The 284,017-nt window shown below is 55.6% G+C and overlaps 1 protein-coding gene across 2 annotated transcripts; it reads left to right on the top strand.

Annotated features, from left to right (window-relative positions):
* Positions 1 to 80,266: 80,266 nt before the first annotated feature.
* Igsf21 (immunoglobin superfamily member 21) lies at positions 80,267 to 263,885 on the top strand. 2 transcript variants are annotated; one of them, XM_070037015.1, is made up of 10 exons: positions 80,267 to 80,322; positions 150,271 to 150,383; positions 201,903 to 202,024; positions 229,937 to 230,055; positions 248,323 to 248,438; positions 252,401 to 252,878; positions 261,818 to 261,903; positions 262,126 to 262,318; positions 262,721 to 262,759; positions 263,639 to 263,885. In XM_070037015.1, exons 2-10 carry the CDS (start codon positions 150,360 to 150,362, stop codon positions 263,710 to 263,712), a joined length of 1,251 nt encoding a protein of 416 aa, XP_069893116.1. In that variant the 5' UTR covers positions 80,267 to 80,322; positions 150,271 to 150,359; the 3' UTR covers positions 263,713 to 263,885. The 2 variants fall into 2 exon arrangements, with proteins under 2 accessions (XP_069893116.1, XP_069893115.1); XM_070037014.1 differs by lacking the exon at positions 80,267 to 80,322 and adding an exon at positions 80,444 to 80,801.
* Positions 263,886 to 284,017: the final 20,132 nt, after the last annotated feature.

Raw genomic sequence — 284,017 nt, 5'->3', positions numbered from 1 at the left:
TGTCAATATCAGGCTGCCACCCTGACCCCTGTGGCATGAAGCTGGATGTGGTGTCCAACCACTCTGAGCTCCATTTTTCTTGACAGTGGTGTTAATGACACTGGTTTTATTGCTGTGCATTTTGCATGCTGAGAAAAGCATTCTGTGTGCCTGGAACATGGAAGAGGCTCAGTATTGTGACCTTCCTTCCCTCTTTTCCTGACAACCCTTTGTACCTCCGCATTCCCAGCCCCTCTGGCCTCCTTTCTTCCCCTGCAGTGAGCAGGTGGCAGCCAGTAAGATCTGATCCGCAGTCACCAATTGTGTCCATCTTCAACCAAAGGGACAAAATGGTCAAGCATCCCAAGTGGGAAGGAGTGGCTGGATGGAGCCACAGCCCGGCTCTACACCATAAATCTTTGGAAAACCATTAGCAGACCCTGCTTTGCAGAGACAAATTAGGAGGCAGGGGGAATCAATGTTATTTTTCCACACGCTGAATTCATAACAGTTTATGGCAAAATCAATGCAGATCTTGGTGGATAAAGTGCCAGCAGGTGCGTGTTAGAGGATAATAAAGAGGTACGGGGATGGAAACTCTCATTCAATGAGCCCCAGAGGTGGAGTCTCAGAGGGAAGAGGAGGGAAGGAAAAGTCTCACCCAATCAGCTTAAGAGATGGGGCCCCAAGGGTGGAGTGGGGGTAAAATATTGTCCAATCAGTTTAGGAAGTGGCGTCTCAGAGGGAGAGGGGAGGAAAAGCTGCATCCAATCAACTTCAGAGGTAGGTCCCCAGGGCTGGGGTGGGGGAAGTTTTGTCCAATCAGTCTTGGGGGTGGAGCCCCAGGAAGGAACTAGGGGCTGACACTCAGGGAGACCCCTGCTCATCTGATGTGGTGTTTGTGTGTCTCTCTGTGAGATCGGCCTCAGTCGGCCTGAGCACCTCAGGGGCCCAAGGTTAGCACAAAGACTATGGAGTTGTGAACTGTTCTTCAGCTCACACTCAACTGAGTGCTTCACCCTCATGGCTCGTTTTGGGTCCCCAGGTAGTCTCAGAGGTAGGTCCTTTTGTTACTCTCATTTCACACATCAGGACACTGAGGCTTAAGAAGGAGAGCACAAGCCTGATGTCACATGATTAACAACCAGAAGTCCTGGGTTCCAAGTCAGCCCTTCCCAATTCTAAACCCCAGAGCTCTGTGTTGGGACCAGCAACGCCTGTCCAGGGCTCGCTGCCCTGGGCTCTGCACTCTGTGCCCTTGTCCCCAGTGTCTGGCTCCTATTTCTCTCCACAGCAGCCTTCTCCACCTGCCTGCCATGATGCAGGACGTACTGGCACTCTGTTTATGTTTTTAGCTGGCATCACTATGCTCTCTTTGGAGCCCATAAGAGTTTGTACTTACAAACTGTGATTCTGTGGCATTGTCTTGGCAGTGCTGGTTCTCCAGGCTTCTCAGCTAGGCTGGGAGCTACCTAAGGGGTGTTCTGTATCCTGTTTTGCAATATCTCTTCTGAGCATCCCACTTGAATATTCAGCATTCTTCTGTTTACCAGACCTCTATCTATCCATCCATCCATCCAACCACTTACCCATTCATCCACACATATACACATCCATTCATCTGCTCATTTATGCATACCTCAAACTATCCATCCATCTATCCACTCATGAATTGATTCATCTACCCATCAATGCATGCATGCATCTATCCATGTAACCAACTATTTATCCATCCACACATATACTCATTCATTCATACATCTGTCCATTCTATATCCATCCATCTGTCCACTCATTCATCCATCATCCATCCATGCATGTATCCATCCATCCTTTCATTGATCCTCCATCCATTTATCCGTGTATGCATTTATCATCCATCCACATATCTACCCACCTGTCCATCCACTCATCCATCCATCCATCCATCCACATACCCATCCATCCATCCATCCATCCATCCATCCATCCATCCACACATCCATCCATCATGCACCCATGCATGTATCCATCCATCTTTTCATTCATCCTCCATCCATTTATCCACATATGCATTTATCATCCATCCACACAGCTACTCATCTGTCTATCCACTTATCCATCCATCCAGATAGTCCCAAGGATATGCAGAATTATCAGATTTTATCCTGGCATATGCTATAACATGGACAAACCTTGAGGACATTATACTAAATGAAATCAGCCAGTCACCAAGGACAACTCCTATACAATTTCACTTTATGAGGTGCTTAGAGTAATATAATTCATAGAGACAGAAAGTGGAATGGTTGCTCCAGAGGTTGGGGAGAGGGGAGAATGGGGAGTTATTCCTTAAGGAGTGTAGAATTTCACTCTTGAAGGACAGAGAAGTTCTGAAGCTGGATGATTGTCCATCTTTGTGAGTGGGCTTAATCGCAAGAGTGTGCACTCAGTGAGAAATGACAGCAGTGAGAAATGTGTGTTTTACTCCAGATAAAAGTAAATTTTATTATAGTTTTTAGGTAGCTGCTTTCAGCTCACATCTAGAATCCCAGCTATTCAGGAGGCTGAGATCTGAGGATTGAGATTCAAAGCCAGCCAGATAAGAAAATTCCTGAGACTCTTATCTGCAATGAACCACCAAAAAGCAGAAGTGGAGCTGTGGCTCAAATGGTAGAGGGACAGCCTTGAGTGAAAAACACTCAGGGATCCCACTCAGGCCCTGAGTTCAAGCCTCCCTACTGGCACGAAATAATTAACTTTTACCCGAGTTCACAAGAAAGCTGCACTGTCTCTTATGTAGATGGCAGCCCCCTCCTCCCCACATGTCCTCATGGGGTCCCATCTTGCATCCTGCCCCTCCACCCTCCTTCCTCCAGCCTACCCAGAGTGCATGGCACTTCTATGTCATGGCGGCTCTGTTGGTAATGGCAGCTGGCGTCCCAGCGGGTGTCCTCTCTGCAGCTGCCCCAGTGCTTCCCATGGGCCCTTGCATGCCTCACCCTGCCCCTCACTAATCCCACTTTCTTAGCCCATTCTGTTTCCTTCCCCTTCCCTCCACCCACCACTCCTGGGGCTTGCACTCAGGGCCTGGTCTCTGTCCCCAAGCCTCTCTGTGCTCAAGGCTAACGCTCTACCACTTGAGCCACAGCGCCACTTCCAGCTTTTCTGAACAGTCTCAGACTTTCCTGCCTGGGCTGGCTTTGAACCGTAACCCTCAGATCTCAGCCTCCTGAATAACAAGGATTATGGGGCATGAGCCATTGGGGCCTGGCTTTGGTCCCATTCTGAAGGAGAGGATGCTGGGAGCTGGAGGCAGAGAAGTAGCTTTCCCCGCCCCCGCCTGCTCCCTGAGAACGTTAGGGATGCTTCCGTGTGGGACTTCAGTTCTGGTGCTGCTCTCTGCAAGTCTGTGCACACGCTCACGGGCCCCTGGGGGTGGAATGGCTGAGAAGCCTTATTTCCCTGAGGCCTTGTGACCTCCCCGAAGACAGGGGCTGCGAATTTATACTCCTCATTACCACCCTTGGTCCAGTGGGGACCTGGAGGAGGGCTCGGGGTCAGGGCTAGATGTGGGGGGACCCCTCGGGGACAACGCAAACTCAGCAAAGGAAATAACCTACCAAGGGGAAGGATGAACACATCAACTTCTGTGCAGACAAAAGCCTTTGATGAACAAAATGGCCGAATGTTAAGTGATGACCATATGCCATCCTACACACCCCTGGCCTCTTTTCCTTACCTTAGTCCCAGACACTGGCAGAAGATGGAGCTGTGTCAATGCCAGGCTTTGGTCTGGGGGGCAGGGTGGGCATCCCTGGTACTGTTTGCTCAAATAAATAACCCTTTCCCCTGGGCTTGATTGTTGGGCAGGAGTTTGTAGACCTTCTTGAAGGCCACGAGGCTTGGACGTCCGTTTCCAGACCACTGTGTCTCAGTCCCCTGCCCTGGAAAAGATTCTTGCAATGGGACCAACTTTATCATGCGACCTTGCCATTGAAACGGGACCAAAAGCGCACGCAGCACACGCATGCAGGGCCCGGATGTGCGGGTGAAAGATTCAGCTCTCGGGCAGCGCAGTTCTGCCATTTCCTTCATTCACCCAAAGCAAAAGCAGCGTTCATCAACAAACTCACAGAGTTGGGGTGCTGTGGCACTGGGGGACGCTGGAGTCTCTCCACGGGGTGACTGTGTCAGCATTCCTGTGGACCCCACGGCTTGGTTCCTGCAAAGGGAAAGTTTTCCTGGTCCCTGCTTGTGGTCAGGGAGGATCGATGGGGGCAGGACCCTAGTTATTATTTGCCTGCATTTTCTTCTCACCTTTCCCGTCCCGTCCCAGTTAGGTTTAATTGAATATTGATAACAGATACAGGCACAGTTTCAGGCTGGGAGGACAGAGAGCCCCAGAATTCACCGGTGGGGCCCAGGCCTCAGGATTCCTTCCCGGTGCCAGCTCTGGGTTCTTCATTTTAACAGTAACCCTATCCAGGAAAAGAACACCCCCCCCCCCGCCTCTGTCCCCTTGCTGTCCCTACCCCGCCCCGCCTCTGCCTCCACCCTCACCCCTGCTCCTGTCTCCATCCCCTTCCTCCCTCCTCAATTCTTTAGGACCCCCACCCCTTGTTCTTCCAGCCCCTCTTCCCCAGCCCACTGTCTGTGGGCTCAGACCTTTTGAGGCAGGTCCTGCCTGGAGGAGGAGGCGGCCTGCTGGAGACTACAGCCAGCAGACACACATCCCTTTTGGGTGTTGGCAAGGGGTCTCTGTTCTTCCCAGGTGGAGCTCGGGTGCAGCCCACAAACTGGCCAACCACAGGATGGACAGACACATGCGTGTCGCTTGATTTCTTGGTCCCTGGGACCTGAGAGAAGGAGATGGCTGGGATGACACAGTCCCTTAGACAGGGCTTCCCAGGGAATGGGCAGTGCCAGCCTGAGGGAGCTTCTGCCACATGCAGCGCCGCATCTGGCTTCTTGGCAGTTCCTTGGAGATGGCTAGCTGGTCACTGCCGCCCTCCAATCTCAGCCTCCTCAGTAGCTAGGATTAAAGCTGTGGCCACTGGCTCCCGGCCTCATGCTTCTTGTTGTTGTAGTCATTTTCCTGAGGAGAAATTGCAGCTGCCTACCCTAGAAGCCCATCTATCTGCTCAGCTCAGCAGACACCCAAAGCTGGGAGCCAGGGGGCAAGAGAGCCTGGTGGAAGGCAGTGGTTCTGCTGTGTCCCGGCGCCCGAACGCACAGGCCACGAGTTGGGTGATCGCACATCTCCCTTTGCTGTTTAGCAGGTGGCCAGGCATGGTTTCTTCAATGAGGGCCAAGGAGGCCCACGAGGCCGGCGCCCCCTCCCCCCCAATGGGCAATTACCCAGCAGGCTGCTTCTCAAGCCAGCACCCTATTAAACCCCCAGTCACGCCAGCCTTTCGGTTCACCTGAGGTGACGGTGATGGATTTGGACAAGGCTGCCACGGACTCTTCAACGCAAAGTCCCCTCCCGAAGTCCCATTTGTCACTCAGCACCTCCCCCACTCACACGCTGACACGGTCACTCGCCCATTCACGCGGGAGCCCGGCCCTTCAGCCACCTGTGCATCTTCATCCCACGCTCCCTGGTCACCAGGGCACCAGGCGTGTGATGTGGGGAGGTCGCTGTGAGGTACCTCCCCTGGGGCTTTGACACTAGGGCCAGGGCTGGCAGGAGACCAGGACTGGGGCGGGAGCGGGGAGGATGGAGAATGCCATGGGGAAACAGGAGGAGACTTTGGGGAAAGGTCTGGCCTCTGAACCATGCGCATCCACCGATCAGAGTGATAACAGCCCCGCTCCCCCATGGGAGCAAAGCCCGGTCCCCCATCTACTCTCACTCCATCTTTGCCTCCCCTACTACTTGACACTGCTCCTGGCAGCTCAGTGCTCTGCTGGGTCTTACGGACTTGGAAAGCCAATAGATCACAGGCCAGGGGGGAAGTCTGGGCAAGTGGGAACCTTGAAGGCCACAGCCACGGGAAGGGATCTCAGTACCTAGAAGACAGACTCCTTCAAGTAGGCACTGGAGCCTTTCCTACCCCAGCAACAAGTGCGGGGTCCACCACTGAAGGCTCATCCCTGCATTGAGTGAATATATCCAGTGTGTTAATGTCATAGGCTGCAGTGATTAGGTCTCACACACACACACACACACACACACACACACACACACACACACACACACACACACACACACTGTGTAATTTAAAACAACAGAAGCTGCCAGACACCACGGTACATGACTGTAATCCCAACACATAGTCTAGAGGCTGAGGCAGGATTTTTCTCAGGTTAAGACTATCTCAAAAAAAAAAATAAAGTAAATAAAACAAGAAACAGAAATGTATTCTATCATAGTCCTGGAGAGCACAAATCCAGAGCCAGGCGTCCAAGGCTCTGTTACCTATGAGTGCAGGGGAAGAATGCTTTCTGACCTCTTTCTGCCTCCGGTGGTGACAGTCCGTCCGCTCAGAGCCTTGGTGCCATGGTTTAAACTTGCTTTGACCCAGATGCAGGTGACTCGTGCCTATAATCCTAGCTACTCAGGAGGCCGAAATCTGAGGACTGCAGTTCAAAGCCAGCTTGGGCAGGAAAGTCTGTGAGATTCTTTCTCTCTAATAAGTCACCAGAAAACTGGAAGTGGAGCTGTGGCCCAAAGTGGTAGAGGGCTGGCCTTGAGCAAAAATAGCTCAGAGTCAGCACCTAGACCCCGAGTTCAAGCCCCAGGGCCAACAAAAATAATAAATGAATAAATAAGTATACTTTGAGTAGTCCTCTGGGGCTCATGGGCAGCAAGCTTGGTGTGGGTGTGAGAGGCTGGAGACCTTCACCAGTCAGAGCCTGCTGGAAGAGGATTAGATGGTGGGGGGCACAGCCCTGGGAAAGGGTCCATGCTGGTCTCTGGGCCCGGTGAGCTCTCAGGGGAGCGGTTGTCACAGAGCAAGGCCACCCCTTGCGCTTCCTTCCCTTCCTCCTGTCACATCTGCAGTGCTATCTCCACCCTGCTGCCAGAGCTGGCAGAGGGGACCAGGGAGAGAGGACCCCCTCCCTCCCCTTCCTCCTTTCCCAGAGGCTCAACAGATGCGGTGCCCTGATCGTGGGCTTTTCAGCCTCTGACCCTGGGAGCGAGATGACCTTCTTTGCTTTGTAAGTGACCAACTTCAAGTATTTCGCCGTGGCCGTGGGACACGGACAGAGATGCTTGGTGCTCCCTGGCACCCAGCTGCATTGCTACCATCTCCAATTCCTCTACCAACCATCTCCAACACCTCTATCAACCATTTCTGACTCCTCTATCATGCTGCTTCTCCCCATGTTTCCATCGAAATCTGTATTTTTTTAATAGTAGAAAATGTCCCCAATCTTGAGAAAGAGAGAGAGAGAGAGAGAAAGAGAGAGAGGGTCATGCTGGTCTAGGAGGCTTACACAGCACCCAGGAGAAAAGAAAGCAACATTAGACATGTCATTGTAAAAAACACTAAGTATACAGAACAAAGAAGGCACAGTGAACGCTTCAAGAGACAATCAACAAGTCAGAACCTCTCGATACACAGCAGGTTTTACTCAGCGTCTCTAAAAGCAGGGCGGGGTGGGATTGGGGGGGCAGGGAGGAGGAGAGGGAGGCAGGGCATGACAGATTCCAAACCCCAAAGTCAATCTAGATTCATGTGATGACTGTTTACGATGCTGTCCTTCGTAAATGAAGGGGAAATAAAAACACTTTCCATGAATAAACAAAAATGAAAAGAATTCATGGTCGCTAGGTGAACACCGCAGAACATAATCAAAGGAATCCTTCATACAAAAGAAGAAGAGAGACACACACCAGAAAAGTACAGGAAAGAGGAAGATTTGCCAGATGAGTAGATTAGCCAAGGAAGAAGACGAAACCAGTGTTCCAATACAACGGAAGGACAGGTATCACACCATGCCTTCCAGTGCTAACTCTGAACAGTCCCAACTAATACTTAATATCTATGCCAGATGATGGAGATCGGTGGGTTGGATTAAGTAGTTAAGATCTGACCGTCAGTGGTCTACAAAGCATCTTCTTGTCAAAGACAAACATTGGCTTAGGGTAGAAGATGGGAAAAGACTTTCCAAGCAGGTGGGAGTAGCCATGTTTGAATCTGATAAACAGATGTCAAACCAAAATGACTCCGAAGAGACAAAAGCAGTCACTTCGTATTCACGTGCACATACACCTGATGTCACTAAACAAACAGAGAGATCCCAACGCAGTAACAGTGGGAGGCTTCAATACCAAGCTCTCCCCAATAGCTTCGTCATTCGGACGAAAGAAACCTCAGAATCAGTCGGTACAATCGGACTTCACAGACATCTGTAGAGTGTTTCAGCCATCCAGCGAAAACACATTCTTCTAAGAAGCCCCTGGAACGTTCTCCAAAATAGATCATTCATTTTAGACATAACACAAGTCTTAGCAAATGTAAGAGAATTGAAATGCCCTCCCCTGTACCTGCCAGACAACCGTGGAACAAAACTAAAAACCAACAGCAAGAGAAAGTACAAAAAGAAAAAATCCAGACACATTGAGAATGAACAGCACATTGTTGAGCAACCAGGGGCCCAGCGAAGAAATAAAGGGGAAACGTTTTTTTTTTAAATTACTAGAATCTGATGAAAACAAAACACTACTTATCAAAAGCTCTGGTGTGCAGCAAGTGTAGTGCTAAGAGGAAAGTTCATAGCTGTGAGTGACTACATTAAAAAAAATCCCCCAAAACAGAGAGGTCTGAAATAACCTCATCACACTCCTAGAGAAACAAGCACAAGCGACCACATCAGAGGATGGGAAGAAATAATAAAGACTAGCAGGGAAAGTAATGACGTGGAGACTAAATAAAACAAAGCACAAAGAATCAATGAAACAAAAGTTGGTTCTTTGAAAATATAAAGAAGATTAAAGTGCTTAGCCAGACTAAAAGAAGGTGGAAAAAGATCCAAATTAGTCAAATCAATAACAAAAAAGTTCTCTCTCCTTCTCTGCCCACCCTCCCCCTTCTCTCTCTCCCTCCCCTCTCTCCCTCTCTGCTCTCCTCCCTGACCCCCTCCTCCTCTCCTTCTCTCTCTATACCTGTCCCCTCCTTCCCCCCACTCCCTCTCTGCTTCCTTTCCCTCTCCCTCTCTCCCTTTCCTCCTTGTCCTTCTCCCTTTCTCCCTTTCCCCCCTCTTTCCCTCCCTCTCCCTCTCTCCTCCTTCCTTTCTCCCTGTCTGTCCCTGTCTCTGTCTCTGTCTCTGTCTTAGTCTCTGTCTCTCTGTCTCTGTCTCTGTCTCTGTCTCTCTGTCTCTCTCTCTCTTTCTCAGGCACACATGTGTCCACACACACAGGACACCATTGGGTTAGGCCCATGCTAACTACTTTGTGTAAATCTGATTGTATCCACAAAGACCCTCTTTCCAATGAAGGTCACATCCACAGGTCCCAGCTGTAGGACGTGAGAATGTATCTTTGGGGGAGGCACAGCTCAATCATTCTGCTTATTTTTTTGTTTAAAGCAGACAAAGTGAGTTTATTTGAAAGAGAAAGGGAAATTGTGAAAGGGAAGTAGGGAGACTGTCCAAGAGAGGGGCCCCCCAAGAGGAGACCTGTGGCACTCCTGGGGGTGGGGAGGACAGTTTATGTAGAACGAGGCTCCAGCCATGGCTCCTTCCTGGGCTTGGTGCTGATTGCTCCATGTCTGGTGCTCGCACAGCCCTGGCTCTGTTCATTGTTAGGGGTGTGGGGGTCCCAGGGCACTATGGGACGGAGAAGCATTTGAGAAAGAGTCCAAGGCATTATGGGAACAAGAAGCACCTTGATGGGTCTTGTGTTATCGCCATGTGTTAAGTCCACCATTTTTAATCTCCTATCTACCTAACAATTCCCCCCTCTTCCTTTTTTATGTTGGTCATGGGGCTTACACTCAGGGCCTGGGCACTGACTCTGGGCTCTTTTGCTCTACCACTTTGAGCTACAGTTCTACCTTCTGGTTTTCTGTTGGTTCATGGGAGCTAAGAGTCTCACGGACTTTCCTTCCCCGGGCTGGCTTTGAACTGTGATCCTCAGATCTCAGCCTCCTGAGTAGCTAGGATTATAGCACCTGGCTCCATTCTCCTTTCTTTCCCTCATCCCCTCTCTAGGATGGAAACCTGACCTGGCATTAGGGAGTGGGTGGCGGTGACATCTTCAATACCTCGGGCTAGGCGAGAGGCAAGGGAAGGAAACCCCGCTGCATGGAAGGATGGCTTCAGGCTCACATCTCACGGAATCCTCTGAGTGAAGACTCCACGCCCTTGCCTGCCTCCCGGACCCCACCTCACCTCCTTCCTAGGCCAGCTTTGGTCTCACCTGCCCCACTGGGCCACCATGGGCCTCTGCACCTCATCAGTAACCGTAAGAGGAACAGCCGGCAGAATAAATCTACTCTGAAATTAATGTAGCTCAGGAAAAAAAAAATATATATATATAATGCATTTACGCATTCCAACTTCTTGTTGCAAGACTCATAAGTGAATAAATCCAAAATAAATGTAACTGGGACGAGGGGAGAAGCCAGGATAAATGCAATCCCGCCGCCCTAATGAAGACAAAGGCTCTGAGACAATATTAAATTCCATCCCCAAAGGCTCATTTCATTTCAGACCCACATTGCCACAAAATCGAGTTTTGCGGCCCAGATAAGCACCCCCACCTCACCACCCACTTCCTCCCCCCACTGATAGTTTCTTGGCCCCCCCCCCACTTCCTGCCAGTCTCCTTGCATCTACCACGCAGGTTGTGGCTCTGAAGGTAAAGAGTTAGAGACTCAGCACCTCCATGTGTCCCCCGTGTGCTAAAAACCCGAGACCCCACCCAACAGAGTGGAGCAGTGTGACCTTTAAGAAGTGAGCAGGGTATTGGGGCTTCTCCCCCATGCATGGATGAATGTCATCGCCAGGGGACCTGGCTGTGATCCTAATGGTGGGCTTCCTGGTGGGGTGAGGGAGGCCTCCGGCCTCTCTTGTCCTTCCGGGTGAGGGACACGGCACGAAGTCCCTTGCGAGGTAGAACACCTCGGATCCGAACCTCTCAGCCTTCAACACGAGAAACCGTCTCTGCTTTATAAATAACCCAGCCTTCGGTCAGGCATTCCGTGACCCGAGCACAGAGTGAACTCCAACTCCTGAAGTGCTAAGGCAGGGCCGGCCCTGTTCTGCTTCCTTCCGGTCCACGTGGGCTCCGTAACGGTGGGAGTGCCTCCAGGTCTCTGGGTGTGTGGGCCTGGGCGAGGGGAATGCAGAGGCCGGAGCAGCTTCCCAGGGCTCCCCCAGCTACAGCGCAGGCCCTGTCCCTTCCCAGGCTCCAGAAAACCCCCTCCGCGATGTCCCAGTCTGGGATCTGGGGTGGCCCGTCATCCGAAGTTGTAGGCCCGGCTCAGCCTCCTGCCTTCCTAACCGCTAACCTGAGCCGACTGGAGCACTGGGCACTCGGCAAAAGCTTGTCAGAGGCCAGGAAAACGCCTGACTCTGCTGACAGCCATCAGTCTCCCGTGCCAACTGATGTCTTTCTGCCATACAGCGTCGGCGTCAGGAACCTTGCGCTGTGCCCACTTCTTCCGGGCCGTGGGAGGATCTGGCTGCCACCGGCAGAGTGGTTGCTCTGAGCCATGCAAACAGCTGTACATGTTGGCACCTACTGTATGCAGCCACCCACCCCTCCCCACACACACACAGAGTCAGCTGATGCCTGCTATCTGCCAACCCCACCGTGTGGAGCTGGGCTTGCTCTTCATGGTGAAGCTGGCCTTCTGGATGGGGTTGGGGGATGATAGGATCCATTCTAATCCATTAGGTGGTAGTGGAGGGACTGATGTCATTTATCTTATCTCATATAAAACATAGATGAAATTTATTTTGTTGCCTCCTATCATTTCATATCACATCATGTCACGCCATATTATATCAATCACTCTCTTCCTACCCCCCTCTCTGCCCTGCCAGGCGGCTTCACCATCTCATTTTAGAGGGAAGAAGACAAGCCCTGGAGAGGGGGGCTCTCCCCGACCCCCAGCAGCAGTGACTGGGCTCCACCACGGAAGGCAGCGGAGTTGTCTTTTGGAGAGGGAATCTGAGAGTATGGCGCACCCTTTCCAAACCTCAGTCTCCCCAGCCTAACACAGGGCTGCCCTGCCTCCATTCTTGGGACCAACACATGTGTCAGGCAGGCCCCAGCTCGACCCCAGCCTCCCCTCATCATGTGGGGGAGGTCCTGGGAGCAGAACACCCAGCACGGATCCTGGAGCTGCTGGTGTGCTGATATGGGGATTGAGTGGAGAACCGCGGCCCCAGGAGAGGGGAGAAGGAAGGCAGGTGTCAAGGTTGAGAGTTCATACCTCACTCCTGGCCTGATGAGTTCCAGTCCTGACTCTGCACGGTTGCACTGTGCAAACAGAGGCCAGTTTCTTGCTTTGACCATGGTACCTGCTGCATTTGTTACCTGTGGGTCTCTGGGACAAAATACCAGAGGGAGAAAATGACAAGGGAGGAGGCAGGAAGGATTTTTTTCTCACCTCAGTTCATCTTTTCAGAGGTTTCAAACTATCATGGAGGGGTGGGGTTGTCCGAGAAGAGCATCTCATGGTGGCCAGGAAAGAGGGAGGGGGTGGTAGGGAGAGACAGAGACAGACAAAGACAAAGGCACACAGAATGGGAAAGAATAATATGCCTGAACTAGCTGGATTTTTTTTTCTCTTTTCTCTGTGTATCCCATGTAGCACTGTCCACATTCAACGGGCATCTCTCCCCCTCCCCTGACTTAACCCTCTCTGGAAATCCCTCACTGATACCCAGGACACATTTTACTGGGTGCTTCTCAGTCCAATCAAGCTGACTAGAGGTGAACCATCACACCCCAATTGTTTGTTAGGAGAACTGAGGTGTATACGAAGGGCCGGGGGCAGAGCTTATCCTGTGGAGAGTACTGGGAGAGACCGTTTTGTCTTCCTGGTGAGAAGCTGGGTTTTATAGTTGGCCAGCCAGGAGGCAGATCAACCACCACAAGGAAGTGCAAATTAGTCTTTAAGATAAAGTGCTGGGAGAGACGTGGCTTTGTCAAGGAGACCAAGAGTCAGGACCCCTCTGCCTGCCTCATGCGCCAAAATCTCTGGGGACAGAGAGTCTAGGAGCTCACCCTTGATCGCGACTCCTCTCTCTCCCGCGCAGACCTCCGTGGCGCATGGTGACTTGGGTAGCAGCCTGCCTGGTGTCGGGTCACAGCCCTAGTCACTCATTTCCAGCTCATTAAACTAGGCTTGCTTCATATTTTACTTTTAAATATTTTGTATTTTTACAAGTCAGTGGTTTTTTTTTAGCATATGCAAGAAGTTGTGAATATACCATCACCAGGATCCACTTTAGAATATTCCCTCCCTTCGAAAAGAAAGTTCTCCACTGTGTTGTCAGCCCCCCCCACTCCCAGTCCCAGCTCCCAGGCCCTGGCAAACACTAGTCAGCTCTCTGTCTCTGTAGAGTTGTGTGTTCCAGAAACTTTGTGTACACGGATGGAATGAGATACCTCTGTTCTGTGGTCCTGGTTCCTGACACAGACCGCCATGGGGGCTGTGTGAAGAGGGGGGTCCCAGGGCTTCTAACTAAATTGCTCACCTGTCAGTTGGGAAAGTGAGAAGTAATGAAGGGTGGTGGCTCACCACCACCAGGGGCAGGACCTGACCTGTTGCCTCCAGGTGTCTAGTCGGACCTTTTCCGCTCCCAGGCCATCTGTATCAGGAGCAGCTTAAAGATAAGACCCCCTGAAAGGAGTACAGTGTTTGTTGTAGGGGTTTCCCTCCACTCATCCACCCACCCATCTTTTCATCCATCCATCACTCATCCATCCATCCATCCATCCACCCATCCACCTATCCATCTACCCATCTACTTACTCATCTACCCATCCATCCATCCACCCACCATTCTTTTCATCCATCCATCATCCATCCATCCACCCATCCACCCATCCACCTATCCATCCATCCACCCATCCACCCACTGACCCATCCACCCATCCATTTATCCATCCATTTTTCTATCCAACCATCCATCCATCCACCCATCTACCTATCCATCTTTCCATCTATCCATCCATTTTTCCATCCCCCATTGATCCATTTTCCATTCATCCATCCATTTTTCCATCTACCCATTGATCCATTTTCCATCTATCTTTCCACTCATCCACTCATTATCCATCTTCCCATCCATCCAGTTATCCATCTATGCATCTTTGTATTTGTCCATTCATCCTTCCCATCAATCATTCACCCACACTCGATCATCTGTCCATCCACCTATCCATCCTTTCACCAATAATAACTGTGTATAACAGGCAATGGAAATGACCTAGACAATGGAAAGTCAGAAAGAGAACATGAAGCAGAGAGGGCCGTCTGGGCAGCTTCCCAGCAACCTGCACATCAGCAGATACATAGAAAGAGCGATGGAATGAAGTGGGAGGAGCTACCTGCTACTTCATCCTGTGGGCTGAGGAGGGCCTTGGAGGGGGGAAAGGAGGCAACTGGGCAGGGTCTTGGGAAAGAGCAGTCTACAAAGAAGGAACCAAGTGGGCACTGGGTTTGAGAGGAGCTCCAGAACATGGCTGGAGCACCATAGGATGGGGGCGGTGGGCATGGAGCAGGCTGGGCTTGCTGCCTCTTCGGCGCTTCCTGTCCATTTCTCCCTCATCACACAGTCATTTCTTTATGGCGTGGTCTCTTGGGCTGGCCCAGAGAACAGCATCCACGTGCCAGAGACTCTGCATTCCCAGTGCCTGGGATTCCTAATGCCTGGGCTGTGGGTCCCAGCAGGAGCCAGATCAGGGTCTGAATCCATGTCCTCGTGGGAGCCCCATCCTTCAGCCTCCTGGCAGCTGTTTGCACAAATAAAGCTGGGGCAGAGGCAGCTGTGGATCCCCGCCAGGGGTCAGGAGGGAGGTCCAGGGAATGGGGTGGCCCTGGCTCTTCTGAGACCAAATCAGCTACCCTGCACACCCGCTTCTGTGTCTGCATGCTGTTCCGTGACTTTGTCTCTTTTCTCCTTGAGAATCAAGTTGTTTGGGAAAGAGAAAAACTAGTTGCATAACCGTGGCCATTGGCAGGCGCGCTCTAATTTTAAAAAATGTGCCACTCTCAAAGCTGCACGTCCCTTAATCAGGCAATTACTCTACGATGTAGTATAGTTCTGGAAGGAGGTGGGGAACCCATCAACTTGTGAAATCTCAAACAATTTCTTTAGGAGAATTAATTTGGTAAATGTTTGACTTGAGCTCAAGAATGTCTTTTGTTTCCATTTCTAAATGACAAAGGGGACATGAAAGAAAGGTCATAATTGGGTGCTAATCAATCTTCATTAAAATTAGCTCCCAAGCCAAGGGTCCAGTGAAAACAGTGGGTGTTGGGCGGAGGATGGAGGTCTAGAGGGGTTGGGACCAGGGTTTTGGTGTGGACATGGCTTCGGGGTCACCCTCAGGATAGGGGTGAAGGAGTGTGTGGGTGCTGGAAACAGCACTTCCCACCTATGGGGACTTTCTGCTTCCCATGTCCCTCTGAACCCCAGCCCCAGCAGAGGGGAGCAGTCAGGTCAGGTGCCACATGCTGGGGTCATAGATGGAGGCACTTCCTGCCTCCCTGGTCCTTAGTGAGGTCATGTGACCAGCTCTGGCCAATGGCCGGAGAGAGGAAGTATGGGCCTCATTGACAATAACACTGGACTGCTAGTGTGGCCTCCATTCGTCTCTTCCTTTCTGGTTTATTTTTTTGGGGGGGAGGTCCGGTCATGGGGCCCGAACTCTGGGCCTGGGTGCTGTCCCTCAGCTCTTCAGCTCAAGGCTAGCACTCTACCACTTGAGCCACAGCACCACTTCCAGCTTTTTTCTTTTTACTTATGTGGTGCTGAGGAATCGAACCCAGGGCCTCAGGCATGCAAGGCAAACGCTCTACCACTGAGCCAACTTCCCAGCTCCATCTCTTCCTTTCTGGAAAGCACAGTAGAGAAGAGGCTGCAAGGGGCTTCAAGGCACAGACCCCCTTGTCACCTGCAGAGGAGGCAGAGAGTGAGGGAGGAGCATGCCTCTGCCATTAGGAGCTGGGAGCATCTCAGACATGTTTGTTACCCAGTGAAGCCGCGTCTGGACTCAGGATAAAAATCACCCCGTGAGCACGGAGATGGCTGTGGCTCTTCCTGGCTTCTCAGAGATTCACAGGGCACCTGCACATCACAAGAGATCGGGAAGTCCTGAAGAGAGAGAGACAGACTGACAGAGATAGACTAAGACATACAGATACAGAGAGGCGGGGAAGGCATAGCTATAATCTCAGCACTCATAGGCCAAGAGTTCAAGGCCAGTGTGGACTCTCAAGATCTGGAAAGTATCTATCGGTGGCCAGTACCCTATTCACTACCCTGGGATGTGGCCAGCTTCACCTACCCACTCCTGAGTCCAGGGATGTGGGCTTCCGGCCCTGGTGTTCCCCAGTTAGGACTTGTCACCACTGAGGAGCCTTGGAAAGACTCCTGGTGATGGGAGCTGTTAGATCCCCAAAATGGCAGTACTGTGCGCTCTGCCCAGGCAGGCAGCCAGAGCCTCCGAGGCTTGGCTTTTCCAGGATCTAGCTTCTGCTGTTACCCCAGGAGCCCCATTTTTGTGTTCTCAAAAGGCCCTGCGATGCTCCAGGCAGGGTCTGCAAATCTGTTGGCTGACGGGGAGATGCTGCTTTCCCTTTCTCAGTGAAAGAACTCTGCAGCCGGGGGTGTGGGCTCCATCTCCATCTGAAGGCTGTGTCAGGGGGGTGCTGCCTGCCCCCTGGCTTTTCAAAGCCATACATAGATCTTTGCTGCGTGAAATGGGTGCAGCAGGTAGGAGCACGGGGGGAGAGTCGGGGGGGGGAGGGGCTCACTCAGTTTCCTCCCCACCCTATCTGGAGGGAAGCGGCTGGTTCATGGGTGGTCCTCAGTGCATGGAGTGGACCCCCTTCATCCCTGCTCATGCCCTCTCCTGGATGTTCCCCTGTCTCTCACATATGGACCCCCATCTTTATTCAGATGCCACTCTTCCTGGCTCCGAGGCCCCCGGCACCTGCATGGCTGTCCAGAGACTACAGGATGGACGGGTGTGGAGATTGGGGTGAGTCCTCCTCCCTTTTGGGGCTAGCACCCCCACCAACAGGGTCTTCCGGGGCGAGGAGCAGAGGTAGAAGGGAGAGATGCTTGCTGGTAGGGTGTCTTGTGGTTTTGGCCGTCTCTGCTAACCACGGCAGGGCCCGAGCCCCCTCTCCTCTGCCTGCTGAGTCCTCTGACACCAACCCTTTTTGACCTGCCAGTTGAAGAGGGGAGCTCATTAGCTACAAATTAGAATTATCATTCAACTCAAGTGCCCTGTCAGGGCCTTACACAAGGGAGCCATCAGGAGCCGGGTCGGCGGGCCTGCGTGTCCTTGCGTGAGATTTTAATAATCTCTGAAGGTACTCTGTAATGCAGTAATAAGAATTATGATGATTAGAGGGCCCAGCCATGGCTCTTCCCACAGGCCCCTCGCAGCCCACCACGGGTCACCCAGTGGGAGAGCCTGCAGTGTGGGGGAGTGCAAAATTGCCTTCGAAAATTGCCTCAAACAAGAGCAAGAAGGATATTCTCAACAGCTCCCAGCTTCTACAATCATGGCAGAGTGATTGAAGAAATTCCCTGCCCAGCTCCATCCCAAATGCCTTTCAGAATTAGAGGATGTTCACGAGCCTACCCCAAATCTTTGGGGATACTCCTGCAGAGTGCTCACAGAATCTCTCAGTTCCTCTGGAAATAATTCCCTTTTACCAGGCCATGTGACATTTGTCAAGACAGGGAGCAACCCCTCATGGTAGCAAGATGGCTGCCAGCTCCTTCAGGTTTGCAGCTTGCCTCCCAGTGAGAAAACGTGTTTAGTCAGAGTATTTGTCATTGTGACAAACACCTGGCAGAAGCAACTTCAAAGAAGGAAAGGTTTGATTCTAGCCCATAGCTTCCAACGTTTCTGCCTAGGTTCAGGCCATGCTATGATTAGGGTTTTCTTCCCGAGCATCTCTGATGCTATCTCCACACTCAATCCTCTTGGTCAATATTTTGCTCCAAATGTGACAGCACTTCTCAGAGGTTGGAGCCCCACAGCACAGTCATGGAAAAGACCCATGGCTTCAAAGAGCAGATGGCTACACTGCCACAGCCCCCTGTTGCTGAGACTGCAGAAGTACTGGATCTATTGCTCTGGGTCTGAGAGGAGGTCAAGCATCATGGCCACAGCAGTGAGTGCCAGAATACCTCACTGTAGACATGGAGAGAAAGAGGTGAGGATGGGCTAGGGAACAAGAATGGCCTCCAAATGCATTCCAGTGACCTTCTTCCTCCACCCTGGAATCAGGTGATTAAACCATCCTTGAAGGCAGAGCTCCAGGGATCCAGTCACTTCCCCAAAGCTCACACTTGGCAGCCATGCCTCCAGCACACGAGACTAGGGGGGAGGGGACACTGCAGATGCACCCTGCCTTTTTCCCCAGAAATCCTCTCTGAGAGCCAGCTTTGACTCCCAATGACTCTCATTGGCTTAGCTTAGTTCACATGACCATCTCCCAGCCAATCACTGTAGCCAAGAGTTGTCCTGATTGGACAGGCCTGGGTCACATGTTCATTCCTAGGATAATTTAAAAGACAGCCACTCAAGCCACCAAGAGGAGAGGAGTGCTAAGTACTCCAGGGAAATCCAGTGATTCCCAGAGAGCTGGATGGACAGGTTTTATACATGTTTCCTCCTTGGAGAGTTCTGCCTCCCAACTCCAGAGCCATCCTACACAGGCAGCAGCAAGTCCTGAGAGCAATTAGTCAGATCTCTGCCTCCAGGGCCAGATAGCATCTATATACCATTTGCCTCCTTTTGTCCTACATTCTCTGCACCAGGTGGTCTAGTTGGTGCTGCTGGGGGCTCACTGCCTCTGGGACAGTGCATGTTCCTTCCGCAGTTGAGGTTTTCAAGGGTCCGGTTTTGCCGGCTCTCCCATTGAATTCCAGGACCATGGATAGCGCCGTGTGTGGCTTACCCCATAAGTGAATGCATTTCACAATTGCTAGGCTCTGGCTTCAAAATCTGTTCTCCTTATGTATGTATACTTAACCCAAATTGGGCTTTTACCAGTTTCTGGGTAAGGCATTCAGGGAAGCCTTTCTATTTCTAGATTAAAGAGTACCAGACACATCTTCCCTGCCTGACCTCCTCCCTCCTCAGGATGCTCAGGACTACTTCCACTCCCTCCATGCAATGGTTTGGGTGTTCTCCCCTGACCCTGGATTCTCCATCTTCACCCAGCCCTTTTGGTCAATGTCTTGCTCCAAATGTGGTAACACTTCTCCAAGTGTTGGAGTCCAAGAATACAGTCATAAGGAAGAGCTATAGCTCAAAATAAAAGCAGCAGCAACAACAAAATAAACAGGTGATTTACAAACTACCGAACAGCCCACACACCCATTGCAGTGGTTAACATGAAACTCAAGGAAAGTCAGCATCTCCCTCCCAGCAAGCAGAGTTCATTCCCCCGCCCTGAATACCACAGGGCCTGGGGTGAGGAAGGGCTTAGGGAAGAGGTGGGTGCCCATGAGAATACAGACATGGGGCCTCCAGATGGAGAGGTGGGGGTGACAGAGGACAGATACTGGGGAAACTGAGCTCAGGAGACCCAGCTCTCCATCAGAGGAGGAGGATCAGGGCCTTTGATATGGGTTCTAGCTGGCCCAAGAGTCCCAGAGTCAGAAGCCCATCACATCCCAGCTTAGGTGTGAGGATTCAGAGATGGCAATGCCCAGGGGTAGCGACTGGACTGCTGGCCACTGCCTGATGCTTTCCAAACTTACTTTCTTTGTTTACTTTCAAGATAAGGTCTCACTACCTAGGCCAGGCTAGCCTTGAAGTTTCAGTCCTTTTGCTTTGGCCTCCATATGCAGGGATTATATGTGTGTACCACCATAGCTAGCTTCTCTTTCTATTTTTCAGAAATTCTCGGGTCCCCTCACCATGTCTGTGTGCCCTGTAAATCTCAGAAACAAGGAGGGCCCACCAACAGTACTGTTTTCTCACAAGGCTGCTTTTCTATCCCCTGCTAAATATTTTTCCTCTACCAAGATGGTCAATGACTGTTTGTGTTCCCACTTCTCATGGGAAACTCACAACCCTCTGTTTCTGAAAAGTGTAAACCAGGGTTTCCACACCCTTACTTACCCTTGTTGGTGCCGATACTGGGGCACAAACTCAGGGCCTTGTGCTCTTACCTGGCCTTTACAATCAATGTTGGTGCTCTACCTCCTAGTTACTTCTCTACTTCTGGCTGATTGGTGGTGGACTGGAGATAAGTATCTCATAAACTTTCCTGAATATCTGACTTTGAACTGTGATCCTCAGATCTTAGCCTTCTGAGGAGCTCGGATTACAGGTTTGAGCCACTATACCTGGCTCCCATATTCTTAGAGTGGCACCAAGAATTGCTCTGGAGACAGGGTGTGAGCAGAAGATAATAGATAGATTCCCCCCAGGGGATTCCGCTGGACCTCCCAGCCCCCCAGCCCTGCCCAAGCCCATTCATTAGACCTTCTCTGGCTCTTCTCCTCCAGCATTCAACAAGAACCAGCCTTAACCAGACAGTTCTGTGTCCATCTGCCCACTTGGCACAGCTGTATGTGGAAGGCAGAGCAGGCAGCAGATGGGGGTCAGCAAAGCTGGGGCGGCCGGGCCATCTTGGAAATGGTACACTGAAGAGGAAAAAGGGCAGAGCCTTCTGCCGTGTGCCCGCCCCCACTCACCAGTTGTCAGGGGGCCTGGCCAATTAAGAGGCTGCTCAGGGCTTTCCAAACGACTCGTCAGACCTGCCAAAACCTTTTTTTTTAAAGGGCTTTTCAAAAATTCTCTTTATATATATATACATATATATATTAAAAAGCACACTGACAGGTTCATTAAGATCTGCAAAGGATGGAGAAGCCCATCTCTGGCTTCCTCTATAGTAATTAAGAACAGGGCTCCCCCCCCCCCACGCCTCCATCAGCCTCCCTTCCTCCACTGGTGGCAGCCGGACAGGGCTGTGGTTGAGAAGCCAGTGGGCCTCGCAGGGAGCCCCTCCATCACGGGAGACCCCAGGAGTCTGTAATCCGGTAAACAGCAACACTGCGTTGTCATTGGCCCACTCTCTGCCTTTAACTCGGAAGGATGAAGCCAAGTGGGCCCGGTGGGGATGCAGGCAGAATGCGCTGCCTTGGGGGAACATTCTGGAATAAGCCATGTTTGGGTGTGGGGTGGGGGGAGGCAGGCGTGGATCTGAAGCTTGGGGTCTAGCAGGGAAATGTCTTTGGGCTGAAGTGAAAACCCGGCTGCCAGGGAGACAAACCTCAGCCTTGGGCTTCTCCAGCTAGAGAAGCCAAGACTAAGTCAGGACACCCAGAGGCTGGGCAGTGAACTCACCCTCCTGCCCTGACCACTCACCAGCTGACCTCCTTGTTAGCGTGAGGCAGACTCCTCAGCCCTGACAAGCTGCAAATGGTCATAATTGGTGCCCAGGGACAGTGTGGACCCTGGGGAGGGCTTTGCAGAGGCTGGGCAGGCAGGAAGAGGCTCCCAGCCAAGTGCATCCTGGGGTATGGACGCTTCAGGAAAATAAGATGAGCCGAGGTCTGCTGTGGTGTTGCTGGGCTGGAATTTACGGTGTCCCCGGCCCATCATTCGCCCATCCATATTTATCAGGCACTTACTAGATGCCAGGGGCTTTTCTTGGGAGGAGGAGGGAGGATGCAATCTGGGGAAGAGGGGAGACAGGTGTGGGCAGAAGGAACTGAAGCCCCAGGAAGACCCAAACCATGGACACATGGCTCAGTGGAAAGATCAGCGGTGGAGACTGAGAGCATGTGATGACTGCATGAACAGAGGTGGGAAAAATGGCAGCCATGTCCTGGCCCACAATCTGCCATCTCTTTTGGAAATGGCCGTGATTATCTGTGACCCTGATGAGTGGCTGTCTCCCCATGCAGGTCACGGGAAGCCTGAAGGCCAGCTGTGCCCCCAATGTCTCAAGCAGGAGCATGCCAAGGCCGTCCGACTGGTCCTGGCTGGTAAGTGGGGGAGGGCATGGGCCGTGCTGGGTGGAGGGTCCAGGAGACAGTCTCTGCCCCCCATGAAGTGACTGTCCACCTATCCGTGCATTCGAGTTATGTAGGGTTACCTGACCCTGTTGAGCTAGGAGGTTCTGAAGAGAGAATCATCCGGCCCTCTGGGTGTTCAGAGCAAAAACCCTCATGCTGTTTCTATTCCCTTCCCGGCCAGCTGGGTGGAATTAGGAACCCAGTCCCCAGTTGTAGAGCGGAGGAAAGGGAGGGGAGAGGTTAGATCCTGTGTGACCTGCCAGAACCTTGGGGACCTGGTCCCCAAGAACAGGGCCTGTCTCCCCACCCCAGGCCCCTCAACATCCCGGAACTCATGCACGTCCCCCGACAGAGGCTGCCTGGTTCCCAAGCCGTCCCTTCTAATGCCCGTGAGGACGCACGGTGGCCACACACCGGACACCGCTGCCTGTGCAGATGGCGTGTGCAAATGCCGGGTGCCCTTACCAACACAGAGAGCAGCGTGGGGGTGTTGCTGGAGCCGTGCACGGCGGAGGGCCAGGCCTGGGGGCATGCATGGCGGAGGGCCAGGCCTGGGGCCGTGCACCGTGGAGGGCCAGGCCTGGGGGCGGGAGCAGCTGAGGAGCACCCCCTCTCCAGCAGCTGAGAACAGAATGGGGAGGCAGAGCGGGAAGGAACATGGCACAGAATCACATAAATGATAAACAATAATAATAACACAGGTTTGCATGTAATGAGAAAGACTAGAAAGATTGAATTACCCCGGTAATGGGCAGCAGGCGTCCGGGAGCCGTTTGTTCTTGAAGGAAGAGCTGAGACTTGTGCTCCCCTCCCTCTCTTCCTCCCCACTCTCTCCTCTTTTTCCTTCTCCCTCTCCCTCCCTCCCTGTCTCTTTCCTCCCTCCCTCTCCTCTCTCTCCCTCTGTTCCTCACTCCTTCTCCTTCTCTTATCCCTCCCCCATCTAGTGAGAGAAAGAACCACGCCTTTGCTGACCTGAGCGGCTGGGGTGTCCGTAGCACGTGGTGGCTGGTTCTGTGCTGGGTGCCCCAGGCTGCAGGTGCTGTGCCAGCTGCCCCCACGCACAGCCCCCTCCACAGGGACTCCCTCGTCCAGTGGAACTGTCCCAGGCCTGCAGGACAAGGTGCTGGGTCTCTGGCTCTGAGTCGGTGGTGATCTGTTCTTCCCATTGCTTGCTTTTGCTGTCTGAGATATTGCTCAAGGACTTAAGAGTCTCAGCACAGTTAGGGAAAGAAATCTAGCAGGTTCCCAGTGTCCTGGAGATAGGAGACTGGAGTTTAATGTTCCAAGTATTTTTAGACCATCAGGTATCAGGCACAGTGGCTTGGGGTCAGGGCCAGCTGGCCGTCATTAACTATGATTTCCAACCACCCCTTATGATGGGAATGATGGGATGGGAAACCGAGGCTCACGTATTCCAGGTCTCACAAAACACACTGAAACGTCATCTTGAGCTCCCTTGCTTCTCCCCAGGCCCCCCAGATATGAGCTCCCCGAGAACCTGAGTTCTGCCCCCATGGTTTGACTAGGGAACACTGAGGGGGAGTGTGACTTGGGGACAAAAACATACTGACTGGGCACTGTGGCTCACGCTTGTAATCCCAGCTACTCAGGAGGTAGAGATCTGAGCACCACAGTCAAAGCCAAGACCAGGCAGACAAATCTGTGCAAGCTTTATCTCTAACTTACCCGCCAAAAGTCAGAAGTGGTGGTGTGGGGCTCAAGTGGTAGAGTGCCAACCTTGAGTGAACAAGCCAAGCCAGAGTAGGAGGCCGTGAGTTTAAGGCCCAAGACTGACAAAAAAGAAAAAGAGAAAGAGAAAGAGAAAGAGAAAGAGAAAGAGAAGGAAGGAAGGAAGGAAGGAAGGAAGGAAGGAAGGAAGGAAGGAAGGAAGGAAGGAAGGGGAGCGAAAGAGGAGGGAAGGAGAAAATAAAGAGGGGGAGGGAAAAGGAGAGGGAGAGGGAGAGAGAAAGCAAGCCAGGCACAGGTGGTTTATGTCTGTAATCCTAGCTATTCAAGAGGCTGAAATCTGAGGATCATGGTTCAAAGCCAGTCTGGGCAGGAAAGTCTCCATGAGAGTCTTACCTCCAACCAATCACCAAACAACTGGAAATGGAGCTGTGGTTCAAAGTGGTAGAGCATTAACGATGAGCACCAAAGCTAAGGGACAGTGCCCAGGGCCCTGAGTTCAAACTCCATGACTGACAAAAAAGAAAAAGTTGGAAGGAAGGAAGGAAGGAAGGAAGGGAGGGAGGGAGGGAGGGAAGGAGGGAGGGAGGGAGGGAAGGAAAGAAGGAAAGAAATAACAGCTGTGCCCTGGGCTGGGCCACTACCAAGAAAGGACAGATTCCCAGGAAGCAGATTCCCAGTTTCAACCACTTAAAATTCTACTTTATTGTGCCTGACTTTCTGCCCTGCCTCAGCCCCAATTCCCAGTCCCCTCCCTGCAAACACCTCTGCTCCACAGAGAGAGAAGACTGGTTTCAGTATGAAATGCCAGCTTGCCCAGGCCTCTAAGGTAAAGCCACAAACCCCAGGCACCGCCCCCTCTGGGAAGGGGCGGGCCTCCAGTCTTGGGGTTCACAGATGGAGAAGAGCAGCATGCAGAGAGGAGCCCCCAGAGCTCTGAGTTCACCTGCTCAATGACTTGCCATGGAGCACTAAAACTAATCAGCTGTGCACTGATTTTTATTATATAAGCCAATAAAACAAGGAAATTACATTTTCACTGTTAAGTTTTACACTGAGTTTTGAAACCTTATATTTTAAAGCCTTGGGGTTCCTGAAGATTTAAAAGGAATTAGGTTCGTGTGTGTGTGTGTGTGTGTGTGTGTGTGTGTGTGTGTGTGTGTGTGTGTGTGTGTACTGGGGCTTGAACTCAGGGCCCAGGTGCCACCCCTGAGTTGTTTTTGCTCAAAGCAAATGCTTCATCTCTTGAGCAACCGCACCACTTCTGTTTTTTTGGTGATTAATTAGATATCAGAGTCTCATAGACTTTCTTGCTTGAGCTGGCTTTGAACTAATATCCTCAGAACTCAGCCTCCTGAATAGCTAGATGACAGGTGTGGAATACCAGCACTCAGTGAAACATTTTTTATATTATTATTATTATTAATTGTTTTTTGTCAGTCATGGGGGCTGAACTCTGGGCCTGGGCGCTGTCCCTCAGCTCTTCAGCTCAAGGCTAGCACTCTACCACTTGAGCCATAGCACCACTTCCTGCTTTTTCTGCTTATGTGGTACTGAGGAATCGAACCCATGGCCTCATGCATGCAAGGCAAGCACTCTACCACTGAGCCATCTTCCCAGCCCTATTAATATTAATTTATGGAAGGCTTTCTCAGCCCCAGCCTCCACATCAGGTCATTTATATGCAGTATCATTGTTAGTTGAGGCAGGAGAAGCTTCTAGAGATCAGGTAACTTTCTCAAGGGCACCTGGCTAATCAGTGGTGGAGCCAAAATGTCCAGCTCCAGCCTGGCAGACCACTCAGCTCGACTGCCCGGGCTCTGGGCTGGCTGGACTCTGCCTGTGCTGGACTGCTCCGGCTTCCAGTCATCCTGCTCAAGGTCGTTATTGAATCAAGAGGGACTTCATCTTCCCCATGAAAGGCATCCACCTCAGAACAGGTCTAGTTCAAATACTTCCAGTTGGGTAAGCCATCCCCTCTGTGGCTCTGCCTTTGGCCCTGATTTCCCCCAGTGTGGGGCTGTGGGAAAAGAACCCCAGCTCCCTTTACCTCCCAGCAAGTGGGAGGTTGGGGTTTGCTCTGGTTTGAAGTCACCCCCAGAATTCATGTGCTGGAACTGTGGACCAAGGACAACAGTGTGGGGTCTGGAGCCGGAAGGATCTGCTGTGAGGATGGACAAGCCCATGGGAGCCGGAAGGATCTGCTGTGAGGATGGACAAGCCCATGGGAGCCGGAAGGATCTGCTGTGAGGATGGACAAGCCCATGGGAGCCGGAAGGATCTGCTGTGAGGATGGACAAGCCCATGGGAGCCGGAAGGATCTGCTGTGAGGATGGACAAGCCCATGCATGGCTGGAGGGTTCCTGCCCTACCTCCAGAGGAGCCGTCTTGTCTTTTCTTGTCTTTTCTCTTTCTTCCTTTTTTCTTTTTTCTTTTTGCTGCTCCTGGGTTTCTTTTCTTCCTTCCTTCCTTCCTTCCTTTGCTCAAGGCTGGCCCTCTATCACTTGAGCCACAGCTTCTTTTTCAGCATGTTTGTGGTCATCGCAGATAAGAGTCTCAAGGACTTTCTTGCCCAGGCTGGCTTTGAACCTCAACCCTCAGATCTCTGTCTCCTGAGTAGCTAGGATGACAGGCGTGAGCCCCCAGCACCTGGCAGAAGTGGCTTCTTAATAAGAGTAAACCCTCCATGCCTCTGTCTCGCCGTGCAGTGCCCTTTACCATGTGCTTTATTTGGTTTTGTTTCTTGGATCTGGGTTTGAATTCCAGGCTTATCATTCACCGGGCCTCTTGCACAGCTGATACTCTACCACTTGAAGTCATGCCTCCTCCTTTTGGTTAGCTAACTGGAGATGTAATCTCTTGTGATTTTCTGCCTGGGCTAGCTTTGAACTGTGATCCTCCAGACCTCAGCCTCCTGAGTAGCAAAGATTATAGGCATGAGCCTCTGGCACCTGGCTAGCTATGCTATGGTATAGCCTGAGGCTCTCACCGAGCACCAAGCATGCATATGCACCATGCCCTTGAACTTTCCACCTTTAGAGCATGAACTAACACACTGCATTTTGAGACAATGTCTTACTTCATGTAGTCTAGCCCAGCCTGAACTTGAGCTCCTCCTACCTCTGGCTCCTGAGGGCTAGGGTCATGGGTGAGCACCACCCAACCTTCCTAAAAGACTTTTATTCTTCAAAAATTATGCACTCTCTGGTATTTTGTTAGAGCAACCAAAATGGAATAAAACACAATGCTTTCTCAACACACAAACACCCCTACTGCTGTCTTTAAGAAAGCACATGCTGGGTGCCAGTGGCTCACGCTTGTAATCCTCGCTACTTATAGGAGGCTGAGATCTGAGGACAGCGGTTCAAACCCAGCTTGAGCAGGAAAGTCCATGAGGCTCTTATCTCCAACTTACTACCAAAAAACTGGAACTGTGGTTCAAAGTGATAGAGCACTAGTCTTGAGCACAAAAGCTCAGGGACAAAGCCTAGGACCTGTATTCAAGTGCCAAGACTAGCACACAGAAAGAAAGAAGGAAAGGAAGAAAGAAAGAAAGAAAGAAAGAAAGAAAGAAAGAAAGAAAGAAAGAAAGAAAGAAAGAAAGAAAGAAAGAAAGAAAAAAGAAAGAAAGAAAGAAAGAAAGAAAGAAAGAAAGAAAGAAAGGAAGGAAGGAAGGAAGGAAGGAAGGAAGGAAAGAAGGAAAGAAAAAAGGAAGGACTTTTTATCATGAAATATTATATGCAGAAAAATGCACATAGTATAACCGCCTATTTTAATAAATAACTCAGAAATTTGCGTAATTGGATCCCGGATGGGAGGTGAGATGTTGTCATATCCTAAAGACCCTGTGTGGCCTTTCTGTGGTCTCTGTCCCCGACTGGGCAGAAATCTCCATCCTGACATTGACAACCCTAAGTGGCGGCTTTTCTTTCTGGCTTAATGATGTGTGTAGCTTGGCTCTGCCTGTCCAAATCTCATATCCATGTAGCCACACTGTGGGACCCTTCTGCACTTCCAATTAGTGTCTGTTTTGCGTCTGACTCTGGGGTTGCTCATAGCTACTCCCCCCCCCTTTTTTTTAAACCTTGCTGTGTAGTATTCCGCTGTATGAGTAGATTGTGTTTTTTCCAGTCTGTGCTGAGGCAGGGGACACTGGGATGGGTGTGGCTTTGGGCTGTGACAGTTGACGCCATTGTGAATATTCTGACTCATGTGTGCAATTTGGTCATTTGTCTAAAAGTTTCTCGGGACATGGGTACCTTTTGCTGCCTAACTCCAGCAGGCTTTTTCCAATGGTGGGGCCTCATTCATCCCCCACCAACAATTCTGGGGGGTCGCCGTGGCTTCTGAGGCCTTAGTTCCTTTGGCCTTCATACCCGGGTTATGTGGTTGGAGCAGTCTTCTGTGCACCCACACACACTGCGTGCATATTCGCTGGCACCCATGGGCCTGCACATGCATACTTACCCCCATGATGCACGGGTTCTGTGTGAGGCTGAGAACCCACATTCCCCTTCATTTCAGATGACAAGGTCTCTTGGGAAGTGTCATAATAATAGTACGGGGAAAGCCAGGCACGCTGGCTGCTCACATCTGTAATCCTTGCTACCCAGGCTCTCAGCCCTGAGATCCAAGGAGCATGGTTCAAAGCCAGCCTGAGCAGGAAAGTTGGGATACTCGTATCTCTGGTGTAAGAGGAGCCGAGGAAAATCCCTGGGCTGACTTGGTGTCTGACCGGTGAAGTCAGGGTTTCATCTTTAACTGACAACCTCCCCAGATGTTAGGGGTCATAGGCTTGGGTCTCCTTGGACCCGGAAGCCATGCTGGTGACTCCAAACCAGCAGCCTGGGGCACCCAAGGGATGGATGCAAGGGAGCCCCTGGTAAGTAAGGATGAGGGACAAGGCGGAAGGTCGCTGGGGGTCTCTGAAAGGCCTTCCAGTTGGGGGAGGACAGGCCAATCCCCCTCCCCAGCCAGGGCTTGGAAGGGAGTACCCTCATTCTCCCTCACCCAGATACGACCCCAGGGATGGTGGAACTCGGGGGGGCTGCTGAGGCTGAGGGGAGACGCTCACCTTTTCCTTCTGGTGTCACACGAGTTGCTTGGGTTTCCTGCAGTGCTGGGGATCGAACTCAGGGCTCGATGCCTGTGCTAGGCAAGTGCTCTACCCATGAGTAAGACCCTGGCCCGTCCACCACTGCCTTCCCCACCAATCTAGGAGCGAGCGGCCGAGTGGGCTGGGCTGGTCTCCTCGACTGAGCTGAAAGAGGGGTCTCTCCCATCTTGGCCTTCGGCTTCTGTGCGCTTTAGCTCTCTCTGCAAAGCTCCTTCATTTCTCCCCAGAATAGCCGCTGACGGCTCTCCACCGCCTGCCCTCCCCCCCCCCCCCCCCACCGTGGGCACCGCTGGCTTTGTTTGGTGGAAGAAAGAAACTTGTTACAGGTAGAAAAAAATGCTTGGTGAATGTCAGGGAAAAAAAACTGTTTCCTTGAAGAAACACACACACACACACACACACACACACACACACACACACACATATACACACTTACCTTTCAGACTGCTTTGGCATCCCAGAGCACTTCAGATCCAAAGGCTCCTCTGTCTGCTGCTCTTTCTGAAGTAGTTACTTGTGGATTTCTCTCTGCCTGCTGCTAGGATCACCACCCCCTCCACCCACGCACTTGTGACTCAACCTCCCTACTCTTAGTCCCTTACAGTTCATTTGAAGCCAGGGCCTTGGAGCTGGGGGGGAGGGGCTGTGTGTTGGTGGCAGGGGGAGGTGAGCTTGTGCCAGGCGGGCCTGTGGGAGCCCTCCCCCCTCCCCCCGACCATCCTCCCAGGGTGTCCCAGGACTCAGCGGGGCCTGGTGGAGTTTGCTGCACCTGGGCCTCATGGAGAAAAGGCAACATAGCCAGATACCACAGGCGTCACGCCCACCATCCCAGCTCCTCACTGAGGAGGCTGAGAGAGGAGCAAAGTTCAAAGCCAGCCTGAGCAGGAAAGTCCATGAGACTCTTTTTATTTCCAAAAGAACTGGGAGTGGATATGTGGCTGAAGCGATAGCGTATTAGCCTTGAGAAAAGAAAAGAAAAGAAAAGTCCTAGTACCAGCATGCACACACAAAAAAGTAAAATAAACCCGAGGGCTCAGAACAAAAACCACCAGCCCCAGGACGAGGACCCACTGTGGGTGTGGCCTCCATCTCCTGGGTGGGTGGGGCAGATTGCTGAGGATGTGGGTTAATAGTAATGACCACACCGGCCACACTCGGTGCATCTCCGTGGGTGCCCTGTCCTGAGCACCCAGCGGGGCTGCAGGGAGAGAGCTCAAGGCCCGGCACTGAGGGTGGACGGCACCGAAGCCGTCCTGCTCTTCTCCAAAGCCTGCCCCTCCCACTCATCATGGGGACCACCCAGCCTCACACAGACCCCCGCCGCCCCCATCCCACCTCTCCTCATCCAGATGGGACGTGATGAGATTTTTGCTTTCTTGCAAAAGCAAGTTGGGGGGGGGAGGAGAGAACCCACCCTCAACAACCAACAAGAAATAATTAGCGTACGTTGTGTCATTAAACACTAGGCTTTAATTAAATCGCGTGGAGATAAATACCTCTCACGGCCGGCGAAGCAGCGACCGGGGACGGCAAAGCTCCGGAGTAATGGAGGACCCAGTCGGGAAATAGCGTCAAGTCAGGGATTCTGACTTGATTAAGAATCTGACTAAATTGGGTTGTCACCTCGCCCGCTGCACCTACCACCTGAAAATTGCTCATTATCTCCCCATTTCATCTTCACCCCGCTAACAAGCCTGCGCCAAAGCCCGCCGCTCGGTGATCAAAGGACCCATTTATTTGGAATTCTTAACCACCTTCTGACTGGGGTCTCCATCACCGGCCTCTCCTTCCCCTCTTTCTTATCAGCACTGAGTCATCACACAACAGCCAGGGAGGGAGGCCAGCCCCGCTGGAGGTGACCCTCCCAGGACCGCTGAGCTGACCTGTCCTCGCTCCCCTTCCCGTAATGAGTTCAAGGCCGGCCTCGGCTACACGGTGAGAACCTCCGTGACTCTGAGAGCAGGAGAGCACTGCGTGAAGGAGGTCAGGCATGTGGGGACAGGGGGGCGGGACTTGGAGTTGGAGAGGAGGGAGGGTTGGTGTGGGGCAGAGGGGCGGGAGTGATCACAGCAGGGACTGGTAGGGGATCCAGCAGGTTGTGGATGAGCCAGGGGTGAGACACTGTGAGAGAAGAGGACGCAGTGCGGGGGAAGAGGGCTGAGAGCAAGCCAGGGGGGAGGGGGAGGGGCTGCCCTCGCTCCCCCCCCCCCCGGGTCACTGGAGCCTAGTGTGCCTAGGAAAATGGTGCCCGCATCACCCAGGGCTGAGCAGGTACAACCTTCTCCTTCCTCCTCCCTCCCTCATGAGGCCTGGGTCTCCCAGGACTCTGCTTCTGCAGGGTGGAGATAAGACCCGCCTTTTTCCAGGGGAAGGGACACACTTCCACACGACCACCTAGGTGACAGAATGACACCTGTCCAGCCGAGTGCCCTGTGCCCTGTCTTCCATTCACTCGCTTACCCACTCCATCCACTGCTCCACTCAACCCTCAGTCACTAGCTCTCATTCATTCATTCACTCACCCACTCAGTCCATTGCTCCACTCATTCCCAGTCACTAGCTCTCATTCATTCATTCACTCACCCACTCCATCCATTGCTCCACTCATTCCCAGTCACTAGCTCTCATTCATTCATTCATTCACCCACTCAGTCCACTACTACACTCACTTCTTCAGTCACTAGCTCTCGTTCATTCATTCACTCATTTATACACTCCATCCACTGCTCCACCCAACCCTCAGTCACTAGCTCTCATTCATTCATTCACTCACCCACTCCATCCACTACTCCACCCAACCCTCAGTCACTAGCTCTCATTCATTCATTCACTCACACACTCAATCCACTACTTCACTCATTCCCTCAGTCACTGGCTCTCATTCATTCATTCATTCACTCATTTATACACTCAATCCACTACTTCACTCATTCCCTCAGTCACTAGCTCTCATTCATTCATTCACTCACACACTCAATCCACTACTCCACTCATTCCCAGTCACTAGCTCTCATTCATTCATTCATTCACCCACTCAGTCCACTACTACACTCACTTCTTCAGTCACTAGCTCTCATTCATTCACTCACCCACTCCATCCACTACTCCACTCAACCCTCAGTCACTAGCTCTCATTCATTCATTCACTCACACACTCAATCCACTACTACACTCATTCCCAGTTACTAGCTCTCGTTCATTCATTCACTCACCCACTCAGTCCACTACTCCACTCACTTCTTCAGTCACTAGCTCTCATTCACTCACTCATTCACTTACTTGTTCACACAGGTGTTTCACCATCTACTTGTTCATTCACTACTTAGTCACTCACTTGTTTGTTAACGTATCTACTCACTCACACAGTCCTTAATTCCATAATTCAGTTGTTCATTAATTCATTCACTTATTTACTAATTCATTCACTCACTCATTCATGAGCTTGTGCAGGAGCAGCCTCTGCTGTCCATGAATAAGGAAGAAAACGCTAGCAAGGGAAAGCAACAATAAACCAGACAGTCCTTTTCTGATATATTTGTACATATAATACATATCGTACTCATGAGGAAACTAAACTCTTCTTATGTGATGTGTAGATGTAAGGTTTATTGTTTGCTAGTGCCCGGTGCCAGTGGCTCATGCCTGTAATCCTAGATACTCAGGAGGCTGAGTCTGGGAGATGAAGGTTTGGGGTCACCACAGGCAGAAAAGGCTGTGAGATTCTAATTCCAAGTAACTAGCTGGGCTTGGGTTTGGAAAAACAGGATATGCTATGATAAATGAAGGAAGGGGTGGAGCTGGAGCCCAGAACCTCAGCGCTGTGCCACGAGTAACTAAGGATGAGGGTGGCCTCCTATGCTCACCCCTAGGTTCCTCCCAGAAGCTGAGGAGAGTTCTAGTATCACACCCAGTGTACAGACAAGAAGACGGAGGCTTGGGAGGGGGGAAGGGGGAGGACGGCGCCCAGAAAGCCAGCCAAGGGTCTAAGAAGTAGGAGCTCTGGCATTGGGTTCCAGCACACCACAAGTTCTTCATAAATGGCAGTGTCAGATGGTAGTGATGATGATGATGATGATGGTGATGGTGTTGGTAATGATGATGATGATGATGGTGATGGTGTTGGGAATGATGATGATGGTGGTGGTGTTGGTGGTGGTAATGATGATGATGATGATGACGGCGATGGTGGTGGTGATGGTAGTGATGATTCTGCACATAGTAGGTGACCATTAAATGTTACTGGAATTAAAATAGATGGAAATTGGTAAACATCTGGGTAGCCCGTGTCTTCTAGCCCTGAGGAAGACAGACAAATCAGACGTCAGAACCCCTGTGTCATGGGGTGGCGCACACCTGTAACCCCAGCTACTCAGGAGGTAGAGGTAGGAGGGCAGAGGCCAGTACCAGCCTGAGCAAAACACAAGATCCAGCCTGAAAAGCCAGCCAAAGGCCAGGTGACTCAGGGGTGTGGCTCAAGGGGCAGAGAGCCGCCGGGCGAGGGCAGGGCCCTGAGTTCAACCCTCAAGTACCACATAGGCACGCAAAACCACCCCCAGAGTGGTTCTGGGTCCTGGTTGGAGCTCAGCCGCCTTTCCCGACGGATGGGGGGGGGCGGGAGGAACTGGAGCTAAGGGACAAAGGCAAGGGTGGGGAGTGACAATGGGAGGGAGCCACTGCAGAGGAGAGTCAATAATTCACACGGTTCCTTTAAATATTTACTTCTCCATCTGCTTTAAACGTGGAGCTGTGCCTTTGAACAGACCCGTTTGGGAGTTTGATCACCGAGGGGCAGAGTGGTGACGGGGTGAGGGTGGCAGAGCCTGTGGTGGGGTGGTGGGGCTGCAGCCCTGGGGACCAGGCAGAGCCGGTTGAGACAGCCAGAAGGGCCGGCTGGTCACCCTGGTGGCGGTGGGGACGCGGGAAGGGCCGGCTGGTCACCCTGGTGGCGGTGGGGACGCGGGAAGCAGGGTCCTGACCCTGGGCAGGGGTGGGGGGAGGGGTGGCGCTCACTCGCTTGCTGGGTTTGCCCTTGAATGACCCATCTTTTTGCATCTCTACCCATCTGATTGGCTGGACTCTCCTGTGTCAGAACTTTCCTGTTCATTTCCCCACCTCCATCCCCGCTGGACTGGGGAACCCACAGCAGCCTTTCCAAAGTGAGACTCTATCCAAATCCAGGCAGAGCTGAGTGCCAGCCAGGGAGAAGACAGGACCTATCTCAGGGCCAGGGTGGGGGTGAGGAGCAGGGCGGGGAGGGGGGAGTCAGGCTGTCTTAATGGGGTGTGGAATGTGGCCAAGTGGATCCCGGGGTGGGGGGGGCTGACATTCACTGGGAGGAAGTAAGGGGGCCATTGTTGGCTTGTAGCAAGCTGTGTAATGGCTGCAGTTGCGGGCTGTGAATTCAGGCAGGCATAGCTCATTTGAGCCTTTCTGCCCAGGCCCAGCACCTCGGCGGGAGTCCCAGAAACAGATGTGGAGAGATGGCAGTACCTCACGCTCCGCAAGTCCTTACGAGGTTCCCGAAGCCACGATGAATGTCACCTGGGCCACGCGCGGCCACTTCTGGAGACGGAGACGAGGCCGGTGGTGATGTCTTGGGCTTGGAGGATCCAGGCTGCAGGCAGACCAAGGAGAAGGAGGGCAGTGTGGTACATCATGGCCATCCTTGGAGGAAGTAAGTACAGCTGACCAGAAGGCAGACGGACGGATGCGCAGAGAGGTGAAATCACCAGCCCAAAGCCACACAGCACAGTGGTGGTGGATTCCGAATTAGAATGGAAGCCCCTGGGGGTGCAACCAGGAGACAAGCCATGAATACACCTCAGGGAGAAACACACACCTCAGATCTGACCTGATATCGGGGTACAGGGAAGAAGGCCGCAGCAGGGGGAGGAGCTGCTGGGCCCCCATTTGCAGGCTTATTTCCCTTGATTGAAAAATCCCCCCTTGAGGGGAGAAGAAGTGTCTCTATCCACAAGTGGGACCCACATGGGCTCTTCTACAAAAGAATGGCACCTTTCTCTGCCTTTTTATCTCCCCTTTCCATCAGAAAGGCTAGAAAGTCAGGTGCTCATGCCTGTAATCCAAGGCTGAGATCAGAAGGATCAAAGTTCAAAGGGAGCCTGGGCAGACAAGGCCAAAATAGGCAACAAAAAGCAGCCATGACAGTGTGGTTCAAGTAAGAGAGCACCAGCCAGGTATAAACGTGCTGAGTGAGCACAAGGTCCTCAATCCAAGACCACCAACCCCGCCCCCCCCCAAAAAAAAGAAAGAAACATACACCAGAAGCCTGTTGGAGTTATGGCTGAGATGGAAAACCTTCTCTTGTAGCCTAATCCCAGTTTATACAAGTTAAATAAGCACTTACAAAATTAATTGCTTAGTAATACATTTTACAAACCAATGAGCAAATTGAAGTAGCATTCGCATTTTCCATTTTAATCCCAAATACCCACATTCCCCTAATCAGCTGGTGCTGTAATCTTTGGCTGTAAGGACTAGAGCCTGAGGAACGGAAAGAGGGGGACAAGGAGTGGGGGGAGGCAGAGAGGAGGGGAGGCCAGTCACTCGTCCCTCTGCACCCTCAGTCATTCTTTGATTTGTCCATCTGGTATCTCCTCTGCCCCAGGCTGTCTCCTGAAAGTCTTTCCTGTGGGTAGCTGTGAGAGAAGGACCCTGGTTCGTGTTGATTTTTCTCTGCCCCTTAATATAAAACCGCATGGCCTAGCAGTTCTGCTTTTGCTAGTTTATCTTCCATGGCCCAAGCCCCAGTTATCTCTGCTTCCCTAAGTCTTGAGATTGGTTTGGGACTGGAACATAGATTCTCTGAAACCGTTACAAGTGGTTTAATTGGCTGTTGGGCAATGGCCTCCTCTCTCCTCTCCACGCCGGGGTCAGCCTTCTCTGCCACGAGGCTGTGAGAATCGGGTGATACAATCTCCTGGACGGATTTATCGTGTTTTGGGCTCAGATGCCGACTTCCGTGGATCAGATCTGGCAGCGCACATCCAAGCCCTCCTTCAGACCCCACCCCATGGGGGTGTGCCAGAGGGGGCAGGAGAGACTGACAGCTGTGACAGACCGCGGGTGGCACCTGCTATGTGGATCTGTGGACAGGGTGGACGGTCCCTGGTGTGGGTGGGATGGACTCCAGCAAGTTACCCACACAATTTTTAAGCTTTCACGCTGTTCCTTCTGCCATTGCCCATTTCATATTTTGGGGCCATGACTGGCCACAGGTGACTGAGGCTGTGAGGAGTGAAATTGCCCAGTACTTACTCCTTGGGGTACCAGGTACCAAGCACCGTGGCCCTGGGAGGACCCTGTGGTTTTCTGCACAGGAGCAAATCTCCCAGCTGGAAGCAAGCCCTTACCTTTCCAAGGCACTCAGAACGCCATTCCCTTCCTCCTCCCAGGGCAGGGCCCAGGAAGGGTGTGTCAGAGTCAGGTAGCAACAGCTCACACCTGTCAACCTAGCTACTCAGGAGGCTGAGATCTGAGGATCATGGGTCAAAGCCAACCCAGGCAGGGAAGTCCGTGAGACTGATCTCCAATGAACCACCAGAAAACTGGAAGTGGAGCTGTGGCTTCAGTGGTAGAGCACTAACTTTGAGCCAAAGAGCTCAGGGATATGCTAGCACCCAGGCTCTGAGTTCAAGCCCCAGGACCCACCAAAAAAAAAAAAAAAAGAGGTGTGTCCGAGGCAGAGCCCTTGGGGACTCAGAGCCGGGCTGCAGAGCCTGTGGCGAGCTTGAACCTGTGTGGGGACAGCTTTCCCTCCACATCTGACCCTGCTCCATCCAGCAAGAGGGCTGAGGAGGCTGCCTCAGGCTCAAAGGAGGGCAGGCTTGGGCCCTTGCACCCCCAAACTGTGCACTGCGCCTCCCACACCTGAGCCTGAGAAATGAGAGTGGAGGTCCCGCCCGTGGTTGGGAGTGAAGAGACACTGACAGGGGGAGCGGAAGTGACATCTGGCCAGGCCTGCCTTCTGCCAGCACTTCCTGTGCATCACACAGCACTTCCTGTCACACAGCACTTACTGTCATGGCGTGGTCAGGGGCCCTCTGCCCTCCCACGGCTGTGGTCCCCAGGTTAGTGCTAAGCCAGGGACCTGGGGCCTGGGGTCTGGGGCTCCTGGAGATGGTTCAGGACCCAGCGATGGGGCCTACCTTGGCCCTGAAGAGGCAGCACTTAGAAACCTAGGCTCATCTTGCATTCTCAAAAATGGCTACCAGTCCCTCCATTCTGTCTGTTTGTGTGCTGAAGCAGATTACCCATATAGCTCCTGAGAGCTAGGATGACAGCCCCAAACTCTTCCCCACCGTCAGACACAGGTCCTCCAGACAGCCCCAAGTCAGACCCCCATCAGCTTTGTTTCACTGATGAGAACATACTTTTTTTTTTCTTTGCTGGTCCTGGGCTTGAACTCAGGGGCTGGGTGCTGCCCCTGAGCCTCTTTGTGCTCTAGGCTAGCACTCACTACTTGAGCCACCTTGCCACTTCTGGCTTTTTCTGGATATTTTATTAGAGATTAAAGTTTTGAAGACTTTTGTGCCCCAGCTGGCTCCAAACAGTGATCCTTAGATCTCAGCCTCCTGAGTAGCTAGGATGACAGGCGTGAGCCACTGGCGCCCAGCTGATGGACGCCTAGAAATCAAAGTCACCAGGGTAGCCAACACACACTGGGTTCCCCAACAGCAGGGCCTGGGGATCAGCACGGCTGAGTTAGGAAGGGACTGCAGGTGAATGCGAGCTCCAAGCTCGGGCCTTGGGCCCTGCTGAAGGCCGGGACCTTCCATCCTTCCCCAGCTTTCCTGTGAGAATCAGCGAGGAGCCAGCCCCCAGCCCCCAGCCCCCAGCCCCCAGCCCCCAGCCCCCAGCTCCCAGCTCCCAGCTCCCAGCCCCCAGCTCCCAGCTCCCAGCTCCCACCCAGTGCAGCCCCACAGCCTCCTGGATGAACCCAGGCCTGCGGGAGAACCAGGCCCTCACTCCCGCTCTTGGAGGTGTGTTTCCCCTCCCTCCTTCCCTCCCCCTCCGAGAAGCTGCAGTCTTTTTCCTGAGTAGCTCTCTTTTTATTTCCTCTCTGCGGCTCTGGCCTCCCTCCCTGGAAGTACAGTTTGCTGATATTAAAAAGAAACACACAATCACTAAACACATTTTATACAGTCTTTGAAGTCGAATGGCCGCAGGCTCCAGTGCTGATAAACATGCAGATAGAGTGTTGGGCTGAGCTGAGAGCTGGGAAGGTGGACAGGGCCTGGGGTGGGAGAGATTGATTCTGGGGTGCCACTGGGAAGCCTGAGAAGGGCAGCAGTGTCCCCATGGGGGGGGAGAAGAGGGCAGGGGTACAGGCACAGATGGAGGGCCTGTCTCTCTCCCCAGCACCCCGAGTGTCAGCCTGGTGAAGGAAAGGAGAGGAGATGGGGAGCTTGGCGGTCCCCGAAGCTGGCCGTGTACAGGGGTCTCTGAAGGAGGCTGGTGTCCCAGAGACTGGGTAATTGGTGGGAGGAAACAGAGGGTCTCTAAGGACACCTTGGTGCCCAGCAAAGGAGACAGAGTGGGGAGCTGAGGCTGACTGACCATACCTTCATGTTCCCTTCCTTCTGGACCTGCTTGGACAGGGTCACGGCTAGAAGGGTGGACCATGCTGCCGGATTCAGCAGAAACCTAGAACGCTGCAGGTGAAGGATGGAAACTACCTGCCAGGAGCTCAGGCCCGTCCCGATCTGAAGGTGGAGGGGAGCCCTGAGCTCAGGCAGTGCTCAGTCCAGTCACTCACACCTGTAATCCCAGATACTAGGAGGAGGTTCAAAGCCAGCCCCAGGTAGGAAAGCCCGTGACACTCTTATCTCCAAAAATGACCATATCAGCCAGAAGTGGTGCTGTGGCTCAAGAGGCAGAATACCAGCTTTGAGTGAAAAAGCTCAGGCTCTGAGTTCAAGCCAAGTACCAGAAGAAAAAATAAACCTTCTCTAGGACCTTGACTAAAGCCTGGAGCACAAGCCCTGTGTCCCCTCTCCCCCCCCCCCCCCCCCAGCAGGTGAGCCGAGCCTGAGCCACTCTGGGCCTTCAGGGGGAGTGATACGGGGTAGACATCCTCCCTCCCTCCCTCCCTCCCTCCCTCCCTCCCTTCCTTCCTTCCTTCCTTCCTTCCTTCCTTCCTTCCTTCCTTCCTTCCTTCCTTCCTTCCTCCCTCCCTCCCTTCCTTCCTTCCTTCCTTCGTTCCTTCGTTCCTTCCTTCCTTCCTTCGTTCCTTCGTTCCTTCCTTCCTTCCTTCCTTCCTTCCTTCCTTCCTCCCTTCCTTCCTCCTTCCTGGAGCTTATGGATGAGACAGGAGAAAAGGAAATATCCTCAGATCTCAGCCTCCTAAGTAGCTGAGATTACAGGTGGAGCCACCGGTGCTCAGCCAACCATGTTGTATGGCACATTCAATGAGAATGTGGGCAGCATTGATGCTCTGGAAGAGAGCAGGCGGTGTTCAGGGAACAGTGCAGAGGCCACCCCCTCTGGGGAGACTTGGGGGGAACCCAGGAAGACACCCTGGTAGTGGGGCCTGGGAGGGAGCCTGGTTGAAGGGGACATCTCTCTAGAAGCTTGTGCAGCAGTGAGAGGCAGGAAATGAAAGTTTCACGGAGCCCAGGTAGACCCGAAAACACAATGTTAAGTGAAAAAAATTAAGCGGCACGACGCGATCTACAGCCCACTACAATTTATGTAAATTAAAACGCATTCGCGCAATAAACAACACCATATATTTTACAGAAGCAGCTGTATCTAAGGGATGTTAGAAGGGCTGTGGAGAGCGCTGGCAGGAGAAGGAAGAAAAACCAACCTCAGCAAAACCAGAGCCAGACTGCAGCCAAGCTCCGGGCGGTGATGGTAATGATAGTGATGGTGGTGGTGATGGTGGTAATGATGATGATAGTGGTGATGGTGATGGTGATGATGATGATGATGATGATGATGATGATGGGCTGGGCTTGACTCATTGAACTCTTGTCCTGGTGAAGGTGTCAACTTCCTGACTACCCAGTCCACCACCCCTTCCTCCCTCAGAGGCCAGCAGGCTGCAAGAATGGGGAAGGTTTGGAGCAGCCCTCTCCGCTGGGTCCTGTTGCCTCTTAGCACTCAGTAGCTGCCGGGCATCCTGGCCGGAATCCACTGGGCTGGAATGAAATCCTGAACCCCGCCCTGAAGCATCCCCAGAATGAGTGGCCTGAGCTTGTTTCTGGAAACCTCCATCCGTGGGCCTGGTGGCTCTCACGTGGCAGGGGACTGCCAGTGTTCCCAGCATGGTTAAATCAAGGCTCTGTGGAGATTCCAGTCACCGCCTGCCACGGCATCTGCCCCGGCTTCCTCCTCAGGCTAACCAGCAGCTGCATTTGCACAGGGCATTTGCATCTGTGATTACTCATGATCCTCAGGGAAGGCAGTCTCAGGCAAAGGATGGCACACACACACACACACACACACGCACACACACACGCACATGCGCACACACACAAACACACACATGTACACACGCACACGCACACACACATATTTGTATATGTGTGTGTGTATATATATATATATAACTTTATATTATCTTGCTGAGTAGGAGAAAGGGAGACAGGAGCTTCAGGAAGAAATCTCCAAGGAAATATTGGGGCCTCATGCATTAGGTGTGGGGGACAGGGGACGACACTGGGCTGGACAGACACCCTCCCCTGACATTTGCCATGCGAATGAGTAAATGGAGCAAATAGTGAATACATGAGACCTTTGGAGTCTGTGCAGAGGACCTGCTGTTCCCAGCTGAGGTAGGCAGAGGGGTGGAGGCCGGTCGGTGCACACACATCTATAGAACTGCACCCTCCCCGCCCCCAGCTCAGCACCCACCAGGGCCTTCTACGTACCTGAAAGCTCCCACCAAGTGCTCTCTCTCCCAGGGACCATTTCCCCAGCAGCCGCCTGTCTCACGCGAGATGCAAACAAGCTCCCTAAAGAGTAGAGATTGACTAGTACCAGAAGGCTGCCAGACTCTCAAATCAGTGCTCCCCAGCCAAGGCCCTTGGGGAGCAGTGCACTGATTTGCAAAATTAATGAGCCAAGCCAGGGCTCAGCAGGAAGGAAGCGTTGGCTAAGAGGCAGACAGCTTCTCCCCGGAAGCTCAACCATTTCTGCTGGACCCAAGTTAGTCAGGCCTGGACTCCAGGATGTGAAGGCAGACATCTCTCAGCCATGGTCAGCCACCAGGGGAGCTGCACATAACCCATGCAGGACAGAACCCTGTCCTGTCTTCTCTCTACCTGCCCAGGGTGCCCCACGCTGCCCACTTGCTGCCTAATGCCTTGTGGTCCCTCACTGCTCCTCATTGCTTCGTCAGCCTGGATCTCTGTCCCCACCTGGCCCAGATCTTCCTGAGGACAGAGGCCATGGCTGGCTCCTCTCTGTCTCCAGTGCTCACAGAATGCCACGTGCCATACGCAAAGCTAGTTTGGGACTGGAGCTGGAGATGACCAGTCAGCTGACATACCTCCTGGTCCAGAAGCCTTCCCTGACTTCCTTGAAGGAGGAGACCTTTCTCTGAGCCGTGCCTCTCCCCCTCCCTCCCCTCGCTCTCCATCTTGATGGGGAGTGTCCTGAAAGGAAAGGCCTTAGCAGATATTCCTTGGGTCTTAGTGCCTAGGATAGGATCTTTCAGACAGGAAACAGAACATATCTGGATGGATGAATAAAAAGTAGTTTTTAAAAAAAGCAGAAGGATGATTGGATAGTGTTATGGTTCGTTGGTAGTTCCACAACTGGGTGGAGAGAGGGAAGGATTTATGAATGAGTTGACAGATGAATGAATGGATGGCGGATGCGTGGATGGGTACGTGGACGGACAGATGGATGGGTGAATGGATGGATAATTAAAATGATGGGTTTTTTTTCAAAGCAGATAGACAACTGGATAGGCATATTGTGGGTTGGTAGTTGAGTGGGCGGGGGAAGGAACAATTTATGAATGAGTTGCAGCTGAATGGATGGGTGGATGGGTGAATGAATGGATGGATGGAAGGACGGATGAACAGTTGGATGGAGCCAGAGTGACGGCTGGCTGTTTGGAAAGGGCAGGGTGAGCAGGGCAGAGAGGGTGGTGTGTGGATTGCTGAAGGGAGCCTGGGTGGGTTTCTGGCTGAGAGGCGTTGTCGCTGGTGGGTGGCGGATGGCTCTGTGAAGGGAGGAACCCAAGTGGGCGGGTGCATGGCTGGAGGGGGAAGGGGACGTGAACGCACACGTTCTCTCTCCAGGGCCAAGGTCACGTGCGCTCCTCCCGTGTCCCCTTTGCCTTGGCCGTTCCACCAACCCCAGCCTTAGCCTGTCTTCCTCGCTCTCCCACGCTCCCAGGCGGAGGCTGTGAATGCCAGATGGAAGCCTTCCCGGGCAATTCGGCTCCAGCCCCTGCCTCTGTGCCACGCGCTCCTCGCTGCACGGATTTAATGCTTCTCTCCTGCCTCTTCCCGCTCCTTACCTGCCTGAGGAGGTAGAGGCAGCGATTTGCATGTTTATTAAATATCTCTTCGCAGGATACACGGGGCGCGTTGCTGCATCCGGCTCCTGCTGGCAGAGGAGACAGCGCGATCAGCGCTGCACCATTGCCCATTAAATAGCAAGCAGGGCCCGGGAGGCTGGGAGGACAGTAAAGAGCAACAGGAGGCAGAGACCATGCAGGGCACGAGGCCCTGGGGGCCCTGCAAGGGCCTGTCTCGCCCTTGCTTGGTAGCGGGAGCTTCTGTTCACGGCCCCAGAAGAAAGAGCTCTGAGGGTATCTCTTCCAGCGCCTGCCTCCTCGCTGGGGCACTAGTCACACACACACACCCTCCCCCCGGAAAATCCCCAGCGAGGAGATTTGGAGACGTCTTTTCTTTTGTGCGTGTGTTCCGCCATGCAGTTTATCCGGACGTTCTTCCTAATGGCTGAACAGAAGTGGGCTTGCATTTGCGGGAGTCTTATTTCTGATGCATCCTCTGGGGTCGACATGGTGGAGACGCCTCAGGCGTGGGTCGGGGGTACACTCCCGGAGGCAGGGTGGCACTGTGAGGTCCAGCCTCACACATGAACGTCCAAGGCCCTGGGTCCCATTGCCCCCTTCTCTCGGGAAAGGGGGGCTCTGGGTCCGAGTTACTCAGAGGAGTGTCCTGTTAGAAGCCATCTTGAGTCTGCCCCTTACAGTGTGCATGCTGCTCACGCTAGAGTCTAGACGTCCTTCAAACCCAGGGACAGGCTGCAGGGGGCCGGGGGCTCAGGCCTGCAATCCCAGCTACTCAGGAGGCTGAGATCTGAGGATCCCAGTTCGGAGCCACCCTGGGAAAACAGATCCATGAGGCTCTTATCTCCAATGGACTGGCAAAAAGCTGGAAGTGGAGCTGTGGTTCAAGTGGTAGAGTGCCAGCCTTGAGCAAAAAGCTAAACAAGAGGGCTGGGAAGGTGGCTCAGTGGTAGAGTGTTTGCCTTGCATGCATGAGGCCTTGGGTTCAATTCCTCAGCACTATATAAGCAGAAAAAAGCTGGAAGTGGCGCTGGGCTCAAGGGGTAGGGTGCTAGCCTTGAGCTGAGGAGCTGAAGGACAGCGCCCAGGCCCAGAATTCAAACCCCACGACCGACAAAAAAAAAAAAAAGAAAAAAGCTAAGCGAGAGTGCAGGGCCGTGAGTTTGAGCCTGAGTTCTCCTCCCCTTCCACACGCACAAATCTGAGATTGTGGTGGTTTAGAATCTCACCTGCCTCACCTCTGACTAGCCAGGTGAGCTTGGGTAAGGGCAGAACCTCCCGGGCCTCGGGTCCCTTACATGCACGTGGGACAGTTATGATGACGGACATCCGGGTCTCACTGTCCCAGCCCAGACACTCAGAAAACATTGTTTGCTACCATGAACGAATCACGGAGTTATAAGTGCAGAGATCTTATGTGGAAGATTCTGGAATTCAGCAGTTCACTAGTAGCCCACAGTTGCTGTGATTCTGAGCGCACCTAGGGTCCTCCCTGCTCCGTCCTGGCGGGATGCGACCCATCACCCTGGCTTCCCACGTTTCCGTGCTGTGTGGCCACCTGCCCTCTCAGCACACAGACGGTGCTCTGGTGACTAGCACAACTCTCCTGCTGTCTGTGGGCTGTGTTCAACTCACCCTGACGTGACTGAACAATAGCCCCCAGGGCCAGTCAGCGACGGAAGCTGAGCAACTCTGAGCAACTCTGAGATGATGTGGCAACACTGTAGGCCAAACAGGAGCAAACAGACACACACAGAATTCTGTCCAGTCCTCAGGCCTCTGCTGGGCATACCAGGCCATGTCCACCGTGGGTAAGGAGACCACTGCGTCCCGTGCTCTGTCTGCTCATTCTGCACAGCAGCCCTGCAGGGAAGGTAGTGCCCCCCCCAACATACCCATAGTGCAGATGGAGAAACTGAGTCCCAGACAAAGGAGAGACTGCGTGTGAGCTGGGGACCCGGATGAGTCTCCAGGGCTCCCCGTGCTGGGGGTCAGCTGGGGCACCCACCCACAGATCCAGGGGCCTTTCCAGCCCTTCCCCCCTGCAGGGGGCAGAGGGACCCCTCCCTCACCATGGCCTCGTAAACCTAGCTGAAAGCCCTCGTAAACGCGAGGCCCGGCTGGCTCGGGTCTGGCGCTGGAAAATGTGAACTCTCTGGTCGTAAAGTAGCTCTCATAAAAAGAAGAACAGAGGAAGAAGGAAAAAAAATAAAAAAATAAAAAAAAAACCTGGGCAGTAAAACAGTAACGGCCTCTAAGCAGCAAGGTAAGGCAGGCTAAACTCCTCTGACAGTGGGGACACGGGGTTGGGCTCCAGCAGGCCTCTCCCGAAGGACACTGAGCTCGGGGGCCCTGGGCCACTCAGGGCACAGGCTGGGAGAACCAGCGAGGGGCAGGTGGGAGCTGGCAGAAGGCAGAGGGATGCTTCTGGTATGGCTGAGTGGCTGATGGGTCTGCCCATGGGGTGGAGGGAGGAGCTGACTTCTCCCATGGCCTTGGTCACCTCTGGTTGGCAATGGGGCTTCTCACCCCAGCAGAGAGGATGGGAGGGGACAGGTGTGCAGAACATGAAGTCTGGGGGTGCTGAAGGCCTCTCCTCGGCCCCTCTCAGATGGGCACCCTACTGGGGACTTGAACTCACCCCAAATCTCACCCACCAGTCTCTCCTCCAGGTCTGGGGAAGCCTTGCGTTAGCCTTAATGTGGTTTCATGGGAGGAAGCTCCAGCCACCTGGTCTCGTTCCCAGAAGGTTCCTCCAGGAAGCTGTCTGATTTCCTAGGCTGAGTAAGACTCATCCCCAAAATACCCTTGATCATCTCTCTCCTCCTGGTGATTGCCAGTTACAGGCAAGTGTGGTTATGGTGAGGTCTCTGGGGGGCAGGGACAATGACACCTTTGGCTCACATCTCCAGTGCAATTAGAGGGTTCTCGGCCACGCCCGTGATTGTGCAGAAGGATAGTTATGTAAGGTGGCAGGATGCGGATGGAGAACTCGGCAGGCAGCCCTCCTGGCCTGCCTTCATAGGAGTCAGAGACCTTAGCCACAGCCCCCTTCCCCGTCCTCACCTCCAGCCCCGCCTCCCCAGGACCCCTCCTCTCAGCGTTTGCATCTGCTGAATGACCTTGAGACCAGAAGGTCAGAGGCAGAGTGACCCAGGCACACTGCAGCCACTTGGGTTCCAGACAGAGCCACGGGGTCCTGGGCCGTGCGTGCCTGTGTGCATGTGTGGATGTTGTAAGATGTCCAGCAATGGAGTTTCTGAGCTGCCCGAGACTTCCTCCAGATTTGCCTGCATTTGCATACCACCTGCCTATTGGCTACAAGTGCCTGGATTTTTGCATACCACCTGTGTATTGGCTACGAGGAGGGGAGACAGGTGTGTGTGTGTGTGTGTGTGTGTGTGTGTGTGTGTGTGTGTATACCACCGCAATCTGCTTCATAGATCCCGCTTTATCCTCATCCTGAGCATCACTCAAAAATACTCCTGCCAGGATAAAGACTTAATGGCTCCTGAGCTGGCTCGCCCCCTCCCTGCCCGCTGCCCCCTCCCCCTCCCCTGGCTCCATCCCAGAGGAGCCACCTCGGTTTTCTTTGTTCTGGGCCCCAGCCAGGACTTTCAAAGGCCGTCTTCGCAAAAAAAGTTGGAGTTTGAACATGATCCCCTGGGAAGAGGCGTCCAGGGGAAAAGTTCTCCATGAGATTTCCCCACGTCGTCAAATGTCAGGGTATCTGCGCTCTTTATTTATAGACAGATTGCTTTTCAGCGTTTCCCCCCACCCCCCTCTTACTCCCAACATTTCAATGTGTTCTTTTGGAAGATAAGTGCACATTATGATTTCATAATAGAAATTGCATTTTCCCCTCGTGTCCCCTCTAAGCCTGTACGTACATAAACGTGGCACATTGCCTGCGACAGTAATTTAAAGGCACTTTGGAGAAACATATTGATTGTGACCGGGGAACGGAGCTGGCAATAGTCTAGATGTCCAAGAATCTTCCTCTTCTAAAGCCAGGCCCACCCTCTTCTCTTTTGTTCAGATTTGGAAGCTTCAGAACGTAGGATTTGCATTTATTTTTGTCTCTCCCCACTTTGGGAAGGGGGTGGGGCAAAAGTGAAATTTTGTAACTTGGAAATATAAACAAGAAATGAAAAGTGCAACATTTCCACCAGCGTGTGTGCATGCACTGGGAGCGGGGGGGGGGGGGAGAGGTGGAGCGCAGGGGCGGGGGGGGGGGGGAGGGAAATTCTCTTTCCTCTTCCAAGATAGATGAGGGAGCCACAGGTATGGAGTCCTGAATTCCTGGTCCAGCACTGAAGAGTGTCCTCCTCTCTGCCTCCTCAGCACCTCAGACTCACTGTGCAGTGCTCACTTCCCACCTCTGAGTCACTCTTCGTCCCTGGTGAAAATTGCTCTCTTCTAGTAGTTTCCATGACTGCCCAGAGCCTCCCATTCTTTCTGTGCTACCCTGTGTGTTTTGCCCACCTTGGGGAAGTGCGTGGACACGTGCTGATCCTGGGCCTTAAACTTAGGTCCCAGGCATTGATTTTTTTTTTTAGCTTTTTATTCAAGGCTGGTGCTCTACCACTTGATCCACATCTCCATTTTCAGCCTTTTGTTGGTTCATTGGAGGTAACAGTCTCACAGACGATCCTGCCCAGGCTGGCTTTGAACTGTGATCCTCAGATCTCAGCCTCCAGAGTAGTTAGGATGACAGAGGAGAGGCCTGGCTGTTTGAATGACTTTGAAGATGGAACTGAAATTAACTGAGCACCTACACCACAGCAGACCAAGTTCCCTTAGCCTAGCTCATCCAACAGATTTGGGGGCGAGTACTGTTTTAGTCCCCCATTTTACAGAAGAGAAACTGAGGCTCAAGTCATCTCAAGCTACCTTCCCCCAACACTGCCCTAAGATCTTAAGAGAGTGAATGGAATTCTCTCAGGCCTCCAGAGACCCAGCTCCTGGAGAGACACAAAGCAGACCTCATTCAAGTTTCAGGTCATTTTCTCTAGTTATAGATTCCTTGTCCAATCGAGAGTCGCCCGACAGCCCTGTCCCAGATGAGTTTGCAGCAGAGGCTGCATACCATCACTGGTCATTGGAGTCCAGCTGGCATCAGCTCAGCTATCCAGCCCCGCCTGCTCCTGCGCTCCCTCCTTCCTCCAGCAATCCTCCCAGCCTTCTCCATAGTGCCTTCAACATCTGTGATTCCTGCACCTGATCCCTGCCCTTTGACCTCTCTTTGCTCCTCCCATTCCCTCTCCCAAGCTCCCAAGACCTCTGATGCTGTCTCCTCCTTCCATCAGCAAGTCTGTGACTTCTGCCTCCCCAGCACCTATCCCCAACACCTAGCACTTCTCTTTGTCTCTGATTCTTCATTCCCACAGGCCCTGTCCTCCTCACTCTCCTCCCTATCCAGTCCATGGTGCATAATCAGGATGATTTCTCAAGCAGAAAACAAGTCATGCCATTGTCTTGTTTAAGTTCCATCCTGGTGAGCCAGATGCTGGTGGCTCACTCCTGTAATCCTAGCTACTCAGGAGGCTGAGATCTGAGGATGGACATTCAAAGCCAGCTTGGGCAGGAAAGCCCATGAGATTCTCATCTCCAATTGACCACCCCAAAGCCAGAAATGGAGCTGTAGCTGAAGTGGTAGAGCTCTGGCCTTGAGAAAAACAAAAACAAAACTTGAGGGACAGCACCTAGGCCTCAAGTTCAAGCCCTGCTGCTGGCACAAAAAGAAAGGAAGGAAGGAGAGAGAAAAGAAGGAAGGAAGGGAGGATGGAAGGAAGGAAGGAAGGAAGAAAGGAAGGAAGGAAAAGAAAAGAAAAGAGCTCCATTCTGCCACCATCGGGGTGAATGGCTGCATCACTGACTCCTCTCAGGACACACACACATGGCAGACAGTGAACAACTCCCAAATAAGCTTTCTTCCTTCCCTTCTTGGGTCTGTACCCTGGGCTTTGTGTCTGTTGACTTTTTTCTTTCTTCCAGAATCTTCCAGGAACAACTTTGCTTCAGCATCTTAGCGCTGCCTTGAAGCCTAGACCACGGGGGCCAAGCTGGCCTTTGCCTCTGCCATGAACTGTCTTCCCTTCTCAATTACATGGTTATCCCTGGTAAAATTACAAATTTATTTATCGGTTTATTTTCCTTTCTTTTTATTTTCCTCTCCCCAACCCAGCAATTTTTGCAGCTCATCGGCTGTAACAAATTCTACTTCATGAAAGCAAAGGCATGCGTGAGGCTTACCTGATGGGAACGGAGGCGGTGGGTCAGGCCCGGCTGTGGTCTCTGTGCGTCCATATTGCTTTCAATCCACACCCCAGGGGGTTTGATCTGCCCTTCGGGGATGAGACTGTGTGTCTACCTCTGAGCAGGTTGGTACCTGTGGTCTTGGCCCGCCAATTCCATCAGTTCCCATGTGAGAAAATAGCAACAGAAGAGCCACGACAATCCTGTTTTTCCCAAGAATAAAGAGATGCTACTCGTGTGCCGTATTTATCCAAAGCTCTCTGCAAATGTAATTACAGCTGCTCCCACCAAACCATTTCCTGGGTAGGGAAAACAAAGCTCGGAAGCATCTACAACCATGCTCTCTGAGAGGACAGAGAGAGGGCAGGCATCTCCTCCACACCCAAGGAAGCGGGCACCGACCCCGAGGGGATTCTGGCAGCTTTGGCCTCCTGAAGTCCTTTGTTCAACCATTTTTCTCATCCATCCATCCATCCATCCATCCATCCATCCATCCATCCATCCATCCATCCATCCATCCATCTATCCTCTTGTGCATGTATATCCATCCCTGAGTAGCCCCAGCTGTCCATTTTCTTGTGATGATATCCGAGTAACAGTTCTATCACTATAGCTCCGGGCTCAGCACTCTGAGGTCTGCAGGGCAAGTATAATCTCACCCATCCACTTCACCTGCCCAGCTGTAACACACAGGAGGAGAGAAGAGGATTCGAAACTCACGTCTCCCTCTGTTTTACCAAAGGGCTGTGGGCCCTACAGCCCCAGGTTGGTGGACTGTGGCTTTCCTCAGCAAGGTCTTGCCCTGTGTCTGTCAGGAATTTGACCCCGTGGGGTTCCAGGACAGGCTCCCAGCTCCACTCACTTGCTCCACTGGCTTTCATTTCCCAGGACTGGCCTGACTCCGACCATGGCTGCCCCTGGGAACTCCACCTCCCCTGGCACCGGCTATACAACTGGGTCTCAGTCACATCTCCATCCTCATTCTCCCAAGTGATTCGGTTGACAACAGTCCAGGGCTTGGGCTGTCAGCCCTGAGAGGTGGAGTTTTACTTGCTGAGGCTCGGGGGTCCTTTCCCTCCTGACTCCAGGGAGCTCCAATCTCCCTCGTCCTACGTGAAGCCTGGGAGAGAGACTGGAGACAGGGTATCCGCTTCCAGTTCTGCCTCTTTCTCTTCTAGTGGTGTGACCTCATTCGAAGCCCTCCCCCACCCCCGCCTTTACTAGGCCTCAATGTTCCCCTCTGTAACTGGGAGATAGAAATTCTCATCCAAAATGGTGCGGCTCTGAAGCCAGAAAAGCACTGGGATGATATACTCCTGTGGTGTCCTGTTCACTTGAACCCCATACCCCCTGGCTTGCTCCAGCCCCAGCCTCAGTCCCCTACTGAGCTCTAACCAACCCTCCCCACCCCCACCCCCACCTCGGCCTCCACTGGCACACTCCTGGAAGATCGCCGTTACCATGGCAACGCATGGGCATCCCTGCTCCTGGCCCCTGCTCACCCAGCCCCATCCCTTTCCATCCCTGCACCTAGGCCAGCCCAGCCCAGCGGCTAAGCAGACACAGCTGACTTTCCCCTCTGGAGCTGATCCCTGCCACTCGGAGGTGTAAAAGGCTTAGGACCCAGTGGGTGTAATAGGCTCTTCTCACCTGGCATCAACCCTGCGGCACCCTCCACCCGAGTGGCTGGGATTGTCTGCCAGGCCCGCCAGTGCAAAGAAGCCCAGACAGGGCAGAAGAAGCTGTGCATTGTGTGCCTGTCCCAGAGGTGGAAGTCTGAAAGGCAGGTGTGGACAGAGCCGGCTCCTACTGAGGCTGGAAACCTGCTCTTCTCTCCTGGCCTCTGGCGGCTTCCTGATTTCCTATGGCCCTCATTGGTTTGCGAATGGTCACCCCATTTCCTTCCTCTTTGCCAGTCCTGGGGCTTGAACTCAGGGGCTGGGCGCTGTCCCTGAGCCTCTTTGTGCTCATGGTCTTTGTGCTCATGGTCTTGAATCACAGCGCCACTTCCGGCTTTTTTTCCTGAGTAGTTTAATGGAGATAAGAGTCTCATGGACTTTTGTTCCTGGGCTGGCTTCAAACCACTATCCTCAGCTCTCAGCTTCCTGAGTAGCGGGGATTACAGGTGTGAGCCACAGTGCCTGGCTGGTCACCCCCAGTTTCGACTCTCCTTTCACCTGGTGTCTGTCTCAGTGCCTGTCCTCTCTGAGCACCCCTTCTTATGAGGAAGCCCCATACTGGGTTAGGATTTGTCCTCGCCCCCTCATTACAACTCCATTATCTCCTGTCAGGACCCAATTTCCAAATGAAGTCACAAGCTAAAACCCCCTGGGAGTTAAGATGTGCACTTCTGTGGGGACAGATCCAGCTTGACCTCTCCCATGGACGAGGCAGACATGGGCAAACTGCCATCTCCCCCTCTGGCCTTGGGGTCCTCTTGAAAACTCGGGGGCCGGGAGGACCAGAAACAGCCGCGTTCTCATGGAGCTGCTGCAGGACTAAGTGTGAGAACTCGTTACAGGCTGGTCAGGGCCAGAACTGGCACACAGAGAGTCAGCACCTGGGGGGACACTTCTATCCCCCAAGAACAGAGCCCATGGGAAGCAGTGTTGGGCAGATGTGGAGGAGCCTGCCTGCAGCCTCTGCAGCTGCATCTTCTCCCGGGGAACCCAGTGGGGCGAAGTTTTGGCATCCATCCACCAACTCCACAGTGCCTGCATGTGCTTTCTAGCACAGCAAATCCTTGCACGAGTCTAGTGTTATCTATTCACAGGCTGAGGAAGCTGAGGTTCCAAGACCCTGGGGTTGCTTTCCTGGAGTCTCATGAGCGAGGAATGGTGGGGCGGGGGAAGAGCTCTACACCTCTGCATTGGGGACCTAGGAAGTGTTTCCCGTGATGGTGTGGAAGGGATACTTCAGCTCCCTGGCTTCAGACGGAAGGGAGAAAAGACCGGAGCCCCGGCAAATTCCTTTCACTTGTAAGAGTGTACTGAGTTGGCTCTACCGTAAAACTCTGCTTCCCAGGGGCTGCCAGCCAACGCCCTCAGCCACGTCTGTCAGGAGGTTGAGGCTGCGGGTGTGGTTGACACTGGGGCTGAGTCACAAAGTTTTACCTCTTCTCCCCTGCCTACATTCCACAAATCCTTCAACCCAAAGCCCCTGACCCCCGCAGCTCCTCCCCGAGGTGACCTCAGGGATTCCTACCGGCACTGGGCACCGGGCACCATGGCACGCCGCCCCTGGTGGTAATTTGGGGGTATTTATATCTCTGCTTGTCGTCGGGCTGTTGACGGGCCCGCAGCAGAGCGCCCTCATACATGTTAAATATATATGCGTCTGGGCGCGTATGTGTGTGCCTTCCCAGTTTTATTTATGCAGCTCCTCCGAGGATTAATTTAGCCAAATAACCGAAGCTATTTAGGTAGCTGACATTCACGCTGCGCGGGGAGTGGAGGGAACGCGGGAGCAGAGTCGGAAGGGCTGGCTTTGTTCCCGGGCCGCATGCAGTTTTCCCCGTTCGGGTGTGGTGTGGTAGCCTGGCAATGCCCAGGTTCCCAAGCCCAGTCAGTGGCAGGCGGCCGGGCAACTTTGGAGCGAGTCTGGACCAGAACCCCGGCTTGTTCAGTGGAAAGAGGTTGCTCCCCGCAGGGCTGACACGCTCACGCCTCTTCCGCTTCAGTGGACCTGCAGGCCCTCCTCCTTCGGTGTAGGTATTTTAGTGTCAGTGGTGTTTTCTCCTTTTTATTCCAGTCTGTTGGGGGGTGTCACACATGACATTGATGATACCATTGAAATTCCCTCGATCAGCCCTTGAGGTCTGCAACTCTTTGGCCCTGCTTGATCTTTCTTCCAGAAGAACATTCTGGAAATGTGGGACAGTCTTACAGGGATTGCCCTGCGGGTCTGTTCTTGGAGTTCACCATACCTGGATGGGGCAAAAGAGCAGCCTATAACTGCCATGGGAGAGGGGAAGTGTTTGGTGGCCGGGTTCCCCGCCACCCCCCCTCACAGGGACAGCTTCTACCCTATGATTGAGGGGAGGGAGGGCATGCACCCTCCTTCCTCCCCCTTGGTGGGGATAAGTTAGCAGCAGCCTCTCACCTGTTCATCCATCTGGCTTCTGCCTCTTCCCGTCCCTGTCTCCCTCCTCCACGCTCTCAGAGGTGTGTCTTCCAAACCAGTGCTTAGATTGTCTCCTTGAAAAGCAGTCTAAGGCCTGGGAGGGTGGGCAGTGAGTGTTTAAAATCTGGTCTGTGTGTGTGTGGGGGGGGTCTCCTGTCTCTGAATACTGCAGTAAGAGACAGTGATCAATCAGTTCACCTTTGTGACTCAGTTACCTTTTATGTATCTATGGATCATGTGTAGTATTTGTCCCACAGGGCCTCTGGGATGGCCTCTCTCTCTTTCTCTCTCTCTTTCTGTCTTCCCCTCTATATCCCCGATATCCTGACACCTTCGCACCACAGGTGTGCTAGCATTTATTGATTACATATAGTCTTCTTTGCCTATTGATGGATTGTTTCTGGTCTTCCATGCCCCACCCCCACCCCTTCCACAGAAGATGGGCTCCGGGAGGCGAGTGCTGGGGTCTCCTCTCAGCACCTTGGACAGTGCCCTCTGAGCCCACACTACCCCTGAGCATTCTCACGGGTCTCCTCGCCTCTCACACGAGTGCTGTGCTCACTCCTGACTCTGACTTGGCTCCCCTGTCTCTGTCCCCTGGCATTCTCCTTCCCTCCTTCACCTGGGGTAGGGCTCAGTCTCCAGCTGCCCAGGCCGGGCCTGCCCCTTCCTCCCCATGGCTGCTTCTGAGTTTCTTCCAGCGCAAACACCTGTTCAGCACCTTGCACCTCTCTGGCCTTGTCCTGCATCCTCCTCCGTCCAGTGGGTGGCAGCCGAGCATCTCCAGCCTGCGCACCCCTTCTCTTGGCCTGCAGCCAGCCGAGGGGCCACTGAGGACCTCCAAGACCTCCCAGTGCCCATTTCCCAAGACCTCTCCATGCCTGGTCCTCCCTCCCACTGTCCCACCCCGCTCACCGTCCACTCACACTGTGCCAGGGAACAGGGCCACCTTGGCGTTTGCATATGTGGCTATGCTTCCTTCTGTCTCCCTGGCACAACTTAAAGAGGTCAGAGTGGCTGAGCCTGGTGGTTACACTTGTAATCCCAGCTACAGGGTAGGGGAGAGATCAGGACAATCGCAATGATGAAGCAGCCTGGTTGGGGGGCGGGAATAGTGGGACCCCTCCATCTCAAAAATCAAGCCAGGTGTGAACATACATGTCTATGACTCCAGCTACACAGGAGACCACGCTAGGAAGATTGTAGCCTGAGGCTGGCCCCTGACAAAAGCGTGAGATCCTACTGGAAGCTAAAAAGCTGGGGTGTGGCTCGAGTGGTAGAGGACCTGCCTAGCAGGAGCAAGCCCCTGAGTTCAAAGTAACATGTCAACAGTGCGGGGGGGAGGGGGCTGAGAATGTGGCTTAGTGGTAGAGTGCTTGCCTAGCATGTGTGAAGCTCTGGGTTTGATTCCTCAGTACCACATAAACAGGAAAAGGTGGAAAAAGGCATTGTAGCTCAAATGATAGAGCACTAGCCTTGAGCAAAAGAAGCTCATGGATGGTGCTCAGGCTTGAGTTCAAACTCCAGGACTGGCAAAACAAAAACAAACACAAGAATGAGAGAAGAAGAGGAAGGAGAATAGAAGAAAAAAGAGGGAGGAGGAAGAAGAGGAGGATGGAGAAGGAGGAGGAGAAAGAAGAGGAGGAGGAGGAAGAAGAGGAGGAGGAGGAGGAAGAAGAGGAGGAAGGAGAAGGAGGAGAAAGAAGAGGAGGAGGAGGAGGAAAGGAAGAAGAAGAAGAAGAAGAAGAAGAAGAAGAAGAAGAAGAAGAAGAAGAAGAAGAAGAAGAAGAAGAAGAAGAAGAAGAAGAAGAAGAAGAAGAAGAAGGACAAAGAAGAAGGAAGAAGAGGAGGAGGAGGAGGAGAAGAAGAGGAGGAGGAGAAGAGAAGGAGGAGAAGAAGAGGAGGAGGAGAAAGAGGAGGAGGAGAAGATGAAGAGGTGGTAGTGGTGGAGGAGGAGAAAGAAGAAGAGAAAAAGAAGGGCTTGCTTCTGGTTCCAGAACTTTCTGTCCATGGTTGCTTGGCCCTGTGCCTTGGACCCGTGCAGCACTGGGGCGGGAGCCTGTGGTGGAGGAGGCTGCTTCCCTCATGGCGGCCAGGAAGGAGAGACAAAGGGAGGGGGAGGGGGAGCCTGCGGGCCCAGTATCCCCTCATCGCTCACCATGACTTTGCTTCCTCCTCCAGCCTCCACCCCCTCCCCAGAGTGGCCCCACAGACTGGCAGCCAAGCCGCCGACACAGGCCTCCAGGTCTGAACCACAGCCTGTACCGAGAGCCGGCTTGGTGTAAGACAGCCACAGGGCGCAGCTTGTGTGGGAAGGGGCCCCACCCTGGCTGCCGGTGCCACCTCCTTTTGTACGAGAGAGAAATCCTCCACACGGGGATGCTCTTCCAGGCTTCCCCAGTGGCCTCTCCCCAGAGCCTGCTGGGGCAGGTGTGTGTGTGCGTGTGCATGTGCGTGTGCATGTGCGTGTGTGTGTGTGTGTGCGCGTGTGTGTGACCTTGTAACCTTGGAAGGCCTCTCTGAGGGCAGAAAGGAGTGGGTGTCTATCCCAGACATAGCTGCTCACAGACTGTGGCACCCTTTACCCCAAACTTTCCTGTGATCCCGGGGTGGGGAGGGTAGAGCTGGGGCTGGCCATGGGCTCTGGCGGTCTCCGTACACTGGCAGAGGCTCTGCAAGACCTGATTGAGGGGTAACTGATGGGATTACGGGAATCACGAGCCCTCCTTCTCTGGCTGAAGATGAGCCCATCCATTCCCCCGAAAGTGATGCCTGTTTCGGAGGGGGGGCCCTCCGGGCTTTCCTCCAAACCCCACATTCAGTATTACAGAGGGTTCTGTCACCCCAACCCCCACCCCTGCCCGCCCTGCCAGGGTTGGGATTTATTTAAATGGAAAGTGAGCTGTGTGGCTAAAGTGTGTGTTAAGCAAGGTTTATTACAATCAATAAATCATGATCCCGTATCTGATGCAGGGACGGAAATAGCTGAGAGCCAGGTGACTACACAGCCTGGTATGGAGGTGGCCCTGGGCCGGGTCGGCCTTGTGTCCTGGCCCAGGGTCTCAGCGCTCTGACTTCTCTCTCCCGACCGTTCCTCCTCGGCCTTCTCCTGGGAGGAGCCTCAGGAGAGCAGACGGCTGTATATTACCTCTATGTGGGAGCAGGTTGGCCAGGGGCTACAGCCATGGCTGGGAGGCAGGGGAAGGCTGCCTAGCCTCCTTGAGTGGTAACTGGAGGGTGGAGGGAGAGGAGGACTCTGTACCTTGCCAGCGTGGAAGGGAGGAGGGAGAGTAGAGGAGGAGGGAAGTGCTCTAGCCTTGGACTTGATAGCTTCTCATCAAGGCAGCATGCGTGTCCAAAGTTAAGGTCACGGCTCTCCTATCAAAGTGCTGGGTTCAAATCCCAGCTGCACCACTTCTGTGGATTCACTTCCCAGCTGCTTCCAGGGCATGGCCTGAGGTCCCTACAGGGTCATGTGGGAAGAGGACATATTGAGCACACAACTTGGCCTTGAGGGTGCAATGGCCCAGCAGTGTCTTGGTCCCAGTGTCCAGAACCTTCCATTATGACTCCCTGGGAGAGGATTCCACAGCTATAATTTACTCAGGGCTGCTGGGGCGGGCAGGGACCCAGACACAGCGATGCTGATGGGGGTGGAGGAGGCCGTCAGCCAAGGGCGCAGGCAGCTTCCAGCACATCTGGACAGTGTCCCGAGGTCCATCTTCCCTGAGCCTCTAGACGGAGCTAAAACCGCAGACTCCACCATCTTAGCCCTTCCAGACGCTGCAGACTTCCCGTCTGGGGCGGAATCCACAAGAAGGCTGTGGAGGGAGGACTGCCACGCCGCCCCCCAGGGTCCCTTGGGGTGGTGTGCGCACCATTGTCAGCCTTCCCAGGAGGAGGAAACATGGGTAGAGAACACTATTTGTTCCCAGTGGCTTCACCAGATCAGATCGGGTGGGATTTGGTGTGTGGCGTGGACTTCCCATGCCCACATTGGAGATCCCGGCTCCCGAAGCAGGGCTAACCCACACTGGAGTGTGGGGACTGCTGGGGGGTGGAGGGGAAGATGGGGAGGAGCGCTGTGTGGGCAACTGGGAGTAAGGACTCAGCTGGACCAACATCCAACACAGTGAACTAGACAGGGGCTTGGATCTAGAGCAAAGCTGAAACCCCCTCACCTGAGTGGAAAAGGTAAGAGCGAGCTTCCTCCATGCAGGGTCACCTGGCCTGGCCCAGGGCTGTTGACCGCCCCCCCCCACCTCACACACACCTGGGATCAGGCTCCATCCCAGCACCAGGGCTGGGCTCAGGATCCTCTTTGTGGAGGGAGGATGGGGCTCAGCCGTGACTCAGCCTGGTGGGAAGCACTGAGTGGCCATTTCCTTCTCTTTTGCCTGTGCTAAGCCAAGCTGCCAGCCCTCCTGGGGGCTCCTCACCTGGTCCAGGAAGAAACTGTGGGGTAAGGGGCAGGAGAGATGGTGAGTGTCCTGAAAGCGGGGTGCCTAGACCCCAAATTCAAGCCCCAAGACCAACAACAACAACAAAAGGATTCCTGTGCTCAGCCAGACATCCTGCCCTTCTTCCCAATCAGTTTCATAGACATGGTCACATCGCTCCAACCCTCTGATCCTTCCTTGACCTTGGGATACAGTCTCGTTCCTTCACCAGTCCTTGCTGCTGCTCGGGACCTGGCCCTGGCCTTCCCAGCTGCTTCTCTTGCCTCAGTTTCCCTCCTTTTCTGTTCTTGGTGTCCATCTCTGTCTCGTTCTCCCTCCTCCGGCCTGCACCTCGCTCATCATTCCCTTCCTCCTCCCGTGCCCCATCTGCCCTCACTGCCTCACACAGGCTCATGGTCCAGCCCAGAGGCCGCCAGCGCAGCCTGCAGCCTGGTCTCCCACCAGGTCCCCAGCCCTGCCCTCCACAGCCCTGCTGTGTGTCCCCTCTTTCCATGCTGGGGGGTGGCGGGAGACTAGCTACTTTGCCTTCCCACACCCACGACTTGGCCTTTCACCCTCTAAGGAGGCCGGGCTATTCCTAGCTTGAACCTGCCTTCTTTATCATTGACACAAAAGTTCTGGAGGGAGGGAAAAGAAAGGGCGTGGCTAGGGAAAACACAGCACCTAGAGCCTTACATCTTCTCAGTATCCTGGAGGTCCACTAGCAGCAAGTGACCTTGACTTTGACCTTCTCTCTCGGCGCTGCTAAACCTCAGCCCTTTAAGCCCAGCTGCTCCCTGCCTTACCTCCCTCCGTTCTGAGGGCAGAGCCCCTACAGCCCCAGGATAACCCCCCTATGGCTGCCAAACTGCTCCCAACAGCTTTGAGCAAAGGGTGATGGGGAAGCCGGCAGATCCTCCAATCCCAGCTCCTGGATGCACCCCACCTGAAGGCGGCTCACCGGGACTTATGCCTCTCAGCACTTCTTGGAAAGGGCCTCTCCCTGGTCTCCTGGAAAAGAATCTATGGAGTCATTAGCTCCTTCCTGGCGCCTCCCTCACTGAGAGTAGACAGTGAGCCAGAGCATCTACCCATGGCCTGGCTGTCTTGTTTCTTGGCCTCCCATCTGCTCAGCCAATGTGCCCATTGGCACCACCTGCTCACCATGGTCCAAGGCGGGGGAGGAAGACACAGCTCTCGAGGGCTTTCTAGCCACCAGCAGTCAAACAGTGTCATTCCTCTTTCCTTCCCTGCAAAGAAGGGAGGTGGCAAAAGCGACAGTTTTACGTGGGCTGGGTTTTTACACCTGGCTGAGCACTGTCTGGAGAAGGCTGTCCACCCCCGGCCTCTCCGCGGGGAGGAGGAGGAGGCCACCGCTGTCACCTGCTGTCACTCGACACAGTGACACTATTTGTTGGCAATCCCCGGGCCAAAACTCAAGACCTCTCAGACACCGGAGATGCCGCCGCCGCCGCGGGCGCACGCCAGCCCAGCCCAGATCCAAAGAGCAAAGGGAAATGTCTTTCAAATGTTCCCGGATGATTTAAACTCTGTTGCACACCTGTTCTATTCTGGAGGGATGAGGTAAGGGTTTCTTCTCCTTGGAGGCTGCAGGGAAACGATTTCCTTGGCCAGAGCCAAGCCGCTAGCAGCTTGCTTCCCCGGGGGGAGAGGCAGGCCCTGCCTGCCAGCCTCCGGCGAGCTGTAAAACCAGCCTTCAGACTCGTGCACGCACCATCTGAGCAGGCAACTTCTCCTCTGGCTCCAGACCCGAGAGAATTGAAAGCTGGGACTGGAAACAGATGTTCACCCACCCTACTCCAGGAAGCAGCAGTCACAGTAGCCAAGAGATGGAAGCAGGCAAGCGTGGTCTCCACACCCTTGGAGTATTAGTCAGCCTTAAAAAGGGAGGAAGTTCTGACACAAGCTATAACGCAGAAGAACCCGGAGGACAGCATGCCAAGACAAATAAGCTGGGAATCAAACAAACAAACAGCCATGAGTATATCATGACCCTGTGCATGAAGTTGAAGGTGTTAACTTCCCAACTAGGTAGAGCGGGGTCCTTGTCTAGCGACAGAGTTTCAATGTTGCAAAGTTAAAAAAAAAAAAAAAGCCCTAGAGTCCTGTTTGTTCAACAGTCTAAATACACTGAATCCTACTGAACTATATAATTTAAGACAAGATGGTACACTTTGTGTTGTGTTTTTATTTTTATTATTATTTTTTTTTTTACCACAAACAGGTTTTCAAAATATATGCTATTACATGTGTTAAGTTTTTTTTTTTCTCAAACACAGAAAAATATAGAAGAAAACTTGGGTCTTACTGCTTATAATGTAGATAGTGTGTGTGTGTGTGTGTGTATGTGTGTGTGTGTGTGTGTGTGTGTGCGCGCGCGCTGGTAATAGGGCTTGTACTCAGAATCTGGTGGCTGTCCCTTAGCTTTTCTCCTCAAATCTGGTGCTCTATCACTTGAGCCACATCTCCAGTTCAGGTTTTTGGAAGGTACCTCGGAGATAAAAGTGCCAAGGACTCCCCCCACCCACCCACCCCCCCCCCCCCCCCGCCAAGCTGGCTTTGAATTGTGATCCTCCGATCTCATCTTCTTGAGTAGCTAGGATTACAGTCTGAGCCATTGACACCCAGCTGGACACACACAATCTTCCTTTTTTTTACATTTGTAGAAATAAATGGCCACAAATTTGTAAACATTGTAGAAAAGCATAATTGAAATATTTTAACAAGTTAGCCCACCTCCCCCCCCCAAAAAAAAAACCCTCTCCTCTCCTCTCCTGTCTTCTTTCTTTCCTTCTTTGGTGTTGAACTTCAAAGCCGGGCCAGTGAGCTGTGTGTCCCACAACAAGGTTAGAAGTCCTTTTGTTCATCCAACTGAAAGAGAATTGAAGAGAGCTGTAGGAGAGCTGAGCATGGTGGAACACATTTGTAATGCCAGCAATTGGGACTTGGAGACAGGAGGAACCTGAGTTCAAGACCAGACGTGGTTTCATCGTGAGACTCTGTCTCAACATGCAAAACAAAAGTCGTGTGTGAGGGCTTTATTTGGGGGGGGGGGACTACAGGCGATAAAGCATGCACTCTGTGTGACCCACTCAGCAAGTCCCAGCTGTGGCTGTTGTTATTTTTTCCCTCCATTGGCACCTGGAGCAAGGAGGATGCTGGGAAGGGCGGCCTTTCTTGTTGGGCTCCAGCTGCCTAGCTGTCCTTTAAACAGGACACCTCGTGGCTTGAAATCTGTCTGCAAAGGAAGCTTCTGTGTTCAGTGCCCAGGGCACCTTGGAGGGTGGTGAGAGATGTTTGCAATTACAGACAATGTTAGAAAAGGGGTTGGGGGTCCACCAGAGAGAGAGAGAGAGCGAGCATTCCAGACACGCCCCGGCCTTGCAGGGAGGGGGAGAGAGCAGGGGAGCTCTTTGCTCTGTGCTGGATCATCTCTGGTACCTGGCAGCCTGCATCCTTGGACAAAAGGTTGTGTTCTTTGACTCGATTTCTCCTCTTTAGGCTCAGGGTGAGGTTGGGTAATGGAGACTGCGTGAAGGCTGGCGGTGCCTACCCTGCCAGGGGCTCAGTAACCCTGCTCTCTTCCCTTTCTCGAAGTCCACATGGCACGCACAGAGCCTCGGCTGGGGCCGTGGCACGCGGCAGGTGCAGGCCCCTCCTCCATGGGAGGCGCAGGTCCCAGAGCGCGGCAGCCCCTGCCCTAGGTGAGCAAGGATGCTTTGGCTGCCGTGGCCCTTGGGCCCACCCTTCCCCGTGCTGCTCAACGTGTGGGCCCTGGACAACCCCAGGAGCTGCCGCCGGGCTCCAGGCCACCCCTCCCCAGGCCTCCAGTGCCAGTGGCACCGTGCCATTTCCAAGAGTCATGAGTGACTCGTATGTGCAGCCAGTGCTGGGCACAGGTGGTTGTGGCTCCCCCTCTAGCTCTGGGGTGCGTGGGGCTGCCCCAGACCACCAAGGAGAGGAGACCCCAGGGAGATGCTCCCCACCTCTGCCCTGCCCCTAGGTCTGGGGGGCTGCAAGGACTGGGGACAGAGCCCATCCCTGCCCCCTGGCTCGGACCCCTATGCTTGGACCACCTCTTCCCTGCTGCGTTTCTTGTGAGCATCCCCACAGCAGCCCCGTGCCAACCCTGGGAGCGAGCTGGGGAGACCGAGGCAGCCGGTCGGTAATGAGGCACATCCGCCACAGCCACCGCAGAAGGCGCATTAAAGACATTTGCTTGATCCCATTTTAATAACCTGCCAGCCCGCGCGGCCACACGTGTCTTGCCGGTTGTGGAACAAGAGGACCGTTTCTTATTATTTTTAATAAAGAGGTTGATATAACTGACGCGTCAGTGCTATTAACATGCCTCATGTTTAATAAGACCGTGTGGTAACAGGGGACCCCCGTCTCCTTCCCACGTGCTCGAGAAGCAGGAACAGCACCCCCTACCCCCCCAACACCTTCCCAGCACATCTCCGAGCAGCCATGACACAGTTGGAGTTGTAAGGCATGCAAACACATGAGCCGGGCACCCGCACGCACTCACACAGTGTGCCAGGCTGCACACACAGGCAAACACACTGAAGAACATGCACACACACGCACACACACACACGCGCACACACACACACACGCACACACACACACATAGAGCATTCCGGCCATGGCATGGGAGGGGGGACACGTGAGTAGTGTGTCTCACAGACCCACCTGGGACCTCTTCAGAGCAGAAGGACTGGGGGTCCCTGTCCCAGGGGGGCCAAGCAGGAAGTGGGTGGAACAGACCTAGACACAGCCCTGAAGCCCACAGGCAGGGGTGAGTAAGAGAGATGGGTGGAGGCAGGGGAGGGAGAGGGGGGACAATCACCTGTGAGGAGCCAGGGTTGGTCCGGAGGCTGAGAGGTGGCGGTCCACCTCCTCCCTCAGAGGTGCCTTTCAAACCAGACCCTGAACCTGATACAGGCATGCACGCACACACACAGCAGGGTCGGACAGCAGGTGCCGTGCGGACCCACCGTGGGCTGGGCCTCCTCCCCGTCCTGGCCTCCTTCCCCACTTGGTGGTGGTCCAGGATTCTCCCTTGTGGTGTGTGTGTGTGTGTGTGTGTGTGTGTGTGTGTGTCCCCTGGGGCTTAAACTTGGGGCCTGGGCGCTTTCCCTCAGCTTTTGCACTCAAGGCTAGCTCTCTACCACTTGTGCCACAGTTCCACTTCCAGCTTTTGGTTGAGTAATTAGAGATAAGAGACTTATAGATGTTTCTGCCTGGGCTGGCTTTGAACTGCACTCCTATCTCAGCCTCCTGCATAGCAAGGATTACAGGCATGAGCCAGCCCTGGTGTCCGCTTAGGGCTCTTGTGTCTCATGCAGTCCCAGGGCTGGTGTGTATAGGGCTGAGACTCAGCCTCCCAATTCCAGCACCTCTGCCCTGCTCTGAGGAGCAGGAGGGAGAGGATCCACAGCAGAAAGCAGAGAGACAAAGGGGGCCCAGTGGCTGGCCGAGCGTGGGAGAGGGCGCCTGAGCCGTGAGGCATGGAGACGCTCTTGGTCTGTGTGTCAACCCCGGGGTGGGGGCGGGGGGAGGGTTATGTCAGTGACCTAATTTCTTCACAGAGGCCTTGAAGCAGGCATGCTGCCCAGACCTGCCAGTCCTGGGGAGACACAGATTCAAGGACTCACAGTGTGGCCACGTTTCTTCTGGCCACTCGGCAACTCAAGCCGGGTGTGCAAGGGCAGAAGAGCCCCAGGACCCAGGTCCGCACCGTCCTGAGAGCTTCCGCTGTGCTGACCACTCCTACCAAGACACCTGTTGGCCTCTTGTCCCTGGGACCTCTGTGGAGAATAGATGAGAAGATCCTTTTCAGAGACTCCCTGAGTGAAAATAAAAAGGAGGAGAAGGGCAGAAACGGGCAGGTGGGGGGGGCGCAGAATCGAGGAACAAAAGCCATCCACGTTTGGGAAGGAACAGATGAGCTATTTCGCCTTCTGATCTATAAGCCTCTGGAACTTGGGGGGAGGGGGTCGGTGGGGGTCCCCTCTGTGTGGCTGTTTTGATTATGGCCTCTGTGTTCCATGTGACTGCCATCGAACAGACCTCCCTCTCCCCCACACACAAAGGAGGTGTCAATACACCCGAGAAAGACAAAACGGCAAATCCCCCTACCTTCTGGGGGGCTGCGAGGAGGCGCCGGTAGATGGGGAGCGATCGACATTTTAATAGCTGCAGTCAGCGTGGCACCGGACGGGCCTGGCCCACACAAAGGCTGCCCGTGTCCCCGCACCCCCCCTCCACCCCCAGTCTGGCCTCCTTCCTTCTTGCTGTTTTCCTGGGCTAGGGCCAGCCCCGACTGCTGCCATGCTGGGGCCCTCTGAAAGGTCAGGGGCTCTCAGCTGTGCGGGGGTCGACGGGGACACAGGAAAGAGACCCGGATGCAGGGCTGTGATGTTGGGGTGCAGCAGGAGCTCCCCAGGCCAGCAGAATGCAGGAGTCCGTCCCGTGGCAGACACAAGCACAGCTTAACACTGGTCTGTCGGTTCTAAGGTAGGGAGGAGAGTCCACCCCAGGGGCTTCCATACTGACCTACTTTCCTTGCCAGCCTCCCCCCTCCCTCCCCACTACCCGCCCAGATCCAGCCTGTCCCCTGCCCCGCTCTGTGGGCTGAACTCAGGAATGATAACAGGCTATTTAGGCCCATCCTCAGGATCCCACATTCCTGACAGATGTCCCCATAAGCATCTCTAACCGAGCTTGGCAGCCCAGCCAGTCTCAGACAAAGGAAAGGGAACCCTGGTTTGGGAATGGGGGAGGAGGAGGGTTTCCGCTTAAGTGGGGTTCACCAGGGGAAGAGTCGCCATCATGGATAATGTAGATTCTAGCTAGATATCATAGCCAGGCACCGGTGGCTCACAACTGTCATCCTAGCTACTCAGGAGACTGAGATCAGAGGATCATGGTTCAAAGTCAATTGGGGAAGATTCTGATGTCTGCCTTGTCTGTGTGTGCACTCCTGGGGCTTGAACTCAGCACATGGGCAGCCTCCATCAGCATGTGTTTGTTTGCTCAGAGCTGGCGCTCTACCACTTGGGCCCACAGCTCCACTTCCCAGGGGGCTCCAGAGATGGTGTGGCGGTGGGTCTGTGGTGACATGGGTCTTACCCTGGGCATCTGAGGCCAGCAGAAGGGTCTGTCCCGCCTCTGAGTCCAGCGTCTTGCTCCGCTCTCAGCCTGTGACTTGGGAATGAGAATCCTCTAGCTCCCAGCCACAGGGGGGCTCAGCCTCCCTCATTGGCCTCTACAGGTGGAGGGACAGGGAGGGGAGGCCACGCACGGAGGCCACCAGTGGCCAGGCCTGGGAACCAGCCAGGCGTGGTGCCACCCTCTTCCTCCTGGGACTCATTTCCACCATATTGAGCCCGTGTGTGTGTGTGTGTGTGTGTGTGTGTGTGTGTGTGTGTGTGTGTGTGTGTGTGTGTGTGTGTGTATGTGGTGGGGGTGTTGAGGTCTTGGCTTCCCCATATGTAACATTGATGTGCTAGAACTCACTTCACAACTAGTGCACAGATTACACACATCTGGTACAGCACCGGCGTGAGTCCAAGCTGCCATGGCGGTGGAAGATGGTAAGAGGCTGTGACAGGGAATCGCAGAGCCCTTGCCCTGCTCCCAGCACAGGGCCAGGCCTGGGACACCCCCCCCCAGACAAATACCCCTGAAGCAGACACCTGTGGACATTCTTGCAGAATGCAGAGTTCACACACAGTGCCCGAACCCTGCCCCACGGGGCCTTTGCATCTGGGTGACATCCAGAGATTCAGGCAGGGGAAGCTCTGAGCAGGAGGACGAGGCTGTGGCTGAGAGGACCAGCGGCCCCAGACATGGAAGGGAGTAAAGTACATCCACTTCACAGCTGAACGAAGGAAGTGGGTGAGAGCAACAAGCCACCACCTCCCCTGCAACCACTCACTCACACACACACACACACGCACGCACGCACACACACACGTGCGCGCGCACGCACACACACACACTCACACACACTCACACACGCATGCGCACACACACTCACACACACACACTCACATACACACACACTCACATACACACACATGCACACACACACTCACATACACACACACGCACGCACACACACACATGCACACACACTCACATACACACACATGCACACACACACGCACACACACACACACCCATATGAGGATATCTCCAAGGTTGACTCACATACTTGCCCACACACGCATGCATACAAACCAAGTAAGATCAACGGCACACTACGGAGTTAACCGACCCCCCAAACCAAATGGATGGATGTGGAGTCCAGCTAGCAGGCCCTGTTCATCACAAAGCAAGGAGAACTACTGAAAACCAGGGCTCGCTGGAGATCACGCTGCTGAGCCACTGAGGACAGGACCTTCCCCCTCCCCTCCAATCTGCCGGGGCACCGAGGCTCCACTCGGGTGCTTCCCGGCTCAGTATCCTGTGTGCCAGATGCTCAGATCTCTTGACAGCCAGACCTCGGCGCGAGTGGATAAGTGGCACATTTTGGTCACTGTTAATAACTCACAGGACAGGTGAGGGATAAATAGGTCTTTGTCTGATGTCAAAACAAAAGCTCCTTGTGGAACCCTGAGCCACACGCCTAGAAGAATAGAAAAAAAAGGAAATAAATGAAAGAGGTATACATTACTAAATTTGTTTATGGCCCCCAAAAGACCCTCACCTCCCCCTCCCACCTCCGCCACAGGGCCACATGGCCACACAGCACGAGCCACAGACCAATCTGAAAACCTCTCCACAGTAGAGAAACAGCTCATAACCTGGGCTGCCTGCCCTGCACTCCAGGAAGGCTAACATAATGCAGAATCAGATACACACAGAGCTTGTGTTGAAATAAGGATACTGGGTCTAACCAGCACCATCTTGGCCATGTGGTAGAGGATAGGGAATTGGGTTTGACTGGGGCCATCTTGTCTTCATGGTGGAAGAAGATGATGTCCCAATTCCCAGGTATGCCTGGATTCCTAGAGGCAGAGGCAAGGACTTGGACAATAGGTTACTGAACCTGCCAGGCTTGGGTCATGAACTCTCAAGTTCCCGGTGACCCTGCCCCCTGCCCCTGCCCCTGTTTAGGCCTGGGCCAGCTCAGGTACCATTATACCATGCCTCAGTCTCTCCTCCGGTCACCATGGCTTCCCACTTCAGCTCTCCATTGGGGTTGATCTGGGTTGTTGGTTTTGTTTTCTGCTCTTTCTTCTCCTGCTCTCCTGGCTCAGTTTTCTAAGTGCTAAGTATATCCATGGGACTGCAGGTCTTTGTGACAGGATTCCACCTGCAGATGCCAGCTCTCCAATAAAGACTCCCAATTCCACCTCTCAAAACATGGCTTCTCTTATTTCTCATCAATGCAGTTCCTGTACATCAATGTAAACCCCTCCTCAGTCCCAGGTAGGAGCCTTGACCAAATCCATGTGAAAGATCTCCAGCCAAGGACAGGATCACAGTGTCAGGCCCCCACAGGAAGAGTCCTGAGGCCCAGCTTGACCCCGAGTCAGCCCGGCAGTTTCTCTAATCTGTGAATGCGCTCTCCTACACAATGGGATGTAAGCCTGGAAGGTCTCTGCACTGTATTGCTCCACTCTAGTTCACTGCTCATATCAGCCAGCTCTTGCTGTGTAACAAATGATCCCAAATGCTAGAAGCCAGGGAAGATGATGAGGTGGTGGACCAAAAAAAAGGCATAAGTGGAGGTGTGGCTCAAGTGGTAGAACACCAGGCTTGACTGAAAAAAGCTAAGGGAGAATGCCCAGGCCTTGAGCTCAAGCCCTGGGACTGGCACACACACACACACACACACACACACACACACACACACACACACACACACACACACACACACACACACACACACACACACACACACCATGGTCTCTTAGTGGCCAAAAAAGAAAAAAAAGGCCTGGAAACTTGGGTCTGAGGAAGAAAATGCCCTTTTCCTGGACATCCAGTTGACAAGTGCAAACATGTGTTGGGTTGAGGTCCGGCTGGGCACCCTGGTTCCATGAATGGGATGTCCCCACTGCACAAGCCCTGGGCCCGGGCCAGGCTAGACCAGGCCTCGGCTCAGAAAGTCATAAATGGACACGGTGGTCAGGAGCTCCGAAAGTACGGTCCAGCTCCCCTGCCGGCCTGGGCCTGGACAGACCGGCTGTGTGATGGTTCCAGGCTAACCTCTTCATCTAGGCTGGACTGCTCCGTCTGGTTCTGTTTATCTGTGCTCAGGGTTTGGTACAGGATAGATGAATGGAGCTATCCATCAGTGAATTCTCCAGTGGAGAGAAGTCCACTTATCTGGGGGTTTCCCTCCTCCCAGCTGCCGGGTTTCTCCGAAGCCTTGCCTCTTCCGGGCACACCCTCCATAGCTACCACCGCGTCCTTACAGCAGTGGGGTGCCGTGTGCTCCGGGGGGCCCCTGTGTGGTTCACATTCTCTTTCCCACTCTGACTAGTCTGTGACCTTGGCCACTGTACTTCGCTTCCCCCCACTTTCCTATCTACAATTTGTGGCCAGTAGTAGTTACCTCGTACGGATTAAAAGACATTAATACATTGTTTAAGCACGTCGTGGGATGACAGCAAGGGCCTAGTAAGTGCTCAATAAAGGCTGGCCTGCTCCCCGAGCCGGCTCACGGATCGCCCTCCGCTGGAATGCTCTTGCTAATTAGGCACCGAGTCAAGCTGGCCAGCTCAGTGCTGTCTCCCTGCACGCAGGAGGCTGTAGATCCTGTTGGCTGAGGGAACCGTTTTGCTTAAGTAGGAGAGAAAAGGCTCTGAGCCTTGCTGTTTGCCCTGTACCCTCTCGCCTCTCCATCCCTCACCCTCCTTCCCGCAGCCCAGTCCATACCCGGAAGCCCTGGAGACCCAGCTCCCTCTGCCCACCCCCTCATTCATCTTGATTAGAGCGTCCTTGTTCCCAAGTTAATTTTCTCCTAGATGTCTATCAGTCACAAAGTGGGGAACCCACCCCCTAAGCTAATGAAGAATCATAGTCTTGCCGTGTGATTACTTAGTTAATTAGTGTGCAGGCTTCCTTGTCGGGGAAGGGCCGGAGGAGATGCTGAGGGATGGTCAGACAGACAGAAGGACAGACAGACAGACATATGGAGAAAGGAGAGGACTGGGGCTGGGGGAAACCTGAGATCTCCCTTCTCCCCGCTGCCCCAGGAGGCTGGAAAGCTTCTAGACCTACCCCCGCACCCCCCAGACTCTCTCCAGACATCACTTAAAAAAGAGGGGCCTCCCCTCCCCTCTACTCTCCTCTGAATTCCCAAAGCAGGGCTCCAGGGCCCAGGACTGGAACCAGAAACCCTCCCCAGAGAAGCCACCGCTCCCCGGGCTTGCCTTGGCTGCCCAGCAGCAGCGTGAGTTGCACCTGACCTCCCCCGCCCAGGAAGGCAAACTCCATCGGGGAGGAGATGTGTGAAAATTGGATTTGCTGCTGGGGTCACCGCTTGCTGGGCTTTCTCCTGATTGTCACCTGTCTGGGTGAGACGCTGCTCGCGCCTGGATCCGATTCAGCAGAATGAGCCTGTGGGGGCTTCCATGCCTTGGTCAGCTCCGTGGACACACGGGTCCCAGCCTCCCAGCATTTCCCTCAGGGGCCCGGCTGTGGCCCCCTGGGTGGCTGCATCTCCACCCTTCCTGCTCCTCCTTCCTGCTCTTCTGAAAGCAGGCCCAGAGGCCTTTTGGAAAGTGTACACCTGGGCTGGATGTGGTATGCTGGGGTAGGGTCTTGGCTGGCACCCATCAGGCCCTGGGTTCCAGCCCCAGCCCTGCCACATTCCCTGGCTGTAAAGCCCTCCTGTGGCTTTCTCACTCTGCAGTGAACCCATGCTCCCATGCTGTATGGGGGCCCTGCCCCCTTGCCCAGCCCCTGGCCGTCGGAGGTGGGTTGGTCTCCCCTAGCAGGCCGCCTCCTCCGGCTCCTCTGACGCCCAGGGCTCTTCTCCCACCCTCCTATCTCTGTGCCCAGCCATCCTCACCTGTGAGGCAAACGCTTGCTGGTACTCATCTTGGCCCCACCACCTCCTCCAGGAAGCCCTCCCAAGCTGCGTCCGCAAGGGATGAGGGGGGAAGAGCAGATCTTGGAATAGGAGTCAGGCCCTGATTCGCAGCTCTGCTCCCTCCTTTGTCCATCCTTTGTCCTCATCTTGAACCCGTGCAGGGGGCGGGAGGGGAGTGTTGCTTTCAGGCAGAGTTGCCGAATAAAACATGTCCAAAGGAAGACTCTGACCAAGTGAGACCAAGGAGAGTGAGACCTGGGACCAGGGTCCCTCCTTCCGGCAGCTTGGCACGCCTTGCAGGGCACTCCATGTCCTCAGGGTAGCATTTCTCTCCCCGGAAAAAGGGGGGTCCACTCTGCTTATGCTGAAGCCATTGAGACTCCGGGACCCGCACAAGGCGGGGAGGGACTGTGAGGTCTGCTGAGGCCAGGGAGGGAAATAGAGGCAGCATCTACGAGAGAGATTTGCCTACGGGTCCCAGCAGCATTATTCACAATGCCCCAAAGGTAGAACCACCCGGTGTCTATTGATGGTTGGATAAGCAAAGTGTGGTATATCCACGTGAGGGAATATTGCTCAGCCTTGAAAAGGGAGGACATCGGGACACAGGCTCCAACATGGATAAACCACAGGGATGAGATGCTGGACTCCACTGCTTACAGGAGGAATCTAGACCAGGCAGGCTCAGAGGTGAAGAGGGGAACGCGGGAGAGGGGGAGCTGGGAACTGTTGAACCTGGCTCGGGTTCTAGTTTGCAGGATGCACGAGTCCTGGAGACTCCTAGAACTGCTACGTTGCGCACATAAAAATGATTAAGATGGTTAATTTTATGGTTTACATGTCTGACCACAATTGAGAGAGAGGGAGGGGGGAGGGGATGGCAGAGGGGTGGGAGGCTGAGAGAGAGAGAGAGAGAGAGAGAGAGAGAGAGAGAGAGAGCGCAAGTGGGCAGGAAGGACCTCCTGGGTAGGACTTAGGAAGGTGGAGGTGTTCTGTAGGTCTGATGTGGGCCATGGACGCCTCCTGTCTGTCTTAAGCCCCCCTCCCGCTTCCATTTCTACCCCCATTTCTCAGCATGATCTCAGCACACCTCCTTTTCCTTGCCAGCCCCTCAGTACAGCACACTTGAGCTGCTCCTTCTAGCTCTCTTGAAACCTGAAATAAATTAGAAGGGAAATAACGAGGAAAAATCAAACTGGAAAGAACAGTTTCTCATCCCGCAACTGCCAACTGACGTCTGAGACCTGAGCTCCGTTGGGCTCTGCCAGGGGCCGCCTCTGACGGCCTCCCCCAACCCTTCGCAGACAAGGATGGCTCTGGCTCCCCTTCTGTCCCCCAGACCTGGGGACACCCTCAAGGCACAGGGACCCCTCCAATCCCCACTGCCGTGGCCATAGCCATGGCCTCCTTAGCCAGCTCACCCCCCCCCCATCATACCTGGGGTTCTCCTGCTGATATATCGGCTTTCTTGCCCCACCCAGCCTCCTCCTGGCTGGAGTCTCAAACACAGCCAGGCTGTGTCCTGGTTGGCCTGCTCTGGGGGTCTGGGGTCGGGGGGGTGGGTGGAATGGAGGCAGTGGGAGCAGAGGTCCCAGGCCCCTGGCCCTCCATCTGGTTTCCTGGGATGACTTGGTCCCCTGGGAAAAGGCACCTGCGTTCTCCTTCCTGACCTTCTGCAGAGAGGAGAGTCTGGAGCTGGGTTATCCTCTGACCTCCATCTGTGGCCATCAGAGAGTTGTAATTGCTCTAAAATCCATCTTCCACCAGACACATCCCACCAAGCCCTCCCCGCCCCCCCTACTTTCTCTGACTGGGGCCTGGCAGATAAAAGCCATCCTCTGCTTCTTCTTCAGCCTTGGCATGATGAAAGCCAATGAGGGATGGAGAGACATTGAACATATGCTTGCTTCTAATCCTTGTGCTCCATCCACTGCCTGTGTCTCCACGGGACACAGAAGAGTGCATGTCTCCATACCCCACCCTGCCCCAGGATGCATGCCAGGACCTTCCCCTTGCCAACACCCCCCCACAGAAATGGCCCAGTGGGGACAGCTCCCAGCAACCTGCCTTCACCTGGGGCTCTGCAGCTGTTTAGCCTGGAGATCTGCTACGAACCCCACCACCTCCCTGACCTTCCCTTTCCTTCCTTGGAGAGCAGGACAATGCCTCTCCCCAACCACCAGCCCAAGTTCAAACAGGACCATCTATGTAAAGCAACGGGAAGTCAGAAAACACGCCCTCCTCCCTCCTCCCCACCCCCACAGAACCCGGGGACACGGGGCGCCCAGAGCATCCGTTGTTCAAATGACTGGATCTAATGCTCCTCAGTCAGCTACTTACTACCAGCTCCAAAGCACTACTCTGGGGAGAGAGAGAGAGAGAGAAAAAAAGATAAACCTCTTAGGCTTAAATATTATACCGTTCTCGGAGCCCATTTCAAATTCTTCATCATATTTGTTCTTGAAAAGAAAGCTCATGGAAGCTTACAGGGAGGCTCCAAGCTTCACTCTATTTTGGAGTTACAAAAGGCAAGTCCCAGGCAGGGAAGTGGTTGTTCAAGGTCACCTTCAAGGTCAGTCACCCAGCTCCTAAGTGGCAGAAAGCTAAGGTGGGAAGCTCAGATTTATTTTAGCCTATTTAAGTTTTGTTCTGGAAAAAGAAAGTCTTGCCATGATATGGCTGTGTTCTCAGGAACCGCCGGAGTCAGACATAGCTCTGAGGAGCCAGAGCCGGGGATGCCGGTAGGCCGGGGTCCCCCATGGGTCTGTACCCCGTGTGAACTAATTACCACGCTCTCTCACACCCAGTGCGCTCCTTCCAGACAGACCCTAAAGTGCCTCTGAACGCCGCGTACATATTTATATGCCTGTGTGAGCGATAAAAATAAAACCACTTCACCCACCACTGAAATGCAGCCGCTCGGGGCGTGAAATATGGGACTTTATTGAACAGCCTGGAAGGGCGGCTCTGAGGGGGCCAGCCCTGCCTGGCACGGCAGAGGGGCGGCGGGACGGAGGTGGGATATCATTGTCTGGTAAGCAAGTACCTGAGCAGGGGGCAAACACCAAAAGCACACCTATATATTTATCAAAACAAACTCCAGGAAATAAAAAAAAAGTTTTTTATCATCTTCTTTTTTTGTTGCTGTTTTTGTTTTCTTTTCTTCCTGTGGTGTGTGTTCATTTATCAGTCTTGGTGGGGGGCACATAGATGGAGGGAGGAAGGGTGAGCAAATGCAGCAGTGGCCTCACTAGACACTATGCTGAAAATGAACTTCACAACTGGTGGGTGGGGAAGGGAGAGAAAAACTGGGAGATATCGAGGGAAGGGATGACACTGCCCCAAAAGAAATGGGCTTTTTCCCTGACTGTAACTGTAACTAACTGTAACCCCTCTGTACATCACCTTTATAATAACAGTTAATACACACACACACACACACACACACACACACACACACACACACACACACACACGGGACTACAGGCATCTCTGAGACAGAGCTGCTCTGCGGAGAAGATGTGCTATTTAAAGGGTGGTGTCAGCTGGGCGCCAGTGTTTCACACCTGTCATCCTAGCTATTCAGCAGCAGGAGATCTGAGGATTGCAGTTCGAAGCCAGCCTGGGCAGAAAAGTTCCTGTGACCACTCAAAAACCAGAAGTGGAGCTGGAACTCAAGAGGTAGAGTACTAGCCTTGAGCACAAAGAGGCTCAGGGACAGCACCCAGGCCCTGAGACCAAGCCCCACCACTGACACACAAACAAAAACAAACAAATAAACGAAATAAAGGGCAGTATGGGTCCTCAATCCATGGAACATTACTTCCTGACAGTGGCCAGGAGTCGACCTGGCCCAGAGGGAAGGGTGGGGACAAGACCCCTGGGATTCACTCTAGAACTGAGTGAGGAACCCAAGAATGGCTTGGAATTCAGAGTGGGTGGAGCCTGAGGTCGCTCTCTGTCCAGGGTGCTGATTGTGCCTGCGGTCCTGGGGCCTGATGTCTGACCAGAGCAGGGCTGGTTAGTCTGCCCTCGATGAGTGTGCCTGGTGCCCTGGGCCATACTTCCAGGGCAAGTTAGGCCTGGGAGGTGACAGGCCAGCTCCAGGGAGCCCCAGCTATCCCTGACTTTAAGGGAGGCTATGTAGGCTCAGGACTGAGGCCTGGCAGGACCCTGGTGATCTCAGAGATGTGCCTGGGAGCAGAAAGCAAGAAGACAGGCAGGTGGGTGTGGGGTTGTAACTGTGCATGCAGGCACCCAGTCTTGGCAGTCAGGGCAAGGTCTTGGTTATGAGCTTCACACACAGACAAACCAGATCCTCTTGCTTCTGTGTCCCAGGTGCCCAGTTCAGGGCCCAGCCCAGACAAGATGTCTGATGGCCAAGTTTGGCCTTCCAGGATACCAGCCACAGTGGAGGCTCGTGGGCATCTCCTGTTTAGGACGAAGGTGGAGTTTGGGGTCCGTGAGCCTGGGACCATCATGCCCTTGGTCCCTGAACAGCTGCCCTTGACTTCATCAAAGCCATGAATGAGGCTCTGCTCCCCTGGCTGGTCTCCATTAGCCACGTCCCATTCCAGGCGGATAAAACCCAGCCGGGTTCATGCTGGGGGCCACTCCCTGTGACAGGGGTCTGGCCGGGAAGGACAGAAGCAGGGGAAGTGGAAGCAGAAGTCAGTGTGACTGTTCCGGTGGAGAAGAGCTCCGTGGCAGAGGCTGTGGCGAGGAGGCCACGCCAGCACTGCAGGTGGTTATAACCATTTTTGTCCCTCTTCGGTGCCCGTGGCTTTGCAGGGTCTATGGAGACCCAGCGACTCCTCCTGCATCCCCTGGGCTTTCTGAGGATTCTCCCCCCGGCCCCCGGCCCTGACCCCAGAGGATGGGGTCTGCTGTGTGTCTGTAAGGCTTTGTGCTCCCACTCCACATTCACAGGGAGTCCATCCCCAGCTAACGGAGGTACCCTCCCCCTCCAAATCCTAGCTCAAGGCAACAACGATGCTTCTGCTTCATGTGTGGCACAGGAAGGGAGGGAGAGCTGAGGGGAAGGATCAGGGGTGGGGGCGAGGGGGAGGCGTGTCCAGACAAGACATGGGCCAGCAGAGGCCTGATACAACCGGCCCAGCCTTGGCCTGTCTTACCAGTGGGAACTGTGTGAGGCCCAGAGAAAAGAAACACACCCTCCCCAGGCTAGAAGCCAAAGAAAAGAAGAATTTTCTCAAAAGACTCGGGACCTAGGGAACAGACACATGGCCTAGCAGACACCAGGAGCAAAGCGAAGTGGGCCAAACAGTGCCTTCCAATGCAGTGTGGCCTAGAGAGACAAGAGGAGGCAGCGATCGACTCAAGACCGGACTGCTCTGTCAGACAGCAAGACATAGGGAGACACGTGGGTTTGGAGGTGGCCCGGGCCTCTGTTTTCACATCTGTGGTATTATGGACCTCATACAACGCGGACCAACCAGGGAGTGTCAGCATCTGTTTGGTGACATCTCACGCTCCTGTCATAGACAAAGGGACTTCCAAACGAGGACACCGATTCATTTTACAGACCACGGGCCGGCCTGAAGGGGATTCCAAAGGGGACAAATCGCATGTTCGATGGCGCCACCTGTTGTCGATGGGCGGCATTACCGTGCAGCCTGGAGAGGAGGACAGGGAAGAGGGAGGTCCTGGGCCTGACTGCTGATCTCAGTCTGGAGTTGACACGCTGGAGATCAGACTCCAAAGCCAGGAAGGAAAGAAGGAAGGAAGGAGCTACGAACACCATAAAATGTCAGAGGAAAAGTGACTTGACATTGGCCTCCCAGTCTCTCCACCGCACCTCCCTGCCCACTTCAGAGCACGGGAGGCATGGTAGTGTGTGTGTGTGTGTGTGTGTGTGTGTGTGTGTGTGTGTGTGTTGGGGGGGGGTTATGGTGCCTCAGGCCGCCTGGCTGCAGTAGAAGCATCATCAGCTGGTATCTATGGTATGAAGCCTTGTTTCACTTAATCACAGGTCCTCCACTCCTGTTCTTCCTCTACACCATTCTGCGGAGGCATGGTAAGGTTCTGTGATTTCCACGGATTCTTACATCTCAACCGGCCACCCTCCTTCCCTCCCATCGAACGAAGCTGGGATCTGAGGGAGGTGAGGCCAAGCCCAGACCCGGCTCTTCCTACCCTTGATGACAGACAGCGTCTGGTACCTCCTAACTCTGACCGACTCCTGTGGCCCAGCTCTTCCACTCCTGCAAACGCGGTCATGCAGGAGAGAACAAAAGCCCTGCTGACTCATTCTCGTCTTAATTCATTTGTCTGGTCTCCATCCATGCGCCTCGTTACTCAGTAATCCTTTCTCTAACCCATCTGTCTGCCTATTCACCCGTCCCTACTACCCATCCATCTGTCTATCTCCCTACCCATCCATCTACCATCCATCCACCTACCTACCCATCCATCCACTAATCCATCTACCATCCTTTCATTCAGCCACCCATCTATCTACCCAGCATTCACTCATTCATCTGTCTACTAATTCATTCACCATTCATTCATCCACCTATCTTCTACCATCCATCCATCTATCTACCTACCCATCCAGCTACCAATCCATCCACCATCCTTTCATTCAGCTACCCATCCACCGTCATCCATCCATTCATCTATCTACCAATCCGTCCACCATTCATTCATTTGCCTACCTTCTATCATCTATCTATCTACCTAATCCATCCACCATCCATTCATTTAGCCACCCATCCACTCATCTACCCATCATCCGCTCATTCATCTATCTACCAATCCATCTCGCATCCATTCATCCACCTACCTACCTGTCATCCATCCATCCATTCATCCATCCAACATCCATTCATTCAGTCACCCATCCATCCACCTTCCACCCATCTATCATGAATGACTATTCTTCTTCTCCTTTCTCCCTGCTAGCCAACAGCCACTTTCTTAAGTACCTACTACCTACCAGATGCCAGTGGCATGGAGAAGGATCAGATGTGGCCTACACCTGGTGCTGGAGCGCCCCCCCCCAGCCCTGGGGGATACAGAACAAGGCCTAGAGCAGCACCCGGCACCAGGTGAACTCGGCAGTGATAGTTGCTCTAAGAATTGTTGTTACTCTATTACTCTAACCACTGTCCCAGATCTGGGAGGTGACCTGGAGGCCCCCCCCAGCCTCGGGCCAGAGTAGGGGGCTCCTTGCCCTGCATTCCACAGGACTCTGACTCATGGGTGCTTTGGGAAAAGAGTTCTGTGGACTTCAACCAAATGAAACGAAGGCACATCAAAACAAAGTATAAACAACAACAGAACATTGTCCCCCGTACCTCTTGAGTGAAGTTGGCCGGGGAACCCTCGTAACACAAATGGCCCATGGCACCACCCAGTATGCTCTTCTGCTTCCCTCTGCCTTGATCCCACGCTCTAGGCCTGTAATGCCGGGACTCCGGGTCTCCCCCCTGCTGTGGGCCTCCGTGGGACCCATGGGGTTCTTCTCCGGGAGCCCCGCAGGGCAGGTGAGGCCCCCCGGCCCATTAAGGACACCGAGTGAGACTTCATTCCAAGCGGCTGATTCCGAATCGATCCGGGTCACGGTGTTAAGGCATCGCTTTCTGTCTCGTTTAATTTAGACAAACAGTAAGAGCTGCATGCTGGTGGGTGGGTGTCCAATTCTTAGCATGGAGAGAAGCAGAGGGCCAGGGTGCGAGAGAGCTGGGGAGCTGGAGGGCTGTGCGAGCCAACGCGCAGATGTGTGTGGGAGGAAGGGAAGAGGGGGGTGTGGAGAAAGAGGAGGGAGGAGAGGGGTGGACGTGGGACCTCAGGGACAGACGCTGTTAAGAAGACCTGTTCCTGACTCCTCTCCTGCCCTCAGGATCCAGTACTCCTCTGTCCTGGCATCTTGGGCCATGCATTTCCCATCTCAGTGACTCAGTTCCCTTCTCTGTAAAAAAAAAAAAGTGTATGTACGTGTACACACACACGCACATGCACACACATGGAAAGCTGCTAAAGGAGTTCGATAAGGACTGAATGGGGCCAGTGGGCTGAGTACTCTAAACTCAGGACAGTTTCCCTGTCCACACCCTGGCTCCATAGAGCCTGTGCTGCGTGGTAGACCCAGATCACCAGTGCCTACACTACCCAGAAAGGTACTTAAGAGCTGCAGGTCTAGAGCTCCTCCTGCGTTCAAATCTGGCACGGTTGTGCTGGGCAGGGCAAGTGGCTTAACCTCCCTGTGCTTCAGCTCTCTGGTCTGTAAGGTAGGAACTGTGCTAGGGCCTGCTTCCCCAGTCACACACTGCTCCTCACAGAGGTGGGCAGAGAGAAGCACTTCACCAGTGTATATAATTCTCTTTATATTCTCACACTTCATTTGGTGGTGGTGGAGGTGGGGGGGGGGCACGGAGGAGGGAAGAAGGTCCTTCCCCAGATCTGCACCTCCTAGTTTCTCAAAAGCCAGGTTCGAAGAGGAAACAAAATTCTGCATCCTTTCCCTCTCCTGGAAAAAAGAAAAGAAAAGAAAAGAAAAAGAGAAAGGCTGGAGGGAGGGTCATGCAGCTCCCCTATGACCTCTGGGGAGGGGCCCAGGAGCCAGGGGAGAAGCGTGCTTTGTGCGCTAGCACCCTCTGTGGGCAGATCCTGGTCCAGCACCCTGGACAGAGGGAGGCTGGGGGCAGCTGGAGCAGGGCTCTCTGTCCCTGGGTCCCAAGGCCCAGGGATCCCTTTGGTCGGGTGCCCAGGAAGAGGCGTGTCCCTGTGACTCATGGGACTGCGTGCCAGGAGAGCAAAATGGAAGTCCTGCCTCTGGCAACTAATCCATTAAGAAACAGACACCAAGGGACGTTAGGCAAACGAAAAGCCCACAGTTGCCCTGGGTGACTTTTCCTTTGGCTAAAGTCACCCTGGGTCCTCTGATAACAGCCTTTCTGTGCTGTGGCGATGACTTTCTCTGGAGCAAAAAGAAAAAGCTGTGCTTTAGCAAGCCGGAACTTGGGGGAGGGGTCCAGGAGGGCTTACGGGGCAACCATGTTGCTATTACCGATTATTATCATATGGTAACAGACATGCAGGTGGCTTTCCCAGCTCCTCTGGAAAACCCTGGCCCTGGTGCCTTGTCTCTGGTGGGCCTGGATGGAGTCACAGCCCAGGTTCACTGCTTGCTGGCATCTGACACATGCCACCCTTGTGCTAGAAGCTGAGCCACGCAGGAGATAAGGCTCGGTGACCTACTTTTGTCAGTGACTCAACCATCCACCCAACAGATAGTCAGTGAGGTCCTACTATGTGCTGCTGGTTAGAAAGAACCATGTTTTGCACACAGGGGTTGTTGAAAGAGAGCTCAGATGGTGCTTTCCCAGAGCCGGAAGTCAGGAGTGGGAGGGGCCGGAGGAGGCAGGCAGCGGCCCAGGGCCCCAATGGCATGGCTGGGTCAATCTGGAGAAGAGCAAGGGGAGAGGTGACCTACAGCTCACCCTGGCAGCCTGCAGGAGGAGAAGGTGGAGGGGAGCAGGGGAGAAGGAGCCAGTCGAGAGGGGAGAAAGGCTTAAGACTTCAGTGTTCAAGCCATATCCAGCCCAATCAGGCTGGCAACCAATTAGTCTGATTCAAAAAAAAAAAAAAAAACCCACGTAGGGACAAACTGTAATCAAACACCTATTTATAAGGGTTTATTACGATCATTATTATTATTTTACTGAGAGGATCATTCTAAAGCCTGTCAGGTGAATGTATGCTTTCAGATCTTCATAAATGCAAATCGCTCCTTTCCCAGGGGCCGGGAACGGGCTGAGAAGCAGGGGCTGCCTGGGAAGGCCTGGTTGGAGGCTCAGGAGGGCGCGGAGAGGAGCAGCTCACTGCCCAGGGAGGCTCACCAAGAAGCGGCCCGGCACCACCCGGGGCCCATCCTCTACCTGGCTCCTTCTTCCCCAGGCCAAGGGATTCGGAGATGTGCGCCTGTACCCATGGCCCAGCTAAGCAGAGTGACGCCCCAACAGAGCCACCAGCCACGGCTAGGGGACCTAGGACTTCACACACAAGCCATACAAAAGCACCTGCTCGGGGCACCCTGCTTCTGTGCCCAAATCTGCCCCTGGCAGTGCTGGCCCTCTGGGTCTCTCTGATGCAGCTACGGATCCCTGCCAGGATGAGTGTTCCATGCTGAGCCCTCAATCTGTCCCCAGGGTTAGCTCACCTCTTCATCCTGGGGGTCCCCGTGGGCCAGCAGCTCAGGTGTGCCCCCAGCCTGTGGGCGGGCACTGTGCCGGTGCCAGCTCCCCAGGCAGCAGAGGTGCCAGGCCCCAGGGAAAGGTGAGACTTGATGGCATGCGGGGTGTGGCTGTGGGGGAGGGGGTCACACTTCATTTCCCAGCTACCCTCCCTGAGGGGGAGAGCAGCAGTAATTTTTGGAAAAGTTCCAGATCATTGAAGCCCTCTTTATCTTTCCCAACGCAGACAATCATTGGCAGCAAGACCCCCCCCCACCCTTGGGAGCCACGACGGGCTGGCCCTGCCTGCTCCAAGGACCTCAGGGCTGATCCCCAGGGAGGGAGGCCTCTTTCCATCAGGTGTGGAGGGGGGGGGCGGGGAGGGAGGAATGGCTACCTGGGGAAGGTAAAAAATGGAAGAGAGTGGAGATGTGAGTGAGAGGGGAGAACTTGGATGGGGGAGGAGACTGGGGGAGGGGGAGGAGGCGAGGACAGGGCAGGGGTGGGGAGGATAGGGCAGGGGAGGGAGACTACAGAGGGGAGGGGGGAAGAGAAGGGGAGGAGAGGGAGGGGGATGAACTGGGGGGGGGGAAGGAGACATGGGGGGCAGGGGAGGGAAGGACGGGGCAGGAGAGGACAGGAGAGAGAAGGGGAGGACAGGGGAGGGGGGACGGAGGAGGGGACGAGGAGCTCTCCTCTGCAATAAATCGGCTTAGCGAGCGAGAGCCGAACAGCCCAGAAAGGATTAAAGAAAAGTCAGTATAATACGGCGGGAGCGCGACGAGGGGAGGGCCGAGGCGGGGGGGGGGGGGCGGGGGAGGGGCGGAGGGAGGGCGCGGGGAGGGGGCGCTCGCGCCGCCGGCAGAGGCGAACGAACGCCAGGCGGAGAGAGCGCAGCAGCGCGAGGTTCGGCTCCAAACTCCGCCGCTCGCACTCGGGGCCGCGGCGGCTCCGCGCGCAGCGGACGGACGGACGAGGAACCGGGCGGAGGCGCGGCGCGCTCCGAGGACCAGCTCCGAGCGCCCCGCGGAGCCCGAGCCCGGCGGAGCCCGGCCGCGGCGGCATGGGGGCGCCCCCGCGGCGCCCCGCGCTGCCCGCCACCGCCTCGGCCGGCGCCTGAGCCCATGGAGAGGGGCCCCGCGCCGCCGCCAGCGCCCGGGCACCATGCGAGCCGCCCCGAGCCTCCGCCGCGGCGCCTGCCTGCTGCTCGCCGCGATCCTCGACCTGGCGCGCGGTGAGTGCGCGGGGGACGGAGGGGGGCCGGGGGGAGCCGGGGCCGGGGAGGGCGCGGTCCGATCGGGGACGGGGTGGACGGGCAGGGTTGCTCCGAGACGCCCGGGGGTCCGTGCGCCGTCCCGGGCAGGCGGGGCGCGAGCCGGGGACTCGGAGGGCGCTTTCGGAGAAGCGCTCGTGGGTCCGTGCCAGCGCGCGCGTGTGTGAGTGTGTGTGTGTGCGCGCGTGCGCGCGTGTGTGCGCACGAGCGTGTGTGTCTTTGTTGCGTCCGTGGGCGAGGGTGTCCGGGAAGGAGCTGCGTGTGGAGAGGGCGCGGAGTGCGGGCAGATGCGAGTGTGAGCGCGCGAGCGTCTGAGGGGTGCGGGATCCGTTTCGCGGGGAGGGGTGTGCGAGAAAGTGTGAGCGCGGTGTGGGGTGGGTGGCGGGGTGGAGGGCGCGCGGCGCGGGGGGCCGTGTCGGCGCCAGCGCGCGTGGGACGGGGAGGGCGAGTGCGGCGCTCCACGCGCGCCCCGAGGGGGCCGCGCTGCGCTCCGGGGGCGCTGGCCGCGATGGCCGCGGATCCGGGGTCGGGGGTGGGGGGTTCGGGGCGGCCGTGGCTCTATCCACTTGAGCAGGCATGTGTGGAGGCGCAGGGCTGCGGGAGCCACGGAAGATCGCGTGCACTTGGGGCTTGGGGAAGGGGAAGAGCAGCCAGCCCCCCCCCCCATCCCCGCATGCTTGTGTGTCCGTCCGGCCAGGTCCCCCGGTCCTCCGGTCCCCCGCCCCGGGGCCAGGCTGAGCCGGCTTGAGCTGGCGGAAGCTCCGGGCCGATCGGATCGCCCAGAGCCAGCGAGCCGGGGCCAGCCGCCGCTCCGAGGCTCCGGCTCCGGGCTGCCCGGCGCTGCCGCCTGGCGGGTGGCAGAGCCCAACCTGGCGACACCTGAACGAACCGTGACCCGAGCTCCATCTCCCCAGGGGGAAGGGGCTCCCACGCAGAGCCTGGTCGGGGCAGGGGGCGGGGATCCGGAGGGTGAGGGGTCCGCGCCTGGAATCCCCATCCGCCCCGTGAGCCAGCCCTTCTGGGGTGCCACCCGAAGAGTGGGGGGCAGGAGATGTCAAAAAAGTATCCGCGGTCACCAGCAGGGCCGCGTGGGGCGGGTGGGGCGGTGGAGGGGCAGTGTCAGGGTTCTGGTCCTCCTGGGGTGCGCCTGCCAGGGAGGGGTGTCCCCCAAATAACCCCACCCACTCCGCCCCCCACCCTGCAGAATTGGAGCCCGGAGGGGGGGGGCTGGCAGGCCCAGGAGGAATGCAAACCTTGTCCAGGAAGCAAGGTACTTTCCAGAGTGGATCCAAATCTTCCCCTTAACTTTGGGGTGAGGGCTCCCCCTTTGGATGCTCTAGATGGAAGGCTTGCAGGAGGAGGGGGGAGACGGGGCTGCAGCGCTGCTGACAGGGCCCGGGCTTGGTAGAGGTGCACTGGAGCCCTCACCTGGACACTGCGGGGAGCGAGATTGGGGGTCAGGGACAAGAGGGGAGTCCCCCTCCCCCATTGCGTAGAGCAGGAATACAAGACCCCGTAGGGGCAGGTGGTGGCAACCATGAGGAAAGCTAAGTGGGGACCCCTACTCGCTCTGTCTGAACCCCACCTTGGAGCGTTCCCTGAACCCGGGAGGTTCCCTGAACCGGGGAGCATTCTTTCCCTGCCGGGGTCCTAGGTTCCATCTTCTGCCTCTGCAGGATTTGGGGGGTGGGCCGCAGGGACTCAGGGGTGAGCCTGTCCAGCGGGGACACCCTCCCACACCCCCCCATCCCCATGAGTCCCAGCTCCCAGCTCAGGTTGAAGAGCGCTCCTGATGGGAAACTTGGCTTGCTGAGCACCGGGGGAGGTCCTGGGACTCCAGCTGGAGTACCAGGGCAGGTCCCGCTTCCTCTTCCAGCAGTGGGGGCACCAGGAAGGGTCTGCATCAGACACAGGGTGGGCTGAACGGGAGGAGGGCGCCCTTCCTGGAAGTGGCCAAGAGCCGTGCACCGGGACACCACGGTCTTTACAGAGCCACTGGCCCAGAGCTGGGGCTGCTGCAGAGGGATGGAGGGACACGTTGTGCCACCCAGGATCCTGCTGAGCCAAACAGGGTGGTGGCAGCCACTGGTGGGCTAGTGAGGGCCAGGCCTGGGCACCCTGGCCTGTTCAGCCCCACAGGTCTCAGAGCCCTGCACCGGGTCTGGACTTGGGAGAATGGGTTGGCTGGAGGAAGGAGCCTTTTGCACCCAGCGTTCCTGTCTCCCCACTCCCTGGTACCAGAGGCTCCCTGGGGGGGGACCCCACCCTGATCTAGGGTCCCAGAACCCGGCAACAGGAGAGTACCTTGGAGCTCTTGTCACCTTCTTAAGCCCCAGTGGGAGTCTTGCTCTTGAGCCTGGGGGGGGGGGGGGAGGATGGAGGGGCAATTCTTGAACTTGCTTCTTCCATCCCCCGGGAGAATGTCTGAACAGCCAGAGCCGTGGGAGGGCTCTGAGAGAGCTAAAGGGCTCAGACAGGACTTTTGGGCCCCACTAGTTCTGGCTTAGCAGTGTGTCTGCAGGTGGGTGAGGTAGAGGTTGTGAAGAGTGGGACCCCCCCAGCAGGTGTGAGGGCCTCTCCCCCCCCTCCACACCCTTTCCCCTCCCCTGGGACACTTCAGGGGTTCTTCTCAGGCACAGCTCCATTGCTGGCCCGGGACAGGCCACCCCACCCCAGGGCCTTTCATAGCCCCCCACCCACCCCGCCCCACCCCAGACCCCTGTGCCAACAGGAGTGTTTCCTGGCCAGCCTTCAGGGGTGTTAAGTGCAGAGTGTCAGAATGGGAGCAAACTCTGGAACCCTTTCCTTGGCCTTTCTGGATACTTGTAATTTTCTTTTTTTTTTTGAAGCAGGAGAATCCTTTTAGAGTGAAGTGATCTCACACCTCCCCATCATACATCCCCTACCCAACCTCTTGAACAAAGGGGTGGGTCACAAGGTGGAGCTGCCGGGCCTGTGCGGTACAGGCCTCCTCCCCCCCCCCCCCAGCCAGGATCCCCCCTCAGGGTATCTGTTGGCTAGCTCCCTTCCGTCCTCAAGGCTGGATTATGCAGCCACCAGGTGTCACAGGAGCCACTCTGCAGCCCTCATTCAGCCTGCAGGGTGGATTTGGGAGCCTCTTTTCACAGACCCTGTCTGTCTTTGAACTCCTGGGTAGTGTCAGAAGCCCCCCTCCTGGCCTTGTTCCCAGGCCCTTCCTCCCTCCAGTGTTTTCTCCGTGGTGGCTGGACATTCCCCGGGCAGGGATAGAGCAGCAGGGCTACTCTGGTTCTTCAGATCACGTGCCACCCCACCCCTCCCCCACAGCTAGCCAGTCACAAAGAGGGCGGGGAGGGGAGGATGCTAGAACTGCGGGTCCTGGCTCAGGTTTCTGAGCTGACCTGAGCCAGCACCAGCAGTCCAGGATCTCAAAGGCAAAAGGCACCGCAGGGGAAGGTGCTAAGTCCTGTCACCTGAGTTTCCTGGGGGATCCTGGAACTTAGCCTGGGCAGCCAGCAGCCTGGCTGGCCTGTTTGCCCCACCCCCAGGCCATTTGAATTCATTCATTTATGAATGAATTGTGTGCACGGTGCATGGAGCACTTTGCTGGCCAGTGGAAATGTGGTCCTGGTTGTGGGCTTGCAGCTGGGTAGGAAATGGTTCCTTGCTTAGGGGGTGGGCCCTCTGTGAGCCAGGCGTCCCATGGAATGCTTTCCTTACTCCAGTCTCATCTGAGCCTTTCGTGCTGGCTGAGATCCGGAGTCCTGTCCTAAAGAGAAGCACTGAGCAACGTGCCCAAGGTCACGGCAGTACTTGGTACAGACAGGACTGTCTGACTCCCTAGCCTCCACTAGGCCAGCTCAGAGTGGGTGTGTGCGATGGGGCACACACAGTCACGGGCTCCCCAGTGCCCTGCCCCTGTCGTTCACTCATCACTGGGCCCGAGATGAGACGGAATTATTCCCTCTCTATCTGTACAGATGGGCAAGGGAGTGTCCCTGAAAAGACACAGACATCAAGAAGAGAATGAATGGGTACCCACCCTGGGCCGCAGGGCCTGTCTGCAGGGACTTGGACCAGGGGGCTCCACTCCTCCTCATCCCAGTGTGCTGGTCACAGACAGCTGCTTCCCCGCCCGATGTGGATACAGAAATCTGCTCTATTTCAGGGTGTGTGTGTGGGGGGGGGGGCGCTTCTAACTTTGATGGTCAACATGAGCGGTGGGAAAAGCATTCCACACCACCTCTTCCGAAGTGTGCATCTTCAGGATGAAGTTGCTGGGAAGGAACTGGGCCCCCCTGAAACTCTCAGAGCAGTCAGGAGTGGAGATGACTCAGAGTAGTGAAACAGTTTTGAGCAGAAAAGCTCAGGGATAACACCCAAACCCTGAGTTTGAGACCCAGGGCCAGAGTAAAGAGGAGGAGAAAGAGAAGGAGAAAGAAGGAACAGCAACAAATATAGGACTGTCACCCTTCCCCCCCCCCCCAACACATCCCAGATGCACAAGGTAGAAGGGTTCTGTCACTGGTGGGCGGGGCTAGCAGGGAAAGCATCCACAAGAAGGACCTGTCAATCACTGTCTCTGGAATCAAACCCTGCAGTTGTGAAGATCCATGCCGTGGGGTCTCTGAGGAATGGTCCTGTGTGGGTTTCTGGGGACCGGAGATGATGGGTGTTACCTCTGGGATTCAGAGAGATGCAGTGATTACCGGGTGCTGTTCTCAGCCTCTATCTGTCCAGCGTTCTAGTCAGTCGCTGAGTCAGAGATGCCAGATAGAGCTCTTGGTAATGCCCCCAGGACAGGCCATACCAGCTCTCTGCCTTCCCTGAGGCAGAGGGGCTTGAGGGCCCCGAGTGTCCCCCGGTTCGGGAGAGGTAGTGTGCTTGCTTGGCTTGTTTCTTCAGGGAAGCGTTCTGTAGAAAAGCACGTGGGATTCAGGCTGGATTTACAGGGGAACTCACGGGTAGTGTCCTGGTACGACGCTCTTGCTCTCTGAAGACATCCCAGCTGCCTCCATTGAGCAACTGTGCCCCATCTGTCATTCCATGTGGACCTCACATCAGACTTGCAGACAGCTGCTCGGTATCCATTGACCAGATGGGGGAACTGAGGCTGGTGGGAGGGGAAAAGGGCAGTAGGCAGCAGGTGGGGCTGGGTGGATCTTGGTTTTGTGTCTCCAGATGTAACCTAGCTCCCCTCCCCTACTGTAGTACTGCTTCCCGCTGCCCCCAGAAGTCTGGGGTAACACACGCCGGCTCCCCAGTGAGGGTGGAATACAATGTCTGCCTTTGCATTGGGCACTGCAGGAGCCACTCTGCCCTTGTGACCACCTCCATCCACCGCAGGCCGAGTGGCACTTCGTCCCTAGTCCTCGGGTGCTAACTGCAGTGGACCCTGGGCATGGGGCTTGGTGGATGGAGCTCCCCCCATGTGCTCCCTGTACTTGGCCCCCAGGCCTCTGGGCCTGGCTTTACCACATCAGTCCTCCACCAGCTCAGCCTCCACTCCCTGCCAGCCGCTCTCCTGGTCCCTACTCCCCGTGTCCTCCCTCTACCCCCACCCCCATGCAATGCCACTTGGGGGCACACTCTGTTAAAGCCCCCTGTGGGTTCATCCTGATACCCCAGCCCAGAGCAGGGCTTGCCTCTGAGCCCTCAAGATGTGTCTGTTGAATGAATGAATGAATGAATGAAGTCTCCCCTGTGCTTGATGCTCATCTGGACCCAGGGCCTAAGGCTCCTTTCCTGGCCCTGCGTGGATGGGAATTCCACCATTGCCCAGCTGTGTCCACTGTCACAGGCTGGCACTCCAGCTGCCATTGGTGGATATTGGGAGGGGGCGGGACAGGAGAACAGGGACTTCCTGCTCCCTCCCTCTCCATTGCTGAGGGCGCTGTCCTTGGTCCTTGACTAGTTTTGGGCCAGGGTGAGAGGAAGGAAAGAAGGAAGGAAGAAAGGAAGAGAGGGAGAGAAGGAGGGAGGATGGGCAGAAAAGGAAGAAGTCGGGAAGGGAGGAGGAGAGGGAGGACAAATGGTTCAGCATTTGCAGCTACCGTATTTGAAGCCCTGTATGGTTCATAGTAACACCCGCCCCCGGAAGCTCCATCTAGGAAGTCATGAGGCTCAGAGTGTGACTGGAGCAGAACTGCACAGACTCCGTGCTGGACGTTGGTTGACGCCCGTTTTCCCAGCTCTGAATGTCCCTGTGGCTGACTTGAACTTGACCCTTGACCGTGGCAGGGGAGTCTCCCCCCCAACCCGGGAACAGATTGCTGGGTACTTGCTGCACGGCCCAGGCATGCCAGTCCCGTCTCCTCTCCCTCTGGTTGGCACAGCCACTGGGTGGGGTTCCCACCTGAATGAAATCCAGAGCGAGCCAGCCACCACCCACCTGAGCCTCATCTGCCCTTGTTGGCTGGTGAGGACGAGATTATCCAAGAACAAGGGAGGAATGGGGTCAGCTGGCCGGGGAGGCTCCCCGCCTCGCTCTCCTGCCTTTCTCAGTGGCTGACTTTGGAGACGCGTCTGTCTGTCTGTGGATCTGTCTGCTCACCTCCACTCACTAAGCGGTTGTTCCGCATCTAAAAGCAGCCCTGCCTCACTGGGAAATAGTTAAAGACACGGAGTAATGAGATGACCAGCCCAGGGCCGTCCTGATGATGACCCAGCTCTGAGGGGCTGAAATTCCTTGCACGGTAATGGGTGGGGGGGAGGAGTGGCGTGCACTGAGGCCTGGAGGAAGGAGGTGCAGGGCCTGATGGGAAGTTGGAACAGAGGAGGGAGGAGTGGGCAGAGCAAGCCAGGTGCCTGGAAGGACCCAGGACTTGGGGGAGGGGGTCTCGGTGTAGCCCACTGCTGGGGAGAGGGGCAGCTGGAGAGCGAGAGGAGGGTTGTTTCCATAAGAAGGTTCTAGGAGGCCCACTTGGCTTTTCTGAAGCTGGGAACTTCGGAAGCTCCGTTGGGTGATGTGTAGCTATCTGTTGGCTGCATCAAAACCCGGCCAGGAGAGCCAGCCATGGGCGTGGTTGTAGGTCTTGAACTTAGGGGTGCTGTTCCTGAGCTCTTTTTGGCTCAAGGCTTAGCACTCTATCACTTGAGCCACAGCGCCACTTCCGGTTTTCTGGTGGTTAATTGGAGATAAGAGTCTCATAGACCTCCCTGCCCAAGCTGGCTTTGAACCATGATCCTCAGATCTCAGCCTCCTGAGTAGCTAGGATGACAGCCATGAGCCACCAGTGCCCAGCTGGCTGTGGTTTTAATGAGGCGTGACTCCCTACCGTGTGGTGGTGTCTGCTGCCAGTTTCCCTGGGTAGGAGGACAAAGAGGTATTGAGAGCACCCAGTGCCTAGGACAAGGGGCCCCAGGGCATATCCCCACCCTGGAAACCCTAAAAGAACCTTCTGTCCCAACCCTGGGGACAGAAGAGTCACAGAGTGAGGAGGGGCTGAGGAATTCTGCCCTCCGTCTTCCTGCCATTTTACAGATGGAAACGCGGAGGCCAGGGTGGGCTACAGCTACAACTTTGCACACACTGAGCGGACGTGGAAGACATGCTGGGACACCCGAGGAGCCTGGGGAGGTTGTTGGGACCTTGTGGGCCTGGGTCTGAGTCTGGTGGGGCTGCACTGGGCAGCCCGCCCCCCGTCCTGGGTTTTATAAATGACAGGAGCCGCTCAGCACCTGGAGAGGCAGCGGAGCCACGGGTACTTTTGCTCCTTTGCCAAGCTGTTCCCTTTGCCCTTCTGTTCCTTCTCAAGAGCTTCCCCGGCTCCTTTGGGCCGTGCTCATCACCAGATCCTGGGTGCTCCCATTATCTCCCCAACATGGCTTCCTTCTTCTCAGGCCCTGCAGAGGAAGCTGGCCATTAAGGCTTCCCTGGTGTTGCTGGACTGGGCCGGGCTGGGCTGGGCCGGGCCGGCTGCCCAGGGCCCTGGGGCATCAGCAGGGTGACATCTGGGCTGCGGGTAGGTAGGTAGCTGTAGCAGCCGTGGTTGGAACCATTCTCCAGAGCCAGTGCTCCCGTTTGTGTCAAGTGGGCATTCAGGCCATACAATAGCCAAAGGCCTGGTATCTGGCTGCCTAGAGCAGGTGATGACTTACCAATTGTCTCCCAGCCCCTAATGTCCCTGGTAGGGCTGGGAATGGGAGGGGGCCGCAAAGATGGCCACATCACAAAGGCTGGGTTGTGGTCCAGCTTGGAGGGAAAGTGGTATAGAGGATGGGACAGGGCCTTGCTGCAGGGCTTGAATGGGGGGAGGCGGGAAAGTGTGGGGATGCGTTCCTGAGGGAGGGTGTGGACTGCAAGAGAGAGCAGCTTCTTCCTCCTTCCTTTCCTTCCCTCCCTCTCCTCCTCCTTCCCATTTCCCTCCTCCCCTCCTTCCCTCCCTCCTTCCCTTCTAACCTCCTTCCTGCCTTCCATTCTTCCTTCCCTCCCTTCTTCCTTCTCTCCTTTCCTCCCTCCCTTCCTACCTCCTTTCTTTCTTCTCCTTTTCTCTTGCTTTCTTCCTTCCATTTGTGCCTCAAATATCGACTGTGTACTTTTTGCAGGCCAGACACTGGGTGAGGCTTATTTGTGACGTGCAGAGGGAAGGAATGAACTAGTTCTGCCCTCGTGGGGCTTACAGTCTATGGCTGCAGCTGCTCAATAGGGGCCCACATGTGAGAATGTTTGTTTAAGTTACAACAAGCTCACCTTTCTTGGTGTCTCAGTAACTGAGGTCCTTGGCTGCACTAGTTACATTTCAGGGGCTGTATTTGTAGTTAACCAGGGACCTAGGCTGTGTTATCAGATGCTCAGATTAGGTGTTTTCCTTTCAGGGGATATGCGTGCCTGGGGTCTTGATCCTGGAGGCACAAGCTGCCAAGCAGAGCGCTCTCAAAGGTCCTTGCAGTACCAGGGAGGAAGCCCCGCACCTTACCTGCAAAAGACAGGGAGGGGTGTCAGCATTCCCGAGCCAGCCAGCTGCAGGGGGAGGAGAGGGCGAGGTTCTGAGCAGTATTTTGTTTTCATTGTAATTCTTTTCCCAGCCATCCTCTGTTTAAGGCACGTAACACCGGTTTGCCATTTGAGGCTATGATTTAAATTCCCTTGCTCCTTCTTTAAAATGGCTTTATTTAAGTAAATAATGAGTCAAGTTAGAGAAAAATGTTAAGTTCAGAGTGGAGCAGGTGTCTCGGCAATCTGGGAAGGTGGCGGCGGGCACACGGGAGTGTGGAGGAGCTAGGGAGGAGGGGCCGGGGTGGCGGGGCCGCTGCGCTGCGGGGTGGTTCTGTGACCTGGGCCACAGTCCTCGGGACCAGGACAGGGCAGGCTCCTCTGGGTAGCTGGGGGCTGTTTGCTTGGGGCTGGGGCTGGCCAGCCGGTAGGGACAGGGTGCTGTATCACCGTCTCCTGGGACTGCAAGGCTGGAGAGCAGCCTGGCCCAGTGGTGGCCAGAGCAGAGGTTGCAGCCAGGGAGCAGGAGACAGGAGTACCGGCCTCCACCCATCATGTCGCCCTCCCTCCCCTTTGGTGACCAAATCCTGTGGGGAATCCATGGGGCTCAGCTTCCAGGGCACACAGAGGGCAGCCGAGAGAGAGGCTGAGCTGGGACGAGCAACAGTTAAGCAGCCCGGTAGGGCCAGGTCTCAGTTTCCCATGTGTAACGGGAGGCTGTGTGTGTGTGTGTGTGTGTGTGTGTGTGTGTGTGTGTGTGTGTGTGTAACAAGGGGCCAGCTCCCAGGACAGGCCTGTGCTCTTTGCACACTGCTGTGAACACATAGACAGGGTCATGCGTGTGCTTACACAAACAAATGGGCTCAAGGACGGGGGGCCTCGGGAGGACCCCAGTGCTGCAGGAACCGCCAAGCAGAATGGGTAGCAGGAAGCGGAAGTGGGTTTTCTTGGGGAGGGGGGTGAGGGTCAAAGGAAAGAGGGGGCAAATGGATGGAGGAGGAAGGCCAGATCATGCGGTCACTGATCTTCACACTGTACTCGTGTGAAGATGGACTCGGGTACGCTGAGGGTCCGGGTGGGGCTGGGAGAGTCGGGTGGGTGACGACCTTCAAGGTGTGTTGAACTCACGCACTGACTTGTTGAGTGGAAGCCGTTCATGTGACTACTGCAAGGTAATATAAAACAATAATAATGATTGATTAACAAGTGAGGTAGGCAGGCCTTGTGGGGGCGGGGGGCCTTTGCGAAGGTGAGGACGATTTTCCGGAGGCCCATGATGGGAGGGGCTGAGGATCTGGGCAGCGCTTTGTGCCCTGCCCAGGGTGGGGCGGGAGGAGGGGCTGTGCCAGCATGCTGCACCGATCGGGCGGTCAGTGCTGACCTTTGCGATGTGTCCTTCCTATCCCTGCTCTTGAGCGTCTCTCCGCTTCTCTCCGTTCCCGGCCCCAGCGTCGTCTTTCTGATTGATTACTTCACCCCGGGGCGCACAGATTCGTCATTCCCCAGTCTATTTTCCACCCTATTTCCCACGGAGATGTTCTTTCTCCTTTGATCCATTTAGGTCATCTTTCCTCCCATCCCCAGCCCCCCCCCCCCGCCCCGTTGTCACCCCACGCAGTCTGGTCCACACTCATGGGTGAACTCTGAGCCCCCTCCTCCCAAACCCAGGAGCAGCTACTCCTCAGCCTCCAGCTGCTCCACCCAGGGGCTGCTTCTCCTCTCACTGGTGGGGACAACAGCACTGGTGGAGACCCCCAGAGTAAGTGAGCACCTTGGGCTGCCAGATCTAGCTACAGTTGTCACCTCCTCCAGACCATCTTCTGAGCCACAAGAAGCTGGAGTTTGGGGGAGTAGCTGGCTTCAAAACGGAGAGGAATGTTTCTCAGGAAACCCTCCCCCCTCCTCAGCAACCCCCGCTTCCCGACAGCTATTGCTCAGCTCCCAGCTTCTAAGCTGACTGAGGTAGCTTCCTCTTGACCCTCTATTTTTCTGTCCCGGTCCCTTTTCCATCTACCTGACAGTTCAAATTGACTTTGATAAGGACTAATTTTGCCAGTTGAAATTCATGAGGCGCTTATAACATTTGGTGCTTTTCTGAAATCACCGTGACCAATGCCAGCACCAATTTCTTCCCTGCCTCGTTCTCTGGAGTGGTGGGGGACAAGCTAGGCAGTCCCTGGCCCTTGCCAACACGCCCCTGCCCAGGCTACCAGCCTGGTAGGTCTCTGTCCTTGCTGCTGCTCAGTGCTGTGGCCCTTCAAGAGAGGATGGTGGCCTTCTGGGGTCAATATTCCATGGGGAAAAAAGGTCCACCACAGCCACCTGAGCTCTAAGGGCCACATTGGCCCAGGAGACGTGGCTTTCTGTGGGTCTGTCCATCCTGGCTACCTTGCTCCTGCCACAACACTCTGACAGCTCTGGCACCCTGGGGTGCCTTTTTCCCTGGGGTTGGGATGCTGGCCAGGCATCCATCCCACCTCCCTGCAGAGATGGCCAACCCCAGCTCACCCCTTCTCAACCTCTGCCCCAACTGCGTCAGGACCGAATTCCTGCCATTTTCAGAATGACAGATTTTAGTTGATTCTCTCTGTCTCTGTCTCTGTCTCTGTCTCTCTGTCTCTCTCTGTCTCTCTCTCTCTCTCTGTGTCTCTTCTCTCTCTCTCTCTCTGATTGTCATGTTTGAAGGCAGTATGTAAGGGTTTCCTGTACTCCTTCTATTTCTTCTTAGTTCATATTGAAATGAGCACGTGGCTGAGTTGCTAAGAAGCTTTCTCTAAACCACCTCGCATCACACCTTGGTAAATATGATTGGTAGGGAGAGCCCCAGATTTCAACAACCTCCACGCTCCCCCCACCCCCTGGGCCTTAACTTAGGGTCATCTGTGGAGGGCTGAGACAGGGAGATTCAAGGGTCTTTCCTGGGCCATGTGGTCAGGAAGGTGAGTCCTGTTTAGTTCCTTTAAGACTTGAATGAATGCAGGGCACGGTGGCGCACACCTGTAATTCACTCAGTGTTACCAGCCCTACCCCAGGAGGCTTGGGCTGCTGGTGTCTACAGCTTATAAAAGGGGGGGAAAGCTGCCAACTCCCTGAGGGGAATGCTGCAGCCCAGAGAGGTGAAGCCACTTGCTTGGCCCTGCACAGCTTGTGTAGAGGAACTGTGCTGTGTTTTGAAGCTGTTGAACATACTTTCCATGCTCTCTGCTGGCAATCTCATCTTGACCTTTGTGTCCTCTTATCCTAACTCTGGGGGTGTCAGCACCCCCACGGAGCCCCAGGCCTGGCCACTGTGGAAGGCCACAGGCCTGTCCCTGAGCGTCCCAGACCCCTCCTGTGGAGGTTCCCGCCCTGTCTGTTGCCCTAGCCATGTTATTATTACTTCCTTCCAGCCTGCCGCCAGAAGCTTCCTACCGAGTGCAAGCAACCCAGCTCTTTAAAATTTAAAGGGCTTTACTTAAACAGCATCACTTCCCTGGGAAGGGAAGCAGAGAGACAGATGCCGTGGTTATATTTAGTGTGGTGTGTGGGTCTGAGCCGGCGAGCTGGGCTGGATGAGTATGCAGCGTGTGGTCACGGTGATGTTTGGGGTGGCCCAGGCCCTCGCCTTGAGCCTGATGCTCTGCCTTTCCACGCCACAGGCTGTGGGTGTCTTCTGCTTTGTTGTGCAAGTAGCGGCCCAGACAGGCAATGGGTATGTCTGGTGTGTGTGTGTGTGTGTGTGTGTGTGTGTGTGTGTGTGTGTGTGTGTGTGTGTGTGTGTGTGTGTGTGTGTGTGTGTGTGTGTGTGTGTGTGTGTGTATCTCAGCCATTGGGGATGGAGCTTTTCTGTCCAAAACCTACCCCCACCTCCTCTACATAGGGGGAAACTGAGGCTCAGAAGGGCCAGGGAATTGGCTCAGTTTACCAGCAGAGGGGAAGGACAGAGCTAGGACACAAGCCGGGACCCTCGGCCCCCTCCAGGCTGAGACCCCCACGGGGCCCAGCCACAGGCCGGGCAGCTATCAAGGATGCACACAGAAGCGATGCCCCCCTTCATCCTAACCCCTGCTAGCACCTCTCCACTGCCAGCCAACTGGTCTACCCTACCTCATGGGAGCCTTGAATTAAACGAAATACTTTATGATCCCATGCTTCGTTATGTTTTATTAAAAGTGCCCGTGCTGGCTGTGGCTCACACAGCTGCTGCCCTCCCACCTTCCTCTCCCAGCAGTCCCCGCCTCAGGGTGGAGGTGAGGTCCGGGGAACCCCACAGGTGAGCCCAGACGTGGATCAGGGGAGGGGTGTCCTGTTCATGCACCCCGGGCCCAGGCCCTGTGGCTGCCCCTGAAGGGGATAGGGTCAGAGAGGCAGAGGGATGAGGCCAAAGACACCCAGCACAGCACATTTCCCTGGTCCCTCATTTGTATACGTGTGTGTGTGTGTGTGTGTGTGTGTGTGTGTGTGTGTGTGTGTGTGTGTGTGTGTGTGTGTTCATGTACGCATGCATGTGCCAGTCCTGGGCTCGAACTCAGGACCCATGCCCTGTCTCTGAGCTTTTTCACTCAAGGCTGTATTAGTGCTCTACCACTTGAGCCACAGCTCCACTTCTGACTTTTTTGGTGTTTTTAAAAATTTTTTATTTATTTATATTTTTTGTGTGTGAGGCCTGAACTCTGGGCCTGGGCACTGTCCCTCAGCTCTTCAGTTCAAGGCTAGCGCTCTACCACTTGAGCCACAGCACCACTTCCGGCTTTTTTTCTTTTTACTTCTGCGGTGCTGAGGAATCGAACCCAGGGCCTCAGGCATGCAAGGCAAGTGCTCTACCACTGAGCCACCTTCCCAGCCCCCTTTTTTGTTATTTAATTGGAAATAAGAGTCTCACCGACTTTTCCTGCCCTGGCTGGCCTTGAACCCCAATCCTCAGATCTCAGCCTCCTGAGTAGCTGGGATGACTGGTGTGAGCCTCTGGTGCTGGGCTAGGGTCTGTCTTATTGGTGGGATTACCTAACACCCCTAGTGAGTAGCCACTTAACACGTGGTAACAAAGATGCTTAAGGGGCCCTCCAGGGATGGAGACACCCCAAACATCGTCAGGGGAGGATGAGGGGGGTGACGGTCCTGCTGCTGCAGCACTGTCCCCGTCTTCATCATGATTAGTGGAGCCTCTGGGAGAGCTTACTGGCCATTTACCTGCTGGGATGCATCTCCTGCGGGGTCCATGGTGCCGAGGGACCCTGCAGAGCCAGAGCCTTCTGGGGGCAACACTGTGGTGAAGAGACAGAAGTGAACAGAGAGATGACCTGCCCTCCTCCCGCAGCGGCTGCTGTGAGCCCCAGGGGAACAGGGGAGCAGGCCCAGGGCCGAGGAGGGGCCTTGGGCAGGGCAGCCTGTCTAGATGAAGGAAAAGCCAGGAAAGCATCTGGCAGGAGGGTCTTTGGACCAAACATAGGGAAGGAAAGAAGCAGGAAGGGATTGGCTCAGCTTGGCATTGGGGCCCTTGACCCAGGCATCTGTTTGTCTCTGACCCCTTCTCCTGGTCACCTGTAGTTCTCTGGCCACCAGCTGTCAGCTGGTCCTGGTCAGTATCCCTTTGGCCCTGGAGATGTCAGGATGGAGCACCATGGGCCCCAAAAGGGGCAAGACAGAGACCTCATGGCAGCAGAAGGAGATGTTTCCTCCACACCCTCCTTTAATCCCAGCAGAGCCCTGTGAGCCAGCCCCCAGGCTTTCTCCATTCTACGGATGGGGAGACTGGGGGCCTCCTGGCTGGTTGTGGGAGCTGAGACCCGACCGTCTCACCCGTCACTTTTGACATAACTCCTCACCCCTTGTCCGTTGGCCCTCCATCCGCCTCCAGCCCCAGGATGATGGCCGGGGTGGTGAGGCGCCTGAGCGTATTGACGACCCGTGGAACTGGCAGGCGATGGGAGGCAGAAAGGTATTAATTAGCAGTTATTTCCTAGCAGCGCTGAGATGGATGGAGATGAAGGTGGCGGCTCGCGCATCCGTTTTGTAGCCGCTGAGAAGCAACAGTAAATCAGTACCGTGAATCGATGCCGGAGAGGGAGATATGTTTTAATCTTATTAGCGGCATCATATCACCCAAGCAGGGGAGAGAGAGAGAGAGAAATTGAGAGATTGGGAGAGAGAGATTGAGAGAGAAAGAGAAAGATTGAGAGAGAAAGAGAGACAGAGAGAGAGATGGTTGGGGGGTGGAGGGAATCCTTCATTGGACAATCAGGTTGGGAAGTGGGGAGAGAAGGCCACTAAAGTCCAGGGCCATCTGAGAGGGGAACGGATAGGAGGCTGGAGTTCCAGTCCCAGCTGACAAGAGGCAGGGGTCAGAAGTAGGAGGCAAGAGGCAAGGCCTCGGTCAGCAGAACGTGTGGGGGTCCTCGGGTTTTCCTAGGAGTGTCTACCTCGGATTCAGCCTACCGTGTGGCCCCTCTGGGTCCCCTCAGTGGCAGAGGCCTCTGATGGCACACAGGGCCACCTGCCCAGCCTGCCTAGAGTCTCACCATGCCTCCCCACCCGCATCACGGTGAAGGCAGAGGCTGAGGGACAGCAGGTTGGTGGGGTGCTAAGGATGGGGTTAGATTCGGGGAGCCCCTGCTGGCAGGAGCTGGCATTTTAAACAGCCCAGTCTCCAGCCCTTCCTGACGGCCCAGGACGGTAGATACCTTGACCCCCGCCAGATGCAGAGGCCCTGTGGTCTTGAGCATTGGCCCTTTTCGAACCCTAGGCTTAAACGTGCTGGCAACTGTGGCAGGTATTGAAAGGGGGGACCTTGAAAGGGCTGGGGCTGCTGGGAAGGTTTGATGTTAGTTTGATGTTAGTGTGGCCTGGACCCCTTCCTGCCTCCAGCCCCAGGGATGGTAGCCGAGAGGCCCTTGATGGATGCTGAGCCCGGGTCTCCTCAACTTCCGCCCTCAGAACCCTGAGCCAGTTCATTTCCATTGATCGTAAGCCGTCCAGCCTGGGGGCTTTCCACGGAGAGACAGCACTGACCGCCGTGAGAGGACAGCGGGCTCACTTGGGGCTGGCCGGGCCAGGACCAGCCCCACTCCTGAGTGGCATTTCCACTGGAGAAGCTGTGGGCAACCGCCGAGGCCCTGCCTGCGTCCCTTTAGTCCCCCACCCCAGGACCAGAACATTCTGTAGGAAGAAGCCAGGGAGGCAGGGGCAGCTCAGCAGGGTCTCAGTGTTTCACCCCAGGCAAGTGCACTCTCTCTAGCCTGATTTTCCCAACAGGTCCCTGAAGGGCCTCTCTGCTAGAACATTCTCTGCCTCTCCCTCTTTAAACTATCACTTGGTCTACCCAGTCATTCAATCCTCTCCATCACCCCGTGGTGTGACCATTGCTTAGCTCTGTTGGTGGACACACCTGTAAGGGTGACTTGCCCAGGCTCCACCGCAGGTCAGGCCTGGATTCAAACCCAGATCAGCCGGTTCTTGGAACCCTAGTTCCGCTCCTTACCCAGCACCAGTGGAAACGGTCCACACCATTGCAGGCTCCGCCTGGCCAGCTGGCCCCACATTAATCCTGCTCGGGTGGCTGAGCTCTGGTGACCTGGGGAGGGGACCCGGGGTGTCCCCAGCTTTGGAAGCCTTGGGTGGGACTAGAGAAGCATCTCGGAGGTCCCGCCCAGCTGCAGACAGGGCCAGGGACTTGGGGAGCCATGTGCCTCAGTATCTTTGCTTCCTCTCTCCCTGTGAGTGGGGGGGGGGATGGGGAAGCCCTCGAGGGCTGGGGAGAGAACCCATCCAGGAACACAGCTTGAGGGAGCAGGCATCTGGGGCCCGCTTGGAGTGGGGACTGCAGGAGCAGATTTTGTATCTGAATAGGATCCAGGGTGGTGCTGGGGAGGGGAGGGTTGGGGGGGGTCCTTGACCCAGCTTCCGTCCCCAGAGGTGGATAAAGGTGCTGGCCCCACCCCTCTGTCCTGCGATTCTCTCATCTGTATCTCTGCTAGGAGCACGCTGTCACAGAATGGATAATGGATGGGACAGTTGGGTGCAACTCCTGTGTGGCCCTGGGCAAGTTCCTTCACCTCTCTGAGCCTTGGTTTTCTCATCCGTACATAGGGGACACCATCAGCTGTTACTCTTGTTGTTATAAAACTCAAATGATGGGCTGGGTGCTGGTGGCTCATGCCTGTAGGAGGCTGAGATCTGAGGATCGAGGTTCAAAGCCAGCCTGAGCAGGAAAGTCTGTGAGACTCTTATCTCCAATAAACCACCAGCAAACAGGAAGTGGTGCTGTGACTCAAAGTGATAGAGTACTAGCCTTGAGCTGAAGAGCTGAGGGCAATGCCCAGCCCAGAGTTCAAGCCCCACAACAACCAACAACAACAACAACAACAAAATAAAAAATAAAGGATGGGCCGGGTGCGGATGGCTCACCCCGGAGGCTGAGATCTGAGGATCACAGTTCAAAGCCAGTCCTGTCAGGAAAGTACATGTAAAACTGGCAGTGGAGCTGTGGTTCAAAGTGGTAGAGTGCTAGCCTTGAGCAAAATAGCTCAGCGTCAGCACCCAGGTCCTGAGTTCAAGCCCCGTGACCCACAATTAATTAATTAATTTAATTTAATGATGGGATTTTGCCCCTCAGGTCACATACAGAAGGTGTTCTGTGAAGTGTAATTGCATTAGCTGTGTTGGTTTCTGTAATACACAAGCCCCCGAGTCTGCCGGCGGGCGTCTGTTTTTCTGCTCGGGTGGGGACCTGTTTCAGGTTCTTCACAGCTGCTGCTTCCTCCCTGTGGAGTTGTGGGGTTCCAGGCCCCACCTGTGGGGGGGGCTCTGCCACCCTCTCCCATGACTGCAGGGGACCGACTGTGAGGCCAGCCGGCCAGTGTGGAGGTGTGGAGGTGTGGAGCCGGCCCTCCTGGCTCCTCCATCTGGGGCCTAGGGCTGAGTCTCATCCCTTGTTTACTGGACATCTTCAAGAGGCCATTGGGTGGGCAGCGCGGGCCTGCAGCAAGCAGAGCTGAGGCAGGCAGAAGTGATGGCCTTGCCTATCCTAGGCTCCGGTGCCGCCCCTGTGGGTGCCGGGAGCAGTTGATCACCGGGCCTCGACCCCCGCCTGTGTCTCATGGGGTGCATGGGGCGGGGGCCCTGGGGGCCTCCTGGCACTGAGGCTCTGTGACCCTGCGTGGCTCAGTGGCACCGTGGTACCCCGTAACTTCTCCCTGGGTGGTGTCCAGCCTGTGGGGTGCAGAGCACCACACAGGTTTTGAGTGTGGAGGGCAAGGAGACCAGGAGACGGTCCAGCCATGTTTCCTTCCTTGTCACGCGAGTGAGAACTGGGCCTTGCCTTTGTAACCTAAATAGAGTTGAATTCATGCTCTCTCCCTCCAACAGGCAGAGCACTTTTTTTGGAGCAATTAAGGAAGAACATAAATCAGTCCCGATTTTAAAAGCTCAGGCTGACTTTGTGGCTGGCTAAAATTAGCGGCTCCATCAAGGAGTGGGGGGGAGGAGGGAAAGCTGGATTTGGCCTTGAGACGGCATTTCGACCCAGCCAGGGAGTAAAGCCAAAGCTGTGGCATAAGGCTCTGACTGCTCTGAGGCACCAGAGAGGGGGCAGGCAGGACCCCCAGCCCCGTCTCCCTTCCGCTGGCCGGGACAACCCTTGCTGTCCAACCTCCTCATCTCAGGTCCCGCCTGATTCCATGGTTGGGGTGGAAGACACTGGATCTGCCTCATGACTGAGTTGGCTGTGTGGCCCCGTGAGAGTCATTCCACCTCTCTGAGTCCCTGTTTTGGTGTCTGACAGGGAGGGCTGTGATTGGCCCCCCCTCTGCCCCGCCATGCCATGGTCCAGTGGGATGTTGTGAGCAGACGCAGCTGGCCAGGGCGCAGATGCTCAGCCGGGCAGGTTCACCGCGCGGGCTGCGCCGTCCCCATCTGAAATGTCTGGGCCGGGCTGTCTGGCGCGTTTATCAGCAGGTGTGTAATGAGGCGTCTTGGGGGGGTGGGGTGGGGGGAGGACTCGTTTATGTTTTCTGCATGTCTTGTCCACATCGCCTGAAGGTGATCTCGTACTGCGTGTGTGAAACCATTCGTGGTACAGAGTCTCCACACGTGGCGTCCGTCATGTCGGCGCTCAGAAGAGTTTTGGACCTGGAGTGTGTTGGAGTTTGAACCTGTGTATGACAAGGCTCAACCTGCAGTCCACAGCCTCGGCCTGGCATCCAGGCCCCGCATCCTCACTCCTTAGACCTTCCCCACATCTGGCCTCCCTGGACACAGAGAGCCTGGGAAAGGACGGCTCTCCTGGGAGGCCTTGGGGACCCTCTCACCTCCCCTTGGAAACCCTGTGGGGCTGATGCAGATGTACTGGGCCCCAGGAGGCCCTCGGAACTCTTGACTAAGTGCTCTACCACTAGCACACAGTAGGAGCACATAATAGGTGCTTTACCACCAGCACACAGTAGGGAGCTGAGAACATCTGATGGACATCTGGGCCTCCTTTGCTCGTGGGTAGGAGGACATGGACAGAACACATGCTCCCCACCCTCCAGCTGCCAGAGGTACGCCCCTCCTCGGGGTCCTGGCCTCAGGAGGCCTGTGGACAGCCAACCCTGGTCATTCCTGGTCGGACAGCTTGGAGGCCAGCCCCTCCTGGGGGTGGGTAATTATTCCTGACCTACCGGCTCATCTCTCGGGCCTCTTATCTGGGACCTAAGCAGTTAGGCAAACATATTAGGTTAAATCAAGCCAGAGCCTTTGGCTAAACATCGCTGGGCCTTGTCCCACCGTGGCTGGGCCCCTGTTGTTTGGAGGCCCACCCAGCCCACCTCCAAGCTCCGTTCCTGAGCATCCCTGGTGCCCACACCCAGGAATCCACCCCCAGCTAGGGCTCAGACTTGGCCTCAGCCAATCAGCAGGCAGAAAAGCCCTGCACATGGTTCTAGCTGGGCCTGGAAGATGAGCGCTTCTCTGTGACTACGTATGATCCATAGATTTTCCTGGAGGCTGAGAAGATCAACCCTGACACCTGCTCACACAGGGAAACTGAGGCTACACGGTGTGAGGTCCCTTAGAGGGATAGCACCGGCTCTGTGTGCATGCTCTCTCTCTCTCTCTCTCTCTCTCTCTCTCTCTCTCTCTCTCTCTCTCTCTCTCCCTCTCCCTCTCCTGCTTAGAGCAGTCTATGGCTCCCTGTGCCTGGTGAGCACCCATGTCTAGTGAGCGCAGTTGGTGGTATCTCATGTCTAGGTGACTCTAAAGCAACTTTTGGGGGTGGAGGGGACGTAGCTCCGAGGAACTCACGGCTGTAATACACTGGCACGAATTTCCACCACGTAGGGAGGATTTGCATGGATTTCTCATCCGACGACTCCACCGAAACCCTTTGAAGCAAGCAAGACAGATATTTATTTAACAAATATTTATGTAGAACTTCCCGTGCGCTGGGCACGCTTATTAAGTGCTTTATAAATATTAATGAATCGGATCGGCATTAACCACTACAAGTTAGATCCTGTTATTGTTATTTTCTTCGTTCCGTAAATGAGGAAACTGAGGGGAGAGCAGAGAGAGGTTAAGAAACAGAGTCAAGGTCACACAGCTAGTGAGCACTAGAGCTAGAGTTCCATCTTGGATGGTCTGACTCCCGGCTGGCCCAGGTTGTGCAGAGAGAAAGCTGGAGGGCCGAGCCTAAGCGGGGAGCGGGTCTGACTTGGGCGTACCTGTGCGAGACAGAGGGCTGCCTGGGCCACTCGGTCCTCTGCGTGGAGGGAGCTCATGGCTCACAGCCATGGCTGGCAGTGAGGCCGGGACCTTTCTGGAAGATAAAGGATGCTCGGTGATAGGAGAGCATGAACAGGGATTAGGGGGGCGGGAGACCTGAGCCTGAGCCACCGCACACACAGGCTTTAACGGGCTGTAAGATCCTAATCTCCCCCCAGATCTAATAATCCCCTGGACACGAGCCTCCCTTTCTTGTCTCTCCCAGCTTTGCCTTGCTCTTGTTCTCAATCAATCCTTTCAGAGATCACCTGGGCCTGCGGGTCTGTTTTTGGTGTTCAGTCTCCTGTCCAGAGGGGTAGTGTCCACTTGCCACCGATGGGGGAGGGGGAGGCCTAGGGAGCCCTGCCCCCCCCACTGCCCTGCCCCCTGGAGTCCGGGCAGGCGGGAGGGAGGGCGGGGGGCTGTGGCTCCCTGGCCGCTCACTCACGGAGCGGAGCGTTGGCTGTGTGCTGCCCGGCGCTCAGCCCGCGGCTCCCACGCCCGCCCCGCGCTGGCGCTCTGCTCCCTTCAGGGCGCGGAGTCTTGTATTTTCTAGATTTCCTGGGAGGGTCCCACACACGAGTACTTTTTTATCCTTTTCAATAAAGACAATCTGTGGCATATACGACGAAATGCACGTTGGCGTTTAAAGCTTTGTCAGACTTTTCGCTTGAATAAATTCCCTCTTCTTCCCCCGTGGGAAAGCGGCTGGAACGGACGGTATATGAGGCTACGTAGGCTCCCGCACAGAGGCTCAGCTCTTTCTGGGCTCCAGGGCTGGGCACTCACCGGGCACCCCCTTCCCCTGCCCCATGAGGAGGTCAGGGCCATCTCTGGAACCCCTCTTCATAGGTAGCCCTGGCGCGACCCAGCGGGGCAGTGAGCACTATCTGCCCGGGCTCTGTGGGGATGGACAGGGGCTGGGAGCCAGGGACCCAGGCTGTTCAGGACCCATTCATTCTCTGTCTGTCTCTCTGTGTCTGTCTCTGTCTCAGTCTCTCTGTCTCTGTCTGTCTGTCGTCTGTCTGTCTGTCTCTCTATCTTTCTCCCTCTCTCTTCATCACCTCCAGGGACCCCAGGAGGACCCGGCCTCAGGTGCTCACAGCCTGACCATTAAAATCAGGGACAATGAGAAGCGAAGGGAAGCAAGCCAGGGCCCCATCTGCCACGGATGAATCATGGCTTTAAAGTAAGAGAGGTTGAAGTTAGACACCAGGAGGGGCTTCTTGCTCTCTGGGTGGGCAAGGCTGGCTGTTGTCAGGTTCAGCGTGGACCCTGAACAGAATGAAGAGAAGATTCAGGAGTCCAGGGCAGGGGTGGAATGGGGGGGAGGAGAGGGGAGAGGTAGGAGAAGTGTATGTGGTGGGGGGGAGGGGGGCTGGGGGAGGGGAGGCCTAGATGGAGCAGAGGCTGCAGAGGGAGGGGCCCCGAGGTGGGATTCCAGACTGCTCCCAGCACACTAGGTGTCCTGAGGAAAGGCTCTTTGCCTCTCTGGACCTCAGTTTCCCTCTCTGTAAGAAAGACTCGTAACTTCCCAGCCCGCTCTGAAGGTATTGGGGGGAGCCGGGCTTTCCATGGTTGAAACCCCAGCAGGACGCGGTGAGAGGAGGCAGAGAACCAGGCAGCTTCTGTTCCTCCCACACCCTGACTCCGGGGCCTGGGGACCCCTGTGCCTGGACCAGTGCCTCTGGTTGTGGGTAAGGAGGACCCTTCAATCCCTGCAGCGGCCTAGGTCGGATGCATTCTCTCTATATTTTTTGGGTGAGACTACAGAGGCTCAGAGAGGTAGTCTGACTTGTCCCGGGTCACACAGCAGCAGGTGGTGAGAGCCAGGACTAGAACTCCTGGAGCTAGGGATGGTCTCTTCTTCCCCCATATCACCTGCAGAACATAAATGTAAGGATCCAGCGGCCCAGGGAGTCTCCCAGGCCCGCTCCCTCCCACCTCCTGCTCACCCCCTGTCCTCTGGAAGGGAGCACACAGAGACTGCTCTAGGACCAGAGCACAGATGAGGAGAGTAGGGTTGTCACCCCTTAGATGAGGTCCCAGCCCGCAGCCGCACCTCAGCCTGGAGGCTGTGGCCACTCTCAGGGCTCTGTCCAGGGAGGAGCTTCATTTGCACATATGCAAATCAGGACATCATATCAGCTCTGTCCCCAGCTGGGTCAAACATAGACCCAGCCTGGTTTGCAGGCTGCGCTGGCCAGGGATGGATTCCGGGCCAGATGGGGGACCCAGCGGGCCGGTGGCAGGGCTAGAGGCACGGCCTTGGCTGAAGTGTCAGATGGTAGGACCCCGGGCTGTGGCCTGACCCCTGTCCCCTCCCACGGGGCCTGGTGGCTCCCATCTGAGGACCTTAGGGTGTCTCTGGGCCTGCACCGGCCCTCCCCTCAGAGAACGGCCTTTAGCACAGGTGTCAGCTGCCCAGCCCTGAGCCCCCAGGCAGACCCGGCGTCTGGAGAGGGGCCTGGGCCTGTGTCCTTGATCAGCCAGGCAGTGGCTAGAGGGCAGACTCCCTTCACCTCACTGGGCCTTCCGTCAGGCTGGGCTCACGTGTGGGCTGCAGGCCTTCTGTCTGACACCTGCCGTCACCCAGGTGTCCCCTCGCTCCCACAGCCAGGCCTCGGGCCGCCGCCTCAGCTCCCAGCAGATGGGCAGAGCCTTGGCCCTGCCTCCTGTCCTGTCCTCTGCCCTCCTCCCTCCTCCAGGTGGCCTGGCTGGCCTTTTCCAATTCTAGCTCTGAACTCTCTCTCTGCTGCTTAGAACTATCCATGGCTCCCAGAACCCAGCCGTAAAATGTATACTTCAGAGCCAGCCGAGGACCCCCTTTCAGCTCTCAGAGGCCCCGGGGAATCTGCCAAGTGACCCCATGGTCCACCCCAATTTCTTCTGCTAGAAAGGGGGCTCTGAGAGGAAAGGGGGACCTCCAGGGTTAGGGTTGTGTCTCCTCCATCTGACTTGAATATCTGGGGTGGGGGCTCTGTCTCCTCCATCTGACTTGGGATCTCCAGGGCGAGGGCTGTGTCTCCTCCATCTGATTGGGACCTCCAGGATGAAGGTCTGTGTCTCTTCCATCTGACTGGGGACCTCCAGGGTGAGAGCCGTGTCTCCTCCATCTAACTGGTACCTCCAGGTCGAGGGATGTGTCTCCTCCATTTGACAGACCTCCAGGGCAAGGGCTAGTTCTCCTCCATCTGATTGGGACCTCCATGTCAAAGGCTGTGTCTCCTCCATCTGAATAGGATCTCTTGGTTGAGGGTTAAGGGGTGTGTCTCCTCCATCTGACTGGGGACCTCCAGGGTGAGAGCTGTGTCTCCTCCATCAGACAGGAATATCTAGGTCCCCTGATGTATCTCCTCCATCTGACTAGGGCCTTCAGGTCAAGCGCCGTGCCTCCTCCATCTGATTGGGACCTCTAGGTCCAGAGCTGTGTCTCCTCCATCTGACTGGGACCTCCAGGACGAGGGCTGTGTCTCCTCCATCTGACTGGGGCCTTCAGGGCGAGGACTGTGTTTCCCTGAGCAGTGGGAAAGTCTGAGGGAGGGTCCGCGTCCCCAGACCTGGTCACCTGGCAGTCTAGGGGGTTTGAGTCTCGGCTGCTGTCTCCCCTGTTCCTGGTGTTCCCACACGGTCTCCGTGAAGAAGACGAGAGGAGAAGACACAGCACTGTGTCCCCTGCCGCTGTCCCCCAGGACTCAGGTCCCCTGCCGCTGTTCCCCAGGACTTGAGTCCCTCTTCCCCTGTCCCCCAGGACTCAGGCTCCTTGCCCCATGCCCCCAGACAGGGCTTCCCGAGTCTGGGCAGATGGGAGGGCCTGCTGTCCACAGGGGGCCCCGTGCTGGGAGCTCCAGGCCCACGGCTGCCCAGGGCCCTGTCCAGCTGGTGGTGTCCAGCGGAGGGGCCACCCTCCCCCACGCTGCCCCCACCGCGGTGCCAGTGGCTGATCAGGAACACTTCTGTCCCCAGGGCAGCTCTCCCCTCTTCCACAGAGCGCCTGCCTCTGCCCATCCTGATCTCACCTTCCAGAACCTTCCAGAGACATGTAGGTCCCAACCCCCAGGCCTATAAAGATGCCACCAACCTGATCTAAGCAGAGCAGCCCACAGTCAGCACGGCCCTGAGACCACCAAGCAGGGCACCCAGCGCCCACCCATCCTTCCCAGAGAGAGCTGTCGGTGGGCCGTGAACCGCCCGTGGTCCAGCGGGCAGAGGCCGGGCCAGGGGCCGCACCGGCTCTCCCAGGGGCTTGCCAGTGCCTCAGTTTCTCTGCCTGTCACCATTCAAAGATTCTAGCCAGAGCAAGGTGAGAGATGGTGCATGATGCGTCTGCCAGTGCCCATTATCCTGGACGAGTCGGGAGTGCTCCGAAGCCATCCCATCCCATGGCTTCGGATTATCTGGCTTTAAAAAATAACTCTCGTGTTCCGATTCCACAAGCAACGCGGGAAAGCTGGAGATAATTTGCAGCATTTAGGAAAGCACGAATAAAAAAGAAAGAGAGAGAGAAAATAGCCCAGAGAAATGACCACCATGGAGACCACCCCATTATCCTGCCAGCCTTCCCCGATTTGGGCGGAGGGGGGAGGAATCAGATATTTGAGGAGAAGCAGAAAGGAATGCAAGCAGTTTCTTTTCTGAAAAGTTATCACCGGCACCGTCCCCTCTTTGTTCCTTGGCCCTCATGCGGGAATCTGAAAGCCACCATTACCCTGTTTTTTTGCCACCAATTTCCTCAATTCGTGCTCTCTATAAAACCACCACGGGGGCATGTGACAGGCCTGCAAACGCATTCAAAGTTAATGGCGAAGCCAGCCATGTGAAAACTCCGTCGTAAACCTGCCTGGCGCTCTCCCCGGCCGGTGCCGGAGCGCCTGGCCCTGTCGGGGCTCCCCCCAGACCCTTGGCAGCCAGCGGACTCGGTGTCTGATGCCCTGGTTGGCCCCGGGCCCTGGGCCCAGAGGACGGTGGTGAGGAGCACTCTGCGGTGACCTTGCCTCTCCCCAGCCTGATGCAGCAGCATTCAACACCGAGGCGTGATTTATGCCGGTGTCTGAGAGTCTCCACGCAGGGTGGCAGTTGCTGTGAAGACCCTAGCCCTTGGGACGCGGCTGTGATGGCCCACCCCCATGGAGACACCTGCTGGCTGGAGGCTGGGCATGGGCAGGGACTGGTGTCTGTTAGGGACAGGGGCTGAGCCCAGAGTGCGGAAGGACCTGAACTGTTGCCCTCTGTTTCCCAAACGGCCAGGCAGGAGAGGGGCAGGAGTGCAGCTTGGTCTGGTGGGAGAGAAATACACCGTTCGCTGCTTCTAAGGCCCTGAAGCTGCCGTGCTGTGTGACCCGGCCCAGACGGCTTGCCTTCTCTGATACCACGTAGACACAGGGGAATCGGGGGGGGGGGGCGCTGAGCTAGGAGGAGAGCAGGCCAACTTGGTAACCGGGCAGGTGGACAAAACCCCTTGTTACTTTTGTTTCACCACCCCTTTCAAAGCCCAACACCTCCCCCACCCCCCACCAGGGCCTCAAGATCTATGGGGGCTGCCCCTCCCCATCCTCGGCTGGTGGACAGCCTAACTCTGTGCCCTCTACCCCTGGATGACCTTGGCAGAGTTGTCTCCCTGGTGAGCCGGCTCAGAGAGGTCAGGGGATGCACTCAAGGGCACACAGCTAGTCAATGATGGAGTCAGAAGTAAAATGCATGCTTCCCAGCGAGTGCCAGGAAGAAAGACAGGGGAAAGTGACAGCCCCTGGCACGGCCCCACCCGCACACCCGGGCGGGAACAGGCCCTGGCCGCACCTCCTCTTTCCACTGGCACCACCCAGGCCGGGCCGCCATCTGCCCGTGGCACCCCAGGCTGGTGCTGGCTGCCTCCTCTACCTGCGCTCAGCGTCTCCAAGCCCCAGACACTCGGTATTAAAAATAAATCGGGCCGGGCGCCGCTGGCTCGTGGCAGTAATCTTAGCCACTTAGAAGGCTAAGACGCGGCTTGTGGTTCACAGCCAGCCCAGACGGGAAAGTCTGTGTGACTCTGATCTCCAATTTACTACTTTAAAAAGAAAGCCAGAAGTGGAGAGTGGTGGTTCAAGTGGTAGAGCACTAGCTTTGAGCAGAGAAGCCGAGAGGTAGCGCATAGGCCCTGAGTTCAAGCCCCTTGTGTGTGTGTGTGTGTGTGTGTGTGTGTGTGTGTGTGTGTGTGTGTGTGTGTGTGTGTGGCCAGGCCAGGGGTGCCCCTCAGCCGCCCTCCCAGCCATCATTGGCTTTGATTGGGCCGTTTATCCACTCTTCCGTCAACATCTGATTTCCCACTAAACTACAATATTGTGCTGAGACTTTTTATGCCCCCCCCATATATCAGGACAATTTGAGGAATTTGCCAGTGAGGACACACAGCCCAGAGAGGTTAAGCAGCTTGCCTAAGTGTCACACAGCTGGTGAGAGGTAACGCTGGGATTCGAACCCAGACAATCCTGCCCTCCAGTCCACACTCTGCCACAATGATCCCCTCCCTGTAAGCGGTCCCACGTGGTGGCCCCCATCTCTTGGTGTCTTTACACCTCCAGATACATAAGGCAGACCCGACACCCCCAAGGAAAACAAAAGAGTCGGGTCTGGAGTGAGGAGATTGGACAACAGTGGTTGAGACTGGAACCCAGCTCTCCTGGATGGCACAGCGCAGTTTCCCCACCTCTCAGAACACAGGGGACATAAAAGTGACAAACGGGAGAGACGGGCCCGTGTCATTTAACAAAAGAGCGTTTTATCCTTGAGGGAGTGAAGCGGTGACTGTGGCACCACCCGCCCACCCGCACAAAGCCCTGTGCCGAGCGTGTGTGTGTGTGTGTGTGTGTGTGTGTGTGTGTGTGTGTGTGAGTGCCCTGACAGGGCCAGCCAGGTATTGTGTGTGTGCACACGTGTGTGCATTTGTGACCCCAGGCCCCCGTCATGCGGGGTGTGGGATGGGAGTCTGCCGAGCGTGTCCATGTGTGTGTGTGTGTGTGTGTGTGTGTGACCTACACATGCCTGAGCCTCGTGCCCAGCCCCTGGGACGGTGGCGGGCAGCCCGCGGGGGCCGGGGGTCGGTGTCAGTGCCCGCGGGGGTCCAGGCTGGCGCTGGGAAGGGCAGGGTCAGGGCCGGCCTGGCGTGCCTCACATGGCTCAGAGGCTCTGCCCGATGACTCCGCTAATCACTAGTATCAATATTGGGGTGTCCACGAATCACAGAGCTAATGTTGCTGATCATGCCGCCTGGCAGGGTGCCCAGCCGGCGCCCGGCTCCCTGGTCCTGCCTGGAAAATGGCCAGCCCAGCGCCTGCCCAGCCCTGGGGGTGACTCCCGGGTTCTGTTCCGGTCTCCCTCATGCTCCTGGACTGTCACGGGACTGGGTGAGGACACACACTGCTCCCCCAGCTCAGGGACCCACTCATCTCCTCCCTCTTCCTCTTCCTCACTCCCCCAGGGTCACCACTGGCTTCTCAGAGCCTCGTGGGGTCACAAGTACCAGTGTGTCCTGGCCGTTCAAGTTCAGGAGTGTGAGGTCTGCTGGACAGTCCTGGCTTAAAGCCCCTTGGAGTTGATCATGATCCCAGCACCCCCACACACCCCAACTTGGCTCCCTCAGGGAGAAGCAGCACCCTGCTTCTCCCCAAGGGGCCCATAGGAAGCAAACCCAGCCATGGTGAATCCCTGTGACTCTGGCTGGCTGTTTGCTGAATACTGTAGTGACCCAGGGCCTTTGCACCTGCTGTGCGGCCTGTGTAGCATGATCTTTTCCTTGCTTTGCACCTCCCCTGAGAAAAAGAGGCTTGTGATAGTCAGGGTAAGGAATGGGTCCAAACCCTCAAGTGCTCTGATGTAATTTCTGGCTCAAACATGGTCCAAAGCAGGAGCCTTGAGCAGGAGGGGAGGTGGGCCAGGAGTGGGGGGCGGGGGACGGCTGGAGGAGGGCAGGAGTTCACACCTGTGTTTCCAGGCCCTGTGTGCACCAGGGGCCGCTGGGGCACCTTGCACAGTGGATAGGAGGGGGTGGTTGGAAGGGGAAGGGTTTTTCCACTAGGAATTCACACTACAACTTCACTGGGTCCTGGGGGGCAGGCCGGGATGGTCCGGGGTGGCCTGGGACCTCGTGGCCTCTTTCTGTGGACTGTGATGGTCAGGGTTGCCCCTGCTTCCAGAACATACACCTGCTGTGCATGCTCTTTCTCATCTTCCCACCTCTAGGGTGTGGATTCAGAGCAGGAAACCCGCCCCCTCTCTCTGGCTCTTTGGTGCCTGAGCACAGTAGGTGCTTACTGTATGTTGGCTGGCCAGCTGTCCTGCCCGGCCGTCCCCCAAACCCATGGGAGGTCGGGCTGTGGCCACAGAGGTGTCCTGGCATTGCACCCCGGTCAGGAAGGGCCTGCCCTGTGACCTCCGGGCACCTGCGCCGGTGTTTGGAGCGTGCCCGGGTCGGCGCAATCCCTGCAGAGCCCAGGCCGCAGCAGCCTTTGGGGTCTAAGCAGCCCACAGCTTCCGGCCAGTGCAGCGTTTCCCATGCTGTGTGTGCCAGGGGAGTCCCTTGACCTCTCTGAGCATTAGCATCCTGAGGGAGAAAGCAGGGCCAGGTGCTGGCCCGTTCTTGCATAGTCCTCATTCCTGTCCACCCATGGAGCCTCGGTCTCCCTGTGGGGAGAGATGCTACCCCTCCTTCACAGGGCAAGGACAGGCCTGGAGGAGAGGACGCGGCCACGGCACCACACACGGTCCCCACAGACGTGTCAGGGTGCTTAGCCACATGTGAGGGCAGCCCTGGGCTCCGGGGTCCGCAGCCGAGCCCCCAAACGCTCCGGGGTTCTGACCTACAGCACAGCGGCAGCAGCAGCAGCAGCAGCAGCAGCAGAGGGCGCCACAAGGAGAAAGGTGACCTGGACTGCTGCCCTACTGTGTGCTGCAGGCTTGCAGCAGTGGTGGGCAGCATGGCAGGAGGCGGGAGACAAGGGCACGGTGGACCCGCAGAGGCTTCTTCCCTGTGAATGGCAGTGACAGATGGCTTTGTCCTCTTGGAGCCGCCCTCCTGTCATTTCGCACACTTGGCCCTAATTGGCTTCCTAAGGCCGGTGCCAACATCCTTGAACACACTCAGAGGATGGAGGGTGTGTGTGTGTGTGTGTGTGTGTGTGTGTGTGTGTGTGTGGCTGGATGGGGCGTGGCTGTGCAGGAGCATGGTTTGTAAGCATGTCTGGACTTGGTGTGGTTGTGGGGGACATGGTTAGGTGGGGGGGCAGGGGGCGTGGTCTCGGAGCTTTCCCAGGCTGTACCTTGCTCTCAGCCAATCCGTGGCCAGGGCTCCTAACCCCAGGGGTCACCATCTCTATGTGGGTGAAACAGCAGCAGCTTCCTCTGGACAGTGGCTCACGCCGGTGACCCCAGACACTCTGAGGAAATAGCGAGGTGCCATCTCAAGCTGTGAACTGGGCGTGGCGACCTATGCCTGGGATCTCAGCCGTGAAGGAAGCCATGGATGGGAGGACTGAGTTCCAGGCCTTTGTGGACATCCGTGTGACACCCCACCTTAACAAAAACGCAAGAGGACGGGAGTGTGGCACCGCCACATTGGGTTTAAACCCAGCACAACCAGCAAGAGGAAACAAAGCACAGCGGCTGCCCCAGGGCCAATGCTTGCTGTGAGCTGGGCCAGGCAGCCTGTCCCCGCCTCTGTCTAGTCCCCCCGTCCCGTGGGTTACGTGTCAACACCCCCACGGTGTGGATTCGGCCGTGATATTCCATGAGTGACTTGTTCTTCCCAGCCTGCATGAGCGAGGCCTACGTGCCCAGGACACAGATCTTGTGGCTGGCTTCACTCTGCCCTGGGGGCACAGAAGGACACAGTGACTTCCCTGCCCCTCTCAGGGCCATCCTGCCAAGCCCCGGGAGGAGAAGGGCTCAGGACGTGCGGGACCCAGGGTGTTGGACATGCTGGGTGCTTGCAGCAGGGTTTGTAGAGGCCCTCAGGAGCCTGGGGGCTGAGCGGGAGGCCTGGCGGTGGCTGGGGTGGGCTGGGGTGGGCAGGACACCGGAGCAGGGGCAGGCTGGGGCCTTACCGTGGTGCTGAAGGCCACAAGGCCTGCGTCGTGACCTTGGTGGGCCTCAGTCCCAGCCCCACAGCAGGAGGAAGGAGCTGGGAGCTAATTGATGGATGTGGCTGTTGGTGAAGGTGAAGTATTAATGTACATCATCTAGAATTACAGTGCATGGGCAGCCAGGCTCACTGTGTAAACAGCTCCCCAGCTAGAAACCCATCTGGGGCAGTAGGCCGGGACCGGCACAGAGTGCTCGCAGACCCTGTGGGGAGAGGTTGGGCCCTGCCTGGCCTTGACCACAACAAGCAGATCCTTGTGGTGGGCGGATCTGGTGGCCAGGATCCAGAGCCGAGACATCCACTCTGGCTTCAGGAAAGGAGGAAAAACCTGGCGGTTCAGGTATATGGCACATTCCTTGCTCATCCTCCAGAGACCTGGCTTTGATCCTTAAGGATTTGGGGGATGGGGTGGGGGGCATTGAGTTCTAAGTTTGCCTCTGGACCTTGGCCCGGGTACCTGCAGAGCTCCATCATGGAGTTGTATCTGCAGAAGGCATGGCCATCCCCTGGGAAGTTCAAGACACCCAGGCTTGTGACAGGGTGGCACCTCGGCCGTGCATCCTGGGCTGAGGACCGAGTCCACACTGTGACCCCGCCTGGGGTCTCTCAGCAGGACATCCGTCCAGCCCACTCACCACCCCAGCTACCTTGGGAGCTGGGTCTGCGGTGGCTTCGGGTCTCCCAGCCGGGCCTGGTCCAGAGTTCAATGGACCCCCATCCTTCCTCCCCCTGCAGTGCTAATCATGGGATGCTGAGTGCTTGTATACTTTTGAGCCCAACTGCTGGTGGCTCATGCCTGTAATCCTTGCTATTCAGGAGGCTGAGGTCTGTGGATCTCATCTTGAAACCAGCCTGGGCAGGAAAATCTGAGAGACTCTTGTCTCCAATTAACCACCAAAAAGCTAGAAGTATGGGCTGGGAATGTGGCTGAGTGGTAGAGTGCTTGCCTGGCATGCATGAAGCCCTGGGTTCCATTCCTCAGTACCACAGAAACAGAAAAAACCGGAAGTGGCGCTGTGCCTCAAGTGGTAGAGTGCTAGCCTTGAGCAAAAGAAGCTCAGGGACAGTGCCCAGGCCGAGTTCAAGCCTCGGAACTGACCAAAAAAAAAGCTGGAAGTGGAGCTGTGGCTCAAGTGGTAGAGTGCTTAGCCTTGAGCTGGACAATGCCCAGGCCCTGAGTTCAAGCCCCAGGACCAGCAAACACACACACACACACACACACACACACACACACACGCACACGTGCACATGCACGCACAAGCACCTATTTTGAAGATGAAGAACTTACAATGGAGAGAATGAAGGTAACTTTTCTAGGTTAAAAGCCACTCCGCAGCCCCTGGCTTTCCACGTCACCTGCCTGCCTGTTACACAAAGCAGGGCGTGTCCCCCATCGGACTCCCCGGATGCACTTTGCTCCCAGGACAGAGTTCTTCCACTGCCCACCGGCCTGAAGATGGCCCCTGTGCCTCCCCCATCAGACTGGGAAGACCCCACGAAGAGCGGTCATCTACCTGGGACCTCTCTCTGGTGGCTCAGCAAATCCACCATCAGACCCTGAGCCTGAACCCCCTCAGGTGTCTCTCTCTGCCCATGCCTCATCACCCCCACCTCCCCCACCCCCGGTACCCCAGAGACCCCCAGTGATGCCCTGCCCTGCCCAGGACCTGCCCCGACCTGAGCCACGAAGCTGCAGGCACCCTGGGCATTAATTAGTGTTGCCACTGTTAAGTGTTTCTTCCCATTTATGCAGATCAGCGAGGTAAGAGGCATATAATGAAGTGTTTGTGGTTTAATACTGTGCGGAAGGAAGGAAGATGAATTTTAATTACTGGCTCCTAATTGGGTGGACGGCTTGTTCAGATACTGATGGGTTTCGGAGCACGAGCTGCCCGTAGGCCCTCGCCCAGGTTTCTGAGGACCTGCTCCGGGATGGTGGCCGGTCCTCTGCCTGCCCTGACTCCAGCCTCCGTCCTGGCCAGCCCTTGTCCCCCCCAACTTACCTCGGGGGGCCCTGGGCTTCTGTTCATATCTCCATGGTGTACTGGCTGTGTGACCCAGGGCCAGTCACCTGTCCTCTCTGAACCTCACGTTCTTCATGCTGTGTGGTGGAATTCAGGGGATCCTGGAAGTGACGGAGCATCTGGGGGTGGGGGTGGGGGGAGGGCAGTGGGGGATAGGAGAGATGGCCAGTTCTCATTGGGAATGTCACCGAGTCAGACTCCGAGCATGCCAACCAGGTTGAAAGTCTCAGCGGCTGAGTGGCAGAGCCGGGCCTGGCTCTGGAACTCACGGGCTCTGTGGTCTTCTGAGCCTCGGCGGACTGGTCTGTAAGATGGGTTAACACTCCCTGGAGGGGCCACTCAGGGGATCGTGCCATGCAGCGCCCACTGCGTGCCCAAGACCTCCGCTCAGCACTGCTGAGCACTGCTGGCTCTGGGTCGGGTGGGGCTGGCGCCCTCACCAGCTCAGACGCCCGTCCTGACTGGTGACTTGCACAGCGAGTGCTCCAGGCTCTATCTTTGCTGGTAAACCTGGGCTTGTGAGGTTTACGGGGTGCTGTGCAGCCATTTCTGGAGCTGTCTTTGCTGACTGACCCTCCATACTCTGGTCATCAGGAAAGGACAGGGGTCTGGCTCTCCGTGGGGTGCGGGCAGGGATTTTGCCTCCTGGGTCTGCATCTGCCCTTAGCAAACTGCTCCATCTTGGGGGTTTAGGAAGAAAAGAGCCCCTACTTGGATTCTTCCCTCTCTCACCAAAGTGCCCATCCTCCGCTTGCCGCTCAGGGCCGCCATGCTCAGGCAGCGAGAAGAGGGAGACGCGGCATCTGGAAGGGCCGATGTATGCAGTAGGCGCTCATCTGTGCTCATGCGGAAGAGGAGGAAGCAGGCGGCTGTGGGATGGTGCAGGGTCAAACCTGGGTTTGACACTGGGCCTGCAGACACACCCGCTGGTGTCCCCAACTCTCTGCAGGCCACCAAGAGCCTGGTGGTCCCGCCGAGCCGCTTTCCCCGGGCCTCTGTGGCAGCCGCTCCCTCTGAGCGAGCAGGCAGGCCTGCGCCTCAGGAAGGCCCCCGGCTGAAAGGCTGAGGGAGTTGAGTTAAACGTGCACTGGTAACTGCGTGTGGTAGCTCACGCCTGTAATCCTGGCCACTCAGGAGGCTGAGATCTGAGGATCAAGATGCCAAGCCAGCCAGGCTTCTGGAAAATCCGTGAGACTCTTATCTCCAGCCACACAGCAAAAAGCTGGAAGTGGAGGTGTGGCTCAAGCAGTTAGAGGGCCAGCCTTGAGCTTTAAAAAGGCTCAGGGACAGCACTGAGGCCCCGAGTTCGAGCACTGGCAGGAATGGGAAAAGAGGCATTTGTTTAAAGACGATGCAGAGGGCCCGACTTCCAGCTGCTCTGCGCATCTCCCTTCCCTTTCTTTAGCAGGGCTGTGTGGGGGTGTCCAGGCCATCGAGACCCTGTGGGGTCTGGACAGAGGGGAGTGTGGTTTGGTCCCCGGCCCCTCTGGTGGCTGTTCGGGTGTGGGGTGGAGGCTGCGTCTGGAGTCCTGCTGCCCGAGTCCTAGGTGATTCTCTCACGTTCTAACCACCACCCACCCCTGGGCAACTCTGCCCTCGTGTTCTACGCTGTGTGCAGGGAGTCACTGCAAACACACACACACACACACACACACACACACACACACACACGCCCCCCCACGGAGCACCTGGCACGCAGCAGGAGCTTGGCAAATGATCATGGTTGTTGGTGCCGATGTTGAAGTCTGAGGCGGCTGGGCATGGGGAGGGAGGGAACCCTGCCGATCCAAGTCAGACTCTTACTTTCCCTGGAGAGTTCCTTCCATGTGAGACCGGGGTGTGTCTATCAGGGTTGGATGGAGTCCCAAAGCTCTGGACAGGGCATGCCAGGAAGGGCCTCAGTTTCCCCAGCAGTGGGCAAGGCCCCTGGGCCGTTTGTTCTGTCCTTTTACACCACTCTGCGTGGTACTGGAGACCTGTGTGGTAGCAGCAGCGTCGTGGTTGGTCTGCTAGCCCCGGGAGCTGTCCAGGGTGCTGTTGCTTGCTGCCTCACCTTCTCCTCAGTCTTGCAGACACCAAAGAGGACACCCCCACCCAGCAACGCTCCCTGCTCACCACGGCAAGCAGGGTATGGCCAGGGCACATCCTGACTCTGGGGGACCAGCTGGTACTGCCCCTGAGCTTTTTCATTCAAGGCTGGTGCCCTACCACTCCAGCCACATCTTCACTTCTGGCGTTTTGCTGGTTAATTACACACAAGGGTCTCACAGACTTTCCTGCCGGGGCTGGCTTTGAACCTGGATCCTCTGATCCTCCTGAGTATCTAGGATTGCTGGCTTGAGCCACTGGTGTCTGGCAGCCTCTTAGCTTCTTTTGTCACTTATATATGCTCAGGACGGGAGGGGGAGGCTGTTCCAGGATGTCTCCAGAGACCTTGCAGCCTCTGGTGGGGCAGGGTAGAGACGCAGCCCTGCCCTGAACTCCAGGAGGCCCGGGCCTCCGCTGGCAGAGTCCCCTCGGCATCGTCACCGCCGCCCTGAGCGCACTGAGCCGTTAACGTATGTATAATAACCCTTAAACGCCGCCATTAAGCCACCTCTCGCTCCTCTAAACTGCCCAGGAAGGGAACTCGGGTGATCTATGGAGGCAATTATGACTGGGACGGGCAGCGTAAGGACTCGCTCCAGCTTGCTTGTGTAACTAGGATCTGCTGAGCTTCCCCAGCTCCATGCAACACCCACCATGCCCTGGCTTCTCAGCGGCAGCCCTGGCACCTCACTCCCAGACACTGCCGTGGGGAGGGGCGTGCTGGGGACACAGGGACCGCTGCTCCCCCCCTTTACTTTGCCCCGTGCCAGGATATCCGGTCCCCATGTCCCTCCCAGGAAGGAGGGCGCTAAGGGTAATCATCACCTGCCAGGACAAACTGCAAGGCTCCAGATCTGCATGCATGGGTCTGCATCAAGCCCTTGATTTCACTCGGGTGCAGGTGCGGGTGCAGCCGATTCATAGCCAGGGAGCCTGGCGCTGTGCCCACGGCCACCCTGATTGAGGGGGACGAGGCCGAACCTGGCATCTGCCACTGCAAAGCGGGGCAGAGAAGGCCTTGGGCTCTGTCCAGTGACGCTAGCATCACACAAGCAATGGTGGCTGTGTGGAGACTACCATCAGCCCAGCGATCTGCGCGGTCCTCCCTCGGTAGAGGACTGGGGATGGAAGAGGCTGGCCACGGCCGGGCCAGAGGCTCAGGGTCTGCTATCTGCAGGCAGGTCACTGGGCTTGGAGACTCCCTGAGCAGATGAAAACAAAGCTCAGACCACATTCTTTTCTTCTTCCTGTCCCTCTCCTCCTCCTGGGCCCAGTGGACCGGGATGCCGCTCTCGTGTGGGCTGCTGCACTTCGTCCCATTTGCAAAGGCAGCCCAAGCCCTTGAGGACCAAGCCATTGGGCCACAAAACTTGTGTGCAGGGGAAGCTAGTTTCCCCTCTGCTACTCCCAGCCACCCTGGGGACAGGTGCAGGAGGCCAGGCCAGGTGCCTTTACCATGTTTGGAGCCCCCCCACCATGCCCCGCAGTGCTGGACGGAAGGTGAACATCCTTACCAGCCAGCTTCCCCATGGGTGAAAATGCAAGATGAGCTGATTTCCGTGGAGCCTGTGCCGTCGGTGTGTGCAGTACAGAGCCACTTCTGAAATCCAAATCCTGGAGAGAGAGGCCTGGTCTGGAAATGGGGTTTCTGGTCCTCCGGTTTGGGGCCCAGCCTTGGCAGTGCTGGGTTGAGTGCTTCATCTCTGTGGTCTCAAAGAACGCGTCCACAGACAGAAGGAGAAGCAAGTCAGCAAAGATTTGCTGAAGCCAAGCAAAGCTCCTGCTAGATGGGAAGGGGGTCCTTAGGGAGGGCATTTGGGGGAGGTGTCAGGAGTTGAGAGACAGATCCATAAGTCCCAAGATCCTTAGACTGCTCTCGGGCCGTGCCAGTCCCCAGGCCTCAATCAGAGGCCCAACAAGGCCTGTGGGGTTTCCCCGTGTGTCACCCAGCACCCCTGACTGGAAGTCCAGGGCCCACGCAGGAGGCTGCTCAAGTCCCTGATGAGAGACGCAGGGCGGCTCTGGGAGGCTTTGTCCCGAGTGTCCAGCCGGCTCTTTTTCTGTTCTTGCCTTCATAATCACCCTAGTCTTTGTCCAGGGTCCACCCCCCTTGGTTCTGCCCCTGCTGTCTGGCCTTTCCCAGGATTCTATATGAACGCAGCCCCGTGGTTTGCGTCTTTGGAGGTCTGATTCAGCCATGTGCAACCAGGGCACTTTTTGATTGCTGTGTAGCATTCCATTACATGCTAAGCAGATCTGGGCTTGTTTGACCATATGGTAATCCCATCCTAGGTGCTAGATACACAGCCTCGTTTGTGCTGTGGCCCTGTGCATCTGCATCCTGGGGTCCCCCGGTGAACAGCTCTGGTCCCCACTTGTCTCGGGAGAGTTTATACGCCCCCTCCCATGCCTCCCGTGGAGCTTCATGTTCAGCTGCAGGAAGAAACCACACCAGCTCCCCAATCTTCTCAGCCAGGGCTCAAGCATGCTCGCAGAAGGCGGTTCTGCTTTTATCTAGCCCCAAGCCTTCCTGCTTTATTCATTATGATCCTTGCTACTGTGAAGGCGCTGGGAGCTTTGGCGGGGGGCAGTGAGTGGGATAGATAGGAAGCCTCAGGGATCCCCCATGCAGCAAGGGGCTGCCTTCCCCACGTCCCCCCCCTGGGGGGAGCACATGGGACTCCTGCTCACTGGGGTGCAGCCAGCCCCAGTTTCTGCGGAGGCAGCCGCTCAGACCTGCCCTTTCCCTGCTCTCACAGTGCTTGGGAGACACTGCCTGGAGTTGTCCCCAAACAGACTGTGCATCTCGGGTCTCTGGGGGTGCCAGTGCCCAGCCTCTGCCTGCGGGGCTTCGGGGGCCTGTCCTGCACCCCTCCTCCCCCTATCGCCCCGCAGCAGCACCTAGCTGGGGCGCTGTATAGATAATGGAGCCCGGAGAGAACAGGTAACTGGCCCTGGGTCCCACACCTCACTAAGTAGCCAGCACCCCTCCCTCAGACCTCCCCCTGAAACACCCGCCCCAACCATCCCAACGCCACCAGAGTCGGGGTGAGGCTGCCTAGCCCAAAGCTTTGCTTAGTGACTTCTGGCCTGCTGAGTATCCATCCTCAACTCTCCGTTACCCATGAATCCAGGGTCGGCTCCAACAGGCCACCAAGCCATCCAATGTCTCCAGCTTGTAACGCAGCAGAACTAGAGCCTGGAGAGGGGACGTGGCTGGCCCAAGGACACACAGCACTTTCGCAGGGACCAGAATTCTGCTGCTTGGTGTCTGAGAGCCCAGGGCAGGCGGGTGGGGGGTGGGCACAGAGCAGGACTGTGACTTCCTCTTTGTGATTCAGGGGAGGTGCATCGCTTGACCCAGGATGTAGAGTTACAAACCTCTGGGGACAGACCATCCATAAAGAGAACCTTGCTGGGCTTCAGGTGGCTTGGAGTCAGACATAAACTGGTGGTGTGCAGTGAAGATGTGTGCTGAAAAGCTCAAGTATGCACAGGAAAGCTGGGGGTACAGAAGGGGTCCCCTCTAACCCCGGATGAGTGTAGGGAGCCTGAGAGGGGAGAGCTGGCCAGCAAGGGTCGTGTGTATGTGTTTGAGTGTGTGTGTGTGTGTGTGTGTGCGTGTACACACGAGCGCGTGTGTCACCCGGGCTGCACTCCCCTGGGTGTCTCCCCGGCTGCCTCTTGCCCTGCTCTGACCCCCCTAGGGAAGGGCAGACCCCTCATCCTCCTCCCCACTCAGGCAGGGATTTCCCTGGAGCAGCCACCCTGTGCGGGGGGTACGTGGGGGGTGGGGATGGGGAAGGGGAGACCAAGCTTGTGGCCTCCAGGGAGGCCTAGAGGTCAATCTCTAAAGGGCAGAGGTTTAAAAAAAAATCCCCACCCTCCACATGCATGCATACATGTGTGCGCATGTGTGCACACACACATACACGTGCACATACACATACACGCGCGTGCACGCATGCACACACACACACACACACATCACCATGGCAGGAACTTGAAGGAAGAGCGGCTGCCTGGGGTGCCAAGAGCCTTCTGTTCGCACGTTGGCTGCGTTGGCCCATGTGACGTGATGGCTTGGATTTCAGTGAGTTGTGTGCAGCAGCTGTGACCTTGAAGGGTGAGGGGAGAGGCTGGGGGAGGGGGGAGAAAGAGGGAGAAAAGAAAGGAGAGAGGAGGGGAGAAGGCAGAGTGCACCCACCATGGAACTGGGCAGCCCCTCCCTGTGCCTCTCTCCAGCTCTCCCCCTCTCCCTTCTTTCCACCCCCCCCCCTCCACCCCCGGCCCAGGGATGCCTGCAGCCAGGTCTTCTCCAGGTTTGGAACCGTTTGTCACCAAGGAAACAGCAGAAGTTAGGGAAGGGCTCTCTGTCCCAGAGGGAGAATCTGATGTCCGCCAAACGCTTGTCTTCAGGAACTCAGATCCCTTCTCTGCCTCTTCCTGGCTTGTGCTACTGAATGACTTTCCTAACTTGGAGATGCCTGAGTTTCTCTGCCTGGGAAGTGAGGACCACACTGTGTCACTCACAGGAACAGAAGGTTCCAGAGCCCATGAACATCTATAAAATGCAGGAAGCATCGCCAGCCCACATTGGGCTCTTCAGAAGCATGAACTGCCATTCTGCAATTATTCTACAAGGGAAGGTTGTCTAGGCTCTCTTTTTAAAAAAAAATCCCTGCCCCCGTGACTGAGCATGGTAGTGCATGCCTTTAATCCCAGCACTTGGGTGGTGGAGGTAAGAAGACTTGGAGTTGGAGGACAATCTGAAGGACATAGTGTGAGACACTGTCTCCAAGTAAAATCCTGCCCCTTTCTCCTCTTTCTCCTTCCCTTCTTGCAGTCACCCAGGCCTGTATCTCCTCTCTTGTCCTCCCAGCATGGGGCTTTGGGGTAGGAAAGGGGGGGAGCAAAGAACAGGTCCATCCAGGCCCTGGAGCCGGCAGAGCAGGGCCGGTAGTGAGCAAGGGAAGGCCCATCCATTGCTCTTTGAGCCTCTGAGGGTGTAAGTTAGATAACCATGACACCTGTTTTAAATTAGCCCTCAGAAGCCTCCGACAGCTGAGAAATTATTTAACAGGGCAAGAATTGAGTACATGAATAAATATTAATATTAAATCACTGCTCCTCTAGATTTAAGAGGGAGGGCGTGTGGGAGAGGCGGCAGGAAGAGGAGGACACCACTGTCGGGGGGGGGGAGGGCGGGGGGGGCGCATAGGGAGGATCAGAGCAGCCAGTCATCGGTCATGCGCCCTATCCAAGCCGACCTAGCCCTCCATCTGTCAGTGAGTGAGGCAGGGAACGAGGCGGATGGCAGAGGTGACTTCCAGGGCCGGGGGAGGGGGTGTGGCAGCTCCACAGGTCGCTGGCTGGAGCATCAGCCCCCAGGCTGTGGGTGTGGGGAGCCGGGGCCCTCTATGATCTGCCCCCCCTCCGTGTGAAGTGAGTTTTACCTCTGCACACCTTGCTCTTTGCTACCAGAGGCACCCATGTCCCCCAGCGTGGCCAAAGTGGGGTTCTAGATCATTATCGTGACATTGATTCCTGGAGTGCCACCCCCCCCCCCCCGTACTGTAGCTGGGTGTGACGGAGCAGCCGGCAGCCTGGCTGGGGCTGGTTTGGGCAGTGCGCACTGTTGGGGAGGTGAGGAGTTCGGGGTGGGCAGGACCACCTCCAAGCGTGAGCAGTCTGGAAGCAGAGTCCCCAGGGAACATTGAGCAATAATCAACCACTACGACTACAACAACAACAAAAAACCAAAGGAACGATCCTTGTAAGCACGTGTGACTCACTGGTTTTAAGCTGTTCTGACTCTCCGGAGTCTTCAAAAGCTGTCCAAGGCCTGCGGGCGGGGAGGGGCGGTGGAGAGGAAGGGGGAGGTGTCTGTGTTCGTCCCCTGGGACCCTGTCCCTCCGGTATTTGAGAGACTTCTCCTCTGTCCACCTCCCAGTGGGGTCCCTCCTGACCTTCTGATAGAAGCAGCCGCTCATGCTGCCTATTTATTTTTATTGGCAGTGCTGGGGATTGAACTCAGGGCCTACGAAGTGGGCACTCCACCATTTACACCACATCTACAGCCCTACTTTCCACTGGGTCAAGGTAGGGTCTCCCTTGATGGCCAGGCCAACCTGGACTATGGTCCTCCTACGTGTGCGTTCCCCGTGGTTGGGAATAACAGGTGTGCACCATCATCGTATACAGCCAGTGTGCTTCTCCAGTAGCTGGGATGACAGGCATGTGCCACCGTGCCCAACCATTCATCAAGATGGGAAGCTCACACACCTTCTGTCCTGACTGGCCTTGAATGTCAATCTTCTCATCTCTGCCTCCTAAGTAGCAAGGATTACAAGCATGAGCCGTCTCACTCAGCCTACACTGCCTCACTTTCTTACACTTACAACCAGCCAGATCCACTCACAGGCTGTAATAGGATACAGCCCAGTGTATAGGGTGTGGAGGTTTACTGGGTCCTGATCCAATCACTGTAATTCCGAAAGGGTGAAGACTGGCCATCCGGGCATCTCTGAGCCCTCAGCTTCTTGGAGAGGGCAGGCTCAGTGGACAGATGGATGGATGGACAGACATATAGAATGATGGATGGATGGATGGATGGATGGATGGATAGTTGGTGGGATGGACAGATGGATGGATGGATAAACAGATGGATGGATGGAAGGATGGGTGGATGGACAGATGGATGGATGGATGGGTGGACAGATGGATGGATGGATGAGTGGACAGAATGGTGAATGGATGGATAGATAGATGGATGGATGGGTGGATGGATGGATGGGTGGATGAGAAGACGGATGGATGAGTGGATGGGTGGATGAATGGATGGATGGATGGATGGATGGATGGATGGATGGATGGATGGATGGATGGATGGATGGATAGATGGATGGGTGAATGAGTAGATGGATGGGTAGATGAGTAGATGGATTGATGGGTGGATCGGTGGATGGAGGGAGGGATGGATAGACAGACAGACAGATGGATGGATGGATAGATAGATGGATGGATGGATGGATGGACAGATGGACGGGTAGGTGAATGAAGATGACATGGCCAGGGTGGGCACAGAGGAAGGAATCATGGGTCCATCGGGGTCACTGTGTTTTGGTCGCTCCCTAGGCATAGAGGAGATGCTGTGTGAGGCAGGGGCTGTGCTCAGGGCCTGCTGTGCTCAGCTGTCATCAAGGAAGGAGGATATGTTCCCAAAGTTACCCAGCTAGAAAGTTCCAGAGCTGGACTCAGATTCAGCTCAGTGGATGTTGGTCCTAAGCCACACACATTCCTAAAAATGGGATCTAAACCCGTGTGTGTGTGTGTGTGTGTGTGTGTGTGTGTGTGTGTGTGTGTGTGTGTGTGTGTGTGTGTGTGTGTGAGTTATACATATGGGAGCAAAGCTCTGAGTGTCTGGAAGACCACACCATGTTTCTACCAGAAAGTCCCTGGAAGTGTCTTTTGAGGGCAGCTTGCTTCTGCTTTTCTTAAGTCCTTTCTGCCTCTTACAGGCTGTTGTGGAATCCAGTCCTTCCCCTTTGAGCAGCTACAAGAATGCTGTCTAAGTAACTGGTCATGAGTCTCATGAGAACAGGGACTAGGTTCCACCTTACTCATCACTGTAAACAAATGAATGGGTGAATGAATGGATGGGATGAATGGATGAGTGGGCGGGTAAATGGATGGATAAAAAGGGTGAATGGACCAATGGATGAATGGATGGACAGATGGATAGATGGGTGATGGGTGGATGGGAGATGGATGGGATGGAAGGATGGATGGATGGATGGAAGGAAGGATGGAAGGATGGATGGATGGATGATGGATGGATATGAGGGCTGGTTGGCTGACTGTGGATGGGTAAGTAGATGAATGAAATATGGGACTCATCCCTTTGTTCCATTCAGTCCCGCCCCTCCAAGCTGCCCTTGGACTTCTGTTCCCGTAGTTACCACAGGACACAGTGGCGCCCGTCACCTGTGCCCAGCATCTCCTTGGCCGGGGCCCAGGCTCCCCGGGCCCTCACCTCCTGCTCCTGGGATGAATCATGTGAGGTCCAGTGGCACGCTTGCTGTCACTCTCCTTGTCCAGTAGACAGGACATCACCCTCCTCCACCCGCTACAGACTGGCAGTTGGACATTGCTGGGAGCCTCCCTCTTCTCCCTGCGCGGGCTGCTCTTGCTCTGTGCTGTTCTTTACCCAGTGCTGCGTCCTGTGTGCTATGTATGCTACAAGAAGTGACTGAGGCCTTGGGAGGGGCGGCTGGGTAGTTCCCCCGGCAGAGGCATGCCCTGTCTTGGACCACATCTTAGAATTTCTGGCTGAAGGGAGCTGGTGGGCGGTGCACCGGACTCTCCAAGAGGAAGCAGGCCCCAGCTCCGCCACTCCCCAGACAGAAAGTGAGTTCTGTATAATCAAAGCAGACCCGGGGCTACACACATCTCCCTCTGAGACTTGGAGGCTATCTCTTTTCCATTGGGTGGCACCCTGCCGGAGAACAGAGCCCTGTGTGTGTGTGTGTGTGTGTGTGTGTGTGTGTGTGTGTGTGTGTGTGTGTGTGTGTGTGTGTGTGTGTGGGTGGGTGTGGGTGTGGGTGTGGGTGTGTGTGAGAGAGAGAGAGACAGAGAGAGATGGCAAAATACATTTTGTGTCAATGAGATCCCAAGTTAGCTAGCAGAAAGAAATATTGGTGCTTAGGATATATGGCCACCAAAGAGTCCTGTAGGACCAATGAAGGTTTGGGAGTGGGGCAGAGGTCAGAGGTGACCCAGAAGGCTGCATAAGCCCTGGTCAGGAGAGATCCTTTGGTCAGAGCGGCACTCTGAAGGCTCTGGGATATGTTAACGGTTGTCACTGGGTGACTGCCAGTCTCGAGCTCAGTGATGAGAACATTGTCACTTACTCTCAGGATTAGGTATTTATGGTGGGGTGGAGGAGCCAGCAGTACTCATGTCTACTTCAAGCTTTTCATTACATCTGACACCCCATTGGCTGAAGTGAGTCACAGGACCTCACATCCCATTGACTAAAAAAAAAAACCAACAGCAGCTCATTGCACTTGGCATCTCATTGGCTACAATAAGTCACATGACCAAGCCCTGCCTTGATGGGATAGGGAAGTACTCTTCCACCCAAGGAGAAAGGGGGAATGGAATGGACACTTGCTGGCCACAGTCCAGGTGGCTCAGCCCGATGGTGGCTCAGGGGTCGGGTGAAAGGGCACACATTCTGATTTTCACCAGAGCTTTAACGCTCTGTGCCTCAGTTTCTCCACCTGCGAGGTAGACACGATCAAACAGACCGCTAATTGTTTACTGTCCATCCTGCTTCCCAGGAAACACAGGACTTCAGCGGTGATGAAAGGCAGTGATGAAAGCGCTCGGGTTTCGTTCTCATTGTCATTTCTGGCCCTCCTCCCCCTCCTCTTCTTCTGCCAGGGCCAAGCGGCCCTCCCGGGGGACCTCCACGCTCTTCAAATATTTGGAAATGTCCCCAAGGTCCCCAATCTCGGTCATGGTTTAAGCCAAGCAACAGAGATTTAATTCCTTTTCATCTTCCCTCGTAAATTAATCTCTCAGAACATTTCATCATTTTTCCGAGAATAAGATTCAAATGAGAGGCAGGCCCCCACACCCATAGGCCAGCAGCCCGGCGACAGTCTGTCACTCTGCTTTGTGGGGAAGGGTGTGCCAGGCTACCCAGAGATCAGAGAAGGCTGAGCATCAGAAAGCCAGCCACAAAGCCTCCTCCTTTGCCTCCCAGGGTCCTCCCCCATCCACACAGGCAGAAGGACCGGGCGCGTGTGTGTTTCTTGAAGCAGAAGCAGTGTGGGAAACACAGAAGTCCCTCAGCCAGCTCCTCTCGTGCCCAGTTGGCCACCATCTGTCCTGTATATCCTGTCTGTCCTTGACCTGTCAGCTTCTCCAAGCCTCCTGGAGAGGTGGGAGGAGACAATGGACTATGCTTGTTAGACCTGTGATGGACTCAAACCCACACTCTGTGACCCGAAGCTCAAACAACTTCACCAGGATTCTCACTTGTAAAACTGGGTCCAGCCTCCTCGACTTGTTGGAAGGAACCAGTAGCATCACACCAGCCCTGATAAATGCTGTCCCTGGATAGAGTTGAGGATTACGGCCTTCAGACAGGTAAAAGGAGGCTAGCAGATGGTAGGGATGGGCCTAGATCCCGCCCCCTGGCACGTCTCCACAGCTGGCATGGTCCCAGCATCTTGGTTCACATTGGCAAAAAAGGTACAAGGGCAGTGTGTCCATTAGGTCGGTGGGCAGTACCCACTGACCCCTCCGGGGGCCTGGGACTGGTGGGCGCCCGCTAGGCAGCCTCTGTGAGATGTGGGTTTGAAAGCTGGCTGCTGTTTTTCGTGACCTTCCAGGAAATGTGCCTCTGACCTTGCTTCAAAGTGGTTTCCAAATATGAGTCGATGATTGAGGCAAAACACTGAAAAGGTCCCTTTCTGTGCCCGCTCCTCTGGGAGGGGGACCCACGTGGCTTTGCAGCTCAGGCATTAAGTTACCCGTGGTGCAGCCTGGGCAGCCTAAGTCATGTTGTGTGGATGCCGGGCAGGTCTGAGCTGAATTCTTCTGGCTGGCTCTGCTACTTCCATTCCAACCATATGCCTGCCTCTGTTTCCCCCATCCAAAGCACACTTCACTGTGATTTTTGTCTCCTAGGACCTGCGGGGAGAGTTGAGTTACAGGAGGATGGTGGAAAGTGCTTTGTGAAAGAGAACTCGCAAGAGTTCCTAGGGAGGACGGGGTGGGGGGAGATGGGGGTGGTGCTGGCCACTGGTGAGTGGCCAGCTGGGTAGTAGGGAGGAGGGGTTCTGTGTGTCCCCCCCAAAGCCTCCATCCCTGGCCCTGGGGCACTCAAGTTTTCCACTCTGTACCTGGGAGGCGGATTGGCTAGCAATTGTATTGGGGAAAGCAAAGCAATTAGACAGAGAGTACTGAGGAAGCGGGGTGTGAGTAAACCCCAGTACTGAGTAGCTAGGAGACAGAATAAATCGCAGTCTCTCTCTCTCTCTCCCCTGTCTCAGTCTCCCTATCTTTCCCTCTCTCTGCCTCTCTCTCTTTCTCCCTCCCCCTGTCCTCTCTCTCTCTCTCCCCCCCCTCCCTATCCCAGAGCTATGAAAAGACAGACCATCTGTCTCAATGCCAGGTTCCCGGAAGTGTCTCTCCATACTTCCCTGCCCCCCCCTCCGCCCCCATGACTGGCAAAGCTCCCTCCACAGCGTGGCTGGGAGCTGGGCGGCTGCGTCCCTCCCCGACAGCAGAGCCCAGCGTCCCCCCATGTCGACAGTGGCAGCAGCATGACCCCCACCTCTTCCTCTGTCACCCTAGTATAGTCTCCACATGTACTCGCATGATATGTCCTCAGTCCTTGGCCGGTGGAGACGTCTTGTCTGTTCACAGCCGGGCCCGGTGAGCTCACTGGATCCACACAGCCTGTAACAGGATCAGTTCACTTACCTAGCAGCCTCACCTCCAGTCAAGACCCTCCCATCTCTGTCTCCAGAATGGTAGGAGTTACAGGTATGCGTCACCATGCCCGAACCTGGATGTTCACTTTCTCTGAAACATTAAAACAGCAACAACAACTACAAAAAAAAAAAAACACTTTTCTTTAAAAAAAAAATAATAAAACCGAATAAGAAGCCTGGAAAGTCACGTTGAACCACTGGGCTCTCCCAGCCCTGGGATTAGATCCTGCTGTGAAATATTCCCGGTGATTAGATCTCAAGCCATGAAATATAACTAGGAATTTAGATCTCCACCTCGGAAATACAGTCTGCTGATTAGATCGTCCCCATGAAATACGGCCTTCGGGTGAGCGCGTGCCGCTAAAATATGGCCTTTGATTAGATCGCAGGCGCTCGCTGGGCCCGACGACTTTTCACCGGAGCCTCTAGAAGTAAAATAGAGATACATGGAGAGCGAGAGGAAGTGGAGAAAGTAAATTAATAGCGGCGGTGGTGCTTTGAAGCTCCTGGGAGGTTGTCAACATGAGGGGAGGGGACGGGGAAGATGCTTGGGTGGCTGTGGGGGGCCAGGGGTGTCCCCACACGTCCCGCTGGGGAGTTGGTGTGAGTCAGCCACTCTGGTGGCCCCAGGCAGGGTGGCCCCCCCTCACAGGTGGGCAGTGAGGGACAGAGGGGTCAAGTCACTGCCCCAGGGCTCCCAGCTGGCCTCTTTAGACCTGGAATTTTGAACCCAGATCATCTGGGCCCAACCCGGACTGCCACCTGTGCTTGGCCACATTGCTGCCACTTACACCCAGCCTGGGGTACTGGGGAGGCATGGGCACCCACAGCCCCACCCCCACCCCCGGCTTCTGCAGGGGTGGGAGTGAGGTTTTGAGCATCAGAGACAGCAGCACTAGTGTGTGGGGTAGATGGGGCAGAGAACCCCAGATCCAGAGTGGAGTGAGGATCCCCCCTGGCTCATCCTTGCATTTCACCGGAAGCCTGGCTCAGGGCAGGGCCTGGGGCACCTCCACAGAGCTGGGCCAAGAGGCCAGAGCCGACCCCACCCAGTCCAGGGCAAATAGCTCCTCCCCACCAGAGCTGGGCATGGATGGCTTGGCATGGTGCCGACCACTCTCCCCCAGCCCCTCCGGGGTGGAGGTGCTTGTCCCTCAGACCTGCAGTCCCAGGAATTGCCTTGAAGGCCAGCGGCTGGCCCAAGGCCTGGATCTCTCATACCCAGCCCAGCCCAGAGACTCTGGGGAGATCTCAGCCCTGGATTCGGACCAGCACTGCAGGCCATGCCCCAGGCTGCTGGGCCAGCTGTCCCCGCCCTGCCCTACCTGTTCACCTCTGGGGTCCCCCACCTCCCTTGCTCCTCCCCGCTTGCCCCTGCACACTGCAGCCAGCCTCAGGGTCTGACGCTTGCACCCCTTCCTCACAGCAATTCTCAGGGGCATGGCGGGAGGGGGGCCACGGCGTGGGTCCTGGTGTGTCAGTTCTAACAGTGGCTTTGACCGACTGGTGCTGAGACAACACTTGCTTTGCCTTTTTTGCCGGCAAATTGGGGTCCAAAAGCCCTCCGTGGGCTGTCCCCTGGGGTTGTGGCTGTGTTCATCGGCCCTGGGCTCTGGCCCTGGCCTGGGTGCTCAACGTGAGACACCCCCCTCTTCCCCCTTCTAGGGCAAGCGGGCCTTTCCTTATCTCTCCAGAGCCAGGCGACTGGCCAGCCCTTATCAGGGATTTGGGCTTGTAAAACATGGCCGTCTGCTATCACGCGGGCTCCCCAAAGTGATCCCGGCCTGAGATTACAGGAGAGCTGTGATCTGATCTCAGGCTGGCAGCAGCAGCGAGCCCCTGCAAAAGCCGGGGGCCACCGTAGCCAGGCCTGCTGGGGCCAGCCGCATGCTGGGGGAGACAGGGACAGTGTGCCTGCTCCTCATCCCTTCTCCTCCCTGCAGAGGGGGGGAGGGAATGTGAAAGGGGGTGAGGGGGGACCTAAGAGCCTCCAGGAACCCTAAGAAGAGAATATTCTGGAAGAAAGTAAGAGATGCCGTCAGCAGACCCCCTTTCCTTGTTAGCGACCTACTATGTATCAGACTCCCTGCCAGATCACCAGAGCCTCGGCCTCATAGAGCGGCGTCTTGGAATTCTGGTCCTGCATCATAGACTTTCTAGCCATGCGGCGTCTCTCACAGCTACTCCTTGCCCTCTCTGAGCCTCGTATTGCCAATGGGAATCATGGTGTGGATCGCGCAGGTTTTCCTGAGGGACCCTTAAGGCCGCGGATTGTGGAGTCCTGGGCTTGCAGGAAGGATGGGGGTCAGAGGGAAGTCATTCAGGCTCCTGGAGGAATAAGGAGGTCAAGAAATCTGGGAATATACAGGCTGTGTGCTGAAGACTCTAGGACAGGAGGAAGAAGAGGAGAGAAAGAGAGAGAGGGAGGGAGGAGAGAGAGGACACACAGGGCCTCGGGGAGGGTCTCACCATTGCTATGGGAGCTGATGGCCTGAGCTGTGCTGAGCTGTGGCCGCCTGGCTGGCTGGGGAAGCCGGGCCATCTGCCTCTATTTTTCTCCTGCCACTTTGCATGCCTCTGTGTCACCGTGTCCCTGTGATTTCTCTTTTGAACTTGGCATCTGTCTGGGGCTCTGTCCGGCCCCACCCCCTGTGTTCAGAGGCTCAGATCTGCCTGCAATCTGGACACCTGTCCCCAGGGTGGGAAGCGGTCCTGGCACCCCCCCAGCGGCTCTGGGCCCTGAGCTGGGGCGGGTGTGGACAGGGCAGGGCAGGGTGGAAGGCTCGGGCCCTGCCTGACCCTAGCACGTGGCACCCGCCGGTTCTGGGAACCCTGTGTGCAGCTTGCTTCCTCCCCTGCCCCCCGTTCCTGGTCCTGCCCTGGGCTCCAGTTCTTCATCCCACAGCCCCCGGCGTGAGTGTAGGTCAGTGACCCTGTGCCGAGCGGTCCTGGCTGCTGGGGGAGAGAGCCATTCTTCCCCTCTCTCCATCACCCCTCAGTGGGCCTCGGTCCGCTCGCTGGAGCTGATAGGGACACTGGGCGAGTTTGTGTACTAAGGCCCTTTGAACCATGCTTGACCCACTGTGAGCCCTGCAGGTGCTGGCTTTGTCCCTGTCCCTTCCTCTGTGCTGAGAGGCCCAGCCTGTGGTTAGGGGCCTCAGGGCCTCAGAGAGGACAGAGGCCACACCAGTGCGCTCGCAGTGGGCCACACCAAGCATCATCAAGACCCGGCACCTGCAGTGGGGGGACTGGGAAAGGGCCGCGGAGGGATGAGCAGGAGCCCGGTGTCCAGGTTCCCTCCACAGCAGTGAGCTGTCTACACAGGCTCCCTGGCCTGCTCTTCTCCAACTTTTAATTTTTATCTTTTTACTCCATCCCCAAATTGAGATCACCTCTCCAGAGGCACTGGTAAGAATTGTGTAGGAAAGGGATTTGAATATCTTCGGGAAAACACACAGGCCAGCAAGGTGTCCATACTGTGTGTGTGTGTGTGTGTGTGTGTGTGTGTGTGTGTGTGTGTGTGTGTGTGTGTGTGTGTGTGTGTGTGTGTGTGTGTGTGTGTGTGTGTGGTGCCAGTCCTGAGGCTTGAACTCAGGACCTGGGCACTGTCCCTGAGCTTTCATGCTCCAGGCTGGTGCTCTGCTGCTTTGAGCCACAGTGCTACTTCTGGCCTTTTGGTAGTTCATTAAGGATAAGCGTCTCACGGACTTCCCTGCCTGGTCTGACTTTGAACCATGACCCTCAGTCACTAAGATCACAGACGAGGCCCACAGATGCCCAGGTAGGTCCACACTCTTACCCCGCATGGCTGCGTGAGCACCGTTGAGGGAGGAGCCATGTCCTGGTGTGGAGGTGGTGAGAAAGGACGGCTGGACAGATCTGGACATCTCATCCTGCCAGGTCTCCACCCACAGGGCCGGCGGGTGAGCACCCCACATAGAGAAGGGCCCCTCCAAGTTCATGATCTGGGACAGGGACAGCAGTGGGGCTGGGGGTGGGAGCGGGCAATGAGGAAGGGGCTGAGTGGGCAGCGGGTCGGCCAGTACAGTGCGGCTGTGGCCAAGGCCTGGCCCCTGTGGGGCCGACTCGAGGCTGGAGCCCAGTCCTAGGAGGACGGGAGAGCCTGTGACTTTGTGAAGGGATGGGGAGGAGGGAGGGGAGGAGTTCTGGGGGATGGAGGAGTTGGGGTGAGGGGAGGCAAGTGGAGCCCCATCACTCATGGTGGGGAGGTGAAGGCTGGATTGGATGGCGGTGGGGCTCTGTGCTGGGTCCGTGTGGAGTCCATGAGCTTCCTGGAGAATTACCTGGAGACAGCGGCTTAGTCTTCTCAGCAGCGCAGACATGAGTCCCCCCCCCCCGCCCCCGGTCCACATGGAAATGGATTCTGAACCATCGCCCACACCACAGCAGGGTGATGAGGTCAGGCTTCACACCCCCAAGCCCCAGCTGGGCGTGTCTGGAAGAACCGGGGTCCAGTGCATGGCCCCCAACAAACCTCAGGTATCAGCTAGGGAGCCCAAGTCTGTGTTTGCAGGCCAAGGCCTCGTGGAGGGCTCCTTGGATGGGGGTTCTGGAGGGACCCCCGGCGAAGCCCACACCAGTGCTAGCCTCTGTAAGGGACTCTGGGCCCAGGAGATCCAGTGTGACCTCAGAGGGAGGCAGCCCTGGCGGCGTACCCATTGGACAGAGGGGGAAACTGAGGCTGCAAGAGAGGTGGGGGTGGGGGAAGTAACTTATTCAGTCACCAAGATCATGGTGGGCAGGGCAGAGCTGGGACTTGAGTGCGGGTTCTCCTACTTCCTGAGTCTGGGTTGCTGCCCCGCCCCCCCCATGATGCTGTTTTCCTGGGGTGCTGATCTCTTCTGGGGGGAAAAGGCAAATTCTCTTCTCCTCCCCACCACCCCAAGGCAGAGCCGCAAAGCCGCGCCCCCCCCACCCGCCCTGGGGAGCGGGAGGATGGACAGGCTGGCTTCCCCGCTTCTCCTGCCTTCCCGGTACCAAGTATATATTTTTTCTAATCGGCCCGGCAGCTGATGGTTATCTGGCTTCGCGAGTGAGCGAAAGAGACTTTGTGTCAAATGCTGAAAAATGACTTTTCAGGCAGCCTCTCTGTCTCCTGAAAGGAGGTGACGCGTCCCACGCATACCAATCACCCTGCACCGCGTCGGCACGCAAGCGCTCCTGTGCGCAGATTACAAAACCCCTCTCCTGCCTCTCCCAAGGTCACGGGCAGGCAGGCAGCCTCGTCTGTACCCGGAGGGCAGCGACGCCTGGAGCAGAGGACTGAACCGGGGGAGAACAGGGAGCCCCGATTGGGGGGGAAGGGGGGAGGGGGGGCAACGCTGGGCCCCTGAGGGTCCTGTAGAGAACCCGGGAGGAAGGCAGACTCAGCCAGCTGTGTGCCCTGGACAAAGTCTTGAACCTCTCTGGACCAGGGCTCTGGTTCCATGATTTTACCCAGTCAAATTCTGTTTGATGTCCTAACCACTGGGTTTGCCTGGCACTCACGGGTCTCGGGGGCTCCCAGGTAGAGAAATCACTCCAAGTACCTGTGGAGAGACCGATGGGAAGGGTGGAGAAGGGCTGATGCCTGAATCCGGGCTCCAGAGGCAGCGTATTGGGGTAAAAATCCTCGCTCAGCCACTCAATGTCTGGGTAAGTGGTTAAACCACTCTGAGCCCTGGTTTCCAACTAGGGAAATAACCAATAATGTTTCATGGGGAAATGTGGGAATTTCCCCTGTACCAGTCACCTGGGGACACTGGCCCCATCCTGGCTCTGCCCAGTGGTGCCAACACAGCCGGCTTCTTCACCCAATCTCTCCACACCTGGAGTGATAATTCTGCCAAATGAGGAGGGAGAGGGAGCCCTAAAAACCCCGACCACTTAAAAACTTGGCGCACAGTAGGACCTAAATATGTGCATACAGCTTTCTGGTTCCTAGCAACATGATAGTTTGTTTGTTTGTTTTGTCAAGCGTGAGGCTTGAACTCAGAGCCTGGGTGCTGTCCATGACTTTTCCTGCTCAAGGCTAGCACTCTCCCACTTTGAACCACGGCTCCAACTTCCAGTTTTCTGGTGATTTGTTGGAGCCAAGACTCTCACGCACATTCCCACCTGGGCTGGCTTTGAACCGCAGTCCTCAGATCTCAGCCTCCTGAGTAGCTAGAATGACAGGCGTGAGCCACCAGTGCCGGGCTGCATGATGAGACTTTAAGAGTTCAGTTTTCAAGTGCATTTGAGGTCTTTAGAATCTAGCTTCCTAGATTGACTAGAACATTCTGTATACCTCATGGTCGGGATGAGGGTCCCCTGAGGTTTCTCTTGATCATAGTGAGAACCCCCTGGGAGATTAGGATTCGGGGAGAAGTCCCAGGGTCCCCCCCTGCCCCCACCCCGCCCGGCCCAGGGACAGGGAAGGCCTCATTTGGGCAGCCATTCTCCAGGGCAGGCGTCTTCTTCTGGAGTGCCACTTAGGGCTCCCTGGGGGTTCCCGGGGGCCAGGAAGTGGCCACCACGGCCAAGACCAAGCTAGCAGGAGTGGGTCGCCCGAGGTCTCCATCATCATCCACTCTCCTTTTCATTTCCCAGTTGGAAAGCGAGAAGGTCACGTGGCCAGGCCTTTGAAAGCACAGGCCATCCGTCTCTCGATGGGCTGTGACATTGACCAGTGTCTGTCAGCAGCTTTCTTTATGCGGTGGCAGCAAACCAAAACCTTCTCTGACCCGGGAAGACTCACCAAGCCTAGAGAGAGAGGGTGGCTCCAGAGAGGGAGGCGCTGCGTGGAGAGCGCCCAGTGAGGCTCCAGGCAGCGCGTGGGCCCCAGGGGGTCACGGAGAGGCCATAGTCCATCTCCCCCTCCTGGGCCCACATACAGGTAGGAGTCAGATACCTCTGATGAGGTCCTGGGGGGCGGGGAGTGGCTTTGCTGTCCCCAGAAGTACGGGGCAGCTGACTGTGACCCTCCCTGAGTCTTCCTTTCAGGTCTTGGCCTACACCCTGGGTACCTCAGTGCCAGGAAGAGGCAGAGGTACCAGACTGAGGTTTGCAAAACCTCTTTAACCAGATACACAGCTCTATGAGGCAGGGGAAGCTGCTCTGGTTGGAGGGAGAGAGAAGAGAGGATTCCATGCCCCATCTGTGCAGTCCCCTGGGTTCAAATCCCACCCCTGTCACTTACCAGCTTGTTGATGCGCTCAGTGCTGGCACCCCTGCCTCTCAGCCGCGTGGCCCTCCCCATGGCGTGGTCATGGGGAACCGGCACCCCCTCCTTCACCCAACCCCAGCCTCCCTCACCTCCTCCATCGCTGCAGGACCCTGACTTTGCATCCTCACCCCTATTGTCCACAAGGACAGAGTGATATCAGCAAGAGCACATGTCAACGCCGGTGGCCACGTGGTATCGGCAGCCCGCTCCCCACCCCCACCCTGACTGTGCCAGATAAGATGCCTGGGGTTTGGGGTTCAGGATTCAGGCACTCAAACCCCAGCACCCTGGAAATTCATCCCTGGGTGACTGCTTTGTCAGAACAGGGGGCTCCAGGGCCCCAAACCCCCTGACAAGAGCCTCAAGGTTCTTGGAGGACAGTGGAGGGACTGTCTTCGGGTCTGGGTTCGAATCCTGCCTCTGCTTTTTCCTCTGTGCGTGCTCCTTCTCTGGGGTTTGGTCTCCTCATTTATAAACCAAGATTCACAGTTCACCCGCATCCATACTGTATGACTCAGCCCTCCTCACCTGCGTGCTGTCCCCTCCCTCAGACAGCCCTTGGGACAGTGTCACCTGCCTTATCTATCCCAGAGGAAGGAGCCCTGGAGTCCACATCTATTCCAAGGAGATATGTAAACAGCGCCGGTGTTTACTCAAGGACACAGAGCCCCAAACCTGAGAGAGGCGTACTGACAGAAGACAAGATATGGAGTCTCTTCCATAGAGAGCAAGTCCTCCAGCCATCGCCCCACTGAGGAGGCTGGAAGGCTGAACGGGGAGTCGGGTGGGAAGTACCAGGGGCTCTGTGATGTCTGGGAGGGAAGGAGGGCGCCCCCTAGAGGTCAACATTCCGGGTCAGTGGAGTAAGACATTTGGGTGGACGCTTGGGAGCCCATCCCATGTGCGGGGGACCGTCCAGCGGGGCTGGAGTCGTTATCCAGCAGGTTCTTTGGACGGGACTGGCTGGTGGAGGCGGCTGCCTGTCTTCTGCTGCCTTCTTTGTGCTGATGGAGGATCTCAGATTCTATCCCTGGATCTCAGAGAAACAGCCACAGGGGGCTGCGAAGGTGTGGGCACCAGTTTCTACACCCTGGAGGGAAGGGGAGGAGCTTCGTTCTCTCTTCTTGCCTTGATTAAATCCACCCACAGACACCTCCCTGTCCTGGGTCTCCCAGCCTCCCTGTCCTGAGCCTCCCTGCCTCCTTTCCCACAGCTTGTCGCAGTTTGGATCAGGAGAGCCCCTCAGAAAGTGCAGGAAAAAATCCATTTGGAGCCATCCCCGCACGTTTGCTACCATGGCCTCCCACATTTTACTGTTGCCTCCACGTCCATTCGGCCCAGTTCTCAGACGTCTTCCCACGCGTCCCTCATGCCGAGTTGCCCGCCACATTGTCACAGCTGCCGTGCTCCTGGGGCTCCGGGGGGCCAGGACGGGGGGCTGGTGCTCCAGTGCCAGCTGCAGCTGGCACAGGGCCGTACGGAGCTGCAATCCCCACTGCCAGTGTGCCTCGCACTGTGACCCTCACTCCGCTCTGGTGGTCTTTCTTCATCTATTTTTGCTCCTCTTATTTCAAGATGGACAAATACCAGAAGGGGGACCAGAGGGACGATACCACGTTCCCACCCCTCAACACCGGCATCCCAGGGACTGGCATCTGGGTCTGGGGCAACTTCTGTGGAAGTTGGGCAGCAAGACGGAATGTGAGGGGGACATGAGGGCCTCTAAGGGGTTTCTGTTGGCTCCACCATTGTGAGTGGGGAGGGAACGTAGACTCTTGTCTTCAGTATTAACCCATGAAAGCCTGGAGCCAGTGAATTCTTCCTGTGAAGGGACAGATGCTAAACATCATAGGCCAAGAGTCAGAATCGGAGCTATTCCACAGGTATTTAGATGATCACTATAAAAGTAGCCGTTTGCAAGGATGAAAACGTATTGGGGCGAGTGGGATTTGACCCAGGGCTGTGGTTGGCTGAGCATTGCTCTGAGGCTGGTTTTCTTTATCTGGAAGTCGTAACCACCCCCCCCCCGCCCCGCCCCATGTCAGTGGGCAGACAAGAGGATTCCAAGCCCAGGTGGAATGTGTCTGGAAACGTTTAGCAGTTGAGAAAACAAGGCCACAGAGGGCTGTGGACCCAGCTGTCCATGGCCACGGCTGGTCGCCCTGGGCACCATTGCCACTGCTACTCATGTTCTTCCCAATGAGCTGAGTGAGTCTGGGGAGAGCCAGGGTGCCAAGATGCCAGGGCACCAGGGTACCAGGATACTAGTATGACAGGGCACCAGGATGCCAGGGTACCAGGAGACTAGGATGCCAGGGAGCCAGGATAAAAGGGTGTCAGGCTGCCAGGCTGCCAAGATGCTGGGCCTCTGAACAGCAGGGCAGCAGGTCTTCCTGGTCCAGGGGTGATCTGCATTCCTAAGTCAGCCTTGGCCTCCAGCCCTGCAGCCCCCGGGTTCCTGAATCCTGAGTCTCTGTGCTTGGAGGAGGGGGCCGGGTGAGGGGAGAGAGCTGGGCATGGAGCATGGACTGCCAGGCCTTCTCGATCACAAACCATAGAACAATCCAGGCTGGCTCACCTGCCAGCATCATGGCTGCTTTCTCTCTGTCCTGAGCAGACACAGGTCAGAACAGAATCCTAGTGGAACAGGGAACTGGGGTGGGGCGGGGAGTTGTCATCGTATTTCATCTGATTCCACAGGTGATTCCTTGGTAGCTCATGCAGGCCAAGGCCTGGGGTCAGCTCGGAGGCCTGGATGTGGGCCTCGGAGGCTGCAGCCCCTTTTGGAAAGTCGACACGGACAGACAGAATTCTAGGTGATTAGCAGTGATTTTCTCTGTGTGCCAGTTCACAGGTGGAGCTCTTGTTTCTTTCATAATTACATGTGTTCATTGTCGCTTGGTGCAATAAACACATACATTTCCTGAGCTCCTGTCAGGTAGAAGTCATAGCAAACAGACACAGACACACACACACACACACACACACACACACACACACACACACTGCTGTGGATCATCATCAAGGAGGTGATCACCTGCTCCGCTCAGCTTCTAGAAGTGCACAGAACCTCCTGCAGCCATGGACACCACCGTTGCAGACATCGCTGACACCTCAGCCCCAGCCTTTGAAGGCCTGGGACTTAAATAAGCAATTCAAATCTGAATATAGCCTAGGATCAGACCCTGAAGTCGTGAATGATAACTCTGAGAGACTCACAGGAAAAAGCCACACAGCTCGTCCAGGGAGGGATCTCTGGAACGCCTGGCCTGAGCGCCGACGTGTCTCACGATGAAGAATGTGCGTGATGATTTGTGGGTTTCGGGAAGTAGGAAGCCACGCTGCGCACCGTGTCCCGATCATCCGAGGCACCACACACGGCCAGTCAGGCCCAGAGAAGCTGCCTGGAGCTCTGGATGGGGCTCAGCCAACAGCACAGCAGAGCCCGCGGGGGCTGACATCCCTGTTGGCGGGTGGAAGGACACATGTCATCAGTAATAAACAACAGATAAAGTGGACTGCCAGGCTGAGAAATGCTGCCATAAGAAAAATGAATAAAGCACTTCTAGGGCAAGAGAAGTGAGGTGCCGATTTTAGACCAGCGAACGAAGACATCTGTGCAGACCTGACATTGAGCAGAGGAACAAAGTAAACTGAGAAAGACATGTGCAGAGCTGGGATAATGGGGCATCCTGGGAGAGCAGAGTGAAATGTTCAAAGGCCCCGAGACAGGAACAAGCTTGGGCTGTTTAGGGAAGAGCAGAGGGGCCAGTGTGGCTGGAATGGTGTGAGCTGGAGAGACTGGCAGGGTGCCAGAGACTGGTCCCTTACAGGGGCAACGTTGCCATTTCCGATGATGGCTTACAGAAAGAGTGTGCTTCACGAAACCCTGGTATCTGTGTATTCGTCTGTGATTGCTGCTGCATAACAAAGACTACCCCAGCAGTCACTAAAAGCACCTGTGTGTCTCACAGCTCTGTGGCTGCAAAGTCTGGCTGGGCTAGGCTTGAATGCTCTACTCCTGCTCACAAGGTGTTGGTTGACAGGCTCTCACCGAAGGGCTCCGGGTAGGAGTTCAACTCCCCCCATCCAGGCTGTGACATAAAGGTCGTCCCAAGGTGTAGGACTGAGGTCCCTGCTTTCTGGCTTGTTACTGACTGGGGTTGTGTACTTCCTTCGACTGGCCTCCCACCTTCCCTCCTCCAAACACCGTCTCCTCTCCAAAGAGCATGTTGGATCCTCAGACTTTGAGTCTGTGTCCCCAGAGAGAAAGTTCTTTGGGCCCTGGGACCTGTAATCAGACCTCAGTCCCCTGCTTAAGCCCCTTACCACATGGCATAGAATCTGCACAGATCCTTTGTAGCACAGGGTGATGGTGGCTCACACCTGTAATCCCAGCTACTTGGGAGGCTGAGATCAGGAGGATTGAAGTTTGAGGCCAGTTGGGCAGAATAATCTACAGGACTCTACCTCCTCGGAGCCAAGTTGAATACAATAGCATGTGTTCCATCCCAGAAGCCTAAAATAGGCAGATCAAAGTCCATGCACATGCTCAGGCAGGAAATGAGGCCCTATCTTGGGAATAAACAGCAAGAGACAGGCCTGAAGGCCTGGTCCAGTGGTAATGTGTCTACCTAATAAGCACACAATCCTGAGTTCAAATCCATGTGCCACTAAAAAAATGGGGGGGGGATGGAATAAATAAGCTTTCCATGGGCTTTAAATAATCATCTTTGAATCCACATTGTTTATCATATCTAACCAGGTTATATAAATAGTTAACACTGTTTCCTGAAGATCAAAGTCTTTGTGGAGGCCAGGAGACTGTGGCTCCCTTGATAATCCTAGCTTTTCAGGAGGCTGAGATCTGATGATTGATGTTCACAGCCAGCTGGGGCAGGAAAGTCTATGAGACTCTTATCTCCAGTGAGGCACCAAAAAGCCAGAAGTGGAGCTGTGCTCAAGGAGTAGGGTGCTAGCTTTGAGCAAAAAAACAGGTCAGAGTTAGAGGCAGGCACCACACATACAGAAAGTCAATTTACTCAGAGCGAACACAAACACATCAGCAACAATGTACAAAGACTGTTTATCAGCTGGTAAACTGTAAATCTTTCTTCCTTTCCTTTCTTCCCTAAATCCTTTCCTTCCTTCCTTTGTGCTAGTACTAGGGCTGGAACTCTGGGCCTGGGTGCTGTTCCCTAGCTTTTTCACTGAAAGCTAGCACGCTACCATTTGAGCCACACCTCCACTTCAGCTTTTTCCTTGGTTAATTGGAGAAAAGTTTCACAGACTTTCCTGTCCAGGCTGGCCTTGAATCACAATCCTCAGATCTCAGCCTCCTGAGTAGCTAGGATGACAGGCGTGAGCCACCAGTGCCTGGCAGGGAGAACATTTTAATGGCCATAATAGACTTTATTCCTTCTAGCTGCGAATGAAATATCCCTCCGTTGTAGAATGGGAACACGGATTGTGTTATTCCCATGATGGAATACTTAACCCAGGAAACATTTATTAAAACCCAAACTACCGATCGGTGTGATGCGCGGTGAGGGTTGAGCTGGGTGGAGGGAGACACGGCAGCCCGACACACTGGGGTGCGGCCCACGGGTCTGCTCATCCAGGCCAAGGGAAGGTAAGGCCAGCCCATGACGGCAGGCAGGACCACAGGTTATGTTAGGGGTACGGGGTAGTGACTGGTGAGGCGAATGGGGGGGGTTTCTGGGGAGCTGGAAATTGTTTTCCATTTTCATCCCAGTGGTGTGCCCATATGTAAAAATTCATCATTGTTTGATTGAGATTTGTGCCTCTTGCTAGAGATTACACTTGCGGAAAGGAACGTGATCGTTTAACCACACGTGGAGTGCTGCATTAACGCTGTCTGCGTGTTTTCTCACGCCCTGGGTGGCAAACATCCCCATTCCTACTTAATAGATTAGAGAACCGAAGCTCTGCCCATGCAAGGTTAGGGAGCAGAGGGGTGCAGGTCCACCCCGTGTTCTCTCCTGCCTCTGTGCTGGGTTGTGGGGCGTGGCTGCCGCCCTGCCCCTGCCCCGCCCCCCAACCTCCATGGCCTTGGAATTGTAAGTTGCACTGGGCAGGTGCTGGGACCTGGTCGGGCCCTGTCTGTCACGGCTCCTGCGTAGGCCCAAGCTTTCTGTCCCCTGTGGAAGCAGGTGGGGTGGAGTCCTGAGGGATGGGAACTAAACATCCCCTCCCCCACCTCAGCCCACTTGCTCCTGGGCCGTCCCCTTCCCCAACACATCCTCAGGCCTCCCTCATCAGGTGGGTGTTAGGTGACAGGCGGGAACCCCGGCTGGCAGGTCCCCGTGACAGGCAGGCCCTCTGTAACGGAGCGGTCGTAATAGGCTGATGTTTATCTTGCAGGACGTGTGCACTTAATAAAGTATTAATATGAAGGCCAGATTGCTTCTGCTGTCAGGCAGGCAGAGCGGGAGCAGAGAGGAGGGAGCCCCAAAGTCACTCTGCATGCGCGGCCAGCACCCGCTTGCTGGGCAGGATAAATGTGTTCTGTTGGAGTGGCAGCAAAGGACATTGCTTGCCGATTCCTGTATCACAGAATCAAAACGCATTCTGGAGGGTGGGGAAGGGCTGTCCTGCGGGGCTGGGGGGGGGAGCTTCTCTAGACACAAGGAGAGGTGCTCCCTAGTGGCAAGCCCAGTGCTCCCTGAAAGGTGACAGACTTTGGAGGGCCTGGCAGGTGTGGGGTAATCTTTAGGGACACTTGGCCATCTTTCTTCCCAGCCTTTGCTGGCCAGTCCTGAGATTTGGAGACGCTCCCTGCCCTGCACCACCTCCTCTCCCAAACCCTCCTCCCCCACTCACCCCCCCTCCCCAAGTTCACTCTCTAGAAGCTTCAGCTTCTAGAAGTTTGCTGGCCTCTTCCGATTGCAGGGTTCCTGGCCCTGGGTGCTGCTGACCGGGCCAGCTGGTCCTCAGCTGTGCTTTGGCCTCTCTCTGCCCAGCCACAATCAAACATGTCATGAAAGGTTTTTGAGTGGCCCCTAGGGGTTGTAGATGGGCCCTAGGCTAGGCTTTATAACTCCCGATGGTTGGGAGAGGTAAAAATCTCTCCTGGAAGCGCCTAGAAGCTGCTGCCTGGGCCCAAGGATATGAGCCTTAGAAAATTATCACTATATACTTGCAACCTAGGTGACTTGGGCCCAGCTCGGCCTTAGGGAAGTGTCACGTGATTTCATGTAAGCTTGGCACAGGCCAAGTTCAACATAATAGGGTCAGGGAAATGACATCGTTACGGAGAGTTTCCCTTTGCAGATTTCCAGACGCTTTGGTGCCAAAATGAGGTAATCTAGTCTACTGCTAGCTGCCTTTGGGGGAGAGGGAAAAAAAAGACACACACACACACACACACACACACACACACACACACACACACACACACACACACACACACACACACACACACACACACACGAAAGATTCCTTTATTCTGCACTTAGCTCCAGAGCCCCAGCAATTAATTCTACCCTGCTAAAGGACTCCTTGTTTATAAGGCATTGTTATTTTCTGGTGGCCTATTTTAAATGGTAATTTTTTTCATTAAGTTGCTTCGTCTTTACTTATTAAGACCATTTTATAACCTAGCCGAGACCGCATTCCTTGAGCAATAACTATTCTTCTTCGTAAAATATTCGGTAATAACTGATCATCCATATTTTAAATTTTATTCCAAGTCAGACGCACCTCCCCATGGCTCGTGAGTTCGGCCTCGTGGTGCTGAGACCGGGTTCTTGGGTTTGGGAAAGCTTCTGCACACTAGGCCAACAGTGCCTGCTGTGACAGCTCTGCCTCGCTCCCTCAGGTCCCCTGCCTTTACTGGGTGGAGATGAGGCTCTGAACTGGGACGTGACTCTCTGGGGGCTGCAGTGGCCGGAGCTGTGTGATTCCCAGGTTCGGGGTCATGCATTCTCATCGCTGTCCTCATCCAAAAGCGACGCCCCCCACTCCCAGGTTCCAGAATCTTCTCCTTTCCCATCTGAGCATCACTGCGATCCTGGAAAGGAATAAACACCACAAACCCATTTTTCAGATGAGATGGTCGAGGCTACAGAGGAGTAAGTCCTGTCCACTGTGTCCATGAGGAGGAAGGCCCCACCAGCCTCGTCTCCTGCCACTGTCTGCCCCCACCAGGACCGATGCCCAGGACCCTGGCCTTTTGCCCAGCAGCATGGCCCAGCCCTGGAGATGGCACTGTGGTCTCAGCACCCCGTGAGTCTCCTGTGGCATGGTGCCCCCGTCTGGGTGTTTCTTGTCTGCTGTGTTGACCGGGGATAAAGAAATACTTCAGAGGAAGTTCTGGAATGTGGCAGCAAGTTGTCAGATAAAAGATAGCCAGGGGGAAGACACTGGTGAGGAAGAAGGGTCATGGGGCCCGGGTCTTGGTCTTACGGTTTTGATCGGCTCTAGGTCTGCTGGGTCTCAGTGAAACAGGGGAGGGAGGGGGAGGGCTCCACTTGTTTACCTCCTGAGTCTCCTTTCCCCAGATACTCAGATACTCTGTGGCCAGCCCATGGTGTACTTCCTGTGTGCCCTACACCTCACCCCAAATCTCGGACCCCACAGTAGAGGTCTTTCTCTGCTCCTGTCACACCCAGCATGCAGGCTTCCTCCCTACAGTGACCTTCCCCCTCCCAGCCACCCCTGGAGATAGCCCCTGCCGACTTGCCAGGAATACTGGGAAGCGGGGCTGGCTGAGCACCAGGGAGGGAGAGGGAATGGAGCGGGGTGGGGCGTCTGGCGGCAGTCTGCTGGGGCCCGGAGGTGTGCCATGTACCAGAGAGATGTGAAGAGTGTCTTGTCAGGTTGGACCCCGACATGGTGGTTATGAGACAGACAGAAGCCCGCAGGGACCGGGTGGAGCTGGGATTGGCAGGTGTCCCCACCCTGGGTCCAGACGTCAGCCCAGGACGCTCTGCCTGCCGTCACCACCATTGCTGATGGTGACCACCGTTCCCACCAGACATCTGGGTGGCCGGAGGGCTGGCTGCACTCGCCCCGGTCTCCTCTGGCCTCAGTGTCTCCCCTCTACAAAATGGGAAGACAAATAGCCAGCATCAGCTAGGGCAGGGGATCGGCTGAGGCCGGTGGGCAGGCTGAGGGTCACGGGAAGGCCCGATCCATAGTATAACCACGTCATTATCAATAATGAAACACCAATTAATAATAAATAAACAAACGAATGATAAATAATGCATCGGGGTGAATAATACATGAAGACGCCGAGCTTCTGAGGCTCCGTTGCCTCTGACGAAGGGGATTTGATGAGCTGGCTGCAGATCACACGGGCGGCTTCGGAGGAGAGGGAGGCCAGGAGGGCCCGGGCAGCCCAAACCTGGGGCTGTCTCCCTGAAAAGACTGCGAGAGGCCCCAGGTCCCTGCTGGCTCAGCGCTCGCTGACCTCACCTGTCCGGGGAGAGGAGGGGAGAGCCAGGAGTCTGGCCTGAGAGTAGCCAAGGTGAGACCGTTGGAGATGTTTCTAGAACCTCTTCATTCATCTGTGCATTTCGTAAAACATTCTTCGTGTGGTCCTGGGATTTGAACTCGGGACTTTGAGGTGCTATCCTACTTGAGCTGCAGCCCCAACACTTACTCATCTTCCTTGTCTGTTCATGTTTAGGCCTCGCTTTTTTGTCCGGGGTCTGTTTTGGACCGCAGTCCTCCTGTTGGTGCCTTCCGAGTAACTAAGATTGACAAGTGTGAGCAACCACGACCAGTTTATTGGTTGAGCTGGAGGTCTTACTAACTTTTTTGCTTGGGCTGACCTCAAACCACGATCCTCTCCATCAATACCTCTAGGTGGCTGGGATTACAGGCATGAGCCACTGCGCTGGGCTCAATATGTCTTTGAGTGTGGCCAACTGTGGAGCCCTTTGGCTCCAGAAGACGTACTTGCCCTTGGAGGAGCCCCCTAGGTCTACTGTGGGTGATAATTTGACAAAGAAGGGAGCTGTTTTCAATGGATTTGGGCTGGATTGGAGGGTTCGGAGTTGGAGGGCCGAGAGAAAGGAAGAGCAAAGACCCGGTAGCTGGCATATTGGGGGAGCTCAAGTTCAGGGTGCTGAGATCCAGAGGGTCAATGGATGGCTTGAGGAAGAGGCAGGCCCTGAGCAGACTTGGGGGTGCAGGTCGGCTTCATCCCCACGGCCAAAGGAAGAGACAAGGAAGGACTGGGCAGCGGGGGCCATGCTGAGGCTGGGCTGCCAGGCAGAGTGCTCTGTGTGAACCTGGGCAGGGCACGGACAGGCCCCAAGGCACCCAGCATCCTGATCTTGGTCCATTCACAACTTTAGTGAAGCTCGCTGGCCAGGCGGCCACTGTGCTGGGCCTCATCCGACATACAGAGGCAGCTGCAGGGCCCATCCTCACAGGCCTCTGCTCTGGTGGTGGTGGACAGACAGACAGACAGAGAGCCACACACCGTGTTCCAAGGGGTGGGGGGGGAGGAACCTACTGGGCTTTGTGAGGATTGGTGGTATGCATGCACGTGTGTGTGTGTGTGTGTGCGCGCGCGCGCGTGTGCGGGCATGCGCTGTTTGAGACTGATTGGGTTGGAGGGGCCGAGGGAGGTAAGATCATCAGGGATGCAGTTGGCCATGACAGACCCTGTACTTGATCCTGAATTGGAAAGCAATGGGGCAGGGAAATTGACCGGCATTAACAGTGGGAGGGATTGGGAGGGCGTCATCTTATTTGCATTTCTAGCAATATCTCTGGACCTCCCGTGTGGGAAGTATGTGAGGCAGACACCTCTGTTGTGTAGAAAGGGCCTCTTTGCAGAGTCCCAGGGAGAGAGTTGGAGAACCCAAACCCTGGAGGATGGGGGACAGAGCTGAGGGGAAAAGGCAGGTTGGTGGGAGCCCACGGAGAGACAGAACTGAGCCCATTTAGTTGTGCTCGGGGGCTTTCTTTTCCTGGAAGACCCTCTGCCCTCCGCCCTCTGCCCCAGCATCGGCAGTGAGGCGATGTCTGAGCCCCCGTTACTCCAGCCTCGAAGGAGGGAGCCTTTCACAGAAGCCCCGTCCCTGCCCAGAAGCCGTGGTCGCAGTAGGTGGGGGGTGGACATGATATTTGTCGCACTGGTAAGTGCTCAGCCCAGAGCCCATGGTGGGTGCTGTGACATGGTGCTGATCTTCATGACATTGGGGAGGTGGCCACCTTAGCCCATGAGCGGTTGTGTATGGCGGTCACGCCGTGGCATGGAGATGAACCCCACGCCCATGTGCGGGACCCACGTGGCTCCGGCGTGGCTTACTTCCCACCTGGCCACCGCCAGCATCGCTCTCCCCGTGTCCCACAAGTTGAGGACCTGTGTTTCCTGTAATACTATTGGGGAACATTGTCCCTGCCCTCAGGGAGTGAGGCTGGGAGGAAGGAATGTCGGGGTGAGAAGGGGCGGGCTGGCCAGCCAGGCCTGGGGCCTCTTACAAAGGTTCTCAGTCTCCATGTTCCGGGCCTGGGCATCCTCGCTGTCCCTGCTGGCTCTGAGTGATTAAAACCCAGAGGCTGAGATCTGAGGATCACGGTTCTAAGCCAGCGTGGGCAGGAAAATCTCTGAGACTCTTTATCTTCCAGTTAACCGCCATCAAGCTGGAAGCGGAGCTGTGGCTCAAGTGGTAGAACACCAGCCTTGAGAGAAGGCTAGGACAGAGCCCGGACCCTGGGTTCTGGCCGGCACAAATTTTTAAAATGTAACAGTGGCTGTGGCCGCCATCTGTCACGCTGCTGCCCCGTTGTGTCCGGGCCGTGTCCCGCTGCAGGAGCTGGTGTCAGATCCTGTGTCTCTGGGCTGGTACTTCCTGCCTGCCTGCGTTTTCAGCTTGATTGTAATCTCCAGAGAAGGCAATCAGGGTAGTGGATCCGGGTCTTGTCCACCACGCCTGGCCGTCTGTGGTCAAGGCGAGGTCATCTCTCATCCTCAGGGTTCGCATCTGTATGTGGGACACTCTCGTGGCAAAGGTGAGGGTTGGGGTTAGGATGACAGGGGTCCTTATTTGTCACATGTATGTTGTGTTTTCGTGAACTCCAGAAGTGTTTACTGAGCTCGAAGGAGTGCCGAGGGAGCCTTCTCTGGTCTCAGGATAAAGTCAGGGCTCCTGGTTGTGGAGAGATGGGCCTAAGCACCAGCTGCTCCTCACCTCTCACTAATTCAGCTGGAAAACCCAGGCAGAATGACCCACACCTACCGATTTTGAAAAAAAAATGAAAAGCTCTAGCAGGCAGATTATAATTCAAAATTCTACCCAGAGAACGGATATAAACAAAAGCTCCAAGTCTTATCGGGTAATATTTAAAATGTCCAGAATATAGACAAAAATAACTGGACATACAACAGCAACACCAAAAAAAGAAAGCCATGAAAATCCCCACTTGCATGAAGAAAAGCAATGGCCAGGCTGACTCTAGTGAGGAGAGCGACACAGATGGCAGAATTATCTGGCCAAGACTTCCAGGCAGCCATTACAAAAATACCAGACCAAGTGATCAAAAATAATATGGAAACGTATCAAAATAGAAAGACTCCACAAAGGAACAGAAGATGTAAAGAGCCAAATGGAAATTTGAGAAGCTAAAAAAGCAACAAATGGCTGGGTGTCAGTGGCTCACGCCTGTAATCCTAGCTATTCAGGAGGCTGAGATCTGAGGATAGCGGTTCAAAGCCAGCCTGGACAGGAAAGTCTGTGAGACTCTTATCTCCAGTAAACCACCGGAAGACTGGAAGTGGTGCTGTGGCTCAAGTGGTAGAGCACTAGCCTTGAGCTGAAGAGCTCAGGGACAGCTCCCAGGCCGAGTTCAAGTCCCACAACTGACCAAAACAACAACAAATGATCTCTCTATCGCACGTGTGCGTGATCTCTCTCTCTCTCTCTCTCTCTCTCTCTCTCTCTCTCTCTCTCTCTCTCTCTCTCTCTCTCTCTCTCTCTCTCCCTCCATGTAGTCTATTTCTCATGGCGCTCACAATTCAGTTGGAGGCAGGGAGGTAGAGATTGTCAACAGATGATAAACAAAGACACAGGCAATGGTAAATTCTTGGAAAGGAATAAAGCAGGGTAGACAGAGCATGGTGACAGTGGTATGGTAACTATTCTGAACCTAAAATAGAATAAAAAAGAGCCTTCCAAAGAGATGGCATGTGAGTAAAGGAAAATGGAGGGATAGGGCCATGTACCTAAGGGAAGATTTTCTGGGAGGTGGAAGGAGCACGTGCAAAGGCCCTGAGGTAGAGTCGTACTTGGGATGCTCAGATATCCATGTCTTGTGAGAAGGAAGGAGACAGGACAGGTTGAGGATGAGGAGGGGTGAAGTCTGAGAGGTGGGCAGGGACAGAGGTGGTACGAGAGGAGACTGAAGCAAAGCAGGCATTGGATGCTGTTGCATCTCCCATGCCCGGGAGATGGGGGAAGGGGAAATGCAGTTGAGTTCTGGATATATTGTTCAGAGGTTGCGGGCTTGGCTGGCTGCTTGGGTGGCAGAAGCAGGAGATTCCAGGAAGAAAGCCGGGTGCTGTGAGCTCCCTGGGGGGCACATGTCGGGGGAAGTAGAGCCTCTGTTTGAAAGCTTTTCTGTTGAAGTGCAGAAGGCCTCTCAGGGGTCCCCAAATGGTGATGTGGAGCCTGGTATCACCAGAGACTCTGGGAGAGGGATGCAGGTCTGCCCTCACGTCTCACAGAGTTGAGACCTAGGTTAGAGTGAGCCCGATCATGCTTGGTGACAGCCTGGCGCTTACCATGGCGAAGGAAGGGCGGGGTGTGGGTCCCGCTCTGCCACCTGGGGCCGTGTAATGCCCTCGATGTCCCCCCGCGAGAGGTGGGAGCCAACACAGCAACTCACTGGGTGCCGTGGCTCATGCCTGCTCAGGAGGCTGAGCCCTGAGGATGGACATTCAAAGCCAACCTGGCAGAAAAGTCTGTGAGACTCTATCACCAGTTAACCAGCAAAAAGCCGGAAGTGGAGCTGTGTGGTTCAACTGGCAGAGCACTAGCCTTGAGTGCAAAAGCTACGCAAAAGCACAAGGCTCTGAGCTCAAGCCCCACGAGTGTCACACACACACACACACACACACACACACACACACACAATGCTCCTCTGTCCTAAGATTGTCACAAACAAATGAGTGTGTGCGTGTGGGGCACTTGGCCTGGTACCCGGCAAAGAAAGAGTTCTAGAAATGCCATCATTATTATCGCTTCGCTCTTGGCTGGCCCTGGAGACCCCAGCTCCCTGGGGTCCCCTCTCCTGAAGGGGGGTTCCTTGTTTGTTTTGTGGATCACTTCCCCCACACACACACCTCTGTGTCTATACTCATCCTCGGAATGGGGACCACACTGTGACATCTGTCTCCCTTCACCCCATGTGTGTTGGAGGACAGGGCTGTCCCTGTGTCATCTCTGCTGCCCAGGACAGGTGGGAACAAGCAGGTCTTCCTGTGGCAGGGCTGTGGCTTCTGGGCACACACAGACTGTGGGGCTCCCCGTGAGCCCTGACCGCGGCCTGGGTGAGAGATCACAGGGGGGCTGGAGGGGGTGAGCCCCAGGCTTTATCCCTTCCCTCTGCAGCCTAGGGCCACATGGGTCCAATCTGCCTCCAACTTCCATATTGATCCTTTCGGAGATCAATTCTTGTTTTTTCTTCCTGGAGTGTTGTAGTCATTAAGTTCCAAGCAGGGGTCAGGCCCCTGGGCTCGATCGGCTGGGGTTGCCTGCACAATTGAAATCCTCAAACCCATCCTGGCTAGTTTTCTCATTAAGGCAATCGGACTGGATTGGTCTGTTTGATTGATGGTCGATGGTCAGACGGCAGCCATGGGAAGACAATCGCATGGGCCTGGGTGACCAGCCCACCCCACTGAGCAGAAGTGGGCGCCCAGGACTCTGGGGTGAGCCTCGGGGAGGCAGCAGAGAGGGGGAGAGGTCTCACCAGCTGGATGTCCTCAAGGTGCGGCTCACACTGAGCGGGCAGCCGTCCTGGGGCAGCTAGTGGACAAGAAGCAGGATGTGGTGTTTGCATAAATATGAGGCTTCTTCTTGGGTGACCAGCCTACCATTTCTTCCTCTCCTATCACCAAGTGATGGACCAGCCCTCGGGTGCATGTCAGGCCATTTGCAATGAAGCTTTTCCCAGGAGTTTAACCAGAAGTAAGAGGCCACGAGGTTGGGGTGGAAGGCTTGGTGACTGGACCCCGGTGACGGGGCTGCTGAGGATGCTGATGGATGGGTGGAGACACCTTGTAGGAAAAGCTGTTTGGAGACCCTGGGTTGATGCATGCATACAGGTGCATTTCTGGCAAGACTTAATAGGCCAATTGTGTGCCAGTATTCCAAAGGGGCGGGGTCAGTATGGGCCAATCGTAAGCTAGGACTCCAAAGGGGTGAGGTCAGCGTTCATGGACAGTGGTGTGGCAGGGCTTCAAATGGGTGGGATCAGCGTGGGCCAATCATGTGTCAGGACTCCAAAGGGGTGGGGTCAACATGGACCAGTTCTGTGCTGGGACCCCAAATGGGTGGAGTCCGTGTGAGCCAGATTGTGGGTGGACATGCACCAAGCTCTCACGAGAGGTGGGAAAGTTTCCCCCTTCACCAGGGAAATGGATCCCCCAAAGTTCTTCCTGTTTGGGCCCATGGGAGCCAAGAAGGTGGCTGGAAGAGAGACAGCAAAAGTGAGTGAGAAGCAAGAGACTAGGGTCACCAGTAGGAGTTCATCACAGATACAGTGTGAGGACGCCCCTACAGTTCATCCAGGGGGTCACTCCAGGCCTCCTGGCCAGCTCCAGCCCTCACCTCCTCCTCTCTCTCTCTCTCTCTCTCTTTCTCCTGTCTCCCACAGGATACCTGACTGTCAACATTGAGCCTCTACCCCCTGTGGTGGCGGGAGATGCTGTGACCTTAAAGTGTAACTTCAAGACGGATGGTCGCATGCGTGAGATCGTGTGGTACCGGGTAAGTGGGCGCTCCGTGTGGCTGTCCCTTCATGTCAGGGCTGATGGGCAGAGGCCCCGGAGCCCCTGGACACTTCCCTGGCAGCCCTGAGTCATCCAGTGCCATCTGCCAGGTCCCCACCCTCAAGCAAGCCCACCTTGCCCAACCCTCCCCTATACCCTCAGGCCCTAGTTCATTCTAACATCTTCGAGCTGCTGATGAGCTGTGTTTGTGGAGGTTTCTTTGGGCACCGTGGGCCTCGTGGTAGGAGGCTTTGAGCGATGTTTTTGGCACAGGATAAAGAAACAGGATGGATGGCTCCCTGGTTTCCTTAAAATTGCCTTTGGAGCTATCGGCTACCTAATCTCGCTACCTCTAGGCCCAGACCGGTGCCTGGCATTGTCGTTTGGGTCTGTGTAGGGAAGCAGGTATACACCTGTCTGGGGGGGGGGGTGGATGCCAGCAATAAGAGTGGCTATAAGCCTTCGGGCTCTGATAAGAGGCAACTGGTGCTGGCATCTGTGTGGATGAGGGTAAGACAGACCAGCCTTGTCTCCAGAGGTGTAGCTGGTGCTGCTGATCTCCCCAAGGCCACGCCCCAGCGTGCTCGGAGCCCGGTACCACAGAGAGTGCTCTAAAGCGGGGCTGGCTGAGCCACATTTCTTGGTGAAGGCCCAGATCGTAAATGTTTCCTCTCTGCCGACCGAGGCGTCTTTGTCAACTTCTCAATGCGGCTGTTGTTGTATGCAAACAACCCCAGACAGCGTGTAAATGAAAGGGCACGCTTGTTCCTCTAACACGTTACGCATGGACACCAAAATTTGAATTCTGCCTAATTTTCATGGGTTACAAAACATTCTTCTCCATATTCTTATTCTTTTGTATTTCCACTACTAAAAAAAAAAAAGTTAAGCCTGTTCTTAGCTTATGGATTGTACAGAAATGGGTGTAGGCTGATTTGGTTCATAGGCTGTGGTTACAACTCCCAGGTCCAAATACACTGGTTCTATTCTATGTGTCTGCCCTGCCTGCGTATAAAACCAGCTGACAAGAGTCAGGATGGGCTGTTTTGGGAGGGGAGGGGAAGGCGCAGGGTGGTGGTGGTAGTGGATGGATACAGTTTGGTGATCTGGAATTGAGAGCTGCATTTCTGCTTCTTGGGGTTTCTTGGTACCCACATACCATGCCTAGAAACTCTAATGTCAGAGGAGGCTGCTCATGGCCTTGGTCCAGAACAGCTCCCCCCTCCTCTTTTTCTTCCTCCTCCTCCTCCTCTGTTCTTGTCCAGTCTTGCTTGGAACCAGACTTTCCTGCTGTTTTTCTTATGTATCTCTGCTCTTTGATTCGCCGCTTACTGATTAGGGCTATTGGGCTGGCCTGGACTTACACTCCTGTTAATCCACATCGGTGCTCTCCATCTTGGCAGCATAGCCTCTCCTGCGTGGAATCAGCTTCGCGGCCCTCCGCCCGAGTCCCACCTGACACCTGGCGCCTTGCAGGGTCCTGGTCTTAGGGAAGGGCACCGCTGGACAGATCCACAAGTCCAGCGACAGCCAGGGTCTGCGGTATGGCAGCATGAACCGCAATCACTCCGCGGCGGAGTCGCTGGGACTGGAGCTGCTTGGCTGATGGGGACTGGAAGCATCTCATTAGCACCTGGCAGAAAGACAGAGATAAATTAACTCCAGCTCACTGCTGAGGCTGAGGCTGAGGCCACATCCCTCCCTCTCCTGCTACAGTCCCTGGATAGGATCAGAGGGAGGAGGAGGGAACAGGGGGAACAGGGGACCAGAGCTGGGAGATGGGAACACAGCGGGATCCTACCGCCTTGCGCTGCCCTAGCGATCGAACGATCCTGTCACACTCAGGGTGGTTAGAACTCCTCGCACAGGCAGCTGCCGCACAGGGGCAGTGCCAGGCCCGGCTGGGCCCCTGCAGGGATCCAGGTTGTGGTTACACAGAAGCTGAAGCCCTAGGCAGGATGGAGACTTTCCTCTCTTCTCCCTCCTCCAGCCTGGCCCCGGGCACTGATGGGCTTAAAGATCCAGTTACATCTCTTATGGGTGTCAGGCCCTGCGTTGTCAGGCCACGGTAGCGTGCGCTAATTAATTTATTTTATTTCATTTCACATCCTTTGACTAAGGGCCCCTGGAGGGGGACACGCAGATGTATGCAAATCACATGCAAATTGGCAGCTAGAGCCAAATGCCTGAGCCCTTTTAATTCTGTAGCTGGACAGGGTGGTGGCTCAGTGGACTGCTGACTGTCCTCAGGACCCGGATGATGGAAAAGGGGGAGCAGAAGGAATCCCGGGGCAGTGGCTCTGTGCTACTCCTGTTCTTTCTCCCTGCTGCCTCCCTGGCTTCCCTCCCTGGTGCTGATCATTTGGTATCTTCTCCCCAGGAGCCAGCTGAAGGGAGAGAGATAAGGCCTTACCAAAGTGGGGGCTCCCGGAGCCAGGCTCAGCAGAGTTCTCCGGGGAGCTGGGGGAACAGCAAGGGGTGCTCCAGCCTCTTTCTCTAGCAGACAAGCCCTCTTGGCAGGCCCCCCCACCCCCGGCCAGCCTGCCCCCACCCAAACAGCAGGCTGCCCAGTTCTGTTGGTTTTCTGGCCAGAGTTTCTTCCCTCTCTGCTTCCTTCCCCCACTCCCTGAATGAGCTTACAGAGACGGCTTGGAAGGATATGAATAGATGACACAGGCCCAGCCAGGACTGTGCCTCCAGTCCCTTCAGGAGGGAAAAAACGGGCCATTGTGGCGGATACCACTGCCCGCTCAGCCTGGTGTAAGGCCCACAGCCTCCCTCTGGCCCAGAAGACGTTATCTGAGCAAGAGACCCATCCTGAGCTTACCCTAGGTACAGAGGACGGGCTGGATCCTTGAGGGAAAATTAGGGGAGCCGATAGAATTGTCAGAAGCCAAAGGGACCACACCCTTGTGGGGCTAAGGGGGCCTCTGGCTGAGCGTGGAGAACACCTTATCTGGGCAGCCCTGGAGAGAGAGAGAGAGAGAGGAAAGAGACCAGCAGTGAACCAGGACACGAGTTTGGGCACCCTGCCCCATGGTCTGCTCAGATGAAGGAGCTCAGCCAGCTCAGAGAAGATGCCAGAACTATGGGACAGACTCAAGAAAACAAGGACATGTGACCAGAGCCCCTGGGTCTGTGTAGCTCAGTGTGGCAGCCCCTCAGTCACACACGGCTGTTCCAATTCCAGTTCAGTTAGGATTCATTTTCTCATTCATGCGTCAGCCACATTTCATAAGCTCACTGGCCACATGAAGCTGCCATATTGGATAGCAACTTCGGAGAGCACAGTCTGCTTGACACACTCGGATTTTTTTTTCTGTTTTCCCGTGTGATGGCGTGACAGAGGAGCCACCCTGATGGTTGAACCATCTTTCCTAGCAAATAGACCCTGAGATGGATTTCAGGGAGGTGGATCTAGTTAATTTTGTAACCTGCCGTAATTAGGTTGGGTGGGTATGTGGCCGGGGAGGGTGGGAAGAAGAAAGTAGATAGCTCCCTCGAAAGACATCTTTGAAAAGGTACGGGGATTGTCCAGAGCATTCCTGAGGTCTAGGGGAAGTATAGCTGTGTGTCTTCATACTCCTTCCTATTGCTCTCTGGGCTCATCTCCCTGCCTGGGATTCCTTGGGCTCCCATCTCTGGAGTTCATGCATCTAATCCCCGTACAGAGTTGTGGTACAATTCCAGACTTGGCCAGTAGGAGGCTGCCATCTAACAACCAACCTACCCCAGTGTTTCAAGTCTGGTCTTGCTTCTGAAAGGGCGAATGATGGATATGTAATCATCTTCGCTTAATACCGCCTACCTAGTTAATGCCTGTAACTGGGGCCTGTTCAGTACTATCCAGATACTTATCCAAGTCGCTAACATGATACAACTCCCCCCAAAAAAGCCAAACGCTCAATCAAGGGATCTGTGTACATCCTAAACTACATTTCATTTCGTTGTTGGCACTGTGAGGTAAGTTCTAAAAATAAGTTAATCCTATTTTTCCAATGATGAAACTGAGATCATCCAAAGAGACTGTATCTCAGGTCATACCGTCTTCCAGGACTTCTTCAGAAAGTTCTAGAAATAACCCTCTTACAATCCCTTTTGGTGGACCCTGTTCAAGTGTTTACCTCATTACACCAAAATGCCTGCCGATACACCGTGAACACCTCAAGGACAACAGCTCAGTCTTTTCTCCAGTGTATTCTCCACACCTTACTGCACAGCTACCTCAGTAAACGCTGGTTAAATCGGGAGAGAGCTAGAAAAATACGAAGGCGTGTGTACATTTTCACGGGCCATGCTGCGTGGACATAGTGTCTGTCTCAGGTGAGTGTGTGTTTGTGTGTGTGTGTGTGTGTGTGCTCACGCACGCACACACATATGCACGCGCTCTCCATCATGGGTGTTTGTGTATATGTGGGGCTTTGAAGACTTGAGGGCCTCTCTGTAGAGTGTGGGGGAAAGGGAACATTTCTCATTGGGAAACCCTGCGTAAAGCCATTTAGATGGGGGGAGGAGGTGTGTGTGGGGAGCAGTGAGCCACCTGCCCAGAAGGCAGAGCCAAAGGTCTGTTTATATCATAGAAATCCATTAAGCAGCCAGGAGCATCCTGGGAATTTAACCTTTCACAGCCATTTTTATCGTCTTGTCTTTGTTTTGGTCTCCTCTCTGCGCTATTTGTTCCCAAGTGCTGTTCCAAGCCTGGGTTACAAGGCCACAGAAAAGAGAGGCACAGAAAGAGGAGGGGAGGGGATCGGGAGGGCAGTCTCCAGCAGACACAAACGCCCCTGCTTCTCCAGTCATCTTATCTCACAACCTCACCTGGGTGGATGTGCTACCTACCCCGGCATGCTTCCTTCCCCCGGGGCTCTGAAGGGAGGATGGGAGCCAATATGGTAGCCTTTAGAGAAAGGCATGAGATTGGAGGCTGGGAACCAGGTAGGAGAGGCCTCAGTGTCGTTTGACCTTGGTGGTGACCTTCTGCCACTGGACACGAAGATCTGTATTTAGGGACACCTCGATGAGTGAGCCTCTGCCATCTGGCAGGACCAGTGTTTGCCTCCTTCCAGCACCAACTGGATAGATGGCAGCCATTGTCCCATCTTGATTTCTTTCTTATAACTCAGAGAATCCAAGAAAGATAATTACAGAATACAGAGGGGAGGTGTTTGGGGAGGGCCTCCAAGGCCAGATTCTTTGGATTGCATCTGGAAGGCCTGGGTTCCCAAGAGATCACAGCAACAAGGAATAGCCAGCAGCAGTCCCCTCCCGCCCTCGGGTTACGCTACTCCACTCACTGGTCTCTGGTTCTTGGAAATATCACCACATCATTAATTAAGCCAATGGGTCTTGATTCTCCCTGGGGGGGGGGTGGAGGGGGAAGCTTGTCCCAAATGTTCCTGGCATTGGCTTTCTCTTGCCTTTAGTCCTTGAGGATGTGTTGTTGCTTGAAGTCAAACAAGAAATGATAGTCACCCACAAAACATTAGGAGAATGGATTCCTTTCCTTAACCCATGAAAGAATGAAAAGGTGGAAGAGTGATTAAGGTAAACAGAGTGAGTGTATTTGAAAAAGGAAAGGAAAGCCGTGAAAGAAAGCAGTGGGGCTGTCCATCAGGACAGAGACAGTGGAGAGGAGTCCAGGGAAGTTCTGGGAGGACAGTTATTACAATACTGGGCTTTGTCCTGATTGGTTGATATCTTGTCTGTGTGCTATCTCAGCTCTTCTCTTTGGTTGAGTGGGTGCCTGAGGCATTATGGGAAGAAGAAGCATTGGAGCAAGAGCCTAAGGCACTGTGGGAACAAGAAAGGCCATGGTGGGCTGCATGTTCTCAGCCGTGTGTTATGTCTACCACATCTATCCCTATCCACCTAACAGCGCCCCCTCCCCCTGCCCTCTCTTGATCTAACGGTATAAGAGCAGGAGGTAAGCCTGGGTGGCCAAGGGAGACCCGTGCCCAAATCTCAGTAAAGCAGATGGCGCCAACTTTGTGGGCTCTGGCTGAGAGCCCAGCCTGGGAGCCACTTCTACCTCCTCTGCACCTGATTTAGTCTTCCCACTCCAAGATCTGCAGGAGAAAGACAGAGAGGAAGACAAGCCTGCCTCCCTAAGCACCAGATCCTCTCAGGTGAGATGTACCCCTCCCCCAGCCCCATCCCACCAGCCACAGGGGCCAGAAGGGAAGGCTGGGAGGGAGGAGGAGTGCAAACAGAGGCCCAAGACTCATTCCACTTGGTGCCTAAGAATCGCAGGACCAGGGCCCCAGGGCATTTGCTTCTTAAACCAGGCCCCCCAGTGATTGACCTGGATATCATTGGCCCAGCTAATGATCTCTCTCTCTGCAATTTGGAAACCTCTGATTAGAGAGGTTTGCCCTCTGGAGTAGGGGGTGTGGGTATAATCAAGAAATAAGGCAAGAATGAAGACAAGTTCCTGAGCTCAGGGAGAGAGGAGGTTTAAGACATAAACTAATAAGAAGGATCCCAGGCAATGGCTCACATCGAGCATGTATTTAAAAACAGTCCAAGGGGACAGAAGACCCTTGGGTGAGCTGACATCTCAAAGTCAGCCAGGAATCTTCTGTGCCAAGGGGAAGAGGCAGGACTTTCCTGGTGGAGCAAGGACCTAGGCTGGATGGGCAGAGAACACTAAGAAGGTTTGAGGACAAAGTGAGTAGAGGAGGGTGGGGAGAGGTGGCAGGGACTGTGCAAGGCTGGGTCCTGAGCCCCAGGGAGCTGGCAGGGGAGTGACAGGGCACCGTGATGATTTTTCAGCTAGAAGCAGCATGAAGTGCCTTGCTTGATTGGAAATCGCTGCGGGTGGAGAGGGGTGTGTGGGGGCAGGGAGATGGATGACCTCAGGGTTGTCCGGCCAGAAGCCACTGTGACTGGGGTAAGGACAAGGATGGGAGAGGAGACACACTATGGATCTGACCCACACGTCGCGTCTGTAGTGCTCGCTGGGGTGTAGGGATGGTGGCAAGGGGGGTTTAGATGGTTCCACTTCTGGGGCTCGGGTAGCTGGGTGGAGTGGACAGTAGTACCCTGCTTGGAGACAGGGAGCTTGCAAAAGAGGAGAAGTAGGTCAGGGGACAGGTGCTGGGCGTTCTGTCCGCCATGCTAGAAAGGTTGAAACGAGGAGTCTGGAATTCTGCGAAGAGCTCAAGCAAGGAGATTACACTCAGGAGTTTGCTCCTGTGGGGGGTGGGGGCGGTGGAGGGAATTGAATGTATCCTCTAAGGTTTATGCATTGGAAACAGAACCCCTAATGTAACAGCATTGAGAAGAGGTGACCAGATCCTGGAGGCTGGGCCTCGATGGATTCCTGTGGTCGTCCCAGGACTGGGTTGTGATAACAGGACGAGGCTGGCCCCGCTCCCTCTTAGGGGAACACACCACGCCTTCACCATCTTACACTGCAGCAAGGAGGCCCTCAACAGATATCGGCCCTTGATGCTGGCCCTCCCACATCCAGAGACCGATGATCTGTTATTTACCAGGTCCCCAGTTGGCAGGATGCAAGGGCTGCAAGTGCAGAAGTCAGGTGGATCCCTTTCCCTCTGGGAGGTGGCTTCCAGCCTGGCCCCTCTCATGAAGTCACTAAGATCTATTTCCTTATCTGGCAGTGGGCTTGACAGTACCCCCCTTCCCCCCCCACCCCAGTGCCTCACAGGGGTTTGTACAGAACAAACAAGACACTGGCAGACCAACCCCTCCCACTTCCACCTTGGGAAGCAGATTCCCAGAACACTACTGCCTCCCCTCCTTCTGGCCTGGCCAGATCTGACTCACTCTCTCCTCTGAGGAGCCTCCTGACCCACACTTCAAGACAGAACCAAGAGACACCCTGCTGTGTTTCCTCTGTGTTTTCTGCATTCTTCTATTAGAGACATATCACGGATACTCTCTTCCTTGTCTTTGTGTGTGTGTGTGTCTCTCTCTCCAAGTTGTTATATTTATCTGCTTTTGTACTGTGGGCAGACTCTGGTCCTTACCTGGACCCCCTCTTTGGATCCCCAGAATGCATATGGATGGGCTTCTGGGGTGCTCATCATCCCAGGAAGTGGGGGCTGCTTGTCCTCAGAGGCTACAATCACAGCCCCCTAAGCAGTCTGAGGCCCACAGTAGCATGTGCACCGGTGGTTCGCTGCCCTATCCTGGCCCTCCCCCCACCGGCCCTCCCCCCTGCCCTCCCATCCCCCCTCCCTACCCCCCAGGTCCCTGCTCCAGGTGGATGTGGGCGTCCCAGGCAGCAAAGGGAGCCAGAAAAAGGGAGGGGAAGGCACCGCAGTCAGTGTTGGGGAGGGAGGGGGAGAGAGGAGGGGGGAGAGGCACTGTGGTCAGCTTTGGGGGGCCACAAGGCAGTCTGGGATCAGGCCAGTCCATGGGCACCACTGGCCTGGTTTTGTGCGTGGATGTCCTTGGGCAGGGAGAGGAATAAGAAGGGAAGGAAGGAGAGAGATGCTGGCAGCACGTCCCGGCCCTCTCTGGCACAGGGAGGAGGATGTTTTGACTGGGGAAATCTGCCTGCTCTTGAGGATTAAGATCAAGTTCTCCATACTGGCCGTCAGATCTTTTCCCTGCCCTTTGTGGGGTGGAGAAGGAATCCAAGCCAGCAGGGAGGTCATGACCCAAGAACCAGTCCTTGGGGGCGGCCTCCCTAATAACAGGATGCCCCCCTTGGACCGCAGGTGGGCTTCACCATTGGATGGCAGTGAAAGACAAGAAGATTGACAGAGCAAGGCTTAGCTCCCACGGGGCCTGGAGGATGCCGGCGCAAGGAGTGGGGAGACTTGGTACAGTGTCCCTCTGGGTGCCCTTGGGTGAGCTGCTTTCCCTCTCTGAATGTCAGCATCTTCAGGTAAAACTGAGGTGGAGGCTGGAAGGCTGGAGCACATGCGACCTCTCTCCAACCGTGCAGCCGCCTCCCCTCTGTGCCCCCGCCCCCCTCCACTGCCCGCGCCCCAGAGGATGCTGGGCTGGGAAGAGGTGAACACTGCTGGACCAGGGCGGTGTGGAGATGAGGCTCACGGGGTGGGCATCCTGGCCCACACCGCCACTGGGTCTGTGAGCCGGCCGAGTCCAGAGCTATATTAAGCCCAGAGTGTGATTTCCAGCGGTGTCTGCCTGGCTCATGCCTGGCCTGCTGGGTTTAAATGACAAGGGAACTGACTTAACTTGTCGGAGAAGGATTAAAGGTGAACTTCCACTCTAGCACGCCAAAGAAATAAAATACCACGGCTGAAACGAGGGATGGTTTAAGAAAAGCCAGCCCAGCCTCCCCTCCTCAGACTCTCTCAGGTCCTTCCTCCTCCTCCTCCTCCTCCTCTTCCTCCTCCTCCTCCTCCTCCTCCTCCTCCTCCTCCTCTTCCTCCTCCACCTCCTCCTCCTCCACCTCCTCCTCCTCCTCCTCCTCTTCCTCCTCCACCTCCTCCTCCTCCACCTCCTCCTCCTCCTCCTCCTCCTCTTCCTCCTCCACCTCCTCCTCCTCCACCTCCTCCTCCTCCTCCTCCTCCTCCTCCTCTTCCTCCTCCACCTCCTCCTCCTCCACCTCCTCCTCCTCCTCCTCCTCCTCCACCTCCTCCTCCTCCTCCTCCACCTCCTCCTCCTCCACCTTCTCCTCCTCCTCCTCTTCCACCTCCTCATTTTCCACCTCCACCTCCTCCTCCTCCTCCTCCACCTCCACCTCCTCCTCCTCCTCCTCCTCCTCCTCCTCCTCCTCCTCCTCTTCCTCCTCCTCCTCCACCTCCTCCTCCTCCTCCTCCTCCTCCTCCTCCTCCTCCTCCTCCTCCTCCTCCTCCTCCTCCTCCTCCTCTTCTTCCTCCTCCATTTCTCCTGACAGGACAAGGAGGGAGGGGGACGGGGAGGAAGAGGAATAAGAACGCTCTGCAGTCATGTAGACCCCACCCCACACCCTTCAAAAATGATCCTTGATCCCTGCAGCCTTAAAGTTCAAGTTCAAGGTTGCTGGAGTTCAAGGTCATTGGCAGGGCCTTCCAGGTCTCTGTGAAATCTACCTGTGCTGACCGGTACGAAGACGCCTGCTTTCTGGTCTTGCCAGCTTTGGCTTTCCCAAGCGGGCTCACGGCTGATGAGCTCATCCGCAGCTCTTAGGACACAGAGCTTCTCCGCCTCCCTACTCACGTTTCTGCCACGGCTGTCCCCTCTCTCACTCCATCGGCAAGCTCCAGAGTGACCTCCCAAAGCTCAGCTGTGGGTCCCCCTCCAAGGCCTTTCCTCAGCCTTCACTCTCCTTCCATTCAATTGCCTTGACCCCGGCAGAGTTAGACCCTTGTGACAACGTCAGAATGCCGCCACGCCACCCAACACTCCCGGGCCTACCTGTTCATTTAGGCAGCAAGGTGTTTCTTGGGCACTTACGGTGTGCCAGCATTGGGAACAAAACGAGAACAGGGAAGATATTTTTATGGAGCTCTGAGGTATGTAGGGGAATGGGTATTGTGTGAGAAAACATCAAATAAATGCTCCAAACAGAACAGATGTCTGCTAGCTGAGAGCCTGGGGTGGCGGTGGGTGTTTCTCCAGGATCCCACAGCAAGGCATTCTACACAGGGCCCTGGCTCTTTTCTAACAACTGAACCATCACCTTCCTTCCTTTGATTGGTCAGTCTCCCATCTCTCACACCTTCCAATAGGGAAGATCATCATTCATGTCTGGACAGAGGGCGTTAATTGTATTAGTCAAGCTTCTCATGCAAACTGCTAAGGTGCCAGTGGCTCAAGCCTGTCAACCTAGCTACATCGGAGGACTGAGATTCAAAGCCAGAGGAGATAAATCTCTGGGACTCTTATCTCCAGTCAACCAGCAAACAAGCTGGAAGTGGAGATGTGGCTCAAGTGATAGAGTGCTAGCATTGAAAGAGGGAGGAAAAAATCAAATGAGCCCAGCCCGTGTACCTGCACAAAAGAAAAGAAAGCAAAGCAAAGCATACTGAGGTGGTTCTGTTTGTATGTCTCTCCTGAATATCTAGCAGGTGCTGAGCATCTAGCTTAGAAAAGAAGGGAGGGGAGAGGAGGGAGGGAGAGAGGGAGGGAGAGAGGGAGGGAGAGAGGGAGGAAGGAAGGAAGGAGAGAAGGAAGGAGAGAAGGAAGGAAGAAGGAAAGTTATGATGGATGGATGGATATCTACAAGGCACAGAGAAATCAATTTTTACTTACGGTATAAAGAATTTTCTCACTTTCTTAATTTTCCAGTCCTTGGTGGAATGTGTTAGGGGTGAGCACTCTTTCTCTCTCTCTCTCTCTCTCTCTCTCTCTCTCTCTCTCTCTCTCTGTCTCTGTCTCTGTCTCTGTCTCTCTGTCTCTCTCTGTCTCTGTCTCTCTATCTCTCTGTCTCTCTGTCTCTCTGTCTCTCTCTCTGTCTCTGTCTCTCTCTCTGTCTCTGTCTCTCTCTCTGTCTCTGTCTCTCTCTGTCTCTGTCTCTCTCTCTCTGTCTCTCTGTCTCTCTGTCTCTCTGTCTCTCTGTCTCTCTCTCTGTCTCTCTCTGTCTCTGTCTCTCTGTCTCTCTGTCTCTCTGTCTCTCTGTCTCTGTCTCTGTCTCTCTGTCTCTGTCTCTGTCTCTCTGTCTCTCTCTGTCTCTGTCTCTCTATCTCTCTGTCTCTCTGTCTCTCTGTCTCTCTCTCTGTCTCTGTCTCTCTCTCTGTCTCTGTCTCTCTCTCTGTCTCTGTCTCTCTCTGTCTCTGTCTCTCTCTCTCTGTCTCTCTGTCTCTCTGTCTCTCTGTCTCTCTCTCTGTCTCTCTCTGTCTCTGTCTCTCTGTCTCTCTGTCTCTCTGTCTCTCTGTCTCTGTCTCTGTCTCTCTGTCTCTGTCTCTGTCTCTCTGTCTCTGTCTCTCTGTCTCTGTCTCTGTCTCTGTCTCTCTCTCTCTCTCTGTCTCTCTCTGTCTCTCTCTGTCTCTCTCTGTCTCTCTGTCTCTCTGTCTCTCTGTCTCTCTGTCTCTCTGTCTCTCTCTGTCTCTCTCTCTCTCTCTCTCTCTCTCTCTCTCTCTCTCTCTCTCTCTCTCTCCCTCTCTCTGTTAGACTGGCCCCTGTGTGCAAGCGTTGAGGGCTGCTGGCCAGGAGAGGCTAGGTAGGATGGGCCACGTGTCTCCTTTGTGGAATTGTCAGATGCTGCAAGGCAAGTGTAGATGCCCGGCAGTGTCCTCAGGACCAGGGCTGGGAGCAGAGCCCTCAGCTAGCATGGAGGGGCAGGGTGATGATAAGGGAGGGGACTTGTGCGTGTGGTGGTGGCATGTATTCTGAGAAGCAGACCACTGGTGATAAGGGAGGGGACTTGTGCGTGTGGTGGTGGCATGTATTCTGAGAAGCAGACCACTGGTGATAAGGGAGGGGACTTGTGCGTGTGGTGGTGGCATGTATTCTGAGAAGCAGACCACTGGTGAGCCCCAGAGAGGCTGTCTTCCTGGAGTGGACATTTGAAGGAGAAGCTGGTAAGCTGGGAGCTGAGAGGAGGAGGAAGGCCAGGAAGGAATTCAGTGGGATCCCAAAGACCCCTCTGCACCCCGTGGCCTCCCAGCGTACATTTGCACACGTATCACCTGCTTTGAACCCATGGAGACCTCCCAGGCCCTCAGCCCATGTCTCTGGCTCAGCCTCCTGTGTCCTCCAGTAAGGTGGAGCCTCCTAGAGCTGCAGAGAAAGGGAAGGACCACAGCTGGGGAAACTGAGGCGAAGATCAAGGCCATGCCGCTGTCAGGCTGTGGCTCCAGGGCCAGCGTGCTCTTTTATCCAGGCTCTCCTGAAGGTCATGCCTCTCTGCTGTCAGCAGGAGGGATGTCTCAAATGCTCAGCAGGCTGGGGGATGCACTGGGGAAGCCCCTCTGGTGTGGAGAGGCCAGATCAGAGACTCACCTCCACCCCCGGCCATGTCCCTCAGAAACCCCACAATGCACCACTCAAGTGCAGGCCTGTCAACCCCTCCCCCCTGGCTGGGTCGCCATGGGAACCATCGCATCCCAGGACCCGTGTGGCCCTGGGTATCGTGGATCGGTGAAGTGCAGCAGGGTTTGTACACCAGCCTGTCCAGGCTCGTTCCCCAGAACTGACAGGCCGTCCACCTCCTGCAGCTGGGAGACAGCCGGGGAGAGGGCAGCGTGGATGGTAAGTGTCACCATCAGGAGCCGGAGCCACTCATCTGCAGAGGGGCACTGACCCATGCAGACGCTGTCAGCACTGATGAGGACATGGGGGGGGGGACACGGCTTCTACCCTGCCAAGGGGACACGGTCAACACGGTTCACCCACCCAGAGTCAAACACTGGGAGTGGACAGGTGGCCGGGGCAGACTCCCCACCCCACGCTTGGCGCATGCTCTGAGAGATGCCAGGCACTGCTGCGCTGCCCAGACCCAGATCAATTCACCGGTCCCAGCTCGGACCCAGATCAATTCACCAGTCCCAGCTCGGACCCAGATCAATTCACCAGTCCCAGCATGGACCTCGGCGATCCCACCCAGAGGCAAGGGAAGCTACTCCTCAAGAAGTTGGGTCGTATTATTATTATTATTATTATTATTATTATTATTTTGCAAGGCAGTGGAGTTGCTCAAATGAGTGTAAATAAGCATTGTCAAGTGGCAGTTCTGGGGAAACCTGCTTTTAATGGCTACAATAATCATTTTAATTGGCACATTAATTATGCGCGAGCAGGTGCCTCCAAAATAATTGAGGATGTTGGAAAGCTGTTTATTTCCTTAAGTGGTTTAAATATTCCCCCTTTAACCCTGCTTACTCCTTGAATAGTAAATAGCTCGAGGCTGTTCTGTGGAGAGGGAGAAGGGGAAAGCTTGTCTGCCTGGCTGGGGCCTGGACTTGGGAGTGGGGTGGGGTGGGGTGGGAGGGTTTGTGTCAGTTTGTGGATTCAGCCCTCCTGGTAGAGAACAGACTCAGATGAAGAACCTGTCAAGAGCTTGGGATCAGCTCAGCCATGGTGCCCCAGCTTGTCCTGAGCTAGGACAGATGGGGGGCGGAGGGGAGAGGCAGGGAAGAACCCCTCCCCTCTGGTACAGAGCAGGGGTAAGGGAGGAGAGGATGGGGCATAGCAAGCCAAGGAAGAGCAGTGTAAAGGCCCAAGGGTAGGCCCGTCTCAACTCCATCCCATTGCATGAAGGAGCAGGAGGAGGGAGGGAGGAGTAGCTGAGGGCCATGGGGGCGGGGACGGCCGGGGAGGGGGGTCGGGCTGCCAAGTCCAGGGTGCCACGCCCTGGAACTTGTGCTATCCTGCTCCTTCCCAGATATGTCTGGTAAGCAGCTCACTGGTGGCAAAGCTGGGGCACAGCTGAGCTTCTCCTGGAACTCTCCTCTTCCCCCTTGTCCTCACCGCCCACCCTGTAACTTGTCTCCTGCCTTCCCTTCTAGCTGCCATAGCCTCCTTTGCTTGCACAGTTCTAAAACACGTGCTGGACCCGTGCGTCTCTGCCAAATTTGTTGTTGTTGTTGTTGGCCATGGGGCTTGAACTCTGGGTCTGGGCACTGTCCCTGAGCTCTTAGAGCTCGAAGTAAGCGCTCTACCACTTGAGCCACAGCGCCACTTCCTGTTTTCTGGTAGTTAATTGGAGATAAGAGTCTCATGGACTTTCCTGCCCAGACTGGCTCTGAACCGTGATCCTCAGATCTCAGCCTCCTGAGTAGCTAGGATGACCAGGCGTGAGCCACTGGTGCCAAGTTGCTGAATCTTTTCAATTCTGCGGAATCAGTTCACTTCTGCCCATGCCTTAAGTCACAGTTGCTGGAACCTGGGCGGCCACTCTGAGACAGCGCCCTCTAACAACACCTGTTTCCATTCCTCCCTGCCCCCCCCCCAGCCCCAGCTTCCACACAACAGCCAGGGGTTCCTGTATATCAGGACCAGGGCACCCCCACCCCCACCCCAGCCCCTAGGTCATCTGGCCCTTTAGAAAAAAGCTCAGGAGGCTCCTCCCAGCCTGGTCCAGCCCCAACACAACCTGTTGCTTTGGTAGCCTTGTTTAGGCTCTACAAACAGCCCACATGTGTACTCAAGATGGGACAGGGAGGGACAGTGCACAGGGGATTGTGGCAGGGAACAGGAGACTAGTGGGAATGGCTCTCTGTCTCTGTCTGTCTCTGTCTCTGTCTCTCTGTCTCTGTCTCTGTCTCTCTCTCTGAGCACTGTGCCAGGAGTTCAGGGCTGGATGGGTGCTGGAGAAATCCACCCAAATTGAAGGACACAATTCTCCACGGTGTCTTCTCACAACCGTGTGGCTCTGTAAATAGTTGCATAGAACCCTGCATGTCCAGGGCTCTGTGCTGGACGCTATACCCAGAAGGAGGGTAATGGTGGGTGACAGGTACGAGTTGGTCTTTGGTGAACACCTCTCCTGCTGCCATTGCTCAGTCCCAGTAGAATTTTTTTAATTCTATCTCTTTTGTTTTTTGTAATTGCAATACGTAATGTCATTACATATGTGCAAATAAGAGTGACATTTCTCCCCCAACACCCCAGGAACAGCATCTCCTAAGATATGAAGCATAGGACATCCTCAATCTGTGCCGAGTTCTTGAACCCGAATCCTGCCTTTGCCACTTAGAAGCAGTGTGACTTTGGGCACGTTACTGACGCTCTCTGTATAACAAACGTACTCATCTCATGCAATGAAGTTAGGACACTGCTGGGTATTAGGTAAACATTTTCTTGTCTTATTCCATTGTCAAATATCTCGACTTCTTATTTAAGTAAACAGTTTCCTTGGAGCTGGAGGCATGGCGTAAGTGGGAGAGGGGCAGCCACAGGCATGCGGAACAAGTAGGAGGCCCTGAGTTCCAACCCCAGTACTGATACCAAAAAGTAACAACATCAACCTAATAAATAAAAATAAATGATAAATACCAGATGCCAGTGGTTCACATCTGTCAATCCTAGCTATTCAGGAAGGTGAGATTTGGAGGATCATAAGTTCAAAGCTAAGTGGGACAGAAAAATCTGTGAGATGCGGGCTGGGAAGTTGGCTCAGTGGTAGTAGAGCGCTTGCCTTGCATGCCTGAGGCCCTGGGTTCGATTCCTCAGCACCACATAAGCAAAAAGAAAAAAAGCCGGAAGTGGCGCCGTGGCTCAAGTGGTAGGGCGCTAGCCTTGAGCTGAAGAGCTGAGGGACAGTGCTCAGGCCCAGAGTTCAGGCCCCACAACCGGACCAAAAAAAAAAAAAAATCTGTGAGATGCAATGTCCATTTAACTAGCATAAAGCTGGGCTGGAGGTACGGCTCAAGTAGTAGAGTGCCATCTCTGAGCAAGCAGGCTGAGTGAGAATGCAAGGCTCTGAGTTCAAACCTCAGAATAATAATAATAATAAATACCATCATGATGATGAAGATAGATACCAGTGATTCATGTCTATAATCCTAGCTATGCAGAAGGTTGAGACTCAAAGGCTGCCTAGACCAAAAAGAAAATCTTTGAGACTCTTATTTCTAATTAGCCAGCAAAAAGTCGGGCTAGAGGCATGGCTTAGGTGGTAGAGGACCACCATGCATGAGTGAAAACACCAAGTAAAAGCATTATTGTCGAAACAATACAAAAAGATATGTCCCTGTCTTGTTTCTGGTTTTCCATAGGAATGTATTTATTACAATACCACACATGATATTTACTGCTGATTTCTGATGAATACCTTTTGTCATGTAAAGTTGATTCTCTTCCAATTTCTCCTTGAGTTTTTAATGAAGAGAAAGTAATTAAATGCTTCTTTAAAAAAACATTGCAGCAAACATATGGGTTTTTTCTCCTTTAATTTACTAATGGAATGAATTATGTTGATGGTTTTCTAATATGAAGCCTCCATTGGGTTTTTACAATTTCCTTAAACAAATACCTCGTGTCCCAAATTAAAAGAAGTCTCGAGTATTTATTTTCCCTTATTGAGGGCAGAGTATCTTTCATTGGATTTTCTATGGGTCTCTGGGCTGTAAGTATATAGCATAGTTGAGTGTGTATCTGTGTGTGTGTGTGTTTGTGAGCACACGTGTGTGCATATGTGTGGTCTTTTCTTGTATCTTCCAAATCAGATTAATTCGGGTTTTTCTTGTTCTCTGTCTAGTAAGCACTTGGTGACCTTCGCAGCTTTGTCTGGGCGTCTGTCCACTTGTCTTTGGTTTCTCCTTTTCTTGCAGTTTGCAGATCTGATATATCTCCCAGGGAGCTGTTGTGCGTGTCAAGGGTCTGCTGGGGGCGGGGCGCTGAGCAGGGTGAGGTACTCCAGCTCTGGCTCCACCCCTCTCCTCCCACGCAGTGACAAAGGGAGGTGGGGAGCCCCGTGAGATCCCAGTGCTGCTCAGAGGCTGATGGGATGCAGATGCGTGACTCTCAGGTCAGCCACTCCCTGATGATGCCTGGCCCACCCCTCCTGGTACCAATACTGGGGCTCGAACTCCAGGCCTGGTTCTCTTGCTTGGATTTTCCATTCAAGACTAGCACTCTAGGGGCTGGGAAGGTGGCTCAGTGGTAGAATGCTTGCCTTGTATGCATGAGGCCCTGGGTTCAATTCCTCAGCACCACATAAGCAGAAAAAAACCGGAAGTGACACTGTGGTTCAGGTGGTAGAGTGCTAGCCTTGAGCTGAAGAGCTGAGGGACAGTGCCCAGGCCTGGAGTTCAAGCCCCACAACCAACAACAAAAAAAAAAGATTAGCACTCTACCATTTGAGCCACACCTCCTCCACTTCTGGCTTTGGGCTGCTTCATGGAAGATGAGAGTCTCACAGCTTTGTCTGAAGGCTGGCTTCAAACCATGATCCACAGATCTCAGCCTAGCCTGAGTGGCTTAGATTACAGGTGTGAGCCACGGAGCCCAGCTAGCTGGTTGTGTAGCCTTCACCCAGAGGCAGAGAGATGCTAGGGACTGGAAGGGTCTTCTGTAGTGCTAATAGTAAGGACAGAGGCCCTCACCCTGAAACCAGACCTGGGGCTGCTCTGACCATGGCCCCTCTTTTGGTCTTGAGACTTCTGAGAAGAAACACATGTTCCGGTGTAGTTTTCTCAGTGAAGCTGTGCTCGTGATGTGGGACTGGAGGTGGCCTTCCTGCCCGGGCTGGGGACCTAGGATTTTCCTGAGGACCCCTAGCTAGGAGAGGCTTGGGGGCCATGGCATGTAAGTCCCTCTCCCTGCCTCTGACTTCACCTTCCTGCTCTGTCTGACACTGCGCCCAGCCCAGGGACTGGCACCCAGAGCCCACCGACCCTGAACCCAGGGCCAGCCCTGCATACCTGCCTGGGCTCTCCTCCCATTGGGCTCCTCTGGCCCCCACAAAGATGGCAGCTAGACAGGGCACTGGTGCCTCACACCTGTCCTCCTAGCTACTCAGGAGGCTGAGATCTGAGGATGGCGGTTCAAAGCCAGGGCAGGAAAGTCCATGAGATTCTCACATTCTCCAATTAGAAAATTGGAAGTGGCTCTGTGGCTCAAAGTGGTAAGGCGCTAGCCTTGGGCAAAAAAAAAGCTCAGGGACAGCGCCCAGGCCCTGAGTTCAAGCCCCACCACTGACAACAAAAAATAAGATGGCAGCTGGCCTGTGCTACAGACCCTGGAGCCGTCGAGTGCCTGACGTCCTGTGTTCCGATCACGCAGCCCTGAGTCTGCCGTACCTTACAGTAATTCACAGCACGGCCCCGTGTGCCCGCGTGGCTGCCCGCCTGGTATGCCTGCGTGTCACACACTTGTCTCAGGGGCTCCCGAAGTGCAGCGCTCAGTGCCCGGCTGTCACAGACTGTGGGGACTCCGTCTGTTCTGAGTGTGGACGCCGCCTGTGGCTCTGGGAGGCCAGACGTGTCCTTTCATGGTTCACCCACCGTGACGGGGACCCAGGAAGAGCCAGCCATGCTCCAATGGAGCAGGGAGTCCCACGGCAGAGATAGGAAAGCCCAGGCTGAGAGATAAGATACCACTTCCCCAAAGTCACAGAGCTGGGATTCGAACCCAGAGCCGTAGGAATCCAGAGCTCTTCACTGTCCACTTTCCTGGCCTTGAGATGACCAGAGAGGTGACTCTGCCATTGCGTGGGGATCTCGGCTGGCATGGGGTGGGTGGGTGGTGTGTGGTGTGTTCCTTCAGGCTGGGTGCCCACTCTGTGGGGAGGGGTGGCAGGTATATCTCTTCCTCCTCCTCCTCCTCTTCTTCCTCCTGTCCTCCTCCTTCTCCTCCTCCTCTTCCTTCTCTTCTTCCTCCTCCTCCTCTTCTTCCTTCTGTCCTCCTCCTTCTTCTTCTTCTCCTCCTCCTCTTCCTCCTCTTCCTCTTCCTCCTCTTCTTCTTCTCTTTCTCCTCCTCTTCTCCTCTTCCTCCTCCTCTTCTTCCTTCTCTGGGTCACCTGTGCCCTACCTGGGACCCCTGCCTGGGCCCTTCCCTTTGCCTACACTTGCCATCTGGATCGTGGCAAGGAGCCAGGGCAGCGCAGCCCTCCAGAGCAGCTGGACCCTCAGGTGAGCCCCGGAGGCCGCCTAAGGCTGCAGCCAGCAGCAGCCTGTGAGGTGTGCCAGGTCCGGGCCTCCCGAACCTCCCACCCTCCTCTCATCCAGAGGCCCAGAGACGTAGAGGTCCCTTGTCGGCCAGGCGGGGATCCAAGGAGATGAGCTCCTCCCCCCTCCCCACCTGCAAAGGCTTTTGTGCACAGTGCCCGGGAAATCCTCACCATCGTGAATGCCAGAGGAGCAGGCATGCAGGCATTCTGAGGACTGAACCACAGGCAGGCAGTCTCAGGCTTGGCATGGATTGGCTCACAACAGGCCCGTGGGCAGGCTTTACCAGTTGGGGAGACTGAGGCACAGAGAGGAAATAGAGGATCCTCTAGCCCTAAGCTGACCTGGGATCCCAGCCCTGGCAGCTGGATTCAGTGTGAGTGCTCTCCTTTAGTACAGCCAGCCAGCCTTTGGTGCTCAAAGGGGGCTGGTTGCCCTACATAGAACTGTGAGCTGAAAGAAACATCCATGTGCAAATGTCCAGGGGCAGAAATGTCTACCCTGGTGGGGAGAGAGAAGAGGATGCAACTGGCTTATTGGGATGATGCATTTCCCTCAGGCTGGGCTGTGTCCCCCGCCCCCAACTTCTAGTTCTTTCCTCTGCCCCATACAAGCTGTGCCTACTGCAGGAGCCTGGCACTGCAGGCTGGCTGTACTTTGAAGGGAGAGATTGTGCAGCCCGTCCACACTGCCAGAATGAACCCTCTGTCTCCAGAGGTCACACAGTGGAGGCAGGGGGCTTCCAGGCAGCCTGGCAGGGGCTGTTTTCCCCCTGGGGAACCGGTGAATTTCTTCCGTGTGATTGATAGATTACCTGTGCAGCAAGCGACGCTGGGATTTTCCATTAAGACAAGTTGGCTTGCTGTTATGGCTTTCTAGAGGGTCAGAGGGTAGAGCCAGGGGGAAATGCTACCCAGTCAGCCCGGCCACATCCTCCTTCCTGGGGCCTATGGAAACTCATTCAACATGTGCACTTTGTGCCTGCCCTGGGGATGGGGACACAAATATTGGTAGTGTGAGCTCCACGGACACAGCAGGTGAGGGGGGGGGTTTGCCAGCGCCCGGCCCTCTGAAGGGCACCAGTTCCTCCTGCATCCAGCAGCCCTGTCATTTACCGAGTTAACAAACAGTCCCCATGTGTCCACAGGGGGCCAGGCCTTGCCACAGACCGAGCAAACAGACCGAGCCAAATGACCCAGTCCACCGTGGCCCTGGGGAACTCACACTGCCTTTGGGAGCAGGGAGAGCATGCCCGTTATGTGATGGCGTTCGTGGGGATGGGGTCCGGTTGGGGGGAGCAGGGACCGCCGCACGGGACTCCAGTGGCCAGGTTTGACCCCCCATGGAACGACAGGAAAAGCCTGAGTGGAGGATGGAAGGGTAAGGAGAGCTCAGCCAGGAGCCTCCGCCCCACTCCTAAGCTGAGGAGAAGTGGGCACCCCCAAATTGAACTCAAGCTGGGACAGGGACAAGGAGAGGTGCATGGGGACTTCCTGGCTCAGCGGGCTGCCCAGGAGCTAGGCTGGAGGGGGTGGGGAGGCCGGCCAAGGGCAGGCCCGTTAGGAAAGGGGTTTGAAGCTGTTCACACAGAGCCAGCCGTGGGGGCTCACACCTGTCATCTCAGCTACTCGGGAGGCTGAGGTTGGGAAGAGGGCCACTCAAGGCCACATGGGATAACAAGATCCTATCTCCACTAATATAAGCTGGGTGTGGTGGTGCACGCCTGTCATCCCAGCTACTCAGAAAGCAGAAGTAAGAGGATGGCCGTGGTCTAGGCTAGCCCCAGAATACATCCGAGACCCTATTCAAAAAGTAACAAAAGCAAAAAGGGCTGGGGGTGAGCGGGGGTGGCCCAAGTAGTGGAGTGCCTGCTCTCAGGTAGAGGCCCTGAGTTCAAACTCCAGGATGGAGGGTAGGGGTGAGGATGGGGGGCAGGGACACAAGAAGGAGGAGCATGCTAGACTGGATACCCCCGGGGGTGAGGCTGCCCACGCCGCCCGGAGACCAGGCCTCGTGCCTGGGATGTGGAGAGCAAGAGGCAGGAGCATATAAGCCAGAGAAGAGACGGGACGTCTCACTTAGAGCTTTGCAGAGGTGCTTAGTTGGAAAGCTGTGAGTGCTGTGACTCCGGAGGAATCTGCTGGCTCTGCTGCAGAGCCTGGACCACAGGGCGGGCCACGTGTGGGTCAGGGACAGCCAAGGTGGGGCTGCCTTCACAGCCGAGCCCCACGGTCCAGTGGCGTGGGGCAGCATGGGTTTATTTCTTGCTCACAGGAAGTGGGGTAAGGGCAGGGCAGTGCTACTCCACGAGGTGACTGAGGTCCAGGTTTACTCCACACGGTGGCTCTGCTCTCTTGGCATGCACGGTGACCACTGAAGGGGCCCCAGAAGCAAGACAGATATGTGTCCTCATATTCCAGTGGCCAATACCAGCCATGAGTCCAAGGCTCTGACTGCAAGGGCAGCTGGGAAATGTAGTTTTCATAACAAATGAGGGACCTGGGGGCCACATGGTACCTTCTGATAGGACAGGGGAGGGTGTGAGGAGAAGAGTCAGGCCACGCCCACAGCCTTCCAGAGGAGGATGATCTTGGCCTGCCCTTGGCTGGCGGTCCTGGGGATGCCAAGACATGCACAGATGTTTTAATGCTTGTACAACAGCTCTTTCTACAATGCTTTTCCTTTCTCCCTTTGTCGATGGAGCCACAGTCCCCACATGGTCTCTACCAGGTAGGCACTGACCAAGGCTTCGAGACAACAGGGTGCTAATACGTAAGTCCTTGGAGTGCTAGCTTCGAGTGGGCTTCTTGAGCTGCTCAGGTCTGCCTCTGCAGAGGACGAGTCCCTGGAGGTGACGGTGAACTTGAGCAAGCAGTGTCCTCTAGAGAGAACCAGTGCTGTGAGTCACCCCTGCCCTCACACCTCCTCCTCCCCAGCAAGGCCCCGGCAGCTAAGCAGCTTGGGGAACTGCCCAGGGCAGGGGGACAGGGGCTCAGGGCTCTCAGTCCATCTTGCCTACCCAAGCCTGGAGGCTGCCTGCTCCACCTTCTTTCCCAGAGGAAGGCAGCGTGGGGCTGGGGGTGATAAAACCTGCGGGGCTTTCATAGCCTCACCCCTGGTGTTCCTGAGCTAACTAACTCACGCTCCTGGAATGACAGGCTTCCTTCCTAGATGAGCCCACACAGTGGCCAGAGGGTAGAGGGAGAGAAACAGGGGGTGTCGGGAGCCCTCAGCTCTGCGCTGACCCCCCAGGAGGTCCGTGGCCTGTGGGAATCACGACCTGGAGGGGTTGTGGAGGCTCCTGCAGCCCCGCCTCTTGATTCTGCACCCCTCGGTGCATGCCCCGTTCCGGCACATTCTCTGTTCCCCCAGCATCTGCTGTGTACTTCCAGGCCTCCTTTCCAATCTCCCCAACCACCCCATGCCACCAGCTCTGTGACTATCACCACTAGATATATATTTTTTCAGATGGAGAAACTGAGGCTCGGGCCCTTGGGCTCAGTCCTCGCTTCCTTTGAGCAGATGCCGGGGCCTGGATGGAAGCCAGGGAGCCCATCGCCCACCCGTGGCTTCTGCAGTGGCTCCCTGGGTCAGAGCTTCTCTGGGGAATTAGGATGAGCTTAATGAAATCCTCTCCTCCCCCGAGGGCTGCCTCTCCCAGGGTCCCCTCCGCCAGCAGGCCCAGCAGCCCCGAGTTCCTCTGCCACAGATGACAGCCACGTGTCCTGAGACCAGGGGGCCCCCGCACAGCCATCCCAAATGGGTTCCCGTTGCTCACCCTGAATTAAATCGAGTGTGTGTTGGAGAGAAAAAGAACACTTTGGGGAACTAGGTCAGCCCCCAGGACTCTGGCTACAGCCACCACGTGGGTCTCACATCGCGGTGGGACCCCGGCGCGGGGAGCCCCCTGCTTGACCCCACCATCTCCACCACCATCACAGGCTCTCAGAGGTAGCTCAATAAAGAGAATTTTAAAGCCTTTTAATGCCTTGCAGGGTATGTCTCCTTTGCCAGAGAACCAATTAAAGGGACGGGGCCACTCCGCATGACTTTATTACTGGCATTTGGTCTAGAGGGAGAGGTGGCGGGGAGGTGTGGGCACTGAAGGCCCTGGAGCTGCCATGTCTGCTTCCCCCAGACAGGGGCAGGGACAGGGTGGATGGTCACTGGGCGCCTGTCTGCCCCAAGGCTCCAGGGAGGCCAGGGGCTCTGGCTGGGCCATCTCCTGGGAGCTCTGGCGGCCAGAGAGAGGAAGAGATAATGGAGGGGGTGGATGGAACGCCTCCTCTGCTGCTGATGTGGGGAGGTGGATGGGGTGGACAGTGGGAAGGCAGCGACAGGACTCCCGGGCGGAGGCTTTGCAGGGGTAGAGGCAAGGCCAGGGGCAGAGGCCCATGATGCTGGCTGGGCACTTTCTATGTCTCAGAAACTGCTAGGCAATTTATGCACCTTTTTTTTTTTTGTCGGTTGTGGGGCTTGAACTCTGGGCCTGGGCGCTGTCCCTCAGCTCTTCAGCTCAAGGCGAGCGCTCTACCACTTGAGCCATAGTACTACTTCGAGTTTTTTCTGCTTATGTGGTGCTGAGGAATCGAACCCAGGGCCTCATGCAGGGGAGGCAAGCGCTCTACCACTGAGCCACCTTCCCAGCCCTTTATGCGCCATTTCTGATGGGACGTAAAACCCAACCAGCCTGCGACCCCTTTGCAAATGCAGAGACTGAGGCTCAGGGCCTTTCTGTCCAGTCTATGAGTCTGAGATGCATCTTGGAACCTGACCGAGAGCCCGACACATGGGCTTGGAACCTCTGCTCTTAACGTTGAGGCTAAGAAGTGGGGGAGGAGGGGGGGAGGTTCGGGAGCACAGTGGTTACATGGTGGATAGGTTGCTTTTGGAGACCTGAGGACATCCAGCTTGGTGCACCCCTGCATCAGATCCAGGCCTCTCAGCTGGCTGGCCTGTCCTCATCCCCAGCTCCTGTCAGGCTGAGACTCTTCATGCTGTCTCTGTCCCCTGTATGCTCTGTCACACCGACAGAGCCATGGCACTCCTGGAGGAGTGCATGTCAGGAGTGACTCCCGGGCTTAGAGTCCCTCACCAGCCACCCAGTGGGCTGTTCCCTGAGTTATCCCTACACATGGGCTGCTATACGGGTGGCTAGCTGGTGGCTCTGTCCACTTCTAGAATTTTCTAAAGAGACTGTTCATTCCTACAGCCTAGAAGGGCAAAGTGGCCATTCAGTTGTGTCTCAACCCATCATCCTTCTACTCGTCCATCCACCCACCCATCCATCCACCTACCATCTATCTACCCATCCATCTACTGATCCATCCACCCATCCATCTACCCATCCACCTATCCACCTATCATCCCACCCATGCATCTACCCATCTACTCACCTGTCCATTCACCCAACCATCCACCTGTCCATTCTGCCCACCCAACCATTCTTCCAACCAGTTTACCAACCAGCCATCTACCCATTCACTCATTATTCTTTCACTCCCCCATCTATCCACCCATCCATTCTGTCTATCTATACACTCTCCCAACCAACCAGCCATCCACCCACTGCTCTACCTATCCATCCACCCACCTACCATGCATTCAGTAATCCATCCACCCATCTGTCCACCCTGTATTTGTTTTGCATCCCAGACTGCCCTCCTCACACTGGGTGTCCCGCCCTGTGGACGAGGCCTTTCTGGAGAATGGAAGGATTTGCTCGCCCAGCTTATCTGTCTTCAGGCTTTGTCCAACTCAGATGCTCGAGGCTTACAAGGTGCGATACTCTCACCCCAAGGGACAGGGCAAGCATAGGCCTGCTCAGTCTCTAGCCCCCTCCTCTGTGGAGAGGAGGGTGGAAGTTCATTTCAGAGCCTGACTCACACCCTGAGAAATTGCCGACTCGGGAAGGGGTGATCCTGTCTGGGGTACAGGGCTGTCTAGAGCTGGAGCTCTAGCCAGCTCGCAGTGCTGGCAGTTGGCTTGGCACCCACCCATCTTGGTGCCTTTTCTAGGCTGTGGAGGTTTCCTCATTCATCCACACAGAGTGGTTTTGGTCAAGCCTGGTAGGACCCACAGCCTTGAGCAGAGACCCAGCCTCGGCCTGTGGTGAGATTGTAGTTGTGGTTGTGGCCAGGCCGAGACACACCCTGGCAGGACACATGGGTGTCAAATAGTGAATCTCTTGTCTTGATTTCTGTCATGTCTTCTGCTTTTTCTATACTGCCCTCCTTCCATGCTGAGGCTCTGTTCATCTCCATCTCCCCGTAACTCTCTCTTGCTTTTCCTTGAGCTCTGTTTCTTCCTGCCTACTTCTCAGTACCCGCTCACATACATTCAGGGTGATCCTCGGCCCCTGCTTCTAACTCCCTTCCACGCCCTGGCCATCCCCAGCAAGTCCTGTCACTTCCATTTCCGGAATCTCTCTCAGCAGTGTGCACTGCCCTCTGCCCAGGAGCCTCGCAGCCGGTGCACTGTCACCTTAGTCTAGGTGATTATCACCTAGGCCCCTGTAACTCCAATCTACAGCGAGAGGGTCTGTCAATGCGCACGTCTGAACCTCTCCTTGCGTGATGTGATGCCCTGATACAGCTCACCCTTGCTCTCAGGTTAGGCTCCAGCTTTGTCCCACCAAGTACTCCCGCTCCGAGTGCCCCCATTGCCCAGCACTGTGTCGACATCGAAGCATTACAAAGCAGATCCATTCCGCCTGTTTGATTGTCTGTCTGTGCTGCCTGAGTCCCCACAGGATGTGGGTACCATTGGCTTCCAATTTCCCAACAAGAAGCCTGGAGCCCATCCCGTAGGCTTGGAACCCAGGCAGTGGGGCGGTGGGGGAAGGCCTGGGCCGGCTAGAGAGCTGTCCATGGTACTGACGAGATCAAGGCTGAAGGCTGCACATGACGAGATCAAGGCTGAAGGCTGCACATACTTGTTTGTTTGTTTGTTTGTTGCAGTCCTGGGGCTTGAACTCAGTCCTGGGCGCTGTCCCTGAGCTTCTTTTGCTCAAGGCTAACACTCTACCACTTGAGCCATAGTGCCATTTCCAGCCTTTTCTGTGTATGTGGTACTGAGGAATCAAACCCAGGGCTTCATGCATGCTAGGCAAGCACTTTACCACTGAACCATATTCCTAGCTCATGAATGGAAGTTGGAGGTTGTTGGTGGAACACCTTCATGTTTCGATGTAGAGGGCATGAGTGGCGTCCTGTCTGGGGTGAGCGATGTTTACGTGCACAGCGGTAACGTTTGGTTGTGATGTTAACGAGGCCCACTCCATGGGGCTTAGAGTTAGGGACGTCCAGACCTACTGAACGTGCAGAATAGCTGTGGTATGGGCTTATAGCCGGAGAATCCACATACCCGGGCTTTGCTCGTTCTCTTAAATGGTACCAAGGGTCCACTGTGACACAATAAAGATTTGCTCTGTGCACCAGCCAGATTTCTCCCTCCCTCCCTTCCTGAAATGCCAGGGAAGTAGATACCAGTGCGTGTGCTCTCTCTCTCTCTCTCTCTCTCTCTCTCTCTCTCTCTCTCTCTCTCTCTCTCTCTCTCTCTCTCTCTCTCTCTGTCTCGTGAAACCCAGGCCAGCCAGGCTGCCCCCCTCCAGCCGGCCCCTCTGCTCTGGACCATGCTGGGAATCTAGAGTGTTCTGTCTCCCTAGCTCACCCATCTCGGCAGCTTTCCATCTCCTCTTAAACCCAGCCCTCTTGGTAATATTGGATTAGCCCACTTTCTCCAAAGCTGCTTTTCTATTTGCATAATCCTCCCCTCTTGGAGTTACTAGGCCCTCAGTGATAAGCCAATGGGGCCGGGGCAGTCAAGCAAATTATACTGTCTTTTTTTTTCTTCTTTTCTATTCTGAGCAGCTATTGAAAGTGGAGGAAGTTATTTCTTAAAGAAGACATACATTTCCTTTTCAACTCCACATCCTTCTGACCAGTAGTGGTATCCCTCTATTTCCTGGGGTACATGAATCTTTACCACAGCAGGCAGGATGGAAGTCAGATGTATGAAAGGACTTCCTGACGGCTGCTGCAGAGAAAGTGCATATGAAAGGCCCTTAGAATGACAACACAAGTTCCACCTGTCCTGACATAGCTCCCCCATAATGACACTTCCCCACGTGAGAGATTTCACATCCAGTCCTGGGGGCGCTGAAGGCAGATCCTCGTTCTATGGTGGCTGATTCACAGAGCCCAGCCACCGCTAAGCTACGACCCGCCGTGTGGCAGAGCTAGTGAGTGACCGGCAAAGCAAAGTTGGCACACAGCAAGCCCTTCGTTGTGTGCCAGGGACAAGTCTGGAGGTTCTCAGCACAGAGCACAGACTGTTCCCCAAGGGGGGGGCAGAGTCCAGGCAGCCCTTCAGGAGCCCAGTTCTAGACCAGGACAAGGAGACCTGCCTGCCCTCCCATCACATGATCTGTAAGCCCTCCACCCCGCTCCTGAGAGGCCAAGGGGCTGCCGTGTCCATGCTGGCTCTTTCAGATCCCTTCAGACAGTCCAGGCCCCTGGACAACACCTGCCCCCAGCCTCCCGCTTCCTAAGGCGACCCATGGAGTGAAGCTGTCCAGCCAGGGTGCAGGACCCAGGACGGGGCTGGGGGGGGCAGGGAGGGCACCTCCCAACCTCAGCCTTTCCTGGATCTCTCCTGGGGTGCTTGGGAATTAGAGTGACGCTTCCCCCTCCCCCTGCCCGCTCTTCCCTGATGCGAGGTGCAGGAGGCAGATCGAGTTCTAATCTTAGCTATTTGTCTTGCACACGCAGAACTTCGATGTGGCCTGTGCCTCCATTTCCCCCATGGGTCCTCCAGTGCAAATCAAAAGCATCCTTAGGGGGAACATGCGATACCGGGGAAGAGCACAGATGCCCATGCTGAGAAGTGAATGCTCACCAGAAAACCTGGCCAGTGTGCAGCGGTGTCCTGGCCCCCCACCCCGTGCTTCCTGCAGCCCCAGTCCCGTGGGGTCCAGGCCTGGGTGCCTGGCAGGTGCCCAGGCCCAGCCTGGCTTCCCTACCCCCCACCCCAAGCTTCTCCTAGGCCCTGTTTGACAGCAGGTAAAGCACTAATAAGTATTGAAAGAAAGGAAGCAGATCTGGCAGCAGAGCCTCTGGGCAAATCCGTAAAAGAGAAAAGAAGGGAAAACACACCCCCAGGTTGGGTGACTGCTGTTCTCCCCCAAGGCCCAGCCTCACTGCACACTGTACACTGCACACTTTAGGGCCCAGCAGCCTGGGTTTGCCTCTCCAGCCTCCCTTTGGGCATCTCACACACAAGAGACACCGTGAGCCTCAGTTCTTCTCTTCCACACCCGACTCCTGCCCAGCACTCAGGTGTTGCTAGAGGGTGGGGAGAGAAGTATCTGGTAAGGTTCGTGGCATGCAGTCAGGTGATACAAGAGCAAAAGAGGGGTTTGAAACCATCAGAGATTCCCACAGAGGACAAAAAAGACCTCCACCAAAGGGCCAGGCATGTGAGGGTGGAAGTTCATCCAAGAGCTGCCTTCACGCCATCATCATATTCCCTGGGACCCCTCGCCCTCCCCTTCAGGACACGTCTCTTCTAACATTTCATATTAGAGACAGGACCGTACAAGAGTGTGGGAGGCCGGGCTGGGGGAGGGGCAGGGCAGCCCGTGTGAGCCCGGGCGGATCACAGGCCTGAGGACAGGACTCCCATGCAGGGGCCTGGCTTCCTGGGAGAGCAGGACCGGTTGGCATGTGGCCTGTGCGCAGACTCTGGGCCCGGCTCTGGGTACCGCTGATCCTCTAGCACCAGCTCCGCCACTGGCTGGAGCCATATGATCGGTCTCCTCATCTCTGAGCCTCAGTCACTTTTTCAAGTGCTGGAAAAGTTCTAAGGTTATTGGAGAAGGAAGGAAGAAGGGGGAAGGAGGAAGGGAGGGAGGGAGAGAGAGGTGCAGAGGAGTAGGGGAAGGAAGGAAGGGTCATCTAAGAGCAGCCCTGCTCGGGGGCTTGAGACATGGAAGGTTCTAGCTGTGGGCTTCCTCCAGGAGGAACGAAGGGTAAACAGATACCAGGCTCAGGCAGACAGGGAATGGAGGAGCGGCTGGGACCCTCCCCCATGTCCTCTGTGGTCCAAGACCCACGGCCAATCAAAAGCCACAGGGCCCGGGGATGTTGGCAAGACAACCAAGCCTCATTGGCAGCTTGAGTTGCCATGGAAATCCTCCGTGGCCTTGGTCACTGGGTCTGGTCCCTGGGGCTGGCGGGGGCCACTCACACCTTCGGAGGGGAACATGTTGGGGTGGTGGAGCCTGGTGGGAGGGCTCCACAGCCCCTGCCTCAGGGGCGGAGGCCACCAGAGGCGCCCCATGGGACGTCCTTGCTCCTGTGCACTGGGCCGTGTGTCTGGAGCCTTGGGCGGGGGCCCTGAGCCTGGTGGCTTCGCTCCTCCCTACCTCGTTCATCCACACCAAGCACAGGGGGGCAGTCTACCTTGGGGGACCCTGGCGGCAGCGGGGCAAGGTGACGCGGGTATCCCGGGCCGCTCACTGGCTCGGGAGGCACGGGTGTCAGGCTGGAAGGTGGGGGCGGGCGCTATGGGGCACAGCAGAGGGCCTCCTATCTCCACCCGCGTCCAGGACGTCCTGGACAGGGCTGGACTCGGGGCTGTCTTAGCAGAGTTTCTCCTGGAATCTCTGGGCATCTGGGGGTGCGTACCCGTGATTGATTCCGGAGGTGATCCAGGAAATTACCATCAGGGGAGGCCAGATGGAGGGAGGGTGGGAAAGCACATGGGGCTGAGCCGGGGGGAGGGGCGGGGGGGGCCTCACACCCACGGGGAACACTGAGAGCTGGGGTGGCCTGGAGCTGCTGGACTTCAGTGTGTGTGTGTGTGTCCCGCAGGTGGTTCAGGGAAGGTTCTGGAACTGCCTCCAGAGACTGGTTCACTGGGTCCGCACCTGGACTAAGACACTAAGTGCACTTCTAACACCGAGAGGCTGTGGCCCAGGATTCAACCCTTGTCTAGTGCGTAGTAGGCCACTTCTGCCGATCCTGGCCCACCCCCGCTGGGGGCCGGGACGGGGGTCTGGTCTCCTCCTCGGGGGAGGAGAATGGCTCTCGGATATGAACTTGGGAGACTGCAGCAGTTGAGGAAAGGCATAGATCTACCTAGGAGGTAGAGAGAAGGATAATCAGCAGCACTGGCTGCAGGGCCAGAGAATGGTGGCCCGAGTCCAGCTTCTGTCACCAGCAACCCCTCAGAGCCTGTTCCAGAAAGCATGGACGGGGTGGGGGAGGGGAGGCAATAATTCCGACATCCTCCACGTCCCTGTGAAGATTTGGGGACATAAACCCAGCGAGGGTGCCGGCACGTAGTAGGGCACAATGAAATGGTTTTTTTGTCACTGCCACTTGCTAGGTTTTCATTTCAGGTCAAGGTCAGGTTTGACCACCACATGGATTGCGATATATATATAATTTCTGTTTTCAGACCTTTGGGGGTTTCCAGGTTGTAGGAAGGGTGTGGCTGGTGGGTTTCGGGTCATGATGTCACACCCACAGTCCCTGCCTCAGCTCCACGCTGCTCCCCTGGCCTCGGCCACACGCAGCACGGGGCCAGCCCGGCGGGCACCATATTCCCCAGGCGGGTCTGCCGGTGTGGGGAGCCAGGTCATTGCCACCATGGGGAGAGAGGGGTGTGTGTGTGTGTGTATGGTGTGTGTGTGTGTGTGTGTGTGTGTGGTGTATTTGTGGTGTGTGTATGGTGTGTATGTGTGTGTATGGTGTGTGTGTGGTGTGTGTGGTGTGTTTGTGTATGGTGTGTGTGTGTATGGTGTGTGTGTGTATGTGGTGTGTGTGTGTATGGTGTGTGTGTGTATGTGGTGTGTGTGTGTATGGTGTGTGTGTGTATGTGGTGTGTGTGTGGTGTGTGTGTGTATGGTGTGTGTGTGTATGTGGTGTGTGTGTGTGTGTGTGGTGTGTGTGTGTATGGTGTGTGTGTGTGTATGTGGTGTATGTATGGTGTGTGTGTGTATGTGGTGTGTGTGTGTGGTGTGTGTGTGTATGGTGTGTGTGTGTATGTGGTGTGTGTGTGTGTGGTGTGTGTGTGTATGGTATGTGTGTGTATGTGGTGTGTGTGTGGTGTGTGTGTGTATGGTGTGTGTGTATGTGGTGTGTGTATGGTGTGTGTGTGTATGTGGTGTGTGTGTGTGGTGTGTGTGTATGGTGTGTGTGTGTATGTGGTGTGTGTGTGTGTGTGGTGTGTGTGTATGGTATGTGTGTGTGTGGTGTGTGTGTGTATGGTGTGTATGTGTATGTGGTGTGTGTGTGTGTATGTGGTGTGTGTGTATGGTGTGTGTGTGTGTGGTGTGTGTGTGTGTATGGTGTGTGTGTATGTGGTGTGTGTGTGTGTGGTGTGTGTGTATGGTGTGTGTGTGTATGTGGTGTGTGTGTGTATGGTGTGTGTGTATGTGGTGTGTGTGTGTGGTGTGTGTGTGTATGGTGTGTGTGTGTGTATGGTGTGTGTGTATGTGGTGTGTGTGTGGTGTGTGTGTATGGTGTGTGTGTGTGTGTGGTGTATGGTGTGTGTGTGGTATGTGTGTGTATGGTGTGTATGTGGTGTGTGTGTGTGTGTATGTGGTGTGTGTGTGTGTATGTGGTGTGTGTGTGTGTATGTGGTGTGTGTGTGTATGGTGTGTGTGTGTGTGTATGGTGTATGTGTGTATGTGGTGTGTGTGTGTGTGTATGGTGTATGTGTGTATGTGGTGTGTATGTGGTGTGTGTGTATGGTGTGTATGGTGTGTGTGTGTGTATGTGGTGTGTATGTGGTGTGTGTGTGTGTGTGTGTGTATGGTGTGTGTGTGTATGTGGTGTGTATGTGGTGTGTATATGGTGTGTGTGTGTGTGTGTGTGTGTGTGTGTGTGTGTGTGTGTGTGTGTGTGTGTGTGTGTGTGTGGAGAAGGCAGGCTGCACTGAGAACCTTCTGGAACAGTTGCCCAGGAAGGGATGGCTTCTGTCTCAGCTGCTTTTTTCCCCAGCTGCCCTGGCACTGACCACGCTGAGCCAGTGTAGTTTCCATGGGCTTTTGGACTAAGAAATGGCTGGTCTTAAAGGCAACTGAGCCTCTGTCCAGGGGGCTCCTGGTCCCCGCCCCCCCACCCTGAGCCCTGCCCAGGGCGTCCTCTGCCCACGCGTTCTGTCCTCATTTCCTAGCTGGTGCACAGTGACCCGTCTCCATTTGAGCAGAACCGTGGCACGTTCCCACGTGCTCGTGACAGCTTCACTAACGACGGTGAGCACTCATTGGGCACTTTCTGAATGCAGCAAGCACACTGATGCTGATGGGGGTTTATTAACGCTTGGCCTATCCCTGATGGGAGACCTGATTAGAAACACCCCCCACCGCTTCCCCTCCCCCGAAGGTGCTAGAAGAAACAGGACCATCCCTCCTGGGGGGAGGGGGAGCAGGGCATGGCTGCAGGGTAGCCAAGCCCCTAGGATAATGAGCAAGAAAAAACAATCACCTTATTTAAATGAGTTGAAGAACTATTTGGTTCCTTGTAAGAGGAAGCAGTTTAAGGGGTTTTATCTTACATTTTGGCCCTAATAATATTACAATCTCCAGGCTGGTTATTATCTGTCACTTTTCCTCGGAAGATTGAAAAGAAAATAGTTTTATCTCAGGCAATTGCAAACCGGCCCATGTGATGCCTTGTTGTTCCCACTTAGATATTACATGCTGCATTGTCAGGTGACCCTACCCGCCTGGGTGGTTTTGTTTAACTGGTGCCAGAGGAGAGAGAAGAGGGGGAAAGTCCTCCCTTCCTGGGGAGAGCTCCTGGGGTGGGGGGAGGGGGGGACTTGGTGTGGGGGATGGGCACGCTCCCACTCCCAGACCACAGGATGTGGGGTGTAGTGGAGGGGCGTGGGGGTCTCCAGGGGAGCAGCCTCTGCTCTCAGGACCAGCTGTTCGCTGCATCGGGTTCTGCTGTAGCTAGCTGGCTGGAAACACAGCCTGGTCGGAGAAATCCTCCCTCTGGGATAAGGCAGGGACGCTGTCAGCCCGCAGGAGTCCTGCGTGGAGCCCTGATTGCTCCCTCCCGAAATGGGGACGGGGCGTGGGCAGGCAGGGCCGGCCCATCCTGCTCAGGGTGGGAAACCTCACCCACCCAAACAGCAGCTGTGATGCCAGAATTTTCACTGTGGCTCGCAGCCCCCGCCCCCCCCCGCTCCCCCCCCCCCCCGCAACCTGGAATCCCAGAAAGGTCTAGAAACTGAAAGGGGTTCACCCCCCCAGCCCCACCTACCCCACCTCACATGATCCATTTGGTGGGCCCAACTTAAACCTCAGGGTGACCGAGCCCAGCCTCAGTGGCAGCAGATTTATAGCCTTTATTTATCTCACTTAGCGGGGCTGTCCGCTGCAGAAAGAGCAGTGTGCGGGGAGGGCACGCACACGCTCTGCGCAATCTCCAGTTTCCCCAGCCGCTGTCCCAAAGTCCACATGAGTCCTGAGGTCTGGACACTCCGGGTCCTAGCGTGGCGCTGGTCTTCATGTCTGGAGAAGGTTCTGGGCCTGGCATGCTCTGGGGATGCCTCTCCCCACCCCAGGCCTGTGCTTCTAGAAAAGTACTGCTTAGATAGCTGCCGCCCCCCTGTCTATGCATAGAGAGTAGCTCACAGCCACCCCTGCCTTCCTGGGTGCGCTCTCTCTCTCTCTCTCTCTCTCTCTCTCTCTCTCTGTCTCTCTGTCTCTCTGTCTGTCTCTCTCTCCTCTCTCTCTCCTTCTCTCTCTCTCCTCTCTCTCTCTCTCTCTCTCTCTCTCTCTCTCTCTCTCTCTCTCTCTCTCTCCTTCTCTCTCTCTCCTCTCTTCCCTCCCTACCTCCCTCTTTCTACCCAGTCCCTGTCCTCATCTTCACCCACTGCTAGCCTCCCTGCCGCCACCACCCACTTTCCAGGCAGCTGGAGGGAGGGCACCCCGCCCCATGTCCCCACAGCCCCGGCTGGCTGAGCGCTGCTGAGCGCTCGTCCTCACGCACACTTTGGGCACCAGCCGCGCTCAGCCAGGGATCTCCCACGTGCCCAGACAAGGAGTCCTCCTGTGGGCGGGCAGGCGAGGCTCGGCCAGGGTCTTCCAGGCCCTGACTCCAGCAGGATTTTCTTGTGAGCTGCAGGGAATTGGGTTCGAAGGTGCACAAGGCTTAAGGGAGCCTAGAGTTGGGGGGCTTCTGTCTCTGCAGAGGAGAGGGAGGGGACCCCGAAGTGTACCCTCATGGCCCCTGAATTAGAAATGTTGTTTTGAGTCAATGATGAACGCCCTGGCTGTGCGTTCAGCACTGTTTCTAGGCCCTTCCATCATTCAATCCTGACCCTGCCCTATTATCATTTGCACTGTGTCGATGAGGGAACCAAAGTCCAGAGAGGCAAGGCAACTATTTCCAAGCCACACAGCCCTCCGTGGGGGAGCAGAAGCTGATCTCAGGCAGCTAGACTCCCGAGCCCAGATTCCTGGCCACATGTGTGTCAGTTCTTCTTTGCCATGGGTAGCGCTGTGTAACAAAAGGCCCTCAGAGGCATGTGAGCTTCAGCCCTGTCCAGTGGGTAATTAGGAGATAAAAGCCATGGGATGGGGACACAGCTGACTTGGGGGGCTGCAGGCATGAGGGTACCTGAGAGTCCATGTGGGGGGGCATCATAGAGGAGGTGAGGACCTCACTTAGGAAGTGGAGGAAGTTCCTGGGTGGACGAGGGTGGGCGGTGGGGGTGAGGTGATCGGAGGGCGGGAAAGAGGGAGCCAGTTCCACCCAGAGTGCCGCCTGTCTCCTCTGCCCTGACCCCACTTAGGACCTGCTCTCCGAGCACCCCCTGGGCATCCTCTGTCCTTTCCACACAGATGCTCCAGGGAAGGGGCTCCCTGGGCCCTGAGGGGCAGGGCAGGAAGAGGTCCTGGAGGAGGCCCCAGCCTGCCCAGCAGTGACAGGAAGGGGAGGGGACATCAGGCCCACAGCCTGAGCTGGCCGAGGGCAGCAGACAGCCTGTGTCCGCCGCAGTCTTTGGACTGGCCTTGCCTCTGTTGCTGGAGTCAGAATTGCCGATCCCCAGCCCGGGGTCCCTGCATGCCCAGCCCAGGGCTCCTGGAGTTGCTGAGATCAGCCAGGTCCACCGCCAGGATCACGTGAACACCGTGGAGCGTGTTCCTTGATATAGGTTTTCGATTGCAGATTTAGTGGTTACAGCCACGTGGCCCGCAGAGCTTAAAACAGCGACTTTCTGCCTCTTACAGCAAATGTCTGCCCATCCTGAGCTGGAACGTGCCTTCCAGGGATGGGATCTTTGGGATGGATTTGGTACACGCAGCCCCATGCCAGCCCCCGGTGGTGGGTAGGTAGGTGGGTGCGTGGTACGCACACACCTCTGAAGGCAGGGATGCTGGGCCCGGCACCCCGTGTCCCCCTCCAGCCTGCTGGTCATTCTCTACCTGGCCACACCACGGCGAACAGAATTTATTTTATTCTGCTTCCACGAGCCCCTCCACGGATCTTTACAAGATGGAAGTGGGCGGGCCTCGTGTTCTAGCCATTGGCAGCAGCTGTGGCCCGGGGAGCCGGTGACTTTCTGCCAGACAGTCCAACATGAAACGTAAACCCCCGTCAACCCCTGGAGCCGCCCCACGCCCCCAAGCTCAAGGCCCAGGCAGCTGGGGCTCCAGCCCTGCGGTTTGCTTCTTTGGTGCTTGGTAGGAAATGGCCAGTGGGGTGAACTCTTTGGGGTGGGAGGCATGGAGGGGTGGGGGGCTGTGAGGGACCCAGACACCTGTGAAGGCTCAGACTATGATGGTGCGTGGCCATGCTTGGCCGGGTCCTGTCCCGGTGCTGCGTAGGGCTCACTCCATGCCAGAAAGACAGCCCTGTCACAATTGTTGGACAGCGCCAGTTCCTCCCCTACCCCCACCCCAGTCGTTTAGAAACTGCTGGAAGGACAGGACTGGAACCCACCCGAGAGGCTCAGAGCAGAAGGTGAGAGAAGCCGCAGACCGACAGCTGCCCACCCACCTTCCTCAGCCGCCCTCACCGCTCTGCGAGTGGAAGCGGGGCTTGTCTCTTCTCTGTGTTAATATAGAATCCTATGCCGCCCTATCAATTCCAGCCGCTCCCCCCCCCCAGGATGGATGGATTGTCGCTGGGGTCCCCCCCCCCCTCCAGCCTCTTCTCAGCAGGGTGGTGCCTGGGGGTGGGGCTGAGCACTTGCGTGGAGGGAGGGAGGGCTGGAGCAGGGGTGAGGGGCCGGGGGAGCAGCCTGGGATGGCCCTGCTGCCGAGGGTGAGCAAGAACGGCAATCACACTGGCTGGATTCGAGGGACAGCCTGGAGCAAGTGTGGGCCTCGGGGGTGGCTGACTTGGCGCCGTCTCCTCTGTGAGGCTAAGAATAATCCAGGAGGGGCAGGTGTCATGGCTCACACCCGTAACCCAGCTACTCGGGAAACAGATCTAAGGATCCCATGTGGAAGCCAGTCCAGGCAGGAAAGTCTGTGAGATTCAACATCTCCACCTAACCAACACAAAGCCAGAAGCGGAGGCATGGCTCAAGTGGGAAAGAAGCAGCCTGGAGCAAAAAAGCACCCAGACTCTGAGTTCTAGTATTGGTACACACACACACACACACACACACACACACACACACACACACACACACACACACACAGAGGAGAATCTAGAAGGTCACAGGGATGAGGTGCCATAGCTGGTTGGAGTGAGGGAGGGAAGGAGGAAGAGGAAGAGAAGGAACAGGAGGAGGAGGGAGAAGAGGAGAAGGAGGAGGAGGAAATAGGGAGACTGGGTGCCCCTGACCAGTTCCCATACAGAAGGTCACCCCTGGCCTGGAAGGTTCCTGGAGGTGCAGGGTCTGTGCTTGGCTGGGGAATCCTTCAGAGGTGGAGCTGTGTCTCCACAGCAGTCTGATGCCTCCCCAGGCTAAGGAGCGTCCACGACTACGCCATCAGACCACCCATGCCATCAGACTGCCCACACCATCAGACTGTCCATGCCATCAGACCGTCCAGCTGCAGTCCCTCCTTTCATTCTACTTTCAACGGTCACTTTGCCGATCTTTACCAGGTGGAAGTGAGTGTGCCCCAACGGATACCCTAGCAGCAAGGAGCCCTGCGCTTCCCTGTCTGCCCTCCCTCCCCTCCCCTCCCGCTAGGATCCGTTGTAGAAGAACCAGGCTTCTTCCTGGAAGGCACCTCATTAGCAAGGGAACTTGCTGTGTGACCTTAACCTGTCCTCTCACTCTCTGGGGCAGTTTCCCCCTACATAAGCATTCTAGAAGCTTCCTTCTGGTCCCCGGAACTCCTACCATGCCGTTTGGAAGAGTCCCGTTTGTAGCCGTGGGCACCAGCCCTCCTCCACCCTCCTGCCATCGCCGCTTCCCTCCCGGCTCTGCTGGCTGGCAGCTTCATTTTCCACTCGGCTCCCTGCAGAGAGCAGAATTGAAGACCCCGCGCCCCGTTCTCATCCCCCACCCTGGCTTGTTGAAGTGGCGCCTTTGAAGACCTCAATTTAAACAAGGGAGAAACCAATTCCGAGCCGTCCTCTCCCCTGGCACGTGTGGCTGGGGCCTTCCCTAATCTTCCCCGAGCCCAGAGCACACGGACCGGACCCCGCCCCCACCCCGGGTAGCTGGACTCGGAGCTCAGCATCCCACAGGGCTGGCACGTGGCGGGCACCGGGCACCGGTGCTGCCAGGGATCCAAAGCAGGACCCACCCCCATGGCCGGCTGGAGGCCACCTTCATGACCGTGGTTGTGCTACACTGGACATGGGCCGGGCTGGGGACCCGGCTGTCTTCCTCTCCTCGGCAGGAGATCTCAGGGAGGTCTCTTCGGGCTCCTTTGTCTGAGGGTAGACCAGATGTCCAGACACTGGGGCACTGGGCGCTGTCCACACTGCTGCTGCAGATTACACACCACTCACCGCCATTGGCTACGCCTTTGATGACGTGCTATGTACCTGACCCGTCAGGCGGTTTGGGGCCTGGTTTAGCAGGCCAGTGAGGCCTAGAAGAAGAGGACAGTGTCAGTTTGACACAGCAAGCTGAAGAGAAGGGGAGAAGGTGTCCACGGCCCCTTCACGGGGCTCAGCATCATCTCACTGCTGCTTACATGCCTCTGGAGACGGAGAGCTCACCACCACACCCACACCAACCCAGCCCCAAGCACCCCGGTGTTACAGAGGGCTGGGCCTGTGGCCCTGTCACATCAACCCATTCATGCCCTTGTCCCTGGGCTTCCGGCTGTGACTATGTCTGCCCATGTCCCAGCTGTGTGAGTAGCCATGCCAGCCGAGGGCACAGGGCTTGTGTTCAGGGAGAGGTGGGATTTCACGCGCGCACACACACACACACACACACACACTGCCTGACCGTGGGCCACGGCCTCCATCTGCGCTTTTAAGATAGCTGTGCCAAAGTCTGAGATCTTCTAGAATGTCCTCTGCTTGACCTTTACATGTGCATTAAGATTCTCCAGATACAGGGGTGCCCTGCCTCTGTCTTCTTCATGCCCAGGCAGGGGCTGGCTCCTCCCCACAGCTGGAAGGGGGCCCTGGCTCTAGCCCCACCAACAGCTAAAGGGACTTTGTGTGTGTGGCACCAGGTCTGTCCGGGCTTGTGCTCGCTAGGCAGGCACTGTCCCGCCTGAACCACGCTCCCGGCCATTTTGGGCTTTAGTTCTTTCTCAGGTAGTTCTCTGACCTCTTCCACGGATGCCTTCGGTGTAACGGGGTTGACAAGCAGGCACTGCCAGGCTCAGCTCATTATCCAAGATGAGGTCTCGCTACCTTTTCTTCTAGGCTAGCCCCAAACCTCCATCCTTCCAACTTCCTCCTGCTAAGTAACTGGAGTTGCGGGTGTGAGCCGCTGCATCCGGCCTCAAAGAACTTTGTTAAACACATGAAGCCTGTCCAGGTCACTCTCTGGCGTAAGACCCTCCGATGTCTTTCCCTCCCAACCCCCCACCCCTGCCCGGAAAGAATAAAGCTCAGCCATGAAGTCCTTACGTAACCTGACCTCCGGCGGCTTCCCCTCTGTCCTCCCTCATCTCAAGGCGTGTACCGAATGGTGGAGTGGTCGGTCTCCTCCCTGTGATGCCCACTTCCTGAGGGCCGGGTCCTGTGCAAAGGCCCGGAGGGCATTGAGTTGTGATGGCTGACTCTGCCCTGTCCCCCCTGCCTCCCCTGGGACCGCGGCTGCTGTGTCCTCACCCAGGTGAGGGGACCAGGTCCCCAGGCTACACTGCCTGGCCTCTCAAAAGCCAGGTCAGCATGCTGCATCTTACTGGGGCTTGAGTTCAAGCCCTCACACCTCCCCTGAGCTTCTTTTTTTTCTTCCCCTCACAGCTGGTGCTCTACCACTTGAGTCATTCCTCCATTCCCAGCTTCTTCTTGGCTGATTGATTGGAGGTAAAATTGCACGGACTTTTTTTCTGCCCAGGCTGGCTTTGAACCAGGATTCTCAGATCTGCAGCCTCCCACGTAGCTAGGATTATTACAGACGTGAGCCACCAGTACCTGGATTCTCCTTTCTTTTTTTAAAAAAATCATTCTGCCCATGAAGTTCCTTTGCTCTCTGGGAAGAAGAAAACAAAACACAACCAGATCTATAATGAAAAGCAAATAGGATTTTTTTTTTCTGGTTGTAATAATACCAAATGTTCATTCTAAGCCTGATAACGATTTTGTGATTTTTTTTTTCTTTTTCATATACTGGGTGATTTTTTTTTATTAGGCAGCTTGTTCACTGCATGTTTAGCACAGGACTCACACATAGTAGGTGATTATGGAACTCTTGCCACAATGAACCAGCTCTGTCATACAAAACAGCCCTAAAAGAAATTAAAAGAGCATTCCTTTTTTATTTGTTTAAATCATGCGTAAGAAAGAATATTCCAGCACCTTTTACTTAGCAGAGTCTGACTGAAGAATGTAGAGATACCTGGAAGCAAAGCAATGGTTACACCCCGTTGTCTCCTAAGGGTGGAGTACTACACAGTGATTTTTTTCTTAAGGAATAAACTGTAGCTCACATGGCATGGGTAGGTCTCAAGAATTTCATTGATAATATCATGAGAGTCTCCACTAAAACTAGGTAGATTTATATAACATCCTAAATCGGGGGGGAGGGGGCGGGAAATGGTGGGAAGAAAACCAAGACCGTGGCTGCCTCAGGGAAGGGGTGGAGAGCTTTCTAAAGTCATGTAGTTCTGTGACAAGAAGGGGTATTGTGACATGGGTGTATGTTTCTGTGGACATTCAAATAATTGAGAGAGGGCCTGAAGATGTGTACGGTTCATGGTATATAAATTTTACCTTTAAAAAGACTTGCAGGGGTTGGAGGCATGGTTTAAGTCATAGAGCACCAGCTAATGAGAGAAAGCAAGCCTCAGATACCAGTCTAGGTTTCAGACCCCCCAAAACAAGACTGGTAAATAAGTGTCCAACTCTGAATCATGAGATTTATGCTGTAGACTTGAGAATAAGGCATCTAGGTGGGTGAGGATTGATGGATGGTTGGGCAGATGGATGGGTAGATGGATAGATGGATGGGTGGAAGTATGGATAAATGGTTGAAGGATGGATGGATGGATGGATAGATGGGTAGACAGATGGATGGATGTATAAATGGATGGGAGATGGATGGTTGGATAGATTGATGGATGGGCAAATGGATGGTCAGATGGATGGATGGATGGGTGGAAGGATGGATGGATGGGCACATGGATGAGCAGATGGATGGTTGGATGGATGGATGGGCAAATGGATGGGCAGATGGATGAGCAGATGGATGGATGGATAGATGGATAGATGGATGGGCAGTAGGTGGAAGGGTGCATGAATGGATTGAAGTATGGATGGATGATGGTAGATGGATAGATGGTTGGATAGGTGGGTGGGTGGGTAGGTGGATGGATGAGTGAGTGCATTATGTATATATGAATGAATGGATGGGTGGGTGGATGGATGGATGGGTAGATGGCTGGTGGATAGATGGATCCAGTGAGTGAAGACAAAAGATGTATAGGAGAGAAATCCAGCAATGCACACATGGGTGGCCTTTCATTGTAGACACCAGCGGTGGCTCCATCGGTGACTTTACAGTTCTTTGGTGTTTTGAAACTGAAGATCAGCCCCTGGGGTGTAGAATGTGAGGCGGTAAGCCGCGGCGTGGGGCTCAGCCCTGAGGTGCACTTAGCAGGTCCATTTGGAGTATACGCAGAGCAACGCTCAGGGTTGTGTTTCTGGGACTGAGAAGCCAGATGCCCAAGCCACTGCACTCACTGGAGAGGACCCCACAGGGAAGTGGAGAAAGCAGCAAGCAGCCCCTTCCCCAGGCCGCCCTCCCCGAGCCATTCACACCATACAAGGCCCCCTCTGTCTATGTTGGGTGAGGAAAGGGGAAGAGAAGGAAGAGGAGAAGGAAGAAGAGGGGGAACAGGAAGAGGAGGAGAAAGAAAAAGAAGCAGAAGAGGAGGAGGAAAAGCAGGAGGAGGAGGAGGAAGGTGTGCACACCTCTCCCACCCTCTTGTTGGCCCCCAGAGAAGAACCCCCTGGGCCACCATCCCATCCCACTGGCCAGATGAGGAAACTGAGGCCCAGAGAGAAAGAAGGCACATTTCCCAGCATCCACTTCCAGTTGGCCCCTGAGCAGGGATGGGGCGCGGACCCCAGAGCCCCAGTCTAGGACGTGTCCTGCCTAGCAGGCTGCCAGAGTTCCTGGTCCAGAGCTCTTCCCAGGACCAGCCGGCAGGTGGACAGACAGGCTGAGCGGCCCTGCACACGGCGTTAATTACAGAGGGCAGGACGTGCTGGCCAGCCACCCCTGCCAGCCCAGCTGCCCGTGTTTAGCAGGTACACAGGCTGGTAGAGGCCACCGCCAAGCCTGGCCGGCAGCCAGGCCTGCTGACACAGCCTGATTGTTTACAGAGCTGGCCGAGCACCACGGCCCAGGCTGATTGGCAGAGAGAGATCCCTCACCCGTGAGTCCCAGCAGCACCCCCTCCCGCCTGCACCAGCCAGCCGGACTGGCCCAAGCCGGGCAGCTGTCCCTGTGCAGAGCCTCTGCTGACACAACCTGTCCTCACACGTGTGCTCGCCGACAAGGTTGGCACAAGGCCTGCCGCGAGGGGTCACAGCCAAGGCCTCCCGCACGGAGACAAACACGGGATCAGAGAGGATCCAGCTGGGTCCCAGCCCCCAACCGCTCCCTGACTGGTTCCTGGACTCCAAAGACTCAGTTCACAGCCAAATCTGCACACCTTGCTCCTGGGTCAGCACACACACCGTGGCCGGGGGCATCTGGGATGCGCTGGTACCAGCCTCTCCCCCAAAAAGGCCTTCAGAGGCTCCAAGTGTTCTTCTGCCCCTCATAAAATAGTATCAATAAGCCAGGTGCTGGTGGCCCAGGCCTGTAATCCTAGCTACTCAGGAGGCTAAATCTGAGGATTGGGGTTCAAAGCCAGCCAGTGGAGGAAAGTCTGTAAGACTCTTACTGCCAGTTAACCACCAAAAGGCCAGACGTGGAGATGTAGCTCAAGTGGTAAAGCTCTAGCCTTGAGCAACAAAAGCCCAGGGGCCAGTGCCTAGCCCTTGAGTTCAAGTCCCAGTACTGGCACACACACAAATAACAATAATAATAGCAATGATGTCTGTTGTGCTGAGTTTCTCACAGCTGGTCATGGAGTTCCCAGCTCAGGGCTTTTACTCAGGGCTGGGGCCTCCCCCCACCCCAAGCACACGGAGGAACACCCTGTACCCACCAGCTGCCCAGAGATGGCGTGCCTGCAGACACGTTTCATCTACCAGGCGTGATGTCTAGAATTGGACTTGAACTTGAGGTGTCGAGTCACTACCACACCCAGCTTCATGGCTACCACACATGGTGACCATGTCTACCATCCCAGCATCCAGTAGGCTGAGGCAGGAGGATGGAGAGTTCAAAGCCAGGCCGGGCTACACCGTGAGACCCTATCATCATACAACAACCAACGAAGAACAGACGCAAGAACAAAAGGTTTCAGAATCCAGACAACTCCACCTGGAGTTCACAGACTCTAATCCAGGGAAACACTCACCCCACCCCAACCCCTCCTCACGCTGTCTCTGGTGGCCACTGTGCCTTGAAGGTCCACCGTCTGCCCATCTCCTGCCTCTTGTTTGTTCCCTGCAGGAGGGTACAGGGGGCAGGGACAGGGGCCTCAGAGCATCCCCACTTGTGTCAGGTGGAGTTGGGGGTCTCGGGTCATGGCTGTGGCTTTTATATTAGGCTGTTGAAGCCAGCGTGGGCGTGGAAGAAGGCAAGGGGGCGGGGCTGGCCTGGTAGATGTAGCATGGTGGCCAGTAGCAACTCTTCACCCCACACACCTAGCTGACGCCCCCCAGGTCCTCTGGTCTGGAGCGGGAAGGGGGAGGGGACGGGGTCCGCAAACCTGCAGGTAGGTGCGTGTCTGCACACACGCGCGCGTGCACGCACACATGCGAGCACACGCACAGAGGATTCTTGCCACTCGGACACACTCTCTTCCCCATCCACACAGCCTGCTTCCCTACCACCCTCACGCTCACTCCCGCAGCACCCCGCCCCCAGCACCTGCCCAAGCACCTGCCCACGCGTGGTGCGCAGGCCCACGGGGAGACGGCAGCCGATCCCCCGCCCGCCTGCCCCGTCCCCGAGCGGCTGTCTGCCATTGCACAGTAACCAGATGCGACAGGCAATTTATGACACCAGCTGTCTCTGTCAACCGGATCTCCCACATGTGCGGGGGTGGGGGGGAGCCAATTACCCCGAGACCAGCCCTGCCAGAAACCGGAACTCTCGGAGGAAACAGAGTAGGGGTAGAATCTGGCCACCCGGGGTGGGGGTGGCACTTAACTTCAGGGTTTCCCCCCTCCTTCGTGTCCCTAGGAAGCGAGCATCCTTCCTTGTACCCATCCCCCCACCCCCACCCCTGTGTCTGGGCTGCAGGAGCAGCTTCAGGATGGAGAACAGGTGGGTGGGAGGCTTAGGGGAAGAGCGGTCCAGGTCACCATGGTAACAAGAGACGGGCACCCACATCTGCACACTGGACCATCACGCGGCTACATCTCTATCCCCCACTTCCTGCTCCCCTCCCTTCTCCTCACTTCCCCGGGGAGGGGGGGTGTCTCTGCCTGGGGAGGGGCATCCCTCCACTTACAATACCCACTCTCTTCCTTGCCCTTGACCCCACAAACTGAACCCAGCCCTCCTGCCAGACCCCACAAACTGAACCCAGCCCTCCTGCCAGACTCGCTCCAGCTTAGACTTTGGAAACAGACCCTGAGTTTCCCTCCACAGGAGTAGCTGGCAGCCTGGGTGAGTGAGATCGCATCTCTGACTGGAGTCGCTGCAGCTGTTTAAAGAAAAAAGAAAAAGAAAAAGAGGTTCACGTCTATTTAAAAACAGTTGCTGCTGGATGCTGTAGCTCACTTCTGTAATCCTAGCTAGTCCAGAAACAGATCTGAGGATCAAGGTTCCAAGCCTGGTCAGGCAGAGAAGCCTGTGAGATTCTCTTTTCCAATCAACTAGCAAAATGCCAGAAGTAGAGTCATGGCTCAAGTGGTAGAACACTAGCTTTGAGCACAAAAGCCCTGTGTTAAAGCCCAAGGACCAGTACACACTCATGCACACACACACACACACACACACACACACACACACACACACACAATGAATGGAGTGTGCTATGTGGCCTAATCTGTTCTAGAAGTTGGGGACACAGCGTTGAACACTCCATCTCTGTTCTGGGCTGCTGGCTCTGCTGGGGTTGGGGTGGAGGGAGCTCCCACCTCAGCACTGTCAGATCTCCCCGGGACTCCGCCCAGCCAGCGGCCGCCTCCAGCTGCGCACCGTGCACACAAGATGCTCAGGCGAAAAATGCACAGATGCATCACCAACGCCCCGGGCCGGGGTCCGGGGTTGACGGCCTGGATGCCGCCCCTCAGGAAGCTGGCTGATCCGACGCCATCTTGGTCCCCAGCCCCGAGGAAGCATCTCAGCATAATCCAGGAGTCTGGACGGAGAGCAAGGAGTCAATTGCTCTGTCACTGAGCCATGTGTATTTCATGGACATCGAGGACATACTATGTGCTGCGCCCCCAGGCCAGACCCAGGCTGAGTGAGATGGGGAAGGAGGTAACAATTGCATGGAGGAAGTTTCCAGAAAGGTTCTTCACCTTCTCCTTTGTTGTAGTTCCTTACAGTATTTTCTAACTGTAGGGCACAGTTTGATCCTCATCAGTGTGTGTGTGTGTGTGTGTGTGTGTGTGTGTGTGTGTGTGCACGCACGCATACACGTGTGCTAGTACTGGAGCTTGAACTCAGGGCCTGGGCACTGTCGCTCAGCTTTTTCACTCAAGGCTGGTACTCTACCACTCGAGTCACAGCGCAACTTCCAGGTTTTATTCTGGTTGGTGGCAAATAAGAACCTTATGGACTTTTCTGCCTGGGCTGGCTTCAAACCACGATCCCCAGATCCTCAGAGGCTCTGGGATAGCACCGGGGCGCACTTTACCGGACAGGAAACTGAGGCTCGTGATCAGTCGTGTCGATGAGAATTCACCTCCTGGGAGAGGATCGCACCTGGTCGCTGTGACCTCCTTCTCCTCAGCAGCCCTGGAAGGCCGGCCTCACGGCTGCCCGTCCATTCCCAGCTGGGGAGCCTGGCTGGCCAGGCTGGGCTTTGAACCTGTGCCGGGCAGGTACAGGCTGGGAGGGGCCTCGGTTCTCCATAGCTAATCAGCGCATTAAAAACCCTCTCACCTCCCTGGACACACGGGCCTCCGCCGCTGCATCTCTAAGGAGAGCAAATCCCTTGCCGGCAGGAGAGGAGAGAGGATAATGTAGGCAGACAATTTAAACAGCTCCGGCAGAGCCACTGGGTTCCACTCCGCCGCTATTACACTTCGCAGCCGCCGCAGGATTGGCCCGTAAGTGGGATATCAACTTTATTACAGCCATTTCCAACCTGTAATTGGTTTTGTGCAACACAAAGAGTAGGAGGTTGGGGGTGGAAGCAGGTGATTACCCCCCCCACCACACCAGACACACACACACACACACACACACACACACACACACACACACACACACACACACACACACACCTTTTATTTTTTCAGATGACAACACTGAGGGACATGGCAGTGGTGGCTGAAGTTGGAGACTTATTTGGTTTTCCAAACTAAAACAAGGTGGACAGGCCATGGGGGGAGGGAGTGGCGGGGCGGGGGGAGAGGGACCCACACACTATTTGACTGGACTGTTTCTTGGTCATTCCACAGTGGCTCCACTTAAAAAATTCACCCAGCTTGGTGGCAGCCATATTCAACTAGATCCTGGGACCTAGTTGAGTGTACATTGTGGTAATCACTCTGTTTCCTTCTGGTTACTGTTGCGAATCTTACTGTTGCTACTCTTGCTTGTGCCTCATTGTGGGGATGCAGTGTTATCATAGATCTGTCGTTGTATGTAGGAAAAGTATAAAAGTCTACGGCACATGTAGGACCCAGAGCTGAGGGTTGGGTTTTTGTTTGTTGTTTGTCAGTTGTGGGGCTTGAACTCTGGGCCTGGGCGCTGTCCCTCAGCTCTTCAGCTCAAGGCAAGCGCTCTATCACTTGAGCCACAGCGCCATTTCCGGTTTTCTCATGGTTAATTGGAGATAAAGAGTTTCACAGACTTTTTTGCCGGGGCTGGCTTTGAGCTGTGATCCTCAGATCTCAGCCTCCTGAGTAGCTAGGAATGCAGGCGTGAGCCACCAGCGCCCGGCTGGGTTGATTTTTATGTTTTTATTTGGGGAGCATCCCTCGGGGTCCTGGCACATGTCCTCCGTGGGTGAAGGGGCCCCCTGAGCTCCCACGTGAAGCTCTGTGTGTGTTCTTTTACACGGGGCCCTCACCCAAGTGCCTGGCCGGAAGGAATAATGCTTCTCATTTTCACAGAAAACGAGGCAGAGGTAGAACCTGAATCAAAGGCTATGAGATCTCCTCACCCCAATTCCAAGCCCCAGAAGGTGCCTGCAGGCTCAGACCACACACACACACACACACACACACACACACACACACACACACACACCCCTACAACCTGCAATGAGACCTGCTCCTGCTCTTTTCCTCAGCCATGCTGGGAGGGTGGGCTCTAACTCACCTCTTTTCTGGGCCTCGCTTCTTTATCTGCAACATGGGAGCCGTGGCACACGCCTCCCAGGATGGTTCCTCGTCTTGCTGGTGATTTGTGTGTGTCAGGGACTGTGTTAAGCACCTACATGCCAGACTGTGTGCTCATGGTTCCCAGACTCATGATACAAGGGAGGGTGTGCAGTGGTGGCAGGCACCTCTCTGTCTCTGTCTCTGTCTGTCTCTGTCTGTCTCTCTATGTCTCTCTTTCTGTCTCTCTCTGTCTCTTTGTCTCTCTGTCTCTGTGTCTCTGTCTCTGTCTCTGTCTGTCTCTGTATGTCTCTCTTTCTGTCTCTCTGTCTCTGTCTCTCTCTCTCTCCCTCCCTCCTCCTTCTGTCCTAACTCCATGAATAACTGCGGTGCTGTCTTGGGCAGAATCTTGTGGAGTGTCTTCTGATTCGGCAGTGCTGAGGTTTGAACTCAGGGCCTCGCATTTACAGGGGTCACAGGTGCGCCGCAGATAACTTCAGTTTTCAGAGAGCATCTTCACGTGGTACCAGGGCTGGCCTGGGGTGGCAAGCCCGCCTTGGCCTCCCGCAGAGCTGGGTGGCAGGCTTGGGCCACACGCCCTCCGCCCTCCGCCCTCCGCCCTCCGCCCTCCGCCCTCCGCCCTCCTTTATTGAGTGAGATGGGGGGGGGGGGGCTGGAGCGTTTATCCTCCTGATCTTCACTGCCTGAGCATAACCAGGATAGTAGAAGAGAGCATGTCACATGTCCTTGGTCCCCAGTGCGTGGCTTGGGGGCCGGTATCTCTTCTGTAGCAGCTTCCCCGTGTCTGCCTGCCTGCCTGCCACGCTCCCCGCTCCGGGCACCTGCTCTGATGTCTTTGAGCTGGTTTGGGGAGAAACAGCAATTCCTGGGTCCCCACTTCCTTTCCTGCCTCTGTAAGACACACCCGCAGCCTCCCTGAGTACTGTGCGGATCACCCAGTAACTCTTAGCAAGTACCCATCGCTGCAGCCTCTGCCTTCCTAGGAACCCAACGACCACAGGTCAGGCAGCGTGGACGGTGCTATGCCCGTGGCCCTGCCCACCTCACCCCGGGGGCCTGGTCATGCTCGGGCCCGGGGAACCAGTTCCCAGAATTAGAAGGACCCAGCTCTCAGCCTGGCACCTGCCCACAGCCTGGATAGAGCTCCACCTTACCTAGCCTCTGTCTTGGGGCCTCTACCCTGCAGCCTTACCTGCCTGAAGGCAGCCTGTCAAACTCCAGCCTCAGCTGTCCTGAGTCTTACAGGAAGTGGAGGAGGGAGGTCGGAGGGCTGGGGACAGGGCCTAGAGGGTGGCCTGTCCCCCAGCATGCCACCCTGGGGGACTGGGAGCAGTACTAGGTCTTGGTCCCCTGGGTAGGTTCTGGGAGAAAGCTCCATGCTTCTGCCTGGCAGCGGGACCCCAGAGACGCCCCGGGAGAGAGAAACGTAAACCAGCCTTGTCCTTGAAACTCCCCGGCCCAGCCCTCAGCCAGCACGGCGGATTTACGACTCGGGTAATTCTCGCCTGCTTTATCTGGGGTGTGGGGGGGCGTGCATGTGGGAGTGGGTGTATTTTCCTAGTGATAAAACCCTCCGTCCCAGAGAATAAATTCGAAGAGACAGTTTTACTGACAGATTTTTTTTCCCTCCTTTGTGTAATAAAAAAAATGGAGTGAAATTTGAGATTGGGCCGATAAGGGCTGCTGTGTTTTAGAAGGAGATAAAAGCCGCACCTGGAGGGAGGGAGGGAGGGAGAGGAGGAGGAGGAGGGAGGGAGGGGAGAAGGAGGGAGAAAAGAGGGAGGGAGGCCCCAGCTGAGTGGACCCCAAATCACCAGACAGTGCTCACACATGCCCACCTGGGGCTTGAACTCGGGGCCTGGGCACGGTCCCTGAACATTTTCCTGCTCAAGGCTAGCGCTCTACCACTTGAGCCACAGCTCACGCTTGGCCCTCTGTGAATGCACCTTCATCCCGATGACCCTTGGTGTTGGAGACCTCCCCCCCTCTTTCTTCACAGGAGGGAGCGATCTGTGCCCGGTGAGATCTATGCCCAGCACACCCTGGGTGCTCAATAAGTGCTGGCGCTGGATCTGCGTCGCTGTGGGCACGGCCGTGTCTGGCAGGGGGCAGCTCCCAGCCCCCCAGTTCCGTTGCCATGGAGAAGCCCCTTGTAGCATCCCGCATGGGAGCCCCCCTGGATGAATGGGTTCCCAGGCGTGGGGCCGCCAGCCTCGGCCCGTGGCCTCCTCCACCGCAGCCTTCTCCGCGGGCTGTTAACGTGGAGCCCGGCTGCGCACCGGAGGCCGGCGCTCCGTCTGTCATGGAGTTGCTGAGACAAGCCAAAAGCTACAGCCGAGTAAACAGATAAATAATTGAAGCGGTGACAACACGGCTTTCTCGCTGCTTGGTGGAGTAACACCTTCATTAGCGGGGAGGTGGTGAGGCTGCAGGGGGTGGCCGGGCCTGGGGAAGGGGGGGCCTGGCAAGAGCAGGCAGGGACAACCGGGGGGGCCGGGACACGCAGCACTAACAACTGTACCCCAAGCGTGAGGTTGATGATCACCTCCTTCAGTGCCAGCCTCCATGTCCCTGGGACTTGCGTGGCCTCAGTCTTGGCCTGTCCAGAGTGCAGAAAGACAAGGCTGGGGGCTTCGTGAGGACTGCTTCTTCCTGTCCCCTGCCTCGGTCTCCCCAGCCCTGCAGCTGGACTCCCCAAAGGCCAAGGGGGCCCTCGGTGATCAGCTCTTTCAGGGAAGTTGCTCTCCTTTGCCTGCGGCGCTCCATGATCCTCCGTCTCCTTCCCAGCATCCTCTGTGTCCACTCCTCCCTCCCCCTCACCCCCAGCAGCTCTTTCCTCCTGCCCCAGGGCCTTTGCCTCACCCGACCTCTGCCCGAGAAGGGCCTGTTCTTTCTGGACTCACTCCTGCAATCCCTGCAGAGGGCAGGCGAGACGTGGCACCACCGGGACACCCCTGTGACGCCCTGTCCGCGCCCCATTCCCTAGGGGGCGGGCTGTCCCACCTCGCAGCTCACTCGGCCATTCTGGGCCTGAGGGGAAAGGAGCAGAACTTCACTGAATGTGTCTTGCCTTTCTTGGCGCTATGATTCCCTCCTCTGGCCGACAGTGCCCTCCCACCTCCCGCGTCCTCTCTTCTGGCAGCAGCTGGACGCAGGCTTGCCTTGCAGGGTCTTGAGCACGGCTTTCCAGGCCGGCCTGGATGTTGTTATAAGACCCTCCATTTGGGGGCCTCCTGGAGGCAGAATGGCAGACACAGCGCCTGCCTTCGCCTTCGGTCTCCCAGGTCTGTGTGTTACTGGATGATCGTCTGGAGGCCAGGACTGGGAGAGGTGAGCTGCTGGGGAGGAATGAGGGCCTGGGGCGTAAACCCAGGGCCTGGACGCTGTTCCTGAGCTTTTGTGCTCTACCGCTCGAGCCACAGCTCCCCTTCTGGCTTTTTGCTGGTTAATCCAAGATGAAGAGCCTCACTCCTTCCTAGTCTTTGCTGCCCCAGCTGGCTTTGAACCACGATCCTCAGATCTCAGCCTCCCGAGTAGCTAGGATGACAGGCCCGAGCCACCGGCGCCCGGCTGTCTCTCTGTCTTTCTTCTCCTCAGGGCCTGGGCCTCTGGGGCACAGATTCTGGGGTGCCTGGGGACCCCGATGCCTGGCCATGGATCGCCGAGAGCCCCAGACCCAGGCCGGGGTCCTGGGCCTGCCCCGTGGGAGGGCTCATCCCTCTTGGCTCCCTGCCTGGGTCGGGGAGGGGGGGATGAGGGAAGGGGAGGGGCGCCGGGCGCCTGGGGAGGGGGTACCCCACGCCTGCTCACCCGTGGCCACCTCTGTGCCCCCGACAGGTGACGGATGGCGGCACGATCAAGCAGAAGATCTTCACGTTCGACGCCATGTTCTCCACCAACTACTCGCACATGGAGAATTACCGCAAGAGGGAGGACCTGGTGTACCAGTCCACTGTGAGGTGAGGGGAGGGGAGGGGGGGAGGGGAAGGGGAGGGGGAGGAGATGGAGGGGGAGGGGAAGGAGGGGGATGAGATGGAGGGGGAGGGGAGGGGGAGGAGATGGAGGGGAGGCGAGGGGAGGCCCAGGCCATGCTGCTGCTTCTCCAGCCCTGCTCATCCAGGCCTAGCTCTGGGCTGGGAAAGCAGGGCCCAGGCTCGCTCTCGGCGCCCGCTCGGGGTCCCATGGGTGGAGGCCGAGCCCTGGGTGGCAGGGAGAGGCAGGCAGGGGGCAGCCCCCCTCCCCCGCTCTTCTGAGCACCCTGTAACTTGGGTTTCCCGTCAAAGCACACGGAGACCCAGAGAGGTTGAGCATGGTGTCCTGAGGCACACAGACAGGCCTGGCAGAGCCAGCGCTGCCCGGCGGAGGCGTCTTGACCTGCTCTCCGGAAGGGCACAGAAGCGAGTCTCACTCAGCCTCACCCCCGGCCTGCCGTGGGGCTGTAGGAGGGTGGCTGCCCACGGCCCCACTCTCCCCAGGAGTCTGGCCTCATGGCGCTCCGCTGCACACAGGTCTCTCTTTCCAGAGGGCCTTTCCCCTTTGAGCACCTGGTAAACTCCTCATCAGCCTTCAGAACCCCACCTGGCATGCCCACCTATGTGGCACCTCCTTTCGACCAATCCTGGTTCAGTGGGAGGGCTGGGGTGCCTTCCAGGACCAACCCCTTCTCCAGATTGAGGGTGGGGTAGGGTCTCACTGCATATGTGGAGATGGATGGAGTAGTTCCATGCCCACACTGAATGTGAACACACACACGCACACACACACACACACACACACACACACACACACTTTCACACCGTGCAAGCCAATGCTTTGTCTGGCAGCGGGCGAGCCACTGTGGCTGGCAGGGTGGGAGAAGGGTGCGTCTGTGCCCGCGTCCGTGCGGGGCTTTGCTGGGTGCTCCTCCGGCCAGAGGGCCACGTGGTGCCCCCTCCCCCCCCCCACTGGGCTCCTCAGGGCGGCTGGACCCTGAGCCCCGTCGTCCTGGACCCTGAGCCCCCGGGGCGGGGGAGAGGCAGCACTTCACGCCGTGAGGGACCTCGGACCGAGCGTACTCCCCTAGCCTGAGGCCTGGCACTGGGTGGGTTTGGGGGTGGATGGGGGTGGGGGGGCTAAGGCTTCCACAGAGGGAATCTGGTGGGGGGGTGAGGGCAGGAGTGGGGGTGCTCTTCCTCTCTGACTCTGTGCTGGCTGCTCGCTCACCGGGGGGGTCTCTGCTGCCGGGGGAGGGGGAGGGGGGCGCTGTGGAAATGGCCGTGTGTCCGCTTTCGTCCACCCAGTCATCACTCCGGTACCCAAGGAATCGGGGTGTCTGAAAAGACTCACGCTCACCCAGGGCAAGCCAGATACTGCCAAGAAGACAAAGACAGAGACTCCCTACAGAGCTGGGACCAACGGCTGGCGGCTCACGCCTGTAATCCCAGGCTAGAGGTATACAATCGAGGTTCGGAGCCAGCCTGGGGCAGGAAAGTTTGTGGACTCCACAAACTGTAAAAGCTGAGCTGGAGGCATGGTTCAAGTGGTAGAGTGCCAGCGGAGCGAGCAAGCTCAAAGGCTCTGAGTTCAAATCCCAGTACCACCAAGATCGGGGAGGAAAATAATCATTCTGGGAGCCGGAGAAAAGCTTTGTTTTTAGTTTTGAGTCAAGATATTTCTAACGTAGGCCACACCGGCTTTGGGCTCCAGAGTTTCCTGCCTTGGCCCCGGCTGAGACTATAGGTATGTTCGACTATGTTGGGCTCCGCGGAGATTTGTGGCAAGTAAACTCTCAGACGGCTGCTTGGGGCCTGCTGGAAGGTCTGGGCCCCACACGCCCAGGGACTCCAGGGCCCCTTTGAGAACCTGCCCTGTGCCCCCTCATGCCTTTCAGGAAGACCGGGGTTCAAATCCCAGCTCAGCCAACATCCATCCACCCCAAGGTGGCCTTGGTCCGGGGCCTCCCCTCCCTCCTCCCCCTCCCCTATCTGTGAGGCGGGCGGCTCAGGGGCTCATGGGAGGTCGGTGGGGCCTCAGCACAGGAGGGCACCCCCCCCAGCCTCTGGGGGAGGGTGGCCATGAGGAGCTGAGGATCCCTGAGCCCCCCCTCCCCAAAGCGTGGCCAGGTGCTGAGGGGCGCGGCTGCCCACCCAAGACGTAAAGAGCACTGTTGAGGAGAATCTCACAGAGCACAGAGCAAGTCCTTGACCCCACGCGGGGAAGGCCAAGGTGAAGGTCACCTGCGGCCGTTGCTTTGGGGGGTGGAGGCCGGGTCTCCCCCTTCTTCCTGAGCCCCCCCCCACACACCATTCCACTGGGGTTCCCAGGCAGATCCCAGCTTAGGGAAAGCTGCCAGGGGGAGATTCTGCATTTACATATAAATGAAGATATTTACAAATTAGTGCGCCTGCACCGCGTCTGCGTCTGCGCTGCTTCCTCTCAGCCGGGAGCCCAGGCCGCAGGGAGGCGCCGAGCAGCCTGGCGATGTTGGGGTTGCCAGGAGAAGCCCCGATCTTGGCTTTTCCGCCACTGTGTGGGGCTTTCCTGGGTCCGATTCCATCTAGGGCTCCGGCTCTTCCCCCTCACCATCCAATGGAGGAGGAGGAGGCGCAGAAGCCAGGGCAGAGGCCAAGTGTCCTTGGAAGTGCTGTCCAGCACCCCAAGTTTAGGGAGCCTGTCCCCCCCCCACCGCCGCCGAGGACGTCGTCCTGGGCCCACTGTCTCCCAGGCCTGCGGGGCATAGGGCATTGTCTCTGCCCAGCGTCGTCTCCCCATCTGCCTTGATTTTCTTCTCAGCCTCTCCTCAGTTCCAGACCTCAGCGTCTGGAAACGCCCGGTCTTCCGTCAAATGATCCTTCCCTGGGCATCTTCCGGGGCACAGCAGGGGGACGGGAACGCCAGGCTCTGCAGGGCCGGGAGGAGACAGGGCAGGAGGAAGAAGAAGCCATTGCACAGCACCAGGAACAGGGGCGCGCCCAGGGTCCCCCGCCGGGCCGGGCTGGGATGGACGGGCGGAGCAGGTCGGGAGGCTGTGCGGGCCGTGGCCAGGCAGTGGCCCCCTCCAGGAAGGGCACCTGGCTGAGACCCAGGGGCAGAAGGAACTGAAGAGGAGGCCTGTGGAAGAAGGTCCGTAGAAGGAGGCCCGTGTGGTGGAGGCTGCCCCTCCTGCCCGTGTGGTGGGGGCTGCCCCTCCTGCCCGCGGCCTTCACCCTCCTCCAGGCCCAGACACCCGCCCTGCCCGGTCTGGGCTCCCAGGGGGCTGGAGGTCAGCGCCCCCAGCGGCATCTTCCTCGCGTGACCTGTGCCGGCTTCTTTCTCTTCCAGTAACTTCTCCCAGCTCCCCAGGGCGCCTGTCACTGGACATCTTGGCCCCGCCCACCTGTTCTGACCTGGGTGGGAAGGCGGCAGGATGACAGACAGGCCGTGCGCCGGGGACACCCATGGGGCTCAATCGCTGAGTCTTTTCTGTGTCCTTCACCTCCAGGAAGGAGGAGGTTCCTGTCCTCTGTGTGTGTGTGTGTGTGTGTGTGTGTGTGTGTGTGTGTGTGAGAGAGAGAGAGAGAGAGAGAGAGAGAGAGAGAGAGAGAGAGAGAGAGAGGCCTGCCACCTCTCAGATCCCTTCATCTTAAGATACCCTGTGAGTAGGCATTCAGGCTCCCAATTGTAATCCTAACCAATCAGGAGGCTGAGATCTGAGGCTCCTCATGTGAAGCCAGTTCAATCAGAACAATCTGACACTGAGTAGGACATGGTATCCAAGCAGGGACCTATAGTATAAGAAGAAGCCAGCCAGGCCAAGCTGGTGGGGGCGTGGGGTAAGAAAGCCATTCCATGGAGAGGGCATAGCAAGTGCAAAGGTCCTGTGGTGACTGAGTATGGCATGATCCAGGGGCTGCCAGTGACTCGCATGGCCAAACCACAGGGAAGGAAGTCTGTACGGGCAGCCACGGAGGGCTGTGGGCTGCTGTGATCCGGGTTTGCCAAACTCCCTCGGTGACTAAGTGAGGAGACAGAGAGAAGGAATAGGAATGTGCGTGCGCCGTGCGTCTGGGAACGGCTGGCTGGGCCCGGCCTGGGGCCTGACGGAGGATTGAAGGCACAGTTGCATCTTCCCAAGTTGTGTGAGCCAGGCAAGGGGTGGGGGGGACCAAGGAAGGGGGACCTGAGCCTCCCCTCCCCCCTCCCCTCCCGTCCATGGGCCCCTGGGTCCCCTGGGGCTCAGCACATTCTTCCCACGGACACCCTGACACACACACACTGGCCATTCACAGCCCAGAGAGAGAGATAAACGGCTCACCCGGAGAAATAAAGCAGGAGCCATCCCCAGAGGGATTCAGACATCATTCCACCAGGAATCAGAGTGGTGGGCGCAGGAAATGGCGGTGACGGTGGCATTTGAAGTGGCCTTTGAAGCGTCAGAAGGCTTTCGGCCAAGAGGAGCTGGCGGGGTGCTTGAGGCGAGGGGGGGGGGGGTGAGTGGGATGTATGTGCAAAGGCACTGGGGTCAGTGGGTACCCTAGGAGCCCCCAAGGCCACCCCGGGTAGGAGTCTCTGGTGCCTAGGTCCAGGGGCCCTTTGGACTCAGCTGTGGTTTTGAAATAGACACATTCAGGGTGGGATCCAAAGAGCGGGGAGCTCTGAGGGATTACCCCACCCTCACTCCCCCCCCCCCCCCGCCCTCTGGCTTCCAGGCCCAAGTTGAAGAAGTCCACTCTCCACTCAGGCCCAGGGATTTAGGGGAGAGCTGCAGTTCGGACCACAGGGAAGAATCGGCCATGCGCGGTGATCACCAGCGCCAGCTGCCTGCCACCTTCTAACCCCAGGCCCGGGGCCCTTCCCGCACAGCACGCGTTTGGAGCAGGGCTCAGGGCAGAGATGCTGGTGCTGAGACTCGGAGAGGCCTGTTCCTCCCGCCCCGGTGCACCCACCAGGGCCGAAGGGTCCCCGGGCAGCATCTGTGCCCAGGCCCCGCCTGAGGCCCGAGAGCTGCCCCGGCCCAAGCCACGGCCTTGTCCGGCCAGCTCTGTGTGGGGGGTGCCAGGCAGAGAGCCCCCCACCCCACCCCCGTGCCAGGGGCACCAGCCAGCCTCCATCCCCCTCCCCCCAGGGGGGCACTCACCCAGGGCCCGGCTGGCTGCGGGCCCAGCTAGTCTCAGCCACCACCATCGGGGCCGGGCCCTGCAAGACACATCCCTGAGCCTCTTCCCCGCCTCGCGGTCCCCTCCCTGTGTCCTCCCCCCCCCACCTCCTTCCCTCCTTCCCCGGAAGCCCAGTACAGCCCTACAGCTCCCGGCTGAGCTCAGATGCCCAGGAGGCCGAATCCAGCCTGCCCCCGAGCCTGGCAGCTCCTCCCTGTGCCTCAGCCTTGCGGGCCACGGCCCACTGCCGTAACCACAGAGCCCCCCCCGTTCCCCGTGGAACCCCCAGGCCCCCAGGGGGACCTCCGGAACCCCTCTGTCGGGGGTCTGGGCTGGGGGGGTCGATGCTTTGAAAGCCGTCTGCTGCCCTCTGGTGGCGAGCCGGGGTGTTGCGATGGGGCAGCTCTTCCCGGCAGCACCATCATCCAGAGCGGATCTTGTCCCTCGTCCCCAGAGCCCCAGCGGTCCCAGCGGGGGGTGTGGAGCTAGGGAGCTGGCCAGGCAGTCCACATGTGGACTTCACATTTCAAGCGACCGGCAGGCTGTCCTCGAAGCACTTCGTGACCTGTGGGCGTCAGGAGACAGAGATGGACGGGGAGGGGCGGGTGTTCTAGGGTCCGTGGTGGCCTTAGGCGGTGGACACAGGGCACAGCTTGCCAGGCAGGGCGGGGGGGGGTGCCCAGGGCACAGGGCTTCCCGGGTGGAGTTGGCGGGCTGTGGGTCCCAGAGCAGACACAGCAGGCAGGCCGATGGAAGCTTGAAGCCAGGCAGACGCACGGACAGCCGCTGAGCAGCCCGGAGCCAGTGGCTCACGCCTGGTATCCTCGGTACCCGGGAAGCTGAAAGCTGAGGATCTCAGTTTGAGGCCTGGGCAGGAAACTGCGTGAAATGCCCATCTCCAGTTAATCAGCAAAAAGCTGGACGTGGAGCTGTGGCTCAAGTGGTAGACCACCAGCCTTTAGCAAAAGTGCTCAGGGACAGCGCCCAGGCCCTGAGTTCAAGCTCTTGTGCAGCCATACTTGTCACTGCACACACACACACCACCACCACCATCATCACCACAACAACAATTAAAACACCATCCCCTCCCCCAAACCCAGATCCACTCATCCAGCACACACTCTCATTCTCCAGACGGGAAACGAATGCTCAGAGATGGCAGGAGGTTTCCCTAAGGTCACACAGCAAGTCGGTTGCAGAGTCAAAACTTGAATTTCTGACTCTAGACAGAGAACCATTTCCTCTCAATGCAGTCTCTCTGTGACCTATAGCCTGCGGGATAAAGAATGGCTGATTTCAAATAGCACATAATTTATATAACTGCAGTCAGAAAACCAGAGCTGTTAGAAATTATCTACACACACACACACACACACACACACACACACACACACACACACACACACACACACACACACACACAGCATCCTCTTCGAAGCAAAAAAAAAAAAGTCAGTAACTAGGCCGTCAGCTTTATTACTAATTATGTAACTATTTTATTGCTAGTATTAAAAAAAAGTGAGGGCTGAAGATGCACTGGGAAGACCTGATTCAGTACAGAGTTCAGAGCCAAGCATTTGCCACCAAGGTGTCTCGTCACACCAGGGCTTGCTTGTGATTCCGATGTGCTCGTTACTATATTGGTGTGGTCTGATTAAAACCCCATGGTGCCAGGGCAGTTGTGTTTCGGGGCTTGAGGCTAGGTGAATTGATGCTGAGCTGAGGGTCTAGGAAATTTAGACTGAGAGAGGGCAGAGGGGAGAGGTTAAACGACTCAGCCAAAGTCACTGCAGAGGATGCAGAAGGCACTCCATAGTGAAGGAGAAGGTGCATGCCCGCATGGATGGATGGATGGATGGATGGATGGATGGATGGATGGATGGATGGATGGATGGATGGATGGATGGATGGGTGCATGGGTGCATGGGTCCCTGGACGGGTAGAAGATGGTAGATAGAAAGAGAAATAGACCAACCGATGGATGGATGGATGGATGGGTGCATGGGTGCATGGGTCCCTGGACGGGTGGAAGATGGTAGATAGAGAAATAGACCAACCGATGGATGGATGGATGGATGGATGGATGGATGGATGGATGGGTGCATGGGTGCATGGGTCCCTGGACGGGTGGAAGATGGTAGATAGAGAAATAGACCAACCGATGGACGGATGGATGGATGGATGGATGGATGGATGGATGGATGGATGGATGGATGGGTGCATGGGTGCATGGGTCCCTGGACGGGTAGAAGATGGTAGATAGAGAAATAGACCAACCGATGGATGGATGGATGGATGGATGGATGGATGGATGGATGGATGGATGGATGGATGGATGGGTGCATAGGTGCATGGGTCCCTGGACGGGTGGAAGATGGTAGATAGAGAAATGACCAACCGATGGATGGATGGATGGATGGATGGATGGATGGATGGATGGGTGCATAGGTGCATGGGTCCCTGGACGGGTAGAAGATGGTAGATAGAAAAAAAAAGATGGCAGATAGAGAAATAGACCAACCGATGGATGGATGGATGCATGGATGGATGGATGGATGCATGGATGGATGGATGGATGGATGGATGGATGGATGGATGGATGGGTGCATAGGTGCATGGGTCCCTGGACGGGTAGAAGATGGTAGATAGAAAAAAAAGATGGCAGATAGAGAAATAGACCAACCGATGGATGGATGGATGCATGGATGGATGGATGGATGGATGGATGGATGGATGGATGGATGGATGGACAGATGGAAAAGCAGGTAGGTGGTAGACAGGATTGATGGGTGGATGGAAAAATGAAGGGATGGATAGAATAAGTAGATGACCTGATGGACATAGGAATGGATAGATGAAAGGGTGGTGGGCTGGATAAAGATGCATGCATGCATAGGGGGATGAATGGATGATGGTAGATGGACAGATGGACCAACAGATGGATAAAGGGATAGGTAGATGGACAGATGAATGGATGAATGGACAATTGGGCAGACGGATGGACTGGTAGATGGAGGGATAGATGGGGAAACAGAAGGATGGGTAGACTGTAAATAAAAGAATGGATAGGTAGATGAGTTGATGGATATATGGATGAACAGATGAAAGGGTGGTTGGGTGGAGAGATAGTTAGATGGATAGAAAATTATGAATGGATGGACAGGTGAATGGGTGGATGGATATATGATGAATGGGTGGGTGGATGGATGATGGATGGATGGATGGACAGATGGATGGGTAGATGGATGGATGGGTGGATGAGTGGATGGATAGATGGGTGGGTGGATGAGTGGATGGGTGGATGGATGGATGATGGATGGATGGATGGATAGATGGATGGGTGGATGAGTGGATGGGTGGATGGATGGATGAGTGGATGGGTGGATGGATGGATGAGTGGATGGATAGATGGGTGGGTGGATGAGTGGATGGATGGATGATGGATGGATGGATGGATAGATGGATGGGTGGATGAGTGGATGAGTGAATGGATGGATGGGTGGATGGGTGGATGAGTGAATGGGTGGATGGATGGATGGATGGATGGATGGATGGATGGGTGGATAGATCGGTGGGTGGATCGGTGGATGGGTGGATAGAGGGATGATGAATGAATGATGGAGGAAAGAATAGCTGGAAGGGTGGATGGGTGGAGACAGCCCAGGAGAGGAGCCAAAGAAACCTAACTAGAGGTGGAGAATCAGCCAGCCGGGGCGGGGGTCCCAGGGCCCTGACACCCCTCAGGTGGGCTCTGTGAAGAGTAAGCAAACCCTACCAGACACTTAAGATGAGGGGTGATGTGCTCACTCCCCTGGAGCTGGGCAACCTAGAGAGGCCCTTCCTTACCCTGTAGGTAGGAATTCACATCACTCCCACTTTACAGGTGAGAAAACCAAGGCCCAGAGCAGCTAGGTATCCACCCCGGGCCACCCTCCTGGGGACCCGAGCAGCCAGGATCGATGGGCAGCCCGAGGCTCGGCTCTGAGCTGCTACCCAGAGCCCCGGAAGGCTTGGGAAGAGTTCCGAAGCCAGGCCCTCTTCTTCCCACTCCGGCGAGAGGTGACAATTTGACTCTGATCAAATTAGCGTCGTGTTGTGGCGTAGCTTTCTACGCCCACCTGTAAAGCTAATAAACTAATCAATGAGACCGAATGGAAATATCATCAGGCAGGACCACACGCTGGAGCGGTGCTGTCATTACTCTCACGGCCGGGACCAATTTCTCACATTTCAACCTGGCCAAGTCTCCTCGGCTCACCGTGCCCCTAATAAGGCATAACTCACTCCATAAGCACTGAATTGACTTGTGTATTTTAAATGACGAGGCAGCTGAGAACCACCTTGATGAACCCCTGCTCACGCGTCTGTCTGCCTTCTTCGGGAGCGCAGCCCAGGGAGGGGCTTGGAGGACAAAAGAAAATAGTGTGTGTGTCTCTTGGGTGGAGGGAGTCGGAGGGCAGGATGGACAGGCCCCGGCCGGTCCCGGCTGCCCTGGCCTTCGCCTGCCTTGGTTACACTGGGTGAGGCTAGACTTCCTGCTGGTTGTTCTGCGTGAACGAAGATCGTCTGTGGCAAATTAACCCTAGCACTGGCACGAGGGTTTCTGGAGGGCACGGAGAGCACGGGGCCGGGGCCGGCTCTCTGCTGTGATTGCTACAAGCCTTCCTTACGGGAGCCCGGCAGGGTTTCCTCTCATATGCCCACTTGGTCAAAGGAAAGGCATCTTCCAGGGACCCACGGTGGTGGCATGGCCGGCTAGGGGTTCAGGCTGCCGTGGGCTGCAGGTCTGGGGCTGTGGCCGGGGGGCCTGGAATAAGCCAGCAGCATCCATGCCCACGGGCAAGTACTGTGACAGAGGTGACCCCTGGGGCTCTAGGGAGCCCTAAGCCTGGCTGATGGGCAGTCCAGGAGGAAAGGGGCCGGAGAGAGGGGCCGGCGGCAGTGGCTGGCGGATGAGTGGGAAGAACCACACAAGAGCGCATAGTAGGGCAAAGGCCTGTAGAGAGTGTGTCTGCCTGTCTGTCTGTAGCTGTGTGTGTAGGTGTGTGTGTCTGTGTGTCTGTGGGTGCCAGTCCTGAGCTTGAACTCAGCAGGGGCTGGGCGTTGTTCCTGAGCCTTTCTGTTTTACCACTTGAGCTACTGCTCCACTTCTGGCAGGTTTTTTGTTTTTTGTTTTTGTTTTTCTGCTTCATTGGAAGTAGGAGTGTCATGGACTTTCCTGCCCTGGCTGACTTTGAACCATGATCCTCAGATCTCAGCCTCCTGAGAAGCTTGGATTACAGGCATAGCCACCAGCACCCGGCCAGCAGTGTGTCTTGACACCCACGGCTGGAGGAAGGATCTCAGCCATGGGCGCCCTTGACCTGACCCTGCGCTGTCCTGAGCCGCCTCACCTGGCCCGTGGAGACCTTGGTCCTCTCTCCTGTGACCTCTGCCCTCCTGGCCCTGCTGCTCAGCTTTTCCCGGCTTTCAATAGAGCTCGGCCAGGACCTTCTGTGGTCGAGCCTGCTGCACGCCTGCCTCCCCAGGTCACTCACCACACTGTCCATCACACATGTACCAGAGGGGCTTTTCATCCCGGCGTGCGTCATTAGAATCGGGCAGGAATCACACCCTCTTGCTCCCTCTTGTCTCTTTCCTAATTCCCCACATGCCACTGAGACACACATGGCAGACAAGGAGGAACTGGTGCATGGATGGATGGATGGATGGATGGATGGATGGATGGGAGAATGGATGGATGGATGATGGATGGATGGGTGGATGGATGAATGGATGGATGGATGGTGAATGGAGATATGGATTGGTGGATAGGAAGAATGGATGAATAAATGGATAGATTACTAGATGGTGGGTGGATGGATGGATGGGTGGGTAGGCAAATCGATAGGAGATGTGTAGATGGATAGGTAGAAGATGACTGGGAAGGTGTATTAGTGGATGGATGAATAGTGAGGGGCAGGTGGACAGGTAGACAGAAGTTTTGTAGATGGACAGATGGACTGACTGATAGGGGAGGTTGGTGGATAGATAGGTAGATGGGTGGATGGATGGATGGATGGATGGTGGATGACATGTATAAGTAGATGGTGGATGGATGGATAAATGGATGGATGCACACATGCATAAATTAATGAATGGATGAATAAATGATAGAAGCTTGAATGGATAGGTAGATGGTGAATGGGTAGGTAGATGGGTGGATAGATAAGTGGTAGATGGACAGATAGATGTGAGCAGATAGGTAAATGGATGGATGGATGGATGGATAGGTAGACTGGTGAATGGGAAGATTGTGAGTGGGTAGGTGGATGAATGGGCAGGTGGATTGATAGGTGGGTAGATGGTGGATGAGTGGATGGATGGGTAGATAATAAATGGGTAGATGGATAAATGGATGGGTAAGTGATGAATGAGTGGGTGGGTAGATGGATAGGTGGATAGATGGTGGATGGATGGATAGGTGGGGAGATAGTGGATGAATGGATGGATAGGTGGGTAGATAGGGAACAGATAGGTAGAATAGGTGGGTAGATAGTAAGTGGTTAGATGGATGGATGGGTGGATTGATGGTGGATGGATGGATGGATGGAGAGGTGAGTAGATAGTGGGTGGATGGATGGATGGATGGATGAGTAGATAGTGAGTGAATGGATGATGGATGGGTGGGTAGATAGTAGATGGATGGATGGTTAAGTGGGTAGATACTGAGTGGATGGATGGATGAGTAGATGGTGAGTGTGTGGGTAGATGGATGGATAGCTGGTTGGGTGTATGGATGGGTGGACGGAAGGACAGGCATGCTGGGTTTGATAGGCTCCTGTGTGGAACCCTGTGCTTCCCGGCACAGAGCCGGCCCCGCCAGAGCCCTCGGTGTGTGGTTAGAAGCAAAGCCGAGGCACTCTCCAGGAGCTTCCCGCTTGCCTCTCCGCTCACTTTCTGGAAGGCCTAGCCTTCTGCTGATGGGAAACCAAGACCCGGCGCTAACCCCAAACCAGAGGCGTGACAGAGGCCAATTGGGGTTGTCAGCCATGCCTGTCACCCGCGGGGCTGTGCCAGGCGATGATGCGGAGCAGCGGGCCGGTCGCCCTGGAGACCCGGAGCACATCCGGTGAAGCGGCCGTCCCGCCCCTCCCCCGGGTGTGGACGCGTCCAGGCCATGCCCGCAGGGTGCAAGCTCGGGCCCAGTCTCCCGCTGATGACACCAGCAGGCTCCAGCAGCTTTCTGGGGCCTTCCGAAGGCTGGAGAACCTGGCCCGTTGGTCAGGGATTCAGGGGGCCTCCTCCCGCACACAGCCTGCCCCTCAGCAACCCCCAGGGTGGCTGGATCAGATCCCACCGCCATCCTCTTGGACGCGGCCGTGGGTGTATAATTGACCGGTCCGCGGCTCAGTTTCTCCAGCTGTAAATGAGCATGTGATAACTGCAGGCCAGTAGGGACTAACTGAGTGGGTGCGGTATGTGCTCTGCTCCCCTCCCCCATCTCCATTGCTCGCTGACTGGACCTGGAGCCCAGTCCAGGTCTAGAGCCGGGCGTGTGAGGGGGTGGTGGTTGCAAGTGGACCGGCCTGCCCTGCGTGTGGCTTTACGAAGCCACGGGTCTCCATCCCCCACTCCCTGTGCCCCTGGCCCTGGGGATAGGGGCTCGGAGTGTCAGCACTGGCTCTCAGGTTCTCCTGCGTCCCCAGCTGCCCATTCTGGTGTGGGGAGAGGACTTGGGAGGAGGGTGCAGAGCACTCAGTTCTGATATCACCTCAGACTCTGGCCACGCTAGTTCTGCAGCCCAGCCTTGACCCTCTCCACCATCCCTCCCTCCCCAAGCCACCATCTGCTCCCTGGGGTCCCCTGAGGCGAGTGGTATGCAGCGCACTGCAGAGAATTAAATGACCTGCCTGCACCTCCAGCGCCCCCTGGTGGCAGGGCTCAGATGGGACCCCAGTCTGGGAAGATTTCTTGGGGAGAGGAGGTAGGGTTCATTAAGCCTCACCCCTCGCATAGAAGGGGCTCCCAGTTCCCAGGAGGAGGATGAGAGGGACCATCAGCCCCAAAGACCTGCAGGCCGGGACCTGGACATCCGGGAATCCTTTGAAAGGTGGGCTGCAGCCCTTGGCCCTGAAGAGCCATCTCTAGCCCCATTCTCGGGGGTGTTCTTGGTCCCTGGGCAGGAGTCCCTTCCCTCTGCCTGTCTCTGGGCACCGAACTGCATCCCACACAGGCTAACCCACCCACACCAGCCAGGGCAGGCCCCATCCTGACATGCCCCCACAGCACAGAGTGGCACGGTATCTGGCTCTGGGTCACAGAGCAGAGCAGTGAAGGGGACAGGTTCAGAGTCAGACACTGGGCTCCAGGCTGACCTGATCTCCCATGGACTCTGATGTCTGGATCACAGGGAGAGCACGGGAAAGGGAAGCTGGAATGAAACCCTGGCCTCAGAGACAGCCCCTGGGCGTGTTGTCTGTGCTCTGCATGGTGGATCGCATGGTGGGCCACGCCATCCCCAGGGCTGGCCTTGGCGTGGACCAGCATAACTGCTGAACATGGCTGCCGTGGAAAAGGAGGGCCCTGCCCCCGCCCCGGACCCTCTCCTCAACCCAGACTCCCTTCCGTACCGTCACTTTGCCCAGCCCCTCCCAGTACGCCACCTTCAGCTGCAACTAGCAGAAGTAGCAGACGGTGACAGTCAGGGGTCCGGTGACAGTTCCACAGCCGCACCGGCCTGCCAAGCCGCTGCTCACTTTGCCAGCCTCATCTAGACCAAGAAGGGTGTGTGTGTGCGTGTGTGTACGTGCACACATGCATGTGTATACACATATGTGTGCATGCACCTGAGTGTGTGCTGGTTAAACAGGTCTGTGATCTGTGTGGGCTCCGGCGAGGGTGCTGGTGTTTGAGCCCCGTGGGGGTGTGGCGAGCGACCTGGTGTGTCTTCCCCCTCCATAGTAGGATGAGCTCCAAAGGACTCTGGGAAATGCTGTCAGCCCACCCACGTGTCCGCACACTGCTCCCAAATGCTTCTGATGTGCAACGTTCTCCGTCTTTGCAGAGTATTTGCACTGAACCTAACAAGGTCTCTAGGAGCAGGGGAGACCCGTGGCAGAGCAGGAAGTTACTTTCTTCCCAGGAAGGTCACTTCGCACCACGCCTCCTGAGCGTCGCATTCAGGAAACGTGATCTCGTGGTGTGAGGGGCTCCACTTGTCTGGGTGCTTGAAGCGTTTTGAGATTTGGGAGAATTTGGGGGGGGGATGAGGGATGTTCAGCCTGGGTTGCTATTAAAAACAAAAACAAACTTCCTGCTGGACTCGGGCCCTGGAAGAGGCGACCTTGCCTTTAACTTGGGCTCTGAGCCGCTTTGCCTTCGTGGTCACGGATGTCACGGAGCCCCAGTGCTCCAACGTGTTCCACGGAATTCACACACCCAGCAAAGTGAGCGGCACCATGCAAACCCAAAGACCACAGGGCAGCGCCCTGTGTTCATCCCTCCCTACGGGGCTGGGCTCTACTGAACCTTGGGTTTGATCTCAAGCACTGAGGGAGGGAGAGAAGGAGAGAGGGAAGGAGAAGGGAAGAGGAGGGGAAGATGAAAGAAAACAAAAGGAAGAAAAAGAAAGGAAAGAAGGGAGGAAAGGAAAGAAGGAAGGAGAAGGAAGGAAGGAAGGAGGAAGGAAGGAAGGAAGGAAAGAAGGAAGGAAGGAAGGGAGGGAGGGGAGAGAAAGGTCACTTAGATACAGCTGTCGCCCCCATGTGGAATGTGGGCTCCTACATACAGTGGGTTGTTCACAGTTCTGTCTCCAGAACCCAGAGCAGGCCCTGCCACATAGTAGGCTCTTTCTCAGAGAAAGCATGCAGAGCATGCGCGGCCACACTGCTAGGCAGTCAGCCTCCTCTGTTGCGGAGCCTCGCCAGCCTCGCAAGGATAAATGTCTGTCAGTGCCAGGGGCGGGTCTTGCTGCGGGCTCAGTCCAGCCGTGCTGATTTCGTTTTGACAAAGAGGTGATGGGAGGCATTGGTGAACCCCTCCATCTCCTGTCTGCCTGCAGCCCTGGGCACCCCGGCCTGCCCCTCCTGCCCTTCAACCCCACATAACTCAGGCCTGGGAAGCATAATTGGCCTGCCCTACTTTTTTTTTTTTTTTCCGAGAAGCCAGGCTGAAAGATTGGGTTTTTGGTGAGCTGACCTGTTTAAAAGCCTTGAAAGAGAGTTGGGAGTTTCAATTTTCCCCTGCCAAGGCGAGGCTCTTTTTAGCTCAGCTTTGATGAAGCAGCAGGAATCAGGTTCGGCCGTGGGTCACTCATCCGCTGACCTGGTTCACAGAGCCCTCCCTAGGGCTCCCCGATGCAGCTGCAGCTTGGCAGAGAAAGCCAAGCTTTGCTTTAACCAACTGGAGTAATTGGCCCTGTGCTTCCGCTGCCCGGGGGCTGTCCCGAAGGACGGAGACCTCCTCCAGCCATGCTCAGAAGTCTCGCACTCTTGGTGGAGGCCAGACCGGCATTCCTGCTCTGGGCTATTAGCTGGGTAAACTCTGACAAATTGCCGGTCCCCTGTGGGCCTGTCTCCAGATCTGTGAATTCACTGGGGTGGGAAAGGGGGCGTTGCATCCTGGCTGTGTCCATCTGCCCTGCAGGAGGCTAGGCAGACTGGCAGCCACGTGGGAGCGCGCACGCGCACGTACACACACACTCATGGATGGGCTGCCCCGCCCCTGGTTGGCCAGGCTCCTGGGAACCTGGTGCAATGCTGCCTTCCTGGGGGTCATGGGGGTCAAAGGCCTTCTCTTTGAGCTTTCCTCCCATCCTTCTGTCTGATGGTGGCTGAATGGTTTGCTCTCTGGATGTTTTTCTGTCCCAGATTACAGAGACTCACGTGAGTGATGGCTTCTGACTTTGCTTCCAGGACAAAAACAAAAGATGTCATCTCCACAGGCAAAAAGGCCAAAGGGCATGGTTTGGCGCCCTCTCTCTCTCTCTCTCTCTCTCTCTCTCTCTCTCTCAGTCAGCGACCTTGGCTCTTCTGGTCTCACTCACCTCAGGGACTGCCCACTCTGAAGCAGGGCTTTTGTTCTGCTGGTGGTGACCCTAGATGACTCCACCTTGAAAAGCCATCCGAGGGGCTGGATGTGGTGGTACCTGACTAGCATCCCGGCTACTCTGGAAGTGGAAGATAGGAGGACCACAGTTCAAGGCTCCCCTATGCAAAATTAGTATGAGGCCCTCGCTGAATGGAAGAAACGAAAAGCAAAAGGCCTGAGGCCACGGCTCAAGTGGTAGCTCACTTTGCCTAGCTAGAGACCTCCCTGAGTTCAACTCCCCTGTACTTCCAAGAAAGGAAGGAAGGAAAGAAAAGAAAAGCAGTGAGCAGTGGGGGGAGGGAGGGCGATGTCTGAGTCCTGAAGGGCTGCTGTAACCTAAGGCCATAAACCAGGTGGCTGGTGAACAACAGACCTGGAGACTGGAAAGGCCAAGGTCAAGATGGCGCTCGACTGGCCGTGGAGCCAGGAGCCAGAGGCAGTCGCCAGGGCCTCTTTATGAGCCCACCCTAGCCGCCCCTCAAAGCCACTTCCTCCCGTGCCCACCACATGGGGATGAGCCTTCTGAGTCTCAATTTGGGGGCGACCCAAGCCATCTGACAGTAACAGCGTGCCGCCTGGTGCTGGGCTGCAAGGGCTCAGCCCGAGGTTTGCTGACCGAGAGGCCCGAGCCGGGACTGGCAAGCAGCCCGGGGCAGTTTCCTCCCCTGTGGCATTGCTGCCCGAGGCGCGTCTGTGGGCCTCTTGTGAAGATGAAGGGCATCTTACAGGTGGGGAAACTGAGGCACCCCTTGTAAGTAACTTGTCCCTGATCACACATCTCTAGCGTGTTAAAGCTAAAAGATCTGGAAGGATCCATCGTCGTCACCATCGTTGTTGCTGTTCTCATCTCTGTGGTGGAGCTTGTGGGGCGGGTTGAAGGAGACCCGCCCCTAAAGTGCCTTGCACACAGTAGGTACCAGAAGCTGCCCGAGGCAGTGCCTTGCACACAGTAGGTACCCAGAAGCTGCCCGAGGCACGCATTAGGACATGCCGGCCTTGCTTGTGGTAGGATCAGGACGTTTTCCCTTCGGACAACACCCGTGTGGTGTCTTTCTGGGTCTCAGTGCGGTGGGGTGAGGAGGAGGGGGAGGGACCCCCTGAGCCGCTGGTCCCTGGGCCTTGCCCACCCTGCATCCTGGGTTGAGCAGCAGAGTCGGGAGAGGCTAAGTGAAGCAAATCGGGCCAGGAGGAGAAAGTGGTTTCCATGGCAGCAGCTGGGTCCAGGAAAGAGAGGTCTAGAGGGGAGCGGGGCAGGGCTTGGGGCCTGCAGATGGGGGGGCACAGGGACAAAGGGGGAGGAGAGGTGAGTTGAGGGGGGCGGAGCCAGAAGGGCCAAGATGGACAGCAGGCCAGAGCCTGGTTTGGTGGGGGTCGCCACCCCAGACCTTCTCTCAGCCAGGGCCCTGGTCTCTGACTTCTTAGATCTGGGCTCTGTGTGTGTATGGGGTGGGGAGGGAAGTTATGAGGCCTTCCAAGTGACCTCTTGGGCGCTTTGAACTCATGGCTCAAGAGTTTGTCACAGCCAGGTACCAGTAGCTCACACCTGTAATCCCAACTACTCAGGAGGTTGAGATCTGAAGATCACAGTTCAAAGCCAGCCCAGGCAAGAAAGTCCAGAAGACTCTGATCTTGAATAAACTACCCCCCAAAACAGCCAGACGTAGCACTGTGGCTGAAGTGGTGGAGGGCGGCTAGCCTTGAGCAAAAGAAACTTGGAGACAGCACCCAGGCTTGGAGTTCAAGCCTTAGGACCCATACTAAAAAAGAAAAGAAAAGAAAAGAAAAGAGTTGTTGTAGTTGTGAGGGAGAAGGCCAGGCTCCCGTGGAAGGCCCGTCCGGATCCCCACAGTGCTGGGAGGGGTGGGGGACGGAGGGCCTCCTCCTGACTCCTCACCCTGCCCTGCCAGCCCAGAGCTGCACCTCCCAAAGGGCTTCTAAGCCCAGGAGAAGGTGCCAGGTCTCATGCTCAGATATTTATCTAATGGAGGCCATTGGTGGTGGGGGGGGATGACTAGAAGAAGAGCTCAGGCTACTGGGAGGAAGGGAGGAGAGGGGACAGGACGCAGGTGACAGCACAGTGTCCCAGCTCAGCATTGCCCCTCCTCTTCCCTCCCCTCCTCTTCTCTCTTCTCCTCTTCCCTCCCCTCCTCTTCCCTCCCCTCCTCATGTCCCCTCCTGCCTCAGCTCCATGCCACAGGCAAAGGGGGAATGTCCCAGCCAGGGTACAAAGGACACCACACAGATGTAGCAATCAGCAGGCCTGTGATCCTTAAGTGGCAGAGCCTGGACAAGCATTTTGTTGTTGTTGTTTGCTTGTTTGTTTGTGGGTCCTGGGGCTTGAACTCAGGACCTGGGTGCTCTACCTAAATGGTTTTTGCTCAAGGCTAGCGCTCTACCACTTTGTGCCACACCTCCACTTCTGGTTTGGCGGGGGCGGGGGGGGGGTGTTCATTGGAGATCAGAGCCTCGTGGACTTTCCCGCCCTGGGCTGGCTTTGAACCTCAGTCCTCCGATCTCATCCCACCCCCGACCAGGAGGACCCAGGATTACAGGCATGAGCCACCGGCGAGCACGGGGCTGGAGAAGGCTCTGCTCCAAGTCTTGTGTGTGTGTGTGCTGAAGCCCAGACCTGCCACGCAGGAGATCAACTGCCTTGCTCCCCTCCCTGCGGCCTCATTAACTAAACTCCTACGCAGGAAGGGAGGCTGAGGGATGACCCCGCGGGGACCCACGCTGTCACAGGCCACTGTCTGTCTGCCGGGCCCGTGTGCTCCCAGAGCAGAACCACTGACAAAGCGCTATGAGCACTGGGCCCATCCAATTCCCCTAAAAATCCATTACTGCCCTCCACATTACCGACATCCCCGCTCCCCCCCACCCCGCAGAGGGGGGGCTGTGAACATCTTTCCACATTCATCATCCCAGTCCTCCTCCCCCTCCTTCTCCTCTCCCCCTCCCTCTCCCTTTCTCTCCCTCTCTCCTTCTTTCCCTCTCCTCTCCCCTGTCTCTCCCTTTCCCTTTCTCTCCCTCTCTTTTCCTCCCCACCATCTCCCCAGGTTGCCAAGTCTGGCCTTGAACTACCGAGTTCAGGTGATCCTCCTGCCTGAGCCTCCTGAGTAGCTGAGACTACAGGTGTGCCCAACTCTGTCCAGACACACACTGGTAACTTCATGTGTCTTTTTTTTCGCCCCCTCTATTAATTAGAATTTTTGCCAGTTTTCTTCAGCAAGTATATAAGGAGGAAGGGGAAGGGAAGCCATCTCCTGGCCCCCATAGGAGAGTGACTGAAACAGGGCCAGAGACTCAACTTGGCCATGCTGCTAGGCCTTTTTCCTATTTGGCTGAGAAGTTGGACCCAAAGTCTTTAGCTTTGTGTGATCAATAACAATAATGATAACAGTAATAATAACAATACCAGCTATAGCTGGCTCACGCAGCCCCTGGGTCATCGAGATTGTCAACCACCATGACCCCAGTCTCAGTGGCACAGAACCAGGCCCGTGTCCACCTGGGTGTGAGAGTGTGGCCACACCGTCTCCCAGTGGCCAGGCCTCAAGCCTCTCCTGAACACCTGCACGCCAGGTGTGTCTGCTGGGCCCCTCGGTTAATCCAGGGCCACCAACTGCCCTGGTTTGTCTGAGCTGGGGGCTTTCTGGAACTTGGGACTCCTGGTGCTAAAACCAGGTGCATGTCGGACCCTCCCCCCATGCCAGATAAGCGGGCCACACGAAACAGACATGTAGCTGGGCCACAAGGCCACGGAGGCCTGTCAGCCACGCCCAGAGGCCCAAGGCGTGTGGCAGAGGCCACAGGTGGCAGAGTATGGAGAGCTCTGTGGGGGTCAGCTGTTGTCAAACAATCAACTTCCATCCAGCGGTGTCGGAGGCCCCTGCCACGGGTCCCGGCCGTTGGTGCTCGTACTGGTGCTTGAACTTGGAGTTGAGCACTCTTGCTTGGAAGTGTCATGCAGAGCTGGCACTCTGCCACTGGAACCATGCCGCCGCCTCCTTTGCTGGTTAATTCGAGATAAGAGTCTATGGACCTTCTTTCCTGGGCTGGCTTTGGATCACGATCCTCCTATCTCAGCCTCCTGAGTAGCAGGGATTGCAGGTGTGAATCTCTGGTGCCCCGCATTGTTCAATGCTTCCATTGCTCTAGCTACTGCTGTTTAGGCTGACAAGTGAGCCCTGGAGTGTAGAGATTCTGGGGTCAGAGCCATAAAGCGGGGTTTGCCGGCCATCAGCAGACCTATGTATTATCTAGGAGCCAACTGGCCCCCCTCAGGCTCCACCCCAGGCAGACCACTCGGATACCCAGCTAATTCCTGGGCACATTCAGAGCTGAGCGTGGACCCAGCATCTCCCTGAGTTCTCCCATCCCAGAATGAGCCTAGATCCATACCCACCCCCACCCCTGCTTTCCCAGACCCGAGGGTCCCCCTCAGAGGCTCACATGTGTAGCCCCTCTGTTTCCTAAGAGGGTCATTAAATCGCGGGGGGGGGGGATGGGGAGGAAAGCCAGGGACAGGGAGCAGCCAGGGCCTGCCACTCGGGTGCACACCTGAGCCGAGGAGCCAAACACGCTGATCCGAGCCACGCCCAGCTTCCAGCTGCAAATTATACAGGAAGAGGAAGAGAGCATAGGACGCACACACACCCCACCCCCTACACAGAGCAAACCTTTTCTGTCTTATTAACAAACACTCTAACAGTACCCAGGGCGGCCCGAGACTTTACAACCGTTTTTATTAGCTCTGCCTGGCGGCTGTGGCCCGGGTGGCCTGGGTTGGTCTGCCAGAGTTTCCCCAGCATCAAAGGGCATGACCCTGAACCTGGCTGAGACAGCAGGTGTTTGGAGGAGGGAGAAAGCAAAGTCTGGGAGATGCAAAACAGAAAAGCTTCAGGATGTCACCCTGGGGAGGCCCCCAGCAGGGATGGGCGAGGGGCGGCAGGGCCCTGGCGCTCGGCGCTAATAAGATTGCAGGAGGTGTGTTTAACCTACTTGTGAGAAAGAGCTCTTTCCAGCCCCTGAGCGGCTCTGTTTCCACGCGAACAATGCTTACACAATCGAAAGGCTTTCTGGTCTCTTCATTAAAAGCAAAGCCTCAAAGGACCCGTTGCTACCTGAGCGTTGGCAGCGCGCGCCCCAGAATGAGGCACTGAGAGTAAAATGAAGACGTTTGAATTACAAACTGCTTTTTTTTTTTTTTTTAACATAAGAGAGATGACTCGAGCCAAGCCCCGCAGCGTCTCCTCCTTCCATGGATGGCCGCATTTCGGCCAGAGACGCTGTGGCCACACCGCGTTTTCCCGCCCCCCATCTAGCCCATGCTTCTTCCTTTCTGGGCCCCCACCCCACCAGATCCAAGCCTGCAAGACAGCCGGTTAGGGCCCCAGGCCACCCACCACCCCACCTCCCACCATCCTGTCTGCAGGATCTGGGGGTGGAGCACAAGGTCACTGGTAGCAGGAGGGTACAGAGGGCTGTGTGGCTAGAAGATGGTGGCACAAAGGAAAACAGGGGTGCAGACCAGAGCTGAAGTGTGGCACTGAGAGAAGGGGACATGCAAGAGAAAGGGGTCAGAGGAGCCCACAAAGAAATCCAGAGCCCCTCCCCTACTCCCAAGCTCTTTGGCTTTTGTTTTTCATCAGGAACTGGGGGGTCCAACAGGGCTTTTTGGGGGGGCCAGTCTTGGGGCTTGAACTCTAGGCCTGGGCACTGTCCCTGGGCTCCCTTATTTTGCTCAAGCCTACCCCTCTACCATAGCCATAGCTCTGCTTCTGACTTTTCCTGAGATGAGTTGGATATAGGGGTCTTACAGACTGCTGCCGGGGTTGGGTTTGAACCGTCATCCTCGGCTCTCTCAGCCACAGCTTTTCTCCCCTTTGCACACCAGGGTCCAGCAGGGCTTGTCATGTGGTATGGAGAGTCACGGGGAGGGAGTCTTTTAGAGAACGGCTCCCCAAGCAATATGGACAAACAGGCAGACAGACGGACAGACAGACACCAGGGTTGCCTGCAACAGTCCCTTCAGAAGACCGCTAGGCCCTGCCAGAGCCCGGCCACACCATTCCTCTGTGCTTGCTTACTGGAGGGAAATGAAATCGCAGGCCCACACGTCTGCACAAGTCCACAGGCACACACACGCGTCCCCCTGTGCTCACGTGCATGCACGCGTGTCGACATGGCTGTAACAACACTGACTACAAACCAAGTGCCCATTGGCAGTTGAATGAACAAAAATATGGCATGACCACGCGATGGGATGGTACCTCCACGCAGCAGGGTGGAGCCCCTGTGATGTGTAAACTGCCAGCGTGGACAGCCTGCCGTTTGTGGATGGCACCTCGTCAGAGCTCCAAACAGAATTCTAAACATGACAGACACAAAAGGCAAGATTTGCAGGAGGCAACGAGACTTGAGGTTGGCTCGATACCTTTGACCTTGAGCGGGTTCTTCAGGTCCATCCTGCTCCCTCTAAGAAGGAGGCCGGGCCTGTGCAGACCCACGGAATATCAGATGACTTTCCAGCGTTGCCATTGGAATATACTGTTTTGTCTGTCTTGTCTCATTATACGCTCCACACTGAAAACAGCACCTGGTGTGTGGTAGGTTCTTAATAATTGGTTTACATTTTTTTCAAATCAATTAATGACATAGGAGGAGAAGAGGACCCGCGCCTCCAAGCGCACCGGGCTTGGCTTGCACGCACTCATTAGCTTAGGCTTTGTTTCTCTGCAAAAGTCAAATATTGGATGTCTTGACTGTGCAGCTGAGCAGCCATGAGCTCGGCACCCATCGACTGTTCCCTCCAGCCCCGCCTGGCAGGAATCTCAGGAGAAAGACAAAGACGGGAAGGGAGGAAAGCGCGGGGAAGGGGCTGGAGAGGAAACAGAGGCCATCCAGGCTCGCCCGTGGGGAGGAAGCGTGTGGCCTCGGTACCCGGAAAGGAGGCAGGCAGCACCGCTCAGAAGACAAACATGGCCAGGGACGGCCGGGGCGGAAGCAGGTGCCAGAGAGTACACATGGATGGGGCAGAACCAGGGAGGGGCGGGGAGCCTCCTGGGCTGTGACCCCCATTGCGCTGGGGCTCGCACCAGGGTACCCGCCTGTGCAACCTCAGTCATGTTACCTCTTCTCCCCGGGCCTCGGTTTCCTCGGTTGTACTTTTCTAGGGTGTGCTTTACATAATGCTGTGCGTGGGACCATGTTCCTCTGGGTGGTAACAGGATTGAGTGCGACAAGGGGTGGGGGAGGGAATTCAGTATATATAATACCCCCCTCTATCCATCTCTATACATAATAGTGCCAGGAAACAGGCATTGTCACACTCATGTACGGGATAGAGAAACAGGCTCTGAGAAGCCAGAGGATGCTTGTCCAACATCACAGCCAGCTGTCTGTAGAGCTAAGAACAGCTCCTAGATGCCAATCTGGGCTGTGTTCTTGGGCCTCATTTTTACCACAGATGCCCATGGAGGTGCCGGCCACATGGCCCGGCTGCCCCCTTGGGCTCCCACGGCCGAGGCATCCGTCCTGGTGTGTCCTGATATTCACAGCAGGTGAATGATGTGCTCCCAGATGCTCCCAGACAGGTGTAGTTGGGCAATCAAGAAAGCCTGCCTGGAGGAGGTGGTCCCGTAAGGGCACCACCCACCGCTTTCTAGTGGAGTACCTATCCTGTCCACTGCTTTCTAGTGGAGTACCTATCCAGTCCACCCTGTACCCACCAGCTCGGAGCTTGGATTATCACTTTTAATTTTCCTATTCGTTCCCTAAGGTGATTGTGACAGGTAACAAAACTCAAAGCTTGTAGAGAATAGCACGTTGGGTTGTTTTTTTTGTTTGTTTGTTTGTTTTGGTCGGTCATGGGGTTTGAACTCAGGGCCTGGGCGCTGTCCCTGAGGTCCTCAGCTCAAGGCTAGCGCTCTATTGAGCCACAGCGCCACTTCTGGTTTTCAGGTGGTTCACTGGAGGTAAGAGTCTCACAGAGTTTTCTGCCCTAGCTGGCTTTGAACCTCTCAGTCCTCAAACCTCAGCCTCCTGAGTAGCTGGGATTACAGGTGTGAGCCTCCAGCTACCCGGACGATGACATGGTTTTCTTAAGTGCACAAAGCAAGACTGGGACTGAGCTCTAACAAATCAGACATCCTTCAAATCTGTGCTTTTAGTGATTACACTAAACCACGAGGTTTGCCACGTGGATGGAGAAAAGGACACGTCAAGCAGAACCAACAGCCTGGGCACAGGCATGGCTGGGGGCGGGACCAATCCTGACTATCACTGTATCAACTCCAGCCCAAGCCCACCACCCAGACCCAGCTGTGGGCGTGGCACACAGTAGGTGTAAACACTGCTGCGTCCTGATGGCCCAGCCTTTGCCTGCACAGAGGCCCGCATGGCAGCAGGCGGAGCACGGCCAACCTGCCCAGCTCTTCTGCTTTCAAAAACACAATTACTCGCCCTCCAGGGCTGCTGCTGCTGTTGGCAAACTCCAGCCGCTAAACTGTATTACAGCGATCTCTGCAGAAACCCTTACAGTTATTAATAGTTTATTGATCGCCGTCCATCGCCGATGGGAGGTGGCCTCCTCCCCCCAGCCTCCCAGGTCCCCGCTGGTCCCTTCTGCCGTGTGCACACGCGTGGATCGATGCCTTCTCCTGGGGAGGGGGTCAGGCTGCTTTGTCCACTTCAGGAGCCCACAGTGGAGACGGGGTCCTGGGGTCCGAGAAGGCACTGAGAAGAGGTGGGTGGTCCAGGCCAAAGGCTGTTCCCTGGTGGAGCAGGATGGAGGTGAGGCTGGAATCTGCTGGGCTAGCCTGGACTGCAAGGTGGGCATGAGAGGAGAAAGGAGGCACACAGGGTCTCTGTTGCCCTGGCTACTTTCCCCTAATTCTAAAATGATCTGAAACAACCATTTTTAAAGATGGTGTCTTATGAAAAGCAAAATCTTGGGACAGGAGGTGTGGCTGCAAGGAGGGAAGGCAGGTCTGGGCTCTGGAGGTTGGGATGGGGATCCTGGTGTTCCTGTGAAGAGCAGGGAAGCCTTTGAAGGGGTGTAGGGGGTTGGGATTTGTTCATTTACATTTGAAAAGATCTGGATTGTTCTTGTCGAATAGCTCCGGAGGGGACTGGCAGGCTCTGAGACTCCCGGAGTGGGAAGCACCAGCTGCGAACCAGGTTGGGGGGGCAGGGGTGGCAGTGATGGTGGGAGGATCTGAGGGGGGTTCAGGATCTGGGAGGAGGCAGGATGGGGAACCCCCGGGGGCTCGCATTGAGTGGGGGAGACCAGCAGCTGTCAAGGAGGTGGTGACTTGGCCAAGATGCACATGGCTGTGTGGAAGAAGTCAAGTAGGAGGAGCGGTATCTGATCTGATTGTGGGGAGCCCCCTCCCCCCCCGTGGGGAGGCTGTGCCAATCCAGGTGTCCCCTGAGCCGCCTCCGATGCCACCTGTGCCGTGTCGCCCACACATCACCCGAGCACATTGCTTGTGTTTCTGTCAGCTGAGCGTGTCATTGGAGCAGTGATTCCTCCATGTCACCGTGTTGATGTCACCTCCGCGCACCTGCGTCTGCCAGCTGTGTATGCACGCGCACACACACACACACACACACACACCCTATGTGGCAGCGTGTCACTATTCTCCAGTGACATCACCTAGAAGCCTGCCAGCCACACGTGTCCCCTGAGCCTTTTTCATGCCTGCTCTCCATACCCCAGGGAAAGACATTCACGCACACAAGTCACCTCTGTGTCAGACACCCTTGTCTCCTGAACGTGTCACTCCGGGTGACAATCACTCAGCAGTGGTGTCCACCGAGGAGACCACTTTTCCAATCTAGCTGTGTTCTAAACAAAGAAAATGGCTCCCCAGGGCGGGTGTGTATGGGGGGGGGAGGGTAGAGACTCAGTTCTTGGCTGTCACCAGCCTTCTTCTGAGCTGAGTGGAGGCGGATGACATCTTCTCCACCAGGCCTTGGAAGACAGTCTGTTCTTCAGCCCTGGGTGGCAGTAGGTAGACCAGATGTCAACCTCTGTGTAGTCTATGTAAATGAGGATGTTGTTTATGTTAATGGTGGGGTCAAGGGGAGGGAGGCAGGGAAGGGCTGGCTCAGGGAGACCACAGGGATGAAAGGAGGCTGGGAGCCCAGGGTGGAGGTTTGTAGGAAGTTTGGGGGGTGGGGAGGCTTAGGGGACAGTGAGTCACAAGAAAACAAGGAGCTGGAACCTAGCACAGAGTCTTGAGTGAAACTGCTCAGCAGAAACAGATGGAAACAGGAAACCTGGGAGGGACACAGCCCTCGAAGATGGCACCGGCGTGGGCTGGAACCTGTGGGGCCACCAGGCTTCCCCAGCACCCGTAGGCCGAGGCCCCCACCACCCACAGACATGCTCAGATCTTGCCTAGCAGGAATTCTGACCTTAAGATGCATGGCTGGCCCATGGTGACCCCCTCCAGTCCTGTGCATGGTCCCTGCATTCAGCCTTGGCTGCACCTCTATTTTATTTATTTGTTTGTTTGTTTGTTTATGACAAGAGAGAGACAGAGAGCCACTTCCCTAAAGTCCCAGGGGCTACAAGTGGTAGGAGCAGAATTTTAACTCTGATCTCTTCCATATAGAAGGCAGGAGGAAGCAGCCGTGTGTCCATGTCCCCACAGGGAGGCAGATCATACTGACTCAGCCCTGTCTGACCCTACACCCTGTAGAAAGATCTAGAACCAGGAATCCACAAACTGAGCCGATGGGCTACATCTAGACCCTTGCCTGTCTTTCCTACAGGGTGTGAAATGAGAATGCTTTCAACATTTGTAACCGTGTGGAGGACAGAGGGGAAAGCCAAGACATATTTTGTGGCACCCTGACCATCATCAGAAATTTAAATCTGGTGGCCTTTTGTTTGAGCACCACCATGCGGATGGGTTTGTACCCCATGGCTGTCTCTGGGCTATGTAATAAAGACAGGGGTGAGAAGCTGCTATGGAGACCACAAGCATTCTCACTTCCTGGCTTTCTAGAGGGAATGTTGCAGGGAGAGGTATGGGTCTGAGGACCTCAGAGGTAGAACTACTCCTGGCCCCCAGTCCAGGCTCCCACAAGCTTACTCTTCACATGCAACTTGGGGGGAGTTGATTGGCCTTCCCTCCTCCTTGTTCATTAGACAGGAAGCTCCTTGTGTGCAGGAATTTGACTGTGTTTCTTTTCAGTGTCCCCAGGGCTGGGCATAGAGTGACAGTTTGGCATTGTGAAGGCAGGAATTCAAATTCCCTATGTAAGAGTGGGGAGAGGGAGGGTTGTGCCTCCGTTTCCCTGCTTATGAAATCCATCCATGAAGGGATGGATGGTGGCCATGAGGAACGAGGCTGCCCTCTCCCCCCATGCCCAGGGCAGCTGCTCCTGACATCTCTCCACTCAGTGAGTAGGCCTGGCCACCAGCCTGGCAGCAGCTACTGCTCCAGGAGCCGCTGGGGCCACAGCCCCACTGTATGTGACGTCCTGCGCAGAGCCTGGGTGCGGTTGGAGCACCGTGCATGCTCCCCCGCTTCCCGGCCCAGTACACAGTGTGTGCGGGCCGCAGCGTTAGGCTCCCGGGACCCTGTCCAGCGGGTACTGGATCGGTTGTCTGGGAGCCTGCCTCCTCGGTACCACCCCCATGCCCACCTCATCCCGTCCTCTGCCTCCCCACAGGCTGCCCGAGGTCCGGATCTCAGACAACGGCCCCTATGAGTGTCACGTGGGCATCTACGACCGTGCCACCAGGGAGAAGGTAGTCCTGGCCTCAGGAAACATCTTCCTCAACGTCATGGGTGAGTGCAGGCCCTGGCTTCCTCCGTGTCCCAGGACGGTGGGGCATGGGGCGTGTGTGTGTGTGTGTGTGTGTGTGTGTGTGTGTGTGTGTGTGTGTGTCAGGGTGAGGTGGCTGTAGCTGTCAGGCCTGGCCCCAAGTGTCTCCTCTTATGGTCTCTTCTCCTCCAGCTCTGGAGCCCTGAGTTGTGAGGGTACCACAGGCTTGGCTTAGTCAGTGATGCCCACAGGCCTGGTGCATGGCTTAGCAGGAGTGAGAAGTGCCCCTCAAGCAGAAGTCCTTGGACTGGGGACACTGGTCTACTGGACCATTCATAGACCATCCACCTCGAGGCCCCGAGACCCCACCCAGGCTCAGGGAGTACATCCCTGTGCCGGCAGCTGTGTGACAGATTCCGTGGGGGTGTCAGCGGGGCCCCGGGCCCAGTGTGGTGGCTCAGTGTTCCCATGGAGCAAGGACAGCCCAGGGCACCCCCTAACCCCTACCCAGAAGGGTGAGGCAGCATTGCAGCTGCGATGTGTTCCTGATCGGGGAGAAGAGCTGTCACCTCCCAAGCTCCTCCCCCCCACTTCAGGGGTGTTGGTTCCGGGTGATGATTGGAAGTGAGCTGGACTGGGTGTTTGGCTCCCGAGTGTCTCTGTTTATGCCCCTGTAATATGGGGGTGACAATACTCTGTCCAGTTGGCTGATGGCTGGGCAAGTCAAGCCCTTCCCAGCTCCTTTCCCCACATGTAACACAAGGGCGTTCCTCTGAGGCCTCAGAAAGACCCCCTACCCCCACCCCCAGCTGTCGTGTTCTTGCTGAATGTCTCTACCCTCTCTCCGTGTTTTCTGATTTCCTTATCAAATAATATTTACCAAAGCAACAAAGCATGCTACACCCTGGTGACCCTGGCAATCTATGTGAACAAGCCCTGACCTGAGGGAAACGGCCTTGCTTGCCAAGGCCAGACCCCCAGGGGACATTGATCCTGCTGCAATGGTGGCACTGGTGAGGTGTTGGGGGGTGTGAATCCAGCTTCCCAGTGGAACGATGACATCAGCATGGGTGTGGCCATGGGCAACTCCCTCCCCTTCAATCTGCATCATCAAGCAGTGGTGATTTCATTGGGGGCGTGGCCAGGTGGGCCCTCCCCTGCTTCTAGTCAGTCTGCATAGACTGCCGAGAGGCTTGGGCACCATCATTAGCTCATCAGCTACGTGTGTGCACACGCCAGTTCTGGGCCTTGAACTCAGAGACTTACATTCTTCCTTAACTTTTTTGCTCAAGACTGTTGCTCTACCACTTGAGCCACACACAGCTCCACTCCCAGCCTTTTGGTGGTTAAATTGAAGATAAAAGCCTCCCAAGAACTTCCCACCTGGGCAGGCCTCAAACCCTGATCCTCCACTCACAACCTCCTGAGTAAGTAGGATTACAGCTGTGAGCTACTGGCACCCAGTGGGCATGGACTTTTAATACACTAAGATTCCTGTCCTCAAGGGTAAGGACGTAGCTCAGTGGTGCAGCACTTGCCTAGCTCAGGCCAGGCCCTGGGTGCAATCGTCAGCCCTGGGGGAGAAAATCCTGTAATGAGAACCTTTGCCCTGTGGTACCCACAAGCAGGGCCAGTTTCCAGAAATCTCCTTCATCTGACCCACCTGGCTCACTGGGCAGCTTACTCTGTGTGTGTGGGCTTCATAGAATGTAGGATTTGTGTCCCTCCCAGCTCCGACACTTGTGAGTCCCGGCCTCCGCTGCTTGTCAGGGAAACTGAGTCGTGAAGCGGTCTCATGGGGCCAAGCTGGTTGCACAGTGGGCCCAGCTGCTGTGGTTCTGAGGCTTGTATTTCTATGTCAGTGTCAGGAGACAGCGGGAGGTGACAGCCATCAGAGCCACAGGGAGGGAGCACGCAGCTGCAGGGACTTAAGAAGCAGCCTAGGGGGTGTGGCGGGCTTTGCAGGATGCTGAGCCTGCCACGCAGCAGCATAGATGGCCTGGTGCCCTGAGTGGGCAGGTAAGGGCTCCCTGGGTGGAGCCAATCATGTGGGTGGGACCAGGGTTCCTGGGTGGAGCCAGATCATGTGGGTGGGGCCAGGGTACCTGGGTGGAGCCAGATCATGTGGGTGGGGCCAGGGTACCTGGGTGGAGCCAGATCATATGGGCGGGGCCATAGTACCTGGTGGAACCAGATCATATGGGCGGGGCCATAGTACCTGGGTGGAGCCAGACCACAAGGGCAGGGCCAGAGCACCTGACTTCTTTCCAGTTCTCAGGGAGGCTGATATGGCTGGTCCAGGGACCATGCTTGCTCTGAGAATCCCAGGTGCAAACTTTAATGCAATTCTAAAAGTCCTGGGGTCTACCTACCTGTATCTTGACAGCAATGTCTATCTGTGTCAGCACGTGTGCCAGTATGCTCCACCCTACCGCACACAAGTGGGTCGCTCCCTCCTCCCCCAGGCCTGCCTCACCTCACCCCGACATCTGCTGATGTCCTGTCCCTTTAGCATATAAATTAAGGACTTACTGCTTGGGATCCACATCTCAGATTCATCACCTGACCTCAAGTTCATCATCCTCTCCGGGCCTGAGATGCCTCCTAGGGTGGTCATAAGTTTAAGACAGGTTTGCCCAGACTGGCCTCAAATGTCTTTCATCCCATCTCTACCTCCTGCATAACTGGATTACAGGTATGCACCATCATACTGGATGGGGCTATGTTGCTTTTGTTTCCACCACCTCTACCAGCTACTTTTGGCACAATCTCGTGTGTGTGTGTGTGTGTGTGTGTGTGTGTGTGTGTGTGTGTGTGTGTGTGTGTGTGTGTGTGTGTGTGTGTGCTGGGGCTTGGGCACTGTCCCTGAGCTTTTTTACTCAAGGCTGGTGCTCTACCACTTGGCTGCTTTTGGGTGGTTAATTGGGGATGAGCATCTCACAGGCTTTCCTGCTGAGACTGGCTTTGAACTGCAGTCCTCAGATCTCAGTCTCCTGAATGGCTACAGGCTATTGGACTGGTGCCCAGCCTGCTCTGGTTTTGACCTTACTATTCAGACTCCAAGGAGCCTGAGCCACCCTGAGGAGGGAACATTCTAGACCCACAACCTGTGCCCTGACTCCCTGGAATCGTAAGGGCCTTTTGGAGTAGCAGACACAGCCTGACTCTACCTGCTCTGCCTCCTCCCCTAAGATTGTGTGCCTGGGGCTATGAGTCTGGAGAAGAAGCAGGTGCGAGAAGGGCAGGCAGTGAGCTCTCTTGGCCCGTACTGCCAAGCCCAGGGCCCTTTCTCAGCAAGCTGTCCCCTGACCCTTCCCACAGCCCCTCAGGTCACGGGTTCCTGCAGATTCTGAACCTCTGAAGTGAGAATACTCTTTAAAAATTCCTTCTGCCCCGCACAGAAGGATGTTCCCTGACCTTCTTCCCTGAAAGACAAGTATTTATGAACATGGCATTTATGTTATATGTGCTATGACAAGTCATCCAGAGATGGTTTAAAGCCTTATGAGCATATGCATGTCGGCTAATTGCCAATGCCATATCATGTACCTGGGAAGACTTGAGCATCCGGGAATTTCAGTATCGAGGGTGGCCCTGAAACCAACCCCTGAGGATCCGGAGTGATGACCAAACTGTCCCCCATCTCACTGATGGGGAGACCATAACCAGAGGGAGGGTTTGCTCAGGGTTTGGAGGGGGGTGTCTTTGTCCCTGAGCAATATGGCTCCTCTCATTCACCAAGGGCAAGAATGGCAGGAGATTGAAGGCCCGACTACAGCACCATAGCTTGTACAGAACTCAGTGGCTACAGCCCCTGCCAGGCAGGATCTCCCTGCCCACCACATGTGCAGACCTGGCTGAGAGAAGAACAGAGACTCGGTCAGGGGGGAGGGGAGGGAGCAGGGGTTAACTGTTACAGTCCAGAAATGATCAAATAGTTAACTGAGATAGCAGCGTATTTCATCTCTGAAAGGTGGGAGCTCTACTTCACCCTGCTGGGCAGACACACCCAGAGTCCACCCCGCCAGCAAGTTTATCTAATCTAATTGTAAGTCCCGTATCCGATACCTGATTCATTTTAGCAGCAGGGACAGATGCCCACCCTAGCTGCTGTGCAAAAAGGAGACCCAGACTCACAAAGGGGGGACCTAGACTTACAGAGGGGGCCCAGACTCATGGGTGCCAGCCAGTGTTAATAAATGGCTCTATTTCCCCTCACCCCCTCTTCCCAGGGCTTCCAAATGAGGCCAGCAGGTGGAAGAGACTTCTGGAAGCTAGACCCCACCAACATCACACACACCTGCATCCAGCTGTCACTGCTCTACACCAAAAAACAGCTCCTAAAGTACAGTTCATGTCGCAGTGCTGGCTTTTGGTTTTCAGAAACTTCGGCTGCTTGCCATTTATGGCACCGGGCACACCTTCCCTTTCCTCTCCTTTTCTTTTAAAAATGCTCTTATTGAGATTGACATAGAATTCAAGCATCCCTCCCCAGGCCGCTTGTCCCTCTTTCCACTACCTCCGATTTAGGCCAGCATGCTCCTGCAGATTTACCTTGTCTGGACATTCTGTGGAAAGGAGATTTTCTTTTCTTTTCTTTTTTTGTCTTTCACTTCGATTAAGGTTTGTTGTAGCATGTCAATATGAAGCATGTCCATACACCTTTCCTTTTTAACACTGAATAATATTTCAGCGAGTAGATTGGCCACACTTGTTTATCTTCTGTCACTGGAAGGGGGTGGGGGTGGGTGGCCTTGCTTTTTGACTGTCATGAATAAACTTTCACATACAAGTATTTGTGTGAGCAGGTAGTTTCAGCTCTCCTGGCTTCGTGCCTCAGTGTGCACCCTCTGGTTCAAAGGGGGACCGCATGTTTAACCTCTTGAGGAGCTTCCGGAGAGTTCTTCACCCCAGCTGCCAGCATTTTTACATCCCCCATTAGCAGCAGAGGAGGGCACCAGCATCTCCACAGCCTTGCCAACACTTGAGCTTATCTGTCTTGATAATCTAGCCCTGTGATCCAATGCTGAGTGATAGATAGCTCTCCATGGTTTGATTTGCATTTCCCTGAAGCGTCCTTTAGGCAACTCCTGGACCATCTGGAAATCATCTTTGGAGAAATGCCGTTCCTGGTCTTTTTTTTTTTTTCTCTCGATCTCTTTCCAATCCGGTGATGAGTCTTTTTATTACTGAGCTGAAAGAGTTCTTTATCTAATCTACTTGCCAGTCCCTTGTTAGATATCTGATTTGCATATTTTCTCAGTATCTTTTCATTTTCTTCCCGGTGTCCTTTGAAGAGATAGAGGCTTTCATTTCAAGGACGTCTACTTCATCCGGTTTTTCTTTTATCACATGTGCTTTTGGTTAGGTTTGGTTCCCTCCCCCTTTTTTTGGCAGTACTGGGGATTGAACTGAGGGCCTCGAGCTTGGTAGAAAAGTGCTCTACCACTTTGGCTGTGCCCCCACTCCTTTTGCTTTTATTTTCTACATAGGGTCTCATGTTAACTTTGCTTAGGATCACCTCAAACTGTGATCCTCCTACCTCTAGCGTAACCCAGCTATCACTTGTGCTTTTGGTGTGATATTTAAGGAGGCTTTGCCTAACCTGATGTCAAAATGTACCTGTTTTTCTTCTAAAAGTCTTTGGGTTTATTTTTTTTTCTCTTTCATTTAGGTGCCTTGTTATTTTATCGGTGGTGTGAGGGAGGGGATCCAACTTCATCTTTTGCCTTGGATATTCAGGTTGGTCCCAGAGTTATCTGTGGCATGGACTGACTTCCCCATAGACTTCTCTGGGCATCCTTGTTGGAAAGCACCCCACTGTAGATTTATCTGTAGGTTTATGTCAGATTTATCTCAGGATTCTCTATTCTATCTCGATGCTGTATTACTGAGCTGTATCTATGTCATTCTCATATTTACTCAGGGTTGTTTTGAGAAAGGGTCTTGCTATGTAGCTCCAATCTGGCCTAGAACTCCCCATCCTCCTCTCTCAGCCTCCCAAGTGCAGATATTCCAGGCTGAGTGCTTTAATAAGGTGTCCAGCCACCTCGACTGTGGTTCTGTCATTTCCAACCTTTGTGCCCTTGAACTGTGAGATCACAGGAGCACACTCCACCCTCCCCCCCCCCCCCACCAATAACCAGTTCGTTGAGTTATCCCATTAAAAGACATCACCCTGGGGAAGCACCAGAGCTCCCAGAAGACAAGGGGCACCGGAGGTCCAATGGGCTGCTGGAGGCTAAGCCCACTTCCCCAAGGCCTGCCAGACCCAGGCTTTCTAGAGCTGGACTCTCCACTCAGTGCTCCTCTTACAAAAAGGAACTGATATCCAAGACTGGATATTTGGGGGGTATTGAGGGCCTCTCTTGTCCTGGGAAGAAGTGTCTGTGTCTCCCAGGGAATGAGAACAGACCCTGCCTCCCTCAAGGGCCTGCTGATCTCCTGCAAGCCCCAGCAAAGCAGAGGCCCCAGGACTGCATCTCTGCCAGACGCCAGCGGGTCTGGTGTATAAAACCCTTTCAAGGAACCCAGGCACGGCAGCGGTGGGGGTGGGCACCACCCCGGCAGACCCTTCCCCCTGACGGCTTACACCGTGGTCTGGGGGACAGGCCTCATCATGGACGGTGGCTTTGGAGAGGCTCGGAGGACCCTGACTGGGGTCACTGGAAGGAGATTCAGAGCTGCAGCCGGCCTGCGCCCCAGGATGCCTGCCGAGTGGGAAATGATGGGCTCCTTTCTCTCCTGGAGCCACAGTGGCGCAGCCACCTGCTGGGCTTGGACTAATGACATTAACTGGCCCCAGGCAATGGCTGTGGTCCAGACTCCAGGGACCCTGGCTGCTGCCCTGGGAAGCAGACAGAAGACAGGGTGCCATCCAAGCCAGAGCAGCAGAGAGTCCCAGGATGGAGGGGACACTGAGAGGTAGAGGAGGTGGAACCCCAACCTCCACTTCCCATTCCAGAAGCCAGAGTCTGAGGCCCCAGGGAAAGCCCAGGTGGGCCCAGCACCATCCCCCCTTCCCTCCCCATCCCATGGGAGACGGATCTTCAAATGGTCCTCCATCCTAGAAACCAGGAAAGGAGGGGGCCAAGCGATCCTCAATTCCATTACTTTAGGATTTCACTTCCTCAGAGGATCAAGGGATGGGTAGGGTGTGGGCGTGGGGTGTCTGGACCTTTCTACCCGGTTCTGCTAAGAGCACTATGCGTGGCAGCCGGGGTTAGCTGCGTCTGTGCCCCTCCCCGCTCGGTTCTGCTCGGCACTCAGGGCCGCACCATCGCCGCAGCCCGCCCTCTGCGGCTGGTTCCACCAGCGCTGTCACCAAGCCGCCGTGAGCAAGCCGGGGAGCGTGGCCCAGGATGCAAACCGGGTGAGGGAGGACGCAGCTGGCCCAGCTGCAGAGAGGAGCGTCCATCCACCATCCTGCACTGGAAAGTGGCTCTGGACAGGCTCTCTCATCCCCCAGGGCCTCAGTTTCCCTGTCTGCTGAGTGGGGGGTTACAGCAGCACCGACCCTGTTGTGTCATATGGAGCCCTGGGGCCCTAGCTCATGGTGAGAGGCTCCTGAAGGGGGAAGTTCACCCCACATCCCGCCACGTGCACAGGGCCCAAGTGAGAGCCACACTCATCTGTAGCACAGCCTTGGGCAAGTGAGGCCTGAATGGCGGCCTGGCAAGATCAGGTGTCTGTCTGATTACAAGCAGGTTTAATCCCCGGTGTCTGGGGCTCCCTCCCCCACCCCTCCCCTCCCCGCTGGCTGAGTATCGTGGGGTTCACATTCTCTCCCAGCGGCGCCCAAGGGACATGGCCCTCTGTGGGGCCATTCGAACTCAGGCGCTTGCTGAGGTTGGTTGGATTTGGGCCTTCTCCAGCACCTTGGATCTCCTGTGAACCTTCTCATTTTATCATGGTCTATTCTCCCCCTCGTCCATCGGCTCCCTTCCCCTCCGTCCTGTTTATCTGTCACAACTGTCATGTCTGCAGGTTGCTCTGCAAACCAGCCACTGTAGTTTTCCACTCTGTGCCGAATGCCTCGTGTTGAGGAGGAGCCAGTGCTGGGGCCATTCGTCACACCTGGGCCCCTCCCCTGTCTGGCAGGGGTGGGAACAGCAGCCACCGCTGTGACACCTCCGAGCCCCCTCCAGGGCTGGCTGAAGTTAAATCCCACCCAGCCTCCTCCGGGCTTCCTGTGACTTTTCCTCTCCCCGCCTCAGTTTCCCCAGCTGTGAACCTGCCTCCTCATAGAAGACAAGATGGCAGGTTGCAGCCTGGGCACCTGCATTGTGACAGGGGCAGAGTGGACAGAAGAGACCACAGGAGTCCCGGGCACTTGGCGCCACAGCTGGACAGGGAGGACACTCAGAGCATGGGAGCCACTGAACAGAAGGGACAGACATGCATGACCCAGGGCTGGACGGAGACGCTCTTCTGAGAGGGCGCCGCGGCCGCCATGTGGCCTCACTTACCCCTGTGGCTGCCGGCCAGGTCCGCAGGGCCTCCCTGGCTATTTCCAGCCAGCCACAGCTTCTGAGGGGCAGGAGAATGGGCAGCAGGGGCCTGAGTCAGCCTCCAGCCCCCAGGACTGGCGTGGGAGAGGCCAGGGTCCTCCAAGGTGGTTGTGCCCCTGCTTGGGGGCGGCCCCTGGCATTCAGAGCAGCCGCAGGCCCAGAAGGAACCCCAGGCCTGCCCGCCTGCCCATGGGCCTCCCAGCTGCTCAGGGCGCCAGCTGAGAGCCAGGCCAGAGCCCAGACAGATGGGTTTGGGACTCCCAGGAGCATTTGAAGCTAACCAGGTCACCTAGCAAGGACGGCCACTTCCAAGCTTCAGCCCCAGAGGTCCAAACCTGCTGCCTGCCTCCTGGACTGCTTCTAGAATCCTCTCTCCCCTTCCTGCTGGGAACACAGCCCCTCAAAGGCAGAGCGCCCTTGGCCACCGGCAAGTCTGCACCTTCGGCCGTCCCTCCTGCTTTCTTCACACAAATCCAGGGCAGGTCCGGCCATGTCAAGCACACATGGGCTGCTCAGAGAGGCCAAGGACTCGCGCAGCGTCACCCAGCAGTGAGTGGGCTGAGACGGAGCTCAGGTCTCCTGGGGGCCAATGCCCCTGATTTCCCTACTGCGTGAGGCAAGGCTGGAAGGCAGAGGGCAGCAGCTCCGAGTGCGAGGCAGAGGGCCGCCCGAGGGCCTGGAGGACACGCCAGACACCAGGGTTCTCCACACAGAACGTCCAGCCGCACCCCCGGCCGGTGCTCCCAGCAGCCCGGAAGTCAGCAGGCGAGGATGGGAGCCCCGTTTTACAGATGAGGAAACTGAGTCTGCTCGTGAAGGGGAAAGCTTGGACTTGGATCGTCTGATTTCTACTTGGCCTCTGTGGGGACTTGAGGCCCCTAGGCTGGAGATGGAGGTCAGGCCTCAGAGAGCACGTCGGGAGGGGTCACGAGGACAAATCTCTTCCGGGTCAGCGTCTCAGGGACCACACACTGACCCCCACTCCGCTCGTCTCCGCCCCAGCCCCTGGCTCCCGTCTCAGCCTGCAGAGGGGAGGGGCTGGGGAGTTGCCTTCTCCCTACTGGTTCAAAGTCCAGGCCTGAGCGCTGTCCCTGAGGTTTTCCCTCAAGGCTAATGTTCATCCTGCCCCTCGGCTCATGGCACCCCTTCCAGTTGGGGTTTGCATCTTTTTTTGTTTCTTTGTGCTAGTTAATTGTAGTTAAGACTTTCATGGACTTTCCTACCCATGCAGACTTCAAAGCATGATCCTCAGATCTCAGCCTCCTGAGTAGCTAGGATTCCAGGTGTGAGCCACCAGCACTCGGCTGATTTCATGGTCATATAAGACAACCAGGGGGGAATTTCATGGCCCAAGGAGCAGACATTGCTCTAAACACTTGAAGTAGTGCTTTACATTTGCCCCTCATACCCTTCGAAGGTAGCATGTCCCTCATTCCCATTCATAAGTGAGAATAATAATAATAATTATTATTCCTGGTTAACAGATGAGGAAACTGAGGCCCAGAGAGATTAAATAGCTTGCCTAAGGTCACACAGCTCGTGAGTGGCAGAATTTGTTTTCCTACCCAGATGAGCTGGCTCCAGAGCCTACTCACCACCGGCCCATTGTGCCTTCCCGGCCATGCAGAAACCCTCTCACCCGCCCCTGGGAACTGTCCAAGAGGTGTCTGCAGCACATCTTCCCTGATCCTGGGGTCCCCTTTGCTGCCTGAGTTGCATGCGCTCCTGCCTCCTGAGCCCCTGCAGAATGGAGCAGAGCAGAGCAGAGGAGGCCTGCGGGCCCATCGTTAAACCGTGACAAGTGTTAGGTCAGCTCCATGCTTTATGCTCTCCACCGTGGGGAGCAGGATTTAGTGGCTCCTGCAGAATAGAAGGTAAACTCCGCGCTCTGGGATGGCCCCTTAATTACCCGTGATATGTGGCTGCTAGCAGCACAGCACCCGGGGCAGAGGATGTAAGGGGGGCAGGACGGGGGAGGCTGAGGTTCAGAAGGCAGAGCTGTCACATTCACGGAGCACTTACAATGAACCAAGCACCTTAAGCTCCTCTTCCTCTAATTTTCTCCGCGGCGGCCGGAGAGGTCATTATCGTAGTTAATCATTTCTCATTTTGCAGAAGGTAAACTGAGGCTCGGGGGAGGTGAAGCAGGCTGCCCAGATCACAATGCTAGGCAGTAACTCATGCCTGGAGATTCTAGGCCCCTGGGTCTGCATCGCTCCCTCTGGGGGTGACCCAGGGGTGTCGAGCCCAGTCTCCCCGTGATGGATGAAAGAGCAGGGAGAGCAGGGGGGGCAGGGAGGAGTGAGGGAGGAGGGCTAGGGATGAAGCAGAGGGGTAAAGGAGTTCCTTTACCCCTCTGAGAGGCTCCTGAGAGGCTCCCAGAAGGCTGCCCAGAGGCGGCGGCGGCGGCAGCATGGGGCTGACTCTGCCAGGCTCCAGGACCAGAGGCTCTGCTCTTGTGTCCTGATGCGTGGGCTCAGGGCCGCGTGGTCAGTACGGAGGACCGCAGTGTGGCCTAGGGTGTGGGGAGGAGGATAGCAACCGACCAGAAGCGGGACAGGGACCAAACTGCTGTCCTCCGTGCCCAGTAGACCCTGGTCAGGTCCAGGCTGGGATGTCTTTGTCTTATAGACAGAAACTGAGGCACAGCACGATCACCAGCTGCTGAGTAACAAAGCCTGGGAATGACTGGCCAGCTGGTCCCTGAGCCTGGCAAGGCCATGGCATGGCCTGTCCCTGCAGGGAGGGGGGTCCGCTCTGCCCACCTTCCACAGGGCTCGACCCCGTGCTTTAGCCATGCACAGCCCCCCGCGGCTGGGCTGTCCTGGGAATCCGGTGGGCTGAGGACAGGGGTGACCGGGAAAAGCACCTCCCTGTGGAGTGACTGTGTGCAGGTACAACAGGGAGGGGTCGGGAGGGGCCCAGGCCCCGAGTCTCTGAAATCCCCAACCTGGAGAATGAAGCTCTTTCTAAAAGACGCTGTATGTGCCAGCAGAGTGACTCATGCCTGGAATCCCCGCTGCGTGGGGAGGAAGAGATCAGATCCAGGCCAGCCCAGGCAAGAAAGTTCACGAGAGCCCATCTCGGAGGCGGGGCTTGGTGCCCCAGCTACGAGGGAGACCACAGGCCACACACGGGGGCGGGAGGGGGGGAGGGAGGCGGAGATGGGGTGGGTGGGGTGGGGGGGGATTGTGGTCTGAGGCCAGCCTAGGCCAAAATGGAAACCCTATCTAAAAAGTAATGAAAGCCAAAGGGGTCGTGATTGTGGCTGAGACTCTGTGCTTGGAGGGACCCAGCTCCACCAGAAGGAACCAAGTGTCCATGATGGGGCGTAGGAGGCCGGGGCCAAGCTGTGTGGCAGCCTGGAAACGTGGCCCCGAGGTGGGGGGCTGTGGTCACCAGCCACCATCTGAAACTCGTCCTCTCCCCATTTGCCAGAGCCTCCTCGGTTTCCACTGGCTTCTAGAAGCTTCTCTCCCAACAACCAGCCACACAGGTGGCCCTGGTGAAATCACCTGGGTGTGACATGGGGGCCTGTATCTCCACATGGCCAGCCTTGCTCACCTCAGAGCAAATCCGCATCCCAGACACAGATTCCCATCCCTACAGAACAGGCACTGGTCCCAGGGCCTTGACACATGCCATCCATTGCCATACCAACCACAACTGCTGGCCGGAAGAGCTGAGGCCCACATGGGGACCAACCTCCCAAGCACCCTGCCTCCAGCCAGAGGGAGGATGCGTTTGGTCAGGGGAGGGGATGTCAGAGAGAAAGACAAGCCAGTAAACCAGTGTGTAAACCAATGGAACCCTGCACATTCGGCACGGTGCAGGAGATAGACCAGGGGTATGAACAGAGAGTGGGGGGGGGGGCTCATACTGCCACAAGGAGCAATGTGCAGCCCTGCAGAAATGGTGAGCAGAGGGAGGGCTTTCAGAGAGACAGGAGCAGATACAAAGGCCCTGGGACTGGAGAGAGCTTAAGATGTTCAGGGAAGGAAACACAGAGGGAGGGACAGAGGGGTGGAAAGAAGGAAGGGAAGGGAAATAAAGGGACAGGGTGAAGGGAAGGGAAGGAAGAGGAGAAAGGCAGGGAAGAGGAGAAAGGCAGGGAAGAGTCAAGAAGGATTAGGTCAGGCTCAGTGTGTTTGAGGCAGGGTGGCAGGTGGCTGGTTGCCGGAGAGCGCTGGCTGGGGGGGTGGGCACGCACTGTGGGGTCTTGGGGTCTATTTCCGCAGCTGGATGTGTGCTCACCTGTGCGCCAGCGAAACTCAGACTACTTCGTGGTACAGGTCTCACCTGAACTGCGACTGAGTTAAAGAAGACAATGGCCCTGGGGCTGGGAAGGTGGCCCAGTGGTAGAGTGCTTGCCTTGCATGCATGAGGCCCTGGGTTCGATTCCTCAGCACCACATAAGCAAAAAGCCAGAAGTGGCACTGTAGCTCAAGTGGTAGAGCGCTAGCCTTGAGCTGAAGAGCTGAGGGACAGCACCCAGGCCCAGAGTTCAGGTCCCACAACCGGACCCCCCCAAAAAAAAAAAGAAGAAGACAATGGCCGGGTGCTGGTGGCTCACGCCTGTAATCCTAGCTACTCCGGAGGCAGAGATCCGAGGATCGCAGTTCAAAGCCAGCCCAGGCAGGAAAGTCCATGAGACTCTTATCTCCAGTAAACCACCAGAAGACTGGAAGTGGTGCTATGGCTCAAGTGGTAGAGTGCTCACCTTGAGCTGAAGAGCTGAGGGACAGCGCCCAGGCCCAGAGTTCAAGCCCCATGACAAAAAGGAAGGAAGGAAGGAAGGAAGGAAGGAAGGAAGGAAGGAAGGAAGGAAGGAAGGAAGGACAGACAGACCATGCTCCAGTCCCCAGTGAGCACGAAGTAGGGTGGAGGAACAGGGGGAGGTCGGGCCCTAAGGCAGTACTGGAAGGCTGCTGGGAGGAGGCGGCCCATGCAGCCAGCAAAGGATGAGACCACCTTGTCCCTGCGCTCGCTTGCCTCCAGCCAGGCGAGGGGCAGCTGTGTGGCTGCACCGGGTGAAGGCTTCCTGGACAAGTGCTCCGTGTGGGGGTGGAGGGGGGGCGGGAGAGAGAGAGTAAAGAAGATGGGAAAGAAATGGAGACTTGAAACCAAAGGGAGAAGGGAGGGAGGAAGGGAGGGAGAGAGGAAGGGAGGGAGAGAGGAGGACGGGAGAGCCGGGAGCGCGTTCTGTATTCCCGCACTTAGATTAAGAGGGTAGATCTGTGCGTTTTGAAATAGGGTAATGACTGGGCGCTGATTGAAAAGCGCGGCAGTCAATAAGGGCGGCAGTACCGAGAGGAAGCATGGATGTTTTTCCTCTTTTCTTTTTGCAAATAATATAATTTTGAACTTGTCCGTCCCTCTCCCTGCCCCTCCCCCACACACCGCTGCTGACCTCCCACGATAAAGGGTGCGAGGTGGGGGCCAGGCCCGGGGCCCCAGCACCCTGGTAGAGTGGAACCCTGGGAGTCAGGGGTAGGGGTCCTCCCTGGAGACGGAGCCCCGCCCCCAGCATGCCCACTGCCCCAGGAGGGGCCTCCTGAAGGATTATGGGGTGTTGGAAGCAGGGCCTGGGTCTACACCTGCCCTGGAGGCCTGCAATGGGCTTGTTGGGATGGGAGGAGGGGCAGAGCCCGGAAGGCAGCACTGAGCGGACGCAGGCAGCCCGTGGCGGGGGGGGGGGGGGGGGGGGGGTTCTCTTCCCTCAGATGCGTCCCAGTGTCTACCTCACAAAGGTCACTGGATGATTTACAGAGCGAGGAAGAGCTGTCACATTATCTCCAAAGTGACTGATGTAGTGATGGAAAACAAAGTTCTGCTCGCCAGATAAAGACGGGCGATATTTCAGGGTTAATTTCATAAAACCGATCACCAGACCATTACGGCGCCAGGTCCCTGTTAACTGTGGAGTTGGAAATAACGTTGATTCCCAGTGCCTGCAGAACGGGGGGGGGGGGGGGGAGGGCGAGGGGAATGGAGGTTAGCTCTGATGCTGGACAGAATCAGTCAAGGAAACTTCTAGTAGCAATTCTCTCAAGGCAGAAGTGAGATACTGGAAAGCCAGCTGGCTTGCAGGGGGTAGGGGGAGAGTTGGGGGGGAATGTCTATGGGATGGAGGGTGATTCAAGGTGGACTTAAAGAAAAGGGGGCACAGGCTCCCTTTGCTGCAGCTCCTTACCATCTTCAGCTGCTGTGAATCTAGCTCAGCACGGCCCGGAGCTTTGCCCAGCCCTGCTCCTATTACACTGGTCTTTGTCCTTGTCCTTGGCTGTGCCCGAGCTCGGGGACCAGCCCAGGGCCAGGGCACCTAAAGGATGCTTGTTTTTACTATGATCCGAGACTGTCACGGGAGAGGGTGGCAGCAAGAGCAGAACAGGGCTGGAGTTGGGAGTGAGGTGAAGGCAGAAATGGAGAGAGGATCGGGAACAGAGGCAGAGGTGGAGGTCAGAAAGGGGGAGGCGACGGAGGTGACAGGGCAGGAGGTGAGGTGGAATGAGGGGGAGAAGGGGTGAGGTGCAGAGGGAGGCTCCGGTGGGTACAGTGGGAAGCCGGAGGAGGAGGGGACGATGGCTGGCAGGGGGCGGTGTGGCAGGGGTGAGGACTAAGTCAAGGGAGGGAAAGGAGAAGAGGGAGAGGAGACAGTGACGGAGGAGCATCCTTGGTGGCCAGGCCCTGCTGGTGTCCCCAGCCTCCCGGCTGCCTCAGAGCCGTCCATTGAGTGGCAGGGAAGCGCCTCTTTCCCAGGACACAGCGCCTGGGGGTTTGCTGAGGGGCAGAGAGCGAGCACAGGCCCCGGCTGCGGCCCTGCTGTGGGCTGCCCGCGAGCTCCCGGCCCGCCACGGCGGCGTTGTGAGCTGGATTGAAAGTACACACTGCTGATGCCTGCTCTGAGTACAACGGGGGCAGGACACAGCCCTAGTCCTGTGTGTGAGTGAGTGAGTGTGTGTGTGTGTCCCTGTGTGCTTGTGCATACCCCTGCAATGTGCATGCATACTCATGACTTGTGCATGTGTATGTGCATTCATGCTGTGTGTGTGTATAAGTGAGTGTGTGTTTGCTGGAGGGAGGGCACCACACTAGGCCTAGGATCCTGGCCAGGATTGGGAAATGAGAGTGCCAGCAGTCCCGGGCCACTCTCTGACCTCAGTTTGCCTTCCCTATACAATGGGAATTTTGGCCGGCACCCGACCAATAGAAGCACAATGCAGGGCTCATCTATAAACGTCCAAGTTTTCTTCTTCAATAAGCACATGAACAACAAAAGTAAAATCGAAAGGTAACATTTATACTAAGGATATATTAAACCCAACATATCTGAAATACTATCACCATGTAATCAAAACGAAGAACTGTGAATGGAGCCAGGTGCAAGAGTCTCATGCCTGTAATCCTAGCTACTCAGAAGGCTGTTCGAAGCCAGCCCAGGAAGAAAAAGTCTGAGACTCTGATCTCTAGTTAATCACCAAATTGCCAGAAGTAGAGCTACATGTGACTCAAAGTGGTAGAGTGCCAGACTTGAGCAAAAACAAGTTCAGAGACAGCATCCAGGCCCAGTGTTCAAGCCCTAGCCCAGAACCAGCACCAAGGCTCATACGGACAAAGTTAAAACTGCAGAGTCGCCGGGCACCGGCGGCTCTCACCTGTAATCCCAGGATCTCAGGAGGCTGAGATCCAAGGATTGCAGTACAAAGCCAGCCCAGGCAGGGAAGTCTGCAAGACTCTTATCTCCAATGAACCACCAGAAAACCGGAAGTGGCACTGTGGCTCAAGTGGTAGAGCGCTCGCCATGAGCTGAAGAGCTGAGGGACAGCACCCAGGCCCAGAGTTCAAGCCCCACGACAGACAAAAACAAAACTGCAGAGTCTGTAACTTTCTGAGTCATGGAAGTGTTCAATTATATTTTTTCCCCTTTCTCGGAATCCCTAACCCGCTTACCATCTGTTCCACGCGTGTGCACGTTCACCTTTAATTACACCCCTCCATCTACTGTGTCTCCCGTTACCTCTGTTCATTCCGTGTCCCTTGCTGACAACACGTGGCAGCGGCTGAACGAACCAAAAAGACCGCCTCGTACCTGGCTTCCCTTTCCTCGGCTTTCAAACCCAGCGGCCGGGGTGGCTGCCACACCCCACTCAGCCCGTGGCCTTTCAACGCCATATCTGCTTCATCGCTGGCCACCGCAGCTAGCTAGCTCCTGGCGCTGTGCCTGGCACCTAGTAGGTGTCAGGAAATGTGTGTCGGGTTTAATTAAACATAGCTGGGGAGAAAAGCTCCTGAAGCAAGAGGAGGCCTTGCTCTCCTACCCAGCTACATACAGCCCAAAGCCAGGCTGGCAAGAAGGGCCAACTTTCCCCACCCTGACTTCTAAGAGGCTGCGTCGAGGGAAGCCTGGAGGAAGGACGGGAAATCCTAACATAGGGAGTCCCTACCTGGGGTCCAGCCCTGCCCATCACCCCGCAGCCTTCTCTGCACAGCAGAGAGCGGAGGCTGGCAGTTTGGATGGTGAGCTCGAGACCATGGAGCTGGAGGGAAGGCTAATGGCTTATCTGGAACCTGGATCCAGCCTTTTCCGATATGCACGGTGCCACAGCGCCCAGGTTTTGACAGTGGGTAGGGAGAGAAAGGAGGTACACTGGGGAAAGGCGGGAACACGAGACACAATAAACCAACTTCAAGAAAGAAAAGGTGCTCGGTGAGGAGGCTGAGATCTGAGGACCGTGGTTCAAAGCCAGACTGGGCAGGAAAGTCCGTGAGACTCTTACCTCCCATGGACCACTCAGAAAACCAGAAGTGCTGTGGCTCAAAGTTAGAGTGCTAGCCTGAAGCAAAAGAGCTCAGGAACAGTGCCCAGGCCCCGAGTTCAAGACCCATGACTGACAAAAGAAGAAAAGAAAGAAAATGGTATGTGTGTGAGGGGCTGTGGGGGGGGTCTCAGAGCCACCTGCTGCTCCCGCCCTCCGCCCCCTCCCGAGTCCAAGCCGAAGCTGCCGCTGTCTCTTCCTGATGAAAGTGAGGTTCCCGCTGTGTTTTCCTGGCGCATCTCTGCTCTCACTTAAAACTTTCCCTGGCTCCCTACCGCTTTCCAGAGAGAGAAGGAAAATGCTTTCGCTGCTGGTGAGGTGGTCAGCGGGCTTGCGCTCTGGAGGTTGGGGTGCAGGATGACCCTGACTTGTAGCAGTTGCTGGTTGTGTGTGTGTGTGTGTGTGTGTGTGTGTGTGTGAAGCCCCCACTGTGGCATGTTTCAAGTGGGCATCGGTGCCACAGATGGCTCATAACATTTCTGAAAATGTCACAAGTGGCTCCAGTGGTTGGCACAGGCTCCAGCCATCACCCCATAGGCGTGGTGTGTGCCCTGCCCATTTCCCCAGCCACCTGGCCACCACTTACTCCTTATCCTGACCAACATCCTTACACACACACACACAGCAGCCTACCACAGGGCCTTTGCACAGGTTGCTTTTCCTTCTATCTGCATTGCAGTCTCTGGTCCACTGTTATTTCCTCAGTCACAGCACCCTCATGGCTTCCGGTCTTCTCTCCATACCATGATGCCTTTGTGTCCATGTGACTCCTTGATTCCCATAGCTGCCTTCTCCCTAGACTACAAGTCCCAGGAGGGCAGGCAGGACCCTGGTCTGTATTTCCCGCGGGGCCTTATACTTGTGGTGGTCCAGGGCCACGGCGCCCCAGCCCCGTCCATGAGTCCTCACCAGCGCCGTGGCCGAGCGCCGTGGCCGAGCCCCGTCTCCACGCTTCTCTCCGCAGCTCCCCCCACCTCCATCGAAGTGGTGGCCGCTGACTCACCTGCCCCGTTCAGCCGCTACCAAGCCCAGAACTTCACACTGGTCTGCATCGTGTCGGGAGGGAAGCCGGCGCCCACGGTAAGTACCCCTCCTGTGCTGCTGTGTGCTCACACACACACACACCATACACACACACACACACACACACCATACACACACCATACACACACACCATACACACACACCATACACACACACACCATACACACACACACAGACACACACACAGACACACACATACACACACCATACACACACCATACACACACACACAGACACACACACACCATACACACACACACAGACACACACACACCATACACACACATACACACACACACACCATACACACACATACACACACACACCATACACACAGACACACACACACACCATACACACACACACACCATACACACACAAACACCATACACACACACACCATACACACACAGACACAGACACACACACACACCATACACACACACACCCCATACACACACACACCATACACACATACACACATTCACACACACACACCATACACACACACACAGACACAGACACCATACACACACACATTCACACACACACACCATACACACAGACACATATACACACCATACATACACACGCACACACACACGCACACACCATACACACACACACAGACACACACACACACATTCACACACACACCATACACACACACACACACATACATACACCATACACACACACACCATACACACACCATACACACACACATACACACACACACACATACACACCATACACACACACAGACACACAGACACCATACACACATTCACACACACACACCATACACACACATACACAGGCACACACACACACGCACACACACACCATACACACACACACACCATACACACACACACCATACACACACACACACCATACACACACAGACACAGACACACACACACACCATACACACACACACAGACACACACACACACCATACACACACACCATACACACACACATACACACATTCACACACACACAACATACACACACAGACACACAGACACCATACACACACACACCATACACACGCACATACACACAGACACACATACACACCATACACACACACATGCACACACACACGCACACACACACCATACACACACACACACCATACACACACACATACACACATACACACCATACACACACACACAGACACACAGACACCATACACACACACACATTCACACACACACACCATACACACACATACACAGGCACACACACACACGCACACACACCATACACACAGACACACACACACACCATACACACACACACACAGACACACACACACACCATACACACACACACCATACACACACACATACACACATTCACACACACACCATACACACACACACAGACACACAGACACCATACACACACACACATTCACACACACACACCATACACACATACACACCATACACACACACGCACACACACACGCACACACCATACACACAGACACACACACACATTCACACACACACCATACACACACACACACACCATACACACACACACCATACACACACACACACACCATACACACACACATACACACACACACCATACACACACACATACACACAGACACACACACCATACACACACACACCATACACACACATACACCATACACACACACACCATACACACACACACCATACACACACACACACCATACACACGCACACACATACACGCACACACACACACACCATACACACACACATACACACACACATACACACATACACACATACACACCACACACACACACATTCACACACACACACACATACACACAGACACACATACACACACACACACAGGCACACACACACACCATACACACAGGCACACACAGACACACACATTCACACACACACACCATACACACACAGACACACACATACACATATACACACACACCATACACACACACACACCATACACACACGCACATGAAAGCACGCTGCTCACCCTCCACTGCCACCTCTGCCAGGTAGTCCAGGGGACAGGACACCATCAAGGTTTTTCATTAGTGTTTCTAGAAAGAGCAGGTCCCACGGGAAACGGTAGCCCCAGGGAGCCCTGTGGGTCCAACATTTAAGCAAGGAGGACAAGTCACCCCCTGAGGAACCCACATTGAGAACCCCTCCCCAGCGGCCTACGCTTTGACCTCTGGGAATCCTTTGTTCCCTGACCCTGCGGGCTTCAGTCATCCCTGCTGCAGAGCAGGTGAGGGGCCAGTGCCAGGGGGCGTGGGGTCAGGAAGGCGGGCGTCACAGCATGCCGGTGGTGGCATCCGGGACACAGAGTGGCTCTGCTCCAGGGAGGAGGGCGGCGGGCCAGGCCTAGCTGCCCAGGGTGTCGTTTGTGGCTGCAGCGAGGCCCAGCGGGGCCAGGGGTGAGAGGGAGGAGGGGGGTGGGGGCGGGGCAGGAGGACGGTGGCCTCAGAGCCACCCCCAGGGCCTGAAGGGGAACGTGGCTCAGGTTTTCCCTTTTGGAGCCATAGAGGCCTGGTCTTCCTGAAGCCAGGGCTTGCCGGATAGGAGGTTCAAAGGCTGGGGTGGGGGGCCCATCGAGGCCCTGGGGACCCCACCCCACCTGCTGCTACCACTGAAGACCTGGGAACAATTCCCCCCCATTCTCCTGTCTCTCTGCCTCTGTCTCTCTGTCTCTCTCTGTCTGTCTGTCTCTCTCTGCTGATATATGAAAGATTATGATGTCCCTACATACCAGGCATCTGCATTTGTCTGGGACAACAGGACTTTAAAGAAATGCTTTGATATAAATGACACATCTGCTTTAAAGCACTTTAAAATTTAAAAAAAAATGGAAAGGAAGAGGGGGGAAGTACAGAAAGAAAAAGAAACCCCAAAGCAAGCTATCGTGGGCATTTGAGATGCTCCTCCAGAGTTAGAAACTCGGGCAGATTCTCGGAGCTCCCTGCCCCCCATCTTCCCCTCCCCCCTCCCCCTCCCCCACTGCTGCTTCCTGACTTCTTCTCTCCCCGTCTCCTATAGATTTATTTATTTGATTTTGTCTCAATACATCCGATGCCTTCAGGCTTCTGGGTACGTGTACCAAAATGAAAAGACAGCAAATTAAATTAAATGCCGCCTCACAAAACTTGAATTTCCCGCACCTGTTTTCTGTCATTTTTACAACACACACACACACACACACACACACACACACACACACACACACACACACACAGAGTCTGCCATCTTCTTCCTCTCCGTGTCTCACTTAGCCCCTCATAGCTATCCATTTCCCTCACCCACGTGGTCCCCAGGCAGGTGTGGACCAGCCCCTGGGGACCAGGCCCTTGGGGACCACTGGCTGCTATTCTCCAAAGTCCTTTTTACTCCTTTGCTATCATCTAAGGACTCAACATTTCCAGGGAGATTCTTTTTCCTCTTCCTGTGTGTGCCATCAATACTGGGGATTTGAACTCAGGACCTTGCATTGTTGCTTGGCTTTTTGGGCTCCAGGTGAGTTCTCTATCCCTTGAGCCACAGCTCCAGTTCCAGCTTCTTACTGCTTAACTGGAAATAAGAGACTCACGGACTTTTCTGTCCAGGGCTGGCTTTGAAGCTTGATCCTCAGATCTCAGCCTCCTGAGTGGCTAGGATGACAAGTGTGAGCACTGGACCATGTTCCTCTCTTCATCAGGGTGGACACGGAGGCTTTAAGTCTCCTGGGTCGGGCTGAGGGTGGGTCCCCGGTCCCTCTGCTGGGGGTTGCCCACAGTTCTTGGGATTCCTTTTCATGTTTTCATGTTCTTACGGTCAGGTAATGAGTACATGTCTTTTGGGGCTGTCAAGGAGCAGCGCTGGGGGTCAATCTACGTCATGACCAGGCGGGGCAGGTGCTGGTGGGGCTGGCTCATCACCCAGCCCGAGGGGAGTTGAAGGTCACGCACAGGAATCTCCTCCCGCCTGCAGGTGTATTTCAAGCGGGACGGGGAGCCCATCGACGCGGTGCCCCTCTCCGAGCCCCCCGCGGCCAGCTCGGGGCCCCTCCCGGACAGCAGGCCCTTCCGCAGCCTCCTGCACCGTGACCTGGACGACACCAAGATGCAGAAGTCGCTGTCCCTGGTGGACGCCGAGTACCGGGCGGGACACCACCCCTCCACGGAGCGCCCCTCGCGCAGCCTGACCCCGGATCCCGGCGGGCTCCTGCAGCCCACCACCGAGAACATTCCAGAGACGGTGGTGAGCCGCGAGTTCCCCCGCTGGGTGCACAGTGCCCAGCCCACCTACTTCCTGCGCCACCGGCGCACCCCGGGCAGCGACGGCACAGTAGAGGTGCGCGCGCTGCTCACCTGGACCCTGAACCCGCAGATCGACAACGACGCCCTGTTCAGCTGCGAGGTCAAGCACCCGGCGCTGTCCATGCCCATGCAGGCCGAGGTGACGCTGGGTAAGCCTGGCCAGGGAGGGCGGGGAGGGCCAGGGCTGCCCCTGTGGAGCTAGATGGGGGCCGGGGGCACCGGCCATAGAGTCTCCAGGGACATGGGAAGGAATGGGGCAACTGGAGGGAGGTGGGCAGGAGGCCTGCCAGCTGGCTGTGCTAGAAGGAATGGAAGGTTCTAGAACTCAGGGATTCTGCAAGACCCACAGGGTCCAGAATGCCAGGGCTCAGGGGAGGTTTGTTGGGTCAAGGACAGAAACATAAAAGGTTTCCAGGAGCCAGGCACCAGGGGCTCACAATTGTAATCCTAGCTACTCAGGAGGTGGAGATCTGAGGATCGAGGCTCAAAGCCAGCTCAGGCAGGAAAGTCTGTGAGACTCTTATCTCCAATAAACTACCAGAAAATTAGAAGTGGCGCTGTGGCTCAAAGTGGTAGAGCGCTAGCCTTGAGCTCAGAGAGGCCCAGAGCCCAGGCCCTGAGTTCAAGCTTCAGGACTGGCAAAGAAAAGAAAAAGCAAAAGCTTCCAGGTCCCTGTTGAATAGGTGGGAGGTTCATCGGGACGCGTGGTCAGAGGCTGGGCAGGTGAGACCCGGAATGCACAGCGTCCTCACCGGGCTCCACTGGGCTGGGGTCCGGAACTCACAGGAGGGAGGGTGTACCTGCTCCAGCCTGCCCATTGGGTCCAAAGCCCCATGGTCTCTGAGAGCACGGGAGATGAGGGCAAACAGGACCAGCTGGTCAGGACTGGTTCAGTCTCCAAATCCAGAGCCTCGTGTTTGGCTGGACATGCATGAGACGGACAGAGGGCACGGAGGGACACGGTGACCCACAAGCATCACCTTTCACCTTTCACCTTTCACCTTTTACCTTGTGGGCTCTTTGAACTTCAACCTCTGGACCAGTCTTCTGACCCGGAGATGCCTGATCTCCTGCAGTGGCCAGTGGCGGCTGCCTGGAGCAAACCACAGCCTCTCGCCCATGCTTCCATGGTCAAAAACAGAGGAACCACTGTCAGTGTGTGTGTGTGTGTGTCTGTGTGTGTGTGTGTGTGTGTGTGTGTGTGTGTGTGTGTGTGTACCAGGGCTTGAACTCAGGGCCTTTCTCTCATATATATGGCTTTTTCACTCAAGGTTGGTGCTCTACCCCTTGAACCACACCTCCACTTCTGACTTGTTAGTCATTACTGGAAAAGAGTCTCATGAATTTCCCTACCCAGGCTGGCTGTGAACCACAATCCTCAGATTTCAGCCTCCTGAGCAAATAGGACTATGGGCAGGTGAGAGCTGTCGGCTTGTGTTTTAAGCCAACCCCCACCACCACCACCAGGGGGCGTGGGGGGCCGCCCGCACCTGCAGCAGCTGCTGTGTGCCAGGGACTCACACAAGGCTGGACTCAGCACACAGCCTCATTTTACAGATGAGCAAAACCGAGGCTCAGCCTGTGGGGGTCCGGGCCCTGAGTTACTAGCTTGTATGTAGCAGGGCTGGGATTTCAAGTTTGCTGCTCCCAGCGCCTTCTCCACTCCCCACCAGGAAGACCTTTTCAAATGACCCCTTAGTTCCCACAGGCCGCTTGCCCACACAACAACTCATGAGTGCTAACATTTATTATGTAACTACTGCATACCGCATTGTCTTTTGTTCCTTTTTGCCAGTTCCAGGGCTTGAACTGAAGGCCTTGCTCCCTCGTTTGTCGGGGTGGCTCGTGGCTAGTGCTCTACCAGTTAAGACATGCCTCCAGCCCAGCTTTTTTTCCCTGGTTCTGTTGGAGATGGGACTTTTCTTCCCTGGCTGGGTTTGGACCTTAATCCTCCAGATCTCAGCCTCCTGAGAGTACTAGGATGACAGGCATGAGCCACCGGCACAGGGTCCACTGCTGCTTTTCTTATATGAACTACTTGGCTGCCCGTGATTAGTCACTGGGGCGGGCGGTGTTACAATCCGAGGAAACTGAGGCCCAGAGAAGTGAACTCGGCACCATCCACAGTTCTCACTCTTGAGTTCTCCACCCAAGCCATACCCCAACCCAATACCCCAGGCCTGCCTTGTCTCAGGGTCCCCTTGCAGCCACCCGCCCAAGCATTCAGTCTCCCCTCCCTGCATTCCCCTCTCCACTTCCCCTTCCACCCTGTCCACTCTCCACCCGACTGATCTGCTTCGCATCTGAGTCAGATCAGGACTCTCCCGCACCTCAGCCCCACACCTCTGGCGTGGGCAGATTGGTGCTTCAGAACCCAGCCTGGAAACAGACCCACGGGTACAGATCAGATTCGTTGTTTTCCACAGAGATCCCGAGGCTACCCAGTGAGCAGAGAGGATCCTTTTTAAAATGGGGGAGGCAGGGAGAGGTGCCCCCCACCCCCCCACACACACACACGTGGTGCACACAAGTTACTGTGGAGCAGAAAGTGGGCAGAGCGTGAAAGCTTCTAGAAGAAAATGCAGCAAAACATCCTTGCGGCCGGTTCCCTAACGTGCTCTGCTGTGACACTAAGTGAAAATCTGAGAGTGGATCAAGGAGATGGAGTCAAAATTCAAGGCTCCTGCCTCCTAGGAAGACATCCTTAAGAAAATGAAGGAGAGAGATGCACAAAGAGACAAAGGCAAAGACAAACAGAGAAAATACTCGCCAACACCAGACGCCGGTGGCTCACCCCTATAATCCTAGCTACTCTGGAAGCTGAGATCTGAGGATCACAGTTCAAAGCCAGCCTGAGCAGAGAAGTCCCCATGAGACTCTTATTTCCAATTAGCCACTCAAAAACTGGAAGTGGCACTGTGGCTCAAGTGGTAGAGTGCTAGCCTTGAGCACAAAGAGAGCTCAGGGACAGCACCTGGGCCCTGAGTTCTGACAACCAATACACACACACACACACACACACACACACACACACAGAAAAGAAAAGAAAATACTCACCAGTAAGGCATTTGTACCCAGGATACATAATGAATGAACATATCAGATAACCCACTTTTAAAATCACTAGAATTAAAATGAAAATGTTCACCTGCTAGGATCACCAGGGAAATAAAGATTAAAACTGCCTCAAGACAGCATTTCTTAGCCAATAGGCTGGATAAGATTTTAAAGACTGCATTATCAAATGTTGACAAGGATACGGAACAATCAGAACAATCCTTGCATTACCTGTAGTCCTGCTACCTAGAAAAACTGGCAGCCTCTTACAAAGGCAAAAATCCCTCTCATCAACAACCCAGCAATTCCACTCCAAAAGAAATGAAAAATAAAGCCAGGTATAGTGGCACATGCCTATAATCCCAGCACCTAGGATACTGAAGAAGGATGATCAGGAGTTCAAAACCAACCTGGCCTATGTAGGGAGAGTCTGTCTCAAACTAAAAAATAAATGAATGAAAAATACACCCAAAAATATTTGGACATGCTGCCAAGAGCCAATGGCTCACACCTGGAATCCTTGCTACTCAGGAGGCTGAGATCAGAGGATAGAGGTTTGACGTCATTCCAGATAGACAAATGTATGAGATTTGTATCTCCAAGTAACCACCAAAAAGCCAGAAGTAGAGGTGCTGGCTTAAGTGATAGATCACCACTTGAGTGAAAAAGCCCAGGGACTGCACCCAGATCCTGAGTTCAAGCCCAAAGATACTCACGCACTCACACACACACACACACACATGCACACACACACACACAACGTCCATTAATTTTACTCAGGACAACAACAACAATAATATGTAAATAATTCAAATATCCATAGTTTGGAAGGCAAATAGACACATGTGTGCTATATTTATATCATGAAACACTGTCCATCATTTCACAAGAATGAGCTTCTAATATGTGCTGGGATCAAGTCAGACACCAGGAGTTTAAACCAAAAACCCAGGCAGCACATCGACATTCTCTGCTGGGAAAAGCCATTGTGTGAAATTCCAGACCAACACAACAGCTCTCTCCTGAGAGAAATGGAACAACACTTACCTATAGAGGGTGGACATTTTATTGTATTGTATTGTATTGTATTGTATTTTGTGCCAGTCCTGGGATTTGAACTCAGGGCCTACATGCTGTCTCTGAGCTTTTTTGCTCAAGGCTGGTGTTCTACCACTTGAGCCAGAGCTCCACTCCTGGCTTTTTGCTGGTTAAATTGGAGATAAGAATCTTACAGACTTTCCTGCCCAGGCTGGCTTCGAACCATGATCCTCAGATCTGAATCTTGCTAGGATGACAAGTCTGAGCCACCAGCGATGAAGGAAATGGAAGTGGATTGAAAACGTGGGGACCCCCAGAAGTGGTGGCAATGTGCTACAGTCTGGTTGGAATAAGAGTGACACATGTTCACCATTATTAAAGTTCATCAGACTGTGTGTTTACAAACAGTGCATTTGTCTATAGCTAACCTTTATTATGATTTGAAAATTCATGAAGGGTGGGAGGCTCAGTTCGCCAGACAGCCTTCATTGAAAATCAGATCCCAGCTCCTGGCTATGGCTTCCAAGATGCCAGGGTCCCTACCCCTCCCAGTTGCTCCATTGTCTCCAGCCTCAGATCCCCTTTCCTGGCCTGAGCATGCTAAGCTCACATCCCCCGCTGTGACTTGCCACTGGCTCTCTGTTTTGCCTAGAACATTCTCATCCCAGACACCCTTAATGCTTTTTCTGGCCAGGGATTTTCAGGAATCTTCTACCCAGAAGGCCTTCCCTTGTGCTCTGCCCGGCTCAGCCTCTTCCTCCCACCCCTACAGGCGCAGCCTGGAACCCTAATTGGCCAGATCTCCCTCTGAAATTTTAAGTAGCAATGGGCATGAGCTTTGTACCTGGCCTGTTCACATAGTGCAAGCTTCAAAACCCACCAACTCCCTACCATATGCATGAGGAGAATCTACTGAATAAGATTTTCCAAGCCTGGTGCTGGTGGCTCACGCCTGTAATCCTAGCTACTCAGGAGGCTGAGATCTGAGGATCGAGGTTCAAAGCCAGCCCGGGCAGGAGAGACCGTGAGACTCCTATCTCCAATAAACCACCAGAAAACTGGAAGTGGCGCTGTAGGTCAAGTGGTAGAGCGCTGGCCTTGAGATGAAGAGCTGAGGGACAGCGCCCAGGCCCAGAGCTCAAGCCCCACGACTGGCAAAAAAAAAAAAAAAAAAAAAGATTTTCCTGGGTTGTTGTGAAGGTTTAGGGAGTGGCGCACACAGAGTGCTGAGTACAGCATCAGGCAGAGTAATTATTCAGGAGCCACAAGCTACTGTTCTCCTGTGTCATGTTCCCAGCATTGTCCTGCAGAATGACTAATACAAATTGGGGGACAGAGCTAATGAATGTGTGGGTGGATAAAGAGATTAGTGGGTTAATGGGTAGGTGGGTGCATGACATGATAGAATGATAGATGATGAATAGAAGGAACATTTGGATGGATGGATAGATGGAGAGATGGGTGGATGGTAGAATGAGGGATAGACTTGAAAGAGTGATGCATGGGCAGATAGATGGATGGATGGATGGATGATGAATGGATGGAGGATGGCTATGATACAGTAACAGATAGATGGATGAATAGAATGAATACTGAATGGATAAGTGTATGGATGAGTGATGGAAGGATGGATAAATGGGTGCATGAATATGATAGTAATGGGTGGGAGATAGATAGGATGAATACTGTATGGATGGGTAGATGAATGAATAGGACAACTACTGGATGTATGAGTAGATGAATGGATGGATGGATGATAGAGTGATGGACAGATGGATAGATATAACTAATGGGTGGGCAGATGGATGGATCAGACTAATGCTGGGTAGAAGGACGATAGAATGATGGATGAATGAATATAGTAGTGTAGAGAATGGATATATAAACAAATAGAATGATACTGTGTAGATGGAGAGGGAGAAAGATAATAGAATGATGGATAGGTGGATAGGTGGGTGGATGGGTGGATAAGTAGATATGATAAAGTAATGAATGCATAAATGGATGAATAGAATGAAAAAATTGTTTGGATGGATGGACAGATGAGTTGATGGATGAGTTGATGTGTAGATAAATGGATGGTGGGTGGATGGATGTCATAATGTACACCCAGAATTCCTGGGGCTCCCTAGAGGATCTTTTCCTTGGGATTTCACAGTGCCACTCTTCCTCAGGGGACGCTGGAGTGGGGTGTGGAGAGTCAGTCTTGTGTTCTAGAAGCAGGCAGGGGCCTGGCTTTGCCTGCCATGAGCTGCAGAATGGGCTTCCCAGGGGTGATGTTGGGATTGAGCAAAAGATGCCAGCTGCCTGGCTTCCAGAGGCTGACGAGAGGGAGGGAGGGAGAGAGGGAGGGAGGGAGAGAGGGAGGGGAGGAGCCACGGACCATCTGCTCCAAACCTGTTCATTTGTCAGCAGCTGCCAGGGTGGATCCTGGAGCAGTGAGGGCCGGAAGACCCCTCCGGTGCCCTCCCTCTGTGTTCTTCAGCTCTACCCAGGGCCCACCAGAAATGGGCAGCTCAGGGCAGCAGGGAGGGGGTGTGGGCTGCCTGTGGAGGAGGAGCCACCTGCTAGGCCTCTTCTCTGGTCCTGGGCTCTGAGTCTCCCCTGGAAGCGCTGTGTTCCCAAGATGGCCACGTTGGCACAGTGAGCTCGGGTGGGGGGGCGGGGAGCGGTCAGTTGTGAGGCCTGCAGCATGGCTTCCCCGACCTCAGGAGCACCAGGGTGAGAGTCTAGTGCACACCAGGGACTGCACAAGCGTCAGTCACTCTACCCTCAAGAGTGTAGTCCCTGGAGGAATTAGACAGGGCTTTGTAGAGAAGTTGAGAAAGTGACCTAAGGAAAGAAGGGACCCACAGGTCCTCTGGCCCAGCTTCCTCCTGGCACCCATGCCCTTCAGTGTCCTCTGCTGGTTAAGCTGGTGGCGCCTTCCCACAGCCCTTCAACCCAGGGCCAGGCTGTCCTCTTCCAGGGCGCCTGCCCGCCCATCACCTACACAGCACCAGAGAGACCAAAGAAAGCAGGAGGCTCCTTGACCTCTCTGGGCCTGCCTGTCCCTGCGGGAGGCCGGAGGGCGCCTGTGGTGTTGCATGAAGAGCCCAACACTTACGCACTGCACAGTCAGCCATCAAGGGGCTGGGGACACGGGGCCCGGGGATGAGCACTCCCCACGCCTGTGCAAGGTCCTGGGTTTCCGCTCCAGCCTCTCCCTGCACTCCACCACCCACCCCGAAACATCAGCCATCTCCCAGAATAGACGGGAGCTGCCCAGCTCCCCGACACTGGAGACAGCGCAGCAGGAGCGCCCGGCCCCCGGCCCCCGCCTCTGTGGCACTTCAGACGTCCTGACAGCGGTGGCTAATGAAGAGCCCTTTGGTCTCACTCTCAGACAAAGGAATTGGCAGCGCCAGGAGTCCACCCACGTCTCTCGGAGCTGATGGGTGGACGGGAGGCTCGGGGGGCAGCGGGGAGGGGGGTGATCCCGCCCAGCCCAGGTCGGCCCAAGACAGGTGACCAAACTATGCTACGCTACAGGCACCCCTTTTGGGGGGATCTGCAAAGGCACCCAGAGAATGACACTCCAACCACAGACCCAATGCGTTCAGTACCCGGCCCATCAGCGCCCTGCCCCGCCCCCTCAGAGCCCCGCCTACCACATCCTGCCCCGCCTCCTCAGCACCCCGCCTATCACCTCTCTGCCCCGCCTCCTCAGCGCCCCGCCTATCACCTCACTGCCCCGCCCCCTCAGCACCCTGCCTATCACCTCGCTGCCCCACCCTCTCAGCGCCCCGCCCATCGCCTCCCTGCCCCGCCTCCTCGCTGCCCTGCCCATTGCCTCGCTACCCCTCCCCCTCAGCCCCCTGCCCTGGATGTTTCCTCCTTCTAGAACATTATTGAGGAGCTTTGCAACTCAGTCACTCTGAGGACCCCACCCACTAGCTCTCTGCACACAGTCCCATTACTGGCTGCCCATTGGCTGTGGTTGATGTGTTGATTGACTGTGTGCCTTCCTAATGTGTTGAGCTCTGAATTGGCTGCTACTTAGCCTTTTCACCCCATGACCCCAGCCCAGATCCAAAACCCATCATGTGGCCAGTTTAATAATTACTGTTGGATGAGGCAATGAATGGATGGGTGAACAAATGAACTTCTCTAGGTTGCAAAGTGAGGGATCGTCTGTAATTGACTCTGTAGCTGGGCTGGAGCAAGCCTCTGGGCTCTCCACAGGCCTGTTTCCTATCTGAAACAAGAGGGGACTCGGGGACCCCAAGGTTCTCTGGACACCCTTGGGCGTCAAGCTTTCCCGGTACTGGGACGAGGCAGGCACTGGGATGGGCTCCCCAGAGAGCCCAGCCACCCAGTGGTTCCAGATAGTCTGCAAGGACGCTCAGCCTGGGAGAGGGGACCAGATGAACCCAGATTGAGGCCCCAGCTCTCTCTCTCTATGGGGCCACTGCAAGTCACCTTGTGTCTCTCTGGGCCTCCGTTAGCTCAACTGGGTGACGGGGTGAGCTAGGGTGACAAGGGTTTAGAGAAAGGGGCTTTTGGCTACTGGAATGGGTGCCTTCCTGTGAGTGCCCAGTGCCACTCAGCTCACACCCCCTGCCCTGGGCATGTATGTGCCCCTTCTAGTTCCATTCTTCCTGTGTCTAGTCTTTCTCCCCAACCAATGCGGGAACTCCATGGGGGCAGAGCTGTGCCCTGTGTACCACCATTGAATCACTGGGTCCCAGCTGGGTCCCAATTCATTGCAAGGACTTGGCAGTATATGTGAATGGATGGATAGGTGGATGGATGGATGGATGGATGGATGGATGGATGGATGGATGGATGGGTGGATGGGTGGGTGGATCAGTCTGTTAATAAAGTACTGGAGCTCCTGAGGAGCAGCCCTTCTCCAGGACACTAGCTCTTCGCGAAGAACTTTCTCTTCTGCATGCTCTGTCCTTCTTTCCCTACTAGCCACTTCTCGGGTCTCACCTTCCTCTTGCTACAGTTGCTCCTAAAGGACCTAAAATCGTGATGACGCCCAGCCGAGCCCGAGTTGGGGACACCGTGAGGATTCTGGTCCGAGGATTTCAGGTCAGTCTTTCTGCAGATGTGGGAAGGGTTCAGACACCCCCCAGACTCCATGCCCTTCCTTCCACCAGCCACCTCTAGTGCCTCTCAGTCTATATGGCTCAGTCTGTCTTCCGGGGGGCCCTGGTAGTCACCAGCAGCCAGTGAGAGGGGACTGTGTGTCCAGGCGGGCCTCAGCCCTTCCCCACCACCCTTGTGACCCCACTGTCCCCCTCCATCCGGCAGAACGAGGTGTTCCCGGAGCCCATGTTCACGTGGACGCGGGTGGGAAGCCGCCTCCTGGACGGCAGCGCCGAGTTTGACGGGAAGGAGCTGGTGCTGGAGCGGGTCCCCGCCGAGCTCAACGGCTCCATGTACCGCTGCACGGCCCAGAACCCCCTGGGCTCCACCGACACGCACACCCGGCTCATCGTGTTCGGTAAGGGGTGCTCGCTAAGTGACGCTTGCTGGGCATCCACGGGGCCACCAAAGATGGGCCTGGTTCAGAGCTGCCCCAGAGCAGGGGCCAGCAGGGGCCCACATCCTTTAAGGGGGCCCTGACAGGGGGTCCACAGAGAGGCACTTGTAGCCCAGTGGTTAAAAACTGTAGTGGCTTTGGCATCAGAGACTCAGGTTCGAATCCCAGCTCTGCCACTTAGCAGGTGACCAACGGCCTCACGTTCCTGGGTTCCCCACATAGAAAATGGGTGAAAGCCTCAGCCCAGGGCAGACTGGGGTGGTTGTACTTGGGACACTGTACAGGAGGTGCAGGATGAAGGGCCACTTTGACAGGGTTTCAAGTGCCACCAACTCCCTGGTTCTCTCTGTTCCTCCCCAACAGAAAATCCAAATATTCCGAGAGGAACTGAGGACTCCAATGGTAAGACTGCCATCCAGCTGCCGCCCACCCACAGGCCGCTGGCAGCCCGCTGCCCTCCAGCCAGGCAGAGTTGGGGAATGAGGTTATGTGAAGCAGGAAAGGGGGACCCAGCACACACACACCCTCTCCGGCTAGGCGATCGGCCAGGCTGCATGTGTCCCTCTTACCATCATGGCATTGTGAGTTCTCAGCCCAGAGTTCAGCCACTGGGGCCTCAAGGGGCCGTCATCTGCTGCACTGCCCTGGTGCTGCGTGTGGGGCCCTGGGTTGCTCCTTAGGAGCAGGGACAGCTGGGAACAGGGACAGATGCGCTGGTTGGGCCTTTCTACATCCCTCCCCCTGTCCCCCCCACCCCAACCAGAGCCCCGGCCACACGGCCCCATGTGCTTCTCCCAGCACCCCCCCCCAACATTGTGGATAATATTGGGTGTGGTGTGGGTGTGTGGGTATGGAAGAGAGAGAGAGTCCTGGGGCTTGAACTCAAGGTCTAGGCACTGTCCCTGAGCTTTTGTGCTTAGTGCTGTGCTATTTGAGCCACAGCTCCACTTCCGGCTTTTTGGTGGGTCATTGGAGGTAAGAGTCTCACAGACTTTCCTGCCTCAGCTGGCTTGGAACGGTGGTCCTTAGATCTCAGCTTCCCATGAGCCACTTCTGCCTGGCTTTTTCCCCATGGATAATCTTAACAGCCACCAGGACACACAGACACTCAATGGGGTGTGCACACAGCCAGGGTAGCAATCGCTGATGCTGAAGTCTGGTATCTTTGCTGGGGACCCTTGAGCCTGAGCTGTCCCCCTGGGCCTTCCGTCCGGTGTGTTCACTGTAATGCCCTTGGGCCCGTCTTTGGCTCTGACGCTGCTCTGTGCCCGTCCGGTACAGGTTCCTCAACTGGCCCTGCTGGCGCCTGGCTCACGCTGGTGCTGGTCCTGACAGTGCTCCTGGGGCTGACGTGAGGACGCGCCCTCCCGCCACCCCCAGCCTCCAGCCTCCAGCGGCCCTGACACCTCCGCCATCGGTTCTCATTTCTTTTCTAAAAACCCCTCCCAATCCTGTTCTTAGTCTCTGTCTGTCTGTGTCTTGGCTTCTGCAGTCGGTTTAATTAAAACAAACAGACCAATTTTCCCCACCTTGGTGACTGGCTCTCAATTCTTGCTTCTCAGTAGCTGTGGCCTCCGGTGGCAGGGTGAGCATGGGACAGGGAAGACGGGGGAGAAAGACCTGAGTCTCACTGGTAAAGGGTCTCTGTCAAATCCTGGGGGCCAGAGCCTCTCAGGAGCCCCTTGATTGCTTGCGGGTAAGTGATTACCTGTCACAATAATGTTCCTTAACACGTCACCCCAAATCTCAGTAGCCAGCAACAGCAAACACAAATGATTTTGTACAGGTTGAAGTGGTCCAGTAGACCTAGTTTGGGCTCAGTGGGCAGCTAAGCCCCAAGAGACGGGTCCCCTGGGCTGGACTCCAGGCTGGAAGCTCCAGCCTCCCCCAGGGGCCAGTTCCACAGAGTTGGAACTGGAGCCCAAACTAAAAGGGGCTGTGGCTACCTGACATTTGATCTTCTTATGGAAGAAATATCTCCACTAGTTAACTTGGGGGGGGGGGGGGGGCGAGGGAAGGTATTTAAGTTCATGGTTCTCTGAAATGGTCCAGTTCATGATCCACTGTCCTCAGGGCTTTTGGACCTCTAAGGAAGCAGGAAGTCAGGGTGGGAGAGATGACAAAAGTAATCATGTGGCCCAACCTAGCTGTGAAGAAGGCTGGGAAATGTAGTCTCCCTGCCTGCTCTGACAGGCACAGTGCTCTGGGTTCATCATCCTATTTCCTCTCTACTCGTGCTCACTCAACTTGCTTGCTCAGCCGGTACTCCACTATGTGAACCACGCCCCCAGTCCATCTTTATGCTGGTTAATTGGAGACGGAATCTCAAGGACTTTGCTACCCAGGCTGGCTTCAAACCTCGATCCTCTAGGATTTTTCTGCTTGGGATAGCTTCACACTGGTCTTCCCGATCTCAGCCTGAGTAGCTAGAATTACAGACATGACCTACCAGTGTTCTTTTAAATCTATAAGAAACCAACGATTCATTCATTCAGTATGTACTGCCTGCCCACCATCTGCCAGTTGATATAGCAACGCTGGCTTTCTATTGCTAAAGGTTTTTGGATAACCATCGCTCTAGAAACATCCAGGCCAGAGCAGCAGGCAACAACCACACAGGCCCAAAGCCTCTTCAACCCTACGTCCTCTTCCCCAAAGCCCACTGAGTCCCCCCTGACCCACCTGAGCTCCCCTGGCCCCTCCTGAGCCGCTAGCCAGTCACTCTGGATAACCCTCTGCCTTGCGATGCTTTTATGTGTTTCCTGGAAGAATCTTTTTTTAAATCACAGCTTTATTTCTTCTCTCTCTTGCTTTAATTGAGGGAAGCCCATGTAGGCATGAAATTGGAATTGCGTTGCCCTATGAACAGCAGGGTCGTTGGATTCCTCTGACCCCTGACGTGACTTAATGTCTCAGCAGCGGGTGGCAGTGGGTGGGGAGTGACAGGGATCACACCTGGAGAGGGTCACGGAGGGGCGGCAGCTGGCTTTGGACTTTGCATGTGAGCATTCTCAGGCAGGGACTGAGGGACACAGACACGGAGCCCAGCCTGTGAAGAGCAGTGATCCAGTCCGTTTGCCATCTGCCCATTCATTCGTTCACTCCTTCATGCATTGTGGGAGCGCTGCCCCAGGCAGGGCAGACCTGAGGTCAACCTGGCGGGCCCAGGTTTGGGATCCGGGCAGAGAGAGCTGTGCAGAAGCGCTGAAGGATGAGAGGGCTTCCAGGAGGAGGTGACCTTGCAGCTAGGCCTTCCCTGACAGACAAGAGGGGTCATCACACTCACCTTTGCCCCTTAATCCTGTGGCCCCAGGTTGGTCTGGGGTCTTCCGCTGTCCCTCAGGCCCCAACCCAAATGCTACCGCAGGTCAGAAGATTACTAAGGAGTTGGGCCAGGAAGATCATCAATGCCTGTGGTCCTTCCCAGCCTGGATTCCTGGGCTCCATCCACCAATCTCCTGGTTTGCAGAAGCCCCTTGGTTACCATGTGCCCGACTACTGTCCCCACTGCCGCTGGTGCCGCTGCCTGTGCTCAGGTTGGAGGCCGGCTGGTACCTGCTGCTGGCCGTCTGCCCACTGGCAGCCTGAGTGGGAAGCAAGGCCTAGGGCCACCATCTCCTCCTCAGCCTCAGGGACCGGTGTGACCTGCCCACCGTCCCAGTGACCACTGCAGACCGGAGCACTGGGCCTCTCGCGTCTTCCCCTGCCCAGCCTTGGACTTGGGTGTGGATGTTTCCGGCAGGGGTGGATGGGCTGGTGAGTGAGGGACTGGCCGCTTCCCTGGAGCCCTGTTGTGCTCAGGGTAGAGGGAGGGAGAGGCGAGGGAAAGACAGCGGTGACAGGGATGAGCAAGGGAGAAGCAGGCAACTGAGGAAAGGGCTGGAGAGGCAGTGGTGGAGGGAGAGAGGAGGCAATGGTCAGCCACAAACTGCTGCTAGGGGCATTGTGGGTCAGGCGTCCTGAGGTCAGAGGTGGGAGACAGAGGCTGCACTGGACGTGGCCAGGCCGGATGACCCTGACACTCAAGGGAGGACTCGGGAGGAGAGGCCTGGGCCTGCTGGGTCCTGGGGGATGGACGGAGGTGATACCACATTGAAGGTGACCAGAGAATAGATAGAAACGAGACAAGGGATGGAGACAGAGAGACAGAGATAAGAGAGTGGACAGAGACAGGGAGACAGAGATGCAGGTCAAGAGGGATAGAGGAGAGAATGGGGAAGGGGACAAGTGTGGACTCAGGAGGAGGAGACCCAGGAAGATAAGAGAGAGACAGACAGACAGCCCAGTAGACAGAAAGAAGAGAGGAAGAGGAAGAGGAAGGGAAAGGAGGAGACCCAGGGAGATAAGCGAGAGACAGACAGACCAGCAGAGACAGAGAAGAGAGGAAGAGGAAGAGGAAGGGAGAGGGAAGGAGGAGGAGAAAGAGGAAGAAAAGGAAGAGGAAGAGAAGAGAGAAAAGAAGAGGGGAGGGGAGTCGGGAGTCCAACCCCAGTAGAACACTGAACATCTCATGGGGGAATGTTCTAAAAGCACTTAAGCAGTGATTATATCCTCGGTCTCCCTTGGCTTAGGGCAACAACACTGAGCGATGGGTGGGAGGAAATAGACATGGAAAATACGTGTATTTTTCCCAAATGGGCCTTCACTGCCACAGGCCTAAATGTCAGCTAGTGCCACGGGCCTGGAGTGGCTGGGACAGCTGGCCTTGGGCCAGACTTCCACAGACACCTGCCTCTGACCTCCCCTGTGCTCTCCCCCTCCACTCTCTATCCCTCCCCTCACCCTTTCACCACCTCCGCCCCTTCCCTCCACCCCCTGCCTGGACAGCCAATGGCTGACCATAGGGGAAGTCCTGGGTTTGGGCAGAGCCTGCCCAGGGCTCCTGTACCACCCACCTCACATTTCACTGGACCTGGAGCTCCCCAGGCCACACTGGGCACTGGACAACATTCACCCCCTTCCACACCAGGCCCCATCCGCATGCCAAGCCCACCTTCCCAGAACCTCCTTGCTCTGGCCACAGAGCCAAGCCTCCCCCAAGTGCAAGCCCCAGGCTGAGGGGCTAGGAAGAGCCCGGTGGAGCGGGAAGCCCACAGGCCCTGGGCGCATCTGGAGACACCGTGTCCCCACCAGCTGCACCTCTCCGGGTCCCTGGAACTTCTGCCTCACCTCCCTGGGCCTCCATTTTCCCCTCCGTGAAATGGGGAGCCACTCATAGCATTCACCCCAGAATTCAATGGATAAAGACAAGGAAAGAAGACAGAGACAGACAGAGACAGAGAGTATGTTAAAGAGGATGTTTTTAACAATGTCCAGAACATAGCAAGTACCCTCAATAATCATGAGAGGAATCTTTTCCATGCAATCGGGAGCCATTGATGGTTTGTGAGCAGTGGGTGGGAAGGGCATCAAAAGCAAGGCGGGGGACAGTGATGAGGGGCGATCCAGGCCTTCGCTACTGTGAGTGAGGTCCTGGGGCCAGGACCTGCAGCCTGTGAGAGCACTGGGGCATCAAGGTTCAAGGCCAGCCTGGGCAGAAAAAATGTCTGGGGCTTGGTCTCAAGGAAGAGCTGGGTGCAGTGACACACCTGTTACCTGAGTTCCGGGCGGACTAGCGAGGACTAACACAGGCAGCTGTACCTGGGAAACAAGACCCTATCTCAGAAAATAAATAGGAAACCAGGCACCGCTGGCACTCCTCGCTGCTTAGGAGGCTGAGATCTGAGACTCGTGGTTTGAAGCCCAGACAGAAAAGTTTGTGAGTCTCTAATCTCCAATAAACTATCAGAAAAAGCCAGAAGTGGTGCTGTGGCTCAGTGGCAGAGTACTTGCCTTAAACACAAGGAGTCTCAAACACAGTGCTCAGCCCCTGAGTTCAAGCCCCACAAAAGACCAGTAAACAACAACAACAACAATAAATAAGAAAAAGTTCAGGGCTGGAGGTGTGGCTCAGTGGTCAGAGCACCTGCCTAGCAAACCCAAGGACCAGAGTTCAAATCCCGGTGACTGCACACAGAAGAGGCAGATCATCCCTGCCTCCCCACCATAGCCGTACGAGGCTAGAAGGGATTGTGTTCACTTAGCAGATGAAGCCTGAAATACCTCCGTTCGGAAAAACAAGACCAGTGTGTGTGGATGCCAGGGCAGGCCTGCCCAGCACCTCCTAGGACCCTTCGCCCATGTGGTAATGTCCACACCCTCACCCCAGCACAGAGAAAATGACTTCCTGTCCCACCCCCCTCCAAGACAGGGAATGTGTTCTGACTCAGTTACCTCACACCTGGCCAAACAAACAGAAGCCCTGTGCAGCTGGCTGGTGGTACCCAGCCTGGGGAAGATTCCAGGAGGTTACGATGGTCAGGTCAGGGTCCCAGGGAGAGAGCCCCAGTCCCACATACACGGACTGGGGTCTGATGCCACCACCTTATGCGCACACAGTAGGAATGTGTCCCACACCCAGCCATTCGGGGCTCTTCACGCAAGGCCCAAGCCTAAGGGCTCAGAGCTTTGGCTCCAGTTGGGGTCCAGAATTCATGAATGTCTTCAATAAAGACGTCACCTTGATATAAGCCTGCTTCTACCTTGTTTTTAATTCTGTATTGCACCTTACATGTGCATGTGCATGTGTGTGTATGTATGTATGTGTGTGAGAGAGAGAGAGAGAGAGTAGGCGGCTCCTAGGGGACTATTAACCAAGAATAATTTATCCAAGAAATTTGTTATGTTAGAATTACCAATTAGATATGATTATAACTTACCATGGCTAACACTGCAGTACTGTTGGAAATCTGAATCCCATTAAAATCTAATTAGCATATATTAAGTCAAAGGCGGCTTTCCTGCAGTGCGCCAGCAGGTTTGAGCACACGATTAACTCCCACCTCGGTGGGTAGGTGGGTACACCTCCGTGCCCCCCGTGCCCGGGTGGGGGCCAGGCGACCTCCGAGCAGTTTTTCTCCTCAACCAGAACCAGATGGAGGGGCGCGTGCAGAGCGGACCGGCACCCAGGCTCTGCCCTTGGCTGGATGGAGGGAAGGACCATGGAAAGTCTTCCTTCCTGAGTGGCAACGGAGACCACTAGGTGGTCTTGGGTGGTTCCTTAGCTAGGAAAATGCGGGGAGGGGTTTTACAGCCGCCGCAGCTGGGCAGCCAGGTGGTTGAAGGTGGTCATAGCAGAGCGTGTTCTTCCTGGGTTGGAAGGGCTGGTGGGCCCTTGCGTGTAACCCAGCTGGATTGATGCCCACCGTCACCCGCTGAGCTCTCCTGGGGGGGCTCGAGCCCGGGCCTCCGGGCTTCGCCCCTGTGAGCACTTCAATGAACAGCAAGCAGGCCCGGTATTGCACCCATTTTACTCCTCATGCCTCAGACTCAGAGATGAAGGACTTGTTCCAGGCCACAAAGCTACTCCAGAGGCTGAGCTCTCAGGATTGAGATTCAAAGCCAGGAGAGAAAAATCCCAGAGGTTTCATCTCCAATCAACCAGCCAATTGGCTGGTTCAAAGGATCGAGTTCCACCTTTCACTGTCCCTGAGTTCAAGTCCCAGTCCTAGCATGACAAAACCAATGGCTTCAGTCTGCCGGCTCAGCTTGACCAGGCCTGAGGACAGTGTCCCCTCCCAGGACGTGCGTGGCCTAGGGCTGAGGTCCCCATACAGCAGAGGCCAGCGCTGGTTTGGTGAGGCTGGGGCAACAAAGCCCCAAGGACAGAGATTTCCTTCTCGGTTCTGGGGACTGAAGTCCAAGATGGCAGTGTGCACAGGGCCTGCTTTGCCAAGCTGTCCCTCAGCATGTCTGTCCTGGTCCCTTTTATAAGAGATGGTAGGAGTCTAACTCCCACTTCCTGCAAGGAAAGGGCAGGAAATAGTTCTCTCTTTCTCCTTACTTTAACCTTGCTTTACTAAAATAACCCTTTGTTTAAAAAAAAAAAAACAAAAAACAAAACAAAAGCAAGCCAGGCACTGGTAGCTTAGGCCTATAATCCTAGCTACTCAAGAGGCTGAGGTCCGAGGGTCATGGTTCAAAGCCAGCCCGGGCAGGAACCTCCATGAGACTCTTATCTCCAATTAACCACCAAAACAACGGAAGTAGCACTGTGGCTCAAGTGGTAGAGCGGTAGCCTTGAGCTGAAGAGCTGAGGGACAGTGCCCAGGCCCAGAGTTCAAGCCCCAAGACTGACAAAAACAAAAACAAACAAACAAACAAAAACCCCAGCAGTGATAAAGCCAATGCATTGAGTTAGAGCTCACCCTCAAGGCCTTGTGTTACTTAATTACCTTCTTTTTTTTTTGGCCGGTCCTGGGGCTTGAACTCAGGGCCTGGGCACTGTCCCTGAGCTTCTTTTGCTCAAGGTAACACTCTACCACTTGAGCCACAGCTCCACTTCTGGCTTTTTCTGCTGATGTGGTACTGAGGAATCGAACCCAGGGCTTCATGCATGCTAGGCAAGCGCCCTACTACTAAGCCACATTCCCAGCCCCTTAATCACCTTCTTAAAGGCCCTGTCTTCAAACAGCAGTGTTCTGTCACAGCGAGAGAAGCTACAGGCATATAAATGGGGGTGAAGCGGGGAGGGAAGCATTCAGCCGGAAGAAGCCAGGGGCACTCTTTCCCTGCTGCAGCCAAGGTCCCCCAGCCCACCTGGGGTGAGCCTTGATCCTCTGGACCCCCCCACCCATCTCTTCCTGAAACACAGTGTCACTATGAGGTCCCATGGGTTCCTGAGTAAGCGGTTTGTGGGGGGCTCAGCTCCACTCAAAGCAGCATCCCAAGATCAGATCCCCTAGATCCCCAGAGTGAGGCAGTGGGGGCCAGGGGCGGGGAAGGGGGATGTGTCTCTGGAGCCCTCCGTGAACTCTGCCTTTCCACAGTGGGGCGGAGTGGGCTACGGCCCTGCAGGACTGGGGTGTGGGTGCACCCCAGAGTCCCACAGGAAGTGGGGAGGGAGGGGTCCCCAGGGGAGCTTTGGAGGCAGGGGTGGCCTTTCCTCAATCAGTGCTGCTCACAGCTCGCTCCCATCTGGAGGAAATCAACAGGACTCTACATTCAAGATACGACGCTTGTTAGTTTCATGAAGAATTTTCTTTGTGGAGGCCCTGAGTTCAGTCCCCACCCAGCACAGGAGGAGAGGAGGAAGAGGAGGAGGTCAAGGAAAAGGGAGAGGTTCTGGCCTGTAATCCTAGCTACTCAGGAGGCAGAGGATCCTCCTCTGAGGATCGCCGTTAAAAGCCAGCCAGGGAAGGAAAGTCTGAAACTCTTATCTCCAATTAACCAGTAAAAAGCCAGCAGTGGAGCTGTGGTGCAAGTGGTAGAGTACTGGCAAGGAAAGCTCCGAGACAGTACCCAGGCCCTGAGTTCAAGCCTTAGTACCAGCACACACACCAGCACACCGTGCATACACACACACACCAGCATACCAGCACACTTGTACACACTCAGCACTAAATGTCCTCCAGACACTTGGGGCTTGGACAAAATTAACTCCTTTATCCAAGTGACCCTCTGGGACTGGACCTCAAATTAACCTGGCTGCCCACAGCCACCAAATCCTCAGCACTCAGTGTGAAGGAATGGCAGGAAAGGCAGCAGGGACTCACTTCAGGAGTGGTTCCTAAGGTGGACAGAAGCTCAGGCCAAGATAGAGTAAACACAGCCTGAAACATCGGCAGAACTACACTGGGTGAACACCACAGAGGCTCGGTGTCTCTGGTCCTTTGAACCTGACAACCTCCCAGAAAACACAACAGACTGTTCTGCCCAAGAACAGCTGAGCACAGACAAACTGGAAAAAAAATTCCCTTGCTGTAGGACTTATCAGAGCCTTTACTGCTAATGTGTCCTGTGAGTCTCCAAGAGCCTTTTCCATGCTCCTTTAAAAGGGGTCTCAGAGGGGCTGGGAAGGTGGCTCAGTGGTGGAGCACTTGCCTTGCATACATGAGGCCCTTGTTTTGATTCCTCAGCACCACATAAGCAGAAAAAGCCGGAAGTGGCGCTGTGGCTCAAGTGGTAGAGCACTAGCCTTGAGCTGAAGAGCTGAAGGACAGTGCCCAGGACCAGAGTTCAAGCCCCACGATGACAAATAAAATAATAAAATAAAATAAAAGGGGTCTCAGAGAACCCGGTCCAAGGCCATCAGCACAGATGTCTCTCAGGGGCGGTTCTGGACCAAGAAGGAAAAAGAAGAACCTTCGTATGGTAGAAATATTGTGTTTCCATTTTGCTGGGGGGTAGGGGGGGGGATTGAGGCTGAGAGGGAGAAAGGGACGAGTTGGGCCATCAGCCCAAATGTCCACCAAGTGCTCTTCCTTCTGCCCCGGGCTGAGGTCAGGCGGGTGGCCACTGGCTGGTGGAGAGGACTGGGTACCAGCCGGGCTGCAGGACGTGGTGGGAATGTATGATTTTGTACCTTCCTGCGATGCGTGCGAGGCCCAGTTGTTTTTCAACCCCGCCATCTTTCCCTAAGCCTCAGGTGACTGAGCCTCGGATGGGGCTCCTCCAGCGCTGCGGGACCTTCCTTGGTTACCCCAGCCCCCGGGGCAGCCAAGACCTGGACTTGCTCCGCTTAGCACCTGTCCCGGGGCAGCTGGGCCCCTGGGGCCAGCATGGGCTCGAGGGGGACACTGCTGGGGGGGCACTGGGGGTCCCGAGCACCTGTCATTCACACGGACCCTCTCTCCGCTGCTTTCCCCTCCTTTCCATCCCTGCCTGGGTCAAGCTCTGCCCTGAGCATGAAAGCAGGGTCACCCTGCTTCCCGTGTGTGGGAGGGAAGGGGCTGAGGACCCCATGACCCCCCAGGGATAAGGCCACCCAGGTCAGGAGCCACACAGCACAGGGCAGGGCTGACTCGGGGGTCACCCACCGCCACGGTCCCCTCAACATTCACATGCTGAAGCCAAGTTAGACGGGGGTCTTGGGTTCAGTGCTCTTGTAAGTGTCCCCACCTGGGTGTGGACACAACCAGAAGCCACACCCCCACCCTGGGGACACGAAGCCACCGTTCATGAGCGAGAGCACCCCCTACCGCACAGTGATGGGTCAATCCCTTGGCCTTGAACTTCCGGCCTCCAGCACCCACAGCCAACCACAGCCCCGCTTTAGGTCCTGATGTCTCCCTAGCAGCCCAGAAGGCTCAGGCCCCGCCCCTCACCCCCTCCTCGTGGGTGTGGCCATGTGGGGTCCAGAGAGGAGGTCAGGTGCACACACACCCAGCCTCCGGCCCGCGGTCCTGTGGCTGCACTTTGAGAAACACCCCTGGTCAGTTCCCTGGCGGGCACTTCATGGGGAAATGAGCTTCCTGGGGCACCTCCCCGGGGGGCAGAGTGACACACTTTGGAGGGGTCCCCAGAGAGTCACCTACTTCCTACTTTCTTCCTCTTCCCAGGAAGAGCCCAGAGTTCAGCTCTGAAGCCACTAGCATGGCTGCCCAGCTTTGCCCTGGCTGGCTCCCCCTCGTCCCCCTCCTCCCTCCCCTACTCCTCTCTCCTCCTTTCTCCCTCTTTCTCTCCTCTCCTTCTTCTCCCCCTCCTGGTCCTCCCCTCCTCTACCTGATCCACTCCTTTCTCCTCCTCTCCTTCTCCTCCTCCTCTTCTCCTTCCTCCTCTTCCATTGCTCCTGCCACCCCTAATCACAGTCTGGAAGCTGCCAGATGAAGAGGAGGAGGGGCAGGGGCGGGGGGGGGGGAGGGCCTAATTGGCTGCCAGGGAAACAGGGACTAATGAGAGAGAAATTGAGGCTTGGGTGGCTCAGCCTCTCCAGCCTCCCAGACCCAGGACTGGAGGGATTGGGGGAGGGGAGGAAAGAAGGAGGGGGAAAGACTGAGGGAGGAGGGAAGGAAGAGCAGTGAGAGGGGAGGAAGAAGGGAGGAGCAGAAGGAGGGGGAGAGGAGAAGGTAGAGAGAGGAGGGGGAAAAGAGGAGGAGGAGAGGGAGGGGGAGGAGAGGAGACCAGGGGGAGGGACAGAAGGAGGGGGAAGGCAGGGGGAAGAGGAGGGGAGGGACAGAGGGAAGGACAAGGGGAGGGGCAAGGGGAGGGGGAGGGATGGAGGGAAAGACAAGGGGAGGGGCAAGGGGAGGGGGAGGGAGGGAGGGAGGACAAGGGGAGGGGCAAGGGGAGGGGGAGGGATGGAGGGAGGACCTTTGAGATCAAAAACTGGAAAGAGACTGCCTGTCTGGGTGTGGCAGGTGGGTGAGCGTGTTCTTGCAGCCTCTCTGTGAGACGAGGAGGGGCTGGTGCTGGTGCCCGTTTGGGGCTCTAGGAGCTCTCTACCCAGCACCACTGCCGTCCAGCCACCTTGGTGGCCTCCCATCCTGGGGTGGGGGGAGGCAAGGCTGGGGGGCGGCGGGGGGAGGGGAGAGGAGGAGGCACTGAACCCGCAGTCGGCTGCCTCACGCCCAGATGGGGCACTGACCAGGAGCCCCCAGGGGCACCCGAGGGGCAGAGCAGCTGCGGCCTGGCGCAGGTCCAATGGGGCCTCCACAGAGCCTTCGTCTTCTTTGGGAGGCTTGGACTCCCCAGAGGGCTTAACAAGAGCCTCACGTGCCTGGTGCCTGCCCCCGGCCACCCCTTGGGGCCTAGAGGAGAGCTGGGGTGCCATGCTTGCGTGAACATGCTGTTCTGTCCTGCTGGTGGTTTTGATGTGAGGGGCTCCGTCCTGCAGCCTAGCTGTCCCTGCCCTGTCTGCCGGCCTCAGAACCCACCCTGCTCAGCCTGGCTGCATCCCAGGCCGAGGGCACAATGGACACCCCCTGGGTCCCATCCCTCCACACTCCCGCACCTTCTGTGTGGAGGTCAGGGATCCAGTAGATCCAAGATGGAAGCTGTGCCCTCTCCTGGCTTGCTGACCAGCCTTGGACAGGCAGTGTGCTAATTCCAACAGGAACCCGGCCACCTCCTCCACAGCACAGGAGCAGCTCAGGGCTGTGGAGTGAGCCTCCTTCCTCCCAGCTTCCACACCGAGGAGGGGCTCCTGAGTGAATGAAGGGCTGCTGGGTTAATAAATGGAAGAGAGGGAAGACGTCCAACCAGAGAACTTCACTTCCTCATGATTCTGAGCCTCATCTCCCAGACACAGAGACCAAGACCCGGCACTCTGTAAGTGTGCCACGCCCACTGCTCACCGATGGGGTGAAGAAACAAAGGCGTGTGTGAATGGACCACGAGCTATACACATCCCAGGAGCAGGAAGAGCTGCAGCCAGGGAAGGCGGGTGGGGTTTGGGCGATGCAGAGTTAGCTAAAACTAAAATGAAGCTGCAAAACGAACACATAGCCAACCTCTGGCCGCACAAAGCAGGTGGGCCGGGGCCCTGGGCTATGCTGAACTCTTGGCTGTAGCCCTCCGGGGTGACTGTGCACAGTGTGGCTCTTTTCCTGAATCTGGGGCCGGCACTCTGGCTCAGCCAGCTCTGCCTAGCTCTGGCACAAAGCCAGCAGGACCAGCAAGGGCCTCTGGAGGCCCAAGTTCAGAACAGCACTTTCCCTTCCTACTGTTGGCTAACCAAGTCACATTCAAGGTCAAAGTCGGGGGGGGGGGGTGGAGGGGGCGGGATATCCTTCATCCATTAGTTAAGAGTCACATGGCAAAGGAAACGGATACGTGGAGGCCTGAAAAGTAGGACCAAAGTGCAATGTCCTGCATGGCCCAAGGTCAAAGGGTAAGAGAGTCCCCTGTGAGTGGGGAAGGGGAAAAGAACAGGGGGTAAGACAGTCCCGGAGCTGGGAGCTGATGGCTCAGGGCTGTAATCCTAGCTATTCAGGAGGCTGAGATCTGAGGATTGTGATTTAAAGCCAGCTTAGGCAGGAAACTTTATGTGACTCTTATTTCCAACTAACCACCTAAAAGCCAGATGTAGAACTGTGGTTCAAGTAGTAGTTTGCCAGTGTTAAGTGAAAAAGCTAAGGGATAACACCAAGGCCCCAAGTTCAAGCCCCAGTATTCACACACAGACACATAGACACACACACACACACACACACACACACACACACACACACACACACACACACACACACACACACACACACACACACACTTAGCTAGTCCTAAGTCCAATGAGAACGATCATGCTTTCATTTGTTTCATGATCAGTGGCAACCAGTGCAGTAATACACCCTTATAATCCCAGCTACTAAGGAGACAGAGGCCACAGGATCATGAGAGCAAGGCCAGTCTAGGCAAAGTTACTGAGATCCTATTTCAAAAACAAAATACAAGGAGCAAAGGACTAGGGGCACAGGCCACTTGCCTAGCATGTGTGAGACCCTGGATTCAATCTCCAGTACCACCGGGGAGGAGAAGAAGAAAAGAGCGTCAGCCTCAGTGCCCTTGCTGGGTTCTGGGCCCTGTTTGCAAGGCTTGGGGGCAAGGCCCCAACCTGGGGATCTCCAGGGGCTTTGCTCTCTTTTCCAGCTTCTTCGCCCACCAGTTCTGTGACCTTGGGAGAAACCGGATCTCCTCTCGGAGCACGGCAGCCATGGCTAATGATACCTTGCTTTTGTAGGATGCTTTGAACTTTATCAAAATGCCCTCCCGTGCGTTCTTTCTGAAGCACCGAAGACCGGTTTTATTACATCGCTGATTTGACAAGTAAAAGCGGAATATATATAAAACGCGCTCCGCTCCTTGGAAGTGCTCTCTGGAGAGGGCTCGGTGGGGGCAACCTCGTATAACAAACCCTAGGATTCACTGCACAACAAAGCCAGTCCCTGGGTACCCACCCATGGTTGTCATTTCAAATGATGTTAGGGGCCACGCAGTCCCCCTGCGACCCAAGGACTGGAGGGGCCTCCTTTATCTTTTCTTTTGTTCTAAAAAGCCACTACTCGGAACATTTCAAAGGTTCACATAGAAGTTTTCCAACTTAATTTTTTTGTTAAAAAAAAGAAGGAGAAGAAGAAAAGCAGAGCTCTTTCTCCTAACAGGCTTCTGGGATGAAAACAAGCCATTGCGGAGCCTGGAGCACAGCCTGATTACTTTACTCATCCTTCAACTGGGGCAGGGGAGGGGAGGGGGGCAGGTACTCTGTAGCCTGGGAAAACTAGGCCGCACGCACGTGACACAAGGAGGAAAAAGAAAGGGGAAGGCCCCATGACCTTTCTTCAATTGTTGTCAGCTCCCAGATTCCCTCCAGAGTCCAGGGTAAAGCAGACAGCTCTGCAGGGGACACATCCATGCTGCAGACTTCCAGTGCTGACCCTCCCTCTCCTGACCTTGCAGGACACACACACACACACACACCCCACACACAATCCCCTTCCACAGGAGAATGCAGTGGGTACAGCCAGGCAGAAAGCAGCACAGTTATACGCAGCTCAACTGGACTTAATCCCCCCTCTATCTAACCCCTCCAGATTCTACCTCTGCCCTGTCTTTAATGTGGAAGGGGGTCTGGATACTGGTTTTAGTGAAAAAAGGAAGAAAGGAATGGGATGAGAAGAAGGGAGGGGAGGGAGGAGCCACTTGGGGAGACTCCTGCTGAGCTCATGTCCCATTGGCCACAGCAAGTCCCGTGGCCCTGCCCAGAATCACTGTGGGTGGAGCCACATGAGATTCCTGCCAAGCTCATTCCCCATTGGCCAAAGCAAATCTAATGGTCCCACCCAGAGTCCTTGTGGGAGGAGCCTCATCACTAGGAGTCTACCTTGGGGGTGGCACCTGCCGGTTTCCTCCACCCCCCAGGAAGACGAGACTCTTACCATGGTTTCCACTCCTCTCTCAGGGACTGGAGCCCAGCTGCCCACAGCTGGGTTGACCACAGCTGGAACAATCTCTCTTTGACTTTTCTCACCCTACACCCTCCAATGAGGATCTTCCTCCGATCCTCTCACATACAAGCCACCGGCACCCCCAGCTACCCGCACCAAACCTCACCAGGAGTGCCAGAATCTTAAGCAGGTGTGTGACTCTACCAGCCAAAGCAGCCCCTGGGAGGGATGCAGTAGAGAGAGCAGGATAATGGGAAACAGGAACTATGGGGCACCGGGGAGCCAGTGAAGGCTGGACACAGAGGCCGTGGTCAGCAGACAAATCCAGCCCTCCAATGACCAGCCCTGCTCCAGGGTTGACAGGGCCAGGGCCAAAGTGGAGGAGTTCCTCACGGCCCCTGTCCTCCGAGATCCATTCAGATTCCTAGATTTGTGCTCACAGTTGCTGGCTGGAAACGACCCCCCTCTCCCCCTCCCCGCCCGGCCCCCTGCATTTCCCGAGTTCTATTTTTACTGATTATGCAAATCTCCCTTCCAGCCCAAGCAATACAGGCGGGGAAAGTGGGACAAGGCAACCGATAAGATGCACAAACGGCCGATTATAGCCACTCACTCCGGTAAACACGCGTCTAATTGCTTTTTCAGAGGGGAGGAAGGGGGAGGCGGCTCAGAAATAAAACACGGCCCCAGTCAGCTGTGACTGGGGCAGAAGAGCTGTGCCCAGGAGCACCCCGACCCGGGACTGGTGAACTCTAACAGAGGGAGGCGGCAGGGCTGCAGGAGGTGCATCCTGGGAAGGCATCCATCCATCGTCCAGGGCTCTCAGCTGCATCTCTCTCATGCCCATTGTGACCAGGGCAGCAGCTTGCACTCGGAGAGGGAGTGCTAAGTGCCAGGCACTGGGCAGCCTGCTCACACAGCAAATGGTCACCCACGTACAGCCGCTCTGCTGGACTCTTACCTGTGTTTTACGAGTTAGGACACAGAAATGCATCGCAAACCTGCTAAAGACCGGAGGAAGGGTATCCAACAGTCTAGCTGGGGCCCGTGGGCCCACCGCAGTCCGCAAAGCCCCATGTCTCCAGCCTTGACTTGGGGTCAGTTGCCTGGCCACATTTAACATGTGTGCCACGTGCTCTCTGCGCCTCATCTTGCCAAACCCTCAGGTTACCATCCTCCCTCATACGATGGGGAAACTGAGGCCAGGAAACTCCCAGGGCTGATCCAGCCCTGGAGGGTTCTCAGAGGTCAGAGGCAGGCCGGGGGCTCAGCACCCACAGGCCACAAACCCCCCTGTGTCCTGAGGTCTCAGAGGACTCCCAAAGAAGCACATGCCTGTAATCCCAGCTGCTCCTGAGATGGAGATAGGAGGATCCTGGTCCAAGTCCAGCCCAGGCAAAAGTGTGAGATCCCAAATGAAAGACAAATTAAATGCAAAGTGACTGGCGCCCAGGTTCCCCAGAACGAAAGATGAAGATGGAGAAGAAGAAGGAGGAGGAGGAGGAAGAGGAGGAGGGGAAAAAGAAGGGAAGAAGAGGAGGAGGAAGAGAAAGAGTAGGAAAAGGGGGAGGAGGAGAGGGAGGAAGAGGAGAGGGAGGAGGGATGGGGAAGAAGGAGGAGGAAGTAAGGGGAGGGGGAGGAGGAAAGATAAAGAGGAAGGACGGAGGGAAGGACTGAAGGGAGGGAGGGAGAGAGGGAAGGGAAGGACGCTTCCTCTAGGACACTGAAAGAAAAGGGTAAAAGGGTAAAAGCAGAGGGCATGTTTCAAACTCAGACAACGGGAGAGTTTCTGGAGAGGTGACAGGGCTCCTGCCTCTTGAAGTCAAGCAATACAGCCGGCCAAGTCCTACCTATGGCCAGCTTCCACAGCCCCTGTACCCGGAACATGGAGGATGCCAGTGTGGCTGGGTGTGCAGTGAAGTTCCTTCCTCAAAACGCCCAGCGTCTGGATCAGAGGGAGGTAGGGAGGTCCTGAAACACACACACACACACACACACCAACACACACACACACACACCAGCACACACACACACCAGCACACACACACACACATCAGCACACAATGCAGGACCCCAGGGACCAGCCCTGCTCAAGTCCCAGGGCATCTCCATTGACCACAGCCTGCACAGGCCCTGCCGTGAGCCAGGTACTTTTGTATGTGACCGCGTGCTCTTCACGCATTCCAGACCCCCAGCTGTGGGGAGCAGGTGGACACGTCCACTGTGCCTTCTCTGGTCCTGCATAGGCTGGTCGGGGAGGGTTTCTGGGAGCAGCTTTCTCTGGGCGATCCCAGGAGCCTTCCTGGAAGAGCGGGGACCACCAGGCCCTTGGAGAATACCACTTCTGCGCCTGCCCCAGAGCTCCTGCTCGATCTCTGTCTCTGTGCTTAGATTTAAGACTCGCCAACCCCCGGTGCTCAGGGGGGTTCATCTAAATGCGATTAAACCACCATTAGGCCTCCGCGGTTGGGAAATGGAGATTTACTGACTTCCAAACCTCCATTTAAATGCAAATGCAAGTGTTGTCAGCTGGAACCCCAGAACCCAGGATCTGAGCAACACTAAAGACCCAGCCTTCCTTTGCCTTGATGTCACTCCTGCTTCAGCCAAAAGTGAAGCTGAGGGGTTCAGTGAACCACCCCTGGAGCAGGGCCAGAGAGGTTCAAGCTTGTGGTGAGCCATGCCCAGCCTTTCTCGAGGGGCAGAAGTTAATCTTGGGCCCAGGCAGATTGACCTTGTCAAGGTCAAACAACTGAGAGACCTGCTGGGCTGCAACCCTGGCTCTCTTTTCTCTGTTTCACTGAAGTCAGAGCTGGCGCTCTGCCGCTTGAGCCATGCCCCTAGCTCTTCAGGCTCGGGCTCTGACTGCCCCTCCAACCTGGAAGGATTTAAGATGCAGGCATTATTAAAAGCAGAGAAAACGTTGATGGCATCAGTGGCTCATGTCGGTAATCCTAGCTTTGAAGGAGGCTGAGATCTGGTTGTTGAGGCTCAAAGCCACCCAGGGCAGGGAAGTCCGTGAGCAGGGTTGTGGCTCAAGTTGTACAGTGCCAGCCTTGAGAAAAAAAAAAAAAAAGCTAAGGGACACTGCCCAGGCTGAGTTCAAGCCTCAGGACTGGCACCAAAAAAAATCAGAGGAAATTCACCACTCAAGTTAGACTAATAACAGCAGGGTCTTTGCTGAGAACTTACTATGTCCCCAGCCGGGAATGAATCATCTTATCTGCCTAAGAGCTAAGTTTTGGTATCCCTCCCCACTAACCTTTCAATGCAGTTCTAGAGGTGGGGCCCAGGGCCTCATGCATGCTGGGCAGGTGCTCTACCCCTGAGCTACATCCCTAGTCCTGGACTAGGGGAAATTGGAGGCACTTGTAGGGTCTTCTCTGGAGGAAGAAACCAGAGTCAGGATTCCATCTGCTAAATCTACACTCCTGGCCGCCTCTCTCGTCTCTCAACTCCTAAGCTCCTGTGTGACTTTTAGTGAGGGACTTGCCCTCTCTGGGCTTCTGCTTCAGCATCTATCATAGGGATAATGTGCAGAGAAGGGAGACGGGAGAGCTGGAGAGTAAACGTAGACGCAGGGAGGTGTCCTTTGACTGGGGGGGGGGAACCTACAGGGAGTGGGGACCCGTGGCCAAGTTTGAGCTGGGGTTGGACGAGGAAGATCTTGAATCCCAGGGAGGACGTGGGGACCACTTGCTGCGGGCAACGGAGGTGCTTGGGGCAGGATTTGGCTGTGGGCTGAACACGGTGAGCACTTGGGCAGAGGATTGGGCAGGGCCACAGCATAGAGAGAGACTGAGCCCTGGCTGGAGCTGGGCGCTGTGCTAACTCAGCTACTACGTGACCTCACACCTTCCCAAACCTTGGCCAAGTTGGTTTTTGGGGTAGGGGGAGTAGATAGGGATAAAGAGTGGTGAGCATAACGCACGGTCAGTAATGAGTTCTACCATAGCGCTTCCTGTTCCCATAGTTCCTTGGGCTCCTGTTCAAATGCTTCTTCCCATAATGCCTTGACTGTCCACTCAACCAATGAAAAGAGCCAGGACGGCTCATGCACAAGCCATCAGCCAATCAGCACCAAGCCCAGGGGCAGAGCCAGGGAAGGAATCTGTCTCTAATAATTGGCCTCCAGGAAGAGGAGGACTCCATTGCTCTCCTCTTCCGATGTCTTTCCTGATGGAGCACTTCTCTACTTTCTTTCACCGCTTGCTTTTCACTTCCAATTAAACTCACTCTATTTACTTTAAATAAGTTTAATTCTTTGATAGAGAAAGCAATCCCTTGTCTAGGATGGTATCCTTAAGATTGCTTCCTCTGTCTCTTCTAAGTCAACAGAGGAGGTAGGGTGCACGTCCAAGGTTACCCAAGGTCAGGGGCCCACAGACCAAGGGAAGAGGCTCCCCGCCCCTGACCCGCACTGGTGCCCTCTGACACAGAAGCTTCCATCTGGGGACTTGGAAGAAAAGCCCAGAGTCGCCACCAGGTCCTGGGTTGCCGTTAATCTTTCTGTTCTCCAACAGAAAACCAGACAGCAGGTTGCCCTAGGGAGGTCCCAGAACTAGGACAAAGGGACCAGAGTGGGCAGCCAGGCAGTGAAGTCATGTTCCCACATGTTGAGTTGGGTCCCCAGGGAGCGGACCAGGACTTTGCTTTGGCACCAGGCTGCAGCCAAGATCTCCGATTTGGGGCTCAGTGGTGGATTCCTTTGGAGTCCCCCCACCCACCCCCTGCCATGCCTATTACGGAAAGGGTCTGGGGCTGAGGGTGTGGCTTCCCAAACTTGAGGCCCTGAGTTTGGTTCCCAGTACTGGGGGAGGAGAAAAAAATCCTTCAAGGAAGGGACCCAGGACCCAGATGGCTCACATAGATTGCACGTCCTGCCCCCAGACACCCTACCTAACTCCACCACAACTCCTCCTCCCAGGATGCTTGCTCAAGGCTTCTTCTGCACACAGGGTCTCAGGTCCCAGAACTGAGGGGTGCCGCTGGGAATCTGCCCAATCCACCAAGGGGAGCGACAGTGGGGGGGGGTGGGAGGGGGCATCATGCACATTTCTCCAGCCTTGCCACTTTCTCCTGCCCTGTCTCAGGCCTCAGAGAGGCCAGGGCCAGCTCTGAACACAAGAACTGCCCCCCAACAGGGAGGGGCACGCTGGGGCTGGTGGGCAGAGAAGGCTGGAGTCTTCCCTTGCCTCTGAGAATGGACGTCCTGGGGCAGGTGTGCGCACAAGCCTGGGAGTCACCATTACTGCAGGGCTAGCTGTGACTGCCTCTGACGCCCTCTGTGACCTTGAGGAAGTCCTTCCCCTCTTTGGACCTCAGGTTACTGCCGTGGAGAGGGTAGTACCTCCCCTTGTCTTCTGGGATGCTGTGGATCAAAGGGCAGAAGCTGTCCCAATGATTATGCCAAGTCATGTCACAGGAAGGAAGAAGCGGGGGGGGGGGGGGACGGATGAAGGGTTCACAGGAGATAGTCCAAGGAGGGAGGTGGGCTGGGCAGAGATGTCAGCCAGTGGAAGGCAGGTGTGCGAAAGTTATAAAGGCAAGCCCTATGGGAGCCTAGCAATCCATTTTTTAGGTCCCCTGTCCTTCCCTCCTGCCCTTCTCCACCCCTCCCAGCCCCTGTGGGTAATTCAGAAGGAGAACCTGTCCCCCACCCTTGGCGGCTCCTTTGTTTGAAGTTCTGCAGGAGGCTGTGGGAGAGGCTGCGAGCCCTTCATTATTGATGAGAGATGACAGATCTGCTGCCGACAGCCTGCCTAACAGATATGATTAGCTTGTAAAAAATTAATCGCCGTTCTCCGGGAGGACGAGGATTAAAACCCAGAGGAGGGGTGTTCTCCGTGTTCCCTAATTTCGGGGGACTTTGAAAAGGTTTTAGCCAACTCAGAGCAGACAAGTAAATTCAATTAGAATTACAAGTGCTGAACAGGCTCCCCCCAGTACAACAGGCTCAGAG

The sequence above is a fragment of the Dipodomys merriami genome, unplaced genomic scaffold (genome assembly GCF_024711535.1).
Source record: "Dipodomys merriami isolate MVZ:Mamm:240054 unplaced genomic scaffold, mDipMer1.0.p SCAF_28, whole genome shotgun sequence".
Lineage (NCBI taxonomy): Eukaryota > Metazoa > Chordata > Mammalia > Rodentia > Heteromyidae > Dipodomys > Dipodomys merriami.
Note: the sequence above shows the minus strand (reverse complement) of the source record. Positions and strands in the feature narration are given on the sequence as shown.

Bases quoted from the DNA above. Each gene is read 5' to 3' on its own strand.
- Igsf21 (XM_070037014.1), top strand. From the start codon at position 80,732: ATGCGAGCCGCCCCGAGCCTCCGCCGCGGCGCCTGCCTGCTGCTCGCC. The intron at 248,439-252,400 runs GTAAGTACCCCT...TCCCGCCTGCAG, and splicing joins GAGGGAAGCCGGCGCCCACG to GTGTATTTCAAGCGGGACGG. The intron at 262,319-262,720 runs GTAAGGGGTGCT...CCTCCCCAACAG, and splicing joins CACCCGGCTCATCGTGTTCG to AAAATCCAAATATTCCGAGA.